At 39.8% G+C, this 216,416-nt stretch overlaps 2 protein-coding genes across 2 annotated transcripts; one reads left to right on the forward strand and one right to left on the reverse strand.

Annotated features, from left to right (window-relative positions):
• The first annotated feature begins 66,139 nt into the window (after positions 1-66,139).
• LOC149142848 (uncharacterized) lies at positions 66,140-212,233 on the forward strand. Its single transcript, XM_089451603.1, has 3 exons — positions 66,140-66,869; positions 111,855-111,990; positions 212,060-212,233. The coding sequence occupies exons 1-3, from the start codon at positions 66,361-66,363 to the stop codon at positions 212,231-212,233; spliced, it is 819 nt and encodes a 272-aa protein (XP_089307729.1). The 5' UTR covers positions 66,140-66,360.
• On the reverse strand, positions 87,634-89,385 carry LOC149142849 (uncharacterized). The gene is made up of 2 exons (XM_089449313.1): positions 87,983-89,385; positions 87,634-87,858 (listed from the first exon to the last, which is right to left on the reverse strand). The coding sequence occupies exon 1, from the start codon at positions 89,272-89,274 to the stop codon at positions 88,228-88,230; it is 1,047 nt and encodes a 348-aa protein (XP_089305439.1). The 5' UTR covers positions 89,275-89,385; the 3' UTR covers positions 87,634-87,858; positions 87,983-88,227.
• Positions 212,234-216,416: the final 4,183 nt, after the last annotated feature.

Raw genomic sequence — 216,416 nt, forward strand, 5'->3', positions numbered from 1 at the left:
TTCATCTTGGTCCAAGAGGCGATCCACTCAAGCGTCCGACGGAAATAAAAAGGTATGGTATTAAACTCGATCTAGCAAATGCTTTTGATCGCTTATGGCATAGATTTATGTTTGATGTAATGCACAAACTTGGGTTTGGACAAAATTTCATAAAATGGATCAGAGCTTGTATCTCCGAACCATGGATCGCTCCTCTAGTGAATGGCAGGTGTAGAGCCTCTACTTACACCTTATCATCCATCATTACCTACTGTTTTCATCACTTTCCTCTCTCTTTTGCCTCATTTTCCACCCAGATCATTACATTAGTTGTCATTAAACATGATCAAGTGAGCTTTGCTAATGGGTGACTGCTTTGTTTAGTTTTTGACATATTTGCAGAGATTCCGCAGCTGTCTGGCAATTCCGCAGCCATTCAGCGATTCCGCAGCCATCTGATGATTCCGCAGCCATTTTGTTGATCTCAAGGTTCCACGTGCTATTTTGCAGAACGAGCCACATGGGCATGTTGGAATATATGTGCTCGAGGTTCCTGTGCCATCAGTTCAGCCAGCCACGTCATCTGTACCTCCGGTCAAAGGGGGTCAAGTTACGGTCAAATAAAGGCAGCTTAACGTTGATGCGTAAGCTGTTTGGTCACGTCGGTGGAAAAGATGACTTGTCCGTGTTTTTAAGCCGTGGGGAACATGATCCAACGCTGGATTCATTGCCCATAACGACCAGGACCTCCAGCTCGACCATGAAGCATATGACGTGTTCACTGCACCTTTAATACGCATGATATTCAGTTTATTTTCTGTTTTATGCTTTACGCATTAGGCCATCTTGCAGATGCCTATAAATACTTGCGTCTGCGTACGCTTATGTTAACTTTTTAGCTGTTGTAGTTTATGAACTTGTGAGAATTTTAGCACCTTTCTGAACTCTGTTTTATAGAGCTGTTCCAGCACTTTTGACTATTAGTATTTCTGCATATGAAGTAATGGAAACAGTGCTGTTTTGAAGTTTTAAAGCATCTGAGTTTTCTGTGGGTTGTATGGATGGAGGGCCCCCGTTCATGACTGCCCTTGTATAAGTATTTCATGTTTATACTTCTGCAATTTCTTTATTTCACATACAGCATTTCCTTTTCTTGAGTTATGTACAGCTTGATTTCTTTTCATTGCTGCAGCCTTTATTTTCACTGATCAGATTTGCTTCTTTGCAGGTTTTAACCCGGGATTGAGTGTGTTGTATTTGCTTTAATATCTAATGGTAGTTGCAATTGTCTTATTCATAATGCTGGCCTTTTTACTCTGTTTTCTGATAGATTTTTTAGCTTAGTTTTACAAGTTGGATGCTAACTAATTTATGCTCTCTTTATCATGAATGGTTTATCTTTCAGAGAACAGAACACTAATTAATTGCAGCTTGTTTTTAAGTAGTCTTGGCTTGTGGCACTAATACTTTTTCCACTTGTTACACATAATCACATATGTAGGAAGCAGTATGATGGAAAAGGCTTAGTATTGTTTATAATTTGTCATTTAGAGTTTTTATCAATTCTTGGATTTGTCTTCAGCTACTTCCTAATCGTGTTTTACACAGTACTATGTGGTAGAAGCAGGGAGTTAGGAAGAGATAACCATTATCATCAATCCTTGAAGTGATTTTCTTGTTTCTTTTATTTGCAGCAATATGAGTAGAGACTAATGCCATTAGAACGTGGTCATTTGCTTTCAAGTCATTTCAAGTTATTCATTTCTTTCAAGTTCTTTTCCTTTACAAATTCAGCAAGTAATTAGAAATCACCAATCACACACTTTCACTCATCTAGAACTCACTTTTCACACACTTGCACTCATCTGTCTATAATCATCACTCCATCTTAGGAAGATAAGTTAACCATAAACAACACCCCAAACGACAAAAGCTCTAAGAGGTTGCTTAAGTACATATAGTACACCTTCACTTCATCAGCTTACGAGCCCCGGGTTGACAATTAATGACATCAATTTAGGAACACTAAATTGACTAAACATTTTGGCGTCGTTGCCGGGGAAGTGAAATTAAGTAGCCATACTTAGAGAAAAAAAAAAAACATAAAAATTTCAAGGAAAGAGGTTAATAACCTATCCAAGTATGCTCTCCTCTTGCACTTCAAAGTGATCTGGAGGATCAGAAAGGAGAAAGTTATTGATTTAGTAGTTTCTTGAGTATGCTCTCTTCTTGCACCTAGAGTGACCTGGAAGATCAGAAAAAGAACTATTAACTTGACTTGAAGAAAAATAAAAAAATGACATGCATAGAGCTAGAGATTCTAGAGGAAGGTTTTTAGCTAGAGCTCGAAGTTCAATTTTTACAAGTCCATCTGCTTCAAGGGATAGACAAGAGACACCCCCCTTATCTCCAACCGAAACTCCTAGTCCTAGAATTCCTGGAATTCAAGAGCCAAGAGTTGACTCTCCTACACCTTCTATTGAGTTTGAACCAGGAAGAGACTCTTCCCTTTCTCCTACAGGAAGACCAATTGTAATTGAGGAATTGGAATCATCTGAAGAAGAAGGAGAAATCTCTTCTCATTCACCTTTTGTAGAGGAACCAGAAGATTTTGAAATCCCTAGGAGAATCATCATGGCAGAGGAAGAAGGAGGAGGTAGAGGTAGAGGTAGAGGAGGAGGAGGAAATAACAATAACAATAATGGAGGTAGAGGTCCCATTGGAGGAGGAAATAGAAATGGGGATAATTCATTTGGGTTTCCCATTGTTAATGAGGATTCCCGAGCCACTATGAAAAACATATCACCATCTGTCCTCCCTAACTTCCATGGGTTAAGGATTGAGGACCCTGAAACATTCTTATTTGAGTTTGAAGTGGTGTGTCGAACTTATGACTACCTGGATGACTCTCAGAAACTCAAGTTGTTCCCTTCAACACTGAAGGATCAAGCCTTGAAATAGTTCATGGGGTTACTCACTCAATCCATTAGGACTTGGGATGAGATGAAACAGACATTTTTGGATAGGTATTTAGACTATTGCATGCCTACTAATCACAAAGACGAGGTTTTTAAAATGATACAAAAAGAAGATGAGAGTCTAGAAGATTTACTTGAAAGATTTCAATATAACTTGAAAAGAGCAAAAATGAATACCTTGGATGAAGAGACCTTAAAAGCCCTCTTATTAAAAGCCATTAGGGATGAATGGATAGACATCTTAAACATGATGGGAAAAGGGGATATTTCTCAACTTTCTCTCAATGACATAGCAGAACTTTGTATCCATCTCTCAAGGGCAAATCAAAAACTCAAAAAGGGCCTAGAGATCCTTCTCTCCTTAGGGCAAATAAATCTGCAACAGGATCAGTGAGTAGGGCTGAAATAGGCAGTATGCTTGATGAATTTAAAACTGACATCTTAGGGAGTCTTAGTGAACAACTTGATACCCTTAAGATTCACAATAAACAAAATGCAGAAGCTGAGGCTTTGGCTATCTTTTGCCCGAAATGTAGAAAGAAACATGCTTTAAGGGAATGTCCCTTAGATGCACACGTTGTAGAAACATGTGTAATTTGCTCAGAAACTCATGAGACCAAGGATTGTCCTTCAATTCCTGGCCTCAAAGTAGTCTTTCAAGAGGATCCAGATACACTTGAATCTCTCTGTTTTATTGCAAGGAGACCTTGGCAAGGACAACAGAATCAAGGGTTTAACAACTCTATGAATTCTCAATCCCAACCAAATTGGAATCCTTGGCAACAACCTTGGCCTCAACCTCAAAATGCTTTCCAAGCATGGATGCAAAGCATGCAAAATCCTTATGGGAGATTTGCTCAATTCTATCAATATCCTCCATCATTTCAGAATCAGCAAGCCCCACAACTTCCAAATCAAGGTCAACAATTATCATTGCCATACCCTCAACAACAACAACCTCCTCCACAAAATCAAAATTCTCAACTCTCGCTTCAATCCCAGCAGAAGTCAAATCAACTTCCCTCTCAGCCATTACCAAATCCAAATAATAGGAACCCTCAAAATGCTTACATGATGGAAGGTCAACCATTCCCTACCTATATGGTTGTTCCTCTCATTGAACTACAACTCAAATCAGGTAGAATCCTAGATCAACCTTCCACAAGTGTTCAACAACCAAGCATTTCTGAGGAAGAATCTCTCAAAGTCAATAAAGGTTCTGAAGTATCACTTCAAACCCAAAATATCCAAAAAGAAAAAGAATCAACCTCTACAACTCCCATAGTTGAGCAACCTACATCTTTAGCTACTCCTCCTTTTCCTGAAAGACTACAAATTGACAAAGGAGTGGAAAAGCAAATTTGGTTGCCTGACTATAGTTTTCTAGATGAATTGAAGAATGTCTGTATCAAGATTCCCTTGTTACAAGCCATTAAGGAAATTCCCATTCTAGCAAAGACAATAAAGGAGTTGAGTTTGAAGAAAACAGTAAAAAGAACCAGAGATACCAAAAGGATACACCTAGTTGGAAAAATTGCAGACATTATGATGGGCAAAATTACCATGCAAAAGTATGTGGATCCCGGTAGTCCTATTGTCAAAACTCATATTAATGGGGTTGAAATCCCAAATACTTTAATTGACTTAGGAGCCGCTATCAACATCATGAGTAGACAGACCATGGATCAGTTAAAGCTTCCTAACCTTCTCTTTACACCTACTTTGCTGCAACTTGCAGATAGATCAATCATTAAACCTGATGGTGTATTGGAAGATATTCCAGTCTCTCTAGATTCTTGGGAATATCCCGTTGATTTTATGATTTTAACTCCCAAGAACAATCTAGGAGGACATCCTCTTATCTTAGGAAGACCTTGGCTAGCAACAACTGATGCTTTCATCAGTTGTAGGTCTGGAGACATGTATATATCAGATGGTAATTCCACCAAGAAATTCAACTTGTATCCTCCAGCAAAGGCTATAACAGAAATAGGAGAAGATGAATGGGTAGAGGATGAAGATACTATACAACCAGTTCTAACCATCTCTGAGATCAGTGAGGATAGTCAAATTCTAAATACATTAGAAAATTTTGAAGTACCTTTAGAATATGACTCTGAACATTTTCAGATAGATGCAGACATTGAATATCTCTCCTCTAGACAAATGTCTCTCTTCTCAATGGAAGAGTTTGGTAGTTCTACAGTTGAAATCCTCCCAGGAAAAACATTAAACATTAACAAAAACTTGGGAAGACCACAACAAGAAGAATTAACTAAACTGTTGCAAAAACATTCCACTGCCTTTGCATGGGAATACACTGACATGAAAGGAATCGATCCTAAGACTTGTATTCATCACATCTACATTGAAGAGAATAGCATACCTATTAGGCAACCACAAAGAAGGATGAATCCAAACCTTAGGGAAATCGTGAAAGAAGAACTCCATAAATTGCTCAAGGTAAACTTCATTTACCCCATTTCAGATAGCCAATGGGTTTCTCCCTTGGTTATAGTGCCCAAAAAGAATGGTAAATGGAGAGTTTGCATTGATTATCGAGAATTGAACAAGGCAACCTTAAAGGATCATTTTCCTCTACCTTTTATTGATCAGGTACTAGACACTTTAGCAGGTAAAAAGTATTTCTCATTCTTGGATGGTTTTAGTGGGTACAATCAAATTCAGGTAGCACCTGAAGATCAAGACAAAACCACATTTACTTGTCCTTGGGGAACTTTTGCCTACCGAGTACTCCCTTTTGGATTGTGCAATGCACCTGCTACATTTCAAAGGGCTGTATTAGGAATATTTTCAGATCTGATTCATGATTGTGTAGAGGTATACATGGACGATTTCACAGTTTATGGTAATACATTTGAAGAAGCTTTGGAAAATTTGGAAAAAGTACTGGTAAGATGTAAGGAAACAAATCTTTCTTTAAGTCATGAAAAGTGTTTTATGATGTTTACTGAAGGGATTGTTTTAGGACATCATATTTCAGGAGATGGAATTAAGGTTGATAAATCCAAAGTTGAAGTCATCTCTAAGTTACCTGTTCCAAATTGCCAAAAGGATGTTAGAAGTTTTCTTGGGTTTACTGGGTATTACAGAAGATTTATTGAAAACTTCACTAGGATAGCATCTCCTCTTTTCAAATTGCTTACCAAAGACTGTGAGTTTAAATGGGATCCTGAGTGTCAATCTGCCTTTGAAGCTTTAAAGTCTAGAATATCTGAAGCACCCATCTTAAGGGGACCAAATTGGAAACTCCCTTTCCACATCTCTACTGATGCTTCAGATACAGCTCTAGGAGCTGTTTTGGGACAAAAGGATTTCATCCCTTATGCCATTTATTACACAAGTAAGAATTTGACTCCTACTAAGTTAAATTATACTGTTACAGAAAAAGAGTTCTTAGCTGTGGTACATGCAATCAACAAGTTTAGACATTACATAACCGGCTATGAAACCTTTGTCCATACTGATCACTCTGCCATAAGATATTTAATGAACAAACCTGTCACTAATGGTAGAGTTACAAGATGGCTTTTACTTTTGCAAGAATTTAACATTACTGTGTTAGATAGACCTGGAAAGCAAAACACAGTAGCTGATTTCTTGTCTAGAATCCAAAACACTAATGAAGATTCTCCAGTAGAAGATAAGTTTCCAGATGAATACTTGTTTGCAGTGACTACCAAGACTCCTTGGTATGCAGATATGGCTAATTATCTAGTTACAGGGAAGCTACCTCTACACTTATTTCCTAATGAGAAAAGGAAAATCATTCGGGAGAGTTCACATTATTCTTGGATTTCTAATAAATTGTTCAAAACAGGGCCAGATTGTATAATCAGAAGGTGTGTTCGGGAAGATGAAATGCCTGACATCCTTAAGGCATGTCATGATGAACCATGCGGCGGGCACTTTGCGGACAAGAGGACAGCCTATAAAATCCTTTCTCTAGGATATTATTGGCCTTCTCTCTTTAAAGATGCAAAGCAGTATGTTAAAAGGTGTGACAGCTGCCAAAGAGTTGGGAAACCAACTCCTTCAAATGAAATGCCTCTACAGCCTCAGGTATGCATCGAACCCTTTGAGAAATGGGCTCTAGATTTCGTTGGACCAATTAATCCACCATCAAAGCAAAAGAAGTATATACTAGTTTGTACTGATTATGTTACTGAGTGGGTAGAAGCAAAAGCATTACCTTCTGCCACTGAAAATTCAGTTGTTCAATTTCTTTTTGAGGATATTTTCACTCGTTTTGGTGTCCCAAGGGAAATTGTGACAGATCAAGGCAGCCAGTTTACATCTAAATTGATGGAGAAACTGATGGACGAATATAAGATCAAGCACAAAACATCTACTCCATACCATCCACAATCAAATGGTCAAGTGGAATCTACCAATAAAGTTCTTGAAGGCATCATCACCAAGACTGTTCATCTTCATAGAAGAGATTGGGCGGAAAGGCTCCCTGAAGCCTTATGGGCCTATAGAACCACATGGAAGAACACAACAGGACATTCTCCCTATGAACTTGTTTATGGGAAGGAAGTCCTGCTTCCTATTGAGTTCCAAATCAAGACCTTCAAGATGGCAGTCCAATTGGGAATGAGCCTCTCAGAAGCCCAAAAGCACAGAATGGACCAACTGAATGAGCTAGATGAAATGAGACAAGATGCAATTTTAAGGACCGATCTAGTTCAGCACCAAAGATCTAAGTGGCATGATCGTCATATCAAAGAAAGAAAGTTTCAGAAAGGAGATTGGGCTATATTGTTTGATTCAAAGTTCAAAGACTTCAAAGGAAAGTTTCAAACTCATTGGCTTGGGCCATATGAGATTGATGAAGTCTTCAGCAATGGAGCAGTTCGGGTGAAACCTCTTATTGTAAATGGCCATCGCTTGAAGATCTATCAAAAGCCATTTTCAAAAGAAGAGTTTGTCAGATTGTTTAAAGAAGATTCTGCAATCAGGTTGGTGGAGAAGGATTCTTCTCCTCCATCAGCCTAAAAGCTTTGGTTTTGAAAAAAAAAAAAAAAAAAAAAAAATAAATGTATAGGCCTGAAAACCAGTCTCTGATTGGCAGTCCTATACAGAAAATTTGAGGTGAAAATCAGGGCCACCTGACACCTCATATTTTCTAAAAAAAAAAATCTCTTTCTCTCCTTATTTCATCTCATTTCATCATCACCACCATTTCATTCATTTTCACTCCACCTCATTTTTTTCATTCATCCATCCACTCACTACATTCCATTCCATCAATAAAGTCATTTTTAGATAGTTAAAGTTGTTTTTGTGCAGTCGGAGGTTACTACTGCAGATTCCGCAGCTGTTTGACGATTCTGCAGCCATTCAGCCATTCCGCAGCCCTCTGCACCTGCATAAAAAAAAAACACAGTCTGTTTGAAATTTCTTTACAGCTCAGTAGTCATCAATAATAAATGGAAAATAGTCATGCAACAGCCATAAATCAGTGAAGGGTTAGTGGCAAGTCATCAAAGGCAAATCTAAGCGGGAATCTGAGGTATGGTTTAAATCCTAAACTTACAGTTATTTCATTATGCAAAGTTTTCTAGGTTATGTTTCTTGCCACTAAATGTAATGATTACCAGTCATGCGACCATATACCCACGTATCTCCCAAGTCTATCAGTCCTTGATTACCACGATTTTGAATTTCACTTGCGGCTGCTTCTTCCATTAAGATCTCGTACCTAAGTGACGTAGCCTAATGTACTACGTCTCTATATGACATTAACTCACGCAGCCAAGTGTAACTCTGAAACCGAAACCTAAGGACATAGTCGTTTCCATTCATTATTCCATAACCCTTCTACCCTCTTACGCTCATATCATTTCACTTCCGCTGTTTCATTTCCACTCACACTGTTTCATTCCATTTACGCTGTGCTCATTACGCTGCTACCATTCACCATACTCTGTTTTTCCTCTCCGCTAATTCTAATCACTAGTGGAGGTCTGTTACGGCCGTATCCAGAGCTAAAACCATAATCCATTGTGTAAGGCCGTTTTGAAGCCATGTTCTAGAACAAAGCCGTGAATTGACTCTGTAAGGCCATTTTGAAGCCGTGTCTTAAATAGAACAGAGCCGTAAGAGCCAATGGGGAAGCTCTTAAGGGCAGAACCGGAGGGTTCAAAGTTTCTGGAGGGTTATCCTCAGGTTAAAGAGGCATTGCAAAAGGCAAACTGGTTACAATGCATCCAGAAGTTCAGAGGCTACCATAAGGAGGTTACGAAGGCCTTTGCACGGTCCTTCAGAGAAAAAGATAATCACGTGGAGATAGGGGATTTACAATTCACAGTCACTGAGAGCAGCATAGCACAAGCTACCTCACTTCCACAGACTGGAGAAAGGTGGTTTAAGAACGGGTGAGTTCAAGATCAGCAGTGGAAACAAATCTTAAAAAACCCAGGTATGGATACCAGCATCTTTACAAAAGGGATTCTTGTTTCTTATGTTAAGGAGGAATGGACAACTTTACTCTTATTAGTGCAAAAATTTTTCACTTGTGAGGGAAGATTTGGGGTCTTATATGTTTACCATGCAAAGGTTATGATGCATTTTCTAGGAGATGATATTAACCTCCCATACTTTCTACTTTCAAGTCTTAAGAAAATGTGTGCAATTGTCCAAAGGAACCCCAGAAATATTGAAGCACATTTATATCATCACGGTCTTGTGAAATTGCTAGTTGAGGAACAATTGAAATCAAAAAGAGACACATGGGAGAGGTTTCTCATAAGAAATCATTTTCAAGAATTAGGAGAAACTTCTGGAGGGTCCCCTCAAGTACCAAAAAGAAGTAGAAGAAAAAGAGGAGAGGGGGTTAACCAAGAAACTATTGCCCAAACAGAAACTATTGTTCCTGATACCACTATTCCTGAAACAACTGCCCAAGAGGAAACTGTTCAAGAACAGTTTGATGAGGAAACTGATATACAGCATCCTGAACAGGAAATTGATCCTGGATTTACTGAAGATGATAACCAAGCAGCCCAAGGAATTATCACTGAAACTCTTTCAGAACTTGCTCAAGAAATTGCTCAGAAAAGAAAAGAAGGGAGGAAGAAACAAAAGCAAGATAAAGGTAAATCTGTAGTCCAAGAAACTTACCTCACTCCTGAGAATTCTAGTGAGGAAGACACTCAGCCCTTAGCTCAAAGAATGGCCAAACTCCATGAAACTGCCCTCTCTAAAAAGGTGGAAAAACAGAAGCAAAAAGTGCAAAAAGAAAAACAGAGTACTACCACCGTGAGGAGGAGCAGGAGAATACAAGATAGAGCAGGGGCCACAAAAGTTAAAAAGTCACTTATCATTGACTTGAGCACACCTGAAAAGGTGGCTACAAGTCCTCCACACGCTGAGCATATTGAGACTAGTCCTCCACGTGAGGAAAGTCCTTTTGAACATGAACTTGAGCATGAACACGGATCTGAATTTGATTATGAACCAAGTCCCAAAAAGTCACCTGAGGTTGACCCGGATCAGCAGAAAGTGTATAATTATCTGGAGACATTGGAGCAAGCAGTTGCTGGCCCAAGCAATGTTCAACCTTTAGAGCAACAAGTCCACTCCTTAAAACAAGAAATTTTTGAGATTGAGGTTCTAAATCGACATATCATGCAAGAAAATGAAAAGTTGAAAGAGCAAGCCAAATTGGATAAGATGATTCATGATAACACCATGTTACATTTGGGCCTATGGCAAAGAAGTAACAAAAAGTTAAGGAAGAAATGCAAAAGGCTAAGCAGAGCCTTGATCAACCTAAAGTTCAGATGCTTAGTAAAGAAGCCAAGGGTCAATGTGTCTACACAGAGAAAGAAGAGGAGATTGGATGTCTTGGCAGAGGCATCACAGCAGGTTGATTAATCAGTGTTTTTGCATGAGGACATGCAATGCCCTCGTAGTGGGGGTATGTAGAGCCTCTACTTTACACCTTATCATCCATCATTACCTACTGTTTTCATCACTTTCCTCTCTCTTTTGCCTCATTTTCCACCCAGATCATTACATTAGTTGTCATTAAACATGATCAAGTGAGCTTTGCTAATGGGTGACTGTTTTGTTTAGTTTTTGACATATTTGCAGAGATTCCGCAGCTGTCTGGCAATTCCGCAGCCATTCAGCGATTCCGCAGCCATCTGATGATTCCGCAGCCATTTTGTTGATCTCAAGGTTCCACGTGCTATTTTGCAGAACGAGCCACGTGGGCATGTTGGAATATATGTGCTCGAGGTTCCTGTGCCATCAGTTCAGCCAGCCACGTCATCTGTACCTCCGGTCAAAGGGGGTCAAGTTACGGTCAAATAAAGGCAGCTTAACGTTGATGCGTAAGTTGTTTGGTCACGTCGGTGGAAAAGATGACTTGTCCGTGTTTTGTAAGCCGTGGGGAACATGATCCAACGCTGGATTCATTGCCCATAACGACCAGGACCTCCAGCTCGACCATGAAGCATATGACGTGTTCACTGCACCTTTAATACGCATGATATTCAGTTTATTTTCTGTTTTATGCTTTACGCATTAGGCCATCTTGCAGATGCCTATAAATACTTGCGTCTGCGTACGCTTATGTTAACTTTTTAGCTGTTGTAGTTTATGAACTTGTGAGAATTTTAGCACCTTTCTGAACTCTGTTTTTATAGAGTTGTTCCAGCACTTTTGACTATGTATTTCTGCATATGAAGTAATGGAAACAGTGCTGTTTTGAAGTTTTAAAGCATCTGAGTTTTCTATGGGTTGTATGGATGGAGGGCCCCCGTTCATGACTGCCCTTGTATAAGTATTTCATGTTTATACTTCTGCAATTTCTTTATTTCACATACAGCATTTCCTTTTCTTGAGTTATGTACAGCTTGATTTCTTTTCATTGCTGCAGCCTTTATTTTCACTGATCAGATTTGCTTCTTTGCAGGTTTTAACCCGGGATTGAGTGTGTTGTATTTGCTTTAATATCTAATGGTAGTTGCAGTTGTCTTATTCGTAATGCTGCCCTTTTTACTCTGTTTTCTAGATTAGTTTTTAGCTTAGTTTTACAAGTTGGATGCTAACTAATTTATGCTCTCTTTATCATGAATGGTTTATCTTTCAGAGAACAGAACACTAATTAATTGCAGCTTGTTTTTAAGTAGTCTTGGCTTGTGGCACTAATACTTTTTCCACTTGTTACACATAATCACATATGTAGGAAGCAGTATGATGGAAAAGGCTTAGTAGTGTTATAATTTGTCATTTAGAGTTTTTATCAATTCTTGGATTTGTCTTCAGCTACTTCCTAATCGTGTTTTACACAGTACTATGTGGTAGAAGCAGGGAGTTAGGAAGAGATAACCATTATCATCAGTCCCTGAAGTGATTTTCTTGTTTCTTTTATTTGCAGCAATATGAGTAGAGACTAATGCCATTAGAACGTGGTCATTTGCTTTCAAGTCATTTCAAGTTATTCATTTCTTTCAAGTTCTTTTCCTTTACAAATTCAGCAAGTAATTAGAAATCACCAATCACACACTTTCACTCATCTAGAACTCACTTTTCACACACTTGCACTCATCTGTCTATAATCATCACTCCATCTTAGGAAGATAAGTTAACCATAAACAACACCCCAAATGACAAAAGCTCTAAGAGGTTGCTTAAGTACATATAGTACACCTTCACTTCATCAGCTTACGAGCCCCGGGTTGACAATTAATGACATCAATTTAGGAACACTAAATTGACTAAACAGCAGGGATGCCAATTTCTTTAAAGCATCTAGAGGGCTGAGGCAGGGGTGCCCCTTGTCGCCTCTCCTTTTTGTTTTGCAGGCCTCTGTCCTCAGTTTTCACTTAAATAAGAAACAACAAGACCAAGAGATAGTTGGATTGGGCATAGCAAGAGGGATCAAATGCATCAATCATGCACTCTTTGCAGATGATACTCTGCTTCTTGGGGCTGCTTCTCATCTATCGGCAAGGAAATTCAAAGAGGTGCTGGAAGACTACTGCCAAGCATCGGGCAGCAAACTAAATAGGGGTAAGTGCCATGTCTATTGCTGGAATGTTTCAGTGGCTGCTGCTAGTTCCATTTCCAGATGCCTGGGATTTGCAGCATCAGCATCTTGGACTTCCTTCAAGTACCTCGGGCTGCCTATCTTCCACAAGAGGGCTACAAGTAAGGATTGGCTTCCACAGATAGAAAAATTCAAAACCAAAATGCAGGCCTGGGGGTCATATTGGCTCAACTTGGCAGGGAAATCAGTGCTAATTAAATCAGTAATAAGCAGCCTGCCTCTCTTTAAATTTTCTGTTCTGTTGGCACCAATGGGAATCATTAAAAACATGGAGGAGTTAATCAGGAAATTCCTTTGGAAAGGAGGCAAGAACAATGAAAAGAGACTCTCATTAGTAAACTGGGATATAGTTGCCAGGCGGATTAAACTTTAAAAATCTAAACACTCAGAATCTAGCATTGGGAGCTAAACTGATCTGGAAGATCATAGCGCCAAAGCCTGGATGGGTTCAGTTGGTGTTGTGGCGGAAATATTTCAGAGGGCAGCAACTCCGATGTCTGGAGCAGCCCAAAGACCATCTCAGATCCCCTCTCAGCAATCTAATTTTTAAAGTTGGGCCTCTTATAAGAGATAACGCATATTGGATTCCCGGGAATGGCAAACATATTAGAATTTGGGAGGATAGCATTATGAATAGACCTCCGATTGCAAACTCGAGTCTAAGGAGAGAACTGAAGGCGTGGATGGAAGAAGCGAACTTAAATTCGCTATGGGACATATCGTCTTGGCATGGAGATAGTTGGGCAGGTTGGAAAACGCCCAACGTTCCAACTGTGTGGTTGTAGATTATGCAACGCTACTTCAGATGCTTCATGGAGCTGCCCCTATTCACGCGAGAATGAAAGATTCGAGAGGTTGGGGAGCAAATCAGACAGGATATTCAGTGTCTCAGGGCTATGCCAAAATCACGGAGAGACCCCACGTCCCCCCCGATCTGGCGCCTTGGAAAGGTATCTGGAATTTTCCCACTATTCCAAAGATTGATTTTTTCTGTTGGCTATTATGCCATCAAAAAATCCTAACAGAGGATAGGCTGCAGAAAAGGGGATTTCTTGGTCCTTCAAGATGCGTTCTATGCAAAGAAAATTCTGAATCTGTTGTTCATATTTCTCTGGAATGCAAATTTACAGTCCAAATCTGGCAGGAGCTTCTTGGAATGCTGAAATCGATGCCCAACCTCCCCCACACAGTTCCGGATTTGTTTGCTGGGTGGTTGGCTAGATATCCAGGACCAGGCCCAAAAAACAAGATTGTCAAATTTGCTTGGACTGCCCTGCCCAAATTTATCAGCTGGCAAACCTGGTTGGAGAGGAATAGAAGGATTTTCAGGGACAAGGAACAGAACTATAAGGTAGTTGCACACACAGTTAAAGGACAGCTAAATGAGTGGCTGAGTGATAAATATGACGACTCAAACCTAAGCCAGCATGACATGGAGTTCGAAGCAGCTCTCAATCTAAAATTTCAAAAGTCTATAATATCACCTATATGCCTTAAAGACTGGCAAATAAGGAAAAACGGAGAAGAATTTCAAGCTTGGCTGAACAATCAAACTCTTCCCTCCTTGTTCTTTGATGGAGCAGCCAAGGGAAATCCAGGAAGGGCTGGAGCAGGAGGCATAATCATAAATCCAAAAGAGTCTTCCATCCACAGATTTGCTTGGGGTCTAGGCCTCACCACAAGCATTCAAGCGGAAGTCATGGCGTTGTTCCAAGGGATCAAAACACTGAGGGATATGGGACTCACAGAAGCAACTGTTTTGGGAGATTCCCAAATCATTATTAATGCAATGGTGACCAATGCAAATCTGGCAGATCTGCGACTGGCAAGGACAATTTCAAGAATCAAAAGCATGATCAAACACTTGAATCTGACTTTTTTCCATATCCTAAGAACCAATAACAAGGAAGCAGATGTAGAAGAAAATAAGGCAGCCCAACTAGATGCTGGATCTATCCTCAGAGATAATGAACTCTCCTGGGACCCAATCCCCTAAAAAATCTCTATGTTCTTCCGACTTTTGCTAAAGCAGTTTGTTTGTATCCATAAACTAGGGAAGTCAGCAGAAAAAGGTCATGTGAAAAATTGTAAAAAAATGCGATTCAAAAGTGATTGTGGCATGCTCAGCTGGTTGGAGAGATCCCAAGAAACCAGTCTCAGCTCTTGTAACCGAACTCATGGTATTTTGCCAGACAGTTAATGAAAGTCCCATAACCGTTTCTGTAAAAAAAAAAACTAAATGTTGCCTGGGAGACATTCATTGAAGCAAAGTTATTTTTTCCTTCTTCCAACCAGCCTACTAGACCTATTTCATCATCGACACCCCCATACTAAAACATAAATTGGCTCATCTAGTAGGTATATAGTGAAGAAGAAGAAAGGTGGGGTGAAAATGGCCAAAAAACCACCTTAAAAAACACCTTTGTGCCCTGTTTTTTGAGGCCAGGCTACGCTTTTTGACCAGTATTGGGAGAATTGATTTTTTTATGGGTTATACTTGATCATTTTCAGTGCTTGAGAAGTCCATTTTGTAGCATACATAAATAGTTTTCCAATGAGCTATCATTAGTCCAATTTGGAGTTCAGTCCATATTCGCTGCGCTTTTTCCAGGAGGGCGATTTTCTTCATCAGTTTGAGCTCGATTGAATTTTTACTTATGTAAATGATGTAATTGAGTATTTAAATGATTTAATAGTTGGTAATTAGTCTTGTTAAGTTGTTTTGATGTAAATTTAGCCTCATTTATGAGAGTGGTTAGAGTCAAAGTTAAATGGAGGAGCTGTTTTAAACCTCCCTAGACATTAGTTTTTGGTTAGAACACCTCATGGAACAGTTCCTAGAGTCATGGATTCAACCCCTGAGAATTGAGAGATGTTTTTTTGGTATTTATGTATCATTTTCTCAGTGATATAATAGGTTTGACATCATAGGAGAGAACTATTGTAGCTTGTACTTGGATATTTTATGGAAATCAAAGGATACAGTTTGTAGCTATTATCTAGGTATTCACGTGCACTAAGTTTGTGATGTTGATTTTTCTTTGTTATAACTTAATATGAAAGATATTAATCTTCTCTTTCCATTTATCAATTCTTCAATGGTTTTCCTTACAGTTTATAAACATAATTATTTGCATATAGCTCTATTTTGATGGAAAAATCATTGTGTTACTTTCTTTCTTGCTTAATGAATTCAAGTTTCATGCTTATTAAGACCTTTAGCTTCTTCTGAACACTACACTACACCGAAAAACCCTAAGATCCATCACAAAAGCATTGCTACCTTGCTCCTTTATATCTTTTATGGTGTAACCCTTTGATCCTCTTGACCTAACTACTTGGTTTTTCTCCCTTATCCAGCAACAAAACCCTAAATTCTCCAAAACCTACCTAAGCCTAGCTATCTAGCATAAAATCCTTTACATTCCAGTCATCTCTTGGCTATCATTTCATAGAGAGAGCCCTTTCTGGTTTGGTAGGGCTAGCTACCAAACTTAAAGCTTGGACTATGGTTACCTCCGTCGATCTCCTTATCAACCTAGGACATTGTGGAGGATAATACCAGTAGTGGGTGGTAGTGTAATGCCTTGACAGCAGCAGCGCACAAAGGTAAATATGATAACTTTGGGTGAGAGTAAGTGTGTGACCCTACGGAGAGTCAAGTGTGATGCATGAAGGTTTTAACACACGGAGTGGAAAATGAAGTGCACCCCTTAGAAGCTTGTAATAGTACGCAGCTTGAAAGGAACACACAAGCAGAATGACATCATAAGATAAAATGCATAATAGTCCACAAATTAAAGTGATGAGTTAATCCAACAACACACATTCAACAATATTTTTACAATTGCATACAAATTAGTTCATAAGCAAAAGCGTAAGTTAAATAGCATACATTGCTAAAGCAACCAGAATAGTCCAACTACAGTCACAACATATGCATGAAAAGCGTGTTGGATCTGATATTATTATTATAAGTGAAAGTTCCATTCATACATACACAATTGACAACCACTAGCCCCAATAGTGGAACATTACAGTCAAGAACACCTTCCCCTCCAAATAAGTATACTTGCTCTACACTATGGAGAAGCCAAGGCTCTTCACAATACTCCCAAGCCTTCTCTAAGCCTAACCCTAGCCAAAATCTTGGCTCCCGAAAGCCTCTTCTATGAGTTATTAGGTTCTATTTATAACAAAGGGTGGGGTGACCCTTGACATTCCTCTTTGTGACTCTTTGACTACCCTCGTGACTCTTCAACTTATTTACAAGTAACTCATTACATAACATGATTACCTTTCAAATTCCACTTATTACACTTTGAATTTCACTTACAACATATATACAAATAATATTACATTTTCCAAATGTACCCATGTGAGACAAAATAAGCTAGAGAAAACCTTACAAGACAAAACACTATGATTCTGAAATTTGGGGAAAGACCAACTCGGCAACCTCCACTTGGTGCTTCTCGGTCACATATTGATGCCAATCTTGGTACTGTATGATGGTGTCCCCAAACTGTTTGATGGTGTCTTTCTTAAAGTAGACTCTTGCCTCCATGGCATATGGGCATATGGTCTTGGAACCTGTATCCAACTCGATATGAAGCATGTACAACATGATATCGACCTCAACAAGACCACCGATGTACTTATGATTGTTGTGTGAACTCAACTCTAAGTCTTCCTTGGTGGCCTTTCATCTTAGCTGCTCCATGTACTCATTGATCTCTAGCCAGACTTGGAATCAATTAAACTGAAGGAAAATGAAGCATGTGAAGAGAGTCGCCGCAACGGCGACTGTTAGTGCAAAAACGGGAAAACACATGTGACACTTGGGAAAGAAAATCTAAAAATTGAAATAACACTTCTACAATATTAAAAAAAAAATGGTAGTAGTCATTCAAAGAAACAAGTGAAACAACAGCCTCACAAGATAAACAACAAAAAGCAATAGAAAAAAGTGGTGAAAGACTAGAAAAGGAAAACTCTCCCGGAAAAGCAATGATGATCACACTAAAGGTTCTTTGATCTCCTTGGGAATGATAGAGCTCCAAGATCGAGTGTGAAAATGAGCTCTAGCAGCATCGATTAAATAGATTTTGTCAAGTTAGGGTTTATGACATGCATGCCTAAAATCAACGAAAAAGTGACACTTGGTTGTAGTTTCTAAAATAACTCAAGTGCCTCCTTCAGATTGCTAAAAATAGATCCCTATTTTTTATCGATGCTTTTTTCTTCTTATTTTTTAGTTTTTGCTTTTTCGGGAAAAGCTGCCATGCATTGCCTGGAAAGATTGTGTAGTTCTGGGAAGGACCGGGTAACTCTCTGGCTCATGCACTGAGCAGTTTCTGAGCATAGCGGCTTTTGCGTAATTTCTGGGATCAGCGGCTCTGTGTTGCCTATCATGTCTGTGCAATTTCCCAGCTCAAGGTTGGCTATCGTCCAGTACTGCGCAGTTCCTGATCTCAAGGCTCATTAGCAGTCAGGACTGCGCAATTCCCAAGAGCAAGGCCAGTTTCCCTCAAGAATTGCAAAATTCTCTAAGGCAAGCCCAGATTGTCAAGGACCAAGTCAAGAGATCAACTTGTGGGTTAGAAAGAGAACTAAGTAAACACAAGCCATGATCAAAAGAATAAAGCTCAATCAAAGCACAATTACCTGGATCAGTGCAAGATGAGCTTATGTGGTTTAGAAGGAAGGCTTCAAAATCAAAGCATAAGCAAAATTTTGGAGGGTGGTTGTAGCCTCTACAACATTGGTGAAACATTGGTAGAAATCTAACTCTCTCTATGGGCCTTGTCTTGTGCAAAGCGGGTCTAACTCTTCCAGAAGTATTGTTCAGTTCTTCAATTATCATAGCCTCTTCACTAGCTTGAGTTAAAGATGTAGTCCCTACCATTCTCTTTATCAACAACACACATACCAATCCAAGTCAAACTGATTTGTTTCTATTGGGGATGAGGGATATATAGATGCACAAGTAAAATAGATTGTCATAGTTTTAGTTTCATCTCTGGTGTTTTTCCACTGTCAGCGGGCATGGACAGTACCCCGATGAAGTCACTTCAGGAACACAAGTAGTGAAATGCTACCAACAATCTTGGACAGTACCCCAACAGAGTTACTTACTTCACCTCTTTGCGTTCAGGAACACAAGTAGTGATCTGCTACCAGCAAGCTTGGACAGTACCCCAACAAAGTTACTTGCTTCACCTCTTTGCGTAGGAATCCTTTCTCTTCTTTCGCCCTTTATTTTATTTTTTCATTTTTTTCATTTTTCAAAGAACTGTGCATACGAACATATTTATTTCATGAGGCAGAAGAGGGATCCCAACTTATTGAGAGAAGAAGAGGTTGTCCCTTCAAATAAGTATATTTATATATACCTCTAACATACTAGTTAAGGTTTCCCCCTCTCCTCACTCTACTTGATTGAGTTGACAAGGTTTAACCGAAAATATAAAACCGATTAGAGTAGGCGTTAATAGTTAAGAGTGCAAGCATCGTGATTTCACCATGACTCTCTCCGAAAGGAACGTATTTTCCATCAGGGTATCATCGACTAGAAGAAATGAAAGATTCACATAAAGAGAGGGAATAAATAGATAACCAAGTGTTGATAGTTGTACAAGTTCCTCTTGGACTTCACCTTGCTTCTCTAAGAAGCCAAACAGAATTTCATGCAAAAAGTAACCTAGAGGTCAAAAAGAAAACAAAGGAAAGAAGCAAGACAACGCAAACCAAAGTAAGCAATTAGGAAACAAACAAGAAAAGCAACACTCCTACTCCTAACCTAAGCAAAACATAGGCCAACTCACATAAAGTGATACTTCCAATGCATCCATCGGCGCATTGGTTGGCCCATGTAGGCGAGAGCATGATCGACAAGAAAGATATGCAAGAAAACCAATAGATAAGAAAGATAAAACAATGTAAACCAATACATTCGAAGCTTGAATGCTTCCAAAGAAAAGAAAAAATTTGAAATCACATAAAAGGAACTATGTGAATGTATCATGGTGTCCTATCACATTGCACGTGGAAGACAAGAATGTACACACCTTTGAACTTGAAAAATGAGCAAACATAAAGAAAGAAGAAAACTTATGTTTTGCAATAGTGCTTGCTATGTATGAATCCTCCAATGCTTGAGAAATAGGATCGTGTGATTCTAGTGGAGGATGCGAAAATGGTAAGATAGATTGATTTTCAGTGTAAACAACAGAGTGATGAGGAGCCTGGAAATATTCAACATATTTCTGATTAGGAGTGGAACTAACCTCAAGGCTACGAGAACTTGGCATAACCATCAGCTCGGGCTGAAGTGCCTCGACATCTTCATGAGTTTCTAATTCATCAGAAGATGGATCATCAAAGACTAGTGGCTTAGAAATATCAACTGTAGGTAAATCAGAATCGCGATCAAATGAATGAATGAAAAGATCACGACAGCCACGATCAGAAAGTTCAAGATGATGGATAGTGACATCCTCATGATCTGACAAATCATAAAGAGGGGATGATGAAAAACAAGAAATTTCACCCTCTATGTTTTCGGAAAGGTAAGATGAGAGATTAGGTGGATCAGGGAAGATAGATTTGTCCTCTCTGCAATCCAATGAAAAACTGGCATTCCACGTGTTATGCAAATGATCAGAAATAGAAACATCTGGAAATGAATTTTCACAAGATAGAATAGAAATGGCAGAATCGTGGAAGATGTCAAGATAAAGCGGACGAGGTGCAGACAGAAGGAGGTCATCCTTCACCGCAAATTCTTGTTCAGATTCCCACACATACTCATCAAAAATGATATCGCAGGTTGGTTGTTCAACACCAACTCCGTCCAGAACTTGATCCTCATGAACATCACATGTGAGATCCGAGATGGATGAACACAACACACCAAAATCCAGAGGATCAAAGGGACCAAAGGATAGAGGATGAGAATATAAGACCATGTGACAACCATCAAAGTTATAGTCCAAATCTGCGCAGAAATCCTGAGCATGTGGGGTAGGAGGAGATGGTGACAGATCAACAGGTGGATTCTCAAATTCTCCCACCTCAACCTGCAGAGCTAGATCTATTTGATGAGAATGGGACGGAGGGTCACTTAGGACAGCAACCTTATTTGTCTTAGATTTGGAAGCTCTAACACCAAGGAATGTTGGGAGAGGTTCAAAAGATTCTAACTCATTCGGATTCTAAAAAACGTGAACAATATATTGAAATCTTTCATCCAAAAATTCCTAGTCAACTTCATCTTCAGGAAATTCATAACAGTAATGAAGAAAACGATCGTGAAAATCTTGAAGAGATTTGTCAGGTGATTTTTGCAATTTTAATTTTTTTTATTAAGGGCTTTACAGTCATAAAGAATGAAAGAACGACATAATTCTCTAAACAAGTGATCAAAAGAGTGTATAGAGGTTGCAGGAAATGTGTGACACCATTGCTTTGTGCCCTTTGAACGTGAAAGTGAACAACCCACAGACAATATCATCCGACATGACATCATGCCTATCATAGAAGCCAACAAAACCAACTACGTGCCTAAACAAGATTGTTCCATCCTTGCCATTGGACTTATATCTGGGCAAGTCATCTACAATTCTCGTTGGCACTTCAAAATCAATAGCGTGAGAAAAACATGATGGGATTATGATTTTGACAGAAGTCATGAAATATGTACAAAAATTAAAAACTGTGTTCAAGGGCTCAGCTTGTCATCTAGCCCTTATTCTAGCGCTGAAATGATGACGGTGCTAGACCCGCCAATATTCAAGAGATCTCCCTAATGTGAAGTCACAACTAGACTTCAAACCGTTTGGAGTAGGAGTCCCAACAGTGGGTGGTAGTGTAATGTCTTGACTACAGTAGCGTGCAAAGGTAAGTATGATAACTTTGGAGGAGAGCAAGTGTGTGACCCTACAGACAGTCAAGTGTGATGCATGAAGGTTCTAACACACGAAGGGTAAAAGGTAGTGCACCCCTTAGAAGCCTATAATAGTACACAACTTGAAAGGAACACATGAGCAAAATGACATCACAAGCTAAAATGCATAATAGTCCACCAATTAAAGTGATGAGTTAATCCAATAATACGCATTCAACAAGATTCATACAATTGCATACAAAGTAGTTCATAAGCAAATGCGTAAGTTAAATAACATACATTGCTAAAGCAACCAGAATAGTCCAACTACATTAACAACATATGCATGAAAAGTGTCTTGGCTCTGATATTATTATTATAAGTGAAAGTTCCATCCATACATACACCATTGACAACCACTAGCCCCAATAGTGGAACATTACAGTCAAGAACACCTACACCTCCAAAGAGGTATACTCGCTCTACGCTATGGATAAGCCAAGGGTCTTCACAATACTCCCAAGCCTTCTCGAAGCCTAAGCCTAGCCAAAAGCTTGGCTTCCAAACGCCTCTTGTATGAGTTATGAGGTTGTGTTTATAACAAAGGATGGGGTGAACCTTGACATTCCCCTCTGTGACTCTTTGACTACCCTCATGACTCTTCAAATTCTTTACGAGTAACTCATTACATAACATGATGACCTTTCACATTCCAATAATGACTCTTGGAATTTCACTTACAACATATTTACAAATAATATTACATTTTCCACATGTACCCATGTTAGAAAAAATAGGATAGAGACAGTATAGAAAGAAAAACACTATGATTCTGAAATTTGGGGAAATACCAACTCAAAAACCTCCACTTGGTGCTTCTCGGTGACATATTAATGCCAAACTTGGTACTGTATGATGGTGTCTTTCTGAAAGTAGACTCTTGCCTCCATGACATCTGAGTATATGGTCTTGGAACTTGTATCTAAATCATTCCAAAGCATGTGTAGCATGGTATTGACCTTGACAGGACCACCGATGTACTTTTGCATGTTGTGTGCATTCAGCTCCAAGTCTTCCCTAGTGGTCTCTCGTCTTAGTTTCTCCATCTACTCATAAATCTCTATTTGTACTTGGTTCTTGGATTTAGCATCGGTGAGGGAACCGATAGATGGGATCCCATGCTTCCTCACCATGACATCCAAACTATTGTACAACCGCACATATGAGGCCTGTATGTTGCTGATGAATTGGGTGAGTTGCTCATAGTTATGGATCAACATTCAGACCTTTTCCTTCTCCATCTCTTCCTATGGCTTCATCTTTTTTACTAACTCAAGAGGGGCCCCTTTGTACCGCATTGTCCACTATTGTACATGGGAGATGGCATCATTTATGTTCTTGAGAGTTTGAACAAACTCTTTCCTCCGTTGTTGTAGGCCATGCACACGGACAACTACTTTATGCAAGGTGAAAATGCATCATAGAGCTTTCACATGGTACCCTCAAGTGTCGATAATTCAGTGAATATCATTGTCCTCATTCCCCCAACGTGGAAACTACATTATGTGTTTGATGCTTGAAGGTGTTTTGCCTCTTGCTTGGAAGCTTGTAAGTTCTTTTCCAGTTGTTCATTCTCGACCATCAGGTACTTAACATTTTAGCTTATTTCTCCTTCATAGGTCAAGATGGCATTAGCAAGGGTAGTTAGATGCTTCCTGGTGTCTGACACTATCACCCTTTCCTTGATGAATGCAGGTGATGTGTGGTCATACGAAAGTTCTTCCTCCACACCTGTACAATATTCTTTTGCAACTTGTCAAATGATATATTATACACATCCATGACTGGATCATCATCAAGGAGAATAGTATCTCCTTGCTTTTTCGGAAAAGGTTATGACACTGGAGGTGGTGGAGACTGAGAGATGACCTCTGGTGCTCTCGACATAAGTCAGTGTCTTCATTTTGTGGCTCATGTTCCAACTCCATGTCTATCACTTCAATTAGTTGCTTAATCTACTGAGCAAGCCCCCGATACTGTATCTGTTCACCCTCTTCCTTAGTTGTTGGATGTTCTGGCTCATCAACTTGTATCAGTGTTGTTTGCTCTTTCATCACACCTTGCCTTTGTTCCTATTCTTGCTTCTACTTCTCTTCTCTTTCTCTCCTCCTCAAATCCTGTTCTTCCTTCAACTTCTTCTTTGTCTCTTGCAACTTTAAATTTTCTTCCTGCAACCTCTGCTTCTCTCTCTTCCTTCACTCTGCTTTCTTCATCTGATGATCCCTCTTTTCTTCCGCTGCCAAAGCTTCCTATTCCAAGATAAGATATGCCTTCATCTTGCAGTTTTTCTCTCCCTCTGGGTCCTCGACAACCTTCCTCTTTCCCTTATCCTTCATTTGGATTGTTGCCTATTGCTACTGCTGTTGTTGCTTTCAAAGTTGTTGCTATCTGTACAATAGCCTTCCAAGTCATTGCTATACTAATCGAATCATGGACTTTGGAGGAATTGTAGTAGTACCTCCAAGGGTCCTCCTCTTGCCAATGACATGGCCCGTGGATGCATGGAAAGTACACTCTCACACAATGGCCCTTGCAAATATCATGGGTATCATACGGATTAAAGTCTGAGGTAACAAACTTGAATTTCACTATCTCCTTAGCCTCGACATATGCATCTTTCAAACTCTTAATCTCATATAATATGATCCGCAAAGGAAGAGTGGGCCATGGGGCTTTCTTCTTCCAATGCAATCTTGTTGACAACCCTGTAGAGAGGTGATATGAAACTTCTTGCATGATCATCTTGTTAGTGGCATACCTTGGTTGAACATGTGGAGGCTTCTCTCCACCAAACACTCTGATGAAGGTGCCACATACAATGTTTATTATTGCCTCCATTTCTTCTCGGGACATGCAAGGTGGATCCTACTTAAAGATAAGCTTGTACAATGGGATGATAAAATGACCAGTTAGCCTTGCCATCACTCCTCAATAGTTGTAGTTGGAAAGCAACTTGCAATAGATGTTGACGATGATCTCTTTTGGTATCCAAGTCCAACTCATGCCAGGGAACTGTTGATGCAAACATATTGCGTCTAGTATGTATGCAGACTTGTAAAACCTTGCTTACTCATTCTTGGGAGGATTCCAAGAGTTAGTCACATGGATATTCAACTGAAGAGCCAATAAATCTGACCAGTTGAATGCCCTCCCATCACTCACCAACTGGTCCAGTATGACTACCCACCCTTCAAGAAAGGTTTTTGTGTTCTCTTGACCATATATTCTGTAGGAAAATATGATCAAGAAATGGTAAGCCTTCCTGAGGGACTTCGTCTTGTAAACATGAGTGGGTGTTTGTCTAAAATTTGACGACCCTTTCACACATCACTTAACAATATCTCTAGTGTTCACAAATCTATGAGTGGCACAGAAAAGTGAGTCCATGCGCTTCACTAGCTCAGATAAATGATACATCTTCTGAAAGTTCTCTGCCCTGAAGGTGGCAACCTCTCTCCCCCTGGCACTGCTCAGTGTCATAGTCTCTTCATCTGTGTGTGAGAAAATCCAGTTGATGATGTCTACACATGGGAAGGCAGGGTACCTACATGTAAACTTGTATAAGCCTGACCTCTGGATACTAAGATAAACACGTCGATCCTCTTAAGTCTTCCTTGAAGGTCTCCGCAAAAATATCTTTGAGTTATTTCCATGTCAGTGTTGTACTCTCCACAATGAACAACTAAGTATCTACATAAACTGGTAGATCAATTGATATCTGCTCAACTGCTTCCCTAATACTGCTCTTGGCAGTTTCCTTTGATGAAACTCTCTTGGATTCCATGTTAACTGTAACTGATAGAGAGATGCTCAACAATTGTTGTACCTGTGGGATAGAGAGGACACTCATGGAAAGAAAATGTCAGCTTAAAAACCAAAGCAACTTCAAGACAAGATCAAGCAACAAGTCAGGCTCATGATGGGAAGGATTTCACAATTCTGGCTAACAGAGGTCACTGGCTGACTGTGGGAACTGCGCATTGCACAATCCCAACAGTTAGTAGGGAAGCCCGATAATTGGAATTGTGCAATGCGTAGTTTAGTTTGGGCCAAGGCTCATAGAGACTGTGCATTACGCAGTCGTCTTAGTGGCCAAGCTGGGAGGCTAGCTCCTAGAAATGAGCAGTGCGTAGTTGGAGTTAGCCCATGACGGGCTCTGCACAATTCTAGAAGCCAAGGTAGAGGCCTTGAGCTCCCACATTGCGCAGTGCATGCAATGAAGTGTAAGGTTCGAGCAAGGGGACCCAGATCTGCCCAAGGGGAGTGTGAAAACAAGCAGATCTAAAGGATGATGTGATGATGAGTGTAGATATTACTAAGTGTTGATGCATGCATGTGAAACAAGTGTAGGAATCAATTAAATGGAAGGAAAATGAAGCATGTGAAGAGAGTCGCCACAACGGCGACCATTGGTGCAAAAATGGGAAAACACATGTGACACTTGGGAAAGGCATTATAAAACTTGAAATAACACTTCTACAAGCTAAAACAAGTTAAAATGCCAATAGTCATTCAAAGAAACAAGTGAAATAACACTCTCACAAGCTAAACAACAAAAAGTGGCAGAAAAAACAACAAAAGACTAGAAAATCAACACTCACCCGGAAAAGCGACGACGATGACACCGAAGGTTCCTTGATACCCTCAGGGTTGCTAGAGCTCCAAGTTCAAGTGTGAAAATGAGCTCTAATAGTGTCGATTAAATATATTTGGTCAAGTTAGGGTTTATGACACGCATGCCTAAAATCAAGGAAAAAGTGACACTTGGCGGTAATTTCTAAAATAACTCGAGTGCCTCCTTCAGGTTGCTAAAAATAGATCCCTATTTTTTAGGGATGCTTTTTTCTTTTTTCTTTTTCCTTTTTTGGGAAAAACTACCATGCCTTGCCTGGAAAGCTTGTGTAGTTTTATGAAGGACCGAGCAACTCTCTGTCTCATGAACTGAGCTATTTCTAAGCACATTGGGTTTTGCACAATTTTTGGGCTCAGTGACACTGGGCTACCTCTCATGTCTATGCAATTTCCCAGCTCAAGGGTGACTTTCATCTAGTACTATGCATTTCTTGAGCTCAAGGCTCACTAGCAGTCAAGACTACACAATTCCCAAGAGAAAGGCCAGTTTCCCTCAAGAATTGTGTAGTTCTCTAAGGCAAACCCATAACTGTTAAGGACTAAGTCAAGAGATCGTCTTGTGGGTTAGGAAAAAACTGACTAAGAAAAAACGAGCTAAGATGAAAATAATAAAGCTCATTCAAAGCACAAGTACCTGGATCAGTGCAAGATGAGTTGTTGCGGTTTAGAAGGAAGGCTCCAAAATCTAATCATATCCAAAATTTTAGGGGGTGGTTATAGTCGCTACAACAAATTCCCAATCGCTACACTAACTTGAGATTTGATGCTTAAAATAGCCTCACATTAGCATGCTTATTGCACTTATGCCAACACGATGGGTAAATATATTCATTTATGTTTGGGTTTGGCTACTAGTTATGTGTGTGTAATAGTACATAAGAAGACACCAAATAACAACAAGAGAGTAAAGGGATGAGAAACATAATGGTGTAGTACAACACTGATAGATCCCAGGCTGGTCATGAAGAAAGATCCCAGGCTGGTCATGAAGAAGATTCAATGGAAAAGAGGAGATAAGAAGACTCCCATGATTGGATGGACACTCTTGGAAGTTTAAGAGTTGAACTAAGGAGTTGTAAGGATGACAATGAGAAGATTGTCAGAGCTCAAGAGAAGCAGACAGAAGTAAATGTAGTTAAACTGCATAACCTATCAAATTTTAAAAAACAATACCAACATGAGTTTGGTTCCAAATACCTAGGAAAAGTATAAATAGAGGCAAGGTTCATTAGGACTATGGAAGCATGAATTAAGGATGGATGGTGCAGAGGGAAACATACATAAGAAAAGACATGGGAAAGAAAGTGAAGATATAGTGAGAGGTGGAGCTCTACCAAGTAATCCGGAAAGGAGGACAGGTAATCATGAGAAAATTTCTAGTGTTGCAACTAAGAGACACTACCAGTAGAAATGGGGAGAAAAAGGATTGTTTCCAGAAGAATTTAAGAAGGAAAAACATCCTACATTTGATGGAGAGGTGAAGAAGGAAGAGGAAGTAGAAGCATGGTTTCTAGGAATGAAGAAGTATTTTAGGGTACAGGACTACTTTGAGAATAGGAAGGAAAGAGTGGTCATTTTCAACTTGAAGGGAAAAGCGAATGTCTGGTGGGGAGACTTAAACAATTTCAAGAATATTAAAGAGTAGGAGTTGTCCTTGAGGAGATCTAAGATATATTTCTAAGGAAAGGACCTATCTAAAAGGTACTATAACAACAAGGCCAAGGAATTTTATGAGCATAAACTAGGGTATCTAACGCTTGACGAATATACAACTAGATTCTTGGAGCTATTGAGGTATGTCCCTTACCTCAAGGATGAGAAGCTAAAGATCCAGAGGTATCTTAGTGGGTTTCCACAAGAATTTAGAGATAGAGTAGAGTTTGATGAGCCATAATTCTAGAGAACACCATCAGAAAGATGAAATATAGTTATGAATAGTGCAAGCATAGGATTGAGGCCCGAAATGATTGGAAGGAAAAGGGAAAGAATTGTAGGACATTAACTAGGTAGGAATGTGAGGTTCTCTGCTCTTGCAAGGGGTGAGATTCAACAAAAATCCATTATTTTTAATCAAGACCAACTTTTTAAGCCTACAAGAGAGGAAATGGAGGGGTCTAGGAGAGGATCCATATTGTGTTGGAAATGTCGGGAAAACCAATTACAAATGGATTACCCTCAACGAAAATGGAATGGTCTAAGGTTGATGAATGATGTGGCTGAAAGTGTGCCATGAATATATGCCATGTTGGACAACAAACATACCGATCACCAAGCATTAGTGACCGAGATGGAAGGTATGGTCGATAATGAACACATTTCAATTTTGATAGACCTAGGTTTTAATTTTAGTTATGTTAGCCCAAGGGTTGCATAGAAGTGTGCATTGCAAAAGATATCCCATGAAAATTCTTGGTTATTCCAACTAGAAATGGGGACTATGAAGTGAGTTGAAGATGTGGTGAGGTCATGTGCAATGGTGATAAATGACATGCCCATGTGCATAGGCTTAGACCTATTTCCATTAGTTTCATGATGTGTTGATCAACATGGAATGGCTAGCAGGTCGCGAATCCAAAATTGATTGTTACAACAAGTCGATTGAATGCCTCAATGAAGAAGGCGAAAGAGTGACTCTACAAGGGAAGAGAAAATTTGTGATGGTTCGACATATATTAGTGTTGCAAATGAAAAGGTGCAACTAGAAGCGACACAAATTGTATGTTGTTCAAGTGACCAGTGAATTAGAGACCGATAAAGACAAAATCGAAATGTACCCCATGTTGGGTCTTTCATCTTGGGGGAGAGAGTTTTGACACATTTTGACCAACTCTAACTGAAGGGCAGTATCACAGGAAACCATCGAGGAAAAGAAATAAAATCTGCCAAGTTCTATCAGACATTGAAGTTGGCAAGCAAAAAGTGTGGGAAAATGCAAGCATGTAAGTGTTCACAAAGGCTGTCGAGGAGACAAGGAGCAGATGCATCTAAGTCACAAAAGCCACCAAAGAGGAAAGTGCATGCTATCCGAGGGAAAGACTAGCAGTTCAGGCAAGCGAGGTTGCGAAAGAATTTTATAAAATACAAAGGAGAAGACAACAGGAGGAGAGAGGCGAAGATCATATGTTGAAATGTTGTCACTAGGTTTATTGAAATTGGTTATGTTCTTGGCTCATCTCTTTCTGAGCCAAATTGTATGATGATTTGTTTGATTTTTTTACCAGGATGTAATGATACTTTATGTTTAATGAATAGAACTTGTAGGACTATTTTATGCCTCTGAATGTGCTATTTTATGTGGCCCTTTTAAAATTTTCTTTTTGCATGACGGTGAATGTTACCTATCAATTTAATTATGTTTATGTTCAAGTCTTAGTACACCTTAGGTGAGATTCCTTACTTCATATAGGTAAGATGAAAATATCAGTGTCGCACTAGACTACAACGGATCCTTTGTTGACCCCTGAGTTTGGACCCAAGGTCTCTATCTCTTACAAAATTTTGCCAAAAAATGGTTCTATTGTTGGGACTTGCAATTTCTCAAAGGGACCTGGAACATGGTGTCGAGGATTTTTAAGAAGGGTATTTAGGATTGGTGTCATGATCAGGTAAAGCGATTTATTTCTTAACAAGCACAACTTCATCAAAAGAGTGTGAAGCAATTGAAGGAAGAAGTTTTATACACAAAGCCTACGAGTCATCAGTAAGAAATATTTTTGTGTAAATTCCTAGATGATATTTACAATTGGTTGTGAAGGTTGCAAAAAAATGAGGGACCGGCAATCAGTGTATATCTTCCTATGCCTAGACTTATGCTAACCTAGTTGAGTTACTTCTACTTGATACAGACCTTACTTGAGTCATCGATTTCTAGGTACAAGCTACTTAAGAAGGATACATCATCGAGTTTTCTACAGAAGGCCATCTATCTTTTTCCAAGGCTGAGGTTGTGTTTATGTTAGGGTTGTGGGGAAGGTTGTTGAAGGAGATTCCATTGTGGGTTAAAGTCTTAATGGTGGAAGAAAACCTAATCTTGGTTCAGGGCCAGTCCATGGTTGCTTAAAGCCCTGGTACTAGGGGTGGGGTATAGGGGGAGAAATGTTACCTTATTGTGAATGATGAAAATGTTGGAGATATGGATGCAGATGAATCACAAAAGGTTAGAGACATCAGGGCACAAAAGAGGGATTGGATAGTTGAGGAATGGAAGGAGAAGGCTTTCTAGGAAATCCATAGGTGATAGAGGGAGTTGCACCAAGTAGGAGTGGTGTTGAGTAGTCCAGAAGTGTGAGAAGGAAGACTAAGTTGGTTGGAGTTGCAGAATGAAGGGGATAGTGATAGGGTGAGTCCTGGACCAGTGGAAGAGGTCAGGACCACTATTGTGATGTAGATAGAAAGAAGCAATAGAGATTTCCACCTGCCAAGAGAGATGGAGATGTCAAATGGATCGGGCCCTATGGACCAAGGGATGGGCTCGGATGAAGACATGCATTTTGTGATGAGGAGGTTGTTTTTTGAAGATGATGTGTCTCCTAATAGTAGTAATTCATTTTCCAATAGTTCAAGTATCACTTCCCCTAACCTCCCCTTAGTACTTTATCAAAACCCTGTTCAATTTCTCTCTAAGCTAGTTAAAGTCATAAAGGTTCACAAAGTATACAATACCTACAAGGTTGGTATCTTAGGTGGTAGAAATAGTATTTGTTACTTAGGTCCCAAAAGTTCTTTGCAACCCGACTGTTAGGGGTTCATATTTGTCTCGCCAGTTCAACCACAGATAGCTAACAACATGGCGGGATCTTTCACTCGGTATCCAAAGTTCTCTGGAAGGGGGAACGAGGATGTCGAGCAACATTTTTACTTGTGTGAGGCTATATGAAGAGCTCATTAGACTCCATATGCCACCAAACTCATTTAATTTCAGACCACTCTCTGAGAGAGAGCACTTAGGTGGTTCATCAAGTGGTCCACTTTGCAGCAAAATCCTGCAATAAATGAAGTTTGGTGGGAATTCGTCTAAGAATTCAAACTTCCACAAACTAACCAGCAGGGGTTATCTGAATTATGGGACATCAAGCAGCGAGAGGAGGAAATCGCATGGGAGATGATGCAAAGGTTTAAGGATGCCATTGGAAATTTGAGTTACCCCATCAACCCCATTTACCAGTGGGATTGTTTCATCAAAGCATTATTGCCACTCACCTGGACATTGCCTACTCAATGAAAGATTAACATTTTACAAGGTGCACTTGAACAAGCAACCAGGATTGGGTCTATTGCAGGGTATCCACACGAACAACAAGGGGGATCAATTTCCAATGATTCTCCTCGAACTGGGTTGCAACATCAGATCGTTGATATGACTGAGAAGTTGAGAGACATGCACCCAATTCAACCAGTGTGACCTAAAATGTGGTTTACTAATTGCCACATCAAAGGGAATCATGCCGCAGAGTCCCTAAGATTGAGGGGGCTAAGCACTCCCTCTGTGTTGATGGGTCCTTCTACATCCTTACCCATAACCGAAGTTGTGTACAATGATACGTAGGGCTTATATCCAGGCCGCATAGAGTTTCACGCTTTTCCCAATCAGCATGGTGCATCTACGAACAAATATTGTGAAATATGTCAAACATATGGGAATCTTCCCCGCCTTTGCCCAATATTACAGAAATATTAAAATGTCACAAAAAATGTTTTCTCTAAATTATGTGGCTCACTAACTCACCACATTGATCAGTGTAGGGCCTTAGATGCTCTAACTCACCAGCTAAATCATTCTACGTTTAGAATTAATGAAGATCCTTGAGGGTAAGGAGGTGGAGGAACAAGAGGGGGAAAGATGAGATGCAGAGGTATGATCCGTTTTTATAATTGTGACCAAGAGGGGCATGTTGCCTGAGGTTGCCCACTACCCAGAATATCCTGGTGCTCCCAGTGCAGAGTCAACATGCACGTAATAAAGGTTTGCCCCAAATTAGTTGTTAGGTGGGAGGATCATAATCGACAGAGGGGAGCGAATTTGATTATTGTAGAATTGTGGGAACCTAAACCAGCTTTGATGTCAAACATTAACATAGTTACCTCGGGAGGAAGAAAGACCGAGTTGACTCTGGTGCCACTGAACAACCAAGGGTCATAAATCCTTGCTCACCAAAACTCTCTTATGATTATAACCAGCAGAAGTGGTACTACAAATATGCCAGAAAGTTATTAAAACCATTGATTCTAACATATGGAAACCAAGGGGAGAAACCAGAATTATCGAATCCCAAATGACCAAGGTCGCCACAGGACACTACCCAACCCATACTAGAATGGTTCAAACTATTCTTGTAGATCATGAACGATGAGCAGATGGCAGGGTAGTTATGCAAGAAGCTTAACAAGAAAAGGACGGGGAGGGAATTTTGTGTTGATGCCCAGATCGCAGGGTTCTATATCAAATATACTATGTTAGATTTAGGTTCGGACGTAAACATCTTACCAAGGAAGACTTGGGAAGCCCTATGAAGACCCAAGCAAGCATTCTCCCCGATTCAGTTGTGCATGGATAATCAGTACTGCATACTCCCAGTTGGAAGCTTGGAGGATGTGGAAGTACATATAGCAGGAGTAAATACGTATTCAGACTTTGAAGTCATAGACGTCATGGGAGATACAAACCCTTATCCTGCATTGTTGGGAATATATTGGGCCTTCGAAAACTATGTAGTGGTTGACCTAAAAATGGAAACCATGACTCTCAAGGTGGACAAATTCAGGGTGATTCAACCCTTAGATCCTTATCAAGGCCCTAGGTTCACTGAGCCAGTGGACGATAGAGAAGAACCTGACTTATTGGATCAATTATATCGGCTCACAGTAGGGAAGAGAGAAGACTACATCAATCCTACAGTGGATGGATCGATTAGTTGGAGGAGTGTGCAAAGCTCCATAGTCAGTTCAAAATCTACGTGGGTTGATTGGCAGCAAGGAGGCCATGACATACACTTAAGGCGATGTGCAGCTATCCGCCATATCTGCTAGGTTGGTACAAAGGTATGGGATTTTCCCATTTTTAATGGTATGGGATATGTTGTTTATTTTATTACTAAAGTTGATTTGAACATCCCTGAGGCACACAAGATACCCTTACTAGATGTCGCTCTTAAGGCAACAACAACAAGGTGGTGGGGTTCCCTTTGCAACCACCTCCAAGGATGGGAGATAGTCAAGTCCACATTGATATGCATATTCGAGTACACAGAAGGTTGCTTGGTAAATATCCCTAAGTATGAAGGGTACACCGACCCTCACCAGCGTATCCAGAATTATAAAGATAGGTGGACTAGGGAGGGACTTCCAGAGAGTTTGTGGGTGCATAAGTTCATCCACACTCTAGGAACATTCCTCTAGTCTTGGTATCTTAAAGAAGAGATAACGAGGCACACTAGTGAGAGGGAGCACATGAAAGCCTAATTTGTTTGTGATTTCTCCTTTGTTGATGAAGATGAGAGGATAATGATTTCCTTGAAAGCAGTCAAGAGGGTCTTATTCCTATCGAGAAAGCTTATTGAGGACTATTGCGACTAGGATGTCTTCAATTATACCTATGAATAAGTATTTCATGAGGTTGTGTCTTGCGGGAAGGTAAAGCTTGAACCTAACGAACATGATTTTGAAGGATTAAGGCACTTGACCTTTAAGGAGTTTGAGAGGGAATGAGACACATAAGATGGTCCTTTAACGACTGGCCCATAGCTGCAACCTCTGTAACTGCAGAAGCATAACATCGGGACCGAAGAGAAAACGAAATTGGATTTCATTAGGGACTATTGGGACAAACATGCCACCAAGGAGATTTGTGATCTTTTGAAGGAGTACGAGGATCTTTTCCCGTCATCCGTTGTAGAGCTCAAAGGAATTAAAGGATATTCGGGAGAAATGAAGATCATGTTGAAGCCAAATGTGAGGCCAGTAAAACATCGACCGTACTGACTAAACCCAAGGGTTAAGGAGAAGGTGAAGAGGGAGATCAATAATATGTTATCATCTGGCCTCATATTTCTAGTCGATGAAGTTGAGTGAGTTAGTCTGATCGTCATTCAGAATAAGAAGGATTCTAAAGAGATCCGGGTCTATGTCGATTACAGGAGCTTGAACAATTCTTGCGTCCATGATCCCTTTCCAACTTTGTTCAATGATGAGATCCTCGATAATGTTGCGGTAATGAGGATTATTCCTTCATGGATGGGTTCTCTGGCTATCACCAAGTTTGCATTGTAGAAAAAATAAGATGAAAACCACTTTCACAACTGAATGGGGCTCTTATGCACATCATGTCATGTTGTTTGGGTTGAAGAATGCACCTGTAGTGTTTTCAAGGATCATGATTGTTACCTTCCGTGACTATATTCACAAGTTCATGGAGTTATATATGGATGATTGGACAATATATAGCTTATTGAAGAGACACTCTAGTTTGCTCAGGGTAATGTTCAATCACTATAGGCAATTACAAATTTCTTTGAACTTGAAGAAATGCATTTTCACTGTCCCATTTTGAACACTGTTGGGGCATAAAATTTGTAAGGATGGAGTGTGTGTTTACCTTGCTAAGGCTGCGGTGATTCTAAATATGCCTCCACCAACCAATGTCAAGCAGTTAAGATCAACTCTCGACCACATAGGTTACTACCTTATGTTCATCGGTAATTATGCCCTGATTACTGCACCATTGGAAAAGTTGTTGAAGAAATTTGAGTGTTTTGCTTGGACGCTTCCTTTAATACATTAAAGGAGAAGTTGGCAAGTGTGTCGATCTTGGTTTACCCATATTGGAATAAATAATTTCATGTCCATATTGATGCGTCAAGGGTCGCTTTGGGAGCTATTTTGGCCCAGCTTGGAGATGGTGATTTGGATCACCCAATTTATTTCACCAGCATAAAACTTTCTACTGTGAAGAAGAACTACACCACTACTGAACATGAAGCCCTTGTGATGGTATATTCTCCACATAAATTTAAGCACTATATTTTGGGTGGTCCCTTCAAGTTCTTCACTAACCACTCAACAATGTAGTATCTCGTAAATAAACTTGTGCTAGAAGGGAGGATTTACAAATAGCTCTTGTTGTTTTAGGAGTTTATATTCGAATTCATTATGAAGACGGGAAGGATGAATGTAGGGCTTGTCCATCTCTCCTGGTTGGAGTCAAGTGAAGTAGGAGGATCGGGTGAAGTATGAGGGTCGTGTGAAGTAGGAGGGTCGGTAGATGACCAACTGCTAGACACTGATTTGTTTCGGTTTGAAGCCATCCCCGATTACTTAGAAGACATTGCATTGTTCTTGGGCACTGGAAAATGTCCAGAAGAGTACACAACAACCCAAAGGAGGCATATGGTGGTTGGAGCTACAGATTACCAACTGATCGCAGGCCAATTGTACAAGATGGGTCTTTACCAAACACTGTGACGATGTGTCATCAACCATGAAAAGGAAGATGTGATATGGGAGTTCCATTATGGAGTTGTGAGAGGACACATAGGGGGAAAATCTACCACAAGAAAAGTACAGCAAGCGAGACTTTGGTGGCCCACACTCTTAAGGGATGTAAAATAGTACGTCAAGAAATGTGATGTTTGTTAATGGGTGGGGTTGCCATTGCACAGGGATGAACTTCCTCTACAACACGTATGCGCACTCCAAGATTTTGAAAACTAGGTTGTGGACTCCATGGGGCCTATTAATCCTCTGATACGTCACTCGTACGCTCGATACATTATCACTGCTACAGACTATCCCACTGGTTGGGTCGAAACCACACTTGTTAAAGATTACACTATTGAAACTACAAATCAGTTCATTTTCAAAAAATATCATCACTCGACTTGGGTGTCCCCGAAGCTTCACTAGTGACCATGGAACCCACTTTGTTAATGAAATAGTCATTATATTTCTATAGAAATTCATGATCTAACATCATAAAAGCAACCCCTATCATCCACATGCGAACAACACCAACGAAACTTTCAACAAGATCATGGAGAAGAGCCTCACCAAGGTCTGCTCTGCCAACCAAGATGACAGGGACGTGAGGATACCAGCTACCTTATGAGCTTACCATACCAACGTCAAACAATTGCATAAACATACACCACTCTAGCTCGTTTATAGATGAGAAGTTGCAGTGCCTGCAGACTTTATTATTCCCAACTTCTTTATTATGTAGGCTACTCAGATAACAGAGGACAAGTCAATTGTTGAATGAACTATGGGAGTTAGATGAAGCTAGGTTTTTAGATAATTTTCACCAAGTTGTCGAGAAGGAAAGACAGAAAGCATGGAATGACCAACACATTAAGAGGAAGTCCTTCGAAGTCGGGGACAAGGTTCTACTATATGAAAGTAAGTTTCTAAAGCATCCTGGGAATTTGCAAATGCATTGGTTGGGGTCGTTCATTGTTGCGGAAGTACGAGACTTTGGAGCTATTAATCTTCACAACAAGACAATATTTTTTTGCCAAGATGGGTAACATCACATGCCTGAAGCCCTTCCATGGCCCACAAACTTCTTAATCACTTAGTTGATCTCCTAAAGGGGATCGTAGTTAGGTTTAGTATCAAGTCAATTAGGTAAATTTGAAGTCGAGTTAGCTATGTTAGTCGCGAATAAAGATACTTGTATCAAGTTTGTTAGTTTAGTTGAGTGCACCCCTCCAAAACTAATTATAGTTGGGGGAATGCACATGGTAGTTGTCTTGTCATTCATAACCATTCACAATTTCCAACATATTTTTGAATTTAGTTTAAATCTCTCCCGTAATATCCATAACACATTCTCGTTATCAACTTTTTGGTTTTGCCATCATTTCATAATAATTTGCCATCATGATCACTTGCATTTTGAGTTTTTGCATCCTCCACCTCAAGTCCAGGTGGCAGTCGTCATTAATGCCACAATTTGAATTGAGTATAGCAAGTTGTTGTATTTATTAGTTAAATAGTGTAATCACAAATGTTGTATCAAGTCTTTCTATATAGTTTGCATGGAAATGTTGAAATCTCCATTGAAATATTAGGTGGTTGAGCTGCTCACTCTGGCTTCGGTGTCAAATTCCCTTGGTTCTCAATCGAAATTCTGGCCTCATGTGTCTATTGTATATAAATGACGAGTTGCAACCATGACTCGAGCATCAAATTTTTTTGCCTCTACTAGTCTGTCTGAACCCAAAATTAAAAAAATTGAAAATCTTCTTGGCAAGTACGAGAATGCTTTGCTTGTCGACAATGATTTATCATAATCCTTTCATTTCCACACGCCGCTCAAGCGTGAAATCTTCACAGAGTCTACAACCAAGAAATATGGCATCCATTCTTCTAGGATGAAGGAGGAATTCTGAGTATTATAGAGGTTTACATTGATGAATTTAAGAAGTTTACCCGTCTTTGGCACTTCAGGCGCGACTATGTAGTGCATGAAGTTCCTTATCAACCATTGCATGCGGGCTCCTTGTGGCTCAACTAAGAGTACCTAATACATGCTAGTAACATCCAAAGGTTGATGGGGTTATTTGTTATGGGCACCAATGTTTCATTTGCATTCCAAACCACCTTCAAGCATAGGAAAAAAACAGGCAACAATAATTTTACACCAAGTATGATACTCAACGCGGTGGAAAAGGAGCCACCATTGATCTGATCAATGTGCCTTCAATTAAGTTTGCTTGTCACATAATTGTCAGGAAGATCATGTGTTGTTATACCATGGGTGATTTCACTCTAGATACCATCACAATGGCTGAAGCATGCGAAAAAGAGGAACAGTTGAATTAGTGTAACTACTTTCTAAATGAACTATTCAGAGCTTATGAGGATGTGTACAAATGGGAGACTTACTTTATCTATGAGTATGTAGTTGTCTCTCTTGAAATGATGAAGTATATCCCTCCTTAAGGAAGAGAATTAGCCCCAATATCTGATGATCATCCCCTGACACTCGTGTACATCCCATGGAAGACATCAGGGGACTTGAGCAAAAAAGAAATGAACGAGGCATCCTTCACTGGCTGGTATGCCAAAATGATCATTGTCACATCAATCGTCCCCAAAATCCCAAAGTCACTCCTTGATTAATATTTTCAAATAATATGGTTCGGTGTTCACCTTGGTACCACCTAGGTTCAACCCAATGTTTTTAACCTGAAGACAATCCAGATGCGGGCTCTACTTTTTAGTCTTTCGAAGCAAGCATTCCGCGATGAAATTTTGTCCTGTTCAGTTATTATTTGCAATATCTGTGATAAGAAACATATATATTCTTTTGAGGGAATTTTGCAATGAACACTACATAGAAAGATCCCCTTTGCCTCTCGGAAGCGGTCGGCGAAAGAAACACTCTCTCATGTCTCGAAGAGATTTGAAACAATTGTGTTCTTTATTCAAAGCACTCTGGAAGCCTTTAGGTCGTTAACAAGTTCTCTACCCATCTTTTCTAAATTTCCTAGTGTTAGTTCGATCGATACTTCGTCACTAAAATCAATAGTTGTCTCCCTTCCCCTCATGGGCCCTACTTTTGTTACTGAGCCCACCATGCAAGACACCCATCCATTTGCTAGCCTAATTCCCTCTTTCCCGCCACCCTATTTCTATTACTTTTCCCCAAGTTGTTGACCTCACTAATGAAGAACGCCACTCCATCGTTGGAACCCATATCATCGAAGAAATCTCGCATTCCACCTCAACTATTTCCCTAACATCCCACAACCCCTCACCCTACACAACCTTCCCCTTCTTGACCATTTCAGATTCTCCTCAGACCGACAACCTCTTTACTGCTGACATCGAAATGAAGGTTTATTTCATCATTCAAGCTATCATCGACACCACCCATGACACCATCATTGTCAGTACCAAACCCGCATATATGGTTACAATGCCTCTTATATCCTTGCCACTAGAATTAGTCCTAGCATCAACAAATGAGCAGTCAATCCACCCTAATCCCAAATTCCAGGAAGTTATAAACATTCTAACTCTAACCTCTAGCCATATTCCCCATTCATCACCACCATTTGTTCTAGATGTCCACACCAGCATCCAAACCGCAGAGGACCTACAAAAGGAAACTTCACCACAAGGCTAATCTCAAAGGTCGGTCGCCAGTGGACAACCACTGCAAACCCAATTCCCTCTTCCTACTACCATGTCGACTGATGATATTCAAAATTGGTCATCCTCTCAATTATTTACTTTCATCCAACTAGTTGTTTGCTAAGCATAAGCACTGCATAATACATTGGTAGTCGAACATGAATAGTAAAATAGTTCCTTAACGACTAAACAGGATCAACTCTTGCAAGAAAATCAAGCGTTGCAGTAGAAGGTTGATGATATCAGTGATAAGTTTTAGACACTTTAGCTACCATCACTGAGGTAGTACCAAATGCACCAAAAGATTTCTCAGCCTGCACACTTTCAGATCACTGTGACCGCATTAGAACTACATGTGCCAACCTTGTTTCATCGAACCACGAGCTTAAGCACACTATCGCAGGCAAAAATAAAGCATTCTCTAATCCAACCACTCAATATGCCACAGAAATTGAGTAGAAGATTACAAATGTGGCTTCTCTGAAGGCCTCCCTTCACCATGCTACTAGGGAGGCGCAATAAATATTCACACAAGTTCATGACTAGTTTGGTTTTCTCTCTAGAAAGAATCAAGTAGTCTATGCTTTGTGCCAATAGGCTCATTAATTGGTCAACCAAGCTTTGCTCATGCCTAAACTTGACCAACAATAGGACCTATTTTCCCAGACTAATTTTCTAGATAATCATATCTAATAGATTTGAGGATGACTCTCAAGCCACCAAGGATTTGCTACACGACCTCAAATCACCTGCATAGATCCATTTTCAAAAGTTGCAGCAACTCGTCACTAAAGATGAGACCTAATGGAACACCCTCATGACTACCCAACTCACCCTACTAACAATTGAACTTACCACACCATTCCTTGAGCAAGTTGCTACTCTGTTGGATTTTTGGCTTTTTGTGATCGTTGAATACACCCAATTCAAAATCAAATCCATCCAATATGTCTTAGAGTTTAGTCCTTCGTTTGAAGGAGAAACTGCAAAATGCCAAGGAACAATTTAGGAAGAAGCAGCGCAAGCAAGAACCCCGTAACCACAAGGAGAATCAACAACATCAGCAAAGGATTGACTCGGGGACGAGTCCATTGATTGTGATTGGGGCCTGTTGGGTCCTTAGTTTTGAGGGATAGAGTTTTGACACATTTTGACCAATTCTAATCGAAATCCGGTTGCACAAGAAACCGTCGAGGAAAAGAAAGAAAATCTGCCAAGATCTATCAGACACTGAATTTGCCAAGCTGAATGTTTGGGAAAATACAAGTGCAACAATGTTCACATAGGTTGCTTAGGAGAGGAGCAGTTGCAACTGAGTCACAAAAGTTGCCAAAGAGGAAAGCACATGGTATTTGAGTGAAATATTGGTAGTTCAAGTGAGTGAGGCCACGGAAGAAGTTTATAAAATACAAAGGAGAAGACAACATAAAGGAGGAGAGAGGAGAAGATCATATGCTGAAATGTTGTCACTAGGTTTATTGAAATTGGTTATGTTCTTGGCTCATCTCTTTTTGAGCCAAATTGTATGATATATCTAATTTTTCCTAAAGGTTCGTAGTGCTAGGATGTATTGATACTTTATTTTGAATGAAAAGAAGTTGCGGGACTATTCTATGCCTTTGAATGTGTTGATTTTTATGGGCATTAAAAAAAAATATTATGCATTATTGTGAATATTACATGTCTCTTTAGTTATGTCGCAAGCTCTATTTTGCACCTGTTGCATATCTGATAATGTGATTTCCTAGTGTTGAAAAGTGTGCAACAAGAAATGCTTGTTGAGAGTGCAACAAGATGATGGAGCTTAGTGAAAAGAGTCGCCTTCACTAAGTGGGCCCGCAGGCTATTTTTGGCGCAAGTCTATTTTTAGACATATGGATCATGTCTATGTTTATGGATGATTGATCAAGTTGGGAAAAATAGATGGACTTCTATTTTTGATGAAAGTGTGAGTGATCAAAGTCTATTTTTAGACTGGCTGTCAAAAATAGAAAAGTCAAATATTATTATCTCACAATAATATTTGGACTATAAACTTGATCTTATTCTCTTGGAGCACTTCAGTTTGAGCTATAGAGGTGGCACATGCAGCTGTCAGAAGGAAATACGCTTTTCTTATGAGTCAGTTGAGTTGTTGCATGCATGACTTCAGTTAGAACTCAAGTGAGTTGAGTTTAGTGGACTGGAGGTACAGTTGATGGAGTTGTGTTCAGTTTGACTTAGTTAAACTAGTTGTAGTTATCTAACTGCAGATAGACTAATGATGAGTTGTTAAACTAATTATTAACTCATAATACAACTAAAGAATACATCAATTAACTCAGTTGCATGTCAGTGCATGTTCAGTTCAACAGGGACAAGTGGTAGAGAATCAGATTGCTATCAGTTGTGACTATAGTTGTGCATCAGATCTTGCACAATCAAGGGATTGAGTATGCCAATGAGTTTTCTCACGTATTTGGCCCACATTTTAGCCTTTGTTCACGTCCAAAAAGAGTGAGTGACTATTTTGCAGGTGAAAAACGAGTTTGGGAAGCCATTCTCATCAGTTCTTGAGCAGGTATTGAGCAGTGGAGGCAGGCAAGCAGCGGGAGAGATTTGGAGATCAAATCTGAGCTGTATTGTGTGTAACAGGTGGAGATACTTGTGAGAAGTATTATGCTTTGTATTATTACATGATTCAATCAATATAATATACAGATAGTGTGGGGTTTTTAGCGAGATGCTTTCCCCGGGATACATACTGTGTTTATGAGTTTGATTGATGCTTCTATGTGCGCCTGTGAATGTTTCTGCTTCTGTAAATTGATGATCAACGTAGAGGAGATTATGTATTATACATGTTCCGCTTATAATTGTATGATCAGGATAATCTCTGTGAATATGTGTTAAATTATTTAAAATTTCTACATGGTATCAGAGCTAGATAATTGTAGAAAAAATTTCTACATGGTATCGGAGCTGCTTGATTTGTAGAAGAGATTTTTACAGGATATCAAGCGAGGATTGATCATCGGATCTATTATTCAGAAAGTGTTTACATTTTATTTCTTCAGGAAGAGTCTGTAATCGGGCCAGGTAGCCTCTGGATTCATCCTTCTTTTGGAAGGTGAGATATCCAGTAAATGCCCAGACAGTCAATCTCTGTACAAGAAATAATTTGTTCTCACGAATTCTAGATTGGAAGCGATTGAATTTTGAGCTGGTGGAATTCAAATTTAATTCCAAAGCAAGAGCGAACTCAGAAACATTCAGTGTGAGAATGGAGACAGTATGCCCCAGTATCTCATGAAGTTCACCCAACGCCGGGATGAGCTGGGAAGTGTGGGGGTGACTGTCGGATGAGGATGGTGAGTCTAGCACTCCTTGACCTTCCTAAGAGTTGGCATAGCTACCAGGACTCGGTGAATGGAAGGGAGAAACTGCCAAATTGGGAACGACTATGGTCGGATTTGATGCAGGAGGAGATTAGACGGAGCACCAGAGACAGTTCTTCATCTATGCATGATGAGGAGAATTGTGCCTTAGCGAGTAAGGCGAAGAAGGGGAAGGAGAAGGTTTCTCTTTTCGAATCTTGTTCTTCCAGTGATGGGAAGAAAGCTGACAAGTCGAAGGTGCGATGCTTTCGTTGTCATGAGATTGGTTCATGGGTCAAGAACCTGTATGCTCTTGAGGTTCAAGATGCATGCAAAGCCTTGAGCAGCAAGGCAACTGATGGAGACTTGGTGGTTGAGAGGGAGCGTATATTACCTCTCAACATGCAGAGCCAGAAGAAGTCTCAGACGATTGTGGAGGAGCCACGATTGGTGCAGCAACTTCAGGAGATTGTGGAGGAGCCACAACAGGGGAAGCTGAGAGGAGATCGAGTAGAGACATCTACTCATCCAGAGACCTCCAGTAGAGGGAAACTTCAAGCCAGGTGGGCTGAGGGATCGCATGCAGCCATACCTCCAGGTAGGAGGTGGGGTGATGTGGATTGATTGTCCCAAGGAGGAGGGGCAGGATCCTTGAGGTACCCAACCTCTTGGATGAGACCTTGCTACGGGAGCCCCGATGTGTAGTAGCAGGAACTGACTAATTGGGTAGAGACAGATGCGGATGGAGCGGCAGAGAGAGCGACAGTGCAGGGAATCCCAGGACAACGCATAACTAGCAGGCTGTAGCAATGCGAGAGGCACAAGTGTTTTGCACAGTGCTAGGTGGCACAGAGAGGTGTGCAATGGTGCGAGATGCATGGAGATGTTGCAGTAGCGCAGATGTCAGAGAGGGAGCACTTGTCAGCAGCAGGTAGAGCTTCAGCATCAGAGGATGTTTCTATCCCAACAGGGAGGTCAGTTGGGAGGTGCAGTGCGGATGCAATGCTGGGAGATAGAACCAGCAGTAGCACGGATGCAGTCAGAGATCAAAGTGACAGAGGCTAGAGCAGTCAGATACTGAAGAGCACAGAGATGCAGAGTTTCAGTCGACAGAGGCAATAGCATTCAGAGACTTTGATGATAGAGCAAGTGGACCGGCCAGATGTGTTGCATGGAGAACATTCCAGAGTTACAGGATCGGGTTTGAGAGGAAGCCTTTCTTGTTGAGAGGGAGTGTTAAAGTGTGCAACAAGAAATGCTTGTTGAGAGTGCAACAAGATGATGGAGCTTAGTGAAAAGAGTCACCTTCACTAAGTGGGCCCGTAGGCTATTTTTGGCGCAAGTCTATTTTTAGACTATGTCTATTTTTAGACATATGGATCATGTCTATGTTTATGGATGATTGATCAAGTTGGGAAAAATAGATGGACTTCTATTTTTGATGAAAGTGTGAGTGATCAAAGTCTATTTTTAGACTGGCTGTCAAAAATAGAAAAGTCAAATATTATTATCTCACAATAATATTTGGACTATAAACTTGATCTTATTCTCTTGGAGCACTTCAGTTTGAGCTACAGAGGTGGCACATGCAGCTGTCAGAAGGAAATACGCTTTTCTTATGAGTTAGTTGAGTTGTTGCATGCATGACTTCAGTTAGAACTCAAGTGAGTTGAGTTTAGTGGACTCGAGGTACAATTGATGGAGTTGTGTTCAGTTTGACTTAGTTAAACTAGTTGTAGTTAGTCTAACTGCAGATAGACTAATGATGAGTTGTTAAACTAATTATTAACTCATAATACAACTAAAGAATACATCAGTTAACTCAGTTGCATGTCAGTGCATGTTCAGTTCAACAGGGACAAGTGGTAGAGAATCAGATTGCTATCAGTTGTGACTATAGTTGTGCATCAGATCTTGCACAATCAAGGGATTGAGTATGCCAATGAGTTTGCTCACGTATTTGGCCCACATTTTAGCCTTATCTCACGTCCAAAAAGAGTGAGTGACTATTTTGCAGGTGAAAAACGAGTTTGGGAAGCCATTCTCATCAGTTCTTGAGCAGTGGAGGCAGGCAAGCAGCGGGAGAGATTTGGAGATCAAATCTGAGCTGTATTGTGTGTAACAGGTGGAGATACTTGTGAGAAGTATTATGCTTTGTATTGTTACATGATTCAATCAATATAATATACAGATAGTGTGGGGTTTTTAGCGAGATGCTTTCCCCGGGATACATACTGTGTTTATGAGTTTGATTGATGCTTCTATGTGTGCCTGTGAATGTTTCTGCTTCTGTAAATTGATGATCAACGTAGAGGAGATTATGTATTATACATGTTTCGCTTATAATTGTATGATCAGGATAATCTCTGTGAATATGTGTTAAATTATTCAAAATTTCTACACCTAGGATGGATGTGGATGATAAATCGTTTCCATAACACTCCTTGATGTCTGGTTCTAGTCCCTTTTCCTATTCAAGTCTCGACACGCTTGGGTGAGACGCCTCACTTCTTTTGGGTAAGGTGAAAAAGTTGGCGTTGGAATATACTACAACGGATACTTTGTTGGCCCTTGAGTTTGAACCCAAGGTCTCTATCTCTTACAAATTTTCGCTAACACCCCATCTTAAAACAATTCAACGATGTGTTTCCTAAGGAAATCCCATAATTACCACCAAGAAGATAAAATTATTTCTCAATTGAATTATTGCCAACATCAGCACCGATGTCAAGAGCTTCATATCGCATGATAACACTGGAGCTGGTGGAATTAAAATTACAGTTAAAAGAGATGTTGGACAAAGGATGCATTAAAGCTATCGTATTGCCCTAGGGAGCTCCGTTGTTATTCGTAAATAAAAATGATGACACACTAAGACTGTGTATCGACTATAGGTAGTTAAACAAGGCCACAATAAAGAACATGTATCCCTTGCCAAGAATTGAGGAATTATTTGACTAGCTGAGAGGAGTTAAGATATTTCAAAGATAAAATTGAGGTCTGGGAACCATAAGGAATGAATTAAGGATGAAGAAATCCACAAAACCACCTTTAGAATGAAGTGTATACATTATGACGTGGTGGTATTGTTTTGACTCACCAATGCTCCAACAATATTTATGTGTTTAATGGATAACATTCTCAATCCATATTTGGGCAAGTTTGTATTAGTCTTTGTAGATGACATTTTGGTTTTCTTTTAACCAAGGAGGAGCATGAAGAACATTTTCTAGTAGTATTGCAACTACATTGAGAGCACAAGCTTTATGCCAATCTCAACAAGTGTGACTTCTTCTAGTCAAAAGTTTAGTATTTGGGACACATTGTCTCCATAGAAGGAGTAGCAGTGGATCAAGAGAAGATTAAAGCCATCATGGAGTGGCTTAATCCTCAAAATGTGACAAAAGTTAGATCCTTCATGGGATTGGTTGGTTATTACTGGAGGTTCATTCAGAATTTCTCCAAGATTGGACATCCAATCACATCATTATAGAGAAAAGGAACTAAATTTCAATGGATAATAGAATGTGCAACCAGCTTTGAGTAGTTAAAATATTTGCTTGCACATGCACCAATATTGAGGATAACATACATAAAAAAGGATTTTATGGTGTGAACGGATGCCTATAAGGAAGGGCTCGGTGGAGTCCTAGTGTAAGAAGGACAAGTAGTATATTATGAATCGAGAAAATTAAATGAGCATGAGTGAAATTATGTCACTCATGACTTGGTGTTGGTAGTGATAATGCATGCATTGAAAATATGGAGGCATTACCTCCTTGAAAGGAAATTTGTTTTGATGTTAGATCTTGGAGGGTTGAGGTATGCATTTGACACTACAAAGTTGAATGCAAAAGAGGCAAGGTGGCTAGCCTTTATTAGTGAATTTTATTTTGAAATAAAATATATCAAGGATAAATAAAACAAAGTAACATATGAACTCAACATGAGGCTACAAATGGCTCATGTGGAAATTATTAGCACTTTTGAAGCTGGCATTAAATAAAGGATCAAAGAGGTGATGCATTAGGATGAGCATTACCAACAAGTGAAGGAAAACATAAATCAAGATCTAGAAGGAGCATGGAGTAAAAATTACTCACTCACAAAGGATGGGTTATTAAAATTCAAAGGTAGATGGGATATATCTAGTATGAGCAACTTGAAGAAGCTCATCTCTCACAAGTTTCACAAAATACTTCATTTAGGTCATCTTGGTTATCACAAAATGATAATAGCTACGAAAAATATGTATTATTGTACAGACATGAAAAAGGATGTTGTTGAGTATATTGTCAGGTGCTTGGAGTGCCAAAAAGTGAAAGTGGAGTGTAGACATCCAATGAGATTATTACAACCAATCCCCATTCCTGGTTGGAAGTGGGAAGTCATCTCTATGGACTTCATCAGGAGATTACCATGGACATCAAGAAAACGTGGTGTCACAATGGAAATGGTGGACAAGTTGAGTATAGCTCATTTTATAGTTGTCGAGTCGACACACAAGGCAATTGATATTGTTCAAATTTTCATGAAATGAATATTTAGACTACATGGGGTACCCAAGAAGATTATCTCAGATAAGGATGTCAAGTTCACCTCAAAGTTTTGGAAGGCACTGTTTGTTGGTTTAAGGACATAATTAGCATTCAATATAGCATATCATCCTCAAAAGAATGGATAGTCTGAAAGAGTAAACAAGGTGTTAGAAGACATGGTAAGAATGTATGGCATGCATCAACCTTGGAGGTGGGAAGAGTTTCTACCTTTGCTACATTTTTCTTACAATAATGGGTACTAAAAATCATTGAAAATGAGTCCTTTTGAGGCTCGGTATGGTAGGAAATGTAATACATCTGTAAGTCAATGATCCAGTGAACAAGGTGCATATTAGACCTAATATGCTGAAGAAAATGGAACAAGAAGTAATTTCTATCAGGAAAAAATTGAAAATAGCTCAGGAGAGGCAAAAGAGCTATAAACAATGCATTCTAGATCAAAGGAAAAGCATGCTTTGAAATCAAGTAGATCAAGGTGCAGTGGAAGCAATTTCGACCATATGAGGCCACCTAAGAAATGAGTGACCAGGTGAGGGTATCAGACCCATGTTTGTTTACTATGTAAGTAAATGCTATAAGAGTTGTATATATAAACTTCACTATTAATTTTTTTGTTCAAAAATATAACATTGTTGAATGTGTGTCCGGGTATAGAACAATGAGGATGATGTTTCTCTAAGGGGGTGGGGTCTGTGACAACCCTTTTTTTTATCCCTCTTGTAAATAATGATATGAATTGTAATTCATGTAAATAACGTGGAAATGTAAACATTGGTTGGCTAACAAAAGCGGACACAGATTCATAGGTCTAAGGAGGAGGAGATGTTACCCAAGCCACACCACCTATCTCCCTGATGGATTTATGGCATTGTTGGTACAAGCATGGAATTTAGGTATGGGTTTCCCAACTGAAATATGAGCCCATGCAGTCCCCATTTTTTTGGAACATGTGGCCATGGTTAACACACAAGGAAGGGATGTGAAGCAAAGGCCCTACGTGAGACAAGGGTGTGGTGTGGAAAGAAATGCATGGATACAATGTGGTATAAGAGGAAAAGATAGCTCATAGAAGAAATAACAACAAGCATAGAAGTGTAAGAAAACAGAGAGCATGGAATTAGAAATGAATGTGGATTTTCTAATGATCCGTAAACTGTCATGGATATTCCATTGGATAGTTTGTCACAACAAATCTGATAATATTATATTAAAAACCTAAGATTCTACACTATTATAGTTTTATTTAATTTCTAGATCTGTAAAAATAATTGTAATTAGTGCATGCATGTAAAAGTAAATTAAGTAGAAAAGTAGAGAATGACAAAATAAGCTCACACACACATAATACACAAGATATGCTCTCTGGGAAACCCTTTCGGGAGAAAACCCAGCTGGAAGGTGAGGTCGCTTCGCTCTCTTTCTCTATCTAGAAATATGGTTGCATATACAAAGAAGTAATGCTTGTGGCCCGTGGGCTGCTACAGTGCACATATCTTCTCTGTGTGCTCTACCTCCTATCTCTCCTGGATATCTTTGCTCAACTACGGAACAAAATGCTCTTGAAAGAATGGAATGCATCTTCCTCCTAGTGGCTCGATTATAACACAACCCGATAGCCTACTAGTGGTTAAGTTTGACTACATCAACTCTTAACTAGAGTTACAAAATAGACTCTTCTAGAGCCTTTTACATCACAAACATGTGGCTATCCCCTTTTCCATGAATAATGGGGGCTGACGTGGCATCCTCCTGAACTATAGGTGTGAAAACAGGAAGGTTAACTTATGAGTGGCATAACTTTTACATATGGACTCTAATTGATGCGATTCTTGCGTCGTTGGAAATCTCAATGTGTAGAATAGCATGAAAAGGTGTAGCACTTTGGTGACAAATTTTTACCCCCAAAAAATGTCATTTGATGCCTCAAAACACTCCCGAAAGGTTTCAGACGTCGTTTTTCTAAACTGGGTCCCACTAGTAAAAATGGTCCCATGAGTTGATTCCTGCACTTTTTCCACTCCAAATGCATTGAGATGGATGACAAACAATATAATTATCCAATTCGGATCATCCAAGGAGAATTAACCATCTCTAGCCCATGTTATATGTTTGGGATAATATTTTATGAGTTTTGCTGAGGCCAGTATGTGTGCCTGTGAATTGGTTGGCCAATGAGATTTCAATGTAGTTGGATCATTTAGTGCTTTCCTTGGGGCTGATAAACCATTGGGATGCTGGTTAGAGGGTTGATAAACCATTTGACAGGCTGAGACACCCGGGTGCTAGCTGAAAGAACTGATAAACCACTAAGTGCTAGCCTTGGGGTTTATAAACCACTTATGTTCTTGTTAAGTAAGCTAATTAACCACTTGGATGTTGGGCTCTTAACTCTTACAATACTAGCTTATAGAAGCCAACTGATAAACCATCCAAATAGTGGATTCATTCTTCTTGAACTAAGTTGTAACTCACTGAACCTTATATGAATTCTCGTGGTTAATTTCTACTGGGACAGGGAGTAACTGTGGTATTTACAGCTAGACGCAGTTGATAAACCACCTAGAAAGTGAACTCTTCTCAACGTCTATTTGACTAGTTATTGGTGAGAATACTCAAGCAATTAACTCCTTAGACTTTGAATCTTACTCTAGGGTGGTCAAGTGAAAGAAATATTGTAGTGTAGTTGGCCTACAGTCGGGTGGAGAGTTGAAATCCCTCCCTTAGTTGCCAATCACTCAAGATAATAAGATAAGTATATTTACTTGTACATGTGGCATAGTGAATGATGAATGATGTGTTTTGAGATGTGACAATGAATGTACCAACTTTGTAAATGGAGGAATATGATATTCCTAGTTGTTTATAATGAAATATTGATATCAGTATTCTCATTGTTGAAATGGGTTGGAGAACCTGTGTTTGTTGATACGTTCTTGAGTTACATAGTGATTTATATGTTTATGTCTGATTGTTTGACATGATCAATCAATTGTCACCATGTGAAAATTTTCATGGTTTGTTATGCTATGTGTACCATAGATTTCTATGCTTACAGAGTGTTGATTGTCTCTCCTAGTTTAAGGACTATAAATGATATAATGTATAATATATCAATGGATCTAATAGTGTTGCATGGGACATATTATGTGGCTTAATATCATGTTGTTGTGTTGAAATTATAGCGCAGTGTTAGCCATGGCTACGATCACTCTTGTGCTTGTTAGAAAGCATGTTGGTAGTCTGACTACTCATGCTATGACTATTTAAAATATTGCCTTGTTAGTGGTGGAATGAAGAGTTCATTTATGAGGAAGTCAATGTTCTAAGCAAAACTTCACTTCAGGGAGGAATTGGGCAAAATACCTAGAAATCCATTAGAAATTCTAAGTTGAATATTGTAGAATTTAGACTTGTATTTGGGTCTGGATAAGTCCTTGATAGGGTTTGTATATGATCAGATGCACTTTATGTCCAATGGATGACTCCAAGACACTTTTGTTTACGTGTTTCATGGAAGCATCAGATGTGAAATGATCTAGATATGTTGCACGAAAAGGTTAATATTAAGGTTAGGGCCCGTTGAAGTGTTCAAGGCTTGGAGCTAGACACACTTTATGTCTAGTTGATGTATTAAAAAATCTGTACATCTAGGATTTTTGTGTTTATGCGCTTAATGGAAGTTTCAGATGTGAAACAATCCAGATATTTCACACAAAAAGGGTGGTATCATGGGTGGGGCCCATCGAGGTGTTCAAAAAGTGGAGATGGATGTAGTCCAAACCCGAATAAGTGTTATGGAATGGTAGCGAGCTGAATGTATCTGGGGATCCAAGGGTCTAGGAGATATGTCAAGAACAAACTACTTGTGCACGTAGATATCTCCTATGGCCAGATATAAAGGGAATTAATGTTTATCCACAAGAAGTCTGGTTAAGTGGGACTCACAAGTAAAGTTGATGTGGTAAGCACCATAGATGCATTGATAAGCCACGTAAGTGCCATGTGGGTGTCATGGTTGATGTGGAAAGGACATGTGGGTGCCACATGGAAACACTTGTTGGCGTGGTAAGATTTAAATAGCCAATCTTTGAAAGGGCATAAATTTCAATCCAAGAGTTAGATTAAGGTAAAATTTATATCGTTGAAAAGCTCTCAGTGAGTTGAACGTAATGGTGTTGTCCAAAGTTAATTATGCTAACTTTGGAAATAAGAATTTTTGTAACCTGATTTCCATAATGAGGCTTGGAGGCTAGGTTGATTAAAAGTAACACCTCCCAACTGTCTGGGAAGTCTAATGGGGAGGGTGGGAGCGTTACAATTAAAATTTAATATAAAAAAGGTCATGAAGGTTTAAAACATTCCTAAGTAATAGTGGGTGGGCTCCCACTAGACTCTATTTGTTGAGACTTTATCTTAAATAAATATCCTTATGACTCTTATATTTACTTGAAAAAAAGACATATCTATCATATATGACAAAAGATATCTCAATAAATACACCATTGTCATCCACTCAATAACACTTGTCTTCATCAAATTTAAATATTGTATTATCAGTCAACCCAAAAAACTTAGTGCCTTAGAGTGTTCAAACTATAAATATTGTCATGGAAATAAAATAAATGTCAAATCATAAAAAAATTGCATGCATGTCAGTGAAAGAAACTTATCTTTTTCCCTCATCTCTCATTTTTTGTGATTGTAATTTTGGATGTGCTAAAGTTGACTAAGAAGGCCCAATGCTTGGAATCTCTTCCAATGACTTCTTTCCTTTATCTATAGGGAACTTAGTAAGGGGTTTCTTGTCATTCTTAGGTGGAGAGTAGTTAAAAGAGGCAACAAAGGTAACCACACGTGCAGTCATAAGTGGTGGGTGGATCTCTCAGGCTTACAAGTAAGTTAATTATACCAAAGGATGGTGAGAGAATATTATCTTATCTCCCCAACCATCTTGCATTGGTTGAGATTGTTGTACAGGAACATCCATGATTGATAAAAAAAAAAAAATTATTTTTATTTTTTTTAGGCACTTTGCATTACGTCAAATGAGGATTTCATAGACCAATTTTTTTTTTCTCTTGGTCTTCCCAAAGGGAAACCAGGACAGTAACATAAGTTTAAAGTCTTGAGGTTGTTAAGACATCGTCTAACTACAACATATTACAAATAAAAAATTATAAAAATAAGTTGGTTGTGCCAAAACCTGGCATACATTGACATGAGAAGACAAAAAATACTACCAATTCTACAAGTAAAAAACTAGTGAGTCATAACAATTATTGGGTATAATCTCTAGGAATTTGTGTTGATTGGTCACTATCCTCACCCAGGAGAAGGAGATGTTGGCTAATATCCTAGCTAGAATGGTCAACTTGTGATCTATATTGTAAATCTTTTCCTCTAGATTTTCCAATCTAATAGAATTCTCCTACTGAGTCCTCCCATACCTCCCTGCCACCTACAATATTCAAAAGATATTTAACCTTGTGTCATCTTTCTGTCGTGATTGATGAAGTGATAGGAGTGCATGTAATTCACTAAGTATAGTGGGAGTCACAACCCTGTTTCATGTGAGTTAGAATCATATTAAGGCAAGGGGGGTGCGGGGATGCCTGCTCCTAGGCACCCTCGTAGGGAGATAAGGTCCTTTGTAGCCATATCTTGACAATGAGTTTGAATGGATTATGGAATATCCTCACTCCAATCCAAATGAAGGGGATGAGTTGTTGTGCTGAGACCAAAATTGGCTAGCTTTTTAGCCAATTTGTTTCCTTCTCTGCAGATATGAGAGAGGAGGAGAGTTGTGATTTTTCCCAGGAGTTTTGTGGTATTACCCATTTGAGGTTCCAACCTTTAACTCTTACAAATTTTGGAAGAATCTGATCCATGTTTGATTTTGAGGAATATATTGATAGTGATCTTCAGATCTCTTTTAATAACAAGCTTGAGAAATTGTTTATGGATAGCAAGTGAGAGACCCTGCTCTAGTGCCCAAATTTCAGCAAATTTATTAGTGTTGAGGTGTATGACACCTACATAAACATGTAGAATCTTCCCATTAGAATTAGGAAAGAATCCACCATAATTGGCTTGCCCTAGATTTCCTTTTGAGGCCCTTTCAAAGTTATGTTTGATGAAGTCCTTCAGAAGGGGGGACGAAAAGAAAGGGTTGGAAGGGAATAAATTGGGGACAGAGGGAGTTCTCCATAAGGAATAGGGGGAGATACCCATTTTGGTTAGAATGAAATTTTCAGGTTGATTGCATTCCCAATATTTTGAGGACCAAGGAAGAAAAAAATGTTTTAGGGTAGCTTGTTAAATAAATTTTATAGAGGCTCTAAGATTCCTAAATGTTTCTCTCTTATGCTCCTTCCAAATCTCCCATAGGATGAATTCTGGGATGAGTTGCCATGCTGTGTTGACAATAAGATTAGTGAAAGGGGATTCACACTTTAATTGTGGAGGGGAGAGGATGTTATTTTCTATTATGTCAATCTATCGAAAGAGCATAACAAGGTGGTCCTAGATAGAAGCAAAGAAGTTGTAGTTGGTAAGAAGATGATTGACATTTTCTAAATTGGAGAAATAATGAAGATAGGTTGAGGGGCCCTAAAAACTACAACTTTGAAGCTTGTACCATGTCAAAATTTTGTTCCATAATAGAAGCCACAAGGAAAGAGTGTTTTTGGTCCAATCTCTGAAATACCATTTTTTATGCCATTTGCCTTGATCATCCTCATTGTTGTTTCTTGTGAGAAGACTACAAGCTTCAAAGAGGTTAAAATTGCCTAAAGGACAATAACCTCAACAAATAATATCATTGCCCTCTTGAACCATAATTCTTCTATTTGCAGATTACTGCTTGATAATTATCCTTTTGTTTTGGGAAGGAGGCTCAATCCATTCCTTGCATGAATTTCAATTGTATCATTGGGAAGTATCCCAATAATGTGCAACTAAGATTTGGCCCTAGAGATGAGGGAGCCCCTGGTTGGGTGGAGTTGTTCATTCTAAGATAATTTTGGCCATTGATGCCATGATTCATCCCAAAACAATGCACTGTCACCATTTTTGATTTCCCAAAAACCATGCTCCTAGATAAGATGTTTGTTGCTCCAAGTAGTATTCCAGATATGAGAACCCCCGTTGTTGTCTGTCATTGTGATGAGTTGAGATTCCTGTGTATTGGGGGCATACTTACATTTCCACATTTTTATCCATAAATCCTTTGGGTTTTTTTATCCATCTCCACCAGGTTTTAGCACTTAAGGCATCTCTAGAGTATATATAGATCGCGAAGACCAAGGCCTCCTCCTTCTCTTGGATGACAAACTTTGTCCCATGCAAATAGAGCCCATTTTCAGTCTCTTTTGGTGCCTCCCTAGATGAAGTTGCATTGAATATTTCTAATATTGTTTAGGATGGATTTGGGGGTTGCCATTGTCAAGAGAAGATTGGTGGAAAGGGATTGAATGACAAATTTGAGAAAAATCAAGCAACTAGCTGGATTAAGTGATCTAAAAGTCCAACAAGAAAGTTTGGCTTCATATTTAAGAAGAATATTTTCCCATACCTTTGCCTAAGAACAATATTAATTAAGGAATTATAGCTCATTATGTCACTAGTTGTGATTTGAACCTAGATGGGGAAGATAACAACCCCATTTCGTCCAACCAACTAAGATAACCCTAATTGACACATATATATTTGCGGTAAGGCTACATGGGTGGGACCAACCACAAGGTATTTGAACTAGTGACCTATTAAAAGGAGTGTCCTAAAAATGCACCCATTCACCATCAATCCAAAGTACCATGGGTGGGACATTCATGATACTTGGGTGAAGTTGTAAAGGCACATTTGGAGGGGCAAATGGATGAGGCAAGGTTAGCTATCCACCAAGGTCTAAGTGCCCCATGGATTAGTTGGTTAAACTCATATGAATTTGCATCAAAATGAATGGAAAAGTAATTTTTCTTGCATTTGCCTTCTTGCCAAACAACATTTGGCCTTCTTCCCCATCCCCTTCTATTTCCTCTAGATTCTCAACTAAAGAAACTCATCTATACAAGTACCATTAAATCAATTAAAACTTCTTGAATAAAATACAATATGCAGTAATAAAACACACTTTGAAAAAATTCTATTAAATATGTTTTAGCTAGGTCCAAGTTAAATCACACAAAAGACTAATTATGTAAAAGGAGAGATGAAAATGAAATAAATCATAATACAAGGAAATACTCAAAGCTGCTTCATTTCATGCTCAAAAAATGCATAATCCATAATCATTTTTTCTTTCAATATATATCATCCTCTTCATCTCCTTGCCTCAAATAACCTTCTTTAAAAATGATGATATGACAGTCACTGTATAATTTCTAAAACAAAGTACTTCAACCATCTTTAACAAACAATAGGAATATATACTTTTATAAGGAAGAAAATGAAAAATGATAAGTATGGAGAGCTGCAAACCAAAAACAACAATATGTCAATCATAATCACTCTTAGCATAATAAATCACTTATTTTTTGTTACATGGGCTTCATAATATACATATCTTTCTTGTTATACACTTTTAATAGGGACAAACAAAACATATATGTATGGTGTTAAATTTTAGGTATGCTCTATGCTTAGAGCAATTTATTTCAATTTTCACAATTAGCTCAATATCTTTTACAGATTAGCAATCACATCAGCATTAAAGTAAACTGTAGATAGAACATAAACATAAATCGCAAAAGACAAGCCGAGGAAAGAGGACACAATATGTGGCACTAGCTAGGGACAAACCCCAATGTGGGGAACCCTTGATCAATTCTTCTTATATGTTCTTCAATAGTTCAACAGAGAGAGAGAGAGAGTACATTTACAACAGAAGTCTACACTTTGACTTATCTAGATAAGAGCATAGATCATCTCTAAGAAGATGATACATGAGATCAGTTGAAGACATGTTGCTTCAACTGATTCTCCAAGGTTACTCCTTCACCTATCATTGTGTTGCATTTCATCATCATGCTGCACCTCACCATGCTGCACCCATCATCACTATGCTGCATCTCATCATGCTTCATTAATCATGACTATACCCATCACTGTACTGCATTATGTGCCATTGCTGCACCATGTTGCCATACTGACCTATGTGTTGGCTGCATCTTGCTTGCTTGTTCTCCTTTGCATGCTTGTTGTTGCATGCTAGTTGTCCCTTGCATGCTAGTTGTAACATTGCATGCTTGGTGTATTTGCTGCTAAGTACCATACAACTATCCCAATGTTAGTTTTTTGTCCCTTGCATGCTGCTCTCCTTCGGAGATAGATGCTCTGGCTATTCCGGAAATTTCGGCTATTCCTAGCAGTTTTGGCAATTCCAGCAATTCTGGCTATTCCCAGCAGTTTGGGGCAGTTCTGGCAGTTTCGGCTTTTCCCGGCAGCTCCCGGTAGTTCTGGCTTTTCCCGACAGTTCTAGCTTCTGCCCTCTATGTCAACTTTCTCGGCTATTCCGACAGTTCTGGCTTTTCCCGGCAATTCCGGCTATTCCCGGCAGTTTTGGCAGTTCCGGCAATTCCGATTATTCCCCGTAGTTCTGGCAATTTCGGCAGTTCCTGCTTTTCCCAGTAGTTCAGACAGTTCCCGACAGTTCTGGCAGTTCTAGCTTTTCCCGGGAGTTCTGGCTTTTGCCCTCTAGATTAGGGCAGCGTTATCCCTTAGGATCTCTCCTCCTACTAAAACCCAAAGACAAGTAGAGAGGAAGAGATCCCAAGTGTGTTGAAAATGACTTGAAGGCCACCTCTATTTATACTAAAAAGTTGAGCACAAGTAGGGTTTATTTGGTTGCTGGCCGACCTTGACAAATTGTCCCATAACACAAATAAATTCATATCTCCATGAATACTTATCGGAATCGGATGATCTTTAGACCAATCCTACACCTCTCGATAAGAGGGATCCAAGAAAAATATCATCTTCCATTAATAAGATGACCCACATGGAGTTTGGCCCTAGTTTCCAATTTTAACACTCCCTCTCAACTAGGGAGAACTCCATCTGCTGATCCATATGTCCGACTGTACTATCTCTGCCATCAATGCCCTGCACTACTCTGCTCTGCTGAGCTCTGCTTTTCTCTGCTATGCTTTGCTTTGCTCTACTCTGCTCTGCTAAACCATGAAGAAGAAGAATTGATCGAGAATGTCTCATACCATTCTTTATTGACCCGAAGTCAGTTACATCTAAAGAGAGTGTGTCACATCACTCTTACTGACCCGTAGTCAGTTGTATTGATCCCATATCAATATCACAAGAGAGTGTCTCAAACCACTCATGTTGATCCCAAATCAATTTCATTGATCCTAGATCAATGGAGGTCATCCTAGCATAGGGAGTATGGTAGATACTACGATACGTCCATCGATATTACTACTATGGTCCCTAACCCCATTTCCCCGCTCATTGATCAGATGAGAGGTACTTCCCATGAGTCCCAGACTGCATGGGTAGGATGCCTCAACAGGAGAACTAATCATCTTGTCCACAAGAGAACAAATCGTCCCGCCCCATAGTTGCCATGGGAGAACCAATCATCCCAGCCCACAAGAGAACTAATCATCCTGTTTCACAGTTGCCACGAGAGAACTAATCATCCTGGTCCACAGGAGAACTAATCATCCCGTCTCACAGTTGCCACGGGAGAACTAATCATCCCAACCCATAGGAGAACTAATCATCATGTTTCACAATTTCCACGGGAGAACTAATCATCCTAACCCACAGGAGAACTAATCATCCTGTTTCACAGTTGCCACGTGAGAACTAATCATCCCGGCCCACAAGAGAACTAATTATCCTGTTCCACAGTCGCCACTGGGTATCACAGGGGAAGGTTGAACCTGTCATCCTATACATAGCACACCACCAGGGGAGGGTGAGTTGCCCTGTGGTCGTATGTTGCTCCAGTAAATACCCCAAGCCCCCCAGAGCTCCTAGAGCTCAATGCATGGAAAATGCAGGACCCTATAAGAAGGTCTCTCAACGACTCCAAGTCATTCGGGAAAGTCACAAATTTTACCTTTCCCCAAGGCTTTAACAAAATGTCTGCAACCTATACATCAGTCTCAATGCGATGGAGCCTCCTCGCTCATCGACTTACCACATACCAGATAAGGCAGTATCTGATGTCTATCTGCTGGAGGAATCATCGAATACAGGATTCCTCAATAATCGAATCCCCCCTCTGGTTGTCAGAAAGAATCACAATGGTATTCATCATGTGTACAAATGGCTCACTTAAGAGCTTTTGTAACCATGCAGCTTCACATGAGATCATACTCGTAGCTATGTATTCGGTCTCGACAGTGCTTATAGCAGCCGACTTCTGCTTCTTGCTCATCCATGATATCGAAGTAGAAACCAAAGAGAACCAACATTGAGAAGTGTTCTAGTGATCCTCCAAACTGCCTGCCTAATCAACATTCGAATAATCATGCAGTTTCATATTTCCGACAGTGTATCTCAATCCATGAGAGATCGTGCCCCGAAGATATCTCAGAAGATTCTTGGCACTAATCCAGTGAGGCTCAACCAAATATGAGCTCACCATGCTAACTGCAAAACATATGTCCGGACAAAAGTTCACCAAGAACATCAACGCAAATGAGTTTATGAAACTCAGAGGCATTTCCCAAATCTGGTCCAGCATCATCACCATATGACTTCTGAAAGTTAAGAACCTTGAGGTAGTCACGGGCTTGCAGTTTATCATTCCACATCCGAAATCCAACTCTCTCTTACTTCTGCGAATGAGAGGGTCTGAACCTGTCAGAAATAGGTCGTCCTTATAAGGTGTTGGTATGAGAGGTCTATCATCCACAACCTTCAAACAATGGTTTGTATCGGCTTCACTCTTAGTGAATCTCAACTTCATATGAAAACTATCAATCCTCTCATACTACACCCGGGGAGTTTTGCTTCAAGCCATAGAGGGATTTCTTCCACCTGCATATGTGAGATTCCTGATCGTCAATCTCAAACCCCTCATGTTGTTCCAAACCTGTGGACCTGCTACATGAGGGGAATGGTCCCCTTGTAAGATTTTCCTTCGATACATCTCAGACATGTACTTTCATGCTCTTTTTGAATTCAGGAATCCTTGTCACCATCTGAGTCACAGACCTTTGGTGATATGTGTTAATGGACATGGTCCCTAGTGGACTTCTTGCGACTTGATACAACCCTGAACTCAAAAACATCTTTGAAAATTATATTTTCAAACATGTACCTTTCCATCTATGAGTGCCACCCTGTAACCTTTGACTTCCATTTCCGAATTGGACACCAAGTTCTTCTTGCAATCAGGTACATAAAAGAGATTCTGTAAATGAATCGAGTTACCCTCATTCAATTAAGGGGTAACATTCCCTACACCCTTTCTGGGATAGGTGGCATCGACTCCAAGTATAATCCCACGATTGTTTCCATCTCTACCAAATTAGAGAGTGCACCCTACTATCTGATGAAGTGCCTTGAAGCACTACAATCAATAAGCCAGATTCCAAAGAATCTGAAGGAGAGGGACAATACAAGATAATGCTTCTTTATCTTATCAAAAACAACATTGATTCTTCATACATGGGGTTCCTTGCTTTCTTTGAAGAGTCGACCATTTCCTTGATGACTTGCATTACTTGTCATTCCTTTGATCATTAAAGATGTCCCTGGAATGATTGTTATCATCATCAAGTGATGTGTCCCTGCCATCCAGACACTCCTTCGCATAATGGCCAAACTTATTGCTACCAAGGCATCTGCCTTTCCTTCCACCCTTAGATCCAGACTTTCCATTGAAGTGATATTTAGGTAGGCCATCAGAAACTTCTACTGTGCCATTCTGATAATATTCTCTGCTTCGACTTCACCCTTGGTGAATTTGAAGAGGGATGAGGAATCCATTGATCCTTTTGTCCTTTCCCAACTGTCTTCGGTGATTTCTCTTTCACTCTTGCTTGGGCATTGTCTTCACCTCAGCTCTGATAACATGTTAAATTTTAGGTATGTTCTATGCTTAAAGCAATTTATTTCAATTTTCACAGTTAGCTTAATATCTTTTCCAGATTAGAAATCAAATCAGCATTAAAGTAAACTACAGATAGAACATAAACGTAAATCATAGAAGACAAGCCAAGACAAGAGGACACAAGATGTGGCGCTAGCCAGGGACAAACCCCATTGTGGGGAAACCCTTGATCCATTCTTCTTATATGTTCTTCAATAGTTTAGTAGAGAGAGAGAGAGAGATAGTACATTTACAACAGAAGTCAACACTTTGACTTATCTAGATAAGAGCATAGATCATCTCTAAGAAGATGATACATGAGATTAGTTGAAGACATGTTGCTTCAACTGATTCTCCAATGTTACTCCTTCACCTATTGTTGTGCTGCATTTCGTCATCATGCTGCACCTCACCGTGCTGCACCATGCTGCACCCATCATCACTATGTTGCATCTCATCATGCTTCATTAATCATGACTGTACCCATCAGTGTACTGCATTATGTGCCATTGCTGCACCATGTTGCCATACTGACCTATGTGCTAGCTGCATCTTGCTTTCTTGTTGTCCCTAGCTTGTTTGTTGTCCCTAGCATGCTTGTTGTCCTTTGCATGCTTACTGTTGCATGCTCGCTGTCCCTTGCATGCTTGGAGTATTTGCTGCTAAGTACCATACACCTATCCCAATGTTATTTAGTTGTCCCTTGCATGTTTCTCTCCTTCGGAGACAGATGCTCTGGCTATTCTGGCAATTTCTGCTGTTCCCAGTAGTTCCGGCAGTTCTGGCAATTTCGGCTATTCCTGACGTTTCGGTAGTTCCGACAGTTTCGGCTTTTCCCGGCAGTTCCCAGCAATGCTGGCTTGTGTCCTCTATGTCAGCTTTCCTTGCTGTTTCGGCAATTCCGGCAATTCACGACAGTTCTGGCAATTCCCAGTAGTTCCGACAGTTCCGGCTTTTCCCCAGAGTTCTGGCTTTTGCCGTCTAGATTAGGGCAGCGTTATCCCTTAGGATCTCTCCTCCTACTAAAACCCAAAGACAAGTAGAGATGAAGAGATCCCAATGTGTTTAAAATGACTTGAAGGCCACCTCTATTTATACTAAAACGTTGAGCACAAGTGGGGTTTATTTGGTTGTTGGCTGACCTTGATGAATTGTCTCATAACACAAATAAATTCATATCTCCATGAATACTTATCGGAATCAGATGATCTTTAGATCAATCCTACACCTCTCAATGAGAGGCATCCAAGAAAAATATCAACTTCCATTAATAAGATGACCCACATGGAGTTTGGTCCTAGTTGCCAATTTTAACATATGGGAAATAATAACATGAATGAATGAAATGTAGGTTTTAATATCCTTCATGCTTTTTAGAATGCAATCATTAACGTAACCTTTATCTCTTGAACCCAACATTGCTTTCAAGGTTGGTGGGTTATCATTATATGTGAGGTAAATATCTATAATAGAGCCCAAAACCCATCACCATATTTGAACACATAATAAGATTGAAACTAAATGAGTATGTTGTATAGTAGACCTATCCCTTTTTTACTTTTCAAATGACATAAAAAGGTAAGTCACATTCACCCTTGCATATTCTTTTAAAACCCAATAGAAAATACTTCAAAATAGAGTTCAAATTATCAAACATAACATAGTATATAAGGCATTAAATTTTTCTCTTTTGAACAATGGTTTAATTCAAGTTGAAACCCTTTATTTTACCACTATATACTACAATTAGTTATCATTTATATATGGAAAATTTAACAAATATTTCCTTTCGATGTTAAACCCAACTAACAAAACCATTTACTTCTTATTTGTTTAAAATCTTAATAAATCATGCCATTACATAGCCCATAGTTAATAGTGTGAAGTAAACAAAATACAAAGTGGGAATATGAATGGGTGTAGTGCACAAAACATGCCAATCAATATTTAACAACCCATCCGCTATTAGCCATAATAGAGTGTGTAGGGTAGTCACTCTAACATTTTTCTTTAAGAATGAGTGAATGGATGAAATTATATAGGTTGGGGTAAAACTCTTCAATCATAAAGGAATAACAATAATTTTATATTTACGAGTGAGGGAAAAATAAACTTAGAATGCTATGCTAAACTAGGATGAGCTAAAGTATGTATTAACAAATTTATGCTACAACAATCCTCAACTTAACCATATAGAGTACTCGCCTTAAATCTAGGCTCTTCTTTTGCTTTAGAGTTGTTCTTTAAGCCTAAATTTCCTCTGAAAATTTCATTGTGCAATGCCCAAGATCCTGGTCCAGCTCAAGACTTCAATGACAAAGATAAAGCAGAGCTTCAACAATCCAAATGATCGAATGAACAAAGTATAACAACCCTAACAAATTATAAGAGCATATGGTGAGCTAGAAACGAGTGTCATTAATGCACCACCAAATAAAACTTAATGCATGGCTTAATGTGGGGTATACCACTTTTAACCAAACTCCTTATCATATATCGAAAAATTTCCATTTAATATGTCATTCCTTCAACATCATGTTTGTAATAATCTCATATCATATAACATGACTATCAAATGCCCATTCAAGATAAGAGCATATGGTTTATGTCATAATGCCACTATATATTATCACAATCTTTTGCCGTACATGTAATCAAATGTAATTTCAACACATCCCTTGCCATGTAGTTATCAAATTTTGCAGGTTAAGAAATTGAATTTATTCCTAAATTCACGACTTATGGTACATAAGTGGTCTACATTTGTATCATCTTTTGACTTGCAAAAAATGTTTGAAAAGGATGATAATATGTGAATATCTCACAAAATATATAGATTACACATGTTATAATGTCAAAGCAAAGTTGGAATAATGTTTGAATCAAAGAAATCTTTTGTGTTAATTCTTTGAACATGAACTTTGCCCATATACTCGAGGCAATGTTAAATTAATTAAGGAAACACATAGACTTCCTCCACCTAGTAAGAACCCCACTAGAGATATCTATTATATCTAAGGCTATGGAATCCCAATACTTTATCCTAGGAGTTTACCCAATCCTCTAATGACTTTTTGACCCTCCCCCCCGTAGTTTCCTATGCTAGAATCATTTTTGGCTTACACAATTCATTTAAACAAGCCAAAGCCAAGCTTTTTAAGGAACTGCCAAGACCTCTTACATTGATGAATAAAATTATCATTTATTGTCTTCACTTTGGGTTTGTCTCACTCTAAGCACACCTTTAAGTAACCTCTACTTTCCTTGTTGAATCTCGTTTGATGCTCTCTTGAGCATGACGTAAAATAATTTCCTCTTGATGGAAGAAGAGATTGTATCCTTGATGGGATCTGGCCCAAGTTGCCCTTTGAAGCCATTATCCCCCATATGGTTGTCTCCCTTATTGGGTCTCAAGTGGGGTATGTACTAGGGTTTTGGCTTCTAGAACAATCCATACAACACATAAACTCAAAACAATATCCTCTCACTGACTGTTCATTATGGGAAATCCTGGAATTAAAAATAGTGCCTTTCCAAAAATGGGCTAGGCTTTCTTTGCCTAATTACAAAATCCCTATCACTCCTCCTTGTACAATGTCCCACCCTTGGGGATTTTCTCCATCTATATATGGTTTGGGTAAGATTCCTTGTCATTAATATTCATAATTACTTTATCTAAAAGGAAGACAAAAAACAAAGTTCATGTCAAGAGACTTACACAAAACTTTGTTAGCCACCTCTTCAAAAAACCACTCAAATTCTTTTGAAACCTTGGCTTTAGAGCTTGGAGAAAGCCAACTTTGCATAAAATACAATAATGGTCCCTTTTTAATTTCTTCCTTTTCTAGAAGGTAACGTTTCTCTAAAGAACTAGAGTTGGAAAGCTTGTTCAACTTCTCCTCTAGTTGGGACAAATCAACTCTCTTCTATGAATTAATGTCCACTAGCCATTTTACGTTTGATTTAACTTCCTCAATTCTGAGTCCCCTCTTAGTAAATTGTTTCTTCTACCAAATTCAATGAAAATGATGAGTACAATCTTCGACAAGATGACCATGTATATGAGAATGTGCACACCTAAAAAACACACTTATATAGTCCAAACTCATTGAGATCACATAACTTTTGACCATAATATCACTATAGGAAAAATCCTCACGTATAACCACTTCCATAATATATGTGCCACTATCCTATATACACTAGAATTGAAGGATAGAGCAATATCTAAAGGTTGGATTAGATTACTTCGTATCTCCCTCAAGGGGCTTATCCAACCACAATTCCATGCGCAAATTGAGCAATTTAATTCATATTAAGATTTTGCTAACTAACTCTAATATAGGATCAAAACATGTAGAACATGCCCTCAATGATAAAAACATAAGCCTTTGAACTAGTTGCCCCCTAAAATCTTTGATGCATCAACTTTAGTGTGAAAAATGAATCCTATCTAACCTTTGGCTAACAAATGAATAGTAGGACCATATCCAAACAAAGGAACTTGGACCCCTTGAATCCACATATTTAAAGATATCTTTGGAATATAGTGTCCATGGAAATTTCCTATGAAATCCTTTCCAAAATCTTTTAATGCTTGCTCAACTATTGGGTCTTCCCCTGACATCATATTTATCTTTGAAACCCTTTTCTTCACCTCTTTTCAAGCTCATTTGTTCTTCCTTTCTTTGGCAGTAACCAAGCTTTGGTCTAACACACTCATCTCTCCATATAGAATCCCCATATCTAAATCCGAATCAATAAGTCAAGAACCTCACACAACCTCCATTATATTTGGGCTAATCCTATACTTTGATGAATTTTTATGAGAGCTTTTCTACTTGCGATTTTTAGAGAAGAAAACCATAAAATTTACCTTGAGATGAAAAAAATTTGTCTTTACATTTTGTGGGGAATTAATCCCTTAAAACCTACCTCGAAACTAAAAAATTACCATTACATTTTTTGTAAATTGAATTCTTTGAAACTCATATGAAATCAAAATCAATAAACACTAACAAAGAATAATTTTACCCTAAATCCACACCAATTTTACCATAAACCCACACCACACATCTATCACGTCCCCTCACCCACCATTGTAAATCCTATATTAAAATTTTGACCCTTCCCCATGTGACAATGCCTATGTGATGGAATAGGTGTGTCCCATGTCATGGGATAAGTCTATCCCCATCTACCTCTAACCCCAAAGCTTGTTCAAACCAAATAAATTAGTACTCAAAGATAAGAGTACCTTTGAAAGGATCCTAGCAGCCTAGAGTTTCCATGTTTCAGACTTTATCTATTATTATTGTTGTTCCTAGCAGCCTAGAGTTTCCATGTTTCAGACTTTATCTATTATTATTGTTGTTTCAATATTAACCTTGAGAACTTCTATTGATCCCCTTTTAAGGCACCCTTGAGAGGCTTACGCGTGAACTCTATTTTTCCCTATAAATCACCTCGGGTTGTATGGCAACATCATACTGATTCTTCGCGCCTGGTTAATGAAGGAATTCTTCCTACTTACTGCCATTAAATCTTTGTAAAGAAGTTTGAAGTTTGAAGGCCCTGCTGTAGCGGGCAATAGAAGTCCAATGCAGTTTGATCAGCAGGTATAGAGGCATGGCCGCGGCTTCCGCTTGGATTTCCGCCCCCTTTAATTATCTTCGCCAAAACCAACCGACAACATTCCATCCCAGCTCTGCCCTTCGAAGCGCCCGGCCTTGCTTTCGCTTCATCATTCCTAATATATTAATTTTTTCTTCCGCCACGGTCACTACAAGCTTTTCACGATGGCCAAAGGAAACTACGGTTCGCTCTGCAGCAGATAACCGCGTGGTTGAAGGCAACAATGAATATAATGAAAACGGGAGCTCCTGGGCTCAGGCGGCTTGGGCTGTTCGCTCGGGCATGGAGAAAGGTAGTGGTCAATATAATGATGACGACAGCTCAAGGGGAATTACCAAATTTCCTCGACCACAAGAGGTGCCATGGCAGAAAGAGCTTGCCAACACTGTCCATTTTATAGGAGTGATAGGTCGGGCCGTTCAGTTCAAATACACGCAATCGGGCAAAGCGTTTGCATGGACTAGAATCGGAGTTAGAAGTGGTAGTGACGAGGAAACCATGTGGTACGAATTCTGAATATTTGGATCGAAAGAAATGATGGAGATGTTCAAATTTTATTTATTGCATCAGAGTAGCATGGTGCACATAGCAAGGTTTTGTGTGTTATGTATGTGAATAAAAATTTGAAAACAGGGAGGTATTTGAGAATGAAACATTTAAGTTGAAAATAAAATGAATATAAAATTAGCATAGAGCCTTCTAAACTCTTTTTAAAATATTTATAATTTTTGTTTCCACAAGGTCTCAGTTCAAAATTACTGGGTCAGGGGTCCAGCATGCAAGCTACATTTGGGGAATTAAACTATTTGCTACATTTGGTGAATTAAACTATTTGCTACATTTGGGAAATTAAATTATTTCGGGGCACAGTTAGCACAATCCTAGTAATACAATCCTAGTAATAGTATCTTATTGATGGGCAGATTGTTTTTCCATCTAATATTGTAGCTGGTCCTGGCCTAGGCTCAGCTTAGTTGTGAAAAAACCCTATAATTTTTGTTGAATCATTTTCATTTCAATGGGAACAGTTTAAATGCATTCAGCAATGACTCGCAAAAGGCATCAAGGAGCCTAGAGATTAAATTGCCTATAGAAAACTATTAAAATCTGGTTCATTTCCTGCGATTTACCTGTTTTGGATCAAAGCATAAAGCACTAAAGCAACAGAAAGACAACCTAGCAGGCCGTAACCATTCTAGAATCAGGCATGAAATATCCCGTCCTGCGATGGAGCAACAAACCAGATCAAAACCAGTTGAGTATCTGTTTTGAAGGGAAAAAGGAGACCTCATCCGCCACCAGCCCAAACCGGGACTTCACTGCCCTCTTTGCAAGGGCGTTGACTTCAGTATTATTCTTTGTGGATATGGGCTGAAGGATAACCTGGAGAAGCTGCTTTTCGTCTCATTTGCCACCCTTATTGCATCCCAAAACAGCAGGTTGTGATTATTGTATCCTCCGCTCATCCACTCTATTACTAGCCTCGACTCTCCAAAGATTTGGATATCCTCCACCTGCCTTTTCTTTGCTACTACCTATAGGATGAAGGCAACCCTGACCTCTGTCTGGTTATTGGTTCACTGACCAAGCACCAGGGGTTAAAATGAATCTATTTTAGTATTATTGCATTTTTTTACTATTTTGGGCATTGGGTGCAACCTTTGATTCCCATTTTTAAAATCTTGGATCTATATTAGTATTATTGCATTTTTGTACTATTTTGGGCATTGGGTGCGACCTTCGTATCCCATTTCTAAAATCTTGGAGAGGGTAAAATTTGAAATTGTTTCCCTTTTGGTTGGTAACTTAGAAGGAGGGGGCTTTTCTATATTGATTCCCAATTTAATTTGACAAAATAAAGTGCTCTGGTGAATCATGTCCATTGGCCTTTAGTTGGATGGTGAAAAGGGGGTGCATACTATGACAATACCAAGGCTTAAGTCTCGTAGACACCCTGCCCACCATTACCTAATTTGGTGCCAAGCGATAATTACATTTTAACTTTCCACCATGCTAGCACTTGGGTGGATCAATGGCCTCTTTTATTCTATGAGAATTGAGTCTTGAACACATAGTAGAAATACTATTTGATGACACTTCCATTAGTGTTATCTTCACCAAGATAAATATGCACCTCCCTCTTGACATTCCCTTTTTTTGCAAGTTCTTTAAATTGAAGAGAAACATTACAACTTGGACAAAGACGTTGGACACCACAATTGGCCCACTTACATGTGGGAACTGACCTTTGAAGGATGAATTGCTGAACAAAAGCACTTGCATTCCGCTAAGTTACTACGATTGTTAGTTTTTGAACCTAGCTCCTGACAATTTATTAACCTAGTAGATAACAAATCTACTGAATAAAAGTAAAACTAGACTCTTAACAAAATATCCAACAGAAATAAAATACAATTGCTCAATCAAATTAGTTCTTCATTAAATCTTAATCAAAACTTACTTTGGCATAGATTTCTAGACAAAATTTTTGATTTGTAACCTTGCTAAAAGACAATTTCTCCTCAAGAAAAGATTGCTGGGTTTTCTCCCAAGGTTGGGTTTCCTAGGTGAAAAATTTGTGTCTTTTGCATGTTTGTCTTTCTATGATCTTTACTGTTTCCGTTGCATTTACTGTTGAGATTTTATGAGTATTATTATCCAATGATAGTAGAAGCATAAAAATACTGTTTGAACATCATTAGGAAGTAATTATCAGGCACCAAATTGAATTCTATTGCACTGGCAATAGAATTTCAACATGGTATCAGAGCTTCGCTGAAAGATTAGCCATTGAACAATCATAGATTGTAGTGTTTAGGCAGCTTGTACAGGTTTCAGTTTTCTTGTCAAGATGGTACCTAGTCTAAGGGTTGAAGATAGGTTGGATGGTACTACAAATTTTAGATCTTGGAAGACCAGGATACTCCTTGTCTTGGAAGAACTTGATATTCAAAATTATGTGAAGGAAATCATCTCAGAACCAACAAATGTCGAGGAGAAAGCCAAACATAAGAAGAATGAATCAAAGGCTAAGAGAATCTTGATTTATTCCACATGTTGCTAAGTTGAAGACTGCTAAAGAAATGTTTGATGCCTTGGTGGGATTGTTCGAGAGTAAGAATATGAGCAAGAAGTTAGCCTTGAGACGCCAACTTCATTGTATCATGATGTCTAGATCAGATTCAATTGACACTTATCTCATGAGAGTTTCTCAGTTGAGAGATCAATTTAAGGCCATTGGAGATAGCATTGACGATGATGAGCTTGTTAAATGGATTTCCTTCTTCATGGGATCTATTTGTACAGGGTATTTGTGCACAAGCTGAGTTGCCCAAGTTTGATAAGCTTTGGGTTGATTGTATCCAAGAGGAGGCCAGGTTGTTATCCAAGAACAGCTAGTAGAGACCTCAGGATGATGAAGCTCAAGCAATTGCAGCTCATGCAAGGAAAGGAAAAGGAGGAAGAAACTTTCATAAGAAGATACGGGTGGAAGATCAACTCCAATTCAAGAACAAAAGAAGAAGGATCTTTTGAAGATCAAGTTCTTCAAATGTCATACATTTGGTCACTATGCCTCTCAGCGTCAGAAGAAAAGGAAGGGAAAGCAACATGCATCGACAACTAATGTTGATGATGATGATCATCATCTACCACAAAAGAAGACAAAGGAATCTAAACTTGATGAGATTGTAGATGATCTTCAGAAGGAATATTTCTTTGTCTCCGCTCTTACAGGTACTATTACTGACAATAGTGATATTTGGTTGGTGGACAGTGGTGCTTCTAGACACATGACAGATTCATGAGATTCTCTCACAAATTTGACAGAGGGAGATTCATCAGTGTAGGTGGAACTTGGAGATAATGCCAAGTATGTAGTGAGAGTAGCTGGGATAGTATTGTTTTAGCTGGAGTCTGAAGATTCTCTACACATGAGAGATGTATTGTTTGTACTAGGATTGAAGAAGAACTTGCTCTCTATTTCAACATTGGAGGATAAAGGTTACAGAGTTGCATTTGTGGATGGTCAGGTTCTTGTATGGCCTAAGGGCTCGAGCATAGACTCAATAGGAGTGATTGGTGTTCAAGAGGGAGGGCTTTACAGATTGTTAGGACATCCATCCTAGGCATTGGTACATGACAATGAGACTTCAAAGGCCTAAAAGATCTACATTCCAGGACAACATCAAATTGAAGTTAGTTGGGATGTTACTTTTGATGAGGAGGTAGCGTTCAGGAGGTCTAGAGAGTCTCATATGGAGATTGATAGTGAGGAGTAGGAGGCTCTGAAGGATGCAAATCCCTCTATTCTAATTGTTCATCCTTCATACTATCAGGAGGAGTCAGTGACTCAGTAGAGCCAACAAGCTGCCTAGAGAATGTTGTGGTGACCAAGAAGAGATCGACATGGCTTCGTGACACTTTGCAGAATGCAGAGAGGCATGCAACTCCTCGTGATACTTTCAAGGAGAGCATATGACCACAAAGTTTCTCGAGTTATATGGCATTGATGAGGCACATCATTGTTATTGAGCCTTCCAGTTATGAGGAGGAAGCAGGCCAACATGTTTGGATGGATGCCATGATGGAGGAGTATCAATCCATCATGAAGAATGATATGTGGGAGATAGTTCCCAGACCAAAGGGGAAGTCAGTAGTGACTTTGTTAAATTATGGTATGTTCTATGCTTAGAGCAGTTTACTTATTTTACTTTTATTAGCCACTGATTAGCAATCACAACATAAAGTAAAATGCAGATAGAACATTAAATGATCGACAGAAAACAAGCCAAGACAAGAGACATAAGATGTGGCGGCTAGCCGGGGACAAACCCCAATGCGGGGAACCCTTTGATCAAATCTTCTTTTATCTTCAATAGTTCAGCAGAGAGAAATAGTACAATGCAAAATTATGATATTTTATAACAGCAGCAACAAAACTCTAACCAACAAAGTCAAAGCTGGCCAAACAAGTCAGATTTGACCTCTAATAGGCTTGGTCAATATCCCAGTCAATTGGCTTCCAACAGCAAGAAGAGTCAACCCAAAACAGTCCGAAATTACAGGCAAACTTCAGTCAATGCTGGACAGGTTTGCGGTCAACCTTTTGACAATCAACACTGGTCAAACCTGAGGTCGGATCACCTCGATTTGCGTGCCAAAATTTGCGGCTTGCCAAGGAGAAGCAGCCACACCTAATCCGCAGTCAAAGAGGAGTCCACGCTGGTCAACACTGGTCAAAGTACCTTCCTGCAGCCTTGGTCAAACTTGGTCAATGCAGCCCTACTATGAAATCAACGTCTTCCTTTTTCAGCCACACGTGTGAGAGAGAGGGCCTCATCTAATGTGTAGGAGAGAGAGAAGATGAGTGATGAGATGAGTTGCAAATGGCTCAACCTCTCTTCTATTTATATGAAATGCTGGGCATGTGTGCCACACACTTAGTTGCTGTCCGACCTTGACAATTTGTCAAGTAATTAGAAATAAATTCATATCTCCATAAATACTTGTCGGAATCGGATGATCTTTAGATCAATCCTACACCTCTCGACAAGAGGAATCTAGGAAAAATATCAGCAACCATAAATAAGGTGACCCACATGGAGTTTGGCCCTAGTTGCAAATTTTAACACTCCCTCTCAACTAGGGAGAACTCCATCTGCAATCCGTCTGACCGTCGCTACTATCCCAGCCATCAAATGCACTGCCCTGCACAACTGGTCCTGCTTTGCTCTGCTCGAACTATGAAGAAGAAGAAATGATCGAGGATGTACCATACTATCCTTCACTGACCCGAAGTCAGTCTCAGAGTGTGTCATAACACTTTCACTGATCCCAGATCAGTATCATTGATCCTAGATCAATGGAGGTTATCCTAGCATAGGGAGTACGATAGATACAACGATGCGTCCATCGATAGTACTACAATGGTCCCTAATCTCATTTCCCTGCTCATTGATCGGATGAGAGGTACTTCCCATGAGTCCCAGACTGCATGGGTAGGATGCCTGGACAACAGAACTAATCATCCTGTCCCACAGTCGCCACGGAGAACTAATCATCCTGGCCCACAGGAGAACTAATCATCTTGTTCCACAGTTGCCACAAAGAACTAATCATCCTGGCCCACAGAGAACTAATCATCCTGTTCCACAGTCGCCACGGGGTGTCACAAGGGAAGGTTGAACCTTTCACCCTGTGCATAGTGCACCACCAGGGGATGGTGAGTCGCCCTGTGGTCACATGTCGCTCCAAGAAGTACCCCGCGCCCCCTGGAGCTCCCAGAGCTCAATGCATCATACTCGACCCTCATAACAGTGTCTCTGAACGACACCAAGTCGTTCTCGGAAAGTCAAGAATTTGACCTTTCCCAGGGGCTTTATGAAAATGTCGGCGACTTGTTCATCTGTATCGATATGTTGGAACCTTATTGCTCCCTGCTGCACCATATCTCGAATATAATGGTACCTGATATTGATATGCTTGGAGCGATCATGGAATACGGGATTCTCTGATAAACGAATCCCGCTCTGGTTGTCACACAGGATCGTGGTGGTATCCAATGTAAATCCAAACAGCTCCCTGAAGAGCTTTCGGAACCAGACTGCCTCACAAGAGGCCATACTAGTAGCAATGTACTCTGCCTCGGCAGTGTTCAAAGCCACCGACTTTTGCTTCTTGCTCATCCAGGATATCGAGGCAGATCCCAAAGAGAAACAACACCCTGAAGTGCTCTTTCGGTCCACCACACTACCTGCCCAGTCAACATCGGTATATCCAAGTAGTCTCACATCTCCGACAGTGTATCTCAACCCATGAGTGATCGTGCCACGAAGATATCTCAACAAATTCTTGGCACCAATCCAATGTGAGTGGTGAGGCTCAACCATATGTTGACTCAATGTGTTGATTGCAAAGCATATATCCGGACGGGAGTTCACCAAGAACATCAATGCTCCGACGAGTTGACGATACTCGGTAGCATTTCGTAAAACAGGTCCGGTAGCACTACCACTTAACTTCTTGAAGTCAAGCTCCATCGGGGTAGTTACGGGCTTGCAGTCCACCATGCCGAATCTCTCCAATATCTTCACCACATATTTTCCTTGAGATAGGAAAATCTCCCCTAGCTTCTGCTAGACTTCTAGTCCTAGGAAATAGTGCATCAGTCCTAGGTCCTTCATCTCAAACTCAGAAGCCAACTCCCTCTTACATTTGTGAATGAGAGGGTCTGCCCCTGTTAGAAAGAGGTCGTCAACGTACAACACTAGTATGAGAGGATTGTCATCTTCAACCTTAAAGTAAAGGTTAGGGTGGCTTCACTCCTAGTGAATCCCAGCTTCATCAAGTAGCTATCGATCCTTTCATACCATGCTCGGGGTGCTTGCTTTAGCCCATAGAGGGCCTTCTTCAACCTACACACATGAGATTCTCGATCATGAATCTCAAATCCTTCGGGTTGCTCCACATAGACTTCCTCTTTGATCGAACCATGCAAGAACACAGTCTTGACATCCATCTGATGTAGGTTCCATCCTTGCGAAGCAGCAAGGGCTATGATCGAGCGGATGGTGGTATATTGAGCAACAAGTGCAAATATCTCGTCATAGTCTATGCCTTCCTTCTGAGAGAAGCCACAAGTGATAAAACGAGCCTTATACTTTTTCGCACTTCCATCAACTGCATGCTTTATCTTGTAAAGCCATTTCGAAGTAACAATTGCTTTGTCCTGGGGTCTGGGGACCACATCCCAAACATCGTTTTTCATGATGGACTCATATTCCTCAGTCATAGCATCCTTCCATACTCATGCTTGACAACTTTTGTGAATGATGAAGGCTCATTTTGGATGATCGTGCTCATGATGGTCAGGTATCCCTGATACCTGTTCGACTTCTTACTTTCACGGAAGGTTCCTCTGGATGTAATGTGTCCTTCAGCATCATCAAGTGTCCCCCTAAGCCATGAAGGCCTCTTCCTAGAAGAGGAAGGTTCTTGCGGAGGAGGATCAATAGGATCCATAGGTTCTTCCACATCGGGCATCGTCTCATCTTCCTTTTCCTTCTGTTCCCTGGTGTTAGCTTCTTTAGATCCTCTTAGAGTAGGAAGATTGTCAATTTTGCCAAGAGCCATATCTTCGTCAAAGGTGACATCATGGCTAATTTCGACTTCCCTTTGACTAGCCACATAGATTCTATAGCCCTTAGTATTTTCGCTTTAGCCCATGAAGATTCCTTTCTTTCCAGATGCACCCAATTTATTTTTTTTCTACTTCGGCACATGAAAATAAACAAGGCTCCCAAAAATTCTAAAATAAGATACGTCAGGTTTCTTACTAGTGAACATCTCTTTGGGAGTCTTGGAACCCAATGGTTGATGAGGGCATCGGTTTTGTACATATACGGCGGTATTTACAGCTTCGGCCCATAGAAACTTTGGAAGTCTTTGATCATGGAGCATAGCACGAACAACTTCCACAATCGTACTGTTCTTCCTTTCCGCCACACCATTCTGCTCAGGAGTATATGGTGTACTAGTCTCCCTCTTAATGCCAGCCTCTTTGCAAAAGTCATGAAACTCATTGGATTCATATTCAGTCCCATTATCAATCCTTAAGATCTTGATCTTCTTTTCGGTCTGATTCTCAATCAAGGCTTTGAAGTGCCAAAACCAGGAGAACACTTCATCCTTCTTTTTCAAGAAGTATATCCAAGTCTTTCGAGAATAATCATCTGTAAAAGTGAGGTAACATAAATATCCTCCTAGGGAGTTCACAGGCATCATACCGGATATGTCTGAATGAACCAACTACAATATATCGGAGGTCTTGCTTTGGCTTTAGGGGAATGGTCCCTTTTTGAGCTTCCTTCGGCACACCTTGGACATACACCTTCTTGCTCTGATCTGAACTCGGGCATCCTGGTCACTATTTTTCTTGCATCGGGTAGAGCTTTATAATGAAGGTGAGAAAACCTCCGATGCCATAGTTCGAATTGAAGAGATGTGGCATAAGACATGACACTTAGCGGATTTCCTCCGACCTGATATAATGAATCAACTCGAAACCCAAGAGTGAAAGCATCTTTAAAGTTCTTTTTCCATACACATACCTTGCCATTGCTGAAGGCCACCTTGTAGCCTTTGTCTTCCATTGCCGAAATGGACACCAGGTTCTTTTTGAGATCAGGAACATATAATACATCTTGTAAATGAATTGTATTCCCTTGATTCAATTGAAGAGTGACATTCCCTATGCCTTTCACGGGATATTTTGAATTGTCCCCAAGAACAATTTCCAGGTTGGTCTCCTTCTCTACCAGATTAGAGAGAGCTTCTTTGTAACCGGTGAAGTAACTTGAGGCACCACTATCAATAAGCCAATTTCCCAACGAGTCCCGGGGAGCAATAGTAGAGAGGGCCGCTGGTAGATAATATTCATCTTGCTCATTGTTAAGAACGTTAGATTCATACCTGGAGTTTCTTGCCTTCTGGGTTGTCCTCTTCCTTGATTTCCGACATTTCTTTTACCTCTGCCATTTGACCTGCCATTCCTTTGATTTCCTTGAGAGTGATTTTGATGATCGTCCCGGTGTGAGTCCCTTTTATCAGGGCACTCCCTCGCATAGTAGCTCGTTTTATTGCAATTGTAACATCGTCCTTTTCTTCCACCCTTTGGTCCAACCTTTCCTTTGAATTTAGCCCCAGAATTGTTTCTTCTTTTAGCATGAGAAGAAAAGGCAAAGGGATGACCTTTAAGTATGCGCATTTCTTGTTCTTCCATCTTTGTTTCTTCTTGAATGCATCTGGCCATCAATTCTTCAAATCCAGGAATTACGTTATTGTTGAGAAGAGTAGTCCTGAATATATACCATTCAGGTGGCAATCCTCCAAGAGTTGTGAGTGTCATTTCCCTGTCAGGAATTACTTCCCCAATAGATTGGAGATCGTTCTTGATCTCGGTGATCCTTAAGAAATATGCTTGCATACTCTCATCTTTTCCTTCTTAATTTCCTTAACCTTATTTCTAAGGAACAAAACTTGATTTGCATCATTAACTTTAAATAAACTCACTAGTCTATCGTAGATTTCCTTGGAGGTGGTCAGCTCGGAAACATAGGTCATCAGGCGCTTGTTAATAGAGTCCCGGATGATCTTCCTTGCTTTGACTTCTCCCTTGGTCCATTTGTTCCTAGCAGCAACAGATGCATTTGATGGAGGCTCAACAATCTTGCCTCTCACATGGTCCAACACTTCCTGCTCTTCTAATGTTAGATTGAGAGACATCTTCCATCCGTGATAGTCAGACTTCTCACAGAGTTTGTCTTCAGCAGGGAAGTGTGCTGAGGACCCCATGACTTCTTTAAGATAGCTTTAACAGCCTTCGGTGATTGCTCTTGCTCTTGCTTGGGCTTTGTCTTCACCTCAGCTCCGATACCATGTTAAATTATGGTATGTTCTATGCTTAGAGCAGTTTACTTCTTTTACTTTTATTAGCCACTGATTAGCAATCACAACATAAAGTAAAATGCAGATAGAACATTAAATGATCAACAGAAAACAAGCCAAGACAAGAGACACAAGATGTGGCGGCTAGCCAGGGACAAACCCCAATGTGGGGAACCCTTTGATCAAATCTTTTTTTATTTGCAAGAGTTCAGCAGAGAGAAATAGTACAATGTAGAATTCTGATATTTTATAACAGCGACAACAAAACCCTAACCAACAAAGTCAAAGCTGGTCAAACAAGTCAGATTTGACCTCCAATAAGCTTGGTCAATATCCTAGTCAACTCGGCTTCCAACAGCAAGAAGAGTCAACCCAAAACAGTTCGAAATTACAGTCAAACTTCAATCAACGCTGGATAGATCTGCGGTCAACCTTTTGATAGTCAATGTTGGTCAAACCTGAGGTCAGATCACCTCGGTTTGCATGCCAAAATTTGCGGCCTGCCAAGGAGAAGCAACCACACCTAATCCACAGTCAAAGAGGAGTCCACGTTGGGCAACACTGGTCAAAGTACCTTCTTGCAGCCTTGGTCAAACTTGGTCAACGCAACCCTAGTTTGAAATCAACGTCTTCCTTTTTCAGCCACACGTGAGAGAGAGAGAGGCTCATCTAATGTGTAGGAGAGAGAGAAGATGAGTGATGAGATGAGTTGAAAATGACTCAACCTCTCTTCTATTTATATGAAATGTTGGGCATGTGTGCCACACACTTATCTGCTGGCTGACCTTGACAATTTGTCAAGTAATTAGAAATAAATTCATATCTCCATAAATACTTGTCGGAATCAGATGATCTTTAGATCAATCCTACACCTCTCGATGAGAGGAATCTAGGAAAAATATCAGCAGCCATAAATAAAGTGACCCACATGGAGTTTGGCCCTTGTTTCCAATTTTAACAGACTTCCAAGTGGATCTATAAGATCAAGCATGTAGCAGATGGCAACATCAAGAAGTACAAAGCGAGGTTTGTGGCGTGAGGGTTCTCCTAGGAAGAGGGAGAGTGTAATATTCCTAATGAAAATATTAAGTGATAACAATAGTGAAATCATAAACATGCAGTAAAAATTGTGCACATGCAAAAATACCAAATTACACCAGAAATAACACCCAAAATGTTGAGCCTTTTTATTATATTAACCAGAGGGAGTACAATGAGTTGGAACAAAAGAACCTGGGCTTGCTACAACAAGCAAGGCAATATCCCAGGTGAATATGATGGTACCCAAATGTTGGAAATGACTCTACTACTAAATTTGCATCCACCCAGAAAATTGTTGCTGTCGCTGGAAAGGAGCTCTGATTTAGCCCTCCGAACTGCTCCAAAAATTCTGAGAAATTAACCACAAGCACTACTCCACCAGCTCAACAAACCTAGAAATATCTCGCGAACCCAAGTGGTGGAAATGATCCTAGAATAAATTGTGCCCTCTAACAATTTCTGCTGCTGACTGCTGAATGCAGCTAGGAATTCTACCCTTAGGAGTGCTTAGAAAATTCTGCTAAATTAATCTTGGCCTCTCCTCAACAAACCCATAAAAACCTAGAAAGTGTTGGGCTCGGTTCCAACCTCGGAAATTACCCCCAATTATAGTGTACTCCTCCAACTAGGTAATTCATACAACCTAGAAATGCTGTTGCCAATGCCCCCCAAAATGCTGAGAAACCGCCCCAACAAATCTCCTTATGACCTTCGGCAAAACTCAGCCCCAAACTCATGGCGAAACCTCCTTAACGAACAATCTCTACAAATGAATATGCAGGCCTTGGTCCAATCACCTCTACGCATGCCCAGGGAAGATAAATTTGGCCTGAGGAATGGCCACTCAATCCGTCAGTCAATTCCTTGCAAAAACGCTGCTAAACCCCAAGAGAGTGTGCCCCTAAATTCCAAGAACCAACTCTGATCTATAGCTTACCTCCCACGAGAGTGCGTGGTCCTTTTCTGCGCCCAAACTGCTCCTGAATAACTCGAATCTCCCTGAAGAATCCTCCTTGGAACAACTCCACGATAAAGCAAAGGCTTCTCTAGGGTGGTACTCGAAGTCCACCGAAGGAGTTGAGATTTCCCCTTGGGAACCTCGTGTGCTGAACAACATGTTGTCGCCCGGATTGTACAAGCATCACGACAATGCTCAGGATGGGGGCTGTCACTCTGATCCCCGCCCACTCCGTTCTAGCTGTCTCCCAACAATGTCAATTTGATGAAATTGCTCAAGGTAGATAATGATATTGCTTTTAAACACAAGTAGCAAGCTAGATCCCAAAGTGACAAGATGCTAGCGAAATAGAGGTTATTTAGCAATATGTGATTAACGCCAATGTATACTTGGACACAAGAAACACCCAAGGTGCTAAATGCTTTTAGATAGTGTTCTCAATGCAGAACATGAAGCTTTGGGTCACTTGCAACACGTGTTAGGATGTCAAACCAATAGGAACTTAGTCCAATATAACCATGACAAATGATATCAAAATAGAACAACAATAATGAACCTTTTGTGTGCCACTTGAGTTTTAATGACTTTGAATGATTATTTCTGGGACAGCAGTAAATAAATTAATGCTAAATTTAAGTACCTCATGTAAATGCAAACAGTGAGCACTTATGGATGCAAGGATGTAATTAATGAGTTGCAAGAGGCAGCAGAAGAAAATGACCATAACAGTCCTCTAAATTGATGAGATGCCAAACGATAAGAAACCCAACAAGACAAGCTCATGCAAGAGTGCGATGGTGTTAAGTACCAAATGCAAGGTTAATGTAGAAGCATGAATCCAATATCTTTTAAGATGCCACTGTTTAGTAATTTCAGACCTCAAAATGGCTTTAAAAAAATGTGACAGTTATTAAATTTATGACAGCAGAGAGGTATTCCTATGTCCCAATGGCAGAAATTTTTTAGAATATGTTTCAATCTACTGTCAGATTTTCAAGATGCCTTCAGAAAGATTGTGACATTCTTGAACAGTGACTAATGTTAATAAATTTAATAGGGGAAATATAAATGATGGCAGTCAGTCAGAGGCTAGACAACAGCTCAAACCAATCACTTCATCAATGATAAAATGCAAATCTTGTATCAAGGAAGCAAAATGCTAGATGAGCTCATAAATGATGGCTTTACTACATTATGATCAGACCCCTTACAACTGCTATGTAATACTCAGATGCTGCAAATGTGAGACAGTGGGTTCGAGGAGCAAACCAATGAGTGCTTTGGGCCTTTTGCCAAATTTCTTCCAGTGGTTAGGCTATCTTGTCAATAACTGAAGAGAGGCATAATAGGGCAGAGACAGAAGGATGGAGGCCTTGGAAGGCCATGAATGGGAGAAAAGAGGCCTCAAAAGGTAGTGATAAGTCGAGGAGACCCACAGCAGATGGAAAAAGGGATATTCAGGCTCACAGTAGGGTGATAGATGGCCACGTCAAGGGTTTGGAGGACTGCCGTGAGGCAGCAGAGGGGAAAGAGAGTCTATAGATGGAGGAAAAGCCCAGTGGAGAGGATAGGAGGGCTAGGGAGAGGGCTGCTGTGGGGCAGCAGAGAACAAGCAAGGCTGCCGTGAGGGGAGAAGGGCAGACACAAAGGGAAGAGGGAGAGCGAAAGGGAGAAGGGGCCGAGAAGGAGACTCCAACAGGCAGCAAAGGGAAGGAGGGGCTGTCGTGAGGAGCTGAGGGAAGAATGAAGGGAGCCGCAGGGAAGAAAGCAGGGAACGGAGGGATAAAGATAAGGCGGGGAAGAAGAAGGAAGGTTAAGGAGGCTGCCGTAAAGCAGCAGAGGAAGGTAAGGGCAGCGGAGAGGATTGTTAGGGCCACAACAGGCCTGGAACAGGGCCAGCGGAAGGCTGAGGGAGCTGGACGGAAGAGGGAGCCACATTAAGCCAATAGGGCTGAAAAATCCTAAAACGCTTGCCAGATTTTGCTTTTTGCTTCAGATTTTGAAATTTGCCCACAAATCCCACAGAAAAATCTCTCTTGGGCTTGAATGCTGATTTTGGAGAAGAGAAAATAGTGGATCTTGCCTTCCTAGGCCTAGATCCACCACTAGAAATTCCACGAAAATATTCCAAGGATTGAATCTCTTGAAACCCTCGAAATTCTTTAGATTTAACCTGCACAAATAAAATTACAAGACTCAAAACCCCAAATATATACAAAATCACTGAAACCCTAGAACCTCAATTAGAGAAAATAATTTACATAATTAATTTACAAATTATCTACAAAATTTACACATATACAAGGGTTAAAAAAGAATTAAATCTTGAGAAATATATTTTTATGGCTTTTTTTTTGATTAATGGCTAAAAACACATTATAAACCCCAATGTACACTATAGCCTTAGCGAAGATTTAATCCACCATACAAATATTTGGGATCCAAGCAACAATGATTCCTGCCCAAGTTTGCGAACTTGGAGGCCAAGGACTGAAGTACCTGCAAACACTATATATTTATCTCAAAAATAATCTATTAGATCATAAGATTAGCCCAAAGCTATCAATAGTATGCTTTTATCTCCATTTAATGAAAAAACAGATTTTACCAATATTCAACACAACATAGAGATGCCCGTATTCAGCACATAACACAAATCAATAAGCGAGAACATCTTGAATTTCACCCCAAAGTCTTTATTATGATAGAAAAAAATAGTTCCCAGCAGGACAATAGTTACAAAGATGCTTCAACAACAATTTTCTAGCCAGAGATCAAGATGTTAGAGACTCAAATGACTCTAATTTATAGATTTATCCTCTAAGTGGAAAAATAACGGCTAGTTTCTGTTAGCGCTTGAAATTTCACCTCAGGCTGAAAAAGGTAAACTTCAAGGCAACATCAAACCACTTAGCCTCGTAGCTAGCCCTACGGGGCAGGAGAGGGCTCTCTCCGGTCTATCTCGGCAAAGATCTTCAACGAGGCAGAGATAACCAATAAGGAAACACTGATTTTAGGCTAGTAAACTGATAAAAGGTTTGATTTGGGATTTTTAGGGTTTTGGTGGAAAGTTGGGGAAAGGCAATTTTGGGTGCGGGGATTGGACACAGTCTTTGCAGGGGGTTCTTTGGGGCAAGGTAGGAGACTGTACTGATGCCTTTGAATTAAGTGAATGGATAGGAATGACTGGTGAGGAGCTAAAGAGAGCAAGAAACCTTCAAGGGTTCTCTTTAGACAGATGAAAACATAAATATTAAGCAAACTTAAAAGCAGAGCATGACAATCATGAATTCTACTTTAACACTTCATTTGCCTGATTTGCAGAAGGAAAAGTAAGAAGATGAATCACATAACAAACTTACAAGTACAAAGAGAAACACACCATCAATACATGTAACCACAGGAATCCCAAAAAGGACTACAAAACCCTGGTCTTTCTTCCTTTGCCAAAATTGCAGAGATACAATGAGTAATACAATAGAAGCTTTCTCCCTCAAGAGTCCAACCTCTCCAACCTCTGAAAATGACTAAGAAAATACATAATATAGGCAAGTTAACACCTTTCCTTGCCTCTAGGGGTCGAGCTCATCCTTCTAGGAGCTGTTTCAACCAATTCTAAACTGAGCACTAAAATCTAGGCAGTCAAAACAACTTGCCTCTATAAGCTAGGAAACCAATTCATTCATTAAATGTTTGCTATTTCATGAATGAATCTTCTAGAATAGGTAAATAAGTGTCATGTCAACATGAAAATACATTAATTACATCAAAGAGGGTGAAAAATCCCATCACAAGTCAAAACTGGTCAACGCTGGGCGAATTCCTGAGCTGTAGATGAAAAATTGGCAAACTTTCCCAACAGGTCGCGCCCTGATCCTGAACAGGTCGCGCGCCTTTGGAGCTGCTTTTGAAGCACTTCCAGGTGTCCAAATGAAGCAAAAGTGGGCTTGTTGGAAAGTTCTGGATGTCTACTTTCCAACCCAAGTGGAATTTCTGAATTTGGTGGCCATTTGCCCCTCCAAAATTGCAATCTCCCAAGACTGCTTCCTGTGTGTCAAAAAGGTGGCAGCAAGTCATTTTTTGCATGTTTTTTGACCTTCTGGAGGCTCAAAACTTGATGAAATCTCTTGGTAATTGCTGAGCAGGTGTATCTTTGCATGACAAATCCAAAAATGTTGAGTTTTCCCGAAATGGAGTTGCCCATCGAATAGGTCGCGCGCGGCGCGCGACCTGTTGGTGAAGAAAACCTGTGTTTGGCACAAAAAATTCACAATTGACAAAATTTTCTCCAAATTTCTTGAAATTTGGGCTGGGAGTCCCCAATAAAGTACCATGCTCAGTCAAAGAGGCTTTGGCCAAAATTTGGAGTGGATCGGGCCTTTTCCGTCGTTTTAGTGCCTTGGCCAACCTCCTTGGATCTGGCGATTGTAATTTTGACATTTCTCTAAAACCATGACACTTGTGCAAAAAGTGAAGGAGGTTTTTCTTCTTTGGCATGTTATGGACAAAAACCTCTCTCAGTTTTCCCAAATTCATCTTTGATTGCTCTGAAACATCTTTTGAGTGAAACTTATCCCGATGTGTGGAACAAGGGATTTTGTCGAAATGAAGCGAAATGAAGGGGATAAGAGGCTTCTAAATTCTTGGGGAAATTTTTGGGAGTGGGAAGGGATGTTAGGAAGCAGGGGAAAGTGGAATCTCAGAGATTGAGCGAGGGGAAGGGGTCCAAAAGGGCAAAACACAGGCCAAACCTAGAAAATTGCCAGGTTGTAGCTAGAAACTAGGGTTTGTGCAAAAATGAGGAATTTGGCGGATCTAAGGGATGGGAAGTGTTTAATAAGGTACATGAAGGATAGGGGAAGGTGTATGAACATCTGGATACAAGTTTTGCTAATGATTTGGCCGTCCAAGAGAAATTAGCTTTCAAAACCCTAGGAGAGGGAAATGACCTTACCTAGGCGCAACTGAAGCATGAACAAGATGTAAAATGACTCATTAGACATTGACATGATAATGACAAACCTATGAATGATGATAGACTCAGCTGAATAGTGACATAGATTGGCATTTGGACAACTTTAGAAGGAGTGAAAGTAAACCCTAGACCTAATGCCTAGTGACCAAATTTTGCTTGAAGACTCACTGAAATGACAAAATTTGATCTTGACACTCTGAGACCACTTTGTAAGAGCATATTTGATCACTGGAGGAAGGCTGGAAAGACCGACACTAACAGTTTCTTTGATCCTTGTCAAAATAATCTTGGCCGTTGACAAATTCTTGAAGATCTTTTAATCTTAGCCGTTTAAATTTTTTTTTTGAAGAATTTTAGAATTTCTCATTTAACTCCATTTTTATTAGCTCAAAATTAATTATTTTTGAGCTAATTTCCTAAAAAAAATTTGACTTTGACTTGACCACCAAGGTCCAAGGGTCCAAAGTTTCTTGAAATATACAATATTCCCTTGGTGGAAGAACTTAAAAAATTATTTCTTTTAAGACCCACGAATTTTTTCACTTGGAGAATTAATTTTCCTAAGACAATTTAATTTGACTCTAATTAATTAATTTCTGGCTTAGGATTTATTTAATTTTTTTGACAGAAAAATTAATTAATTTACACATGAGGGGATTTAATATTTTTTCCACCTTCATTTACATAAGATGTTTACATTTACAACCCTCAAAGGGGGAATACACATTTGGCTTAGACCCTCAGGACACATATCCAATTCAACGACACAACATGATCTAGTAGACCAAATGATTTGTAATAAAATAATTAAGCCAGCTAGCTTAAATTATTTCAAAATCGTTTTTATATCAGACTCGATTAAGAACACTAGGACTCACCTAAGATTTTGACAATAAATTTCACCCTAGCTTTTGGGGTTTAAGCTCGAGGGAAAAAACTCTTCTGATTAGTAGTGTCTAGAAACACAGGTAATCAACGAGGTTAAAAAACCTCCTAGGATGAAGTTCGTCATCAAAATTATAGGCTTACTTAGGTTGTTACATATACTCAAGGGCTTATTAGGATCATTTACATTACATAACTTGCAGAATGGATTTACAATGACATGTAGACGACTAATAGATGACTCGATCTTGTTGAAAAAATTTGGCACTCAGCTTCCTTGGAACTTTGACAAAATGTATGCAACAAGTACTAGTATTATGTGACCTTCATTGGTGACTTCTTTAGGAAGACTTGGATCTATTTCATGAAAAATAAGGACGAGGTCTTCAACAAATTCAAGGAGTTCAAGGCTCTAGTCGAGAATCAGACAGGGAGAAAGATCAAGATGTTGAGGTTAAACAATGGAGGTGAGTACACATCTAATGCCTTCAAGGACTTCTGTGCATAGGAAGGCATCAAGGAGCTGACAGTTCCATACAACCCTCAATAGAATGGGGTTGTAGAGCGGAAGAATAGGGCTATTGTTGGAGCGGCTATGGCCATGCTCCATGACCAGGATCTGCCATGGTTTCTATGGGTAGAGGCTTGCACCGCTGCCAATATATTTGCAGAACATAAGCCTACACAAAGTGTTGGGTATATTGACACTAGAGGAGGCGTTTACAGGGAAGAAGCCAAATTTGGGACACGTTTGCATATTTGGGTGCTTTTTTTATTGCCATGTTCCCAAGGAGAAAATGACCAAGTAGGAACCTACTGTAGAGAAAGGTATACTTGTAGGGCACAACGAGACTTCAAAAGCTTATTGTGTTTACATTTCTGCTCTCAAGAAGATAGTAGTGCGTAGGGATGTGAAATTTGAAGAAGAGAGGGCTCTTTAGAAGTATGGCAACATGAGTTCTTCTACAATTATAGGTTTAGGAGGAGTAGGCACCAAAGGTTGAGTCAACGCAGACTCCTCAGACTACATTCAGGCAAGTTGGTGAGCAGAGTGAGCAAGCCGAGAAGATAGATCAGAATGAGGAATAGGGGATTCCTCACACCCAACCTCATACTCTAGGCACAGGGAGGAAGAAGGCCAAGTGGTTAGAGCAAACATTGAGAGAGGCCCAAGGGTATGTTGGTAGTTCGAGATATTCAGTCAGACAAAGCAAGGCTCCTCAATTGATGCAGGAGCATCAACCCACCTCCAAGAAAATCAACAAGAACGAGTTCCTAAAGGTGCAACTGTCAAAAGGAAGGGTAAGATCTATTTTGTAAAGGATTAAAAGTGTGAAGAATTAGATCCGTGAGAAATATTAGGAATTTGTTGAGGGCTTTGTGGAGAAGATAGTGGATCTTGAAGTAATTCATGATATTGTAATTTACTAATATAAATTGTAAACCTGTGTGTATGAAGGGCGACCATTGAATGATGAATAGGCCCGTCGAGGCACCATGTCATAGTATAATGATTAAATTATTTTTTTTGCCTGGTTTATGTAATTCTGTTTGTGTGCATGGTGATTTGATGCATTGATGGCTTGATGCATAGATGCATTCATGGCTTGATGGATAGATGCATTGAATTTGTTTGATAAATTAATGCTGCATGTAATGACTGTGTGAGCCAAGCATGACGAATTGATGTTGCATGCATGCACGGGACATAGTGTGCAGTAGAAGAGCATAGTGGTGACATAACCCACAGGTCCAGGATCAAGACTGTAGGAAAACTTGAAAACAATAGACCCCCAATTTTGTTTTCATCAAGTGGTATCAAATTGCAAAAGATTCCTGCGTGTAGTTTGGAGAAGTAGCAACAAGAAGGTACAATATGATTGAAGATCTAGTAAGTGTGAAAATTCCTTGATTGCAATTACTGGATATCATTCTCCTATCTGTTAGTAGTTTAATTGTTTACGGAAATTAATGAATAATTCACAATTGCAATATTCACCATAAAAATACATTGTGGAAAAAAAATCAGGAACTGAGAAATAGATGCACACACAATAAAATAGACACCAATATTTTTGGACTAAAACTCCCTGGAAAAACCATGAAGGGAAAAACGGTGCAGCAGATGAGTGTTTATATTATTATTATGCAGTAGTAAAAATTTGAGTACAATATCTAGATGCTCAACTGGCAATCCTCCAACAAATAATCTCACCAAAATAATTAGGAGAAAATTCCCCCTCTGCAAACAAACTCGACCTCCCTTTGGCCTGCTCGCACTGCTGGCTTGTGTAGTTCGTACCAATGTTGCACACATCGCGATCGGGATTTAATCGGCGCCGGGAAAAAAGCGGAAAAAATCGTTAAAATCGGGAAAAAATCGGAAAAAAGCGGGAAAAAATCGTTTGGCACAAAAATATTCATTTTTTTTTCAATTTTTTTCAATTTTTTTAATATCTAAACCATCTACAACATAAAATAAATACATTGACACATAAATATGATAAAAAAACTAATATATAAGATGTTCAATATCATTTCTAGCGCTAAAATCACACATAACATTGAATCATGTCCTAAATAGTAAGTCCTGAGTCCCAAGTCCAACTCAGCCTCAAAATATCAACAAAAAATATGATAATGTATCTCATCATGTCATAATGTCATATACAATAAAATGAAAGTCTAATCCTATTGATTTCCTCTGCCCCTCTTGCGAGAAAATGGCACAACTTTCTCTTTCCCTCTAGATGTAGAAGCTGGTGCCTGTGGTGGTGGAAATGGCAGTGGAGTCTGACGTGCTCTAGAAGCTGAAGAACTAGTAGTAGCAGCTACAGGAGGCTGAGGTGGACGGAGACCACGTCCTCTACTGGTGGTAGTGGTAGCCCGGGTAGCCCGGGTAGGCGGTGTCACCTTCTCCTCCTGCTCCTCCAACTCCTCCTCCTCCTGCTCCTGCTCCTGCTCCTGCTCCTGCTCCTCCTCCCCCTCCTCCTCCCCCTCATCCTGCACTAACCAATCCTCAGTGGGATCCATGAGAGGCCTCTCGGTCTCAACCCTCCATTCAGCAGTGGTGTCAATCCCATCCAATGAGATGGCTTCCGTATCAGGTGTCTTCTCTAGTTGTTTCACCCACAATCGAAGATTGTAGTAGACATAGACCATGTCATTAAGTCTATGGGACTCCAACCTGTACAAAGTTCATGAAATAATAAATTAATAATTAATATTATAAAAAAAATATTGTTTAAAACTTTAATGAATTCAAAAATTTATTTGGAAATTTGCAATATTTTAAATGTTTAAGTGTTAACCTATTGCGCTTCTTGTTGTGTATTTTTTCAAATACACTCCAATTGCGCTCACATCCCGAGGAGCTGCATGTTTGGCTGAGGATCCGCACGGCAAGATTTTGCAAAAGGGGTACTCTGCCACCATACATCTTCCACCATGCGTCTACAACAAAATTACAAAGAAAATTTTAAATAAACATAAGAAAAAAATGGAATTTGAAGAAACAATGAAATTTGAAACAAAGTTACAAAGTACATACTACAAACTAAAAAATACCTGGCATTTTAACCGTCCTATCAATGACAGCCATCTCAAAGCCAAATGTGCCAGCTGACAACTTATATTGCTCAATTTGTCTAGAGACCTCCATACGTTCTTCTGAAGTTCTCACCATCTTCTGGACACAGGTTAATAATCCTTCCACGACCTCAACATCAAAATTAAACCCACATGCATAAGAAAATGCAGGGTTCAGGAAAAGGCCAGCAGCATGAATGGGACGATGGAGTGTGTTGTTCCATCGCTCATCAATGACGTTCCATAGAAGGAGTTGTCTCTGGAACCCATCATCTCCCTTGTCATCATAGTAGGACCGAATGGCTTCTTTGGCCCTATCCATGGCTTCATACAAATAGCCCATTGCGGGCTTCTCACCATCAACCAACCGAAGAACCTTTACCAAAGGTTCTGTAACAGCGCACACCTCCTGCACTCCCACCCAGAAGTCCTCCTGGTATGAAACTAGTCTGCAGACGGCCTCTCCTTCTGGTTTGCGGCTCATTGACGAAGCACGCCACTCCTCTGAAAGAAACATTCTCTTCAAATCCCACATAGAATTCAAGAGGGATTGAAGAGATATGAAACTCGTCGCAAACCGTGTAATGGCGGGGCGCACCAACTCTTTGTTGTTGGTGCATTTTCTCATCAAGCTAAGCACAGATGTGTGATTGTAAATAAATTTTGTGATGCTTTTTGATGAGTCAACAACCTCTTTGACAAAGGGAATTTTCCCAATGTCCTCTAACATCAAATCAATACAATGGGCAGCACAAGGTGTCCAAAATAAAGTAGGATGCCTGTCCATAAGCATTCTACCAGCAGCAACATAATTTGCAGCATTGTCCGTTATGACTTGGACAACATTTTCTGCACCCACCTCCAAAATAAACACATCCAGCAAATCACATAAAGTTTTTGCATCTTTCATTTGATGAGTTGCATCAACAGATTTGATAAACATAGTCCCCAAGGGACAACTAACCAAGAAGTTTATAAGGGTTCTCCCCTTTTGGTCAGTCCAACCATCTGACATAACAGTGCATCCTGTTTGTGCCCATGATGCCCTAAAATCCTCCAATCTTTGGGTGCAGTCACGCTTTTCATCTTGAAGAAGCCGGCCTCTGAAATCATGAAGAGAAGGGAGTTTGTACCCGGGCCAACACTGGCAACAGCATCAAGAGTAGGTTGGAAAAATGGATTATTCCTTATAATGCTGAAAGGAATATCACTCCAGAGGAGAAATTTTGTCATCAACTTGTCAGCTTTTTCTTTTTCAGTTCTTTTTAGCATTGAACCAATAGTTGGTTGTGAACCAGGTGTGGTTCGAGGAACAAAATATGATGATGCAGCTACCGGATTGACTGACGCTGCAGTAGAACCTGTGCCACTTGGCCCACTTCCTTCAACTGACCTTTTTAGTTGCCTTTTGAGTTCTTCTTTGGCGTCTCTAGTGTGCTCTAATTCTCCCAATGCTCTCATGGCTTTTTGGATAATTTCAGCATTTGTCTTTAGACAGGGCCCCACATCACGTCCAGGGATTTGTGCAAGGTGGAACTTCAACCTGTACACCCCCCCGAATATTTCCTTTCCACACAACTTGCAATACAAGTTTTGTCTATCATTCGGAGTTTTAGGGTCACCATATTCCCAGAAAGGATCCAATTTCCTTGGCATGTTTGTTTTTGAATTTTGAATTTGCAAACCTATGGAAAAATAAGGATTAGGAAATAGGAATTTAGGATTACATAAATGATAATAGTAAATACAAATTACAATTTAGCATTTGCAAAATTACAAGCTAATTATTTCCAAAATCCCAATTTCTAAACCCAAGTTACACAACCAAATGCCAAAAAACAATGAAAAATAAAAAAAAATAAACAATGTTTAAAGAAAATGAGAAAATAAAAATCAAAAATTGGTTCTCATAGTCATAACAAATAACCCATCCCAAATCAATGAAAAATTTCCAAAAATTCTTTAAAAACAATGAAAAACAAAGTTTTTATAGAACCAAAACAAAAAAAAATTAATCTACATACCTGGTTTATGGACAAATTGGCGATCTTGGCTTGGATTCCTCCTAAAATCGCTTCGATTCGCTCCCACAACCGACGGCAACCCTCTCCCTCACTTCTTCTCCTTCTCCTCCGCGGCGGACTGCTGAATGAATAAAAAAAAATTCGTTTTTTCCATATAAAACCCCGCTGCCGCGCGCCCTCGCGATTTTAAGCGTAAAAATCGCGATTTTATCGAAAAAATCGCGATTTTTTCGATAAAAATCGCTATAAAAAAAAGAGGCGATTTTTTCGATAAAAATCGCGCTTTGAATCGGCGATTTTAAAAAATCGCGATTTTACGATTTAATCGCGATTTTATCGCGATGTGTGCAACACTGGTTCGTACGACCTATGAAATTGCTTCAAACTAGGCCGACTAGCCTCCTCCTGCCATTGGAAAAATTCACTCTGCCTTTCGAAATGTATTTCCGACCATCGGTAACTGATCCAAACCCTTCGTGGCAATTCGCTCAACTACACTGGCTAACTTGCACCACCTGGACGACTTTCTTTGCAGAATATTTCATAAACATCTTGTTAAGTTCAGGTATGTTCTATGCTAGAGCGATTTATTTCAATTTTCACAGTTAGCTCAATATCTTTCCCAGATTAGCAATCACATCAACATTAAAGTAAACTGCAGATAGAACACAAATATAAATTGCAGAAGACAAGCCAAGACAAGAGGACACAAGATGTGGCGCTAGCTAGGGACAAACCCCAATGTGGGGAAACCCTTTGTCAATTCTTCTTATATGATCTTCAATAGTTTAGAAGAGGGAGAGAGGGATAGATAGTACATTTACAACATAAGTCAACACTTTGACTTATCTAGATAAGAGCATAGATCATCTCTAAGAAGATGATACATGAGATCAGTTGAATACATGCTGCTTCAACTGATTCTTCAAGGTGACTCTTTCACCTATCATTGTGCTGCATCTCGTCATCATGCTGCACCTCACCGTGCTGCACCATGCTGCACCCATCATCACTATGCTGCATCTCATCATGCTTCATCAATCATGACTGTACCCATCACTGTACTGCATCATGTGCCATTGCTGCACCATGTTGCCATACTGTCCTATGTGCTTGCTTGTTGTACCTTGCATGCTTGCTGTACTATTGCTTGCTTCGTGTACTTGCTGCACCAAGTACCATACTGCTGTCCCATTATTGTTTTGTCTCATCATATGGTTGTCCCAACATCTTACAACTGTCCCTTTGATCATTGCAGCATTATATCATTGCTGTCCCATCATCTTGCAGCTGTCCCTTTGATCATTGCAACATTATATCATTGCTGTCCCATCATCTTGCAGTTGTCCCTTTGATTATTGCAACACTATATCATTGCTGTCCCATCATCTTGCAGCTGTCCCTTTGATCATTGCAGCATTATATCATTGCTGTCCCATCATCTTGCAGCTGTCCCTTGAATATTGCAACACTATATCATTGCTGTCCCATCATTTTGCAGCCATCCCTTGAATATTTCAACACTATATCATTGCTGTCCCACCATCTTGCAGCTGTCCCTTTGATCATTGCAGCATTATATCATTGCTGTCCCATCATCTTGCAGTTGCCCCTTGAATATTGCAGCACTATATCATTGCTGTCCCAAAAACAAGCTACTGCTCCAGCGATTAACTCGGCCTCCATTGAGGAACTCAAGCCTCCTCCACGCTGTCTTAGAGCCTCCCTCTCTTGTTGCGGTTAGGGCAATCCATAGACTGCGTTAAGGTTCTAGGGCATCCATTTAGGGTAGAGACCCTTTTCTAGGCTGCGTTGAGGGCTTACATTGCTGCCCTTCTTGACTGCGTATACCTCTTCATAGGTTATGTTAGGGCTTCTCCATAGGGCAGCATTAGGGCTTCTCCATAGGGCTGTGTATAGGGCAGCGTAGGGCTTCTCTTTTAGACCAACAATTAGATCTCTCCTTGCTGCATTATGTAGGCTTCCTTTACTGCGTTAAAATCTCCTCCATGATAGCATTAGGATCTAAGGCATCCTCTAGGGAAGCGTATCCGCTTTAGATCTCTCCTCCCACCAAAACCCAAAGACAAGTGAAGAGGAAGAGATCACCAAGAGGATGTGTGTACAAATGACTTTCAAGGCACCTCTATTTATACTAAATGTTGAGCACAAGTGGGGTTTATTTGGTTGCTGGCCGACCTTGATGAATTATCCCATAACACAAATAAATTCATATCATTATGAATACTTATCGGAATCGGATGATCTTTAGATCAATCCTACACCTCTTGATGAGAGGGATCCAAGAGAAATATCAGCTGCCATTAATAAGATAACCAACATGGAGTTTGGCCCTAGTTGCCAATTTTAACACATTTCCCCTTTATTGCTGGACCACGCTACTGGTGTCTGACATCTGTAAAAACCTATCACTGTCCACTAAGCTACTGTGCATACTCTAATTCATATGTTGATCCTGTAGCTAAACTACTTTGCATCTGCAATGTTGTTGACACTTCATTGTGCCTCCTTGCACTATTGCCAACACTTTTTGCGTTGCATTTGATCTCATGCTGTTGCTGCTTCTGCAACTGCTCCAACTAAGAACTGATCTACTGTCCCTGCAACTGGCTTCTGCAATTGTTCCTTGAGTCTCTGATTGCAACTAGCTTTGCTCTGTCTATTGAGTATTTGACTGCACCCAACTGTCTCTGCACCCCTTTAGTATTTGACTACAACTAGCTTTGCACTGTCTCTCAACGTCTGACTGTGCCTTGCTAACACTAATCCTACTGCTACTAAACACGGTGGGCCCGTGTAGCAAAGGTAATGATCCATAAGGAAACACCTGTCCATAGTTGTGCCTCCTTGGACCCTGCTTGGATCTGCAACTTTAACGCCTTATGCTCCTCCTCCGTTTGGAGGCATAGCTTCTATCAATGCAAACTCCTCCAACCTGGAGGTCAAGTCATCTATCTTTGCCGAAGCTGTTGTCTGTTGCTGCCCCTTCTTGTCCTTCTTTCTCTTGGGACATTGGGTGACGTAGTGACCAAACTCACCACATTCGAAGCATTTGACCTTCGACAGGTCCTTCTTCTTCTTCTCACTTCCCTTTGAGCTTTGTCCCTAAGTGGGACCCTTCTTCGCTTTCCCTTTACTCGCAAGGGCTACATTCTCCTCTTCCTCCTTCTCAGCCTTTGGTCCTCTGTTGTTGTTGCTGATATTACCTTCGACAAGACTGAGCCTTAGCTCCTCTTGTGTGAAGTCACTCCATAGGCGTTCCCAATCTAGTAGCTGATCTCGTCCAGTGATCCCCTGAACAAAGGTCCTCCATTCTTTGGAAAATCCATTTATAGCGACCCGCACAAGTTCTTTGTCATCAGGATTCTCACCTACAACTACAAGCTCATCACAGACATTCTGAATTTTGGTGAGATAGGGAGTCACGCCTTCACCCTTCAACATCTTTGTGGTCCTCAACTTCTCCTTGAGAATCATTTTATGATTTTGTGATGGGTCCTGGTATAGTTTTACAATGGTATCACACATGTCCTATGTTGTCTCCTTTTCTGCAATGTGTGGAACGATATGATCTTGGACCCCATCTAACACCATCCTCTTTGTCTTGGCCATCTCTTTCTTGAAGATAACCATCTGCTGTGGATTTGCTAGCTTTGCCATGACATTCGTCACGACATTCTTTAGACCATGCTCATCTAATAGAAACTGCATTCTAGCCTTCCAGACGCCAAAATTTGAGGCTCTGTCAAGTCTATCCTAATCTTTGAGACCCGGTGCGGCCATCCCTGCGAAAACTCAAAAATTGGGAAATAAACTGAAATCTCCTCTCTTCCCTACGACCTTGTTTCTGCTACTTGCACTTCCTTAGGAAATGCGCATATCTACTATTGCTTACCTTTGGATGTCCTTTTCTGGTACTCGTACTACTTGCTACCTCAACTGAGCAACTTGTTCTACCTTCTTGAAGTCCTCTGAACTGCCGCATGTACAACTACTCCTGAAGATCGCACTGGCTTATTAGAAAAACTACTACAACCTCTTGCAACTAGAAATCTCGGATCTCCTCCTGAAAATTGGAAACTCTTTGAGAAAACTGGAAATTTCCTTCAATGTGCTTTTCTCTTCCTGTCCTTGCATAGATCTGTTGCTGAAACCCTTGCTGCAAAACTTCCTTGCCCAGGTTTGCTTAACGAATCAACTGATCTGCTCACCAGAACCCTCTATCTACCAAATCCAGTGCCTGTTGGAATTATGCTCTGGGCAAATCGAACTTTCCTGCACTCTGCCTCTAGAAATCAAATTCCACCCAACAATTTGTGTTGCCTGACTTGCTTGCGCAGATCTGGAGAAACTGTGCTTAGATCTGCCTTTGAAACTACACAATTCTTCTCTTCTTGCTTCTAAGCCTTCGATCTGATCTTCAATGCTCTGATACCATGTGGAAATTCCTTGATTGCAATTACTGGATATTATTCTTCTAATTGTTAGCAATTTAATTGTTTATGACAATTAACGAATAATTCACAATTGTAATCTTCACCATAAAAATACGCTGCAGAAAATAAAATTAGGAACTGAGAAATAGATGCACACACAATAAAATAGACACCAATATTTTTGGACTAATAGTCCCCGAAAAAACCTCGAATGGAAAACCAGTGCAACAAATGAGGGTTTATTTTATTATTATGCAATAGTAAAAATATGAGTACAATATTTGGATGCTCAACTGGCAATCCTCCAGCAAATAATCTCGCCAAAATAATATGGAGAAAATTCTCCCTTTGCAAACAAACTCGGCCTCCCTCTGCCCTGCGCGCACTATTGGCCTGCGTAGTTCGTAGGACTTATGGAACTACTCCAAACTAGGCCATCTAGCCTCCTGCAATTGGAAAAATTTGCTCTTCCTTTCGAAATGTCTTTTTGGCCTCCAACAACTAATCCAAACCCTTCCCAACAATTCGCTCAATTGGACCGGCTAACTCGCAGCACCTGGACGACTGTGTAGAATATTTCAGCCTCCCTTCCGCTGACTCTCTGGCATTGGAAAATCCTCTGGAACTCTCTTTTGCTGCTCCCTCAATCACTATTTCTCTCCTTCTCTAGCTCGAACTCACTTCCTTGCTAAATCACGACAATTGGATAGCTCGATTTGCCAAGGTAACTCGTTCCCCTCTTGTGTCTCTCTCCTTCTCATCAATTTGCTCTTATAATCTCTCACTATAGCACCAACAACCATGATTAGATCCTCATCAATGGCTAAGATCATCTCAGACTCGAGTTGTGTGAGTCTCTAGAGCTTTCTCGATCATCCTTAATTAATTTCCATTAACTAATCAATTTTCCTAAGTTAGACATAGGCAATTTTTAATTATTGATCAATTATTTAATTAAGGCATTTCACTAGCTTATCTTGCAAAACCTTTTCTGAGTTTTGGAGATCTCGTGTTCCTTAGTCTCTTAAACACAAATCGAGAGTAGAACACTTGTTTGATGCTACCAAAATCTAGCAGTAAGATATTTGTTTTCTCTGTGCAAGTGACAATAGAGGAAGGTGAGAAGATTTGCAGCAGCCTAGAGCAAAGAGTGCTCAAATGGTTCCAGAGGAAAGAACCATGAAGATGCCAAAAGCCCAAACTCATGAGAAAGTTTGGTGAGGTATCATGTAGCAAGGTGGAGATTTGCTACTATAGAGGCGTGTTGCATCTCACAAGTTAAAGCTGTTATGAGAAAGACCAGAAGCATATGACCAGGAGGTCATAAATTTTCTTACCTTGGGAGGTTGATGCAGGAACATTAACCCACGTCTAAGAAAATCAACAAGAATGAGTTCCTGAAGGCGCAATTGTCAAAAGGTAGGATAATATCTATTTTGTAAAGGATTAAAAGCGTGAAAAATTAGATTCGTGAGAAATATTAGGAATTTGTTCAGAGCTTTGTGGAGAATATCATGTTGAGAGCTTTGTGGAGAGGATCATGTTGAGAGCTTTATGGAGATCGTGGATATTGAAATAATCCATGATATTCTAATTTACTTATATAAATTGTAAATCTGTGTATGAAGGGCGACTTTTGAATGATGAACACGCTCGCTGAGGCGCTATGTAACTATTAAATTAATTTTGATGCCTGGTTTATGTAATTCTGTTTGTGTGCATGGTGATTTGATGCATTGATGGCTTGATGCATTGAATTTGTTTGATGAATTAACGGTGCATGAACCGACTATGGGAGCCAATCTTGTGCAATTGATGCTGCATGCATGCACGTGATAGAGTGCGCAACAAAAAAGTGTAGTGGGGCCATAACCCACAGGTCTAGGATCAAGGCCATAAGAAAACTTGAAAACAATAGACCCCCAGTGTCGTTTTCATCATCAATGCTATTCCAGGCATATGACATTGATGAGTGAGCATCACTAAACTTGCTAGCTTTCAGGAGGTGTCCGAGCACTAGGTGTGGATGGATGCCATGGTGGAAGAGTACTCTTCCATCATGAAGAACAATGTAAGGGAGGTGGTGCCATGGCTAATGGGCAAGTCAGTGATTGGCTCCAGATGGGTGTACAAGATTAAGCATGCTGCGGATGGCAGCGTCGAGAAGTTCAAAGCTTGTATTGTGGCTAAGGGATATTTGCAAGAGGAAGGGATTGATTATGACGAGACATTCACTTCGGTAGCCAGATACTTATCCATTAGCGCTATCATTTCTATAACAATGTAGACGGGTTGGAGGATTCACCAAATGAACGTGAAGACCACTTGTGCAGGTTGAGGAGAGCACTGTATGGGCTCAAGCAGGCTCCCTAGGAATGGTATGCGTGGATTGACAGTGATTTGCAGAGTGTGGGCTTCACCAAAAGTGAGATAGACATGAACCTGTACTGCATTCGGGTGAAGGGTGAAACTCTCATATTGGTGTTGTATATTGATGACCTGTTTCTCACAGGGTCTGAGGAATTCATTACACACTACAAGCGAGACCTTGTAACAAGGTTTGAAATGAAATATTTGGGGTTGATGCATTACTTTTTGGGGATGGAGGTGTGGCAGAGAGGGAGATATTTTCCTTGGACAAGGGAAATACACAGTTGATATCTTGAAGCGTTTCAGGATCGATGATTACAGACCCATGGCTACGCCACATGTGACCAACTAGAAGAAGATCGATACTTCTAGATCAGAGACAATGGACCCTGTTACCACAAAATCTAGTAGGTCTTGAAGAGGGAAACCTACAAAACAAAAAGCTAGACAAAGTGCTAACAATGGGGTAGAGGCCCAATGACACATCAGCCAAACCCCCCTGCTCTTTATGGACTTTCACCAATGGGAGGAGTCTTGGTGGGAGATATAGAGATCAATTCTATGACAGATATGCTATAGATGAAGTACAATATGATCTCACTAGAACTCATTCAAGAGAGAGGCACAATAATGGCTCAAGGTTTGAAAGAAGCAAATTGTTCTCCAAGAAAGGCCCTAGAAAAACAAGGCTCAAGTCCTATGGTTTGGAGGTTTTTCGTGAAAACAAGTGTTCAGAAGGTCAAGGCCTAGGAGAAAGGGTTTCTTACAATGATAATCAGCTATCCCAACGCTCATTAAACCCTCAAGAAAGTCCTTAAGTTGAGGGAGAGGAAACTAGGGTTTCCCTCTCCAAGACTTGCTAGATTTTGTGGTAACAGACCCTACCTTGTAGAGACAGTTGATTGGCTCTCTCATGTATTCGGTCAACACCAATCCATAAATTTGTTTTGAAGTGAACACACTCGGTCAGTTTATGTTTGTGCCTAAGCGAGTTGTTAAATTTTAGGTATGTTCTATGCTTAGAGCAATTTATTTCAATTTTCACAGTTAGCTTAATATCTTTTCCAAATTAGCAATCACATCAGCATTAAAGTAAACTGCAGATAGAACATAAACATAAATCGCAGAAGACAAGCCAAGACAAGAGGACACAAGATGTGGCGCTAGCCAGGGACAAACCCCAATGTGGGGAAACCCTTGATCAATTCTTCTTATATGTTCTTCAATAGTTCAACATAGAGAGAGATAGTACGTTTACAACAAAATTCAACGCTTTGAATTATCTCGATAAGAGCATAGATCATCTCTAAGGAGATGATACATGAGATCAGTTGAAGACATGTTGCTTCAATTGATTCTCAAAGATGACTCCTTCACCTATCGTTGTGCTACATTTCGTCATCATGCTGCACCTCACCGCGCTGCACCATGCTGCACCCATCATCACTATGCTGCATCTCATCACGCTTCATTAATCATGACTGTACCCATCATTGTATTGCATTATGTGCCATTGCTGCACCATGTTGCCATACTGACCTATGTGTTGGCTGCATCTTGCTTGCTTGTTGTCCCTAGCATGCTTGTTGTCCTTAGCATGCTTGTTGTTGCATGCTAGCTGTCCCTTGCATGCTAGCTGTAACATTGCATGCTTGGTGTATTTGCTGCTAAGTACCATACAACTGTCCCAATATTAGTTATTTGTCCCTTGCATGCTGCTCTCCTTTGGAGACAGATGCTTTGGCTATTCTAGCAGTTCCCGGTAGTTCTGGCAATTTTGGCTGTTCCCAGCAATTCCGACAATTCCGGCTTGTTCCTGGCAGTTTCGGCTTTTGCCCTCTGCGTCAGCTTTCCCGCCTGTTCCAGCAGTGCCCGACAGTTTCGGCAATTCCGGTTGTTCCCTGCAGTTCCGACAATTTCGGCTATTCCGACTATTCCCGACAGTTCCAGCAGTTCGGCTTTTCTCGACAGTTCCAACAGTTCTGGTAATTCTGGCTATTCCCGGCAGTTTTGGCAGTTCCAACAGTTCCGGCTTTTCTCGACAGTTCCGGCAGTTTCCGATAGTTCCGGCTATTGCCTTTTGCGTGAGCTTTCTCGGTTGTTCCAGCAGTTCCCGGCAGTTCCTGCTATTCCCGGCAGTTCCAGCTTTTCCCGGCAGTTCCGACAATTCCGGCTATTCCCGACAGTTCCTGCTTTTCCCGGTAGTTCCGGCAATTTCGGTTGCTCCCGACAGTTTCAGCTTCTGCCCTCTGGATTAGTGCAACGTTATCCCTTAGGATCTCTCCTCCTACTAAAACCCAAAGACAAGTAGAGAGGAAGAGATCCCAAGTGTGTTGAAATGACTTGAAGGCCACCTCTATTTATACTAAAACGTTGAGCACAAATGGGGTTTATTTAGTTGTTGGCCGACCTTGACGAATTGCCCCATAACACAAATAAATTCATATCTCCGTGAATACTTATCGGAATTGGATGATCTTTAGATCAATCCTACACCTCTCGATGAGAGGGATCTAAGAAAAATATCGGCTTCCATTAATAAGATGACCCACATGGAGTTTGGCCCTAGTTTCCAATTCTAACACTCCCTCTCAACTGGGGAGAACTCCATCCGCTGATCCATATGTCCGAATGTACTATCTCTGCCATCAGTGCCCTGCATTGCTCTGCTCTGCTGAGCTTTGCTTTGCTCTGCTGAACTATGAAGAAGAAGAATTGATCGAAAATGTCTCATACCATTCTCTACTGACCCGAAGTCAGTTTCATTTGAAGAGAGTGTGTCACATCACTCTTACTGGCCCGAAGCCAGTTTTATTGATCCCAGATCAATATCACAAGAGAGTGTTTCAAACCACTCATATTGATCCCAGATCAGTTTCATTGATCCTAGATCAATGGAGGTCATCCTAGCATAGGGAGTACGGTAGATACATTGATGCGTCCATCAATAGTACTACTGTGGTCCCTAACCCCATTTCCCTGCTCATTGATCAAATGAGAGGTACTTCCCATGAGTCCCAGACTGCATGGTTAGGATGCCTCGATAGGAGAACTAATCATCCTGTCCACAGGAGAACGAAGCATCTTGCCCCACAGTCGCCACGGGAGAACTAATCATCCTAACCCATAGGAGAACTAATCAACCCGACCCATAGGAGAACTAATCATCTCGTTCCACAGTTGCCACGGGAGAACTAATCATCCCGTCCCACAGGAGAACTAATCATCCTGTTCCATAGTTGCCACGGGAGAACTAATCATCCCGACCCACAGGAGAACTAATCATCCTGTTCAATAGTTGCCACGGGAGAACTAATCATCCTGTTCCACAGTTGCCACGGGAGAACTAATCATCCCGGACCACAGGAGGACTAATCATCCTGTTCCACAGTCTCCACGGGGTATCACAGGGGAAGGTTGAACCTGCCATCTTGTGCATAACGCACCACCAGGGGAGGGTGAGTCGCCCTGTGGTCGTATGTTGCTCCAGTAAGTACCCCAAGCCCCCAAGCTCCTAGAGCTCAATGCATGCAACATGCAGGACCCTTATAAGAAGGTCTCTCAATGACTCCAAGTCGTTGGGGAAAGTCAGAGATTTGACCTTTCCCTAGGGCTTTGACAAAATGTCTGCGACCTATACATCAGTCTCAATGCAATGGAGCCTCCTTGCTATCGACTTACCATATCCCAGATAAGACAGTATCTGATGTCTATCTGCTGAAGCAATCATCGGATAAGAGATTCCTCAATAATCAAATCCCCCCTCTGGTTGTCACAGAGAATCACAATGGTATTCATCATGTGTACAAACAACTCACTTAAGAGCTCCTGCAACCATGCAGCTTCTCACGAGATCATAATCGTAGCTATGTATTCGGTCTCGGCGGTGCTTATAGCAATGGACTTCTGCTTCCTACTCATCCATGATATCAAAGCAGAATCCAAAGAGAACCAACACTGAGAAGTGCTCTAGTGATCCTCCACACTGCCTGCCCAGTCAGCATTCGAATAATCATGCAGTTTCATATTTCTGGCAGTGTATCTCAATCCATGAGAGATTGTGCCCAAAGATATCTCAGAAGATTCTTGGCACCAATCCAGTGAGGCTCAACCAAATATGAGCTCACCATGCTAATTGCAAAACATATGTCCCGATGGAAGTTCACCAAGAATATCAACGCGAATGAGTTTATGAAACTCAGAGGCATTTCCCAAATCTGGTCCGACATCACTACCATATAACTTCTGAAAGTTAAGATCCTCGAGGTAGTCACAGGCTTGCAATTTATCATTCCACATCCGAAATCCAATTCCCTTTTACTTCTGCAAATGAGAGGGTTTGCACTTGTCAGAAATAGGTCGCCCTCATAAGATGTCGGTATGAGAGGTCTATCATCCACAACCTTTGGGCAATGGTTTGGATCGATTTCACTCCTAGTGAATCTTAGCTTCATCAGACAGCTGTCAATCCTCTCATACTACGCCTGGGGTGTTTTGCTTCAAGCCATAGAGGGATTTCTTCCACTTGTATACATGAGATTCCCGATCATGAATCTCAAACTCCTTGGGTTGTTCCAAACCTGTGGACCTGCTGCATGAGGGGAATGGTACATCTCAAACATTTACCTTCATGCTCTTCTTGAATTCAGGCATCCCTATCACCATCTGACTCACATCGGGTAGGGCCCCATAGGTAGACCTCCGGTGTTATAGATGCGATATGTCAATTGACATGATCCCCAATGGACCATCCTGCAACTTGATACAAATTGCCAACCCTGAACCCATGAGAAAAAGCATCTTTGAAAATTCTATTTTTTAACACATACCTTTCCATCGATGAATGCCACCCTGAAACCTTTGACTTCCATTTCCGAGATGGACACCAGGTTCTTCTTGCGATTAGGTACATAAAAGAGATTCTTGTAAATGAATAGAGTTACCCTCATTCAATTGAGGGGTAACATTCCCTACACCCTTTCCGGGATAGGTGGCATCAACTCCAAGTATAATCCCACAGTTGTTTCTGTCTCTACCAAATTCGAGAGAGCACCCTTCTATCCTATGAGTTGCCTTGAAGCACTACGATCAATAAGTCAGATTCCCAAAGAATCTAAAGGAGAGGGCCAATACAAGATAATGCTTCTTTATCTCATCAAAAACACCAATTGATTCTTCATACCTGGGGTTCCTTGCTTTCTTTGAAGAGTTGACCATTTCCTTGATGACTTGCATTACCTGTCATTCCTTTGATCATTGAAGGTTTCCCTGGAATGATTGTTATCTTCATCAAGAGATGTGTCTCTGCCATTCGGACACTCCTTCATATAATGGTCGAACTTATTGCAACCAAGGCATCTGCCTTTCCTTCCACCCTTAGATCCAGACTTCCCAATGAAGTGATCTTTAGATAGGCCATCAGAAACTTCCGTTGTGCCATTCTGATAATATTCTCTGCTTCGACTTCACCCTCGGTGAATTTGAAGAGGGATGAGGAATCCACTGATCCTTTTGTCCTTTCCCAACTGTCTTCGGTGATTGCTCTTTCACTCTTGCTTGGGCATTGTCTTCACCTCAATTCTGATACCATGTTAAATTTTAGGTATGTTCTATGCTTAGAGCAATTTATTTTAGTTTTCACAGTTAGCTCAATATCTTTTCCAGATTAGCAATCACATCAGCATTAAAGTAAACTGCAGATAGAACATAAACATAAATCGCAGAAGACAAGCCAAGACAAGAGGACACAAGATGTGGCGCTAGCCAGGGACAAACACCAATGTGGGGAAACCCTTGATCAATTCTTCTTATATGTTCTTCAATAGTTCAACAGAGAGATAGAGATAGTACGTTTACAACAGAAGTCAACACTTTGACTTATCTAGATAAGAGCATAGATCATCTCTAAGAAGATGATACATGAGATCAGTTGAAGACATGCTGCTTCAACTGATTCTCCAAGGTGACTCCTTCACCTATCGTTGTGCTGCATTTCGTCATCACGTTGCACCTCACCGCACTGCACCATGTTGCACCCATCATCGCTATGTTGCATCTCATCACGCTCATTAATCATGACTGTACCCATCATTGTATTGCATTATGTGCCATTGTTGCACCATGTTGCCATACTAACCTATGTGTTGGCTGCATCTTGCTTCCTTGTTGTCCCTAGCATGCTTGTTGTCCTTAGCATGCTTGTTGTTGCATGCTAGTTGTCCCTTGCATGCTAGTTGTAATATTGCATGCTTGGTGTATTTGCTACTAAGTACCATACAACTGTCCCAATATTAGTTATTTGTCCCTTGCATGCTGCTCTCCTTTGGAATCAGATGCTCTGGCTGTTCCGACAGTTCCCGACAGTTTCGGCAATTCTGGTTGTCCCCGACAGTTCTGGCAATTCTCGCTGTTCCCGGTAGTTTCAGCTTCTGCCCTCTACGTCAGCTTTCCCACTTGTTTTGGTAGTTCTTGGCAGTTTCGGAAATTCCGGCTGTTCCCTGCAGTTTCGGCAGTTTCGACAGTTCCAGTAGTTCCAACAGTTCCGGCTTTTCCCGACAGTTCCGACAATTCCGGCTATTCCCGGCAGTTCTGGCAGTTCCAACAGTTCCGGCTTTTCTCGGCAGTTCTGGCAGTTCCCGGCAGTTCCAGCTTTTGCCCTCTGCATCAGCTTTCTCGGCTGTTCCGGCAGTTCCGGCTATTCCCAGCAGTTCCAGCTTTTCCCGGCAGTTTTGGCAATTCTGGCTATTCCCGACAGTTTTGGCTTTTCCCGACAGTTCCGGTAGTTCCGGCAATTCCAGTTGTTCCCGGCAGTTTCGGCTTTTGCCCTCTAGATTAGGGAAACGTTATCCCTTAGGATCTCTCCTCCTACTAAAACCCAAAGACAAATAGAGAGGAAGAGATCCCAAGTGTGTTGAAATGACTTGAAGGCCACCTCTATTTATACTAAAACGTTGAGCACAAGTGGGGTTTATTTGGTTGCTGGTCGACCTTGACGAATTGTCCCATAACACAAATAAATTCATATCTCCATGAATACTTATCGGAATTGGATGATCTTTAGATCAATCCTACACCTCTCGATGAGAGGGATCCAAGAAAAATATCAACTTCCATTAATAAGATGACCCACATGGAGTTTGGCCCTAGTTGCCAATTTTAACATGAGTTCATTGGTTAGTTGCAGAGCATGTTTTGAGATATCTCCGAGGCACATTTGAATATGGGTTGAGGTACACTCAGCAGGATGGAGTGAAGTTGGAGGGGTACACCAATGCTGATTGGGCAGGCGGTACAACTGGCAGGAAGAGCACTTCTTGGTGCAATTTTATTCTGGGATCAGGTGTAGTATCTTGGTACAGCAGGAAACAGATTGCAATTGCATTGAGTTTTGTAGAGGCTGAGTACATGGCTGCCAATATAGCGATATGGGATGTTGGGCTTTTTGATTAGGATTTGGATCTGATTGTCATTCACTATGATAATTAGAGTTGTATTAAACTCTTCTGAGAATCTAGTATTCCATGACAAGTCAAAGCACATTGAGATCAAGTACCACTTCGTCAGAGATTGTGTGTAGAAGGGGACAGTAAAGCTGTAGCAAGGTTACTTGGGAGTGGGAGCGAGATTTTCGAAAGCTCCCGGTTTGGGAGCGAATCGGGTAGCGAGTTTTTATATAATATATATTCTTTTATATATTTTGATGCATATATGTCAACAAAAGCATGTAGAATGATGAATTAGATATAAAAAGCATAAAAACATAGGTTGAGCCATATAACATCAATCATCTGGAAGTTATGAAATGAAACAACTTTCAACTTTTATGAAGTATCATATTCATAATTCATTGCCAATGAGTTATAATTGCCAACTTCAAACTTCAAACTTAAATTGTCATAGATTGTTTACAAAAAATATCATAATAAATATGAAAGAGTCAACAATTATTAAAACTACTAGAAACTAGAAAAGACAAGTATATCTATTATCTACAACTTCTTCTTTCTACCATGAGAAATGTCTAATTTCTGAGCAGGTCGTGGTACTGGTGGTCTTCTAGGAGTCTCCTCCCGCATAGTTGCATGACTGGAACCAGAAGGCACATGCCCTCCATGTGAGGATGTAGATGGAGGCGGTGACAACAAAGAAACAATACTTGGAACTCGAGCACTGGCTCTACTATTGGATGGTGTGGGTGGCATGGTTGTTGTTGCTTCATCATCATCTCTCAAAAGTTCTGCTTCCAATTCTTCAAGATGTATAGTGCCATCCTCCAAATATCGTCCTCTTGGTGGTTGTCCCAAATTTTATATGTTGGATCCTCATAAGCCTGATCGCAATAATGACTCAACAACCTCAAGTTGTAGTGCACATAAACCAAGCTTTCTGCCTGGTTTTCATTGAGTCTGTTTCTTCTCACATTATGTATGAAGTTGTAGGTGCTCCAACACCTCTCTGTAGAAGAAGTATTTACAACCTGTGAGAGAACTTTTTTTGCCAACTTTGGCAAAAGTCCCATGCTTCCATATGCTTCCCACCATGTGAGAGCATCAAATTTGTCTCTATCTTCCATTTCATGTAAAGAACCAAACAAACTAGTGCAACTGAAGTATCTGCCTAATTCAAGACACAAATTAGCACACTCTTCCCTATCAGGGACTAACTTGCCTAATGCTTTAATATATCCCTCTTGTACCTTCGGATCTGTATGGGGTTTGGCTCTAACCCCACCCCCAGGTGCAGGTTTGCCCAACCAAGATGGAGAGTAGTATTTTGGCATAAGGATTTACACCAAGGCATGTAGTGGAACATTAAGTTTATTGCATTGTGTACACACACAATTGTGAATCATTGTATACAAGTTGGGATCATTTCCCTCAATAATATCTTTTATTTGCCCCAACATGGTATCCATCTGGTCATAGACCTCCCCAATCATTGGTTTATCTGTATCTGCAAAACGAATCATGCTATAAATGGGCTTGGTGAATTGCAATACTTCCCTCACATGTGACCAAAACAGACCATCAAGAGCGGTCTCCTCCACCTATTCAAAACCTTGCTTGTCAGCTGCATTTGTAGCTCTGTCCTTTAATACCATGCTAGCCAATGAGTCTCTTACCTTCAAAAGGCGCCTGAAGGTGAGGTAATAGCTAGCAAATCTAGTCTTCGCAATCTTTAACAGATCCAATCTTGAGTGATTGTAGAAAAGCCCATGGATATTGCTATGATTTGTAATAAATTTTATCATTTGTTTTCCTCTCTTGTACAAATCACCAATCCATTTGTATTGTTGGCTTTTGTTCTTAATAATATCATGCATCAAAAGGTTCATTGTGTGAACCAAACACCTAGACCAAAATATGTTGGGGTATTTATCCTCAATAAATGTTCCCACTGCGTTACAATTAGCAACATTATTAGTGATGACTTGGATGACATTGTATGGCCCAATACGTTCAATTGTTTCAAGTAATGGTTCTACAATGTTGATGCTGGTCTTGAACTTCTTTGAGTAATCATATGCTGAAAGGAAGATGGCACCACTAACAGACACAACAAGAACACTTATCAATGGCTTGCCTTTTACATTTGTCCATCCATCAGATACAATGGACACCCCATGCTCAGTCCAAGAATTTGTCATTTTACTCAAAGAATGTGATATTTTTGCTTTTTCATGATCAAGTCGAACAGTTCTAGCCTTGTCATACCTAGGGCTCTTGTATCCTTTGGGGGCATCATTTATGGCGGAAACCATTTCATGCCAATAAGGTGAATGAAGAACATTGAATGGTATCCCACATGCATAGAGAAACCGACAAATTTTTGAATCACATCATTCGTACACCCTTCGTCAAGGAAATCTGATATGGTTCTACGCCTTAAAGAGATGTTTGTTCCTATGCTTCCATATCCACTGCCATGGGAGGATGCTGATGGAGTTCTTTGTGCATGTGATTGTGAGCTGTGTTCAAAGAAACCCTTTGAGTTTTTAGATTTATATTGGGCTTCCAACTCTTCCCTTATGTATTTGGCTCTTTCTATTGCTGACACACTTACACAAGCTTTTATTCCTATTGGTTTATCTCCATCCCATGGCCTTTTCCCATAGAGGTAACTTCTGGCACAGTTGTATGAACCCGTGTAAATGTTGTTTCAATGGTTGCATGTAAATTTAGTGGTTCCACCCCCTTTCCCTGCTTCAGACCTAGTAACATATTTCCACTTGGTCTTGTTTAGTTTTTGGGGCCTCATCATGTCCACCCTCTTCCTCCTCACCAAGGTACTCCTCTTTGGGGTTTTCATCAAATCCACTATAACCCACTTCTTCATTCTCTTCTTCATCATGATCAACCCTTATTCTTCTACTCTCCAACACCATAATAATGAAAAAAGGAACCAACAACAAGAAAATTCCAAGCCATATAGCCATGATGTTTGAAGTTTTGAGACTGCAAAAAAATGGAGGAATGGGAATGGGAAATAGAGATTTTTATTTATTTATTTAGCAATGAACATATAAAAAAATGCTAGATTAGAGTGTAGGTTGTACCTCTTTGGCCTGTAATCCCAAGCTCCAATCTCCCTTGCAAGCTCCTCAAGCTCCTCCAAGCTCCTCTCTCTTGCTCTCTCCAAGCTCCAAACTCTCTCTTACTCTCTCCAACTTGACAAATGGGTGAATAATGGGAGGGGAGAGGGTCTTTTAACCTTCCCCACCTCCCCTTCCATCCCTTTCCTCTCCCTCTTTGTTCGCTAACCATTGCCTCCCTCTCTGCTGCGCGGCCTTTTTTCGGCGCCAACAGGAGCGTTTTTTTAAGAAGGGGAGCTATCGGGAGCGATCGCTCCACGATCACTGCCCCTATTAAAAAATTGCCCCCGGAGTGAAGGGGAGCGGTCAAGGAGTGATCACTCCCCTAATCGCTCCCTCAAAAACAGGGAGCGATTTTTTTTAAAGGGAGCGCGCTCCCTTTGAGAGCGTTCTCTCGAGGTAGCTCCCTACTCACTCCTGAGAAGAGCCCAAATTGGGAGCAGATTCGGGGGAGGGGGGCACTCCCCCGCAACCCTGAGATGTTGTCTGTACCCACAAATGAGCAGGTAGAAAAGATTTTGACGAAGGCCTTGGTGAAGGACAAATTTGTATTCTTCAGGGATAAGTTGGGTTTTCTACAGAGCACCTTCCTCATTAAGAGGGAGTGTTGAGATTGTAGCTTGGAAGTTGATTATGAATGTGTTAGGTGCCATGACATGCAATGGGTCACCTTAATTATCTCCTACGACAGTTAATTAATGAATTTCCTAAGTCAGGACTTTAGACGACAGTTTAATTTAATTGCTAGGTACCTTTTTGTAAAAGGGAAAAGAAGTAAAGGACAGATTAAGTTGTGATCGTCGATCTCAGTAAAGTGAGATCTAATCTCAACTGTTGAGATTAGGGATTTCACTTGAGATTAGGTTTGATCTTTTTAATAGGGGGTGGTTCTAGCCAAAGGAGAGACAATCATCGATTTGGCACAAGTTGGGATTCACTGGAGCACAACAATTGGCAGCGAGAGCGAGAAAAGTCTAGATCGAGCCAGCTAAAGCGAGATCAGGGCAAGCGATATCAATATAGAGGCCAAGTTACCTTTGCACGTGTGGGCCAAGTTATCTTGAGCGAGTAGGCTGAGTTTTCTCTTGGGTCGTGAGGCTGAGCTTTCCTTGTATGCAAAAGTTCTTCTGTTGGGCTGCACGTGTGGGCCGTACAAGGGCTGAGTGAGAGAGAGGGCCGAGATCTTTTGCTATGTATTTGCCGGAGCAAATTCTTGTGAGTTTGCTGTAAAAAATATTTCTCCTGAAGCTTAATAAGAAGCCCAACGTTTGTTGGTTTTCCCCACATTGGCATTTTGAAGGTATATCTGTGTTATTCTTTGATGCATGTGATTGGTTTTGTGTATTTTCACTTCTGCTGTTTATTTGTTTAAAATCCTAGAATATTTATTATTATAAATCATATTAGAAAGCATTGTTGATTTCAGATCTATGATTATTTGTTGAGAAATAAATTTGTAACTAGGTTTAAAGAAATTAACAACTGTTCCTAGAAAAACTTTGTCGGCCTTGCTGCTCGAGTCCTGAAAGTTGGTTGGCCATGGCTTGCCTCCACTTGCTGTCCCGTGGTCGTTTAATGTTGTCCCTGCTTGCGTTGATAGCTGCTGTGACTCGTGGTTGTCCGAACTCGGTGTCACCTCCTGCAGAGGGACCTTGCTTGTCAGCTGGCCTTGTAATAACTTCCTTGACCCTATTCTTTGTGTGGGTTGTTGTTTGGCCTTCCCTTTTTTTCAACCCCATGCACACTCTTGCCTCCAATTATTTGTTGACCTCGCGTTGTGGTTGCTATTTGACAAGTCTGCTCGCTAGTGGCTGCGTCGAACCCCTAACAACATTAACTATGGGTTGGCTGTCCCGTGCTTCCCATGGTCGAGTTTGATATCCCTCTGCGACTGTCGACCACTGCTGTTCACGACAACTTCCTCCTGTGAGTGGCAGTGACCCTTATACTAGTCTCCTCTTGCTTGCACTTGCAGTGCCTATTACTCTAGCTAGTGACTTTGGGTGGGTTGGTGATTGGTCCATGGCCATCGGCCACCACAAGCACTGTCCACTTTTTTTTTTTTAAATTATTTACCTTTAATCTAGTTGACGTCTGTATGGTAACTTGCAGCGCCGCAGCCATACCACCGTATGACCTGCTTTTTTTTGGTTTGCAAATTTTTATTTCTTCCTTGTACAATCGTTGGTCAAACTTGGCCTCGTGTGATGCCTTTATGAACCTAGCTTCCCGTGTGATTCTAAGGTTGGTCTTCAGAGTTTTCACTTTGATACCATGTTAGTTTTTGAACCTAGCACACGACAATTTGTTACCCTACTAGATTACAGATCTATTGAATAAAAGCACAATTAGATTCTTAAAAAAATATTCAGCAGAAGCAAAATTATTAACCAATCTAAATCACATGTGACACGTACAAATTTTGCACAATCAAGTCAATTCTTCATTAAATTTTAATCAGAACATACTTGGACTCTCGTCCTGGGATAATGGCCCAACTAAGAAATTTACAGTTACAACATACCCTAGATTTGATCCAGTTGATCCGGCCCTAGATTATCATTGATTTCAGTGGCTGATCTGGATGTCTTATTCTGCACCCCTGCACCTTCTTCAGACTCAGCACACTTGAGTATCATGCTCATCACTTGAGAAAATCCGTCTCTCAATGGCTTGTGCCGGTGTATGTCCTCTTTTTAGCCTTGCATTATAACTCCACATTGATCTAAATCCATAACCCTAATCTCCAAAGTGATTAACGATCGAGATCAGATCTCGCCTCACTTGAGATCAACGGTTGAGATTAAAACATAATCACTATGGTGAATACTTTACATTTCCTAAGTTTCTTTAGCTCAACAACCAACATAATTAATTATGTGCTTTTCCTAAGTAAGATTCAGGCCAAGTTACGACAGCAACTTACTCAATACTTGAGCAAGTGTCCTAAGGATACTTTGGCCAACTTTTGCACGCCTAGACACTTAGGCTTGTGCAGAAGTACCTGCCCAAGCTACAATTATCATCTGCGACAAGGAAGTATTATCTTTCAAAATCACCTAGGACTTGCACCTGGCCCCAACCGCTTATCATGCTTTCGGGAGAATTGAACCTAGTGCTTTGTCTTGACTTGCTTTCATCCTTACTGCTAAATCATGATCCCATAAGCAGACATACCCTATTTGAATAACACATATGACTAGTCTCCTTCAATGTCACCGTCCATTTAGTAACTCATAGCCTAAGCCTGGCAGTTGAGGTGATCTAGAAAGAATTCTATATTGGCTCAGACATTGAAGGTACAACTTTTTAAATCCAACAAAATATCCTATCATTATTTTCTTACACACCACTCAAGACAGCCCAGCCTCGATGATTTAGAGAGACACTACAAGAATAGGTACACAAAGGGTTTTCACTCCTGATAGAAGGCACCATTGTTGTGTGGATTTCAAGACTAGGGAGAGACAGCATCTTGAGGGCTGTTGTTGGACACAATCTAGGAGTATTTGCCCTGGTTTGCTTATTCAGTGTCAAATTGATTTTGCTTTATGCTAATGTTCATAATTTCAAGGTTTGCAGCCCTCTTTTGACACATCTGAACCTACCTTTTCTCTTTTCAAGGGTTAGTATCATAGACATAATTCTATCCTTGTTGGCCTATCCTTTCCATCCTTAATGAATTTTATTATTTAGTACTCTTCCTGCATCTCATTTTTTGGCAATAACAACCAGGCCATTCAAAATAATCTCTTGGTTAATTCCAATCGCTTCTTCTTGCAACATGATTGAAGATTGACCGTGCTATTTTCTTCTTAATCAATTTCTGGGGAGAGGGGGAGAAGTTATTAGTTTCTCCATTCACAGATCTCCAGACGTGTAAAGATGACGAGTGCTTTTTGTTACACATAAACTCATTTGCTCCACCAAAGTTTGTAGTGCATGTAGTTTCATTTTACTTTTAACTTGGAAATCATAGTTTTTGTAGCATTCTTGAATCTGTGTAGTAAGCTGATTTATTATTCTTTTTGAATGGTTCATTAGTTACAGTCTACAGATTTGTCTCGACACTAAGATGGATTAGCTGCAGCTGCAAAGTTGTTTTGAGTTATTTTTGTAGCACTAGTTAATGAGTATCTTTAATGATCTGCAGGTTTACCTTGACATTTTGGAATGAGTTAGCAGAAACTGCAGCACAGCATTTGAAAAAAAATGATAGAGTGTATGTCTCAGGTTTCCTTGCTTTACAAACACCAGCTGGTGAAAATGATCAGCCAAAGATATATAAGGTTTACTTTGAATCAGTTCTTCTTTAACTGGCACATCTAATAGGAAGTTTGAGCGAGTTGTTATTTTATAAATATATTCAATTTCGTGGATTCTCTTATGTTGAAATGAGTTCTATTTATTCATATTGTTTTTCGTCTCTAAAGAATGCATGTTGATAGTTTTAATCTGTAGACTTAAATTGGAATTGGAATTCATAGTATATTAAATTTAAAATACATGAAGCAGTGAACTCTTTTTTTTCCTTGAGAAATATAGTCTTTCACACCCTTTGTATTGTGTTTCAACTTCCAAGAGAGGATGTTTGTACCTATAGGTTTTAATGCTATACAGTTAATTGCTACAAACAAATTCTTAATAAAACAGAAAATATGCAATGGTAAACATACACATTTACACAGAGATTTACCCTGAAAATCCAAAACCAGAAAAACTAGAAATATTTTAAATATATTTTTCTTTACAGTATTACAATTTATATATATATATATATACATATCCCGGTATCCATATTGGCAATCCATTTACCATGGATTAGAATACAGCCATAGTTCCTTAATTGAAACTACAAAACCATCAGCTAAACCACCATGCAAAACCGCTAAAAGCGAAAACCATGTGCTCAAATTTGCCAAAAATGGATGCAAAAATTGCCATATATATATATATATATTTGGGGTGCTACCTCTGAACCCCTGTGAGGAGGGGGGGTTTGCCTCCTTGCTACCCCATCTAACAGGGGGAGATGCTGCCCCCCTGCTGTGCCCAATGCAATATATAACACATGTAGGTAGTTGTGAAAATAATGTAACACACCCCCAACATTCTCCCACTTGTTTTTTTCTTTGCACAAAGAGGGTTGCAAGAGTACATGATTAACAATCCAAGGGAATAATTGTTGATTTTTTGTAGCATCGGGAGGTATTCCTGCATGCCAAGAGGCCTCCTAAGTCTGCCAAGAAAAAATATGGGAATTAACTATATAAATTTTATTTTTTGAGTTTCATGTAGGTTCAAAAGGGACAAGTCGGCCCCACCATGAAAGGGTGTGTCCCTTGGGGTAAATGCACCCATTCGACTTGTATATATACACTTCATTTGATCACTTGCTTATGATCATATCTCTTCTATAGAAGACATTCGTTGGAGCAGAGGAATGATGAAATGATTGCAGTTTGGACTTCGTTTTTGGCACAGATTTCGAGGCAATTTGATTTGTAAACCTTGCTGAAGAAAATTTATCCTAGAAGAAGAGTTGCTGGGTTTTCACCCAAGTTTGGGTTTCCTAGGGAATTTGTTATCTCTATTGTGCATGGCTGTCTCTTTATGATCTTTATTGTTTCTAGTGTTTTTGCTGCGTTACTATTGAGATATTCTGTGTATAATTGCTTAATGATATTAGTGGCATAAGAAGAATTAATTAAAGATCATTAGAAGTAATTATCAGATCAGAAAATTAATTTTCTATTGTGCATCCTTGTAGAAAATTCAACATGGAATCAGAGATTTTGTTAAAAGAACAATCATCAAAGTAGAGCACTTTATGTGCTCAGGGAGATAGTGACGGGGCTGCCAAAACTAAAGGTTGAGCAACATGAGGTGTGAAAGGGTTGCGCACTAGGTAAATATGCCAAGACTAGTTTTCTGAGCAACGACACTAGGTCCAAAGGGATTTTGGATCTAGTACACTCAGACGTGTGTGGGCCCATGTCAACAATATCCTTGAGTGGGTACCAATATTATGTGACCTTCATTGACGACTTCTCTAGGAAGACTCAAATCTATTTCATGAAAAATAAGGATGAGGTCTTCAACAGATTCAAGGAGTTCAAGGCTCTAGTCGAGAATTCGATAGGGATAAAGATCAAGACATTGAGGTTAAACTTAGACAATGGAGATGAGTACACATCTAATGCTTTCAAGGCCTTATGTGCACAGGAAGGCATCAAGAAGGAGTTGATTGCTCCATACAACCCTCAACAAAATGGGGTTGGGGAGCAGAAGAATAGGGCTATTGTTGGAGCGGCCAAGGCCATGCTCCATGACCAGGATATGCCATGGTTTCTATGGGTGGAGGCTTGCAACACTTTTCGTATATTTGTAGAATAGAAGCCCACACAAAGTGTTTGGCAGATTGACACCAGAGGAGGCATTTATAGGGAAGAAATCAGATTTAGGACACATTTACATCTTTGGGTGTGTTGTCGCTTAGATTGTGTAGGCCCTATGACAATGACTTAGGTCGGGGGCTGTCACTCTGATACCTGACCTCTCCGTTCTAGCTGTCTCCCAACAACATGCTATTGGGGGGTAGTCCCTATGGGAATGTGAAGATGAAGGACCAGTTGGTAACCAACGAGTTTGGGAGACACGATTGAATAACCTAGCTTCTTTAAATCTTAGCAAGAATTAAAGATTAGATTAGATTTGAATGTGAGACGTGCATTATGGAGTCAACTTCTTTCTTATTATTAATTATATGCCATATAACTGGATGAACAATTGTTGCTTGGATGCTTCACTAACCTATATGAGGTGCAAATCCTACGAGCTAGGTGAAATGCAAAATCTTAGTTGATTTTAGGTTAGATGCCTATTCTAAATGAACCTTCCTCTTAAGTGTTTTGGAACTAGTTTCTAGAGTAAGTTGTGGGATGGAAGCCAACAGGAAGCAAGTAGAGGCTTGATTATCGATACCTCTCTCTATGTTCCAACTATTCGATGCCTTTGGCGCTGTAGAGACTTTGACTCTGATGACTACAAGGTCACTGTGTTAACCACTAAAGAGGTGCTAAACCCCTCAAGCTAAATTGAAAAAGGGTGGCCCTAAATGTATATCAATCAAGCTTATGCTTGGAGGTAAGTTATTAATGCAACTAGACTTAGAATGCAATGCAAGATGGATTGAGTGATTCTTAAGGTAAGATTGTTTAAGTTGCTTAAGTACTTAGTTATGATTTGATTTTAAATTATACCAACAAGTACTTATCAATAAGATACAATCTTAACCATAAGAAAGGGTGCCAAGTTATCAAGTGCCAATAAGATACAATAGATACCCACAATATGCAATTATTCAACAGTTACGGGATGTGCCAAAATTCGAAATAACTTTATTCAATGATAATTGAAGCACTTAGAATAATTTAACCAATGCTTAAAAAGATACCAACGATTATTACCACACGATTACCAATGCTCTTACTTCAATCAAAAGCTTCCAAGCTATTTCAATGAGATAAATGCCAATATTATTCATTGTAAATTAACACCAATTCAAATAGATTAGAGGCCTTTAAACAAATAATGCTTAGATGTCAAGATATTACTATCCAATTAGGTTCTTAGAACCTCAAGATCACAAAAATGTCCAATGATGCACAATTAGAGTTATAACAACAAGATTAGTTAAATTCACTTAAGAGTCATACAATGGTATTCAGTGGAGTGAGTGCTTGTATGAGTGAATTTAGTGTAAAGTCAATGGTCTTGTGAAATTATGAATGAGCTTACAAGAGACAAGTAAATGTTAGATTCCAAATAACCAATGTTTAACAAGCTTCTTCACAATAGCACTTAGAACCATAAAACGAGTAATGTCTATAGTGTAAAACGATGAGAGCACTTGTTGTTGTAGATTACTCATTAGACTTGTAGGCTTGTGAATTTGAATTTTGAACCTTTTTTGTCTTGGCGGTGACCAAGTGACATATTTTGTAAACATTATTATTTGAATTTTGGACATGACAAATGTTGACAGTTGCTCACTTGCTAGATAAATCATAATATGCTCTATGTTTTATGTTTTATAATATGATTAAATGTTTTATGTTTTACAATATGCTTAAAAATTTGATGTATGTTTGTGTTAAATTGGCAACTAGGGCCAAACTCCATGTGGGTCGGTTTATTTATGGCAGTTGATATTTTTATTGGATCCCTCTCGTCGAGAGGTGTAGGATTGATCCAAAGATTATCCGATTCTGATAAGTATTTATGGAGATATGAATTTATTTTGTTTATGTAATTATTATCAAGCCGACCAGCTCTTATGTAGGCTCTAGAAGCCCAACCGACGTGTCTATTCATCATCCTCGTTGTGGTATAAATAGAAGAGGATTTGAAGTCATTTAGACACTCTTCACGTGATCTCTTCTCCACGTCTGGGTTTTTGGAGAAGGAGAAAACGCCAAGAGGATTTGCTATGATGCCCTAGCCGCAGTAGCATAATGATCTAGAACTAAACACTGCTATGGAAGAAACCCTAGAAGCTGTCACTAAATACGCAGCAACAGGAAGGCTCAAGATCTCATAACGCAGTCCAAGAAGAAACAACGTAGAACAACAGGCAGCGTGTAATTTGGGCAGCCGTGGCATTATGGAGAGTGATGAAAATACCGCAGATAGCATGGTAAGACCTATACGCTGTAACATATGTATGCAAACACTGTTCTTGTTATATATCAAACGCTGTTCGTATAAGCTGTTCTTTATACACAGTCATATGATAATGGAATCACGTTATATGAAACCACGGAACCACGCTATACCCAATCCATACAGCGCACAACACTACCACGCAGTCTCAACGTTCACGCTGGATAGATGTACGCAGTCATCACGTTGTCCGCAGTTAATGCTATACGCAGCCCTAGCTCATACACTGTAGTGGATCTGGCAGCACAACACTTATACGCAATACGTGAGGTCATATACGCAATGTATGTTATATGCTGTTCATGTTTGTGGATGATTATACACTGTTTTCATGCAGTCATGAGATCACACTGTACATGATATGCAGCCCTAGCAACATACGCAGCAATTCATGCGATGGAACGCAGTCAATAGGAATAGCCCTTAACTCAGTCATAAATGGAGGCATAGTACACTATCCAAGCAGCCCTTAACTCTGTTAATGAAGGCACTATATATGCACAGTCATGGAAACTCATACACTGTTATGCAGAGGCTGATATATAATGCTGTCATGGCAGCAACATTCACTCTGGTCAATACGCAGCAAATATATATATATGCTGGCAAATATATACGCTGTAAACATCTAGAATGTATTAGGTGTAGTCATAAGGACACAACTGTGAGCTATGTATGTATTGGGTCAATACTCTCATAGTCCAGGTCATGGATGATATATATGGGCAGTAAGAGCAGTATGATGTAGATGGGCAGTGTGAGCAGCATGATGCATGATGTATGAGATCATGAGCATCATGATGAATGAGATCATGGACATAAAGGGCAACATGAGATCATGGACATATAGGACAGCATAATGATGATGCATAGGCAGCATTATAAGATCATAAACATGAAGAGCAGCAACATGACAAGATCATGTGCATGGGCAGTACAATAATACATTAGCAGGGGCAGCAGCATGATGATGATGCACATTAGTTTGAGCAGCATTATGATGGATAAAATCATGGACATGGACAGCCGCATGGTGCAGTATGCAGTGGTGCAACTAGAGAACCAGATGCAGCACGATGATAGGTATCAGTTGAAGCAGAATGTCTTCAACTGATCTCATCGTTATAGGAGATGATCTATGCTTAGATCTAGATAAGTCAAAGTGTTGACTTCTGTTGTAAATGTATTCTCTCTCTCTCTCTGCTGAACTTTGAAGATAAAAGAAGATTTGATCAAAGGGTTTCCCCACACATTGTGGGGTTTGTCCCTGGCTCGCGCCATATCTTGTGTGCTCTTGTCTTGGCTTGTCTTCTGCGATTTTATATTTATGTTCTATCTGCAGTTTATTGTAATGTTGATGTGATTGCTAACTGTGAAAATTTAAATAAATTGCTCTAGCATAGAACATACCAAAACTTAACATGGTATCGGAGCTGAGGTGAAGACAATGCCCAAGCAAGAGTGAAAGAGCAATCACCGAAGACAGTTGGGACAAGACAGAAGGATCAATGGGTTCCTCATAATTCACCTAGGGTGAAGTCAAAGCAGAGAATGTTATCAGAATGGCACAGCGGAAGACTCTGATGGTCCATCTTAAGATCACTTCATTGGGAAGGAAAGGGGATGCCTTGTTGAAATAAGTTCAGCCGTTATGCGAAGGAGTGTCCGAATGGCAGATACACATCTCTTGATGAAGATAGCAATCATTCCTGGGACATCCTCAATGATCAAAAGAATGACTGGTAATGCAGGTCATCAAGGAAATGGTCGACTCTTCCACGAAAGCAAGGAACCCCAAAATCTCTTTTACGTACCTGATCGAACCTGGTGTCCATCTCGGAAATGGAAGTCAAAGGTTACAGGGTGGCACTTATCGATGGAAAGGTACGTGTTTGAAAATAGATCTTTTAAAGATGTTTTTGAGTTCAGGGTTGTATCAAGTTGCAGGAAGTCTGCTAGGGACCATGTCCATTGACTCAGCTCCGGAGGTCTGTGAGTCAGATGGTGACTAGGATGCCTGAATTCAAAAAGAAGCATGAAGGTACATGTCTGAAATGTACCGAAGGAAAATATTATAAGGGGACCATTCCCCTCATGCAGCAGGTCCAGAGGCTTGGAACAACCCAAGGAGTTTGAGATTCATGATCGGGAATCTCATGTATACAGGTGGAAGAAAGCCCTTTATGGCTTGAAGCAAAACACCTTGAGCATAGTATGAGAGGATTGATAGCTGTCTAATGCAGCTGAGATTCACTAGGAGTGAAACCGATCCAAACCATTACTCGAAGGTTGTGGATGATAAACCTCTCGTACCGGCACCTATGTCTGACAGGTGCAGACCCTCTCATTTATAGGAGACAGAGGGAGTTGGATTCTGAATGTGGGAAGATAAGCTGCAAGCTTGTGACTGCCTCGAGGATCTTAACTTTCAGAAGTTGTATGGTAATGATGTCGGACCAGATTTGGGAAATGCCTCTGAGTTTCATAAACTCATTCGTGTTGATGTTTTTGGAGAACCTCTGTCCGGACATCTGTGTTGCAGTTAGCATGGTGAGCTCATATTTGGTTGAGCCTCACTAGATTGGTGCCAAGAATCTTCTAAGATATCTTCAAGGCACAATCTCTCATGAATTGAGATACACTGCCAAAAAATATGAAACCACATGATTATTCGAATGATGAGTGGGCAGGCAGTATGGAGGATCACTAGAGCACTTCTCAGTGCTGTTTCTCTTTGGAATCTGCCTCGATAGCCTGGATGAGCAAGAAGCAGAAGTCGGTGACTCTGAGCACCACCAAGGCAGAATACATTGCTGATGGTATGGCCTTCTGTGAGGTAGTCTGGTTGCTGAAGCTCTTCAGTGAGCTGTTTGTACACATGATGAATACCACTGTGATTCTTTGTGACAACCAGAGATGGGATTCAATTATTGAGGAATCTCGTATTTGACAATTGCTCCAGCAGATAGACATCAAATACTGCCTTATCTGGGATATGATAAGTCGATGATCAAGGAGGCTCCATCGCACTGAGATGATGTACAGGACAAAGCCCCGAGGAAAGATCAAATTTGTGATTTTCCCGAATGACTTGGAGTCATCGAGAGACCTTTGTAAAAGGGTCCTGCATGTTGCATACATTGAGCTCTGGGAGCTCTGGGGGGCTTGTAGTTCTACTGGAGCAACATACGACCACAGGGTGACTCACCCTCCCCTGGTGGTGCGTACTGGAACAAGATGATTCGCTCTCTTGTGGGACAAGATGATACGCTCTCTTGTGTAGCAGGATGATGTGTTCTCCTGTGAGGCCTGGATTGATGTGTTCTCCATGGCGATTGTAGCAGGATTGATGTGTTCTCTTGTGAGGCCTGGATTGATGTGTTCTCCATGGCGATTGTAGCAGGATTGATGTGTTCTCCTGTGAGGCCTGGATTGATGTGTTCTCCATGGCGATTGTAGCAGGATTGATGTGTTCTCCTGTGAGGCTTGGATTGATGTGTTCTCCATGGCGATTGTAGCAGGATTGATGTGTTCTCCTGTGAGGACAGGATTGATTAAGTTCTCCTGTCGAGGCATCCTACCCATGCAGTCTGGGACTCATGGGAAGTACCTCTCATCTGATCAATGAGCAGGGAAATGAAGTTAGGGACCATAGTAGTACCGATGGACGCATCGTTGTATCTACCGTACTCCCTACGCTAGGATGTCCTCCATTGATCTGGGATCAATGATACTGGTCTGGGACCAGTGGTAGGAGTTGTACATACTATGACGCTGACTTCGGGTCGGCTGAGACTGGTATGGGACCAGTGGTACATACTCTGAGACTGACTTCGTGTCAGTGCAGTACTGGTCTAGGACCAGTGAGAGTGGTACATACTATGACGCTGACTTCGGGTCCGTTGAGACTGGTCTGGGACCAGTGGTACACTCTTTGAGACTGCGATACTGGTCTGGGACCAGTAGTAGGAGTGGTACCTACTATGACGCTGACTTTGGGTCGGTTGAGACTAGTCTGGGACCAGTGGTACGCACTCTGAGTCTGACTTCGGGTTAGTGGAGAATGGTATGAGACATTCTCGATCAATTCTTCTTCTTCATAGTTCAGCAAGCTGACAGAGTAGAGCTAGCAGAACCAACAGCGCTGAACAGAGCTAAGCAGAGCAGAGCTAGCAGAGCCAACAGAGCTGAGCAGAGCAGATCTAGCAGAGCTAGCAGAACCAGCAGCGCTGAACAGAGCTAAGCAGAGCAGAGCTAGCAGAGCCAGCAGAGCTGAGCAGAGCCAGCAGAGCTGAGCAAAGCAAAGGAGAGCTAGCAGAGCCAACAGAGCTGAGTAGAGCCAGTAGAGCTGAGCAGAGCAAAGCAAAGCCAGCAGAGCTGAGCTGAGTAGAGCAGAGCCAACAGAGCTGAGCAAAGATGGGCAGAGCAGTGCAGGGCACTGATGGCAGAGATAGTACAGTCGTACATATGGATCAGCGGATGGAGTTCTCCCTAGTTGAGAGGGAGTGTTAAATTGGCAACTAGGGCCAAACTCCATGTGGGTCGGTTTATTTATGGCAGCTGATATTTTTATTGGATCCCTCTCGTCGAGAGGTGTAGGATTGATCCAAAGATCATCCGATTCCGATAAGTATTTATGGAGATATGAATTTATTTTGTTTATGTAATTATTATCAAGCCGACCAGCTCTTATGTAGGCTCTAGAAGCCCAACCGACGTGTCTATTCATCATCCTCGTTGTGGTATAAATAGAAGAGGATTTGAAGTCATTTAGACACTCTTCACGTGATCTCTTCTCCACGTCTGGGTTTTTGGAGAAGGAGAAAACGCCAAGAGGATTTGCTATGATGCCCTAGCCGCAGTAGCATAATGATCTAGAACTAAACACTGCTATGGAAGAAACCCTAGAAGCTGTCACTAAATACGCAGCAACAGGAAGGCTCAAGATCTCATAACGCAGTCCAAGAAGAAACAGCGTAGAACAACAGGCAGCGTGTAATTTGGGCAGCCGTGGCATTATGGAGAGTGATGAAAATACCGCAGATAGCATGGTAAGACCTATATGCTGTAACATATCTATGCAAACACTGTTCTTGTTATATATCAAACGCTGTTCGTATAAGCTGTTCTTTATACACAGTGATATGATAATGGAATCACGTTATATGAAACCATGGAACCACGCTATACCCAATCCATACAGCGCACAACACTACCACGCAGTCTCAATGTTCACGCTGGATAGATGTACGCAGTCGTCACGTTGTCCGCGGTTAATGCTATACGCAGCCCTAGCTCATACACTGTAGTGGATCTGGCAGCACAACACTTATACGCAATACGTGAGGTCATATACGCAATGTATGTTATATGCTGTTCATGTTTGTGGATGATTATACACTGTTTTCATGCAGTCATGAGATCACGCTGTACATGATATGCAACCCTAGCAACATACACAGCAATTCATGCGATGGAACACAGTCAATAGGAATAGCCCTTAGCTCAGTCATAAATGGAGGCATAGTACACTATCCAAGCAACCCTTAACTCTGTTAATGAAGGCACTATATATGCACAGTCATGGAAACTCATACACTGTTATGCAGAGGCTGATATATAATGCTGTCATGGCAGCAACATTCACTCTGGTCAATACACAACAAATATATATATATATGCTGGCAAATATATACGCTGTAAACATCTAGAATGTATTAGGTGTTGTCATAAGGATACAGCTGTGAGCTATGTATGTATTGGGTCAATACTCTCATAGTCCAGGTCATGGATGATATATATGGGCAGTAAGAGCAGTATGATGTAGATGGGCAATGTGAGCAGCATGATGCATGATGTATGAGATCATGAGCATCATAATGAATGAGATCATGGACATAAAGGGCAACATGAGATCATGGACATATAGGACAGCATAATGATGATGCATAGGCATCATTATAAGATCATAAACATGAAGAGCAGCAACATGACAAGATCATGTGCATGGGCAGTACAATAATACATTAGCAGGGGCAGCAGCATGATGATGATGCACATTAGTTTGAGCAGCATTGTGATGGATAAAATCATGGACATGGACAACCGCATGGTGCAGTATGCAGTGGTGCAACTAGAGAACCAGATGCAGCACGATGATAGGTATCAGTTGAAGCAGAATGTCTTCAACTGATCTCATCGTTATAGGAGATGATCTATGCTTAGATCTAGATAAGTCAAAGTGTTGACTTCTGTTGTAAATGTATTCTCTCTCTCTCTCTGCTGAACTTTGAAGATAAAAGAAGATTTGATCAAAGGGTTTCCCCACACATTGTGGGGTTTGTCCCTGGCTCGCGCCATATCTTGTGTGCTCTTGTCTTGGCTTGTCTTCTGCGATTTTATATTTATGTTCTATCTGCAGTTTATTGTAATGTTGATGTGATTGCTAACTGTGAAAATTTAAATAAATTGCTCTAGCATAGAACATACCAAAACTTAACAGTTTGTAATAGCTAGAATATAGATGATTGTTGTACATACTAGTAACTACAATGGAATCATGGATGCCATATCTATCTTGATTTATGCAAAAATATGCATGTTTTCATGTCTTCTACAATTAATTTGGTATTTGGGATGTTTGTTTTGAGTATAAATGCAAAAAAATATATATATATATATATATATATATATATATATATATATATATATATATAGCAGACGCTTCGCTTCCTAGATTTTTGGAAAATGACGCTTCCACGTCCCCGCTTCCAAAAAAAGTACTCGCTTCACCCCGCTTCATGCAACATTGGGGATAATGATGCAAGGGAAGGGAGAAAAGAGGAGGTCGAGTGAGTGGTAAGGCATGCAGTAGGCTTAGGAGAGGAGGACAGAGGAGAAGGAGGACCGAGGAGGAGGGACCGAGGGGATTAGAAGGAAGGCTGAGGCCTTTGGGCCTCACGGCTGGGCCTAAAAAGGCCAAAAATGCCCATGACAAGGGTCAATATGGCAGGTCGAGGCCTAATTAGGTCTGCGACTATCCTTAAGTGACTAGAAAAGGCTAACGTAGAGGCAAGAGGGGTTGGACGACTAATTTGGAGGAGGACGTTGGGTCTATAAGCCCAAAAAAAAATTTCAAACCCTCACCATAAATTCGAATTTGCTTCGGATCTTTAGTTTTGCCGCAAAATTCTTCAATAGCTGGTGCCCTTGCAAAAATTCTAGAGACTAGATCTTACCCTCAAGGGCTTAGATCTAGTACTAATCCAACAAATTTTCTTTGATCTCACCTGAACAAATAAATTACAAGTACCCAAAACCCCAATATATACAAAAAAAGTTCAAAATCGCAAAACCCCAAACCCTAGTTGCAAAACAAGGGTTAGAAAATAAAAATTTATTTACAAAATTATTACACAACATTTATTTACAAGATATACAAATGTACAATGCTTAAAATATGTTTTGGAGAATTAAAATTTTTATATGATGATGGATAGATGTATTTCGAAAGATAGATATTCAACCATGATCTTAGCGAAGTAAGAACGTCACATAAAATTTCTGAAGTCCAAACAAAGTCAGCTTGTGCCCACAAAGTGTGAACTTGGAGCCCAAGGCTGGGGGAACTTGCAAATTCTATATATTTTCTCAAGAAAAAATCGTTATAACATACAATGAATTGGATCACCTAAGATAAGCCCACAACTTACCAATAAAATGTTCTTATCATCTACAAATGCAATAACGATTCAAATAATATTTTAAGCACAATATAAGAAACCACATACCCAACACATACCAACGATCAATGAGACAAAGACACCATGAACTGTACCCCAAAGTCTTTTATTATGAAGTTCAAACATTCCCAACAGAACAATGGCTTCACACCAACGTTTACAAAATTACATCAGAGCTCAGCTCATCATAAGATGAAAATAGAATCAAAAAGCCTTCTATTTAGAGAAATTCCTCCAAGTGGAAAATAACGGCTAGTTGGCTTGATCCTAGTCAAAATAATCTCGACCATTGATAAATCCTTGATCAACTTTTAATCTCTGTCGTTGAAAATATTTGTGTTTGAGGAATTTTCGATTTTCTCATTAAAACTATTTTTTATTAGCTCAAAAATAATTATTTTGAGCTAATTTCCTCAAAAATTTGTCTTTGACTTAACCACCAAGGTCCAAGGGTCCAAATTTTTTTGAAATTTCCAATATTCCCTTGGTGGGGGCTTCAAAAATTCATTTCTTTTAGACCCACGAATTATTCCACTTAGAGAAATTAATTTCTCTAACATTTTAATTTTTGACTCTAATTAATTAATTTTTTGGCTTAGGATTTAATTTTTTTTTTTTTCTAGTTAAGACTAACCTAAGTACCCACGGGGGATTTGAACCAGTGACCTATCGCAAGGAGTGCCTTAACAGTGCACCCATTCACCGTCAATCCAAAACCCCGTGGGCGCTTAGGATTTAATTTTATTTTTGTCAAAAAAATTAATTAATTAACACTTGAGGGGATTAATTATTTTTTCCATCCGCAAATATTTTAGCCATGGTGTCTAAGTATGAGGGACCATGCACTAAAATATTCTTTACCTAATATTTTACAAATTCGACCCTCAAAGGGGGAATACCCCTTTGTTATAGACCCTCATAAAACATACCCATTTCTGTGACACAATATGATCTAGTAGATCAAGTGATTTGTAATAAAATAATTTCGCCAATTAGCTTAAACTATTCCCAAATCACTTTTACAATAGACTCGACTAGAACACTAGGACTCACCTAAGACTTTGATGATAAATTCCACCCTTGCTTTGGGGTGAGGCTGAAGGGAAAACTATGTCGATCATCCGTGTTTAGAAACACAAATAATCAGTGAGACGAAAAACCTCCTAGGATGAAATTCGTTGCCAAAATAATAGGCTTACCAAGGTTGTTACATAAATACACGGTCTATTAGCATCATTTACATTACAAACTTGCATAATGGTTTTACAATAACATAAGAATTGTTGGCTGATGATTCTGAACTTTGAAAAAATTCCTTCAAGCTTTTAGATCCTCTTTGAAATGTTGAAAAAATGGGTGCAATAGGGTGCTTTGTGTATTGCCATGTTTCCTAGGAGAAAAGGACCAAGTTGGAACCTATTATAGAGAAAGTTATCCTTGTGGGGTACAATGAGACTTCAAAAGCCTATTGTGTTTACATTCCTGCTCTCAAGAAGACAATAGTGCTGAGCGATGGGAAGTTTGAAGAAGAGAGGGCTCTTCGGAAGTTTAGCAGCATGAGTTCTACAGTTGAGGTTAAAGAGTTAGCATAGATTCCTTAGACTACAATCATGCAAGTTGGTGATTAGAGCAAGCAGGTAGAGCTGAGAGATTAGAATGAGGAATAGAGGATTCCTCACACCTAGCCTCAGACTCTAGGCACAGGGAGGAAGAAGGCCAGGTGAGAAAATGAGACATTGAGAGAGGCCCAAGAGTATTTTGGTACACCAAGATATTCAGTTAGACAGAGCAAGGCTCTTCAATGCTATTTCGGTTATGTGACGTTGATGAGTGAACTGATTGAGGTTGAACTTGCTAGCGTTCGGGAGACGTCTGAGCATCAAGTGTGGATGGATGCCATGGTGGAAGAGTACTCTTCCATAATGAAGAACAACGTATGGGAGGTTGTGCCATGGCCAATGGGAAAGTCAGTGATTGGCTCCATATGGGTGTACAAGATCAAGCATGCTGTGGATGGCAATGTGGAGAAGTTCAAAGTCTATTTTGTAGATAAGGGATTTTCGCAGAAGGAAGGGATCAATTATGATGAGACCTGTTGAGAAATCAATGCTAGTAGAATTAGGGTTATATTTCTCTTTCTTGATAATTACTTGTGAATTATGTTGGCTTCTTTTATTTATTTATAATATTATCTTTCATCAAGCAATTACCAATTATATGTATGAAGATCACAAGAACAAGAGACACAAGATGTAGGCAGTCTGCCTAGGCAAAACACCTATCTAGGGGAAAACCCAATCAAACTTCTTCCTTTAGTAGTTAAGACGAGATAATCCAAGACTCTTCAACCTAGACATAGACCTCCTCCAACCACCAAGTCAACCCTTCCTTCCAACAACTTCGATCTAGATCTTCGACCTTGCAGCAACAACACTTTGACCCAACAAATCCAAAATTTTGACCTTCCCAACAACAGAACTTCGACCCAACACATTCATAATTTCGACCTTCCCAGCAACAGAACTTCGATCCAACAAATAGCCCAGTAACTTCGCATAAAAGAGAGAGAGAGATAGCCCAAAAACTTTGACTTGCAATTCTTCCTTCTTCTCCTTGAACTTCGCACTTTTTCTGCACTTCCTTGATGTGTATCGAACTTGTTGAGTTGATGTCCAAATAGATCGAACTGCTCTTGTATATATAGCCTCTTCTGTGGGTTGAATTGTCCTCTTGTAGGCTGACTTCATCAGGCAAGGGCCGACTTGGTGTGGAGGTGACAAATTACATTTTTGACTCAATAATAATTATTTTTTACATGATTCAATAGTAAAGAAGGGTCTCATTAAATGGATAATGATTCTAATGACTCGGTATAAAACTAGAAGTCCTCAATGGGGACTTCGACCTATAAAATTATGACCCAAGCATGAAACCCATGCTTTAATAAGTTATTGTAATAATTATAAAAATTTCTTTTTCATTCTTTGACTCAAATATAGATATGAAGACCAAACCTAGTTACATTTTTCAACACTCCCTTTTAATTAGGGAGGCATTCATAATATACATGTGTATATACAAGTACAAGGAGGTTCTCGAAACACAAGAACTACGAAGAACTTAGGCACACACGGTGCCACGGACTAGATTCCTGACCAGGGCAATCTATTCGGGTGGGCCTAAGATGGACTAAAGCTTTCAACCTCTAGGTACCATTAGACTTACTTGCTAACCATCAACCCAAGGAACTAGGTGCGTAATGCAAGGTCAAAGCTCTATGACCAACACCACCCTCCCTACTTTGGGAACTAGACATCAACACATATGCCGGTTAGATGTCCTCCCAAGCATTTTGTATCACACAAGATGCCTCCTCAAATCTCTTCCAAACACTTTTCGTTAACGAAATCAGTGATATCAACCAAACCAAGCATGCTTCTCAAATATTCAAACTTCTTATTAGGAAGAGACTTTGTTAACACATCAGCTACCTGTTCGTTGGTCAGAACATACTATAGCTTCACGATCCCATCTTGTACCAAACTTCTAATATAGTGGTACTTATTGTTGATATGCTTTGTCCTTGCATGGAACACGAGATCTTCAAACATCTTAATGCTTCTTTGATTATCGCAATTTATCACAGTAGGACTTAGAGGTTTCTCAAACAAATCTGACAGAAGTTTCCTCAACCATACAACCTCCTTTCCTACTTCACATGCAACCACATACTCAACTTCAACACTACTTAAAGCAACAAGATCTTTCTTTCTACTCATCCATGAAATCATCGCAGATCCCAAACTAAAACATCCACTAGTAGTGCTTCTTCCATCAGTCTCACTGCCACCCCAATCAGAATTTGTAAAACCTGTCAGCTTGACTTCCTTGCTATCATACTTTAGGCAGTGATGAATAGTACCACATAGATATCTTAATATATGCTTGGCAACTATCCAATGATCATGATGAGGCTCCAACTGAAATTGACTAAGAATGTTCACAACAAAACATATATCTGGTCTAGTGTTTACCAGATACATCAAAGAACCCACCAACTTTCGATAGGTGGTAGGATCTACGAGACTTGAGTCAGAGCTTCTCAACTTCTTGAGATTGGTGATCATGGAAGTAGTCATGGCCTTGGAATCCATAATACCGAATTTCGATAACAACTTTATTATATACTTTCCTTGCCCTAGATATATCTCCCTAGGTTTCTGCCATACTTCCAAACCTAGGTAATAATGCATCAGTCCTAGATCCTTCATCTCAAACTCGGTTGTCAACATCTTCTTGCATTCTTGTATCCTTCACTCTACACCTGTAATAAATAGATCATCCACATATAGTGGAATAATGATTGGCTCATTATCCACAACCTTGATATAGAGATTTGGATGAGCATAACTTTTGATGAACCCGATTCTCAAAAGTTATGCATCCATTCTTGCATACCATGCCCTAGGAGCTTGCTTCAAAGCATATAGGGCCTTCGTGAGTCTACAAACATGATTGTCTTTGCCATTTATTTCAAAGCCTTTAGGTTGTTCAATGTATACTTCTTCATCGATGGTTCCATTCAAAAATGTTGTTTTTACATCCATTTGATGGATATTCCGTCCCATTGTTGTAGCAAACGAGACCAAAGATCCTATAGTAGTATATCTTGCAGTAGGTGCAAAGGTTTCTTCATAGTCTATGCCTTCCTTTTCAGAGAAACCCCCTTTAACAAATCTAGCTTTGTACATGTCTATGCTTCCATCAATAGCGTGCTTGATCTTGTAGATCCATTTAGAAGTGACAGACGATTTGTCACTTGGTCTAGGAACTATTTCCCAAACCCCATTCTTCATGTTGGATTGCTATTCTTCCTGCATAACCTTCTTCCATACTTCTTGATGAGCAACATCCTCAAATGTAGTTGGTTCAACTTCTATTAGTTTTGTCATGTATGTAGCATATCCATAATATCTTTTTGGTCTTTTGCTTTCTCCTTCGGCATCTTCAAGAGTAGCTTTTAACTAATTTGGCCTCTTCCTTGTGTCGGGTATGATTACAGGTTGAATAGGCTCAATTGGTCCTTCTTCTTCTTCTTGATTTGTAGCAATGTTCCACCGAGTTTCTGGGATGGGGAAACGCGGGAGCAGGGATACACACAAGGGGGACGTATATAAGCAACCCCAAAATTTAAGGAATTTTCGGTGAAACGGGGGGACGTCATAATTATAAAAATTATAAATTATTAAAAATTTAATATAAAAAAAATCCCAAAAATATGTTAATAACTAAATAGAAAATCTTAATAATTATGAAATGTACATCTGAAGACTAAATATGATCATCATTACTTATTAGACTATTATTATTTATGAATTATCATTTGACATTTCTGCATTGTAAATCTAAAAGTAAATTACTCAATTGAATCCGTCATCTGACATTATGCAATGTTCCTTCTAAATTCATCATTTGGCATGATGCGTGGTACATCTAAATTAAATTAATAAATTCATTATTTGACAATTGAAATTATGCAATACACATCAAATTTTCAAAAGCGATAAAAGTAAATTCATCATATGACAATGACATTGACATTATGTTGAAGTCTAAAATAGCCATAGAATACTAAACTAAAAGTAAACATAGAAAGCACTGAGCAGTGAAATACTAGTAAATTTCTCAAAAAGTACTAAATAATATTAATAAATACTAAGTCTTAAGTTTTAATATACTTCAAGTTTTGTTTTTGTTTTTTTAATTTTTAATTTTGTTATTGTTTTTAATTTTTTTATTTTTAAAGTTTTAAATTTAACTTATTTATTTATTTAAAAAAAATAATTAAGTTTTAATCAGTTTTAAGTTTTTAATATAGTTTCATTTTTTCATATATTTAAATTTGTATTTATATTTTTATTGTGTTATAAAAATTATTAGACAAAAAAATCGGGGGACGCATATGCGTCCCCCGATGTCCCCCTTGCGCCCCCTAGACATCCCCTCGTCCCCCCTTCCCTACAAAGGAGTCGCATTTTGTCGCCAGAAAAACGTCCCCTCGGAGTTTCTCCGAGTTTTCCCAAAAAGGGGATATGGGGGAAACGTTTCCCCAGGAGTTTCCCTGTCCCCGGAGCATAGGGTAGCGCCGGGGCGCTTCCCCCACCTTGGGGGACGCGTCCTCATGGAACACTGATTTGTAGTAGGTTTGTCGTGATGCTCTTCTTCTTTGAATAGTGGTATGTCTTCGTCATCAGAATCAATAGGAATATCTTTGGATCTTTTGTAGGCATGATTTTCATCAAATATAACGTCCTTGCTTACTTCAATATGTCTTCCTTCCTTGATGTAGATTCTATATGCCTTTGAAGAAAGACTGTAGCCAACGAAAATCCCTTTAATGTTTGTCTTTTGGAATGTGGATATAGGTGGGACATCCAAAGATTCAGAGATGGTCCACACATGGCTTCCTTCCTGTGAATGCTTCTTCGGGTGTCATATTATCGAGGATTCTATGAGGACTTCTATTTTGTATATATACAACGGTCATTGCTGCTTCTCCCCATAGAAATTTTGGTATATCTTGATCAAAAATCATTGTTCGTATACATTCTTCAAGTGTTGTATTTTTCCTTTCTGCAACTCCATTTTGTTTGGGATTGTAGGGAACAATAAGCTCCCTCTTAATTCCTTCTTTGCAATATGCAATTATTTCTTTTGAAATGTATTCTCCACCATTATCAGATCTCAAAGGTTTTATTCTTCTTTCGGTTAAGGTCTCTACTTGAAACCTAAATTCCTTGAACTTTTCAAATACTTTGTCCTTTGATTTGAGTAGATAGAGCCATGTCTTTATAGAGTGATCATCAATGAAGGTTACATAATAAAGATGACCTCCAAGTGATTTGTCAGACATAGGCCCACACACATCTGAATGAATGAGGTCCAATATTTCTTTAGACCTTGTTTCACTACTTGTAAATGGTTTCCTTGTATTCTTTCCCAAGGCACATCCCTTGCATATTCCTTCACGATCTTCTTTGATATTGGGAATGCCATTTACCAATTTATTGAGAGAGGGAATAACCTTATAATGTAAATGTCCATATCTTCTATGCCATAGTTCAATGGGATTGATTTCCATGTGAACTAGGGCTTGAGGAGATGGTGTTATGACTCTATATAGACTTCCTTCACATATTCCAAAAAGTCCTAATTTGCCTTGCCTTGCCAGGGTTTTGCATTTGGCAAGGCAAATTAGGACTTTTATGACCAGCTCTTATGTAGGCTCCAATAATAATAAAAATTTCTTTTTCATTCTTTGACTCAAATATAGATATGAGGACCGAACCTAGTTACATTTTTCAACAAGACCTTCGCTTTGGTAGCCAGATACTCATCCATTATGGCTATCATTTCTATAGCAGCGCAGATGGGTTGGTGGATTCAAGAGATGGATTTGAAGACAAGTTTTCTAAACAATATCATTGAAGAAGAGATCTACATAGAGTAGTTAGAGTCTTTCAAGGTGAATGGGAGGGATTCCCATGTGTGTAGGTTGAGGAGAACATTGTATGGGCTCAAGCAAGTTCCCCGGGCATGGTATGCGTGGATTGACAGTTATTTGTAGAGCGTAGGCTTCACCAAGAGTAAGGCAAACCCGAACCTATACTACATTCAAGTGAAGGTTGAGCGTCTCGTATTGGTGTTGTATGTTGATGACATGTTTTTCACAGAGTTTGAGGAGCTCATTTCCACTGCAAGAGGGATTTTGCTGCAGAGTTCGAAATGAAGGATTTGGGGCCGATGCACTACTTTTTAGGGTTGGAGGTGTGAAAGAGAGAGGGAGATATTTTCCTTAGACAAGGGAATACACAGTTGAGATCTTGAAGCGTTTCAGGATGGAGGACTGCTGTCCATGACTACGCCACTTGTGACCAATTGAAAGAAGATCGATACTTCGAGATCAGAGTTAGTGGACGCTACCTTATATAGACAATTGATTGGCTCTCTCATGTATCTGGTCAACACCAGGCCAAACATTTGTTTTGCAATGAACACACTCAGTCAGTTTATGGTAGAGCCTAAGCAAGTTCACTAGGTAGTTGCAAAGCATGTTTTGAGGTATCTTCGAGGCATAGTTGAATACAGGCCGAGGTACACTCAGTGGGATGGAGTGAAGCTGTAGAGGTACATCGATGTTGATTGGGCAGGTAGTATAGTTGACAAGAAGAGCATTTCTGGGTGCAGTTTCAGTGTGGGATCAAGAGCAGTCTCTTGGTACAACAAGAAACAAAAGGAAGTTGCATTGCATTCTATAGATGGCGAGTACATGGCTGCGAGTATTGTGACATACGAGGCTATTTGGCTTCAAAAACTCCTTGTTGGGTTTTTGATTAGGATCTAGATCCCACTGTCATTCACTATGATAATCAAAGTTGTTTTAAACTCTTTGAGAATCTAGTATTCCATGACAAGTCGAATGTTGGTCAAAGTTGTCATTGATGTCAATATGGCATTGTTAATGATGCCCTAATTCAATCTAGCCCTAAAAGTCCTAATTTGCCTTGCCAAATGCAAAACCCTAGCTATCGTTGTAATTCATAACCCGAAAGTCCTGATCCATTAATCTATTAATAAAACCCTAAATTCCTAAACCCTAAACCCCAAACTAAATCTTAATCCTACAAATTAATTACAATTAAATTACAATATAGTAAAACTCTTCATATAAAACCCTAACCCTAATTATTGAAGGAGCCTTAGCGAAACCCTAATTATTAATGTCTACTTGTTTTTATAAATCCCAAACATTAGTTCTAAAATCTTAATTCCTAAACACCTACGCAAACATCATATACCTATACCATTACCATATAAATGAAATTCTTTGTTTAATCGCAGTCAAACATAGATATGACCATACATGACAGACAATGTATAATTGCAGCATGTACATGGCATCATGGGATACAATGGCAGACAAGGTCTTTTACATGGTAGACAAGTCTTTTGATGAAATACAACACTCACATGGCAGACAAGTCGTTTGCATATTTCTTATATGACCCATCTTTCACATGGCAGAGAAATATAATGCATGTATGATACATCACTTTTGAAAAGTGTAACTAGGTTCGGTCTTCATAATGACATGTGTAATTGTGATTTTATGTAATTGATGAAAAGAAGAAAAATAAAATTATTATTGTAATGCTTGTCTCATGGGTTTCCTGAGCAAGGAATTTTATTTTAATGATGGCTCCCATTGTGAGCCTTTAGGATTTGTCATCAAGTCATAAAAGTCAATTTGAGTCTATGTCATGTATGAAGGACCCTTCTTGGGCATGTTATTTATTTATATAAGTCTTTAAATAAGTTAGAAAGCCCTCCAAGACCAAGACAAAGTCACCTCCTTCAAGTCGGCTTCAAAAGAATAATATAAATCTCTCAAATAGACATGTCAGCTCACTATCATGTCATGTCGGCTTATTTTGATGGGAAACAACTATAAATAGGGTTGTTCGTATTCATTTCAGAGCAGAATTTCAGAGATTCGGTCATCATACAGTCTAAAGTGCGAAGTACAACGAGGAAGCCTAAAGACCAGTGAAGTAACAAAAGGGAAGAGCAAAGTTCTTAAGGGTATTTTGGGACTGTTTTAAGGGTAGAAACCTCTATACAAGAAGTTTGTTGCAGCAGTGAAGGAGAAGTCTATTGCAGCAGTAAAGGTCGAAGGTAAGTCTGTTGCAGCAGTGAAGAAGAAGTATGTTGCAGAAGTGAAGAAGAAGTCTGTTGCAGCAGTAAAGGCCGAAGGTAAGTCTGTTGCAGTAGTAAAGGTCAAGGAGAAGTCTGTTGCAGCAGTAGAAGCTGAGGAGAAGTGCAGTCCTCCTAAGGAGCTAGAGTGGAAGGACTAGTCAAGAAGGCCAAAGGTCTAAAGCAGAAGAAAGCCAAGGTTGAAGAAGAAGCCAAGAAGGAAGAAGGAGTTGAAGGTTGACTATCATTGACTAAGGATCTTGTGTCTTTGTCTTGGAGTGGCAAGTAGGTCAAGTGTCTTGGTCTTGGTATTTGTCAATTGGAATTTCTATAAGAAGAAGAATTTGTTCGGGTTTTCCTCTCAAATAAGAGAGGTTTTGGCCCTGGCTGATGGCCTTTATTTTGTGTCTCTTGTCTCTTTATAGTTTATGCATTGGTAGTTGTTTGATGAAGAAGAACACTAATAACCTAAGTAAAAGAAGATCCTAATCTAAAGAAGTAAAAAGCATTCACAAGCAGTTACTAATAGAAGAGAAATCACTTAATTGCTATGCCCTAGATTTCTCAACATGGTATTAGAGCTAAGATGACTAAGTCAAGGAAGGGCATCTCATCAAGGGACACTCAAGGAAGGCATCAAAGCAAAGATCATCTTGAAGTCAAAGGAAGCATCATAACCCTAGATCAAAGAAGTCTACAAATCAGTATTGGGATCATCACCAAGAGGGAGAAGGACAAAACCCTACATCTTCTCAAGTTAAAGTGTTTTGAAGAGTATTCATCGAAAGGAAGCTAGATCGAAAGGCAGTGTCATCTCACTTTCTGTGGGATCAAGGATCATTCTAGAAGAAAACTACCTTCATCAAGGAGAAGTTTTCTATTCTCTATATCATCATCAACATCAAGGAAGCAGCAAGGAGAAGGAGCATCCTATCAAGTAAGTAAATTTATGCCCATATATGAATCTGTCAAAATGTCTTTTTGCAAGGAATGCAACAAATTGGTTGGGGCTTCAAACTATCTTGCATGGAATAAAATGACAAATCTGAATCTCATTGAAAATGAGGTTATGGAACATGTCAAATGTTCTATCACTAAACCAAGAAAGGAAGATGCTCAAGCTCTTGCCAAGTATATGAAAGGGGAAGTTAGGGCTCAAAGGATTCTCATAGAATTCATCAAGGATCCCCTCATTCCATATTTATCTAAACTCGAAACTTCAAAAGAAATCTATGACAAACTGGTAGAGTTGTATTCCGTAAGCACCGCTGGAGAAGTCATATCATGAAGGCAAGAACTCTACAAGCTGAAGATGTCAAGGGAAGATGGAATAGCCTCATACTTTATGAGGATATCTGAGATCTGGGATCAACTACAAGATCTGGGAGAAGTCATGTCTGATAGAGAAATGACTATAGTTGTATTAAATGCACTACCGGAAGAGCGGGGTAACTTTACTTCAAGTATTTATGGGAAGAAAGAAGCTACTCCATCCTAGGATTTATGTTCACTCTGCAATATTGAAGAATCTAGACTAAAGGCCAAATTTGATGTGGGAGCAGGTGAGCAAAATCAAGCTTATTCCGCAATAACAAAAAGAAAGGGACAATTTGGAAAGTTTGGTCCTCAGAAAAAGAAGAAGAACATGGCTAAAATACAATGCTATGGGTGTCAAGAATATGGACACTATAGGAGAGATTGTCCTAAGTTCAAGAAGGACAGTAACAAAAGAGCAAGAGAAGAAGCCCACATCACCAAGGAAGTGGAGGAAGCTGAAAAGATGAAATCCAAGAAGGAGGAAGTAATATATCTCCACTATTGAGATAATCTTCCTCACAAAAGTTCGTTTCAAGTTCCTAAGTCTTCTAAAATATGGCTATTAAGATTCACTAAGTAAAATAATGGGATGCATCAAGGCATCGTAGAAGCATTGAAAGCAAGAGCTCGGGACATCACCATAGAGAAGCATGAAAGACGGTTAGAATCTATGGAAGTCAAGGATATAGCTCTTGGGAATCTCATTGAAAACACAAGTGGCAAGGTCATTTAGTACAAGGTTCATCATACATCTGTCAAATGGAAACATCTGCTAATGGGGATACTTTAGATTCTCAAGATTTCAAGATTCTCTAATGGAATCTTCATTGGAAGGTTCACCGATCATGAGGGGAAGCAAGTTTTTCATCAAGAATTCCAAACTTGTGGACTTCAAGGGATGATGGTATGGTGACATAAAAGTGAAGCAAATCAAGGGATTGAAAGCTCTTTCAATCAAAGGAAGCTGTTGCAGGAAGTCTACATGACCCAAAGGAAAGATGAGGTATGTGTGCTTACATTTGATATTGTAGAAGTCATGTCATATGGTTGCAGGTAACATGGATCAATGCTCTATCTTGCGAGCATAGGTAAAGGAAGGATATCCTCCTTCGAAGGAATGGAAAAAATGCACAGGTCACACATTCACTAGATGAAATCAATATAATATGAAGTATGAGGTGGTTGACTACAATTGAGGAACTCTGATTGGAAGCTCCTGGGAATAAGTTGTGTGAAGAAAGGAAGGAAGAGATCATGGGATATGCTACCATGGAAGAAGGCAATCAACATCCAAAGACCAAGAAGATTTGACTAGGATATCTCCATGGAAGATATGAAAACTTTGATGGAGTTTGAGAAAGAAAAGAGACCCTTGAAAATATATATCTTTGGGAGATGTATGGATATGTATGCAGGATGTTGATGCAAACTAGAAGATGTCATGATGAAAGACTATCACAAAGATAATGTTGATTTTAATGTTCATTCCTTTATTTCTAAACAAATATCTGGATGGGTTTATTTAGGGCTGCCAAGGGAAGATCTATGGATGTCTTCCACCACCAATGCACATGTAGTAGGATGAAAGATCCTTAAGTAAACATGGCATGAAGAAAGCAGCATGGCATGAAGGAAGGCTAGATATGGATTGATGGATCACTTTCCGATGATGACATGGCTAACTCATGAATGAAAGTGATGGATGGTCGGTGCCCTATGTAGAAGTCCCAAACACGAAGTCTCCTAGATAACGAAAAGAAGTTCATGACATCGTGAGGAGTTCTTAATGCAGCTGGCTGTCCCATCATCTCCACCTGAGGAGTTGCTGTAGGTCCCTACTTAAGAGGGAGCCTGGAAACAAGTTTCTTACTTGGAAGAAACTTGGAAATTCCTAAGCCAAGAGGGAGCTTAGGTACATTTCTTCCGTAAGAATGAGTACATTCCTTTATTGGAATAGATATGTCCTCCCTAATTAAGAGGGAGAGATAGACACATCTTTCTTGTTTTCACTTGGAAAGAAAAAATGGAGGATTGGGTAAACATCTGGCTTCTGATGCTCTTTGAGGATGTATTAGGGCATCCAAGATAAGAGTAGTAGTTGAGGACCAATATTCTTTGAGGTCTGGAAATCCAAGATAAGAATAGTCCTGGTGGAACACACCTTGAGACCCTGGGTGGGGTATGTTCCGAGAGAGACAATGATGAGGGTGTCTATACATCATTGGTCTCACCAACATTGTGCTCAGATCTCGTGGAGAGATAGAGCTGTTAGTCAAGGCCTTGCTATGTGACAATGCTGGTTGATATGATGCTAAACAGATGGGTTACCAATCTGGCTGTTCTTATGAGAAATTCTTCAGATTGAGAATGACCAAAGTGCCAATATGAATACCTCCCTAGTTAAGAGCGAGTTTTGAAAAGTGTAACTAAGTCCAGTCTTCATAATGACGTGTAATTGTGATTTTATGTAATTGATGAAAAGAAGAAAAATAAAATTATTATTGTAATGCTTGTCTCATGGGTTTCATGAGCAAGGAACTTTATTTTAGTGATGGCTCCCATTGTAAGCCTTTAGGATTTGTCATCTAGTCATAAAAGTCAATTTGAGTCTATGTCATGTAGGAAGGACCCTTCTTGGGCATGCTATATATTTATAGAAGTCCTTAAATAAGTTAGAAAGCCCTCCAAGACCAAGACAAAGTCACTCCCTTCAAGTTGGCTTCAAAAGAATAATATAAATCTCTCAAATAGACATGTTGGCTCACTATCATGCCATGTCGGCTTATTTTGATGGGAAACAACTATAAATAGGGCTGTTCGTATTCATTTCAGAGCAGAATTTCAGAGATTCGGTTATCATACAGTCTGAAGTGCGAAGTACAGCGAGGAAGCCTAAAGATCAGCGAAGTAACAAAAGGGAATAGCGAAGTTCTTAAGAGTATTTTCGGACTGTTTTAAGGGCATAAAACCTCTATACAAGAAGTTTGTTGCAGCAGTGAAGGAGAAGTCTATTGCAGCAGTAAAGGCCGAAGGTAAGTCTGTTGCAGCAGTGAAGAAGAAGTCTGTTGCAGCAGTAAAGGCCGAAGGTAAGTCTGTTGCAGTAGCAAAGGTCAAGGAGAAGTCTGTTGCAGCAGTAGAAGCCAAGGAGAAGTGCAGTCCTCCTAAGGAGCTGAAGTGGAAGAAGGACTTAGTCAAGAAGGCCTAAAGTCTAAAGCAAAAGAAAGCCAAGGTTGAAGAAGAATCCAAGAAGGAAGAAGGAGCTGAGGGTTGACTCTCATTGATTAAGGATCTTGTATCTTGGTCTTGGAGTGTGTTGTCGCGCAGATTGACACGACAACGCTCAGACCGGGGGCTGTCACTCTGATCCTCGATCCCTCCGTTTAAGCCTGTCTCCCGCGGCTAAGGAGGGTAGTCCCTGAGAGATGATAATTGTAAAAAGTCATCATGAAATGTGTCTTGAGGGTTGAAAATGTTTTAAATCCCCTCGTGAGTCCTAAGTCCTAGGTCCTAGGTGATGTTTCCAAAGGCTTAGTTCGATGATCCATTTAAAAAATGAAATAAAATAATAAAATAAATAAAAACTAAAAAATTTAAAAATTTAAAAAAAATAAAATAAAATAATAAATAATAAAAAATTTAATTTTTTTTTTTTAAATTTAAAAAATAATAATAAAAAATTAATCGACGGATGAGATCAAGAGATGTCTTAATCCTCATCAACGGTCGAGATCATTTCGACATGGATCACTCGAACTAGCCGTTGGGATCATTTCCTTTATATAGGGTCTTAGGTGGTCATTTCAGAGGAATGGGATCTGTGAGTCTGATACTGAAGAAGCTCTCTTGTAAATTTGTTTCTGGTTAATAAAAGAAGACTTTGGGGTCCATATCTTGCTGGTGTTACTCTCTTGAAATGCTGTGAGATTGTTTAAATTTTCTGCATATGTTATTTTCAGTCGTTAATAATAGCTTTTTGTAGAGTATTGTGAGCACAGGTATCTTGTTCACTTGCTGGGGTTTGGGTGCTGTTAGGGTTTCTGAAGTAATGGCAGGTATCTCCATTACTTCCTGAGATCTAGCAGCATTTTTTGCCCTCTTTATTGACAGTTGTTTTGAGCTGTGCAGAAAACATCATTGAAGGAAATTTTGTGGGCGTTCGGGGAAGTTCTCGGCTGAACCAGCCAGCTCCCGCAAGCATTTTGTGTTGAGCCCAATTGGATTTGATCCTGGGTCTATCATTCGGTTTATTTTTTTAAATTTGCATGAGAGATTTTCTGAAGTTCTTCACAGTGAAAATCTGAGAATCTTTATTTCTTTAAAATATTTCTGTGCCTATTGCTGAAATCTGGCTGTTAAGGGGCCAAATCTGTACATTAAATTAGCTGATCTAGGTTTTTCAAATTTTTGTTTTACACAGTTTTGATTAGGGTTTTGTCTTTTTGCAATAACAGGTACACGTGATCTAGAGTTTTCCGAGGGTTTATCAGGGCTGTTCTGCTGTCCAGGGTTTTGCAGATCTAAAAAAAAAAAAAATTCACATCATTTCCATCTGCTACAAAATCTGCCATTCTCTACAGTCGTCTCAACTCCAAACTGCAAAGAATAAAGCAATTTTGGGGAACATACGCTGACCAAGTGATATATGTTGTTCATGTTCACCCAACTGTCATCAAAAAACCTGAAAATACCCACGCTCTTATCATCGCTGTCTGATTGCTGGAGGCTGCACGTTTCAAACAGTGACATGAGGTGGTTTTGAATCTGTACGCAGTTTCAGATTGTTGATACGCATTTCTCACGTTCCTCCATCTGCACAGGGTTTGCAAATCAACACGGTTTCAAAATCGATCCTCAATGGCTGCAATCCGTTCGACGTATTCATCATCTGGCCGCGTGATTTCTTAAATTCACTGCGTATTATTGCTGCTCTCACCGCCGTCCAGATCTGTCTGCAACATTCCTCTCCGCCGTCGACTGTGTATATATGCATAATTCGTATTCATGCCTCGTGTTTCCAAAAGGGATTGACATGACTAGGTAAGAAAAGCCGTTTGATGTGAACAAATCCGAGCAAACCAAAGCCACCACCAAGTTCTTTCATCGTTTGTCAGTTAGCAAGATCGAGCTGGGCTATAGAGATATCCGGGTGGCAAGAAAGAGATAGGGTCTCAATCGAGAGCTCAGGAAGCCTGTTTATTCTCCTAGCCGCCAGCAGCATCCGGGTTCCGTCGAAACTTTCAGCCAATCAAGCAATCGATCACTCAGGTTATTGAAGCTATAAGGCCAGTCAATCCTCATTCACGCTGACGGTAATCTGGTAAGGTCGCAGGCCATCACGTCTTGAACCCGTCATCGCAGGCGAAGCAGGTAAATCGAATCGGTGTGTTGTGGTCTTTCTGCGTGGTTACGTAGGGTTCAAATGTAGTTTCGTTTTTTTTTAAATTCGACTTCATTTAGTTTTGTTTTATAAATTTGTCTTTGGTTTCTTTTAAAATATATATATGAAAATTAAAAGAAATTCGATGCGTTTTGATTCTTTTTTATTTATTTCATGTTGATAGCGTAGGTTATCTTTGATTTTATAATTTTAGATTTTAATTTAAATAAAAAATAGAATTAAGCTTTAGTTTTTCAAATTTTGATTTTAAGTATAGTTTTTTTTTTTGTAAATAATTCAATTTTAAACTTTAGTTTAATTCATTTTTATTTAGTTTTATTTTAAATAAATTTTAGCTTAGTTCATTTTCATTTGGATTTGTTTTAATAGATTTTAGCCTTTTTTTTTTTTTGTTTAGGATTAAAATTTTAATTTTTTAGGTTTTAGGGTTAGATTTTTTTTAATATTTTCAAAAAAAAAAAAAAAATCGAAAAAAGTATAATTTTTTTTTTTTTCTTTGTCAGATCCAGTGGTTTTTCGGGAATTGTCTTTCATGCTGAGATCTAAAATTTTCAAGTCGAGATACGAAATATGATATCTGGTTAATGGTTTGTGACTTGTGGTGGTTTAAAGCATTCATTTCTTTTAAAATTTTCAGTTGCCAGATATCGTTTTGGTCATGTGATTAAGCTGATAACAAATGATTGCTGTTCACGGTTGATGTTTCTGTATCATTTAAACAAGTAATCATTGTAATAACAGTCTTTTAAGGCACTGGTCTGCTAATTTAACCAAATCCATCGAGTCCTTTTTTATATCGTATCTCGTGTCTCCCAACCAATTGGTCGACAGTTGGCCTCATCATCTCACAGGGACTACCCCCCTTAGCCGCGAGAGACAGGCTTAAACGGAGGGATCGGGGATAAGAGTGACAGCCCCCGGTCTGAGCGTTGTCGTGTCAATCCGCGCGACAACAGAGTGGCAAATAGGTCAAGGGTCTTGGTCTTGGTATTCGTCAATTGGAATCTCTATAAGAAGAAGAATTTGCTTGGGTTTTCCTTTCAAGTGGGAGAGGTTTTGGCCCTGGCTAATAGCCTATTTTCTGTGTCTCTTGTCTCTTTATGGTTTATGCATTGGTAGCTGTTTGATGAAGAAGAACTCTAGTAACCTAAGTAAAAGAAGATCCTAATCTAAAGAAGTAAAAAGCATTCACAGGCAGTTACAAATAGAAGAGAAATCACTTAATTGCTATGCCCTAGGTTTCTCAACAATCACATGGCAGACCAATAAAATTTCTGTTAAACAATATCTCCCCACTAAATGTTGGTCACAGTTCATTTAAATTTAAAAATGCAAATCGACTCCTCTAAGGCTTGACTGTTCATATTAAATTCAAAAGTCGGCTCCAACACCTTCAAGTCGGCTCCTCCACAGAAAACTACGTATCCTCCACAAATTCATATAAATTTAGGATGAGATAGGTTGTTTTGAAAAAATGTACTCGGTGAAGATAAATAGAAAATTCGGTTCAGAGCATCTCTTGGTGAAGAAGACAAATGAAGAAGAGCACAGAACAAGGAGTTAAGAGGACGAAGACCTGTTTTAGAATATTTATTTTGGATTTCAGATCTGTCTTCCTTCACACAAAGTGCACTCGGATACCTCAGGGACTGTATATAATTCAGCGCTGTGAAAAGCCCTTTTTGTGGACCTGTGGGAGAGTTTTTTTACTGATTTTTTTTTTACCACAGGCCTGTGATCTTCATTGGAGACACTGTTTATTGCAGATTGAATTTTGGTTCAGATCTTTGTTATTAGTCTACAGCAAAGTCCTTGAAGGAACAATATTAAGTATAGACCTTGGTTGATGGAACAGTGCTAGAAACACCAGTGAGAAATCATGAAGCTGTGAAATATATGTTGATAGCAGATGCTGGAACATCTTGGATCAGTCATTTAAGAACCCTTGTAGCAGCAATCTTAAGGCAATCTTGGAGCAGCCATCTTGAAGACAGATCTTGAAGCAGATTGTAGTGTTCTGGAGCAGGCTTTAAGCACACACACACAGTCACATCTTGCAGATCTATTAAAGAAGTTTGTGGAGCTGCTATTGAAGAATCTTTGAGCAGTCCTATAGCAACACTTTGAGCAGCCTTTGAAGACCCTTTGAAAGCACTTCTTGAAGACCTGTTGACTTGTTGGATATTCATTAGAGAGCTATTGCAATTGAGAGCAGATTTTGAGGCATTGTTTAGAGCATCTTGAAGATCTTTTGAAAACAAATATTGTAACCTTCTTGAAGCTGATTCCCAAGGCAGTGATTGGGGTTGTCTGAGACATTACTTGGAGCATCTGTTAAGTTGATTTTGGGGTTTCCTTTGGACAGGAATAGGTCTATTGAAGCAGCTTTATTAAAGTTATTGAAGCAGACTCAAGTAATCCTTGTGAAGCATTATTAAAGCAGATCTAAGAGCATTATTGAAGCATCATTTGGAGTTGATTATTGAAACAACTTGAAGCCCTCGTGAAGTAACTTTGGAGAAGCTTTGTTTGGGGCATCCTGAAGAGTGTTGAAGACATATTTGCAATTGTCAAACTTGTCATTGATGATTGAAGGTATTCTTGGAGACTTTTCTTGGAAGACACTGTTGGAGCAGACCCCCATGTATTGTTGAACCTTAGTGAGGAGATTCTTGGAGATTCATAAAGACCAAGTCAAAGACTTATTGAAGACATTTTGGAAGTCTCACGAAAACCCTATATTGCCTAGAAGCTGTGGGTTGGAGCCCTAAGAGAAGATCAGGTTGGAGTTTGTGCCAATGGAGAGGGTTAGAGCCTCATAGAGACAAGGTTGGAGCCTTGTGGAAGATAGGGTTGGAACCTCATAAAGACCAAGTTGGAGCTTGGCACCATACAGGCGAAGCTTGGTTGATTGAAGATTGGTGTCTTCATCTAGGGTTGGAGCCCTAAACGTTATTGTACTTGATTTATTGTAAAGAAGAGGATTGGAGTCCTCGTTATTCCTGATTACTAAAGTTATTTATTCTGTATTCTTCATTTTGTGTTCTGTTTATAAGTGATCTAAATTGGTAAAGTAACAATTGTAAACAAAATACTGATTTAGCCCCCCTCTCAGTGTTTCCAACATCGAAGCATATTGAGATCAAGTACTAGTTGATCAGAGATTGTGTGCAGAAGGGGATAGTAAAGCTGCAGTACATTCCCATAGACTAGCGAGTGGCAGACATCTTGATGAAGGCCTTGATGAAGGGAAAATTGTATTCTTCAGGGATAAGTTGGGTGTTGTGCAAAACACCTTCCTCGCTATGAGGGAGTGTTGAGATTGTAGCTTGGAAGTTGTTTCTGCATGTATTAGGTGCCATGATATGCAACAAGTCATCTTAATCGTCTCCTATGACAATTAATTAATGAGTTTCCTAGGTCAGGACTTTAGATGCCAATTTAATTTAATTGCTAGGTACCTTTTTGTAAAAGGGAAAAGAAGTCAATGACAGATTAAGTCGTGATCGTTGATCTTAGTAAAGTAAGATCTAATCTCAACCATTGAGATTAGGGATTTCGCTTGAGATTAGGGTTTGATCTTTTTAATAGGGGTTTTGAGCCAATGGAGCGACAATCATTGATTTGGCACGAGTTGGGATTTAGTGGAGCGCAATAGTTGGCAATGAGAGCGAGAAAAGGCTAGATTGAGCCAGCTAGAGCGAGATTAGGGAAATCAATATTAACAGAGATGCTAAGTTAACTTGGCACGTGTGGGCCGAGTTATCTTGAGCGTGTAGGTTGAGTTTTCTCTTGTAAGTTTGTTGTAAACAATATTTCTCTTGGAGCTGAATAGGAAGCCCAATGTTTGCTAGTTTTCCCACATTGGGGTTTCGAGGGTATATTTGTGTTATTTTCTATTACATGTGATCAATTTCGTGTATTTTCGCTTCTGTGGTTTATTTGGTTAAAAAGCTAAAATATTTATTGTTACAAATCATATTAGAAAGCATTGTTTATTTCAAATACATGATTATTTGTTGAGATAGTAAATTTGTAACTGGGTTCAAAGAAATTAACAATTGAGTATCATAAAGTTGTGCAACAAACACGTCGCCTGCTAGAAGATAAGACAAGACAAGATAAATTTATTTATGTCCAATGAATGATCACTGGTGCAATGGGCAGGCAAAAAGGAGATTTTACACCGACACACAGTCCTCCAATTTTCTTTGGCAAGTTGCTACAAAATGATTTAGGAACATATTGTCCAAAATTCAATTTAGCGATTTCTAGGAAAAATGAGTAAAGGCCTGTGTTGTGAAATGATTTGGTAGCATCCGTTCCAAAACCTCAATGCTCTGTGCTGTCAAATGATTTGGCAACATCCTATTCAAAATGGGGTACTCTGTTTCAGTTTAATAACGTCCAAATCTCTGAAAAAACGTAGCAGTGCACATTCCTTTGCGGGGATTTTTAATTCGATACAATAAGAATACAAAAGGTAAATAGATTATTACAACCACTAAAGCCACCAGGGTTCAATTTTCTTTATATTAATTGATTCAACAAGCTACAAGTTTTCATACAATGACTAGTAATAAACGATCGAGTGTGAAGGAATGAAACTACGAGTTCACAAGCAGAAATCGAGTTGGGTCAATTGCAGAGTTACGATTTAATCTCAAACCATTTAATCATCACACAAACTTACAATGTATTTCTTTGTTCATTTATGCCTTTCACATAGAAATACCTTCTGCTTCACATAGATTGGAAAGTATAGGCATGTTTTCAAACTTTAGAACTGTAGTTACGTAGAGAAAATGAGTTCCTCCTCCCAGGCACTCATTCTTTATTCCCGAAAAGAAAACTGACTATGATAACTAGGAGTCACGAAAAATGTGAATTATTTCCCCTTCTCCCCAAAAATAAGGGAAACTGAAACTACATTTACAACAAAAAATAACTTTCGAGATGAGTAACTTCTCCAACTAATTTCTAAAAAAGCAATCAACGCTTACTCCTAAATTAGATATTTAAATTTTCTTAACAAAAATCTTTTCCCAGCATTACCATGTGACCATCTCATCACATTGGAAAGCTCTGGTCCAAACTTCATCAAATTTTGTGATCGGCCTATACACTTGCAATAGGCACCCCAGGAAAGAAAAATTTATGAGCTCTTGCTCATAAGGTCTTCTACAGAATAACCCGCTTTCTGTAGAGATGCAACATTCATCCAAGTAAAATCCTTAACCGAATGACCTTTCCACTTCACTAAGTACTCCAGAGATTGTTTTCCTCTTGTTTTCTTTGCAACCTTGGTGTCCAAAATCATTTCAGCCTCCAATGTTTTTGCCATAGGCATTTGTTTTACTCACTGTTGCTCATTGACTTCATCACCGTTTGCATTTTCTATAGATGAGTCTTTGTCACCGGCTGGATAAGGATACGAATCAATCACATTGAAGATTGGTAAAATACCTATACTTGTGGGTAATTCCAGTTCATAAGCATTTGCAGAAAACTTACGAAGTATCTTGCAAGGCCCTATTTTCTTCATCTTAAGTTTATTATACTCTTTTCTTGGAAATCTCTTCTTTCTTAGGTGAGCTAAGACCATGTCTCCCACCTCAAAGTTCACTTCTCTTCTTTTTAAATCTGTTTTCTGCTTGTATTTGGAGCTACTGACTTGTAACCTCTGCTTAACTTGCTCATGTAACTCACTCATTGCCGTTGCAAACTCTTCTCCTTCAGCGCTTCTTTGTTCTAGTTTGCCGAAATCTCACAGTTCACAAACTCCCCTAGGATGCATCCCATACAAAATCTAAAATGGACTTTTCCGTGTACTCCTATTTGGTGAATCATTATATGCAAACTCCGCTTGAGCTAATACACGATCCCATTGCTTGGGATGATCACCCACAAGGCTTCTCAATATGTTCCCGAGACTTCTGTTCACCACTTTGGTCTGTCCATCAGACTGTGGATGATAGGCTGAGCTGAAGTTTAACTTGGTTCCAAGTTTCTTCCACAAGGTTCTCCAAAAATTCCCTGTAAACCTTGTGTCCCTGTCAGAAATTATACTCTTCGGCAAACCATGTAGTCGAACAATCTCATTGAAAAACAAATTAGCCACATGTGTAGCGTCACTAGTTTTGTAACATGGATTAAATGAACCATCTTTGTAAATCTGTCCACAACTACAAGTATTGAGTCATTACTTTGCTGAGTATTTGGTAAACCCAAAAAAAAAATCCATACTCATGGAGTCCCATGGTCTACTGGGAATGGGTAGAGTATATAGTCTGACATTTGACTCCTCCCTTTTGCATGTTGACACACCCTGCACCTACTCACATATTTCTGCACATCCTCTCTCATCTTTGGCCAAAAATAAAAATGGTTTAGCTGCCCAAGTGTCTTATCAACACCAAAATGTCCTTCCAACCCTCCATTGTGCTTTTCTTGTATCAAGTTCTCTCTCATAGAGAAACTGGGAATACATAGTCAGCTGTTCCTGAATAACAAACCATCCTGCAACATGAACTCTTTCCATGGGCTGCTATCTCTGTTTACACTAAGTTACCGGATCCGCGGGGGTCAAGTGATGGAACTGCGGATCCCAGAATCTGAAACGGATACGGATATTGATCTGTTTGGATCTGTTAGGGAAAAGGTTCAATATGGGATGGAATGACACAGATCTTAATTGGAGGTGGTTTTTTAGGATTGGAGATTGTTTTGGTGGTTTTAGCTGCAGATCTGGGCGACAAACTCTAGTTAACAATAGGACTCCAATAAATTAACAGTTCAACTGCTCTCCTCAGTTAACACTTCAGTTAACAGTATCACTCCTAATGATTAACAATTCAACTGCTCTTGATTAACACATTAAAAATGGTGTTTTCACAGTCTTCATCCATTATAAAAATTGACGGGTCTCGTTTGTTGCTCAGTGCTGGTCGAGGGTCAAAACTGTCCTAGTCACAGTGATTCGTTTGAGGTGCAAGCCGTTGTTATCCTGGTCATGGTGGTGATCGCTGCCCTGTGCTGGTGCAAGAGAGGTCGTCGTGCTGTGCGTCGTGCCGTGCTAGTGCTGGTTGCAATCATTCATTCGAGGGGCAGACGGGGCAGACTGTCGTTAATTCATGGTCGCGTTGGTGGTCGTTGTCCCGTGCTGGTGCAGGAGAGGTAGCCGTGCCGCGCTGGTGCAAGAGAGGTCACAATAGGTTATTTATATTTTTTTAAATCGTGATTTGTATTACATGTGTTTTAAACAATTCACTTTATATTGTTTGGTTTTTATTTTTAAATTTTATATTGTATTTTAATTATAAGTTTTGTTTTGTATATTTTTTTTTGTTAAGTTATGTTTTTATTTTGTTAAGTTTTGTTATTTTTTTTGGGTTACATTTTATTATTTATATTTTGTTACGTTTTGTTTTATTTTTTATTTTTTTGTCGTTATATATATATATAATTAATTAATTTCGACGTTTAATGGTTTGATTTTAATTATTCTACTTTAATTTTAAGTTAAGTGTTGTTATTTTTTAGTTACGTTTATTTTTATTTTTATTTTATTTTGGTTTTCGTTTCATTTTTTTGGTTTTTTTCATGTATATATATATATATATATATATAATTTAGAAGCTTTTTCTCTTAAATCTTATTTTGACATATTAATTATAAAATAACAATTTAAATTTTGTTTTTATAGTTATAATTTATCATTTTACTAATTTATATTTGGTTATAAATGCAGTGTGATAAACATGGAACCATCACATCATGAACCACATTACCGAATGAAGAGGCAAATGTTAATAAAGATCCAAGATCTACTTTATGGCAATTTGTGGAAATTTTTGGCAAAAACTCTGGGGGTGGTTCGTACAAATGGAGATGTACTGAATGCAATAGCATTCGAAATGGCTCGTACACTAGAGTGAAGGCCCATCTCACTGGGCAAACTAAAACAGGTGTGTTGGTATGCACCGGTCCGAACGGTCCAAATGGCCAACCTAGGATAGGTGTAAGTCCCGCAAAACTTAAGTTTTATGCATCTTTGCAAGATGTTGCTGATAGGAATTTCACTAAGGGAAAAGAACCTGTGCAAGCCTCCACAACCAAGTCTCCATTGCAAGATGTCACTGATAGGAGATTCACTAAGGGAAAACAACCTGTGCAAGCCTCCACAACCAAGTCTCCATTGCCATCTACACCAACTTTCACAAATAATAAAAGACCTACTCTAGGACATCTTGAAGCAGCGTTCAATAACCAGGGCAGAGAAGTGGCGGATGAGCATGTTGCTCGTTGCATCTATGCAAATGGGCTAGCATTCAATTTGGTGCGCTCTCCTTATTGGCAACAAATGATTAAAGCAGTTACTGAAGCACCAAAAGGATACAAGAGCCCTGGCTATGAAAAAGTACGCACCACTTTGTTAACATCAGAAAGACAATTTGTGGATAGACAATTACAATCAATTCGTGATACATGGGCAGAAACATGGGTGTCAATTGTTTCTGATGGATGGAGAGACCAAAGAAATCGCCCTTTAATTAATGTTATCGCAATATGCCCCCAAGGAGCAATGTTTTTGAAGGCCATTTATTGCAGTGGAGTAGAAAAAGATGCAAGGTTCATCTCCACAATTTTTATTGATGCAATAGAAAGTGTGGGGCCACAACATGTTGTCCAAGTTATCACGGACAATGCAACGGTTTGTAGAGCTGCGGGCTTGATTGTGGGGGGTCAATATGATCACATTTTTTGGACTCCATGTGCAGTGCATTCTTTAAACCTTATGCTTGCCAAAATTGGTGAGATTGAGTGGATCAAGGAAATATATGTAGCATCAAACGAGATCCAAATTCTTATCACCAACCATTCGATGTCCCAAGCCATATATCGAAGTTTTGCAAAGTTGGAGCTACTAAAGTTACTCAATTTTTAATCAGTGTTATGCATTATGAGTTCTTAATTTTAATTTTAATTTATTGTATTTTTGATTTGATATTTGACTTATGAAAACACATGTAGGTTGCTGAAACTCATTTAGCTTCCCACACTTTGGTTATAAAGAGGTTTGTGGAGGTCAAACAAGCATTACAGGCAATGGTCATTGACCCTCTTTGGGAATCATGGAGGACTTCAACTTCCGATAGAGGACAAAGAATAAAGTCTATCATTCTTGATGATGCATGGTGGGACAAGGTCCAATACCTTTTGCAGTTCACATAACCAATCCTAAACATGATCAAGGCATTTGACACAGATGTTCCTTGCTTGGGGGAAGTCTATGAAAGCATAGATAGTATGTTGGAGAAGATACGAAAAATTATCAAAGCAAGTGAACATGAGCCCTTTGAAGTATGTTACGATGAAGTGAAAGATATAGTTACAAAAAGGTGGAACAAAATGACCACGCCATTACACCTTTTGGTGTATGCACTACACCCCAAATATTATCATTCTAAAATATTGTCTTTACCTAGTAGAGCAACTCCAAATAGAGATTCTGAAGTGGTACAAGGATATGAGACAACTTTGAAGAAAATCTATAGAGAAGTGAGAATTGCAAAAGAAGTACGTGAGGAATTTGGAGCATTTGTACAATCCACTGGGATCTTTTCAGATCCACTAGCCATGGATGATCGGGGGCACATGGATCCTATTACTTGGTGGGGATTTCATGGTGGGGATAGCACTTATCTTTCACCTCTAGCCACGAGGTTGTTATCATAGGCTGCCAGTTCCTCATCAGTTGAGAGGAACTGGAGAACATATGGCTTCATCCATTCGGTGAAGCGAAACAGACTGAAAGCTGCAAAGGTTGAGGATCTTGTTTGTATATGTTCATTCCAACCTTCGCCTTCTATCTCATTCAAGTCCAGAGTATAAGAAAGGTCCAAGTAGGATGTGGGATGTGGAACCTGAGATATCTGACTTAAACATGACATTGAATGCCATGACTCACCTTAATCTACTTGAGGATGCTACACAACCAATTGCTACTTCTGCGGCCCTCTTGACATTCCCGGCGCACCATCATCTATTCATGATGTAGAGTTACAATATGCAAATGATGATAATGTAGACCCATTTCAGGATTTGTATACAGACGTACTTTATATTATCATATTAATGAAGTGATCATTGATGAAACACTCATTTTGTATTTATTACTATCATTTTGTATGAGGCAAGATGCATCATTTCAATGTTTAGATTCATAAATTGTCTAATAATTTTAGTTCTAATATTGTGATTCATGAATGACTTTGATTTTGAACATCAAATATGTTTTCTAAAATTAAAAAAATATTATTATATATTTTTGTACTTGCCGTATCCAGATCCTGACTTTTCAAAATTCCAACGGATCCGTATCCGTATACGAATCCTGGTAACTTAGTGTTTATAGGATTCTTGCATGCATCAAAAGCTTCTTGAAAATCAGCATCAACTTCATACAAATCCTTCAAATAGTCAAAGCCTAAGACTTGCACTTGACTCTCTTGCATGATCAAACTTCTCCTGCTTAAAGCATCGACTACCTTGTTTTCTTGTCCACTTATATGCTTCAGAACAAAGGTGAAACTCTGTCAGAAATTCAACCCACTTGGCATGCTTATGGTTCAACTTGTGTTGCTGCATTATATACTGTAATGCAGAATTGTCAGAGAACAAAACAAACTCCTTAGGCATTAAATAGTGCCTCCAATGCTTCAAAGCTTGAACCACAACATAGAACTCTTTGTCATAAGAAGAGTATTTCTGTTTTGAGTCACTTAACTTCTCGCTGAAATATGCAATAGGTTTATCTTCTTGTCTTAATACAACTCCAATAGCTGTCCCACTGACATCACATCTTACTTGGAAAAGCTAATTGAACCCTGGGAACTTCAACATTGGTCTCTCAGTGATCTTTTTCTTCAATAGCTGGAAACTTTCCTCTGCTGCTATTGTCCAACAAAATGACTGTCTATCCTTCTTGATTGTATCTACGATAGGTGCACAAATACCACTGAAGTTCTTTATAAACTTCTGATAGAAGCTAGCTAAGCCATGAAAGCTTCTAACTTCGAAAATGCTCTTGGGTGAAGGCCAATTCACAATTGCCTCTATTTTCTCCGAATCCATTTTTAGTCCATATTTTGAAATGACAAAACCTTAGTATACTAACTCAGGTTTCATAAAAGTACATTTCTTCAGGTTAATTAGCAACTTTTCTTGCTGCAATCTCTTTAGAACATATCTCACATGTCTAAGGTGCTCTTCTTTAGTTTGACTGGAAATTAAGATATCATCTAAGTAAAACATTAACAAACTTACCAATGAACTTCTTCAAGACTTCGTTCGTCAACTGCATGATTGTACTGGGTGCACTTGTCAATCCAAGTGGCATGACCAACCATTCGTGCAACCCATGATTAGTCTTGAAAGCTGTCTTCCATTCGTCCCCTTCTTTGATCTGGATTTGATGGTAACCACTTTTTTGATCAATCTTTGAAAAGTAACCTGCTCCACTCAAACAGTCTATCATATCATCCATCCGTGGCAATGGAAATCTATATCTAATCGTGATCTTGTTGATTGGTTTGGAATCTGTACACATCCTCCACTCTCCACCCTTCTTTGGACTTAGTACTGTAGGCACAACACATGGACTCAAGCTCTCTCTTATCAACCCTTTATCTAACAACTCTTGAACCTATTTCCTTATTTCTTCATTTTCCTTGGGTGTCATTCGATATGCAGCCTTATTTGGAAGGCTTGCTCCTGTTATCAAATTTATGTGATGGTTGATGCTTCTTTTGGGTGGCAACTCGCTTGGAAAATCATCTGCTACAATATCATTAAATTCATGCAACATTTCCTGAATTTCAATAGGTAAATGTGCAATTTTAGTGTGCAAAAGTATTAGCTTTGGTTTACAGAGGTGATATTCCCACTTAGCAATGTTGTTAAGGGAAATATCAATTTTGGTGAAAATTTTGGGTTACTACTTAGGAAAAGTAGGTTGTGGAGCCCCACTTGTAATTTTGGGCTAGAGGAAGACTCCAAACATAAGGAAACGGGGAAAAATCGAATTGCTAGTGGATGGTGGGGGCCACCCCAAGAGGAAACATGCTCTCCTTGGCTAGTATGCATTCTTGGAGGGAAGAGAGATGAGGAGGTCGATGTATGGGGCCCACATGGAGATTTGGAGGCCCAAGATCAAATAGGAGGAGCATTCCAATTTTGGGGACTTTTTGATCATTTTACACTTACACTCATCTAACACGCTTGAGTTGAGAGCCAAGTCTGCAAGTGCTATTGAGCGCAAGAGATTTTCATGCGAGAATCTCACCCTCCCTTCGGTGGACTTTGAGTGCCAACCCAAGGAGGTGATTTGCAATACATTTAGATCCGTCCGGGAGTTTGGTAAAGCATTTTGTGAAGCTTTTCTAGCAGGTTGGGCGCAGAAGAGGAAATATGCTCCACTGGGAAGAGCTGATTTTGGAGCAAGGAATGCATTGAGCTTTCCGGGGCTGATTGGGACCATAAATTGCTGGAGGTTTGGAGTGATAGGGGAGCACGAATTGGAGGGAATTTGCTGTGCACAGTGGGCCATCAATAGTGACTGCGTAGAGGGGATTTCGTGCCACACGTGGGAGCTTGGGAGGAAGCCACTTCGGGTGCAAGTGTGAGCTAATACTTATGGGGGATCCAACGAGGGAATGTCGTTGGACTTTGCAGCCATTTTGGAGCCCACAAACAATGCTATTTTCTGGAGGGTCGATTTGCCCAGCAGTTGGACGGGAGCTAGGAAATTGGGGCAAATTTTGAAGGTCAACATTTGGCCAAACCCTTTCTGGGTTTTGGTGGGTTATTTTAGGGAGACCGGGGTTAATTTCTCGGAATTTTCTGAGCAACCGAAGGAGGGCCAAACCAAGAGTTTCTTCCAGTCAGTAGTGTAGTTTCTAAGGGACCAATGCAAAGCACTTGAGGGGACAACTTGCTAGTAGCTGAGCAGCTGATTTCATCACCTGGGCCTTGTTAGGTTGCCTTGGGCAAATCCAGGTACATACATTCCGAGCTTATATTGTACCCCTTTTTATCATAATAAAATGGCTCAGTTCGGCATAGTTTTTGGTGCATTTCCGGGTGTTTAATTTGTGTGGAAATTTTGTGTTGTTTTTGCTATGCATGCTTTGATTATCGCTATTAATTTTCCTTAGGGATATTATAGTGGTATTAGAGCTCATAGTCTTGGCTCAACCTGTGGGAGCAGCTGTCAATCTTTGACACCAGAGGACAGATAGAACATCACGTACAGGGGGCAAAGGTACCGAAGTAGGGAAAGGAAACTAGAGATTACTCCTAATACAAAGATCCTTGGGCCGGAGGTTGAGGGACCAACTATGGGGGACAACCAAATGATAGAGTGAGTAAATTAGAGGAGTTTGCCCAACATCTCTTGAAGGCTATCCATCACTTATCTAGGGGTGTTGACAAGTTGAGGTAGCATAACAACATTAACAACAAGGGCAAGGCTGTTCAGGGAGATGTACACTTGGGTGAGGGCTGGGGTATCTCGCACCACTAGGCAACAAACCTGCCCAACACGTCTCATGTCTCTAGCACACCATCCAGGTCAACAATCCCTACATCTCTAGCATTAGGTGCCGGAGCGCTGCAACGACAGGAAGACATGCCCATGGGAGACTATTTCAAGGAATACCAGTCCTATGGGCTTGATTTCAGAGATGCCATCACCTTCATAGACTTCTAGTAACTAAAGGGCAACAATAGGAGCAAGGGGCAGAGTGGAGGAGGTTACACGCATGGAATCGATTTGCAGCGCACAATGGGGAGGTTATTCCTTCCGACTTTTTCTAGCTCACCTAAGAGCTCAGCGAGGGTGTCGGTTGGGAAGTTGGATGTCTATTTCCAGTTTAACCAGATGATGGAGGTGGAACTAATCAAGATTTCTGCGTTACACTTGGAGGGAGAAGCCCATTGTTGGTGGTTCCATGGATTGACCACGATGGGGCATCCAGGGGTCACGACCTATGAGGATTTCACATGGAGGGTACTTGAGCGCTTTGAGAGGAGAGACCTGGAGGAGCACTTCGGGGAGTTGATGCGGTTCAAGCAGACCGGTAGTGTAGAGGCGTACATCTCTGAGTTTCTGAGAGTACCAGTGATGGTACCGGATCTATCGGAGACTAGGAGGGTGTTCCTATTTTTGGAGGGGCTAGTAGAGCCACTGAGGGGCTTGGTGAGGTCCAAAAGGCCCACCACTTTGCAGGACGCAGTCGGTAGAGCCCGGGACTTGTAGGATGCTCTGCCCAAGGCCAGAGCACAGATACCCACTAGGCTTGTATTCCAGCAGAGGGGAAGAGACACCAGACTCCCACCACAACGAGACATTCAGGGGTGTGGGCAGTTAGATGACGAGGCCAGGAGAGACCTTCGCCGGAGAAAGTTATGCTTCACTTGCCAGGAGCCATGGGCACTAGGACACCAGTGTACCAAGGGCAAGACCCACTTCATAGAGGCATTTTTTCACAGTGAGCCGGTGGATGATGTGGAGTAGGAGATAGCTGTTGGAGATGATGGTTCACCTATGGTCGGAGGAGGAGGTGGAGGCCCACCACCCCCATCAGGGGGAGCTCCTTTCTTACCAGCAGTAGGGGTCATCGCTTCCCTTCGGGGAGTGCCGAAGTACCTCACTTTGATGATCAGGGGCACAGTGTAGGGGCAACGTGTTTCCGTGCTAGTAGACAGTGGGGCCACCCACAATTTTGTAGATGCCCAGATGGTGGAGAGGAGGGGCATATGCACAAAGTCCTTTGAGGGGTTCTCGGTCTTGGTACTGAGAGACCGTACCATGCAGTGCACTAGATACATTCCTGGGATGACAATAGTGATGGGGAACTACTCTATGATGGACCACTTCTTTGTGGTTGATGTTCTCGACACCAACGTGGTGCTTGGTGTGTAGTGGCTATACTCACTTGGGCGTGTTACTACTGACTGGAAGAAGCTGAAGATGGAGTTCACAGGACCTGACAGGAAGATGGTTTTATTGAGAGGCATGCACTCATACCCCCTACAGACAGTGTCAGCGCACAAGATGGAGGTTGATTTGAGACATGGTGATATAGAGTGGGTAGTGGAGCTGAGGATATCTGATGCAGGGGGTAAACCCCAACCACCACACCTAGATGTACAAGCTATTTTAGACAGGTACCCAACAGTGTTTGGGGACATTCTACTAGGACGTCCACTTGACAGGGGGTTTGAGCACACTATTGAGCTTGAACCAGGAGTGCAGGCTGTTATTACGATTCCATACCAATATCCCAAGGCTTATTGGGATAACATCGAGTGGGCTATTCATGAGTTGTTGGCATTGGGGCACATCGGGGCCAACTCTAGTCCCTTTGCTTCATTAGTTGTCATGGTGAAGAAGAAGGACGACACACTGAGGATGTGCATTGATTATAGAGTCCTCAACAAGAAGATGCTGAAGAACTGATACTCCATTCCCCGGATGGATGAGCTTAGAGTAGCCAATTACTTCTCTAAGATATATCTACGTTTAGGGTATCATCAGATTTGAGTGAGGGATCAGGATATCCCCAAGACAACATTTCGATGTCACTATGGCCACTTTGAGTTTTTGGTTATGCCCTTTAGGCTGACCAACGCCCCAGCCACCTTTAGTCTTGCATGAACCACGTGTTCAACAACTACGCAGATTTGTGCTAGTGTTCTTTGACAACATATTGATCTATAACAAGATGTGGGAGGAGCACTTACAACATCTCGAGGAGGTGCTTCACATTTTGGAGGGGCAATAGTTCTACGCGAAGCTGTCCAAGTGTGAGTTTGGGCTTACCGAGATGCTCTACTTAGGGCATATCATTGGGGAGGATGGAGTGTGGGTGTATGAGGAGAAGATTAGGGCCATTTGGGATTGGCTAGTCCCCGAAATGTGACTGAGCTGAGAGGGTTTGTAGGCATTTGCACCTACTACAGGAAGTTTGTAAAGGGATTCTCACAGCTAGTAACACCCCTCATAGACTTGACCAAGATGGGGGTATTCCCATGAACTGATAGGGCACAGACAACATTTGAGCACCTCAAGGAGGTGATGAGCACTTGCCCAATATTGGCTCTACCCGATTTCACTCAGCTGTTAACCTTGGAGTGCGATGCATCGGGTGAAGGCATTGGCGCAATTTTGTCACAACGAGGCCACCCTATAGCTTTCGAGAGTCGGAAGCTCCTTACTCATGAGAGGCTGTACTTGATTTATGACAAGGAGATGTTGGCCATCATGCATGCTTTGGCCAAGTTCCAATAGTATTTGGTTGGTAATAGATTCAGAGTGAAGACTGGTCATAACAATGTTCGCCACTTTCTAGGGAAGAAGGGCCTTAATGACAGGCAACAGAAGTGAGTCAGCAAGATTTGGGCCTACGATTTTGACATAGAGTATGTCAAGGACAAGCATAACATGGTGGCAGATGCCCTATCTCGGAGGCCCACGACACTTTCCCTCATGAGCATCTGCCATGATTGGAAAGCACAACTGCTGGTGGAGTACTCCAAGGATCGACAGGTGTGTGAGATCTTGGAGGGTACCTATGGGGATGAGCACTACCGTGTGATGGCAGATGTTATTTACTACAAGGGGCACATCTATTTGGTCCTCGGTTCACAGTTGAGGGAGAGAATCCTCCACGCAGCCCATGATTCACCACTGTCAGGACACCAAGGGTTCCTGAAGACTTACAGGACAGTCAAAGAGCGCTTCACATGGAAGGGCCTCAAGGGGGATGTGCTGAGGCATGTACAGGATTGCGAGGCCTGCCAGAGAAATAAAGGGAGTCGACTCATCCAATAGGGTTATTACATCCACTCCCTATTCTGGAGGGAATGTTTGAGAGCATCTCGATGTAATTCATCACAGGGCTTCCCATGGCACAGGGCCGTGATTCCATCTATGTAGTGGTGGACAGGTTGACGAAGTATGCCCATTTCTTCGCTATTCCCGCTAGGTACTCTGCTTCTTAGGTTGCATAGTTCTTCAGGGAGGTTTTCCGGTTGCATGGTCTTCCCAAGACCATAATGAGTGATAGGTATTAGGGACAAGCGCTTCAAGGGGGCTTTTTGGCAGGAGCTCTTTAGGTTGGTGGGCACAGAGCTTACCCCCAACACTAGCTACCACCCCCAGACCAATGGGCTGACCGAGATTGTTAATAAATGGTCGGAGGGTTATTTGCAAAATTATTGGATAGGGAAGCAATGAGCTTGGGCGAGATGGATACACTTGGGGGAGTATTGCTACAATATGACCTACCACATGTCCATTGGTATGTCACCTTTCAGCGCTTTATATGGATATGATGCTTTATCTTTCGCTGACATTGTGTTTGGAGACAGCTGGGCCCCACGGGCTAAAGATTGGATACAGGAGAGCCAAAACATTCTAAAGTCTCTCAAAGATAATTTGCAGGCAACCCATAACCAATAGAAGATGTATGCAGATAGACACAGGGTTGAGAGACACTTTGAGGTGGGGGACTTTGTCTTTTTGCGCCTCCAATCTTACAGGCAGTCCATGCTGAAGCAGAAGGGGGCCGAGAAGCTGTTGCCACGATTTTATGGGCCTTACCTAGGAGGGTCAGTGAGGTAGCATACGAGTTGGAGATTTCGTCGGGGAGCAGGGTGCACAATGTCCCCATGTTTCGTGCCTCAAGAAGGTACTAGGACAACACATGACAATAACCACTGAGCTACCCCCACTGGACGATGACGGGCATCTAGTTCTTTAGCGTGAGGCCATCTTGGAGAGAAGGGAGAGGAGATTGAGGGGTAGAGTCATTAGGGAGTTCCTGATCAGGTGGAAGAACCTACTCGATGGGGATGCCACTTGGGAGGGTGAGCAAATACTTCAACATCCAGAATTGCAGTTGCTTCAGGGTGATCAACATCTGGGCGGGGAGGACTGTGATATTCCCACATAGTAATGTTGCTAAGGGAAATATCAATTTTTGTCATTTTTGTCAAATTTTGGGTTACTACTTAAGAATAGTGGGTTGTGCGGCCCCACTTGTAATTTTGGGCTGGAGGAAGACTCCAAACATAAAGAAAAGGGAAAAAAATGAATTGCTAGTGGATGGTGGGGGCCACCCCAAGAGGAAACACGCTCTCCTTGGCTAGTACACATTCTTAGAGGGAAGAGAGATGAGGAGGTCGATGTATGGGGCCCACACGGAGATTTGGAGGCCCAAGATCAAATAGGAGGAGCATTCCAATTTTGGGGACTTTTTGATCATTTTACACTTACACTCAACTAACACGCTTGAGCTAAGAGCCAAGTCTGCAAGTGCTGTTGAGCAGAAGAGATTTTCATTCGAGAATCTTACCCTACCTTCGGTGGACTTCGAGTGCCAACCCAAGGAGGTGATTTGCACTGTGAAAATTCGAGAAACACCGAATCACCACTGCAACAATTGATTAAGTTCCTTCTATTTGTTAATTACTGAACAAATTATTTACTGTTTCCTACAGTAAACATCGAAACTAATACACTACAGTCTTCACCAATTAAATTATAAGCGGAAACAAGAAACTGAGCAAGAAAGAAATACACAACACATTACACCGTTGTTTTTGGACAAAAGTCCCCAGAAAAACCCAATGCAAGAAAACCAATGCAACAACTGAGGGTTTTATTATTAAGTAGTAGTAATTCTGAGTACAATTCGTTGGATGCCCAACTGGCTATCTGATACAGAGAGAAATTGGGCAAAACAAATAGTGAGATGATCTCACCCTGTCACTAGAAGAACCGGCTTTGATCTCGCTGGAAATGAGCCTCTACGTCCCTTCTACGTCAACCTCTGCGTTGAACTGCGTCAACCCCATGTTGTCTCTGTGTCACCTTTGCTTGGACTGTGTTGCCCCTCCTTCTGATCCTCTGCTAGCTGGAAACTTCAACTCTCAACCTCCCAATCTCACACCCTGGCTTTTGGCTTCTGAAACTTGATTTCCTCAGTAGGAATTTGATCTCCCTCTTAGGCTCTGCGCTGCCACAACGTAGCACTGCGTGGCCCAGCGTCAGCCTCTCTAGACATCATTTTTCCCTCTTTGCCTTGTACTTTCTGGCCCAACAAAAACTTCCCTCCAGATACTATCCTTGCCCCTCACTGCAAAAGATCACTTTGAATTCCTCGTCTAACAATCTTCTAATCGCCCATCAAGCCTCTTCTTATAATCCTTGTGTTGAGAACCAACGACCCAGATTAGATCCTAATCAATGGCTTAGATCATTTTGGCTTGATCCTGGTCTTTTTCTAGAAGTTTCACCCACAGTTAGATTAATACCCTTTAATTATTATAATTTCCTAAGATTAGACTTAAGGCACCTATAAAAATAATTAATTATTTTAATAAAACTGTCTCTGGGTGTAATTTCCCAAAACGATTTGTGGGTATTGTGGAATACATGTGTCCTAACCTCCCTGCAAATTTTGAGGCTAAGAGCACATATGATGCTGCCAGAAATCAACATGAACTACGTTTGGAGCTGTCCGGGAGTTTGGTAAAGCATTTTGTGGAGATTTTCCAACAGGTTGGGCGCAGAAAAGGAAATATGCTCCACTGGGAGGAGCTGATTTTGGGGCAGGGAATTCATTGAGCTTTCTGGGCTGATTGGGACCATAAATTGTTGGAGGTTTGGAGTGATAGGGGAGCATGAATTGGAGGGAATTTGCTTTGCATAGTGGGCCATCAACAGTGACTGCGTAGAGGGGATTTTGTGCTACACGTGGGAGCTTGCGAGGAAGCCACTTCGGGTGCTAGTGTGAGTAAATACTTGTGGGAGACCCAGGGAGGGAATTTCGCTGGACTTTGCAGCGATTTTGGAGCCCAAAAACAGTGTTATTTTCTGGAGGGTCGATTTGCCCAACAGTTGGAGGGGAGCTTGGAAACTGGGGAAAATTTCAGAGGTCAGCGTTTGCCCAAACCCTTTCTGGGTTTTGGTGGGTTATTTGTGGGGAGACTGGGGTTAATTTCTTGAAATTTTTTGAGCACCGGAGGAGGGCCAAATCAGTAGTTTCTTACAACCAACAATGTAGTTTTTTAGGGACCAACGCAAAGCACTTGAGGGGACAACTTCCTAGTAGCTCAGCAGTTGATTTCATCAACTGGGCCTTGTTAGCCTACCTTTGGCAAGCCCAGGTGCATACAATCCGAGCTTATATTGTACCCCTTTTTATCATAATAAAATGGCTCAGTTCTGTGCAAATTTTGGTGCATTTCTAGATGTTTAATTTGTGTGGAAATTTTGTGTTGTTTTTGCTTCGCATGCTTTGTTTATCGCTGTTAATTTTCCTTAGGGATATTACAACATATTACGACATAACTGACCTCCTCTTTCTGCATTTGTTGTAGAAATCCTTTACCACTTAAAAATAATGCCTTTGGGCTGCTTGTTTCAGCTACACTCTCTTCCTTCAATGGTACAAGAGTATGCTTGATGCCATCCTTTTCAAACTTGTAGCAATTTCTCTCTCCATCATGTATCACTTTCCTGTCGAATTGCCATGGTTGACCCAAAAGGATGTGGCAAACATCCATTGGCATTATATCACAAATTACCTTATCCTTATATCTGCCTATCTGGAACTCAACTTCACTTTGCTCATTCACTAACAATTGGTGTCCCTTTTGCAACCACGATACCTTGTACGACGTTGGATGTTTAATCCTCTTCAATCCTAGTTTTTCCACCATTTCTAAGGAAACAAGATTGTTAGTGCTTCCACTGTCAATCACTACCTTGCAACACTTCCCTTTTTCTTTACACATAGTCTTAAACAAGGATCTTCTTTGGGCTGGTTCAATAATTTCTTTGGCTGGCTTCAACAAGACTTTATTCATCATCAACGCCTCTCAGGTTTCCGATATATTTTTTACCTCAGGTGTTTGTGCTTCTGGCTAAACTATGTTGAGAAATCTAAAGGGCTGCAACTTGTGAAATTCTTCAACAAGAACCCCTACTGCAACAACTGATGATATTACTCCTATTTGTTCAATTCCTTTAAACAAATTACTTGCAGTTTCTGATGGAAAATATCGTAATACATACACTGCAGCCTTTACTTAATAAAATTATAAGCGGAAACAAGACACTGAGCAAGAAAGAAAATACAACACAATAGACACTGTTATTTTTGGACAAATGTCCTCGGAAAAACCCAATGCGGGAAAATCGGTGCAGTGGTTATAAGGGTTTATTATTATTCAACAGTAGCAAATTCTGAATACATCTTTGAATACCTCTTAGGTTATTCAATTACAAATAGAGAAATACTGGCATAAATATTTGTGAGATTACCTCACATAATCATTGAGAAAAATCTCAGCTTATGCGGATACTGAATGAAGTGCCTCTAGTAGGCTCGATGCTGCTCTGCGCAGTACTCACGTAGTCTCTGTGTCAACCTTTCTAGGCTCTGCGTCATCCAGTCTGCTGATCGATTCGCTGTCTAGAGTCTCTACTCTCAGCCTCCTGGTCTCACACCCTGGCTCCCGGCTTCTGAAACTGACTCTCCTCAACAAAATCTTGGACTTTCTCTCACCCTCTGCACAGCCTCTATGTCAGCCTCTGCGTCTGGGCTACTGGATTACTCTCTACCTCTCTCTGTTGATGATTCTCTGGCTGAGAAAATCTCTCTCTTCGAATGCTATCCCTGCCCCTCAACTGCAAGAAATCTCCTCGATCGAAATTTCCTCTTAAGAACTTCTCATGTCAGAAATTCGATCTATTGATCTCTCGGTGTATTTTCCAAATGACCCTCAAACCCCTTCCTATATCTTTTTGTTGGACAACCAATGGCCTAGATTAACTCCTAATCAAAGGCTCAGATCGTTTTGGCTTGATCTCTGTCTTCTTCTAGAAGTTACACCCACAATTAGATTAATACCCATTAATATTTTAATTTTCCTCAGTTTAGATTTAGAACTCCATTAAAAATATTAATTATTTTAATAAAATCGTTTCTAGGTGGAATTTCCCAAAATACTTTTTAGGTTCTTTGGAATACATGTGCCCAAGCCTCCCTGCAAAATTTGAGGCCTAGAGCACATTTGATGCTACCCCAAATCAACACTCCCTCTTAGTGAGGAATGTGCTTTAGCAATATACTGCTGCTGCATACTGCACTGACTCTGAAACATTGTCCTTTGCGCTGCTAATGTCTGACATGCTGTCCACCAATTACTGCGCTACTGCTGCAACTGTACTGCTGCTGACACTGCCACTACCAACACTGCATCCGTACTACAATTGCCACTCAAGTGCTGCATCTTTGCTGCTGCTAGCACTGCCACTGCCAATTGCCATTGCACTGCGCAATGAAAAAACATCCAAAATTACTGAACTAATTGTGTTCAGTATGATACCACGTGAATGCTGAAGCTTGACTGCTGCTAGTCTCTGCACTGACCCTCTGAATATATTGTACTGCTGCTGACCTCTGCTTTGAGCCATCTGCACTGCTGTCAACTCTGCTCTGCGCTGCTTAGACTTTGGCGCTCCTAGCCACTGCAACTATCTCTTCAACACTCCTCGGCACCATCCGACACTAGTCCATCCTACTACTCCTAATTTGGGCTCCCGTAGCAAGGTATTGATCCGAGAGGTGGACTCCTCAAGGATCTTGCCCATCTATAGCTCTTTCGAACTACAGCTCCAAATCAGCCCACCTCCCTCTTTGAGGTATCTCGACTGTCATGGTGAACTCCTCGTCTTCAATTTTTGCGGGCGTAGCCTTCGGATCGTGTTTCTCATCCTTGACCTACTTCTTGAGAGGACACTGAGTAGCGTAGTGACCCATCCCACACACACCTGAAACACTTGATCTTCGAGACGTCCTTCTTACGTCTCTGCTGCTCCTGCTTTCCCTTCGATGCAAGCGCCGCATTATCCTCCTCCTTGAGCTTCAACACACTATTGTTGCCGCTTCCGTCAAGTTTGACCTTGACTAAGTCTCTCCTCAACTCCTCTTGTTTTAGCGCTGCCCACATCTCATCCAAATTCGGCAATGTTGCTCTGCCCAGGATACTTTGGACAAAGACTTGCGACTCATTTGAGATAGAATTGAGGGCCAGTCTAATCAAGTCTGAATCTTGAGGTGTATGCCCCGCAACAGACAACCCATCGTGGGTTTCCTTCAGCTTCGTAAGGAATGGATCCACATGCTTTTCCTTTTGCATCTGAGCAGATCTCAGCTTCTGCTCCAAGTATATCTTCTGTTGCTCGGAAGATCCCTGATATAATGTGGCCAAGGCATCCCACATTTCCTTAACAGTTCTTCTACTAGCAATGTGACACACCACATGATTCTTGACTCCATCCAAGATCATCCTCTTGGCCTTCGCTATCTCAGCCTTGTACTTCTTCAACGGATTTGAATTTGCTGGTTCAGCCACCATGCTATTGACGTACGTCTTGAGGGCATGCTCATCTAGAAGGAATGACATTCTAGCCTTCCAAATGATGTAGTTGGATGCTGTTAAGTTATGGTATGTTCTATGCTTATAACAGTTTACTTCTTTTTCTTATTATATTCCACAGATTAGCAATCACATGTACATAAAGTAAAGTGCAGATAGAACATTAAGCGATCGACAAAAAACAAGCCAAGACAAGAGACACAAGATGTGGCGGCTAGCCAGGGACAAACCCCACAATGTGTGGGGAAACCCTTTAATCAAATCTTCTTTTATCTTCAATAATTCAGCAAAGAGAAATAGTACAATAAATCTGATTTATATCAACAGTAGCAAACCCTAGATCAGCAACATCAGCATGAGCGGCTTCATCATCAAACTAGGGCAGGCGATATCTCACAAACCGACCGTCGGATCAGCATGATTCCACCACCAAAAGTTGCAGCTTCTAGAGGAGGGTCAGATGAACCTACAACGCAGTTTAGATGAGGAGATCTTCTAGTCCACACAGGTCAAACTTTACTTCTGCAATTGTAGCTTCAGTTTCAGTAGCTTCCTTCAAACTAGGGCAGTCGATATCTTGCAAATTGTCTATCGGATTGACTTGATTCCACCACCAAAAGTTGCGGCTTTCAGAGGAGGTTCAGATGAACCTACATCGCAATTCAGATGAGGAGATCTTCTAGTCCACGCAGGTCAAACTTTACTTCTGCAGTTGCAGCTTATGTTTCAACAACTTCCTTCAAACTAGGGCAGTCGATATCTTGCAAACCGTCCGTCGGATTGACTTGATTCCACCACCAAAAGTTGCGGCTTTCAGAGGAGATCCAGATGGACCTACAACACGGTTGTAAGGAGGAGATCTAATGGTCAACGCTAGTCAAACTTTGGATATGCAGTTGCAGTTTCAGGTTCAACAGCATCCGGCTTCACATGTGTGAGAGAGAGACCCTTTTTTGCGCAGTAGAGAAGAGACTCTTTTCTGCGCAGTAGAGAGAGAGAGATGTGATGAGATGAGTGAGTCCAAATGAGGAAAAGTCCTCCTATATTTATACACAACGTTGGTGTTTGAATAGATGCGACTGTTGGGCGTCTGAGCCTACATGAGTTGTAGGTTGGCTTGATAATAATTCCATAATCAAAATAGATTCATATCTCCATGAATACTTATCGGAATCAGATGATCTTTACATCAATCCTACACCTCTTGACGAGAGGGATCTAATAAAAATAATAAGATGACCCACATGAAGTTTTGCCCTGGTTGCCAATTTTAACAGATGCTCCGTCCAACTTGTCCCGATCCCTCAAGCCACTGGTTGCCATATCTGCCAAAAATGTCGAAAATCCCCTTTTCTTCTCACTGTTGCTACTCAGCTAATCAGAAAACGAACTTCTCGATGGGAAGTCTATTGAGGAAAAGTTCCCTCAAGGTGCTTCTCTTCCTTCTTCTGACGTTTTTCAACCTAGCAATCTGCTTGTTGAAAATTTGCTTCCAACCAGCTCTCTCATGCTAAGGCTTCAACACTGCTCCCTTTACCCCTGTAAAACTTTGATCTGGAAGTCCTTCTCTTCGTTGACTTACTCGGAGAGAAAACTGCCTCAAAAATCTGCCTTCTCGACTTGGAACTGCGTCAACCATCTGGGGTTTCAAACTGTTGCCTCTTGCAGCTTTTCGATTTCCCTCTTCTGCCCAGTGTTGGATCTACTGGCTCTGCTCTTCTTGCTTCACATGCAACTCTGATACCATGCGAAAATTCCTCAACAAGAACCCCTATTGCAGCAACTGATGATATTTCTCCTATTTGTTCAATTACTTTAAAAAAATTACTTGCAGTTTCCTACGGAAAATATCGTAATACATACATTGCAACCTTCACTTAATTAACTTATAAGCGGAAACAAGATACTAAGCAAGAAAGAAAATAGAACACAATAGACACCGTTATTTTTGGACAATTGTCCCCGGAAAACCAAATGCGGGAAAACCAGTGTAGCAATTATGAGGGTTTATTATTATTTAGCAGTAGAAAATTCTGAATACATCTCTGAATACCTCTCAGGTTATTCAGTTACAGAGAGAGAAATACTGGTAGAAAGATTTGTGAGATTACCTCACACAATCACTGAGAAAAATCCTAGCTGATTTGGATATCGAATGAAGTGCCTCTGGTAGGCCCTACGCTGCTTTGCGCAATCCTCACGCAGTCTCTGTGTCAGCCGTTCTAGGCTCTGCGTCACCTAGTCTGTTGATCAATTTGTTGTCTCTGTGTTAGCCGTTCTAGGCTCTGCGTCACCCAGTTTGTTGATCAATTTGCTGTCTGGAGTCCCTGTTCTCAGCTTCTCGGTCTCACACCTCGGCTCCCAGCTTCTAAAACTGACTCTCCTCAACAAAATCTCAGACTCTCTCACCCTCTGCGCTGCGTGTGTGTGGCCCTGTGTCAGCCTTTGAGTCTGGGCTACTGGATCACTCTCTGCCTCTCTTTGCAGATGATTCTCCGACTGAGAAAATCTCTCTCTCGAATGCTATCCCTGCTCCTCAACTGCAAGAAATCTCCTCGATCGAAATTTCCTCCTGAGAACTTCTCACTTCAGAAATTCTATCTCTTGATCTTTCGGTGTATTTTCTAAATGACCCTCAAGCCCTTTCTTATATGTTTTTGTTGGACAACCAATGGCCTAGATTAACTCTTAATCAAAGGCTCAGATCGTTTTGGCCCATGCAACAGTTACTGCTTCCACACGTGTGAGCACTTCAGGGTATCCAAGGTTTTCTTTGACCGTCGCTTGGGTTCCTCCTCCTTTTAGGGCTTGTAGATGACCTAATAGACCTTCCTTCGACCTTCTTTTTGCAATTTCCTCAATTTCGATCTTGCAACATCAAACCCTAGCTTTCCTTATGTTGCCGCACAAAATGTCTTGGCACCACGACATCGACTCAGATCGGGGGCTATCACCCTGATCCCCAATCTCTCTGTTTAAGTTGTCTCCCTATAGTGGGCTAAGGGGGGTAGACCATATGGAAAAATGGAATGAAAAAGAACTAGTTGGGAACCAACCAGTTCGGGAGACACAGTGAAATGACTAAGTACTTGATTAAGATTTAGCGAGAGGATTTGAGTGCAGGTATCTTGCTCAGTCGCTGGGGTTTAAATGATAATTTAAATTTTGAATGTACTAGCAAGTATCTCTGTTTATCTGAATTTTATTATTATTTTCTCGCTCTATTTTGATGGCTGAATTGAGTTTTGCAGGAAAATCTTGATTTTTAGATCCTCGGGCATTAGGGGAAGTTTTCAGTTGGACCAACCAACTCCCGATCCGTGTTTTCTGAAGAGCCCAACTTAATTTGATCCCGAGCTTATCATAAGATTTTTTATTGGTGATGCATAAAGGGTTTTGAGCTAAACAACTCCTTTAAAATTTAAAATATATTATTTTTTATGTGCAAAGTTGAAAAATCTGGCTTTTGAGAGCCTTAGATTATCAGATCTGGGAGTGGAGTTGGACTCACACTCCTCAGATCTGATAGATCTGCCATTCCTGTGAATAGATCTGTAATTTTTTTTGGGTTTTCTGACTTGGGTTTCTGGGATTTTATTTATTTTTTGCATACTTGGGTTCTGGGTGTTTTTGTTTCCAGGTACAGGTTATCTGAAGGTGAAGTTTGATTTGAAGCTAGATCTAGGGCCTGGAGGGTAAGATTTGATGATTTTACAAGGGTTTCATTAATAAATCTGAAGCATAACATATCGACTTAATCATAATTTTCTGGGTTTTATTGGACCACCATTTTTCATTTTGTCTGCTGCCTGGGGTTTTTGTTTTGCAGTTTTGCTGTAGACATTTAGAATTTTTTTAGGGAAAGCCTCTTATTTCCTTTGTTTGCCTGCGTTTTTCAAACCTTTTGAAAATTTTCCATTCTCCTTGTCGTCTCCATCCCCTGGTGCTCTTCGGGTTCGATCCTTCGCTGCGCTCTACTTGCATTCATTCCTCAATCTGCTGCCCTATTCTTCCTGTTCGCTGCCTCCTCCCTCCACGCATTTTGCAGTTCTATCTTCAATCTGCAACACCCTTCGTCGACTTGCAAAAGCAAAAACCCATTGCATTCTCCTCCTTCGCTCTCCCTCTGTCGCTGCCATAGCTTCGCTGCCAATCCCTTCACTTGCATGCTGCCATACTTGCTTGCTCTCTTTTGTCTTCTCTTTCCCCCTTACGCGTCGAGCTCCTCCCTGCTCTCCCGCTGCAGACTTGCAAAACCCAAAGCATTCATGATTTTCCTTTTTTTTTTTAACTTTTGTTTTACTTAGGGTGAGTTCCTTTTGGCTTTATAAAATCCGCCGATTTTCATTTTCTTATTAGACTTAGACTTTGGTTAAATTCTTTTGTGTTTTATTTAATAAACAAAAACAAAAATTCGATTTCAGTTTTAGCTTTTTTTTTTTTGTTATTTTTGATTTTATTTTACATTGTTTCAGTTTTTATGATTTTGATTTTGCTTTTTTTTATTTATATTCAAAAATTCATAAAAATAAAAAATTCTAAAACTAAAAAATCATAATAAATCCAAAACCCTAAAAACCTAAAAATAAAACTAAAAAAAAGGCTTCATCTCCATTTTTTTTTGAGACTTTCTAAAAAATTTAAATCAAAAGTAATTTTTCGCATTAAGAGATTTTAAATTTTTTATGTGGCCTCCGGCCCATTAAAAAATTATTAAATCATTTTGATTTGTTTTGGTCACATAGAAGAAAAAATCTTGATTGATCATTTACCGCATCAGTCTTGCTTGATAAAACTTGGCACATCGAATAATTTCTCCTAAGGACTAATTACATTATTATTTTATAGTTCCTTCTTGGTGTTCTTTTGTGTTTTAAGGGTAAATTCTAAAGAAAACTTTTGTGGTATTAAGCATTTTAACTTCTCCATAGTCAAACACGCTTAAATTTTTTGTGTCTAAAGATTGACTATAGAAAAGTGGTAAATTTTCCTAGATTTGGGTCACTAAGCATAAATCATTTTAAATCTGGGATTGTGAATTGATTAGCATTTAAATTTTATGGTTTTTTTAAAGTATCTAGATCGCTAGAAATTTAATTGCTAGAATATTTTGCATCTATTGAAATTGGTCGTCATTGCTTGAGTTATTTGATGTGTGATACATGTTAGATATTTTGCGAATATTTTCAAGTAATTATTAAAGTACTATGTCGTGGAATTGTAATAGATTGCATATCTTTGTTTACTAAGTTCAATATTCTTTGAGCATCTGTTGACATTGATTGCAAAGAAGTTTTTGTTCTCTTTGAGCTATAATTGTATCAAAAATATTTGAAATAAGCTTGTGGTTTAATTGTAATATTTTCAGGGGTTTATTTTTAAGTCTTCATCCAATAAAGCGAACATTTCATTTTGGTAATTGAGGGATTTTGCGACACAAGTGTTTCTAATCCTCGCATCTAACTTCATCTCATCATCTAGTGCATGTGCATATAAGTTAGCTTTGCATAAATAAAATTTACTTCCAAGCATAAGCTTGGGCGATAGAGAAATATCAAATAAGTATCCGTCCATCTTTGCTTGAGAAACCTGCTAGATGGTTTTTCTGGATATAATCAGGTATGGGTTAAGAAAGAGGATCATCACAAAACTACATTCACCACACCATGGGGTACGTTTGAATATATTAGAATTCCGTTTGGATTAACCAATGTTGGGGCTACGTTTCAAAGGGCTATGGATTATGCCTTCAAGGGTTTAATTGGGAAGATTATCGAAATTTATCAGGATGATCTTACTGTTTTTTCTAAGGATGGTATTAGTCATATAAGTCATTATAGGCAAGTTTTTGATAAATATAGAGAGTATGGGATTTCCTTAAATCGGCTAAGTTTGTTTTTGGAGTAATTGAAGGGAAATTACTTGGTCACATCATTTCTAAAGATGGAATCAAGATTGATCTTGAAAGAGTTGAGGCAATCCAAAAGATTCCTCTCCCCCATAATCTTAAATCCCTTCAGTCTTTTCTTGGAAAAACAAATTTTCTTAGAAGATTTATTCCAAATTATGCAAAAGTAGCTAAGCCTATTCAAAGTCTTCTGAAAAAGGATGTAAATTTTTTATGGAAAGAAGATGGCAAAAAGGCTATTCAGGAAATCAAAGGTGCTATTGCAAAAGCTCTTGTTTTAGTTAGTTTGATTATTCGAAGGATTTCGTGATTTTCTCTTTCGCTTCTAAAGATACCATTGCTGGTGTCTTAATGGCAAAAATAAGGATGGTCATGAGTAGCCTATTGCTTTCATGAGTAGTGCACTTCAAAATTCTGAATTAAATTACACTACCATGGAAAAGCAAGCCTATGCCTTAGTCAAATCTCTTAAGCATTTCAGAACTTAAGTGGGCTATTCGAAAATCATTGCTTTTGTCCCACATTTTGCGGTTAAAGATATATTAACTCACACTGATTGCTTAGGGACTTGTGCTAGGTGGGTTGCTAAAATACAAGAATATGATTTAGAGATTAGATCCACCAAGTTAGTCAAAGGCCAAGGCTTGGCTCAAATGATGACCGAAGGTAATGAGAAAGCTCTTGGTTTGATTTGTCTTAACGAGTTATCTTCAGCTGAGCTACAAAGATTAGGAGAGCATGAGTGGTACAAGTACATTATTTATTACTTGTTAAATCTTACATGTCCTAACCTTTTAGTCTCTCATAAAAGAAGGGCTCTTAGATTAAAAGCTACTAAGTATTGCCTCATGAAGGATGGCCTTGGATGGAGAAATCCTGAGGGCATAGTGCTTAGGTGTGTCGATGAAATTGAGTCCAAGAAATTAATTTCTGAGTTTCATTCGGGATTTTGTGATGGTCATTATGCTGCTAGAACTATTGCCCACAAAATTCTAAGCGCTGGTTATTATTGGCCTTCGATTTTTTCTGATGTGCATAAGTTTGTTAGAAGTTGTCAAGCCTGTCAGCTGTTCACTGGGAAACAGAAGCTTGCTGCCTTGCCCTTACAACTTGTGGTTATGGAGGCACCTTTTCAGCATTGGGGTCTGGACTTCATTGGGAAAGTTTCATGAAAATTCTAGCAATGGCTACTCATGGATTTTGACTGCTACTGATTATTTCACTAAATGGGCCGAAGCCATCCCTGCTAAGAATGCCATTGAAAAGGTCATTATGGATTTCATTGAAAATAATATCATTACTAGATTTGGTGTTCCTGCTAAGATCACTACTGATAATGCCAAGGCTTTTAGTTCTTCAGATTTTCATCTTTTTGTTTCAAGTATGGCATTGTCTTATCTCATTCATCTAATTACTATCCTCGGGGTAATGGACTTGCTGAATCAAGTAATAAAAATCTTATAACCATTATCAAGAAGATATTAGGAGATAATAAGCGATCTTGGGACAGTAAAACCAAGTATGCTTTATGGGCAGATAGGATTACTAAAAAGAAAGCTACTGGTAAAAGTCCCTTTGAATTGGTTTATGGTTTGGATGTAACTTTACTTGTCCCCCTTAAATTTCCAGCTTATCAGCTTCTTCAACATTTTTCTGCTAATAAAGATGTTGTTCAAAATAGAATTGATCAGATTGTGGAGTTGGATGAAACTCGTAGGACAACTTTTGATAATATGTGTAAAAGTCAATATACCATTCAATCTAACATTAAGAAAAGCTTTGATAAATCATCTCGATCTAGATCTTTGTAGGTTGGAGATATGGTACTCCTTTGGGATCGCAAGAATGAAAAACTAGGAAACATAAGAAATTTGACAGTTTGTGGTTGGGACCATACATTATTTGAGACATAGCTGGGCCAAATTCATTCCACTTGAGCAGATTGGATGGCGAACCACTTGACTTACTTGTAAATGGCCAAATGCTCAAGTATTTCTTCAAAGATGACATCTGATGCCATGGGGCATCCTTTGTATTGTATTTCTAACCCTACACCTTGTCATTTTAACATTTCATTTATGTTTTAGGATTAGATTTACTTTTCCTGTTACTAGATAGTTAATAAATGAAGAGCTTATATCTTTTCTGTGCTTGATGTTATATGATGATTTTTGGATGGAAGCTGTTATCACTAAAAAAAAAAATTGGACAACTTGTACGGTTTCAAAGTTGTAAGTCAGTCTTGGTCAAGTCATTTCTATTGTTTTATTTAAGGAGTCTAAAACATAGGATAAAGTTTTGTTCCCTTTGTTAAATATGGCCAACAATCTTGTTTTACACACCATTGGTCCCACATTTATTCAAAGTGTCATGGGTTAAGGCTGTTTCAAAAATTACATGCACTACGAAATCAACTAGGAGTTTTCGTAGCGCAAACTCACAAAAACACACTATGTGCGCTACAAAAACAGGGATTCGTAACTAGGAGATTTCGTAGCGCAAAACACAGAATTTGCACTGGCTGCGCTACGAAATCGGGGATTCCTGCCAGATCTTGTCTAGTTGGCTTTTTCATCAAAATCTGTTAATGTTTCAACACCATGTGTTAGTCCTTGAACCATGCCTATCACATGCAGCCGTTCCTTCTCATCATTAGATTCATTAGATGTCTTGTACGCATTCTTTCAAATTTCAAAAAAGTAAGGTGAGGTGTGTTAGTCTTGTTTTTTCCCATGTTCCTTTCATGCATAAGAAGACAATTGGCAAGCTTAAGGACGGAACTCATCAGAGCTTTTTTGAAAACTCAAGCGAGGCAACTCTTAGTTTCAAATTCAAGCGAGGCAGTGTTCAAACCAATACAGTGCAGGTTTATCTTCAAGTTTCCTTGCAGGGATTTCATAGACATGTCTGAAGAAAGGAAAAATCACAGATCAGGCCGATGTCTTAGACCTGAGCCTGAAGGCTTAGATGTTCTCACGAGGAATAGAGAGGTTGAAGAAGCATTCAAACAGGTAGGCTACTGTAGGTTTCGTGAAAAACTCCAGGGAGGTCACAGTCAAATAACCAAGGATTTTGCCTTTAATTTCACTGGTTTGAATTCAAAAGTTGGAGTGCTAGGAATACCAATGTCTCCTGAAGTCATATCTGCAGTCACAGAAGAAAAAGGTTCAGATCAAGGAAGAGGTACAAGAGCAGTCTATTGATAAAACAGTCAAAAGAAGAGTAACCAGAAGTCAATTAGCCAAGGAAAAGGGGAAGACAATGATTGTTGATGAAAGCCCAGCTTCAAAGGGAAGTTTGAACGACCTCCTCCACACCATCTACATAGAAGGGACTCCTTTGGTCCAAGCAGAGCTATTTGAAGCCAACAAGAACAAAACCAAAGGAGTTAAATCTTCCAAAAAAGCTTCAATTTGATGACCATATCTCAGAGTTTGTTTTCAAGCCAAGAAGGCCTGTGACTAGGCATTTAAAAAGGTTACAAGAGGCAGAGCCAAAGGTAAGTGAGATAGATTGAGGACCTGCAAATTCAGTTAAGCGAGCCTGAAGGATATACTCAGCGAAGAAAAACTACATAGCAACCTCATGGCATATGGAGAAGTCATTTCAAAGGAAAGAAAACTCAAAGAAGTCAAATTTTGGCATAAAACTGTGTTTTTGAAATCACACAGCAGTTTTGTAGCGCGCTACGAAACTGCTGTAGGTGCATATTATGAATTAGTGGACCAATTTTGAGAGACAAAGGGAAATCTTTTCAAACGGGAATCTCTGCAAAGGATCATTTACAAAGTGTCAACATTCAGCAAGGGCAAAACAAGTAGAAGAAGGACATCTTTGAACTCTAAGCTATATGTTATAAAGGTGGTCATTATTTCATAGCTTGTTTTTACCAGTCAACTTCCAGAAGAGTTTATGAGCAGTTAAAAACTCATCTCTGAAAAATGAAAGAGGTTTTCATTCCTAAGATACTGAAGTACAAAAACGTCTTCCACTTTCTTCAAATCCATTATGATCTGAGAAAAATGAATGACCAAACTTGCGCTACGAAACTGCTGTAGGTGCAGTTTTTCACAAGCATATTTCTCCTGTTTTACACCTGTTTTTCAAAGACACATTCTAGGCAATAGGAAAGATGTTTCAAAAAACCAAGAGAGGTTTTTGTTCAGCATGGATTGGTTCACAAAAGCCTCCTTTAGTTTTTCCAAATACATTTTTTATGAGAAGATATGAGCTCTGTCCCAATACCTATTTTTCAGCCAGAATAGAGCAAGGAACAGTCTCCTAGTTTCTAGGAACAGTAAAAGGATGAGTCATCAAGGGCCAACTGGAGGGTTATGAGCACTATCAAATTCGAATTCATGGAGTTATAGGTGTCATGAGGAGTGTTTAATTCCTAGATAAGGTTGTTATAATCATAATGAGGAGTTACACTCCTAATTGTTTTAGGTCTCTAGCACTGCCAGTTAACAGTCAGTTTCATTTAATAATTAGTTTTAAATGTCAATAGGTGTCATAATAGGTGGAATTCGAATTCCCCTCATGCTGAGGGAGGAATATCAGTTATGTAAAGAGCTCTATATATAGGAGAAGAGCTAATGTACAAGGGTTGGAAATTTTCAGAGAAACACTCATATTGTGTCATTGTAGAAGATTATGTTTTTATGAATACAGAATTTGGCTTTACTTCTCAGGATTCAGAAAGAGTTCAATGGTGCTTGTTTTATGTTTGTCCTTACTTCCTTATTTGCAGTAGTATGAGTGTATGATACTTAGAACTCATTGACATGCTCTAACTTCCTTCATACATTCATAGACTGTGTTTCCTACTTATCTCTATGTGTTAACTGATATATTGAACTTTTGATGCCCTGACTTCCATGTTCAACTGATACTGTTGTCATACTAAGCTTTTCTGACTCCATAAGCCCAATGGATGTTTATTGATTGTATTTCAACCACTTACACTTCTTCATTTGTTTAATAGAGTTAGCCATCTAATCCATTATCAATATCATTAATCCTTTGAGAGAGCCCTCTCAAGTTGAGGAGGCTAAGCCTCAGCCAAAAGTTGGTTTGAAACAGTTACTCAAGGTCTACCTAATCAGCAGCCTTTCAGGGATTGATTTTGAGATAACAGAGGCTACTTATGTTATATTGTGTGTTGCGTGGATGCAGATTCTGGATTCTCACATTCCTACGGTGTAGCAACGTGTCCCCAAGTAGAGTAGATGTTGACCACTGTGTGTCAACGACCCATAACAATACACCCCCTTTTTTCGGAAAAGGGATAGCGCTTGATTGATGTGTTCGTCCCATCCAACTATCATCATCAGCTTGATGTTCATGTTATAATGTAAACCCATTTTGCATGCATATGATGTAAATAATCTCAGCAGAACCGTGTCATGTATGTAATGCCCTAGGTAAACCTATTTTTCTGGTGACGATTTACATTCTGGGAGGTTTTTGGTTTCACCGATCCATTCTCAAATGGTCAATAGAGTTTTCCTTTAGTCTCACCCCAAAGCTGGAATGTATCTTGTCACTGGGATCTTAGGTGAGTCCTAGTGTTATAGATTGAGTCTATGTAAAAGTAATCTGGGATAATCCTAACTATTTGGTTAGGTTATTTTATTACAAATTGCTTGGTCTGCTGGATTATATTTGTGTCGCAAAAATGGGTAGTCTGTGAGGGCTTATTACAGATGGGTTTTCCCCCTTATGATGTAAAATATATGAAAATTATGATGTAAATGTCTTGAGGGTTGGAAAAATAATTTATCCCCTCATAGGTTAATTAATTAAATTTTCTGGCAAAAAATTAATTAAAATTCTAAGCTACAAATTTAATTAATTCTAGGTCTTAAGTAAATTTAAATTCTCCAAAGGCAAAATTCATTGGTCCTTAAAAATCAAATTTTAAAAAGTCTCGGGACCAAGGTAAATTAATTATTTTGCTAAATTTTAAGCCTTTAGTCCCTGGGGGTTAAGTCAAAGTCAAATTTTTGAGGAAATTAGCTCAATTTTTATTTTTAATTTTTGAGTTAATTAAAATACATTTAATTGAAAAATTCGAATTTCCTCAAGAATTTAATATTTCGACGGATGAGATTAAAAGAAATTTTAATCCTCATCAACGGTCGAGATTGCTTTGACGAGGATTACTCAAACTAGCCGTTGGAAGATTTATCTTTAAATAGGAGGTCATTTGTCAGTTGATCTATCCGATCTTTGAGTTGTGTGCTAAGCGAAAAGCTCTCGTGTAATCTTTTTTTTTGGAATAATAAAGAAAGACTTTGGGGTTAATCTTTGTCGGTGTTACTCTTCATGGAAATACTGTAAGATGTGTCGTTTTTCATGTGTAAATTTTATTTTAGCCATTGATAATAGCTTTTGAAAGTGTGATTTGAGTACAAGTATCTTGCTCAGTCGCTGGGGTTTAAATGATAATTTAAATTTTTGAATTTAATAGCAGGTATCTCTATTTATCTGAATTTTATTATTATTTTCTCGCTCTATTTTGATGGATGAATTGAGTTTTCCAGGAAAGTATTGATTTTTAGATCCTTGGGCGTTAGGGGAAGTTTTCAGTTGGACTAGATAACTCCCGATCCATGTTTTCTAAAGAGCCCAACTTAATTTGATCTCGGGCTTATCATAAGATTTTTTTTTTTGGTGATGCATGAAGGGTTTTGAGCTAAGCACCTCCTTTAAAATTTAAAAAAAAATATTTTTTATGTGCTAAGTTGAAAAATCTCGCTTTTGAGAGCCTTAGATTATCAAATCTAGGAGCGGAGTTTGATTCGCACTCCTCAGATTTGATACATCTGCCATTCCTGTGAATAGATCTGTAAATTTTTTTGGGTTTTCTGACTTGGGTTTCTGGGATTTTATTTATTTTTTGCATATTTGGGTTCTAAATATTTTTGTTTTCAAGTACAGGTTACAGATCTGAAGGTGAAGTTTGATTTGAAGCCAGATCTAGGCCCTAGAGGGTAAGATCTGGCTTCAAAACCAACTTTTGCAGTGGCATTATTTTTGCAGTCCAAGAGTTTTAATTTTTTTTTTTTAATCTGGAGACGATTTTACAGGGGTTTCATTAATAAATCTGAAGTAGAACATATCAGCTTAATAAAAAATTTCTGGGTTTTATTGGGCCACCATTTTCCATTTTGTTTGTTGCCTGGGGTTTTTGTTTTGCAGTTTTGCTGCAGAAATTTCGATTTTTTTATGGAAAGCCTCTTATTTTCTTTGTTTGCCTGCGTTTTTCAAACCCTTCGAAAATTTTCCATTCTCCTTGTTCTCCCATCCCTTGCTACTCTTCGGGTTCGATCCTTTGCTGCCCTATGCTTGCATTCATTCCTCAATCCGCTGCGCTATTCTTCCTGTTTGCAGCCTCCTCCCTCCACGCATTTTTCAGTTCTATCTTCGATCCGCGGCACCCTCTGTCGACTTGCAAAAGCAAAAACTCATTGCATTCTCCTCCATCGCTCTCCCTCTGCCACTGCCATATCTTCACTGCCAAGCCCTTCACTTGCACGCTGCCATACCTACTCGCTCTCTTCTGCCATCTCTTTCTCCCTCACGCGTCGAGCTCCTCCCTGCTCTCCCATTGTCGACCTGCAAAACCCAAAGCATTCATGATTCCCTTTTATTTATTTTTTTACTTTTGTTTTACTTAAGGTTAGTTCGTTTTGGTTTTAGAAAATCGACCGATTTTCATTTTCTTATTAGACTTAAGACTTTGGTTAATTTTTTTTGTGTTTTATTTAATAAATGAAAACAAAAATTCGATTTCAGTTTTAGCTTCTTTTTTTTTAAATTTTATTTTACATTGCTTCAATTTTTATGATTTTTATTTTGCTTTTTTATTTATATTCAAAAAATCATAAAAATAAAAAACTCTAAAGACCAAAACTAAAAAATCATAATAAATCCAAAATGCTATAAACCTAAAAATAAAAAGGGCTTCATCTCCATTTTTTTTGAGACTTTCTAAAAATTCAAACCAAAAATAATTTTTCGCATTAAAAGATTTTAAATTTTTTATGTGACCTTTGGGCCATTAAAAAATTATTAAACCATTTTGATTTGTTTTGGTCACGTAAAAGAAAAAATCTTGATTAATCATTTACCGCATCAGTCTTGCTTCATAAAACTTAGCACATCGAATAATTTCTCCTAAGGACTAATTAAATTATTAATTTATAGTTCCTTCTTGGTGTTCTTTTGTGTGTTAAGGGTAAACTCCAAAGAAAACTTTTGTGGTATTAAGCATTTTAACTTCTCCATAGTCAAACATGCTTAAATTTTTTGTGTCTAAAGATTGACTATAGAAAAGTAGTAAATTTTCCTAGATTTGGGTCACTAAGCATATATCATTTTAAATTTGGGATTATGAATTGATTTGCATTTAATTTTTATGGTTTTTTTAAAAGTATCTGGATCTCTAGAAATTTAATTGCTAGACTATTTTGCATCTATTGAAATTGATCATCATTGCTTGAATTATTTGATGTGTGTTACATGTTAGATATTTTGCGAATATTTTCTAAGTAATTGTTAAAGTACTTTGTCATGGAATTGTAATAGATTGCATATCTTTGTTTCCTAAGCTGAGTTTTTTTTGAGCATCTATTGACATTGATTGCAAAGAAGTTTTTGTTCTCTTTGAGCTATAATTGTATCAAAAAGATTTTAAATAAGCTTGTGGTTTAATTGTAATATTTTCAGGGGGTTATTTTAAAGTCTTCATCCAATAAAGCGAACATTTCATTTTGGTAATTAAGGGCTTTTGCGACACGAAGTGTTTCTAATCCTCGCATCTAACTCCATCTCATCATCTAGTGCATTTGCATGTAAGTTAGCTTTGCATAAATAAAATTTACTTCCAAGCATAAGTTTGGTCGATAGAGAAATAGGTATCCATCCATCTTTGCTTGAGAAGCTTGTTTTTAATAGTATTTAAAACGGTGACCTTGCAGTCGTCAGAGCCACAACTCGTTGCAGCGCTGGAGGCACCAGGTATGTTAGATTTTTAGGAGAGGTATCGTTAATCACTCCTTAGTGTGCTTCACCTTATCTTATCTCTGCCAATTACTACGAAATTAGGCTCAACACAGAAATTATCGAAGGATTCACATTCAATTAGGCATTTAACTAAAGTCTAAAATTACCAAGATTCTTGCATCTCACATTAGCTTTAGGATCTGCATTTCATATAAGATAGTCATTCATCTAAGCAACAGTTGCTAATCGATTACTTGGTCTTAATTTCTCTAGCACGATCGTTGACTCCATAAGGCGCTGGTATCAATCATTTAAAATCTAATCAAATCCTATAAGTCTTGTTAAATCTTAATCAAGGACTTGATCGCTTCATTGTGTCTCTCGAACTGGTTAGTTCCCAACTTGTTCTTCTTCATTCCATTTTTCCATAGGGTCTACCCCGCTTAGCCTGCTGCAGGGAGACAGCTTAAACGAAGAGATTGGGGATCAGGGAGACAACCCCCGATCTGAGCCGTTGTCGTGGTAGTGCCTAGACATTCTATGCGACAACACCTTCTTCGCACGCGCGCGAGAGAGAGAGAGAGAGAGAGAGAGAGAGAGAGAGAGAGAAATAACCCAAACCTTTGTTCGTTTTCCTTCTTCGCTAGCCTTCTTGTGCTTCTCCTTCACTTAGATGATGAGAAGATGAGTGAGTGTCCATAGGAGGTCGAGTTTTCTCCTTTATATTGGCTTCTAAGGAGGACGACATGCCCTAATGACGCTGACGTCTTAGCTGCCAGGTTGATTTGGTCTTGGAGGGTATTTTGACATTTTTAAATACAAAAAGAATCCTTTTTTTTACATGTTATAGTGTACTTGATGGGGTCTTCTTCATATGACAATGACTCTTTTGACTTCTTGACCCTAGGACAAACCCTAGAAGCACCCAATGGGTGCTTGACCTCTAAATAAAAGACCTTGAGCATGAAACCCATGCTACAAAAATAACAACAATAAATTTTCTTTCTTTTTACAATATACAAGAATCAAATATACATTTCATATTTATGAAGACCAAACCTAGTTACACATTTCAACTCTCCCTCTTAACTAGGTAGGTATTCATAATGGTATATGGACATTCTCAAACTAAAGATATCTCATAAGAAGAGTCAGATTTGTAAGCCATCTCATAAGCTATCATTTCAGGGTATCTCTTTGCATCATACCAACCAGCATTGTCACATAGCAAGGCCTTGACTAATAGCTCTATCTCTCTGCAAGATCAGATTACAATGCTGACGAGACCAATGGCTGATAAACACCATCATCATTGTCTCTCAAGGCACATACCCCACCTGGGTGTTCATAGAGTATGTCCATTCAGGACAATTCCTATCTTGCAATAACACATCCTCAAGGAATTTCCTCTTCGACTACTCTTACATCTTGGATGCCCTACCTCATCTTCAAAGAGTATTAGAAACCAAATGCTTACCCAATCTTCCATTCTTTCTTCTGGAAGTGAAGACAAGAATGATGTGGCTATCTCTTCCTCTCAACTAGGGAGGATATGTCAACCAATCCAAGCTTGTCTCTTAAATACACAAGCTTCTTATCAAGAAGAGATTTTGTCAAGATGTTAACTATTGCTCATTAGTGGAGATATACTGTAGTTGCGACGCTCCATCTTGCACCAGCTTTCGTATGTAGTGATACTTGTTATTTATGTGCTTTGTTTTACCATGGAACACTGGGCCTTCAGAGAACCTTATACAACTGGTGTTGTCACAATGTATCACCGTAGGGTCCATCGGTCCTTCAAACAAGTCGGACAACAACTTCCTCAACAAGACAACTTCTTTGCTTACTTCGCAAGCTGCAATGTATTTAGCCTCAACACTACTCAAAGCAACAGTTTCTTGCTTTCTACTTATCCAGGATAACATGGAGGATCCCAAACTAAAACAACCTCCAACAATGCTTCGCCCATCCATTTCACTGTCTCCCTAGTCAGAATCTGTATATCCAATCAAGTGGACATCATACTTTCTATCATACTTCAGGTAGTGGTGGATTATTCCTTGTAGATATCTCAGTATATGCTTGGATGCTATCCAATGATCATGACTGGGCTCTACCTGGAACTCACTGAGAATATTCACTGCAAAACAAATGTCTGGTCAAGTATTTACCAAATACATCAGTGAGCCAACCAATTGTCTATACCTTGTCGGATCCACAAGGCTTGAATAAGAACTTCTTAGCCTCTTCAAATTTGTGATCATAGGGGTTGTCATAGGTTTGAAATCCATCATGTCAAACATTTTCAGCATCTCGATCACATATTTTCCTTGACCTAGATATATCTCATCAGGTCCTTGCCAAACTTCCAACCCCAAATAATAGTGCATCAACCCTAGATCCTTCATATCGAATTTTGTTGCCAATTGCTTTTTACACTCTTGAATACGACCTTCCACACCTGTCATGAGAAGATCATCCACATATAGAAGAATGATTACGGGCTCATCCTTCACAACCTTGATATAGAGATTCGGATCAACAAAAATCTTCAAGAAGCCCAATCTTTGTAGGTATGTGTCCATCCTTGCATACCAAGCCCTTGGTGCTTGCTTAAGGCCATAAAGTGCCTTCTTTAGCGTGTAGACACGAGTCTTTCTTTCTTTTACTTAAAATCCCAAGGGTTGTTCTATATAGGCTTCTTCATCGATAATACCATTCAGGAATGTTCTCTTGACATCCATTTAAAAGTTCCATCCCATTGATGCTACTAAAGAGACCAATGATCGTATAGTTGGATACCTTGCTGTAGGTGCAAATGTCTTTTCATAATCGATGCCTTCTTGTTGGGAGAAACCCCTAGCCACAAATCTTGCCTTATATTTATCAATACTTCCATCTGCTGCATGTTTAATCTTGTAGAGCCACTTGGAAGTTACCACAAATTTGTCTTTAGGCCTAGGAACGATTTCCCAAACTTCATTCCTCATTATTGATTGATATTCTTCATTCATGGCAACTTTCCGTTCTTGATGTTTGACAACCTCTTCAAAGGTGCATGGTTCTGTTTCAATTAACTTTGTCATATATGCTGCATACCTTGAATATCTTTTATGCTTCTTAATTTCCTTATATGTACCCTTGGCTACTCCATGTCACTTCACATCTCGAAGAGTAGACTTTAACCAATTAGTGTTGAAGAAAAGTATAACTAGGTTCGGTATTTGTAAATGTAATTTTGATCTTTGTACTTGTCAAGAAAAAGAAATATTATTTTTGTAAATTATTTGAATGAGTTTCTTGCTCATTCCATAGGTCTAGAAAAGTCAAAGAATCAAAGTCATGTTAAAGAGCTCTTCTTAAGCATGTCTATGGGTCAACCTAGTGTCAAGTAGCCCTCCAAGACAAGCACCATCCTCCAAAGAAGAAGACTGCTAGCAACACGAGATAAAAGAAAGTCATGTCGTCCTAAAAAGAATTAGATTCACTCATGTCGCCCAAGACATAGACACAACGCTTCACACTGTAATGTCGACTTATTTATGGAGACGTGACTACTATAAATACCCTGCTGGGGTCACTACAGGAATCACACAACTTCAGATCACTCTGAAACTTCGGACAACACAGTGAATCTCAGACTATTCTGCAACTTCAGATGGGTGCAGGAAGAACAAAGTCTCAGATATCTGAAGGAACAATGTAACCTTCTCGGTGGTATCAGTCTCAACTTAAATATGATAATAAAGCTCTCGGTGCAAGGAGAACGCAGTCACAAGGTCTTAGCACAGGAAGAAGACAGTCATGATCTCGGTAATGAAGATGATCTCAGATTACATAGTAGTACACACAGCCTCAACATAATCATGGTAAAATGATCTCATAGTAATGATATCACTGTCTCGGCATACTGAATGGAGTCACTGTCTTGACAAGAAGGATTACAATGATCTCACTATGACAAGAAGAAGCTCAGTGATCACACAATAATGCTTTCTCGGCATACTGAACTCAATCATGATCTCAGTCTCAGGAAAGAAGCAACAAGGATATCAGTGAAGGGGCAGCAATGGTGTGCAACAATGATTTCCTCAGTGAAGCAGCAGTGATGATGAAGAACTCAGCAGTGACAAAGGAGAGGATTGGTGTCTTGGTCTTGGAATGGCATAGTAAGTCAAGGGTCATGGTCTTGGTGTTCGTCAATTGGAATCTCTATAAGAAGAATTATATGCGTTTTTTCCTCTCCAAGAGGGAGAGGTTTTGGCCCTGGCAGAATGCCAACATCTTGTGTTCTTGTCTCTTTGTTTTTGGTAGCTATTTGATGAAATAAGAAACACACACTCTAATAATGTCAAAGAGAAGATTGTGCTAATAAGAAAATTAAAATGCCTCACAAGTAGTTATCATGCTAAGAAGAATCTCATTAAATCAATGCCCTAGATTCTTCAACAATTAGGTCTCTTTCTACTCTCGGGGATGGTGACTTGTTGCACAGGTTCACTGGGACGTACTCAGTGTTGCAGGAATCGCCCCCCCCCGGATCCAAAGGCAGAATCGCGAATCGTACGGAATCGATCCGGAATCCCCACAAGAAGCGCGATTCCGTTTTTGAGGTGGCGCGATTCCGGGTTAAAAAGACGATTCCTGCCATTACGGTTGCGTTGCCCCCGGAATCGCGCTTTAGTAATATATAAAGAACTTATTATTCCGATATGCTCGCCATACAAGTCACTATCATGGATAATTAAAAAGCAGAAGTAGAGCTTTAATTATGCAAATCGTAATCGAGAAATAGAACGGTTGACACGTGAACGCCTTCAAATGATAGGTTCATCAACAAAATCCTGTCAGAATGGGTGCTTATTTTCATCGCCAAAAGCTTCCTGGATGCTTTTAAATGAGAGTAACAGTTGAACATGTCCGCCATGTAACCCCATTGCCAGATTAAAAAATTTCATGAGATACTCGTGTTACCACTATTATCTCATGAAATTTCATGAGACGTGAAATGTTCATGAAGAAAATGCTGTCAGCGTGGATTGCTTATTTTCATCAGAAAATCTTCAGAGTGCAGTGGATGCTTTTCATTCTGACCAGTAGTTCAACATGTCCGCCATGTAGAACCATTGCCATCCGAAAAAAAATCATGACATACTCGTGCTCGAAAGATTGATGAAATAAAAACGTAGATAATTATAATAAATTAGAGAAAGTATTTATTTCTTAAACTCGTTTTTAAAATATATTAATGTAATTTAAATCCTATATCTTTTTAGTTTATTGGGTAAGGTAGTGATATATAAAATTGTAAATTGTGAGTGTTGAAAGTACCATATTTAAATAAGAAAGCTAAGAAATAACTTTCTGCATGAGAGGACAAGGGCTATTAGATATCAATTAAAAAACATATCAAATAATTATTAAGCTAATTTCATAAAAATAAGTTATATTATAATGTTTTTATTAAATTATAAATAATAATAATTTAAGTTTTGATTATTTTTAAATTATAAGTTATAATAATAATTTGTTTTTATATAAATAATAATAATAAATTTCTTTTTCATATAATAATTTGATTAATAAAATTTACAAGTTGTATCTTCTCTTTTTTATATTTAATTTATAATATTTAAAAAAAATCATATTATATTATAGCTATTTAAATTTTATAGTATAAATATAAATGGAAGTCATTTCATTTTTTCTAAATAATTATATAAGTATTTACTTTGTTCTTATGATGTTCTCATGCATATTAAAATTCAAACATCACATTATTTACTTTTCTGATTTATTGCAACTATATAAAATAGACCAGGATGAAAATAATAAGAACATTATTTACTTTTCTGATTTATTGCAACTATATAAAATAGACCATGATGAAAATAATAAGATCGCTTATATATAACCAAATCTTCTACAATTAATTTGGTATTTGGGATGTTTGTTTTGAGTATAAATGCAAAAAAATATATAAAAATATATATATATAGCAGACGCTTCCGCGGACGCTTCGCTCCCTAGATTTTTGGAAAATGACGCTTCCGCGCTCCGCGCTTCCGCTTCGCTCCCGCTTCGTGCAACATTGGACGTACTTCTTCATGATTTGAATCCTCTTCCTTTCTAGAACATTCTTCTTCAAATATTGGAAATTCTTCATCATCAAAGTCAATCAGAAGGTCCTTTGATTTCTTGAATGCAATACTTTCATCAAAGATTACATCTCGACTTACATCTATTCGGTGCCATTCCTTTATGTAGATCCTATATGCCTTTGAAGTGTTACTATAGCCAACTAATAGTCTCTTCATGCTTGTAGGATCCAACTTCTTTATCTTATCTTTCGGAATGTGAATATAGACAGGACAACCAAATATTCGGAGATGGTTTACGCTTGGTTCCTTCCCAGTGAATGCTTCCTTAGGAGTCATGTTGTCTAGTGATCTGTAAGGACTTCAATTTTGAACACACACAACAGTCTTGATCATGCAAAATGGCTCTAACACTTTCCTCAATCGATCGATTCTTTCTTTTAGCAACTCCATTTTGTTCAGGATTATATGGGATTGTCAGCTCTCTCTTAATCCCAGCCTCCTTACAGAAAGCTATGAGTTCCTTTGATGTGTATTCTACTCCATTGTCAGATCTTAGTACCTTTATCCTCCTTCTTGTAAGGTTCTCTACTTCAACTTTGAATTCTTGAAATTTGTCAAATACTTCATCCTTGGACTTTAGCAAATAGATCGAAGTTTTCCTTAAGTGGTCATCAATGAATGTTACATAGTATAGATGACGTTCAGGAGACTTTGTAGATATGGGACCATAGACATCAGAGTGAATGAGATCCAAAATTTCTTTTGACCTTGAAGATTGCTTCCAAATGGTTTCTTAACATTTTTACCTAATGCACATCCCTTGCATACTCCTTCATGGTCCTCCTTGAGTTCAGGGATGCAATTCACCATCGAATTTAAAGTTGGCAAGATTTTGTAATGAAGGTGTCCAAACCTTCGATGCTGAAGTTCCCATGGACTTACTTCAATGTTAAACAAAGCTTGAGAGAGAGGGTTCAACAATCTGTAGAGTCTTCCTTCACAAATCCCAATGATTTTTGCATTATTGATGCTAGAGCTTTTATCCCATACCACAACCTTTCCATCTATAAAAGCGACTCTATCTCCCTTATCTTCTAGACATGAAATAGAAAGTAAGTTCTTTTGCAAACCTGGCACAAACAAAATGTTATTGAGATGAATGTTTCCTCCATTTTCCAACTCCAGCAAAGTTGATCCAATTCCTCTTACAAGATAGCTCTTCTTATCACCAAGTTCAACAGAGTAGGAATATTTTCCTCTTGATAAGGTCTTTAGTTGTTTGTGCTCACCTGTCATATGTCTTGATGCTCCACTGTTGATTACCCAAATATTTTCATCCTCAAACGTACCTGTAAGTGTTGAGAATAACCCTTTGTCCTTTGTAGAAGTCTTGGTCATACTATTCTTGATGGATAATAGGAGATTCCACAATGCCTTGATACCTTGCTTGAGATGACTTGCCACCATAGAACATTGCTTCAATGATTTCTTCAAGGATGTAGTGATCTTCATCATACCCTTAGCCAACCTTAGCTCTGACACCATGTTGAGGAATTTAAAAGGCTGCAACTAAGATGATTTCTCTTCAACTTGATAATTGCTTGTGATGTATTTTTATTTTTCTTGATTATTAGCTTCTTCTCTTATTATTATGTCGTTCTTATCATCAAACAACTACCAAAACAAGAAGATCAATAATACACAAGAACACAGGATGTAAGTTGCAAGCTAGGACCAAAACCTCTCCACTTGAGAGGAAAACCCACAATTCTCTTCTCTTCTTATATATTATTCAAATGACAAATTCCAACACCTCTAGACCAAGACCAATACCCTTCAAAGACCAAGTCTGACCTCCTTGATGATGTGCTTCCTCCGTCCAAGTAAAACCTTGTCAAATATCTTCCAGCTGCACAACTTCGACCCCCAACTACAAAATTTTGGCCTCCACTGCAGGTTTGAAATTTTTGGCCCCTGCAATAGTTACTGCTTCCACACATGTGAGTAATTTCAGGGCGTCCAAGGCTTCCTTTGACCTTTGCTTGGGTTACTCCTTCTTCTAGGGCTTGTAGATGACCTAATAGACCTTCCTTCGACCTTCTTTCTACAATTTCCTCAACTTCAATCTTGCAACATCGAAACCCTAGCTTTCCTTCTTCGCACGTAAGAGAGAGAGAGAGAGAGAGAGAGAGAGAGAGAGAACCCAAACATTCGTCCTTCATCCTTCTTCCTTCTTCGTTAGCCTACTTCTGCTTCTTCTTCACTTAGATGATGAGAAGATGAGTGAGTACCCATAGGAGGTCGAGTTCCCTCCTATATATAGGCTTCCAAGGAGGACGACATGCGCTAATGAGGCTGACTTCTTAGCTGCCAGGCTGACTTGGTCTTGGAGGGTATTTTGACACATTTAAATACAAAAATAATTGTTTTTTTTACATGTTACATTGTGCCCGATGGGGTCTTTTTCATATGACAATGACTCTTTGTGAAAATTTCTGAATAGAAATCCAACTGCAGCGATTGATATTATTTCTTCTACTTATTAATTCAAAAATAAGTTATTCACAGTGTTTCTACAACAAATATTGAAATAAATTCTACTGCAGCCCTCACAATTAAAATACTGCAGAAAGTAAATGCAAGGAAAAATACTAGCACAAGTACAATCACAATGACACAATTATTTTTGGACAATTGTCCCTGGAAAAACCTAATGTGGGAAAATCGGTGCAGTTGATGAGGGTTTCTTTATTGATCTTCAACAAAATCTCATGTAGAAGATACAACCAACATAATAGAAGAGGAATTTTTGTGAGAAATTTTACAGACAATTTTCTCACGCTTCACAGTGAAATTCTGACTCTGGAGAGGACCTGCTGCCCTCACTACGTCTCACTGTGTCACCTTCTGCGCAGTCCTAGCGTCACTGCCTCTGCGCTGTGCCTCCTCTGCTCTGCTTCATGCACTTTCGACTATTGCTGATGTCCTCTCTCTCCAACCTGCAACTCTCCCTCTGATTCGATTTTCTCTTGCCGAACTTCAGCCAGTGAGAAAATCGATCTGCTTGGGCAACTGAGTATCTACTTGGTCTATTTTCCAAATGCCCATCGAAGTCCTTATAATCTTCCAATTGAGTAATCAACAACCTAGATTAGATTCTAATCAATGGCTTAGATCATATTGATTCAATCTCTGTCTTCTTCTAGAAGATTCAGACCCAGTTTCATCAATACCCTTTAATTATTTTAATTCCCTAAGTTTAGACCTAGGGACCCATTAAAAATAATTAATTATTTTAATAAAACTGCCTGCGGGTGGAATTTCCCAAAATGATTTCTGGGTATTCTGGAATACATGTGTCCTAGCCTCCCTGCAAATTTTGAGACTTAAAGCACATCCGATGCTACCAGAAATCAACACTCACGCTTAGTGAGGAATGTGCTCTAGTAATGCAACTCGCTGAAGCATCGACCTGACTCTGTAACATCTCCCTCCGCGCTGCTGATGTTTGACATCATTGCCCACCAACCACTGTGCAAATGCTACATCTGTATCGCTGCTGACCCTGCATACTGTTGCCAACTGCATCAATATTGCAACTCCCTCTCATTTGTTGCTATTGCAACTGAGAAACCATCTGTTTCTGCAACTAAACGGGTTCTCTACCATACCCATCTGCTCCCTGAACTGGATGAACTTAGCTCTTCCTAGAGATTTTGTGAGTACGTCTGCTACCTGATTTCCTGTGGGGACATGCTGCAGCTGTACTACGCCATGCTGAACATAGTCTCTAATAAAGTGACATCTGATATCAGTGTGTTTCGACCAATCATGAAATACTGGATTCTGAGAGAGTTTGATACAACTCTGATTATTGTAGTAAACACTAGTCACTTCCATCCTCTTTTTGAACAAACCCACAAGAAGTATTCTAAGCCATATGGCTTCGCACGTCGCTGTGCTGGCTGTCATATATTTTGCTTCTGTTGAGCTTAGAGCTACCGACTCCTGCGCCCTGCTGGACCAAGAGATCATTCCCAATCCAATGCTGAAGCAATACCTGGAGGTACTTTTCCGGTCTACTGAACTACCTGCCCAATCTGCATCTGTGAATCCGCTCAATCTGACGTCATCTCCTCAGGTGTAATTCAACCCATATTCGACTCTTCTACACACATATCTAAGAATGTGCCTAGTTGTTGCCCAATGTACCCTTTTCGATTCCACCGTGCACTGACTAAGGGTGTTGACAGCGAAACAAATGCATGGCTTGGTGTTGACCAGATACATGAGTGACCCAATGAGCTGTTTGTACAAGGTGGGGTCCACTTCCTTGTCTCTTGATACATCTATTTTCTTCTAGTTGGTGATCATAGGCGTCACCATGGGTCGGCAATCCTGCATTTCGAATCTCTTCAGAATCTCTGTAGCATATCTTCCTTGCCCGAGGAAGATCTCCCTATTCTTCTGCCAAATTTCCAACCCTAGAAAATAATGCATCAATCCCATATCCTTCATGTCGAATTCTACTTCAAGATTCTTCTTACAGTCCTTTATGAGCCTAGATGACCCTGTTAGAAATAATTCATCTATGTATAATACCAGTGTTGAAGAATCTAGGGCAATTAGAATTAATGAGACTCTTCTAGCTTGATAACTACTTGTGAGGTATTTTAATTTTTCTTCTTAGCACAATCTTCACTTGTTCTTATTAGAGTGTGTCTTCTTATATTCATCAAATAGTTACCAAAAAACAAAGAGACAAGAACATAAGATATTGGCTTTCTGCCAGGGCCAAAACCTCTCCCTCTTGGAGAGGAAAACCCACACAAAATTGTTCTTATAGATATTCCAATTGACGAATACCAAGACCGTGATCCCTGACCTATGAATCCACTCCAAGACCAAGACACCAATGCTCTTCTTTGTCACTGTTGAGATCATCATCATTGCTGCACCACTGAGTCCATCACTACTGCACTACGAAGATCTTCATTACTATTGAAGCATGACTGCACCTTCACCGAGATCTTCATCACTGTCTTGACTTTGTCTTCATTAGGATCATGACTGATATCATGACTGCAACTATGCCGAGGTCATGACTGTGTTCATGATGTTAATCAAGGTTGTCATTGATGTCAATATGGAATTGGCCGAGATGGAAAATATTCTCGAGATGCTTGGTTCGAGATGATGATGTCATGACTCTTGTTTGACAAGGATGCCATCAATTAATATGTCAAGTCACTAATGAAGAAATCTTAAGAAGTGCCAAGTGCCAAATGCCAATCACATGCCTTATTTGATGATCTAGACCTTAACCCTTGATGACATCTGGAGTACTTCACTTGATGAATGACCTCACTTGATGAGGTCTTGATAACATGATTGGAAGACTAGATGATGACGTGGAAGATTTCATTTGATGGTTGGAAGACTACCTTGGAACTTTCCTAATGATGTTGCCTATGACATATCATTGGACCATTATATGATGACACGAGATGATACACTCATTGCTGGATACTATCATGATGACATGGATGTCCTACATGATCTTATGATGATGAAGAAGCCAAACAATGGAGAAGCCATACTGTCCCAAACATTCCTCATGCTGTACCAAACTTTTTATCCATAAAATTTAAGGACAATTCAAAGAAAAAATATTTTTGCCACCTTAGAGGCATCTTTTCTCAATGGGACCTAGACCATCTTAAAGATGATTTTTTCCTCTTTCTAATGAGCCCTTACTTGCCCCGAAAATCCTAGTGGTTGCTGAGAAAATGAATTTTTTAGTTGAGAAATATATATTTTAATGCAAGCCAACATGAGCCGACTCATGCAACTTGGTCTCTCATTCAATTGACGTGTCTCCTCACCTTAACGCAAAACTAGTATAAATATAAGTCCGTCTCCTCATTCTAGCCATCAGATTTCGATGATCTTTTCTGAGATTGAGCACAAAATTCGGACAAGAATTACCGGAGCAAATAAGAGGCCGAGGAGGACATTGAAGTTTATTGTTTGGGCAATTTTTTATGGAAGTTGTGGTCAAAGTTGCCGTGGTTGAAGTTGTCATAGTTGTCATGGTTGAAGCTGTTGTAATTGTCGTGGTCGAAGCTATCGCAACTGCCATAGTTGCAGTGGCTGAACCTATTGTGGTCGAAGTTTCCGTAGTTGTCATGGTCAAAGTTGCCGTGGTTGTCGTGGTCGAAGTTGCCGTGGTTGAAGCTGTCGTGGTCGAAGTTGTCATAGTTGTCATGGTTGAAGTGTTGATTTATTGGGATTGGACAAATAGAGCTTGTTGAAGTCTTCTCTTGAGAACATAATAGGGCAAAGTTGGAGAACTTTGTGAAGCAACATATTGAAGATTTGTGGAGATCATTGAAGACCATGATACATTGAAGGCATCATGAGGTGACCTTGAAGAAGTTTTGTTTGGGTAACATGAAGAGCAGTGGTGACACCTTCATGTGAAGAACATGGTCGTCATTGATGATGAGATGTGGAGGCTAAACTGAAGGGATAGCTAAAGATTGACAGGGCTTGTTGAAGAAGACATTGGGAGCCGTGAAGTATAACCAAATATATCTTGACGAAGTAAAGCTAAGGGTTGGAGCCCAAGAGGTTGGAGCCTCGAAAAGACAAGGTTGGTGCCTTGGAAGATAGGGTTGGAGCCCTAGAGGATCAGAGTTCTCAAGAAACCAGGTTGGAGCCTGAACTAGATATAGGGTTAGAGCCTTGGAAGTCCGAGTCATTGCTTGGCATATTACAGGTTGGAGCCTGGGAGAGTGAAGATCGATGTCTTCATCTAGGGTTGGAGCCCTACATATATTGTACTTGATTTATTGTAAAGAAGAAATTAATAAAAGCATTTATTCTTATTGTTCATTTTGTGTTCTAAATATAAGTGATCTAACTAGTAAAAATAACAATTGAAAAGAAATACTGATTCAACCCTCCTCTCAGTGTTTCCAACACATGAGACGAAGTTTATTATCGTGAGATCACTGTAATCCTTTTCCTCATGATTATGCCGAGACTGTGATTGTATCTAGAGAGTAGGCCGAGACAAAGAGTGTCTCTCCATGACTTTCCTCTTCATAAGTATGCCGAGATTGTATGTTGAGAGTATATACACCTATTATACCTATTTGAAAATCATAGACTCTTTCTCCAACCGAATCATTGTAATATTATCTTCATCCGAGATTCTTGTACCATTGTATCCATCCGAAAATACTGTCGATTGTACTTGTCCGAGATTCCTGCACTCACTGTTCCATCCGAAGTTGTAGAGGTATGTCGGAAAATCTGTCTCGGTGGTGACTGTAGCCGCATATTTATAGTGGTTAGTCTCCCATATTTAGCCGACCTGTCAATGTGAACCGATGTGTCTCTTTATTGAGCCGACATGACTATTAATATATATTTTGAGGCTGACATCGCTGCTTTCTTCATCGTTTTGCTGGCTGATGTCTTCAGGTGGATTGTGCTTGTCTTGGAGGGTTGTTCTAGACCTTTATATAGACTTGTATACATTACACATAGGCTCAAGAAGAGCATGACATTGACTCTTTAAAATAAATCCTAAGGCTCTCAATGGGAGACACTAAAACCTCTTGCTCATGAAACCCATGCAGCAAGGCATAATAATTAAATTCATTTTCTTGTTTACAAAAATCACAATTACAATGTCATGAAGACCAAACCTAGTTACACTTTCTTCAACACTCCCTCTTAACTAGGGAGGTATTCATGATGGTACTTGGTCATTCTCAATTTGAAGAATTTCTCATAAGAAGAATCAGATTGGTAACCCATCTGTATAGCATCATAGTAACCAACATTGTTTCCACAACAAGGCCTTGACTGAAAACTCTATCTCTCATTAGATCAAAGCACAATGTTGGCAAGACCAATGATTATAGACACCTTCATCATTGTCTCTCAAGGTACATACCCACCCGGGTGTTCACTAAGTATGACCTTCTAGGAATATTCTTATCTTGGGTTCCCAGCCCTCAAAGAATATCGGTCCTCTTGCCTACTCTTATCTTGGATGCCCTACACATCCTCAAAGAGCATCAGATGCCAAATGATTACCCAATCCTCCATTCTTTCTTCCCAGATGAAGACAAGAATGTTGTGTCTATCTCTCCCTCTCAATTAGGGAGGATATGCCCATTCCTGTAAAGGAATGTACCCAAGTTCCCTCTGACTAGGAACTTGTCCAAGCTCCCTCTTAATTAGGGACTTGTCAGAGCTCCCTCTTAACTAGGGACTCTCCTTTTCATCAACAACTTCTTCTTTGTGGGTCCTTCAGTTGCTTGATCAATTTCTTTCCTTGATGTCATGAAATTCAGTCGAGCTTCTTCCTTGTAGGGCATTAGCCATCCATCACTTTCCTTCTTGGTTCGTCATGTCATTCCTTTCTTCATGGAAAGTGACATTCTTAATACATATCTGAACCTTCCTCATATGGCTACTTCTTCCACATCATGTTTCTTTAAGGGATTTCCATCCACCACATGAATGCTAGTTATACTTGTACTTACAACTCTTGTTCTAGTAGCCCTGCATGAACTCATCCAGATATTATTCAAGAAATCAAAACATAACATTAAATCAAATAGTACCTTACGAGATGGCTCTTCATCATGACATCTTCTTGTAGGTATCAACATCCTGCATACATGTTGACACATCTCCCAAAAATATCCATTGTCAAGGGTCTTCATCTTTTTGAGACTTCCATCAGAGTCTTCATATCTTTCTGGGAGATTTCCTTCTCAAATCTTCTTGGTCTTTTGGATCTTGACTTCTTGGTCTTTTGGATCTTGATTGCCTTCATCATGGTTGCATATCTCATGATCTCTTCCTTCCTCACACATTCCATTCACAGGAGCTTTCAATCAGAGTTCTTTAATTGTAGTCAACCACCTCATACTTCATATGGGGACATATTATGTTGATTTCATCTAGTGTGATTTATGCCTTCTCGCATCCTTTCAGAGGAAGAGGTCCTTTTCCTCTTGATCATGCTTCTCAAGATAGAAGTAGTCATCCATGTTACCTACAACCATACGACATGACTTTATAATATTAAATACAAGCATACATACCTCATTTTACCTTTAGGTCATCTAGGCTTCTTCTAGCAGCTTCCTTGATTGAAAATATCTTCAATCCCTTGATCTGCTTCATTTCTCATGTCATCATACCATCATCTCATGAATTCCATAAGTTGGATTTCCTGATGAAACACTTGTTTCCTCTCTAGATTAGTGAACCCTCCGTTGAGGATTCCATCAGAGAATCTTGAGGATCTTGCATATCCCCATCTGGCAGATGTTTCCTTTTTGACTTGATGTATGATGAGCCTTGTCCTGGATGACTTCTTCCTTTCCTTTAATGTCCAATGAGGTTCCCAAGAGCTATATCCTTCATGTTTGATTGTCATGGATTTTGTCCTTCATGATTCCCATGGTGATGTCACGAGCTCTTGTTTCTAATGCTTCCATGATGCCACGATACATCTTATTATCATGGTCATATCTGTAACAAAAGATTTAGGAGCTTATGATAGGATCCTTTTGTGAGGGATATCATCTCAATCATAGTAGAGATTTGTTAACTTCCCTTTCCTTTCTGCACATGTTTGAGTCCTTTAACCTTCAATACTTTTGCCATCAACTTTTCTATATCTAGCAGAGAGACCACAAATTGTTGAATGAGGTAAACTTTTTGTTCATGGACATTTGTTACCTTGTCTATTAGTTAGAACAATGATGATTATCTTCATCTCCCAATTGAGATTCTATGAAGATATTCCTTCATTCTTTGATACCTTCAATCAGGTCGAAGTGATATGAGCTTCTTCACTGTATTTTAGATAGTATATCTTCTAGCATTTCATATCTCTCTTTTATATCACCTCTCCTGCTACATAGGGATGATAGGACCTAGGCCTAATTTCATATGACTTCTCTTCTGGGGACTATATCTATCCTCCTTTCTAGGATAGAGACCACAAATTGTTGAATGAGGTAAACCTTTTGTTCATGGACATTTGTTACCTTGTCTATCAGTTAGAACATTGATGATTATCTTCATCTCCCAATTGAGATCTTATGAAGATATTCCTTCATTCTTTGATACCTTCAATCAGGTCTAAGTGATATGACCTTCTTTACTGTATTTCAGATAGTATATCTTCTAGCATTTCATATCTCTCTTTTATGTCACCTCTCCTATATTTCAGAGAGTATATCTTCTAGCATTTCATATCTCTCTTTTATCTCACCTCTCCTGCGCGATTTCATATGACTTCTCTTCCAGGGACTATATCTATCCTCCTTTCTTATGCAAGGAATCTTGATGACCCAACCGATTTATAGATCTCCTTGCAAACACAAAGTCATTTAACCAAACTTGATTATAGAATGAAAAGATACTTACTTGACATGTGAAGATGAAATCTTCACCTTAATTGCTTTGATGATGGTTGAAGAAGATATATTAGAGCTTCTTCTTGGATGATCTTCTTTCAAATGAGAGAGCCTTTCAATAGAAAAGGTTGCTCCTTTTGATGAGGATGATTTGCTGCTTCCTCAGATGATCTTCTTCTAGGGCAAGGAGATGATCTTTTGAAGATGTCCATGCCTTATTGCCTTCTTTTGTAGTGTAGATAAGGACTGCTTCTAGGGTTTCAACCTTTTTCAAGATGATGTGATCTTCAATTTTGAGGTCCTTTGAGCTTCATTGCTTTGTAGACATCTTGATGAGAGTCTTGGTGGCCTTTTGATGATGACTGTGGAGTCAAAAGTTCTTGCTGTTGTAGACTGTCTCCTTGATTATGTAGACAAAAACCCTTGCTGTTGTAGACTATTTCCTTGATTATGTAGACAAAAAACCTTGCTGTTGTAGACTAATCCTTCAATCTTGATGAAGGCCTTCAACTTGCTTTGATGCCCTTCTTGAAAACTGATACTTGTATGTCTCTTTTTGCTGCCCTTTCTTTGACTTCAGCACCTTAGCTCTGATACCATGTTGAAGAATCTAGGGCAGTTAGAATTAATGAGATTCTTCAAGCATGATAACTACTTGTGAGGTATTTTGATTTTTCTTCTTAGCACAGTCTTCACTTGTTCTTATTAGAGTGTGTCTTCTTATATTCATCTAATAGTTACCGAAAAACAAAGAGACAAGAACAGAAGATGTTGGCTTTTTGCCAGGGCCAAAACCTCTCCCTCTTGTTGAGGAAAACCCGCACTTCCAATTGAAAAATACCAAGACCGTGATCCCTGACCTATGAAGCCACTCCAAGACCAAGACACCAATATTCTTCTTTGTCACTGTTGAGATCATCATTATTGCTGCACCACTGAGTCCATCATTACTGCACTACAGAGATATTCATTACTGCTGCACCATGACTACACCTAAGTTGCACGAAACGCCGAAACGTTTCGGAGTTTCCGAAACGAGTACGTTTAGAAACGTCACCTCCCAAAAATGGAAACGTGGGCCGAAACGTCAGCGGAAACGTCATATATGTATATCTAAAAATATATATATAAAGAAATAAGTGAATAACACATTATCTTGCCAGAAAAAAGGGAATAAGACCCATATATGACAATTTAAAAGGAAAAAGAAGTCTATATTAACTCTAATATATGATTACATGATGGTCGAGTTTCCGCCGAGTTTCCGCCAAGTTTCAGAGTTTCAGGTACGGGTATGGCCCGAAACGCCAGGTTCTTTGAAGTTTCCTGCAACATAGGACTACACCTTCACCGAGATCTTCATCATTGTCTTGACTTTGTCTTCATTAGGATCATGATTGATATCATGACTGCAACTATGTTGAGGTCATGACTGTGTTCATGAAACAAAGTTTATTTTTGTGAGATCACTGTAATCCTTTTCCTCATGATTTTGCCAAGACTGTGATTGTATCTAGAGAGTAGGCCGAGACAAAGAGTGTCTCTCCATGACTTTCCTCTTCATAAGTATGTCGAGATTATACGCTGAGAGTATATACCCCTGTCATCCCTATTCGAAAACCATAGACTGTTTCTCCAACCGAATCACTAAGATTATTTTCATCCGAGATTCCTGTACCACCTTATCCATCCGAAAATACTGTCCACTTTACTTATCCGAGATTCCTGCACTCACTGTGCCATCCAAAGTTGCAGAGGTATGTTTGAAAATCTGTCTCTGTGGTGACTCTAGCTGCATATTTATAGTGGTTAGTCTCCCATATTTAGCTGACGTGTCAATGTGAACCGATGTGTCTCTTTATTGAGCCGACATGACTATTAATATATATTTTGAGGCTGACATAGCTGCTCTCTTCATCGTTTTGGTGGCTGATGTCTTCAGGTGGATTGTGCTTGTCTTGGAGGGTTGTTCTAGACCTTTATATAGACTTGTATACATTACACATAGGCTCAAGAAGAGCATGACATTGACTCTTTAAAATAAATCCTAAGGCTCTCAATGGGAGCCACTAAAACCTCTTGCTCATGAAACCCATGCAGCAAGGCATAATAATTAAATTCATTTTCTTGTTTACAAAAATCACAATTACAATGTCATGAAGACCGAACCTAGTTACACTTTCTTCAACAACCAGAATAAGTGGCCCATTCTCCACCATTAGATAGTAGAGATTGGGATCAGCATCACTCTTGATGAATCCCAACTGTTGCAAGTAACTATCAATCCGACCATACCAAGCTCTGGGTGCCTGCTTGAGCCCATATAGGGCTTTCTTTAACCTGCATACATGAGTTCTCTTCTCATGAGTCTCAAAGCCTTCGGGCTGTTCAATATACACCTCCTCTTCGATCACCCCGTTCAAGAATGTTGTCTTGACATCCATTTGGTGAATCTCCCATCCCATCTGAGCTGCTAGGGATATAACAAATTTGATAGAGGTATATCTAGCTACAGGGGCGAAGGTCTCCTCATAGTTTATTCCTTCCTTTTGTGCGTACCCCTTTGCTACGAACCTAGCCTTATACTTCTCTACACTGCCATCTGCAGCGTACTTGATCTTGTAGATCCACCTTGATCCTACAATGGATCTATCCACTGGTCTAGGTACCACTTCCCAGACATCATTCGTCATGATAGAACTGTATTCTTCTACCATGGCATCCACCCATACTTGGTGCTGTACGACTTCCTGAAAACTGGAAGGTTCTTCAACCTGTGCTACCAAGGCTTGGTATCTGTCAAGCTGTCTACGCTGCCTTTTGTCAGTTCTGGGAGCTCCAACAAACTCCTTTGCGTCCCTTAGTGTCTGCCGTACTTCCCTACTGGTTCTACCACTGGTGGTAGGAGGCTCAATCAATTCTTCCTCCTGTTGTTCCATTTGCTGAGAACTGCCAGGATCTCCTACTCCTGAGGAAATACTGGTACTGGTCACTGTGCTCGATCCTGGTGTCTGTCCTCCTGCTTGTCCTCCTTGTTGCCCCTGCTGTTGTTGGACTAATGGAACATCCGTTGACTGATCTTCTGCTGGCATCTCTCGAGATTTCCTGAAAGCTCTATCCTCCATGAACTTTGCATCCCGTCTTACTACAATCTTCCTGCTGCTAGGAATGTAGATTCTGTATGCCTTCGAGGTCTCACTATATCCTACGAGGTATCCCTTTTCTATAGTCTGATCCAGTTTACTATGCTTCTCGTCTGGAATGTGACAATATGCCACACTTCCGAATATCCGGAGATGACTCACTTTTGACTTTCTCCCTGAGAAAACCCCTTCAAGCATTTTCTTCCCCAATGCTTTGTGAGGAGTTCTATTCTGGATATACACCGCTATGTTGCATGCCTCTGCCCATAAGAATCTAGGCAAGTCCTAGTCATACAACATAGCCTTTGCCGCCCTAACAATAGTTCTATTCTTTCGCTCTGATACTCCATTCTGCTCTAGATTATATGGAGTTATCCACTCTCTTTTGATGCCCTCCTTTGCGCAGAAACCTGTGAAGTCTTTGTCCGTATTCTCGTCACCATTATCTGAATGCAATACCTTTATCTTTTTCCCTGTCATGTTCTCTATGAGAGCCTTAAACTCTCTGAACTGATCAAAGACCTCATCCTTGGTCTTTAAGAAATAGATCTAGGTTTTTCTAGAGTGATCATCAATAAAGGTGACGAAGTATTCGCCACCACTAAGAGCTCTTGTGGACATTGGGCCACAAATATCTGAGTGTATCAATCCCAATACGCCTTTCGCTCTGTTGTTACTTCTGGAAAAAGCTGCCTTAGCATACTTCCCTAGTACGCATCCTCTGCATACATCATCATGCTCAATACTGAGGACTGGAACTCCTGTAATAGTCTCTCTGAGCATCCTCAGTGCTCCATGGTGTAAGTGTCCCATTCGCCTGTGCCACAGTTCATTTAGTTCCTTTTCACCATTATGATTGCTGCCTATCAATGCCATTGGAGACTCGAGCTGCAATCTATACAGTCTGTTGCTTCGAGCTCCAATTTGTCTCATCTTCTTCTAGCTTGGATGTTTGACGTATACTTTCCTTCCAATGAAGTATACATCGTATCCCTTGTCCTGTAACTGGGACACTGAAATCAGATTCATTCCTAACCCGGGCACATGCAAAATATTAGTGGCACGAATGCTGGTTCCCGTTTCCCTCTGAAATGCTATGGTGCCTCTCCCTACTGGAGTACACTTCGTTCTATTTCCCATAGTGATCTGGAATTCCATTTGCTCTTCTTGATAGCTCGAGAAGTATTCTCGTACTCCAGTCATGTGAGTTGAAGCCCCGCTATCAATATACCAAACATCTGCTGACGTTGAACTTGACAAGCATGTGAATTCTTCTTCCAATCTGGAAGATAATTCAGAGACATCTTGATTTTCCATCCTTATTTGTGCTATTTTTCCTATTGATTTTTGACGCTTTTCTGCCCGAAAAAACTGCGTCCCACCTGAAGACTGCTCTGCGCTGCTCCCTCTATCACTGGCAAACTTCGATCTGGAAATCTTTCTCTTTGTCGACTCACTCAAAGAGAGATTTTCCCACGAAAATTTTGCCCTCCTGGACTGCGCAATCCCTTTGGGGATTCGATTTGCTGCCTACGCAGCTCCCACTTTTGTTCAATGCTAGCTCTTCTGGCTCCGTTCTCTTGCTTCTCCTTAGCTCTGATACCATGTGAAAATTTCTGAATAGAAATCCAACTGCAGTGACTGATATTATTTCTTCTACTTATTAATTCAGAAATAAGTTATTCATAGTGTTTCTACAACAAATATCAAAATAAATTCTACTGCAACCCTCACAATTAAAATACCGCGGAAAGTAAATGCAAGGAAAAATACTAGCACAAGTACAATCACAATGACAGTTATTTTTGGACAATTATGCCCGGAAAAACTCAATGTGGGAAAACCAGTGCAGAAGATGAGGGTTTTTTTTATTGATCTCCAACAAAATCTCATGTACAAGATACAACCAGTAGAATAGAAGAGGAATTTTTGTGAGAAATTTTACAGACAATTTTCTCATGCTTCACAATGAAATTCTGACTCTGGAGAGGACCTATTGCCCTCACTGCGTCACCTTCTGCATAGTGACTATGTAGTCCCAACATCACTACCTCTGCGTTGTCCCTCCTCTGCTCTGCTTCTTCTCTTTGCTTCTTGCACTCCTGACTATTGCTGATGCCCTCTCTCTCCAACCTGCAACTCTCCCTCTGATTCGATTTTCTCTTGCCGAACTTCAACTAGTGAGAAAATCGATCTGCTTGGGCAACTGAGTATCTGCTTGGTCTATTTTCCAAATGCCCATCGAAGTCCTTATAATCTTCCAGTTGAGTAATCAACGGCCCAGATTAGATTCTAATCAATGGCTTAAATCATATTGACTTGATCTCTATCTTCTCGTAGAAGATTCACACCTAGTTTCATTAATACCCTTTAATTATTTTAATTTCCTAAGTTTAGACTTAGGCACCCATAAAAAATAATTAATTATTTTAATAAAACTGTCTCCGGGTGGAATTTCCCAAAACGATTTCTGGGTATCCTGGAATACATGTGTCCTAGCCTCCCTGAGACCATCTGCAATCTTGCATAAGATCCAATGCGTCCCCTAGCCTTCTAGTACAACAAGTCATTAGATAAATTGAGTAAAAGAGCTTACCAACCATGGACCACAGGTGGGGACTTCATAATGGTCTGCCCTTCCATAATGGGCTTTGGCATGTGCTAATGTCTCCAAGCTCCAAATGGGGTTAGCCAAGTATCCTATTAGGTGGTTTCTACTTCTAAAGGGGATAATAGGTTCAAGGTACATCCTTTAAAGGTGGTGGTATGTGATAGAGAGGTGAATGAAGTAGGGATGAGAAGGGGCAGCCCTGGGCCACATGCTGGGGTACAAGGGTAGCTAATAAAAGGGAAGCCCACACTTGGGTATATAATGTATAGGAGGGAGCAATCGTGGTACATGAGGTGCCCCGACCTTGATTTTTCCACCCTTCTTTATATGCCTTTTGCCTTTTTATGATTTTTCTTTGATTAACTGCTTGGGGCTTAAGGGCTTAGAGCATGATGTGTGAAATATAACTGTGGATACCCCCTTTTAAGGCAGGGCGGTTCATTTCTCACTAGGGGTTGGGACAATCATGGGTTCCTATATGATGAAGGAGGCTCATAGAACCTACAGAAACCAGGGTGATGGCCATGATGATGGAGTAGAGCTCATGTATTGGCTTTTTCCCACGTGCTAAATGTGTTTGTCTTGGCCATATTTTGCATTTTGTGGTACATTTTCCTATTGAAAATAACCAATTATGCTTTTTCTTTTCTTTTTAGTTGCATCAACCTCTGGGGCATCATTGTAGGCTTGACCCAATGTGTGGGAAAGGGGAAGGGAGAACTTGCCCTGTGTGGACCCATTGGAGGAATGTGGACCCAGGTGGGAGAAATGATGAATGGGGTAATATATGCGGATTGGGAAGCAAGACCACGCAACCAAAATCAGGGTTTCCCATGAACTACCATCCCTAAAGCCAAATGGTTAGTAAAAGAGGTCCCACGGGATTAGAGTCCAAGTTTAACATCCAAAAAGGGGACTAGGGGACGAGAGCACAGACCTAACCCATTCTTTCCGCTGAATCCCCCCATTAATTAATGCTAAGAAATGTCCATGATAAGCAAACTACAATACTCAATTACCAAATTACAAGGCATACTTTTAGGTTCGGTAAGCCCGCCTTCAAAATACAATCATGGTAGATGGGTGAGGGACCGCATGGTTGGCTCAAGTGGTGGAGAAATGGCACAATGAGCTAGTTGGTGGCTGCAAGGGGGTGCTGGCTGTCGGCTGAGGACCATCTTGGACATGACGTAGGTAACATCTGGCTCCAACTGGGACGTGATGTCTCGAAGAAGTGGACGAAGCTACTCGAATGGGAGGTCACAAGAACTCCAACAATCTCTTGGTTACCATAGACCTGTTACTAGCATATTTCAAAGACTAAACCCACTTGGAAGCATGTTTTTATGGTGTCTTATGATCACTCATGCTTGGTGTTAGGCCCTAAAATCAACAGAAAATAAAAATATGCAAATTTTAGTCTAAATGCAGCTATAATCTACCATGAAAAATATCATATGCCATTAGTTCTAATGCGGAAATTAGCATGCAATGCATCCTACCCTAACATGCATATACAAAACTAATACTAAGTGTAATCATAAAGCCAGTGCAACCAACATATCATCAAATCAATATAAATATGCCGGCCTATATGATTACTCATGTAGCAAATGCCAAAGTGAATGTGGACAGAATCACATGGATGATAAGGCCGGTGGGAGGTAGGAAAATAGAATGCCTACACATGGATGATCACGTGAGAAGATGAAAGAAAAGGATGTAATCTAGTCCATGAGAGCCTTTCTTCTAATGAAAATATAGAGTTGTCTATGATTAGGCTCATAAACTTTTAATAGATGGCAACCTCGGGCATATTATTTCCATTATGGTCCTTATCATTTATGTCATATTTTATGGCCTCTATAGGATTATGATTAGTAGGCAAGGGAGACTGATGAGATGGAAAAACACAAGTAGGTTGCCCATGATGATCATACCAAAAAGGGGGGATTATAAATTGATCATGATCTTGAGGGTGTGTCAAAGGAGATAAAGTATAGTCAATGAGGGGTTCTTCCTTGACACCATACTCAGAAGGGGGAAAGGGCTCATGGTCACTCGGGATCATTTGAAAAGGGGCGAGGGAATCACTTGTGGAAGACTTGAAGTGATGAACAAAAGGATAAGGCAAAGGGGAGGGTGAAGTATTATATTCAACGGGTTTTTCCTCCTCAAAATCATCCTTTTCATGTAAGGGAAAATAATGACCCTTCTTCTCAAGGGTATCGATGGATATGTCATCATAAATAATGCCTGAGAGAAAGGGGAGACCACTCTCAACCTCATCTTCCTTGTCGGTGTCATAAATGGGAGCACAATCAAATTGAGGACCAACAATTTCCCATTTCTCCTTTTCAATGTGGAAGTAATCTTCAATGTCATCTTCCAAGGGGCTAATGGGGTCACCTTCTTCAAGGTTCTCAAAAGGAGATTCATCGAGAGTAATATCCTTGAGAAAGGTAAGGTTAGTCTCAACTTCACTTTCCATGGACTCATCCTTCCCAACACGTGTTCTCAAAATCATTCTTTTCATCATGTGGACCCAAGGAGGACTCATCTTCCCATTCATCACTTAGATTCTCAAGGTCTTGATGATGCTCGATGAAGCCTTCCTCTTGAATGCTCAATGTGGGGCATACTTGAAAATGCCTAAGAAAGCCATCAACGAACTCCTCAATAGATGAGATGCTCCTAGGTTCGTGATTTTGCAACCATGAGTTATGACCATAGAGAGAACTAAAGAATAACAACATAAGGACATCTTGGTGGACCACTTTCTCCTTTGAAGTATGTGCATTAAATCTTTCCACATGGTCAATTGCAGAGCTTGGGTCACCATCAAACACAGGCACCCCACGTACCATCCTTCTTGTGACATGATTGGGGTGCCCAGGGACGCTAGCGATGTCCAAAGTGGGAAAATCATCAAAGAAAGACACCCTACTTCGGGTATACATGTAAATTCTGTAGGAGTTGCCAGGGTGATTTTAAAGATGCCTAGAAAAATGCTTGCTTCACCCTACAAGCATCGACCTTAAAGTTCAATGAAGAACTAGGGCTTTGTTCTTCCAATGGAGTCGCCAATAATGATATGTCAATGTGTCGTATGGGGAACAAAACACACGTTTCGTGTCCCGGTAATGACGCCAAAATGTTACGCTCAGACTAGCAGGGGTCCTAGGAGGGAATCCTAAAGGGACAATTGCAATGGAGCAACAACCCATTGTCACCTTAGCTAAAGCTCCCTACCCTTTATGGACTTTCACCGTTGGGAGGAGACTCGGTATGATAAGGATCACAAAGATGAATAGATCAAAGATAGGATGAAGGGTGATCCTAGAAGCCTATTCACAAGAGAGGTTCAAGATTGTGGTTTTCTTGTCTTGAAATACAAGATGGAGGGCTCTCTAGGAAAGGCTTGGGGAGAATTTCAAGGGTTAGGTTTTGAGTATGTGTCTTATAAAGGAGATCCCTAAGCCCTAGAATTCTTGTGGAAACTTGGGTTCCAGATGATCTTTGAAGAATTAACCTTGATAGCGCATGGGACCACACGAGACCAAGTGGACTTGAGGTCTAGGTCAAGAGGATAGGATTTAGCAACCACTAATATACCTGACCTAATTAGGGAGGGGAAAGGGATCAAGGAATGAATTTTCAATGAAAGGCAATGCAAGGATCCCAGTGAGGTTTCTAGCCTAAGGGAAACCAAGGGCAAGAATTGGTCTTCGAGCTAGGGCTTGCGATATCTCAAGATCCCACCGTCAGAATCTCATGAAATTTGGAGGGCTTCTTAAGGACACAACAACGTAGTTGTGGAACAAAAATTGAAGTATTTGGATGGCTATATTGTGAGATAATTGATGCCCTAGGTGACCTATGTAGGCTAGGCCTAGAAAAAGAGGGGAAGGTGAAAGAAATAAGCTTTAAAGTGATCACTAGAGGAGAACCAGTGCTTTGTCCTTTGGGAGAGATGGAGTCATGGAAGATTTAGAGTTTGGATTGATTTCCACTTGTCAAGGAGGCCTAAAAGACAACTTCGTTGGGCATTAGGGCTTAATGGAAGTAGCTTCAAGGTCATTTATACTTCGTTCAACAATATTTGGTGACTTGTCAAGACAAGGATGTCTCTAGGAACATTCATTCATTCAAACATGGCTCAATCATATGATACATCACTACTTAGAGATTTAATTTCCACAATTTTGTTCCAAGAAAAGTAGCAAATTAACCCTAGAATAGCGAAAATCCCAATATCATGAATGCAGCAAAATAAAGAATCAAAATAACATTAACATAGTACTTACATGTAAGAAGAATATATCCAATCACCAAGATATGCCAATCATAGAAGCTCCAAGATAGAAGAATAACCAAAAATCAAAATTCATCCATTCATCCAAAAAGTCTCATCCTCAAAAGATAGCGAAAAATCTCACAAGAAGATATAATCCAATCCAAGTGATGATGCTAAAATGAATTCACATCACTTGTATTTATACACGTCTAATGAGTTTGATTTAGCTAATTAGGCCTACATTAGCTCCGACAATAAAATAATGTGCAAAATAACTAACTTTTGGTGACAAGCACACCAAACTAGCTCATAAACAAAAGAATAAGTCTCTCAAGAGGTTGAGTAATGAATAGTGCATGTCGTTGGGCCTTGGAGGAGACCTAATGGAGTCCATAGGTGCCATAATGAAGAATAGGACAATTAAAAGTGATGGACAAGGGGTTGGCCCCTTGTTCTCCAAACAATAAAACTGTGGTGCTCCCAGTGGGTGTGGGGCACAATAATAACCTCATGGGTCTCCAAATGAGTCGAAGATGCATGTAGATCATCTATAAGGGCTCCGATGATGGTGTAGGTGATGCCACATCATTCTACAAATCCTAGGTCAGCGGTCAAGTGCATGGTACATCTGTGGGGCTGGCTAGGCAAAGGTGAACCAGGTGCATCTTCCTCGTCAAATAGGTGAATCACGAGTAATCTTTGAACATCCCGGGGATCCATGGAGTGTTGTCTACTGCTGTGGAGCCCCATGGATCTCAGCGCACACCCTACATGTGCCAGTGTAGCCCTCTGGAGGGTTAGGACTTCGTATAGGGAGACCAAATCCAAGATGGAGACCATCTGCAATCTTGCATAAGATCCGATGCGTCCCCTAGCCTTCCAGTACAACAAGTCATTAGAGAAATCCAGTAAAAGAGCTTACCAACCATGGACCATAGGTGGGGGCTTCATAATGGCCTGCTTTTCGATAATGGGATTTGGCATGTGCTAATGTCTAGCTCCAAATGGGATTAGTCAACTATCCTATTAGGTGGTTTCTACTTCTAAAGGGGATAATAGGTTCAAGGTACATCCTTTAAAGGTGGTGGTATGTGATAGAGAGGTGAATGAAATAGAGATGAGAAGGGGCAACCCTGGCCCACATGCTAGGGTACAAGTGTAGCTAATAAAAGGGAAACCCACACTTGAGTATATAATGTATAGGAGGGAGAAATCGTGGTACATGAGGTGCCTCGACCTTGATTTTTCTACCCTTCTTTAAATGCCTTTTGCCTTTTTATGATTTTTTGATTAACTGCTCGGGGCTCAAGGGGTAAGAGCATGATATGTGAGATATAACAGTGGATACCCCCCTTTTAAGGTAGGGCGGTTCATTGCTCACCACGGGTTGGGACAACCATGGGTTCCTATATGATGAAGGAGGCTCATAGAACGTGCAGGAACCAGGGTGATGGTCATGACGATGGAGTAGAGCTCATGTATTGGCTTTTGCCCACGTGCTAAATGTGTTTGTCCTGGCCATATTTTGCATTTTGTGGTACATTTTCCTGTTGAATGTGGCCAATTATGCTTTTTCTTTTCTTTTTAGTTGCATCAACCTCCAGGGCATTATTCTAGGCCTGACCCAAGGTGTGGGCAAGGGGAATGGGAGAACTAACCTTGTGTGGACCCAATGGAGGAATGTGGACCCAAATGGGAGAAATGATGAATGGAGTAATAATGAGTGGAAAGGGGGTAATATATGCGGATGGGGAAGCGGGACCACGCAACCAATATCTGGGTTTCGCGTGAAATACCATCCCTAAAGCCAAATGGTCAGTAAAAGAGTTTCCACGGGACTAGAGTCCAAGGTTAACATCCAAAAAGGGGACTAGGGGATGAGACCACAGAGCTAACCCATTCTTTCCGCCGAATCCCCCCATAAATCCATGCTCAGAAGTGTCCATGATAAATGAACTACAATACTCAATTACGAAATGACAAGGCATACCTTTAGGTTCGGGAGGCCCACCTTCAAACATACGATCATGGCAGAGGGATGAGGAACCACATTGCTGGTTTAGGTGGTGGAGAAATGGCACAATGAGGTAGTTGGTGGTTGCAAGGGGCTATTGGTTGTCAGTTGAGGACCATCTTGGAGAAAAAATTTCTCCTAGGGATATCACCCACAAAATGGTGGGTAACAGGTTATAGGACTGACAACCATAAGTCATGTACATGGGCACGGATAGGGAGAACGGTGGATTGGATAAGCATCTTGGACAGACATTCTCGAGTCATGTATTGTGGCTAGGACTAACAACTGTAAGTTAAGTACATGGACTTGGTTAAAGAATGGTCTGATGGATTGACATTTCCTTGTGACAAGTAGGAAATGGTCCTGTGGAGGACATACTCTAGTGAACCTAGGTGGAGTATGAGCCTCGGAGAGGCAGTGTGGTGTCTTGTTGAATGTGTCCCAGCATTGCTCTGATCTAGTGGAGAGATAGAGCTTACTTGTCAAGGCATTGGTAATTTGACAATGCTGGTTATGATGATGTTATCATCAATGATGCTTATCAATTTGGATCCTTTCTTATAGAAGTCTTCAACTTGAGCATATCCCGATGAGTCATTATGAATACCTACCTAGTTAAGGAGTATTGAAATTGTAATCAGGTTCGGTCTTCATAATTATGATTTCGTAAATTGTCAAAAATAATTTATTTGAGTCAAAAAAAAAATATTTTATCATGTCCCATTTGGATGTCTTTTAAAAAGGTAAGAAAAATGAATTTTTGTGTCTTTAGTCAAATCCTATTTGCCAAGTCGGCCCTTCATTTGTCAAATCATTCCGCCCAAGAGACGTGTCTCTACGCATGGACAAACAACCATCTATTGGCATTTTCGCTCCACCAATTTGGCATCTAGCAGATATTGTCAAAGAGATTCGGATCTCTGAGGTCCTTCGCATGGCACATTTGAGGCATATCTGAGGCACTTTGCATGACATGACATATCTGAGACACTTCACATGACATATTAGAGGAATTTCACATGGCATATCTGAGGCAGAACAAAGGGCATTTCTAAGGCAGCTTGCACAGCCTTTCTGTGGCAGTTCATATACCTTTTTCTAAGACAGTATTAAGGACAGGCATGTGGCAGATGTATGACAGACATGTGATAACTTATGGACAGAACTTCATGAAAACTGATGGAGAAGGGCTGACTTGGCACTTGGGTAATTGGTCTACTGGTCAGTTTGTATATGACTTGGATTTTTTTCTTGTTGACTAAGATTATATAAGGAAAGGATTGCTGGCAGATGTATGACAGACGTGATAACTTATGGACAGAACTTCATGAAAACTGATGGCGAAGGGCTGACTTGGCACTTGGGTAATTGGTCTACTCGTCAGTTTGTCTATGACTTGGATTTCTTTCTTGTTGACTAAGATTCTATAAGGAAAGGATTGCTGGGTTTTACCCTTGTGGGTTTTCCCTGGCCATTGGCCTAATCTCTGGTGTCCATGTTTCATGTGCACTATGATCTCTACTTTTCTTTATGTTTTTGAATTTATAATTGCTTGATAACATAACTTAATGGAGTAAACACTACAAAGGAAACATATATATCAGTCACAAGTAATTATCATGATTAGAAATTCTAGTTTACAAATGAATTTCAACAAATAGTCTCCAAAGGGGGTCGAATAGATGCCTCAAAGGGGCCTAGCCGACTTGACACTTGTGGAATAATTAATTTAAAATTTAATTTTTCTTTTTCCTTTCTTGATGAAAATACCAACCATGGCTACTAAATTTCCAACAAATGTGTGGTTAAGCCACCCCTGGTTTATTTTCACAGATTGTTTGCTGAGACAATTCATACTCCCAAGCTTTCCATATTGGACATTGACAGGGGAGAAAGCTCTGCGGCAGCAAAGGATTAGGTATTATATGGAAGAAAATGAAAATGACCAGTTACTGAGTGGGAAGCATGAGGTTCTTGAAGTGGGTTTTTCTCATAAAAAAACCAAACAGTATGCCTCTGCAACAAAGCTGAGGGAAAATAATACTATAATTAGGTTGTATCATAAGGAGCTATGCCCTTCAACTTCACCAGGGATTTTTATGAAAAATGGTTTACATTGCAGTAATTTGCTTCGAGGAATGGTAGAATATGGTAGTAACGTGGGGCTCAGTGGTGTTGGGATGGTACAATAGATATATGTAGGAGCATTCTATAGCAGATATATTTGGGATCCTCGTATTGATATGCAAGTTCTGAATTGCTTGAGGGCAAGCAATCTCAGGAAGGGAGGACTGTAATGTCCCCTTTTCCGAATGGTCACCAACACAGTAGCCTATTTGATTCCTGTAGGCTATAGAAGGAAAAAGTGGATCAATTAATTTAATTGTTTGATTGTCATTCGGGTGAAAAAAGCAACATTTAGAAGTGACAGTGAATAATTAAATTAAAAGGGTGCTATTAAGTGACTATGGGAAAAATAATAAAAACTTTATAAAGTCACTTTATATTATTGAGCGGGAAAAAGGTAAAAAGGGGAGATCCATGGTATTTTGATGACCCATGGTATTCTGATGACCCATGGTATTCTAATGATAAAAGCTATAACATGAGAATTGGAGCTCAGTTTTGACATGCTTTGGTTATTTTTCTAAATTGTTTTTTGGTGAGCTCTTGGAGCTTATGAGTAACGGGTGAAAACCTTAGTGGGGATTAGTTTCGGTGGTGCAGCTATTCACCTTAGTTGATCAAGTTTGGTTTCAGTGGTGAGACATATCCACCCTAGCCAGGAAAGGAGGAATCATCCAGATTCCTCACATGTGCTTAGTGACGAGATTTTTGCCAGAGAATGGTGAGCTTGAGGACGGATTGATCCATTTGTCTAAAATAGTTTTGCATTTTATATCTTGGGGAGTGGGGTGGGGATGGCGATGAGTTCTGTTTTGTGGGCCAAATTCTTGGGGGAAGCCTTGTTAATCTTCAAGGGTTGAGTTCGTTCTTGGAGGGCCAAATTGATTGAGGAGATTATGATTGTATTTTGGAGGCCATACTCTTCATCTCAGTCTTGCAGCCAAATCATGCCAGTTGTTGAAGCAATTTCCAGGATCCAACAATTAATATTTTGCATGTAATCTCTGGATCAAATTTAATAAAATTTGGCTATGCCTGGGAATACTATTGAGAAATTTTCATGTTTAATTGTATGCACAATATTTGAAAAAATATCTCTGCTGTAAATGTTCATTTTATTCGTTATACAAACTGTTTGTCAAAATGCATAAAAGATAAAATTAAAAAATTATGCAAGTTAGCATATTTTGGCAAGAGACATTACATGTTTGTATTATTATTCAAGAATTATTAAGATTTAAGTTTTAACATGATTAAGCAATCCCTTGTACACTTGCTGATTAACTACACCAATATGTTGTCTCAGAGTTTTTGCCTAGGTGTTAAATCTAGTAAATAACACTGGCATGTAGTGTTGAGCTCCTATGACTTGCCAGTTAAGGCTTTAGTCTTCATTAAAAATGATTTTGCAATGGATATGGCTTAGTGGTGCTCGGATATCTCCTCTCTATTGATATTAGAAAATGTTTCTTGGCCTTTTCATTTGCTAATTGAAACCTTTCAATTTTGAAATGTTTTGGACAAGAATTTGGTCGATTTTGTTGTTATAGACAAACCCAAAGATGTCGTAAGTTCTAATTTGAAATTAAAATAAGGATTGAGAAATTATGATAAATGGATTTTCTTTTAGTATTTGGTATTATGTAAGATATACGTTTGATTGTGTTTATCTATCAATTATTGAACTCACAATTTTGAACTTGTCTTGTTATCTTTCCTCTAGCAGCACAGAAAGCCTATATAATCCTTTTTCCATTTCGAGTCAACTGTATGTTTTGTATAGGAATTAATAGATGTGCACATACCTGAAATTTACTAGGCTAGAGATGAATAATATTAAATTTAGGGTCATGGATGATTAATAAGGAAGCATTGTATCCATTCTGTTATTCTAACATAATCAGATGCCATTATCTCAAGTTAAGGTAGATTAGGAATACCATTTTTGTGCTTGTTAGACGTTAAAAATATCATAGTACCATTGTATTAGTGTAGCTATTCTAATCCATCTTCTACAAAATAATTTTATTCTACGAAGATATTACCTACCGTGAGCCACTTAATTTTATGCATGCAGCTTGGTACAAGACGACCATTGTTATTACAAATGCAGTTTTATATTGCATAATGGATTTCCCTATGTCACATTAAAATCATATGGTAATTTTACTTTGGTTTTCCAAAGCATTTGAAAATCAAGGCGTAAGCTTACTCACATGGCCATAAATTTACAGGTTATTGCCAGAACACTAAATTTTGTTGAAAGGACATCTCCAGAATTTTCTCAAGTGGTTGTAAATAAAAAAACTCCATCTATAGCTCTTTATGAACAAGCAGTTATACACAAGGATGCTCCTCTCCCGTATCAAAAATTCCCAGTCAAGTCTTCCACTTCAGGTAAGTTTTGAAAAATTGATATGGTTTGGTGTTCTGCTTTGCTGTCAAATTTAGGTTGCATGATTGTACAAGTAGACATGCATGCACACTCTTACAGTCATTCTACATGTTTGATATTTTATGATTTCTTTTTTTTGAAATGCTGCTTATATTACTTCATGAAACAAATAAGTACATCATAAGGCAGAGAATTACATCACACAAACAATTGGGTAAGTGGGAAAATCTCACCCTGTAAAGCCAAAAGGCAAGCATATACACCCAGGAACCGAGGGAAAGAGACTCAAAATCACAATTGAAAACACGGAGTTTGACTTTTACAGGCAAAGCCAACTCCTACCTAAAGCTCTTCAAATTTCCCTAAGCTAAGTGGGGAACAATCTGCTTGGAAGGTATCTTTTTGTTGGTGCTTCCAAAGAAAGCTATCAATGAGCAACTGCATTGAATGCCAGAAGGATTTGCAACTATCTCTAATCATCCCATTGTCTCCCATCAGGAGACCTTTTCATGACAACTGGGCAGTAAAGCAGTGAGACTCAGCCTGAAACTCTGACCAAAACATCGTAGCAACCTGATATGTCCGGAAAAGATGTTCCACCTCGATATCTTATGATTTCTTTGACCTTTGAGCTCTTATTTTTTATTTTTATTTTTGATACTTATTGTTGCTTGGACCTTTGAGCTCTTATTTCTAACACTGAATTTTGTTGAAAGGACATCTCTAGTTGTTTCCCAGCAAGTGGTTGTACACAAGAATACTCCATCTCCAACTTTTTTCTGAACAAGCAGTGGTAAACAAGGATACTTTTCAATATAAAAAATCCCTTGTCAAGTCTTCTAGTTTAGGTAAGTTTTGAAACATTGACGTGGTTTGGTGTTCTACTTTGCTGCCAACTTTTGATTTTATGATTGGCCGAATAAACATGCATGAAGAGTCGTACAATAATTCTAGATATATATCTTATGATTGTTTTCACCTTTGAGCCACTATTTCTGAACTCTTCCCAGCCTGGCAGAAGAAGAAAGAAAAAATAAATTTCTAACCAATGTTGGCAAACATATTGACAAGATCAGAGTGTAGGAGCTTGACTCAGACTTGAAAAAAGCTTGGCAGTAGAAATCAGTGTTGCGAAAATCGCGATATTATCGTGATAAAATCGGAAAATCGCGATTTTTTGAGTTTGGCGATATTATCGCCCGATTTTTATGCTAATTTTTTTATTTTTTTATTTTTTTAATTTGTTCACAAAAAATCGCGATAATTTGAAAAAAATCGCGATTTTTTGGGAAAAAAATCTTTTGGAATTTATGTTTCTTTGTTTATTTGTTTTGTTTATTCTCTCCGATTTTTTGATGAGGAGGAGGAGGAGATGACGCAACCTACCTAGGCTACCCTTGTCACTAGTAGAGGATGTGGTCTACATCTTATATATTAGTCCTTTTATCATATTTATGTGTCAATGTATTTATTTTATATTGTGGATGCTTTAGATATTAAAAAAATTGAAAAAAAAATGAATATTTTTGTACTTTACGATATTTTCCCGATTTTTACCGATATTTTCCCGATTTTTACGATTTTTTCTGACTTTTCCCCTCGCCGATAATATTCCGATAACGATTACTGCAACATTGGTAGAAATCATTCAAAATCAAAATGCAAACAAAATTTTGTCTTTGAAGAATTTATACAAACAGCTGGCAAGCAAAGATTCCGTCAAACATTTTGCTAACAAAATAATGAGCACTTTCAACAAGAAATATTGATGGGGTAGAATACAAATTTTATTGATCTGTTCTGAAGGATTTTACAGTGCAACTCAATAAGGAACCTGGGAACTTAGCTCCAGCATGGTAATAGACCAATTCGGCCTTCAAAGAACTGATATACTTATCCAATACTGAAAGACCAAAGGAAACTCGATCTGGTAGAAGAATAAACTTGGCAGCTTCAGAATTCATTCAACTCAGTCTGGCGTAGATGATAATTCTGGAAATGACAGCTTCCTCAGTCTCCACAGATACGGCCTCCTGAAGAAGAATTTTTGGCCTCAGAAATTAATCTCTTAGGTGGAATTCGACTGGTTAAATCTCAGCCTTCAAATGAATAAGTGTGCTCTGCCCAGATGGACAGAATTCGGCCTCTTCTGATTAGAGAAAAATTTGTCTCCAAGGAACAGCCTCGGCCTCCAAAGAAAGGAAGGAATTTGGCCTTAAATAAATATCCCTTGAACTCCTGAAATCGGCCCTCCAGAGATATAATTTTCGCCACAAAAGGTAGATAAAACTTTCAGAGATCGGCCTCTCTTTTCAGAAGTTGACTGACAGCTTTGATGAACAGAATGATCATCAGAGATTCATCCTTCAACTGAGCGGTTTTGGCCTCCAAACAACCAACTCGGCCTCCTGAAATTAATGGATGATTTCTTGTGCAACTCTGCCTTTTTGGGTGCTGATAAATTCGTCCTGCAATAAGGGCTAATTCAGCCTCAAATCTGGTAATGAAATTTGACTCTCCTTGGGAGATGTAAATTCAACCTCCTAGAGTGATAATTTCAGCCTTCCACTGTGACAGAATACCCTGCAATACAATCTGAACTCGGCCTCTAGGAGAATGAGGAAAATCTGGCTTAAGATGATAATCCGGAACTCCAACAACTCGGCCCTCAATAGAAAAAGAGTTCAGCCCCTCTGTAATGATAGGTATTTCAGCAAAAAGCAATCTGATCTTGGCCCTCCCAAAGTGGATCACAATCAATTGAAGCAATTCGATCTTCTTTGGGAAATGCCTCCTGCAAACAAATAACTAGTCCCAAGTCACCAGCAGCGAGGTCAAATGATAAATCTGAATAATTCATGCAATTCCAACTAGGGTGGCAATAGTGTCCACCGAAATTGGATGGGAACTAGCTAGGGTGGCAATGATGTCCATTGGAATTGGATGGGAACTAGCTAGGGTGGCAATGGTGTCCACCGAAGATAGCGTGAGAGTCTCGCTTGAAATCCTCGAGCTGAAACTCACTTGAGCTCCAATACAATCACAATGAGAAATTACAAGATAGAATGATGAGGAACGGCTTCCTCTTCCCTTTTTTAAGACTTGTTGAATCTTCTCCATCCTTTAGAACTCTTCTTTTTTATTATTTTATTTATGATCCACTTATTTTCTCCAAGTCACTTTCTTCTCCTTTTTTTATTAATAATCATTTGCCCCCTTTTATTAATAATAATAATATCAAAATTGGGCAAAACTCCTTAGCCCCTTAGTAAATTTTCTTTTTGCTAGCCTAAAGGAGACAGTTAGGCCAGCGGAAATGATGTCTTTGTGCTCAAGTAATCAGGGACATTACAATATAGCACAACTTTATCATGAAGTTGGTACATGTCAAAATCTCCAAAGCCTAACCAGGGAAACCATAGGAAAACCATAGCCTCCAATTGCTAGCTAAGAATCACTCCCAACCAAAACTGGTCACTCCACCAAAAATCCTCTACATGCTAGCATCATCACTAGCAAATCCTCCTTGGCACATGCGACAAGGGTGTATTACATAGGCTCTCCACACAAACATTGTTCTGTTCCATAGGGTTTGCAAATCCTAGTCATGTTGCATCACATAGGTACATGGGAAGACGACTCTAGCATTAGCTTCCAAATTTACATGTCCATCCTAAGGTTTTTTCCTCAAACCCCGGGTCTTCAACTCTTGCACCAACACAGGCTCCAAGACCTACATGGAACAACAAAAGATACAATAATTGAGTCTTACTTAGATTAGACATCATGCCAATATCAAGACTTGTCAAGCTAGAATTTCCATGGTCTTGTCCTAGACTCACATCCCATAAGAATAGAGCTCAAAAATCATGTAAGGCATTAACTCCACTTCCATGTCTTCTACTAGGAAAGAAACCCTAGTGGTACAACAAGAGCCATAATAACCATCATCGTTTTCAATGTCATGTTCTTTTCGATGATTAACGTGAATAATGCAAACCTAGCAGCACACAAGAGCAATCCCTCCATGAACATCCACATGTCTCTCTTCTTGTCTTCTCCTAGGGTTTTCCTCATGAACCTTGGTGTATAGCTCCTAGGGTTCTTCAGGAACCCTAATGTCTTGCTCCCTACAAGACTTCTACAAGGAAATACAAAGAATATAGTACACTGTTGATTCATAATTATAAGAGCTC

Source organism: Pinus tabuliformis, chromosome X (assembly GCF_031772625.1).
Source record: "Pinus tabuliformis cultivar Carrire ecotype Pingquan chromosome X, CPIR1, whole genome shotgun sequence".
NCBI lineage: Eukaryota > Viridiplantae > Streptophyta > Pinopsida > Pinales > Pinaceae > Pinus > Pinus tabuliformis.

Bases quoted from the DNA above. Each gene is read 5' to 3' on its own strand.
- LOC149142848 (XM_089451603.1), top strand. From the start codon at position 66,361: ATGGCCGCGGCTTCCGCTTGGATTTCCGCCCCCTTTAATTATCTTCGC. The intron at 66,870-111,854 runs GTACGAATTCTG...AATGATCTGCAG, and splicing joins AGTGACGAGGAAACCATGTG to GTTTACCTTGACATTTTGGA. The intron at 111,991-212,059 runs GTTTACTTTGAA...ATAAATTTACAG, and splicing joins ATCAGCCAAAGATATATAAG to GTTATTGCCAGAACACTAAA.
- LOC149142849 (XM_089449313.1), bottom strand. From the start codon at position 89,274: ATGTCAGATGGTTGGACTGACCAAAAGGGGAGAACCCTTATAAACTTC.